Here is a 217,747-nt window from a genome sequence, read left to right on the forward strand (position 1 = left end):
TATTCAATTAATATATTAATATGTACAATATATGTATTATACTAAGTAGAAGGATATCCAATTAAAAATGTACATGCTGTGTATTATTTTCCAGGGTGGATTTACTCGAAAATATTCTCTAAGCTCCAAAACAGGAACATTGCTACCAGACTTCCCTAATGCTAGATATCTCATTCTACCACTTTCGTTATCACGAGAAAAGGTAAGTAGAAAACTTTTGGAAATTGGACTACCAACAGTTCAGTAAGACGTTTTAGATACTGGAATAGCGAAATCATAATTCATGATGTAATAAAAAAATAAAAAATAAAAAATATATGCTGCTCGTTGACAAACTTAAAAGATAGAAATAAACTTTTACTGTAATGCAAACTTTTATGCTTTAAATATTACAAGAAACAAATAATGAATCTTTACAACACATACACTTTGAAGTTTTATGAAAGAAACGTTGAACATGTATAAAGCAACAATGGATGTTTGAAAAATATAAAATGAAAGAATATTTGTCAGACATCCTTTTGAATCTTTACCCGACACAAAGTTAGATTTCTTATAAGACAAAGAGACTGACTTTTAGCTATACAAACACTTAAACTTTGAAGTTTTTAAAGATAAAAATGATAAGTCATGAACACTGAATTTTGACAAAACACAAACACTGGATTTTACAAGCCATAAGCATTGACATTTTACAAGAAGCAAATAGTGAATATTTATATAGCAGATAGGAATTTTGAATCTGTAAAACTCTAACACTTAAGCTTTACAAGAAAAACCATTGAATCTTTAATAAACACAAATTTCAAATCTTTAAAAGACACAAACTTTAGATCTTGGACTTTGTAAGACACAAATAATGAATCTTTATAAGACAAAAAATGTTAAATGATTACTGGACACAAACTGTAAATATTTATAGGATAATATCCTGAATCGTAGAACATATAAATATTACAATACCAGTACTTACATTTTTTATCTTAACAATATCAAAACATTGAACTTTTGTTGATTAGAAACGTTAAATCTTTGCAGGACATCAACTTTTTAAGATATTTGAACTTACAAACCATAAATGGCAGTAACAACTTACAAATGCCAAAATTATAAATACCAGTTTTTCGTCTACAAATAATTAAATACTTTGCTATTCGAAATATTTTTAAAATCAATACTAAAAGAATGCGGAAAATTGTGGGTAGCTTTTTCATGAACAAATTATTTATTTACGACGCACCTTATATACCTTAAAATAAACGTAAGAGAATAGAAGTTTTTGCTTTAGGAATTATTAAGACAAGTACATGTAGTAGTTAAAATATGACACATGTATGTACAAAATATTGCATGTATAAACCGTCTCTTTGACGATCTGACAAACAAGGTGTGGCTTAAATTCAAGCATTAAAGCGCATAATGTTTTTAAATATTTTAATGATAAAATATTTATTCAACACAATTGTGTATTTGATATAGATTACAATGACGATTCTCGCATAAGGGACGGTGTATAAACGTATGACTCCCATCCTACATGTTAATATACATGAATAAGATATGATCTCTAACACAGGGATATTCTAATAGTTGGGGCTTATGTATTTTGACGTGCCAATTAGGTTTCTTCCACTAAGAAAATCAATATAATTCTCATAATACAAACTGTAAAACTATGGCGGATTGACGTGCCATTTGGGTATCTTACACAAAGAATATCAATAAAACTCTTAGAATACAAAATATAAAACTACGGTGGACGGATGTGCTACTTTAATATCATAACATTACATGTGATTTTTGTTCCATACCAAATAGACAGCTCATCAATTAGAGTGTCATTTATTACCAGTTGTATTAATACGAACACAGATCTTTCGCTTTTATTTTATGCTTTGTTAGGAACACCGACAATAAATCAGTTAGGTCTGCGATAATCCACGTTTTCCCATTCGTATTGTGGGCGAATAAATCACGAAATAATACAGTAGATTATCTGGCTAATGAAGTCGTACATTAAACGGTGAAGGAGGACAGGCTCATGTTTGCGGCCGCGTCTCAGCCCTTGTCCAGTGGCTTGTGTTTATTGGCTTCTCTGGTCATTTATTGTAATTGTGATAAAAACCAACGTCAGTTTCGTGTTATTAATTGTTCTTAAATCCTACCTTTATTCATGGCCCCGTGGATCGGCAAGGCGTTCTCGGGCCTGTGTAAACAGAGCTTGTTTAAGCTATGCTCGTACGCCGGGTGGATAGTGAAGGGAAAACTGATTATTTTGTTATTTATCACGGGGTTAATTTCTCCTGTCCCGGCGCCTGTCAGAGACAAGAATTTGTGGACTTTTGCGAGTTTGTATATTAACCAAAATTGGTCCGCACCGTGATTTAAACGATCTCTATTTTGATCCCAAATGTCGACATGGAGCTTTCTGCACCCACAGGAGCTTAAATTTAGATCAAAATAAATAAAACGGGTCAAAGTGAGTGAGTAATAATACAATGTCATGCACTTAAAAAACAGTCCAACGTCAGGCCAGAATATAAAAGGTTAGGTTTATTAAGTTTAAAACTTTTAAAAATTCGTAGATAATATAAAATTTTACGTTTGATACTCCTTGGAATACATAACAATTTAGGATTTAAATTTTTTTAAAAGTATATAACATTCCCTTAAAAAGAAACGTCGTTGATATTATAAGCGTTTAAATTGTTTGGGTTTTTCTAATATTGACAATTAAAGTTAATTTTAAAAACGTTAATATAAATATCACATTTAAAAGCATGAGCAAATAATCAATGAAAATAAAACGTTAAGTTTATAGAAAATTTAACTTATAAAGCAAAATAATAATAAAATTATTTGGAAATATAAATAATTAAACGAAACATATATAAGAACATTAAAATATCAAAAACGTGAACAGCCTATGTGTGTGGGAAATTAAAAAGTTACACGCGCACGCACGCGGAAACGCACAATCATACTCATAAACAAATGTATATATCCGTGTTTCAACTCTGGTACACAAATTCCGATTTGAAGGCGATGATAGTTTTATCGTTTAGATATAGAAATATTATATCTAAAAATAATCTGGTGACTTTCATATCACACTTCACTGTGATTTTTTAACGAACATCCGGTAACCGTGACAACGTATCGCCATGGTTACCGTGTCTTCTAACCACCATTATCTCTTAGCGTTTGTCGACTCCTGAGGCACAGTGTAACCACTGAAGTGGAATCTTTAAAGATTTCGTGATGTTTGTTTGATATGAAATCGATAGTCTTAGACACTGTGTTGTTGTGTTCGTAGATGAACACGAATAACATAAATTATAGGTGTCATTGTCATATTATGTATGTGTGGAAATACACAAGCCCCTTATAGTACAATGACATGTTCTGAAATGACATACATCTCAACAGAAGTCTAATTTATTGAGGAAAAAATGTAGTAATGGGGCTATAATTTTGTTATACTTATCTTTCGTCTTCCTTTCTCGTCCCCCAGCTACCATGCCAGATACTAATACCCATTTTTGTCAGCCCAATATAGGCTTCTGTCTCAGAGAATGTCAACAGATGGTCATGGAGACACGTTCACGGTTGAAGAACTTAAATTACGAAAAACATCCTCGAAAGAATAATGAAATACAATTGTATCCATTTTCAGTGTAGTTAAAAGTAAAATGAATCGTAAAATAAATGTATATTACGGTAGACGCATGCATTTCAATTATATGATTTGTTTTTCAGGTTGAAACTTTCATCATGATGTACAAAACACACTGTCAGTGTATTCTGGATACAGCAATAAACGCCAACTTTGAAGAGGTACGTTGTCAGTGTTGTCACTAAGCTCAATGAACTACTTCGATCTGTTTCTACAATAACTCTATGTACAACATGTACTGAATTATGCTAAAGTTTTTCTCGAATATATACGTATATACCCACCACTTACAAAGTCATATTTTACTTAAACTATGTATTCATAGATGTAAAGATGTTGCAGTAATGTGATAAATTATCCAGTCCAAATACTCCTAATGCAAAATATGTTTTATTTTTCGGAAATGCATTTATGCACGCAAACATTTACGCAAAAATATTGAGAATTTCAAAATATAAAAATAGGATAATGTTGAACATAATACAAAATAATGTGTGTATCATTTGCGATGAAAACGATTGTAGCCAGATTTATTTTTATTTTCTCATTTCGTTTAAATGTTTGTCCCAGCTTTCTGTTGATGTTTTGTTGGATTTTGTTGTTCTTTTTTTTAAAGATGTATGAATGAATGAATGAATGTTTAACGACACCCCAGCACGAAAAATACATCGGCTATTGGGTGTCAAACTATGATGAATGCAACCAAAAAAATGTGATGAACAACATCAATATAAAAATTCAACAGTTCAATTAAAACACAGTGTAAAGGACTGTGTAAAAATATAAAGATGTACGATGGCTTACCATATTTTTGTATGATATATATGTAACGTACGTACGTAGATGTGTATCTGCCACGCAGGTAACTAAGGGCGGTTATATCGAGCTATATTCCTAGTTGCTTTAAACGATTATTACATTTAATTTCATTTCAGTTTATTTTCGTGTTTATATCCAACTAAGGTTCAAGCACGTTGTCCTGGGCACACACCTCAGCTATCTGGGCTGTCTGTCCAGGATAGTGGGTTAGTGGTTAGTGAGAGATATGATGGTGTAGTGGTCTTACACCTACCCACTGAGTCGTTAAAACTCGCTCTGGGTGGGAGCCGGTACCGGGCTGCTAACCCTGTATGTCCGATGGCCCGTGATCATTACATGTATATTCATGACATCTGAATTCAGATGAACTTTGAGACGTTTGTATTTACAGATTCAGAACTTTCTACTACATTTTTGGCAAGGACTTCCAGAACACCTGCTCCCCCTGGTAGACAACCCTGTGATTGTAGATATTATATGTGTTTGTGATTCAATATTATACAAGGTAAGTGAAGAAAAATATGTTTAAATGAAGTTTTATCAGTAAAAATAATTAAAACATCAATCATGCCCAATGTAAGTTTTCTGAAATGTCGCTGTCTCTAGTTTGAAAGGTACAAATGTTTTCTGTTTCGTCTAAAATGCCAGGACTATCAGAAACATATTGGATATGCCAAAATTGATAAAATGATTTTTTTCAAATATAAGTCTTTAAAGTAATATATGTTAAGGGTACAAAAGTAAGTTGGCTTGGAAATAGGCTAAATAAAACAACAATGTTCGAAGCAAGTTACAAAGGCAAACAATCATAAATTAGCGCATTTAAATTGCTGTCAAAACGTTTTTGTACAGTTGTGTTTTAACAACGTTGTATTCATTAAATGTTCAAGTCTAGATGAAAACAAGCTGGTATAACAAAACATTTCGCAACAACAGTCCCTTAACACAGGCTTGGCTGTGTAGCAACACCTATATTGGCGAACATATGTGTAGGCACATATGTAACATATGCGTATTATTTCTCACATATCTGGCTTTGTGTTTAGTTTTAGGTATTTGACAGTTCGTACAGTTGCCACATATCACAGCTCTGACATAGCAGTTAACATAGTATCAATGTATGAAATATAAATACCACCACCAACAACAACAAATTATTATTATACCAGTGTATTGTTTAATCAGTGGCATGTTCAATCTAACAAACGAGTTGACCATACACACGTTTTAATGTGATTTCCACTTATGTCTCTCCACAGGTGCTAACCGAAGTGCTCATTCCTGCCACGATGCAAGAAATGCCAGAAACGTACGTCACACTGTTGTAGTTTTTTCATTAAAAAGAACCTAATTAACAACATATTATTTATTTATTTTACTACCAAATCGTATTCTAAGTATTACAACGATATTTCAATGTTCTACACACGGTCGTGGCTATTTTGGAATAAAGTAAAACAGTTACTCCAACAAGCATTTTCCCAACCTTACTAAAAAGTAGATTTGGTATGTCATATGACAGCTAAATAATTATGCTTGTCGTACGTAGTGGATAGGCTGTCGGCCTTAAGGCTGTTATGTTTTAGTGAGGTGTTTGGACAGCGTGTTTGGACCGTACATGAATATAAGCACAGCAATAAATGAATAATGAAAACGTTTCGTACGCCTATATCACTCGGGGCAAACGTTGCAATATTAAGAAAAACAAGATTCGTAAATTCGGCTCCAATTATCTATTGGCATTGCTGAATATCAATTATGAACATGTATATTTTGCCTACTCTTTTTCGAGAAGAAAAACTATTTCCAACACAGCTTTACTTAATGTTCATTATACGATGTTTTGTTTTTACTATAGTCTGTGCACACAGGTCTAAATGTTTTCCACGTATTTACTCTATAAAGTTAACAAATGAGCTGAACCGTTTTTTTAACTGCAGGCTGCTCTGTGATATCCGAAACCTAGCCAAACACTGGGAGAACTGGGTGTCGTCTGCCCTGGAGAACCTTCCAGAAGCTTTGTCAGACGCCAAGATCCCAGTGGCGCGAAGGTTTTCATCTTCCCTCAAACGACAGACGGCTTTCTTACATTTAGCTCAGGTAAGTAAAGTGCATTTAATGTTTTAAATAGAACCGACAAGGCATTTTATTTTCAGTTTAATAAATTTGTTAAGACCATTCAAAATGTAAGTTATACAATTTTAAGATGTCAAAGCAATGGTTTAATTCATCAAAGTACATAAGGAAATCGTCTGATTCAGATATTAATTTTTGTTTCATAATTTAATCACAAGAGCCGTTTGGACCAGTTAGCTTTACTAATGATTAGGAGAAAAATTCATAGACAAATATTAAATAACAAATGAACAAATATGTTGAAATTTGATTTACAACATCTAAGATAATATTCATGTGTAATGGAATTATCAATGTTTGTTTTTATACAAAATAACTGTTTAGAACCATAGTATTATATTAAATCATAGTTAGCGTAACCATACTCTGAACAACTAAGCCCAGATGTCTAGCAAGAGTATTATTTCGTGTTTTAACAAACAAAAAACAAAAACATAAATTAAAAACAACAACCAGGCAATAGGTGGCGGCATGCGGGATCTAGCTGAGACGACAGATAACGTTCGCTTGAGGTGCTTGTGTCGTATGATCGGATCCTCTCGGTGGACCATTCTTTGATTGTTTTTCCCGTCCCAACAAGTGTCCCACGATTGTTATATCAAAAGCAGTGTCATGTGTGAAGGGCTCTTACTACTAATAGTTCCTCTAAAGGTCAATTCATACTTTGTTTGCCAACCTCATTCGACACTGAATTTTTCTTTTATTAGGTCAACTAACAAGCATTTGAACATACGCGCACCAAAATGTAATATGAACTGTGTTAAATATACACCGAATTTACTGAAACATTAGGATTAGGTTTGAATAGAAGCAGGACTGGGCGAGTCAACTACTCGCCAACAAGAGTCGGCGGTGAAGTATAAATCTAGTTTTAGACTTTTTTCAGAATTATCAAATAATAGGCGGTGGTTATTAAATAATTGTGCTCGCTGTAGCTATAAATATGATTGACATCCAATAGCCGACGATGAGTTAATCATTGTGCCCGCTCTAGCTGTAGATATGTGTACTTATTACTGTGATATACCTATTACCTTGTTTTCCCTGGACATATGTTAATATGTTACAGCAGGGTCTCTGTGTAAATAACAAATAAATGAGTTCTAGTGATCTCGTTAAACGAAACAAACTATTTAACTTTGAAAAGACCTGAACTAAAAGCAATGTTATGGAATTTAACGCAGTAACAGTGTTAAAACTCATATAGACTGGATGCTGCGCGTGCGTGCGGTCCGACTTTTGCGTCTGATGCGTGTTCGGTTTGCGTCTTGGGCATACACATCATATACACAATTATTCCACTGCGGCTGGTCGCACGCGTTTTGGAGACACGCACGCATCCCACGTATCCAGTACAGAAACTCTCACTGATACGAATGTATTTCGATTTAAAACAAACACAAAAAAACAACAAGTTGTCACGCGCCGCCAATCCAGTCTATATGAGCCTTTACAGTAAGTAGTTGGATCTATATGGAGCGGATCAAGAAGACCAGCTTTTAAAACTAATAATATATTTATTTATTTATTTATCAAAACCAGAATGCTGTAGACAGTTTGAACTAGCCGCCTTAGAAACTCATAAACTTACACCTATGTTTACAGACTGCTAGACCGGTGCTGTACGACGCCCAGCTGGTGAACCAGTCTATCGTGGACATTGACCGAATAGACCTGAGCAGTATCAGCTCCCAGGCGCTGTCCTGTAATAACAAGGAGTGTGACGCTGAGATAGAGGTGAACGCGGAGTGTAAGTATTGCAGTATTTGTATGAACATTATAGGAACGTGGGAGATGGGCGTACCACCAAACACCCATCTCGGTCGGGCTGCCTGTGCTCTTTTGCAATTGCGAGTGTGGGCGATCCCGCCTACTCCCAACGCCACCCTTTTCCTATCCTGGACGGAGGAACTGGCGAAAGTCAGTACTTGCGGCCATGATGCACGTGCACTACAAGAGCTTGTTCTGAACGTGCACGTTAAATTCCTTGACCTTGACCACGACTTACGTATTGGCGAAGCCAGGATTTATTGATCATTCAACTGATCAAGCCCACCGAAGGGCTAAATTAGGGGGCAGCTACGGGAGTTCAACAATGACGGCCCCCAATAGGCAAGGTTCCAATATAAGCTACTATTCAGCAAACTAAATCGAAATTAGGCCAACTCATTAGATTTTTTTTTCTTTCAATGAACCGTTCCAAATTATGCGCCAAAATTACCTCATGAAAATTGCGTAATCTTTTATGTTTTTTTTTACTTAATCCTACTACACATTCAAAATTAAATGGCACCACAAATGCCCCCGCCCACTACCGACCCCGGTCGGGCTGTTGGTGATCTCTTGCACCTGCCAGCGCGGGCGGACCCTCCTTCCACCCACCCCAAAACCTTTTCCTGTCCTCGACAGAGAAGCCGGCATGGACCGACACCTGCGCCCATGACAGGCGTGCGCTACAACAGCTTGATTCAGAATGTGCACGTTAAACACTACGACCTGACCTGACCTGACCTGACCTGATCAGGATTTATAAATGTTTGGGATGGGGGGCACCTACATTGGGGAGGGGACTACCACATTGTCTATGAATCGTGTTATGAGGCGACAGGAAAATATATAAGTTCGTGAGAAAACAAGAAGTGTAATGGGAACATGACCCGCTAAATCACAGTTGAAATGTGTGCGTTTTGTCGTCAGAATTAATGTCACTATTCTCTTTGAAGTGTGTGCGTTTTGTCGTCAGAATTAATGTCACTATTTATTCTCTTTGAAGTGTGTGCGTTTTGTCGTCAGAATTAATGTCACTATTCTCTTTGAAGTGTGTGCGTTTTGTCGTCAGAATTAATGTCACTATTTATTCTCTTTGAAGTGTGTGCGTTTTGTCGTCAGAATTAATGTCACTATTCTCTTTGAAGTGTGTGCGTTTTGTCAGAATTAATGTCACTATTTATTCTCTTTGAAGTGTGTGCGTTTTGTCGTCAGAATTAATGTCACTATTCTCTTTGAAGTGTGTGCGTTTTGTCGTCAGAATTAATGTCACTATTTATTCTCTTTGAAGTGTGTGCGTTTTGTCGTCAGAATTAATGTCACTATTCTTTTTAAAAACTGTTTTGACGGTTTCTGTTTGCTCACACAGTGATAAACATCATTTAAATAAGAAAATTTATCTAAGTATGAACTCTTTGTGAGCCGCAGGTGATGCCTATGTCCGGCGACATTAGATGAGAGCGGTAGAAACATCTGTAGCGTTCTAAACATCTAATATTGCGCGGTACGACATTAGAATTAGCAGAACAAAAATACCCCCTCTCAAAAAGTGCAGTGATGGCCCCCGCGTTCCCCTCCGTTGCGCGGCCCCTGTCCTGTGCAGTTATTACAGGGGAAAGTGCAGTGATGGCCCCCGCGTTCCCCTCCGTTGCGCGGCCCCTGTCCTGTGCAGTTATTACAGGGAAAAGTGCAGTGATGGCCCCCGCGTTCCCCTCCGTTGCGCGGCCCCTGTCCTGTGCAGTTATTACAGGGAAAAGTGCAGTGATGGCCCCCGCGTTCCCCTCCGTTGCGCGGCCCCTGTCCTGTGCAGTTATTACAGGGAAAAGTGCAGTGATGGCCCCCGCGTTCTCCTCCGTTGCGCGGCCCCTGTCCTGTGCAGTTATTACAGGGAAAAGTGCAGTGATGGCCCCCGCGTTCCCCTCCGTTGCGCGGCCCCTGTCCTGTGCAGTTATTACAGGGGAAAGTGCAGTGATGGCCCCCGCGTTCCCCTCCGTTGCGCGGCCCCTGTCCTGTGCAGTTATTAACATGCATTGGAGTTTGGGAGGATGAGGGCCATTCCCTCACCACCCACGTATTTTTTTTATCCACCTTATATATCAGGCACGGCGGAGCAGAGGGTGGCTGAGGGGTCTCTAGTCCCCCCCAATAATTCTGAATAAAAAAATTATTGGTAGTAAATTTTAAGGCAGAGATAAATTTTACTTTTAGAATGCAGAAAATTGCATTTCAGGACATCTAGTTTTCAAAGGTTTACAGGAGAGCATACCCCCAGACCCCTTAGAAACTTTGCTTCCGCCGTGCCTGTATATTGGTCTGATTTACAATCATAAAATAATTTACTAAAGTGGAGCTTTCAGGGGCGTAGCGTGATCTGGACCTGGGGGGTTCGAATATGAACCAAGTGGACCCTTTTCCTATTTTGTTTTTGCACCACCAGAAACTCCATATGTAGCAAAGGAACAAACAAGCAAACAAGCAAACACTTGCCTCTATTGGTGTATCCACTCGACGTAGAAAACATTGCAACCGAACAGCAGAGTAGTTCGAAGGTGTCCTCAAATGGTAATCGTAGTATTAGAACCAGCAACATTTTAAATTTATAAACATTTAAAATAAATAATTATAAAATATCAAACAGCGACTGTACATTTCCGAACACTGTACGTAGCATTGTTCAATGTTGACGTCACGTCATTGTTGACGTTCTTATGGTAACGTTTCCGGCAATTTTCGTAACTTAACGGAAAATGTCGAAATGTCATTCGATGTGTCAGTGATCTAGAATTAGCCTACTATCGTGTTACAAGTTTACACAATCTAGAGAGTAATCAAACATATATATCAGTTTACGTAAGTTTATCTGCTCAAAGGTTATAGCAACCAAAATAGAAGTAAAAGGATCAGATGTTCGACAAGCATGTACACGAACGTAATTTCAACGTAACGAAATGTAGGATTTTTTCAAGGCGGGGGCGGGGGGGGGGGGGGGGGGGCTAGGTGCAGTTTAAAAAAAAAAAACTAGTTTGTTGTTTTGTTAATTTAAAAATTACAACCATGGGTATGAGTTATCTACAAAAATTCAAAAGTCTGTCGGTGGGCCCATTGGGCTGTTTCTTGTTCCAGCCAGTGCACCACGAGTGGCATATCAAAGGCCGTGATATGTACTACCCTGTCTGTGGGATGGTGCATATAAAATATCCCTTGCTACTAATCGAAACGAGTAGCCCATGAAGTGGCGACAGCGGGTTTCCTCTCTCAATATCCGTGTGGTCCTTAACCATATGTCTGACGCCATATAACCGTAAATAAAATATGTTGAGTGCGTCGTTAAATAAAACATTTTCCTTCCTTTGTACTAACGGTATCGTTGGAGATAAGGAGTTAATATTAATATATATATAGATTTCTTGTCAAAATACTAAAATATAGTTAGGTCTGCACTTTATATTACAATATGGACTCGGTCTCAGATTTTGAGTATAAAACAGTATTATGATAATCAGTGTTTTGTGATCTATTTTAGTTTTACGAGAATTTAAGGAAATCCTACGTAAACAGGCCACCGTGGAAGCGTTCACAGAGTGGCTGGATGGTGTGGTGGAACAGAAAGTCATTAAGGTAAGTTAACCTTAGGATTTTTTTTACATCGTTAGAAGCGTAGACGTACGTGCTGCCATTTTTATAAGGGGGCGGCTGGCGTTTTCCCGAATTAAACAAAAATAACCGAATCTAGATAACAAGATTTATTCATATTAGCATTACTGCCAAACAGTAATATAGGATTGCAAACGAATCACTACGCATTTTTACACGGATTACAACTAATTTTGAGGGTAGAATGATGGAAATACATATTAAAAAGGTGTTATGTTAGCCTATTTTTTTCCGGAATATCTATAATTTTTACCCGAATTTGAGGTTTTGCTCCAGTACTAGAGGGTGGGGGCTTCTGTCGTATGCAAACATAGGATCTTCAATCTATTAATGGTTTTGTTGAGATTTTTAGATTTAAATGAAAAAGATATCTTGCCCATTATTAAATATACCTGTGAGTTACGTAATGATATCACAGTTTTACGGACTCCCATTTTTGTAAGGGGGGGGGGGGGGGGGGAGGTCGATTTTTGCCCAAATGAAATGAAAATTCCTGAATCTAGATAACAAAATTTATTTATAAAGGATTCCAAACGAATCACCACGTATTCTTTCAGTTTTTAAAATATTTTGATTTCTATATATATATTCGTTCTTACATGGATTACAACTAATATGTTGAGTAGAATGCTGAAAACATGTTGAACACTTTTAAGGCCAGCTCATTTTACCCGATTGTGAAGATTTGCTCGGACGCGTATGAATGATACAAGTGATTGTTTAACTGAATGGCTTTGTGTGTGTTATTTTCAGCCCAGTAAACAGAACGGGCGGTCGTTCAAAAAGCGAGCCCAGGAGTTCCTGCTCAAGTGGTCTTTCTTCGGAGCCCGCGTCATGCACAACCTGACTCTGAACAATGCTCAAAGCTTCGGTATTTCAAACTCATAGTAAAATTAATCACTTTACCTGTATACTTATGCTAGCGTCAGACTACCAACTGCCAGGACACAGGTGGCCAACGTTCTGCTATCACGACTTCTACGACTGTCCGCGTACTAGTATGGGCGCTCTTACAACTCGATTCACGTCGTATAACCACTCGTAAGTCGAGAGTTGGGGAAACTATAACGCAACCGTCGAGTTGGCCAACTTTGTTGTGACAGTGGTGTAACAAAGACCGTAGTATGTACTGTCCCGTCTGTGGGATGGTGCATATAAACGATCCCTTGCTGCTAATCGAAAAGAGTAGCCCATGAAGTGGCGACAATGGGTTCCAGTGTGGTCCTTATCCATATGTCTGACGCCATATGACCGTAAATAAAATGTATTGAGTGCGTCGTTAAATAAAGGTTAGGCTATCGGTCTACAAGCTGGTAGGTACTGGGTTCGGATCCCAGTCGAGGCATGGGATTTTTAATCCAGATACCGACTCCAAACCCTGAGTGAGTGCTCCGCAAGGCTCAATGGGTAGGTGTAAGCCACTTGCACCGACTAGTGATCCATAACTGGTTCAACAAAGGCCATGGTTTGTGATATCCTGCCTGTGGGAAGCGCAAATAAAAGATCCCTTGCTGCTAATCGGAAAGAGTAGCCCATGTAGTGACGACAGCGGATTTCCTCTCAAAATCTGTGTGGTCCTTAACTATATGTCTGACGCCATATAACCGTAAATCAAATGTGTTGAGTGCGTCGTTAAATAAAACATTTCTTTCTTTCGTTAAATAAAATATTTCCTTCATTCGTTGTGACAGTTGACAGCCTTAGCATTACATTCCGCTTGTCTCTCATCCTTTCGTCTGCTTGTCTGGTTATCTGCTCACCTGTGTTAGCATAATACTAGGCTCAGACTATCAACTATCACGACGGAGTTGACCAATTCGACGGTTGCGTTGTAATTTCCCCAACTGCCAACTTATGACGGATGTGCTCAAATTAACAACTAATCGGTCGTAGGAGTTGTATACGACGAGAATCGAGTTGTAAGAGTGCCTAGACTAGTCGTGAGATGGGTGAGCTGGCCAACGTCGTGGCTAATGGTGCTTTTCTAATGTCACACTACCGTCTATGTGTCGGTGGTAAACTGGTTAAACTGCAGTACAGTGGGTAAAGATAGTCCGTCATGCCAGATTTGAAATTGTAAACCCAAATACGTTTGTGTCCAAAACATTTGATTTACAGATTTGTAGACAAATATTACATTCGTTTCTGTAAGATATAATTTATACGAAACTCAATTTTATTAGGTCGTATAAAATGATATCCAACGAACACTTGTGTAGGACTCTTACATTGACCAGGGCCCCGTTCCACGAAGCGATCTTAGCGCTAAGACCATCTTAGGTGCGTAGGTAATTATGTATTTAAGATGATCTTTTCGCTTAGATCGCTTCTTGGAACGAGACCCTGGGTAGGAAGTAGCCCACTGGTAAAGTGCTCGCCTGATGCGCGGTGGGTCAGGAATCGATCCCCATCGGTGGGCCAACTGGACAATTTCTCGTCCCAGCCATTGCACCACGACTGGTGTATCAAAGGTCATGGTATGTGCTATCATGTCTGTGGGATGGTACACATAAACGATCCCTTGCTACTAATGGAAAAACACCAACTAGGTCCACTTAACGAGCTACTCTCGGCATACTAATCTTCCAAAACTATACGTAGCTCCCTATTTTTACTTTTTGGAGGACCGTTCTAAATTGCGCCTAATTTAATTCACAAAATTGCGCACCCTTTCTCTTAATCCTACAGGACATTCCAAATTCCATAGCACCATACCACCCTCCGACTGTTACCGGCCCCGGCCCCGGTCGGACTGCTGGTGCTCCCTTACACCTGCCAGTGCAGGCGCCCCCCCCCCCCCCTCCAACCCACCCCAGGACAGGCGTACGCTACAGTAGCTTGTTCTAGATGTTCACGTTAAACACTCTGACCTGACCTGACCTAATGGACAAATGTAGCGGGTTTCCTCTCTAAGACTATATGCCAAAATTTTCAAATGTTGAAATCGAATAGCAGATAATTGATAAATCAATGTGCTCTAGTGGTGTCGATAAACACAACAAACTTCAAGTTATGTTGCCCTTACGTTCCAGGCTCGTTCCACCTGATACGGATGCTACTTGATGAGTACGTCCTGCTGGCGGTCGAATCGCAGCTACACAACGAGAAGGAGATGGAACTGCAGTCACTTCTAGACAAACACATGAAGCCAGGTGAGACACCCGTATAACAAGAGATCCTAGGCCATCGTCAGTCCTGTTCCGTTCTCACGCCTCAAAATAGAAAGTAAACTATGGCCTGCTGTTGTCTTTTCAAAATAGCAGGCCAACAGAAATATGGCCTGCTAAAAAAAAATATGGCCAGCTGGAAATAGAACAGCATCTGTTTTGGACCTGCGAGATGTATTTTAGAAGATTATGGAATTAAAATATAAACAATCTTGAGCTAAATAGCAGATGAAATAATCGTACGTAAATCTGTCTCGTGAAACATGACCTGCGTTCTGGGGTGTCCATATCATTACGCATTGTGCAGAGATACGGCCCTGACCTTGTATTACCTTTTTTGTCGTTCAGATTCAACACAAAAATGTATGGTTTACATTGTAGTATCCAGTTGTATATGATACTCTCTTTTTCTCAATTTGATTGTTATTAAAATATATTTGAATACAAAGTTTATATGTATACATTACTATTATATTATAATTAAGTAATTGTCTCCATTATATTGTATGTATATAGGAAAGGGCCTAGTAAGTTGGCAAATTTGTGCCCAATCCGTTTGTTGTTTATGAAATAAAATATGTTTTCAATTCAATCAAAATGGTAGTAGCAATGTTTCCTCTGGTCCACCGACTACACATGTACCATATTTTGCAGTTATCTTAACGTAATGTTATAAATTCCAATATGTCAATATATATCTATTTCCCAGATGACACGGGGTCAAAACCGAATCTGGACCAAGGACCTGGCACGTGTTTCGTTGCTACGCCGAACCGTAACAGTGTGTCTCGTAACGAGAACTGCGTGAAGAGGGAGCAGCAGTACCTGGACCCGTCCTTGAACCACAGTCCCTTCAACCCCATGATCCCGAACGGCAGAGAACCCTTCTCCATGTCACCGCACCTCAGCTCGCTCAACTCCATGGTTAGTAAGCAAGGGAGTTAATCCAGCTGTATAATTTATAAACTCTTACCGTCGCAGCTCTTTTTACAAGGAAATTCGTATTATAAAAAAGAGCTTATAGAATTAATAATATGTTACCTAAGCACGTTTTCTGTTCTTTTTAGTATGTGTTGTTTAGTTGGAATAAAAAAGAGATAGCAAAAAATTAAACATTGAAACAAAATTTAATGTGCGCTCTTTTTTAAGGTACATGTAGGGTTGCGTTCCTGGAAACATTTTCTTTTGTTTTTGTTTAACTTTTATTTTATTTTTATTTTCAAAACGTATATCATTCAAAATGTATGTTTTATTCTTATAGACTGTTTCTGCTGGTAACCAGATGCTGACACCGCCAATTTCACCCATTGTGCCTAATCCAGTCAGAACATCTGTTATAAACCAAGCGCCAATGCAATACGCTAACACGTCACAACCTGTTATGACTGGTCATCCATACTCGTATATTGGTCAGTACTGAAAATGGTTTATCAGTTCATAACTCTTTTAATAATCTTAATTGTTGATGCAAATTTTTTTTTTTTTTTTTTGGGGGGGGGGGGGGGGGTTGGCTTTTTATTGATTTGCTTTTCATATTCATTATCAGAAATGTAGCTACATATACAAATAAATTTTACTTTTAAGACATCATTGTCCTCATCTCTCGGAAATAAAAATTATTTTTTCTTATGTGAATATACTGTGATTTCTCATGTCTTGGTTGCATACCAATTTTTGTGGATTTTGTTGTACAATAAAAACAAAATTTAAACAATCATTTAAATTAAATTACAGAAACAAGTAAGTAAGCATGATCATGATCAAATGATGACGATGGCGATAATGAGTATGATGATGATTATATGATGATGATATTGATGATTCTCCTTTTATTCCTTTGTCCTCTTCCCTTTCTCGCCTTTGAAATCCATATCATTTCTTCCCGATCTGTGATGAAGGTCAAAATGATGACAATGACGATAATGAGTGTGATGATGATAATTATGGTGATATTGATGATGATGTTTTTTAATTCATCAGTTCCCTCTCCTTTCTCTCCTTTCAATTCCATGTCATTTCTTCCAGATCTGGCAGCTACTTCTATATTTCAATTTCTTTCTCTGTCCACCTCCACATCCCAGTCCTTGTCTCTTTAACCGCGACAGGTGCTTGATGATGATTACAATGCAGTTAAATTCGCTGATTACAGGTCAACACGGTGACTACAACCACACGAGTTCGCCGTACGTCGGTAACATGGGCTACGGCAGTGCGACTTTGCCCGGTGCATTTAGAACACCACCACACGGGTACAACCCAAACCCATATCACAAAGACATTGAACAGTTCACATACCACAACCAAGAATATCCCGGGGAGTCCTGTTACACGTCATCAAATCTGTCTGCGTACCAGCCTAACAACCAATCCAATTATCAGTCGGTCAGTGTGCAAAATGGCGGAAACGGAAGTGCCTTCAACGTGGTTCAGAGTAATTCACCATATGCCGGGTCAGGAACGTATCCAAGTCAAGGTAAGAGACTTTACAGTGAAGACAGGTATCTAACTTGTACTATTTTTAATGTAATAAAATAATGTGTTTCGATAAAACCAATGTTAAAGAAGGAAAAATATGTCTACCCTTTCAAAATTATTAATAGGTCTTGCTACACAGGAAATGTTTTATTTAACGACGCACTCAACACATTTCATTTACGGTTATATGGCGTCGGTTGCTACAGAGATGCCATCTGTCACTGACGTAGCCAGAGGTGTGTGTCGGGATGTCGTGTGTGTGGGGGGGGGGGGGGGGGGGGGGGGGTGTCAATACCCGCTCCAATCAAACCTATTTTTCCTCACACATTTTATTACACGACTCATAGACAGTGTGGTTGCTTCTCCCCAATGTGGGTGGACCCCAATATCAAATCCTGGCTACGCCAATGCCATTTGCCACTTAAATCCATGGTAAATTGCCCAACTTCAAATGAAGATTGCTAATACAACGAGTTCTCGTTGGCACTAAAGACATACCGGTATACCATTTCGAAAATAATTATATCTTAATTTATGATCACATATTTAGCACAAAAATAATCATTTCTGGACAATGTAATTGTAAGAGTTATATATACAACGCGAAAGTAATAAAATAAAAATATGTCGATTTTAACTTTTATTGAACGGGTCACATTACAGGTGAACATGGAGCATAACTGTATTTATTATTTACATAGCAATGAAATATATAGATGTACGAAAACCATAAAAGTGATATCCGGTGAAAAGTCATATTTTCACTGTATTTTAGCTACAAAATTCGTATTTACTTTTGTAAAAGTGCATGATTAAATTATCTCCCTTTGTCTCGTTTCATCGTATTTAAGTTTGATGATTACCAATGCATCTGATCGTATTTGAAAAATAATAAAAAATGTAATTTAAACAACTGTAACCATAACAAGGGATATGAAGAGTAATTACGATAAAATATCTAAAATGAATTGAATACGAAGCTAAATAATGATGACACAATATCCTATCATTGAAAATTTAACGGCGTTCCATTCGTTTTGTTTCGAGGGTCGTTTTGGTTTTGTCAGTTATGTTTGCACAGTAGTATTATTCAACGAATGTTAATTTAATAATTAAATAAAGATAATTTTTATTCAAATTTATTTTTAAAAGTCTTTGGTCAAGTAACTTTCCTGGACAATTTCCATCGGAAGAAATATATCATGACGTTACGTGTTTTCGATAGGACAAGCGAAAGATATTAACAAAAAAGCGAAAGATATTGTAAAAAACAATAGGAAAGATGTATATTCATAAATAGACCATTTCATGGTGTTTTTGCGAATACGAAAATTATGTCAACTCGTGATGTATGAAAACCATATTTTCACCCATAGCTTCGCAATTCGTGAAAATATGGTTTTCACACATCACTCGTTGACATAAAAATCGTATTCGAAAAGACCCATGATATAGCTTCTGTATCTGGAGCCAATTTCACTAAACATCGTAAGTTTACGTCTGCGACTAGTAGTTACGCCGGACAGACGTTTACACGTGTTTGGCATCTATTTCACACGGAAAATTACATCATTAGGGGTCTACAGAAGAGGGAGCATTTTAATGACAAAAGAAAATGAAATATGTGTATTTCTAACTATATTTGTTGTTCTATAATAGTAATACGAATTGTGTTTTAGTCGTAGATTTACAGTTTTAATTTTTTTTATTGTTTTAAAAAAAAATTGTTTCAGAATTTTATGGCGGTCATAGCTACCCACAATCAAAACCTCTCGTGGAACACGTGTCTGTGATTCAGCAGCGACCTCATCCATCGCACCCACCCTCGCACTACCCTGCAGATATCAACTACCCGCTCAACATCTTAGACCGTGCCCACCGGAACAGGGATACCCAGCATCCCTTCACAAGCGGAAGTTCCGCTAGCTGCCACAGTCCGACTCACGGTACCTTTTGCTGACTAGCTTACTAACCTGTCACTAAGGGGCGGATTCAGGATTTTGTACGCTGGTGGTGGTGGTGGTGGTGGGGGGGGGGGGGGGGGTGGTAACAAAATTCTAAAAAGGCCCATTTCAGGATAATTTAGTGTTGTATGTTGTGAATAAATGTATTGGAAAAAAATTATCATAATTTAAAAAGGCACTTCAAACTTTTACTGGACCACTGTGACCCCTCCCCTGGATCCGCCAGTGTACTATACATATTAAGGCACGATGTTGTTTCTGCGAACAAGTTAGCCAAGTGCAGGTACTGACTACTGAATATGTACTGTAACCAAATATAGCATTGCTATATATACAACTAAACAAACACTAATACCTTTCCACGTGCGAAATATGTTATCATTATTATATAATATTTAGTGAAATACCTTAAAATATCAGTGAAATAAAACTGTTATCAGTCACTCAGTGACGATAACACATTTTGGAGTGAAAATTTCACTGTTTCACTCTAAAATGTGTTATTGTCACTGTAGAAAGTGTTATCTTCACTGTAAGAAAGCTGGAACTATTTTGCTGCTGGCATTTTAAAAATAAAGGTAAATTGCCAGAAGTTATATAATAAACAGAAAATTTCATGTTTTTTGTCAAATATGGTTTATATCTCATCTCGTGAAGTTTGCAATCATATCACACTCATCGCGCAAGCGCGACTCGTGATATATGCGTGCAAACTTTACTCTATGAGATATAAATCATATTTGACAAAAAACATGAAATATCCTCTATATGTTACAACAATTTAACGAAAGTGTAATATAACAGACATTGTAAAAGGGAAGGGGAGTCCGAAAAATACGAAAAGGTTATACTACAGAGGTGTCCTTTTGTCTAGCTGGAGATGACCCTGTATTACTGCGACGCTATATTTTTTTTACTGCCCACTAGATTTTAGGTTATGTACAACGCTGTTCAAATAGATGCTGCTCTAGTCAGTATTATTTTAAGTTGTTGAATTCTATTATTAGTAAATTTTCACTTGTTTGTGAACAAATTAATTAGCAGATAACCTAATTTTAAAGTTTATTTTATTTCAGTTCACCCTCCTCCTCATGTTAACCTTGACGATGATCTTCTAAATATAGCAGTCACGGGAATGATTGGTTCTACCCATGATATGACGTCATCATCATATTCAGATCCTGGCCCACTGCCTTCCATAAACACTGTGTTCATGTCGGACGGAAATAAAGCATGCTATTGACATTTGCTCTTAGTCGCAGGTGACTACAAACTTACAGTTGAATGGAGTATACTGCTGTTGTACTTGAATGTACTTGCATGGCGAATACAGTATCAGTGCTACATACGTACTCAAATACCTTCATGAGCATCTAGAATATTCTTGGTTAAAATAATGGCGTCTGTAGAGTTTGCTCAATACAAGCGGCAGGGAGGTTCACATTAAAAAAAAAATTGGCAAGAAAAAATATGGTTGTCTTGTTACAGATAAACCAACTGCCACAAAGGAAATTCAAACTTTAGACCATCTTAGCATGAGTTCTAACCTCCACCGAGGGAATATAAACCAGGTATAATCTGTGTGAGTCCCAACCTCCACTGTTGGAATTAAACCAGGAACTGTATGCGAGACTCGCAACCTCCACAAAGGATTCAAATGAAGGACTTTGAGTGTGCCAGCCAGAATCTCACCAAGAGTCACAACCTTCATCGAGAGAATTCAAACGAGAGACTCTTTCACAACCTCCACTGAGAGAATTCAAACGAGAGACTCTCATAACCTCCACTGAGAGAATTTACACAAGGGACACTCACAGCCTCCACCTAGAAAATTCAGACGAGGGACTCTCACAACCTCCTCAGAAAATTCAAACAAGAGACTCTCACAACCTCCACTGAGATAATTCAAACGAGGGACTCTCACAACCTCCACTGAGATAATTCAGACAAGGGACTCTCACAACCTCCTCAGAAAATTCAAACAAGAGACTCTCACAACCTCCACTGAGATAATTCAAACGAGGGACTCTCACAACCTCCACTGAGATAATTCCAATGACAGATTCTCACAACTTCCTCCAAGAGAATTCAAACAAGGCATTCTTCACAACCTCCACCGAGTGAATTCAGACAAGGGACATTCGCAACCTTCACAGGTATAATTCAAACGACGGATTCTCACAACCTCCTCCAAGAGAATTCAAACAAGGCATTCTTCACAACCTCCACCGAGTGAATTCAGACAAGGGACACTCACAACCTCCACCGATATAATTCAAATGACGGATTCTCACAACCTCCTCCAAGAGAATTCAAACAAGGCATTCTTCACAACCTCCACCGAGTGAATTCAGACAAGGGACACTCGCAATCTCCACCGATATAATTCAAACGAGGGACTCACAACCTCCACCAAGAGAATTCAAGCAGGGGACTCTCTCATAACCTCCACTGATACAATTCAGATGAGTTCAAATGAGGGACCCTCTCACAACCTCCACCGAGAGAATTCAGTTGATGTACTTTCTCACAACTTCCACCGAGAGAGAAAATTCAGATGAAGGACTCTCTCACAACCTCCACCGAGAAAATTCAGTCAAGGGACTTTCTCACAACCTCCACCGAGAAAATTCAGTCGAGGGACTTTCTCACAACCTCCACCGAGAAAATTCAGTCGAGGGTCTTTCTCACAACCTCCACCGAGAAAAGTCAGTCGAGGGACTTTCTCACAACCTCCACCGAGACGGTCACAATCCATTCCGAGGGAATTCATATAAGGATGTTTGTACGAAAATCGCAACACCCACTGGTGAAATAAAATCCCCAGAAAATCTCAGATTGGGAAATTGAGCCAGGACGTTAAGTACTATTTCGATTGAACTAATAGTAAAATGTCCATAGACTACTGCCAGTAGGACTCCCCACGTTTGCAGTCATAGATATAGTTAGAGTATCACATGTGATTATTTAGACTTGACGCAAGGAAACTGGGAAATCTATGGGTTAACATAAGTGTTGGTTCGTCTGAGTATTCGGATGTATCCATGTTAGCTATCCAATTAAATCATAAACACGTGAAAGAAAACAAGGAAGACCAGAAGAGTGAATAAACGAATAAACGAATGAACCTACGAATCAACAGATGAATGCATGAATGCATGAATGAATGAATGAATGAATTAATTAATTAATTACTTGCCCACATTATGTCAGGTTTAACGTATCACGTAGAACATGTATATCTCTTAGATTTAATGGCCTACGGTTGTATTTTTAATGTCTTTGACAATGGCTACAACATTGCATGCGCATAATGTGGCTAACATGGCGGATGATAATCTATATTATAGTATGTTTTGACTATACACATCGTCTTCAGATATTAGTCTAGCGGTTTCTTAATCTAGATTTCTGCTCACTATTTTACCTAGAACAATGTAAGCCAGTGTTCAATGAATCCACTTGCTTCCTTTTACAAATATCCCCTGCAGTCATTATAATAATATGTAACTTGGGCATTAATAATTAAAATTAGCAATCACTACTTGACATACCATAAGACGTCCAACAGTTGTGCTTTAGAAATTAGCAATCACTACTTGACACACCCTAAGACGTCCAATAGTTGTGCTTTAGAAATCAGCAATCACTACTTGACACACCCTAAGACGTCCAATAGTTGTGCTTTAGAAATCAGCAATCACTACTTGACACACCCTAAGACGTCCAATAGTTGTGCTTTAGAAATCAGCAATCACTACTTGACACACCCTAAGACGTCCAATAGTTGTGCTTTAGAAATCAGCAATCACTACTTGACACACCCTAAGACGTCCAATAGTTGTGCTTTAGAAATCAGCAATTACTACTTGACACACCCTAAGACGTCCAATAGTTGTTCTTTAGAAATCAGCAATTACTACTTGACACACCATAAGACGTCCAATAGTTGTGCTTTAGAAATCAGCAATCACTACTTGAAACACCCTAAGACGTCCAATAGTTGTGCTTTAGAAATCAGCAATCACTACTTGACACACCCTAAGACGTCCAATAGTTGTGCTTTAGAAATCGGCAATCACTACTTGACACACCCTAAGACGTCCAACAGTTGTGCTTTAGAAATCGGCAATCACTACTTGACACACCCTAAGACGTCCAACAGTTGTGCTTTAGAAATCGGCAATCACTACTTGACACACCCTAAGACGTCCAACAGTTGTGCTTTAGAAATCGGCGAAATCAGCAATTACTACTTGACATACCATAAGACGTCCAATAGTTGTGCTTTAGAAATCAGCAATTACTACTTGACATACCATAAGACGTCCAATAGTTGTGCTTTAGAAATCAGCAATCACTACTTGACACACCCTAAGACGTCCAATAGTTGTGCTTTAGAAATCAGCAATCACTACTTGACACACCCTAAGACGTCCAATAGTTGTGCTTTAGAAATCAGCAATCACTACTTGACACACCCTAAGACGTCCAATAGTTGTGCTTTAGAAATCAGCAATCACTACTTGACACACCCTAAGACGTCCAATAGTTGTGCTTTAGAAATCAGCAATCACTACTTGACACACCCTAAGACGTCCAATAGTTGTGCTTTAGAAATCAGCAATTACTACTTGACACACCCTAAGACGTCCAATAGTTGTGCTTTAGAAATCAGCAATTACTACTTGACACACCCTAAGACGTCCAATAGTTGTGCTTTAGAAATCAGCAATTACTACTTGACACACCCTAAGACGTCCAATAGTTGTTCTTTAGAAATCAGCAATTACTACTTGACATACCATAAGACGTCCAATAGTTGTGCTTTAGAAATCAGCAATCACTACTTGACACACCCTAAGACGTCCAATAGTTGTGCTTTAGAAATTAGCAATCACTACTTGACACACCCTAAGACGTCCAATAGTTGTGCTTTAGAAATCAGCAATCACTACTTGACACACCCTAAGACCTCCAATAGTTGTGCTTTAGAAATCAGCAATCACTACTTGACACACCCTAAGACGTCCAATAGTTGTGCTTTAGAAATCAGCAATCACTACTTGACACACCCTAAGACGTCCAATAGTTGTGCTTTAGAAATCAGCAATCACTACTTGACACACCCTAAGACGTCCAATAGTTGTGCTTTAGAAATCAGCAATCACTACTTGACACACCCTAAGACGTCCAATAGTTGTGCTTTAGAAATCAGCAATTACTACTTGACACATCCTAAGACGTCCAATAGTTGTTCTTTAGAAATCAGCAATTACTACTTGACATACCATAAGACGTCCAATAGTTGTGCTTTAGAAATCAGCAATCACTACTTGACACACCCTAAGACGTCCAATAGTTGTGCTTTAGAAATCAGCAATTACTACTTGACACACCATAAGACGTCCAATAGTTGTGCTTTAGAAATCAGCAATTACTACTTGACACACCCTAAGACGTCCAATAGCTGTGCTTTAGAAATCAGCAATCACAACTTGACACACCCTAAGACGTCCAATAGTTGTGCTTTAGAAATCAGCAATCACTACTTGACACACCCTAAGACGTCCAATAGTTGTGCTTTAGAAATCAGCAATCACTACTTGACACACCCTAAGACGTCCAATAGTTGTGCTTTAGAAATCAGCAATCACTACTTGACACACCCTAAGACGTCCAATAGTTGTGCTTTAGAAATCAGCAATCACTACTTGACACATCCTAAGACGTCCAATAGTTGTTCTTTAGAAATCAGCAATTACTACTTGACATACCATAAGACGTCCAGTAGTTGTGCTTTAGAAATCAGCAATCACTACTTGACACACCCTAAGACGTCCAATAGTTGTGCTTTAGAAATCAGCAATTACTACTTGACACACCCTAAGACGTCCAATAGTTGTGATTTAGAAATCAGCAATCACTACTTGACACACCCTAAGACGTCCAATAGTTGTGCTTTAGAAATCAGCAATCACTACTTGACACACCCTAAGACGTCCAATAGTTGTGCTTTAGAAATCAGCAATCACTACTTGACACACCCTAAGACGTCCAATAGTTGTGCTTTAGAAATCAGCAATCACTACTTGACACACCCTAAGACGTCCAATAGTTGTGCTTTAGAAATCAGCAATCACTACTTGACACACCCTAAGATGTCCAATAGTTGTGCTTTAGAAATCAGCAATCACTACTTGACACATCCTAAGACGTCCAATAGTTGTTCTTTAGAAATCAGCAATCACTACTTGACATACCATAAGACGTCCAATAGTTATGCTTTAGAAATCAGCAATCACTACTTGACACACCCTAAGACGTCCAATAGTTGTGCTTTAGAAATCAGCAATCACTACTTGACACACCCTAAGACGTCCAATAGTTGTGCTTTAGAAATCAGCAATCACTACTTGACACACCCTAAGACGTCCAATAGTTGTGCTTTAGAAATCAGCAATCACTACTTGACACACCCTAAGACGTCCAATAGTTGTGCTTTAGAAATCAGCAATCACTACTTGACACACCCTAAGACGTCCAATAGTTGTGCTTTAGAAATCAGCAATCACTACTTGACACACCCTAAGACGTCCAATAGTTGTGCTTTAGAAATCAGCAATTACTACTTGACACACCCTAAGACGTCCAATAGTTGTTCTTTAGAAATCAGCAATCACTACTTGACACACCCTAAGACGTCCAATAGTTGTGCTTTAGAAATCAGCAATCACTACTTGACACACCCTAAGACGTCCAATAGTTGTTCTTTAGAAATCAGCAATCACTACTTGACACACCCTAAGACGTCCAATAGTTGTGCTTTAGAAATCAGCAATTACTACTTGACACACCCTAAGACGTCCAATAGTTGTGCTTTAGAAATCAGCAATTACTACTTGACACACCCTAAGACGTCCAATAGTTGTTCTTTAGAAATCAGCAATCACTACTTGACATACCATAAGACGTCCAATAGTTGTGCTTTAGAAATCGGCAATCACTACTTGACACACCCTAAGACGTCCAATAGTTGTGCTTTAGAAATCGGCAATCACTACTTGACACACCCTAAGACGTCCAATAGTTGTGCTTTAGAAATCGGCAATCACTACTTGACACACCCTAAGACGTCCAATAGTTGTGCTTTAGAAATCGGCAATCACTACTTGACACACCCTAAGACGTCCAATAGTTGTTCTTTAGAAATCAGCAATTACTACTTGACACACCATAAGACGTCCAATAGTTGTGCTTTAGAAATCAGCAATCACTACTTGACACACCCTAAGACGTCCAATAGTTGTGCTTTAGAAATCAGCAATCACTACTTGACACACCCTAAGACGTCCAATAGTTGTGCTTTAGAAATCAGCAATCACTACTTGACACACCCTAAGACGTCCAATAGTTGTGATTTAGAAATCAGCAATCACTACTTGACACACCCTAAGACGTCCAATAGTTGTGATTTAGAAATCAGCAATCACTACTTGACACACCCTAAGACGTCCAATAGTTGTGATTTAGAAATCAGCAATCACTACTTGACACACCCTAAGACGTCCAATAGTTGTGCTTTAGAAATCAGCAATCACTACTTGACACACCCTAAGACGTCCAATAGTTGTGCTTTAGAAAGCAGCAATCACTACTTGACACACCCTAAGACGTCCAATAGTTGTTCTTTAGAAATCAGCAATCGCTACTTGACACACCCTAAGACGTCCAATAGTTGTGCTTTAGAAATCAGCAATCGCTACTTGACACACCCTAAGACGTCCAATAGTTGTGCTTTAGAAATCAGCAATCGCTACTTGACACACCCTAAGACGTCCAATAGTTGTGCTTTAGAAATCAGCAATCACTACTTGACACACCCTAAGACGTCCAATAGTTGTGCTTTAGAAATCAGCAATTACTACTTGACACATCCTAAGACGTCCAATAGTTGTTCTTTAGAAATCAGCAATTACTACTTGACATACCATAAGACGTCCAATAGTTGTGCTTTAGAAATCAGCAATCACTACTTGACACACCCTAAGACGTCCAATAGTTGTGCTTTAGAAATCAGCAATCACTACTTGACACACCCTAAGACGTCCAATAGTTGTGCTTTAGAAATCAGCAATCACTACTTGACACACCCTAAGACGTCCAATAGTTGTGCTTTAGAAATCAGCAATCACTACTTGACACACCCTAAGACGTCCAATAGTTGTGCTTTAGAAATCAGCAATCGCTACTTGACATACCATAAGACGTCCAATAGTTGTGCTTTAGAAATCAGCAATAACTACTTGACATACCATAAGACGTCCAATAGTTGTGCTTTAGAAATTATTATGCTTACATAATTTGGGACCCCGTCATGGACAGAACTCTGGCGAAGTTAGATGTTGTGCCCACGACAGCCGTGCTTGAACAGTTCTCTGATGGAATCATGCCAAACATTACCAACACAGTTTGAGAATTTTTTAAAATTTTTATTCATAACTCTGTAAACTGAAAAGCAGGCGGGAAATTATTTAATTTATGGATTTTAAAATAACTGTATATTATATTTGCATCCGTAAACAAAGCAGAACAAGCAAATTGTGACGTCAGACAAAATTAACAAATGTACTATATTTTATAATTTTGTAATGGCAAGGATTAAATATTATTGTTTATTTCAATGATTGCAACACTGCATATATTTATGTTTGCTTCAAAAACTGCCATTCGAATATAATGTTTACGTTGTTATGTTATTATACTATGTATACCAACACACCAGTTGCTATGAGCTGGCTCAGATCTGACTGTACATAAAACACTATTTACTCTGTCATATTTGTGTGTGAATGTTTCGTCCATCTGTTTCACTCAAGTACGTGTGTGTGCTAGTCCTAGAACAACGTGTATTTCATTATTATTATCATTAAGTACTGTCGCATACAGAGAAACCAAAACGCGTTTTGCTTCACTGTTTAAGTTTTTGAAACAACTAAAAATAATACTTGGGTTTTATAACTGAATCCTAACACAAGACAATTATTTCAAGAAAGAAATGTCAATAATATTGTTTTGTAGGATGTAAATTCGACATGGTATAAACATCTTTGGGAAATACGCTTAGCGCAAGGTCTACTTTGACATTTGCCATTTGGATCCATTGCATCACGACTGGTATATCAACGGCTGTGGTATGTGCTATCCTGACATGAGATGGTGCATATAAAAGATTCTTTGTTACTAATGCTTCCTGTCCCGAGTCAGACCCCCGATCTTATCGGAAGCCGGACTCGGGACAGGCGTTTTCGAAATCATAAAGGTATATGAACACTTTAAAAACCTAACCATGACCATAACCATGTTACTAATGGAAAACAAAATGAATCGGGTTTCCTTTCTAAAATTATATATCAAAATTACCAAATGTTAGACATCCAATAGCCGATGCTGAATAGATCAATGTAACAAATTAAGCAAAACAAACTTGAACTGTTAACTTCACAATTTAGAGTTCGACAAGAAAGCAACTGAACGATGGATTACAACGACTTTATTAAAACTGATACAACACCAGTTCTACTTGTACTATCGATTGTATACCATTTTAACTACGTGTTTATCATATTACCTGAGTTTCACAAATGTATTTTATGCTGTTTACGAGAACGTATTCATTTTATAAAAGTGATAATGTTGTGCGGTGGCTCCCCTTGGATCCACCACAGGCGGAGTTTTCTTGTGTATGTTGTGTTCGGTGCATGTGTGATAAGTATTTGCTGGACAGCAATACCTTAGCTGGTAAAGATCTGATTGTACATAAAAACAGTATTTACTCACCATTTAGTATCGTATTATTTAATATCATACCAACGTGGTCAGCTGTGTTTCTACTGGAAATGTTAAACCTATATTTTGTTTGCAACAAACTTCAATACATTCCATGCTAGTTATCTGTAATCAACCTACCCCCTTCCCAAGAAACAGTTTAACCCCTCAATATTTATTTCGTAATATGGGCTTTTCACAAATGTTGACGTGTCGGTTCTTTGTTTCTCGATATTCATCATAGAGAAAAAAAAAAAAAAAAAATTGACTTGGCCTTTCAAAATCTCTAACAAACCCAGTCGGTATTATATGTTTAAATGACGCCCCCCTACCCTCTCACCCACCATCTACTTTGTTATAATGTTTGGATAAACCTTACGCGTTGTACCGCTAAACATAAATGTTTGGATCAACGTTACGCGTTGTACCGCTAAACATAAATGTTTGGATCAACGTTACGCGTTGTACCGCTAAACATAAATGTTTGCATTATGTTGCATTGTTTCGACTGTTTTGTTTTGTTGGTTTGTTTTGTATTGTAATTATTGTACAAAACGCTTATCAGCTTTGAATGTATGTGCAGTAAGAATGTTTGCTGTAGAAAAAAGTACTACATGTAATAATAAAACTGAAAAATCTTTATATAATATACGAAAGTGTTATATAGTTATTGTTTGTTGTTCACCTGTACTTTTCTGTCCACCAGTTTGAAGCTAGTAGGTTTAATTTTATACTGCACAGTATAGTAATGATAATAAGAATGATTAACAAAAATCCACTAGGACGTTCCATATGTCTTAGTATAATTATGACTGCGGCATATGATTGAGAAATTAGGAGCTTAAGACCTCCCTCGTGCACTGGCGTAGCCTATAATGGGGGCATGGGGGATATTATCCTTCAAATCACATCTCTGTTCCCCCAACCACCGTCAATACTTGCTTATCACCCTATAACCCATGTGGACGTCCCCCAATATGAAATACTGGCTATACTGTTTTGGGGGTTGTTTTGAGAGGATTGTGTTTATATTTCATCACTACCCACTCTCCAGCCAGTGCATCACGACTGGTACATCAAAGGCCGTGGTATGTGCTATCCTGTCTATGGGATGGTGCATATAAAAGATCCCTTGCTGCTAATCGAAAAGAGTAGCCCATGAAGTGGCGACAGCGGGTTTCCTCCCTCAATATCTGTGTGGTCCTTAACCATATGTCCGACGTCATATAACCGTAAATAAAATGTGTTGAGTGCGTCGTTAAATAAACCATTTCCTTCCTTCCTTCGCTACCCACTCCCACGAATATGCGGACATCAATTCTCCACACTGAAAAGTATATTGGAAACCATTAAGAGTTGGAATCATATACATGTTACACCTTAAGACTAACAAGAATTGAGGAAGACGTTTATTGATAAAACAATTTAAACAATACTTTGGAAACACTAGTACTTTTTGGGAAGTAACACAGCGAACACCTAATCACCTTCTGGGTATACTAGGCCGATTATTACCGCACCTTTAATAAATAATAACAACGATGCGTATTTGCGATGTTACTTTTAGTAACGAATTGTGGCATGAAATTAAATTGTTCCAAGAAATAAAAAAAATTATATTGTTTTACCGATGCCCCGGTACACATTAAACTACGGCTCTCTTTCATGGTTATTTCGTCTCGATAGTTATAGAGGTAGTTCACTGTCGCCACACAGACTAGTCCCAGTAAATAGTAGCAACATGTATTTGATAAGCAGGCCTGTTTTCCACACATAACAGTCTTTGATATACCTGTTGTGAGGTACTGATTGTAACAGGAAAACTAACCAGTGCACTGACCTCGATGGTGATCGGGGCGGAACTCAGCTCAGTGGTAAAGCGCTCGCTTGATGCGCTGTCGGTTTGGGATCTATCCCCGTTAGTGGGGCTATTTCTCGTTTCAGCCAGTGCACCACGACTGGTATGTAAAAGGCCGTGGTATGTGCTATCCTGTCTGTGGGATGTGTTTATAAAAGATCCCTTCCTACTAAACAGAAAATATAACGGGTTTCCTGTCTAAGACGATATCTCAGAATTACCAAATGTTTCACATCCAATAGCCAATGATTAATAAAACAATGTGCTCTAGTGGTGTTGTTAAACAAAACAAACTGTATTGGTGAATGTAAATACAGAGAAGATCTTATCACCCTCTGGGTATAAGTAGGCCTACTTTATTATTAACGCACCCTTAATAAATAATATACAAACGATGACTGTTGGTAAAGGTTCGTATTCGCGATGTTACTTTTAGAAACGATTTGTGGCATGACATTAAATTGTTCCAAGAAAGGAAACCAATAACTGTTTTATCGACACTTCAGCACACAATATACTATGGCTCTCTGGCATGGTTATTTCGTCTAGATAGTTATAGAGGTATTTTGCTGTCGCCACATAAGCTAATCCCCAAAATAGCAACATATTTGATAAGCAGGCCTGTTTTCCACACACAGTCTTTCATATACCAGTTGTGGGGCACTGCTTGTGACAGGCAAACTAACCAGTCCACTGAGCCCGACGGCGATCGTTCCAACAGCACCTCAGGCGAGCTTTATGCCGTTCATTGATTTATTGATTGAAATATATTTTAATGCTTTTGAAAAACAAGCATTCTGAGAGTACTGCTAAAGCAATACATGTCTCCTACCGGGACCAACAAATTGTTTGTATGTCAAGTTCAAAGACCATGCTCTGTGTCAGTACATGATAAACCTATATACAAAATTTCATGTCAAAATCTTCAGGCGTTGCAAAACAAAAAGTCAGGAAATCGTGATCGTGAATTCTATTCGGGTTCGGGTAAATTATTTACATGCTTATATGCCACTAGAGCTTCAAGCATGTCTGCCCCGGGGCCGAGTCCTGGATAGCCAGGGGTCTGCTCCGGGCCAGAAGTGAATTCTATTAACGTGCCCCTATACCCTAATGGTTTTGGGCACACCCCTCACAGGTCCCAGTGCTGTCATGGACAGTAATGGGGCTTGGGACGGATAACCAGTCCGGAAAACTAATTTTTCATAGCTCTCAAGTTCAAGAGTCATAACTATGTAAACAAGAGTACCGGTGAGGTACATGATACGCCCATCAGGAGTTTGGTGGAAAACCATATCTATATTAATGAATATGTTACGGGTATGATTCAATTCTAATTATGTGAAATGTTTTCAATGGGATGGATGGACAATTTATTTTGGATCAACCGTCATCCATAGTTGTTCCTACATGTGAGGTTTGATGGTTCTGTATGCAAGATATGGTTCGGATAAGGATTTACTGTTATGTACACCAGACCGTGAAAAATAGGCCACAGTGACCCAGTAATAGAACACGACACACCACCATCCCAAGTTGCTCCTACATGTAAGGTTTGATGGTCATATATGCATCTGTATGCAAGGTATGGCCTGGACACGAAAAACGTATGAACGGACGGACGGACCACGCCATACTATAATACGACCCATAGATGGACGTATTACAATGGGTGGATTGCCTTTAAAGTCACAATTGATCTGTAACAGTACATGCTAAAGGTATACTCAAATTTTCTTATCAATATCTCGAGGCACTGTAAAAAAACACCCCACTAGGACAACTATGTTGAACATACGGACAGAAACATATACAGTAGTCGCATCCGGTTGGACCGATAGGAGATCACCAAATGGATTAGGCGCACATTTTTATAACTTTCTCCATAAAACATATTGAAGAATAAAAATAACAAAACAGTATGTTTGATGGATTTCAATCTTTATTTTCTAATAGCTTGTTACAAAAACAGAAACAAGTAACAAGTAATGCACGTGAGACAAAAAAACATTCGCAACAGAAAAATAATCCTGAACAACAATTCGTTTCATACTCGAAGACACAGGAAGTTTCGTATTTCACTGCGATTAATAAGAAATCTGTTGGAGATCGATGTCATACTTTACAATAACTGCATTAACACCACCGACATTTCGTGATTACCGGCGTTTCGGATAAATTGTTCAAACCGAGAGGAGAAATTATGTAAATGTTAACTTTAGAACAAAGTAAAGCAAAAAAAAACCCCGCAAAAAACCCCCAAACAGTCTTACAAGGCTGTAATCACATATCAGGAGATGATTTTACATACGTTTGTATTTCCAATAAAGTTAATTTCAATTTGATAAAAAATTTTTTTAATTAAATCCTGCATTAAAATGTCTTTTTGGCTAAAAGTAAACAGGACCAAGAGTTAACTCTCTTGAATAGTGGCGTAGTACGTATAGCCTTCTTTTGAAAATTAATTGGCTTGATTTGTGTATAGTGTACGAACTTTCTTCCTTTTAACTTATTTTCGTGCTTATATCCAACTAAGGTTCAAGCACGCTGTCCTGGACACACACACACACACACACACCTCAGCTATCTGGGCTGTCTAGGACAGTGTGTTAGTGGTTAGTGTGAGAGAAGAGAGTGTAGTGGTCTTACACCTACCCACCGAGTCGTTAAAACTCGCTCTGGGTGGGAGCCGATACCGGGTTGCGAACCCAGTACCTACCATCCTTATGTCCGATGGCTTAACCACGACTTCGTCGAAGCCGGTGCATCTTTAATGATACAAGTCATTTTACCTACGGTAGTTATCGGAATATTCTTGGATGATTTCGTTGACGTTCTGGCGGACAAATACGGAACTTGCCGAAGTCTTGTATGTCAACAGATTGGTGCGCAAGTTGAAAAGAAAACGTGGCAATGGGTAAAATGAAACAGAAATGAACATGCAAGGCGTTTTGTAAAGAGATTCTGCATCAAGCTTACCGGTACTAATATAAATGTTACGTCAATATCTACAATTATATAATACAAATACGAGACATGTACACGCATGCTGAAAACGAAATCGTTCAGATAATAATGTCACTGACAGTACTTTTATTTACATACTCAACATACTTAAAGACCAGTAAATTATTGGTCTAGGTTTTCTAATATTAAATTATGGGAACAATTTTGATCAGAGATTATTTCCAAACATTGTTTGAGTAAATTTTGACCATTGATGCACACAAACGTCATATGTTTTGTAAAACCAGAAAGACACAAACTTTACATGTTTTGTAAAACCACAAAGAAATGTATTTTGTACTATATATTATATAAAGAAAAATACCGATATCTACTGGCTTTTCATGAATTAATTTTAGAGAGACAGTGTGTGTGTGTGTGTGTATGTGTGTGTGTGTTTGTGTGTGTGTGTATTGTACTGATATTTTAAATAATAAATAATAGTCTTATTTTGATTTCATGAATACACCAGGTTTCGCGATTTCGTGTATATTATGTCCAATTTGATGTAAAGTTAGAAAATAATATTCAGGTATATGAATATAAAACATTGTTAGAAGTACGCTTATATACCATGCATTTTAATTTAGTTTTAGTATCGGTCCAGGATTTCATAAAGAGGGGTCTAAATAATTTGTATACTGGGGAGACTGATATATATATATTTTTTAAATAAAGAGGATCAGCATGAGTTGTCGACAATGGAAGACATCTTGTTCGATTCATTAACCTCTGTCAAAGACAGGTCTTTGTACTCAAGTCAGCATGATTAAATAGAAGCATGAAAATGAAATGAAATGAAGATGTCGGTAAAAGGAGGACTGCGTGTTACTCTTCACTCAAACTTTACACAATGTCAGGACCGTAGCCAATGGGGAAGTCGGTCGACTCATCCCCCCCCCCCCCCCTTTACCGGTGACTTTTTTAATATTCGTCAACGCAAAATTACAACATGGACACTTCGCGTTTTCGTGTGAGGCACTTGCTTCCTCACCATAAGCCTAAACGACTCTCCCCCCCCCCCCCCCCCTCAAAATCCTGGCTACGGGCCTGAATGTGCAATTGTTGTTCAAACTAATAGTTACGGGTTCTCTTAAAAACCGTAGGGTAAATAAAAACAACGCTAAATAAATGGAATATATTACTAAACAATGTTAAATTGCTTCACCTACATCAACAAGAATTATGAAAAGGTACTTTAAAACAGACATGCATATTAAACAGTTTATTGCGTATGGGGAAAATAAACAACGAATATGCTTGCATGTACTGCCGTACTGCAAAATATGGAAGTCTTGAGAGTTAAAAGGCACGATGATTTTGGATCTAGTTCATTGTACTGATAGCTCCTGAAAGGCACGTTCATAGTATCTGGAATTTACAGAAACCTGTAATAGTACAACTGAATTTATCACAGTCGTAAGTGCACCTTTAATTTTACGACAGTATCGACAAGATTACAAAGAATCCTACTCTACAGACAAACGGTCACAATGAGCATTAACATCAGTCCATGCAACAGGTAATGATTAAAATACATATCAACAATAAACAACATGACTATGTTTCAGGAGGCGTTTGTCAGTGTGAACAGACAAGTAAAATATATACAACTATCAATGTTTCATCTTGTAGGAATTCACATAGAACAGGAACGGGCTATCTGTTTTGACACCACAATTATAGACCATGTCGGGCATTTGAACTATTGAAAATATTCGCACAGTCTAAAAATATAATATTTATATAGCAATCTGCTATATGTAATATAAATAAACTGTTATGTTAGATTGATACTTGTGTATAAAAGTAATACATCTGAACGGCAAAATCGTAACACACGATCAGGACCGTATCTCTGCACAATGCAGTGTCGACTGGGCATTTGAACAAATAGTGGTGGATTCTATGAATCTGTGTCTAGCGCCTTGTCTATAGGAGGACAGCCACTCCCGAGAGGTTTATCTACAGGAGATTCCATCCCTCTTGCACTGATAAAAGAGGACTGCCATTGCCAGAGTAGTTTACTAAATCAAACCTACTAGCACCGGATAGAGCTCATTAGAAAAAGTACAGCTGTGAGAGTATGCACTCATGGATCACTGTCAAACCCAGCGACTGATTTACTTAAAGGAAACTATACAGTATTAGTATTGTATTTGATCAAGGTACTGATAAGATTCGTCCAAGAGTCCATGGATTTGGCGCCAAAACACATGGCCAGTTTTCTTTGACGTAACAGTGTAATGTAGGTAATAAATTTAAATACAGTATATCCAGTCTACACTTCAGTGCATTCAGACTATAACATTGTTATCACAAAACAGAACAGATATGGATTTAAACTGCAAACACAATACAATATTAAACAAATTCTTGTTGCAGTTATATGGACAACTGGTGATGACTTTTCTATTTACCAACATTTGTTAACATCAATCATAATATGTTGGATTCTGCAATACGTTACACGATACTATCTTCACCACTTGCAAGACACCTACGTAAAAAGTAAAATACGTTATTCAACCATATGATAAAATGCAGATACATGAAAACAAAATAATGATAATAAATTGTGATTGTCCGACATCTGAATTGACCATTTGTTTGGCTGTATCTGCCAATATAAAATGGGATTGAATTAACAAAGTAATAAATACGAAAGCGTCCTAGTACCATCGCCAAAATAAATAGTGCTAACAGCAACGTTTTATCATAATTCTGAATATTTGTGTTTAGTAAACCACTAATTATTATTACTCAAACATGCTCTGGTAAAGCAATGGGATAGTGGAAATATTATTTGTATATTATTCATGTTGTGAATGCAATAATTATAATATTGTTAAGTTTGTTGATATACGAAGATGTATTCAAAATCCTACAAAATACAGCTATCAGCTGTTTGAACATTAGTAAAGGTACCCAGTAAGTTAAAGAATATACTAAACAAAATTAGTTATTGGCCAGTAGACCTTTTTTGGTCATTTTTTGCTAGTGTTATATATGTGAGCACGTTTTGATCACAGATAATATCTAAACAATGAGTAAATTTTAACTAAAAATGCAAGCTTTATAAAACAAAGGCAAAAGCATTTAGTACAATACTAGTAAATGAAGTAAAATGCGGAAAATATCCACTGGCCGTTAATTAATTTAAAGTATCGATAGTAATCAGTTTGAAGCATTTAATATCTACAGATATACTGATTAAATATATATATATTATAAAGGTCATTCGATACTACCAAAATGGGTCTAAAATATCCTAACGACATTTCAATAGACACAAATGCTAATCGAGTACAAAATGAATAATTTCTTTAAAGAAAATTATTAATATTTAATCGCTTTTTTGTTTTTGTTCGGTATATATAAAACATAAATATATGCATATCCCGTTGCTAGCCTTTAGTTATAATGCTATGAATAACTGGGACCTGATATCTAGCTATGGTATCAGTTTTTAAAACGAATGCCATCGCTTCTGCTAAAAAAAACAATTGTGATTTTGATTATCACATTATAATAATTTATATTGCTTTATAACTGTATGTAATACGGTATTATTTGTCACAGTAAAATGGTCTACATGTTTGTTTTTGTTATTTTGAGCTCTGACAAATAAATATTTTATCTAATTACTACAGACAACAAATTTAAAACATAATTTTATAATCATCACAAATAGGCAATTACAACAGAATTAATAAAATGCTACGGATCAATTTAACATTATATAAATTAACATACGTAATATATAGAGTAACGTAAAGTTCTACACAATGTGCTTAAGAAAAGTATATAAAAGAGTATAATGATTGTAATTAACTTTAACTGACTAGTCACAATTCTATATAAAATAATCAAAGAATATAAAGTTGTTTTTAATATAATGATATGTAAATGTTAAAGAATCACTAAAATGCTTAACAATGTACAAAGTGTTCGAAGACCTATCTCAAAGGGATGGTGATGACCATTCGTTGCAATGCTCACCACTACAGAATAAAACGAAACAATTCGCAACCACTTATAAAATATATTTAATAGTAAAACAAATCATGTACAAAGAAAGGAATCTGCTTGTAAAGGTTCCCCCACTTCCAATTTTTTATATTTTTTTTTATTAAATTTAAAAAACCTTAACTCCAACCATGCATCAAAAGGAATTTGCATCAGAACTAACCATTCATACAAATACGCCACTAGTGCCATCAAGAATTGATTTTTAAAAATATTGATTCTGTTCATATATTATGCTGGTTTGTCATCGAACGGCTGGGGGGGGGGGGGGGAGGGAGGAGAGACGTAGCACAGTGGTAAAGTGCTATCTTGATGCGCGGTCGGTTTGGGATCGATCCCTATCGATGAGCCCATTAGGCTATTCCTCGCTTCAGCCGGAGCACCACGACTGGTACATCAAAGGCTGTGGTATGTGCTATCATGTCTATGGAAGGGTGCATATAAAAGATCCCTTGCTGCTAATCGGAAAAATTAGCCCATGAAGTGGCGACAGCGGGTTTTCTTCCTCAAATATCTGTGTGGTCCTTAACCATATGTCCGACGCCATATAATTGTAAATAAAATGTGTTGAGTGCGTCGTTAAATAAACCATTTCCTTCCATCCTTCGAACGGCTGATATACATAGAGCTGTTCGTGCGTTAAGAGTTATTCGTCACATGGGCGGATAGAGGACATTTTAACTGGTGGCGCCTTTAAAGATTCCTCTTTTTGTTGGAGTCCTGACTGGTTTTACATAGTACATTTCCCCCGATATTCCACACAAATAAATGGGCATACGCTAAGTGCGCCCACCCTGTAACTCCACCAGCTCATTAAACCAGCATATATTATGTCGTTCATATCACCCATCCTAATAGCATTATTTTTTGAACAACCAAATTGGAATGTCATGCATTTTAATATGATTTTTGATGAAGTTAGTCAAAATGCTATACAACAATTACAATGATGATGAATGAATAAATGACAGTATAATGATTATGAAAATGTAAAAGAGACCCTAACACTACTAACTTTACCCAGCAGACAGACATATCTTCATCTGTCATATTTAAACACTAACGTGATTACCTAAATGGCATGCTATACATTGTCCATAATAAAAAACAAGATGTATTGCTAGTTCTACGATATACAACAATAACAACAGAGTGGCCAGCATTCTGTTATAAATAAATCCACGTGATTACTGCAAGATTCTTAAAGAAAACCGTGTTCGATTTTAGCGCCAAACCTAATGACGTCAGAACGTAAATGCAAAGCTAGTTTCACAGTGATAAATTTGTAGTGATAGTTTCGTAAAACGTGCTATAAAAATAATTAAAAAATATAATAAACAATTTTACGTACTACAAAACAAAGGATTATAAATATATTGATGCATAAAAGTAATAAATCAAGAGATTGATAGTTTAACTTTGATGCAAAAATTTGTTTTTATTTCTTTTCAGACATAATAACACATGTTTAACACAAATATAATAAACAATTTTACGTACTACAAAACAAAGGGTTATAAATATATTGATGCATAAAAGAGCGATTTATGTTTTATCTTTTATGAAAAAATTTCTTTCTTTTTCTTTTTAGACATAATGATAAATATTTAACAGAGATCATAAATTTGGCACCAAAATCTCACGACTGATTTCTTTAATCTTTGTAATGTAATCACAAGTACTGTGACGTCAGAACACTTGGAGATTGTCCCTAGCGACTGCAACAAGAACTTGATCTTTTTTCTGACATGTCCTGTAACTGCATTCCAACTGTCTTCACTTCCAAATCTTCGTTAGTGCGTAGTAACCTGTAGTATATAATAAAAGTTTGTTTTGTTTAACGACACCACTAGAGTACATTGATGTATTAATCATCGGCTATTGGATATCAAACATTTGGTCATTTTGACATAGTCTTAGAACGGAAACCCGCTACATTATTCAGTTAGTAGCAAAATATATTTTATATGCCCCATCCCACAGACAGGATAGCACATACCACGGCCGTAGATATATCAGTCGTGGTCCACTGGCTGGAACGAGAAATAGCTTAATGGGCTTACCGACTGGGATCGATCCCAGACCGACCGCACATCAAGCGAGTGCTTTACCACTGGGCTACGTCCCGCCCCTATATATATATATATATATATATATATATATATATATATATATATTTAAAAACCAACATAATAAATAAAAACAATTCTTCCCAATGAAGATTTACGAGGGATAAATAGAGGATTCGTAACGAGTATTTTTTAATATCACTAAATCTCTGAAAACGTTACGCTCAGGTACACATGTTCTGTTGGCTTGTAAGCAAATGACCTATTCACAGCAATACATTACCTAGATACCTTGCAAATTTGCGTACAATTATTAACCGGGTTTATACACTACAATCATCACTTGGGTTTATGACATGGATAACATGGGTAAGTTATAGGATAAAGACTGTTAGCATGAGTATGACAAACATTTGCACTGTTTTTATTGAAAAAAGTATAATATAAGCGTTGATTCAGGAACATCTAGCGTGTTATGTCCACCAGTACGATTCAGGAATATCTAACGTGGTATGTCCACCGGTACGATTCAGAAACATCTAGCGTGTGTGTTATGTCCACCAGTAAGATTCAGGAACATCTAGCGCGTTATGTCCACCAGTACGATTCAGGGGCATCTAGCGTGTTATGTCCACCAGTACGATTCAGAGGCATCTAGCGTGTTATGTCCACCAGTACGATTTAGAGGCATCTAGCGTGTTATGTCCACCAGTACGATTCAGGAACATCTAGTGTGTTATGTCCACCAGTACGATTCAGGAACATCTAGCGTGTTATGTCCACCAGTACGATTCAGGAACATCTAGCGTGTTATGTCCACCAGTACGATTCAGGAACATCTAGCGTGTTATGTCCAACAGTACGATTCAGGGGCATCTAGCGTGTTATGTCCACTAGTACGATTCAGGAACATCTAGCGTGTTATGTCCACCAGTTCGATTCAGGAACATCTAGCGTGTTATGTCCACCAGTACGATTCAGGAACATCTAGCGTGTTATGTCCACCAGTACGATTCAGAGGCATCTAGCGTGTTATGTCCACCAGTACGATTCAGGAACATCTAGCGTGTTATGTCCACCAGTTCGATTCAGGAACATCTAGCGTGTTATGTCCACCAGTACGATTCAGGAACATCTAGCGTGTTATGTCCACCAGTACGATTCAGAGGCATCTAGCGTGTTATGTCCACCAGTACGATTCAGGGGCATCTAGCGTGTTATGTCCACCAGTACGATTCAGAGGCATCTAGCGTGTTATGTCCACCAGTACGATTCAGGAACATCTAGCGTGTTATGTCCACCAGTACGATTCAGGGGCATCTAGCGTGTTATGTTCACCAGTACGATTCAGGAACATCTAGCGTGTTATGTCCACCAGTACGATTCAGGAACATCTAGCGTGTTATGTCCACCAGTACGATTCAGAGGCATCTAGCGTGTTATGTCCACCAGTACGATTCAGGAACATCTAGCGTGTTATGTCCACCAGTACGATTCAGGAACATCTGGCGTGTTATGTCCACCAGTACGATTCAGGAACATCTGGCGTGTTATGTCCACCAGTACGATTCAGGAACATCTGGCGTGTTATGTCCACCAGTACGATCCAGAGGCATCTAGCGTGTTATGTCCACCAGTACGATTCAGGAACATCTAGCGTGGTATGTCCACCAGTACGAAAGTTGGACATTTTCTTACAATTTGAGAACAGGGTTTTAACAGATCGCGGTCATTTTTAATAAAACTGGAAGTACAGCTAGTTTCTTTACCAGGAATTGATAAGTACACCTCAATGTTTGTGTCAAAAGGAAGAAGTGAACACGTACTGTACCCACCATGTCCCATTGTTTCCTCAAAACTGAGGCATATATTTCTGTACATTCGAACAACACTTCTACAAGTTTACTACGTCACTGAGAGTGGAACATTCGCTTTACTGTATAATCAGAGTTACAAGGTTCCGTGACGGATTTCAAACGTATATAAGTCAGTTACAACGCTAGTATACTCTGGTCACAAAATCATGCCATGTTGTATCTGTGCGCGAGCGACTGTGAGCTATGGAAACGATTCCGCCCTTAAATTCACTGATTGATTTAAAACATTATACGTTCGTGTAAATACACGTGAATACTTTAGTACTGTTATAACTACTGGCTCAAACTATGATTTGATGTAGTATATAATCTAATGGCGCATGAAAATAGGTGAAAGACAATCAAGTTCGTCGATTATACTTTCCTGGGCCAAGTTATTCAAATGCCATTAACATTAACTAGGAGTTAACCGATTAACTGTTTAACCACTCAGCACCAACTGTTAAAGCAGTTAGCACAATGCAGTCATTTTGCAAATTTTAATATAAAAATAAATATTAAAATTTAAATTTGAGACAACATACAATATTAATTTACTAATATGGTATTAAAATGTATGGGACATGCGTGTTACACGATAATAGGGTATTAGCGTGTATGGGACATGCGTGTTAACTTATAGCTCCCCTTGTTCATTTTGTGATGTTAGTTGACAAACAAAATTATAGCATTGTTCGCTGAAGTTCTCAGTGTAAACAAATGAAAATATTTCCAGTATCTTACCTCGTAAGTTCAATAACAGATTCCAAGATGTTTGTACCATCTTTAGCACTCGTTTCAATGAAAAGACCTTCAAACTCCTGAAAATCAAACCCATGATAAAATTCAAAATTATTATTACGAGTTTTTCGCTGAATGTAAAGATATAATGCTGCCTATACTATGTAAACTTTTTAATGTTATTTTAGACTCTGGCATCTTTCCCGAAAATTGGTGCAATGGCACAATTATTCCTGTGTTTAAAATGGGTGATAAAAACGATGTAAATAATTATAGAGGTATCACGCTCATGAGCCACTTATCAAAATTGTTCACAACAATTTTAAATAATAGATTATTGAAAGAAAATGTTTTATTTAACGACGCACTCAACACATTTTATTTACGGTTATATGGCGTCAGACATATGGTTAAGGACCACACAGATTTGGAGAGAAAACCCGCTGTCGCCACTACATGGGCTACTCTTCCGATTAGCAGCAAGGGATCTTTTATTTGCGCTTCCCACAGGCAGGATAGCACAAACCATGGCCTTTGTTGAACCAGTTATGGATCACTGGTCGGTGCAAGTGGTTTACACCTACCCATCGAGCCTTGCGGAGCACTCACTCAGGGTTTGGAGTCGGTATTTGGATTAAAAATCCCATGCCTCGACTGGGATCCGAAACCAGTACCTACCAGCCTGTAGACCGATGGCCTACCACGACGCCACCGAGGCCGGTAAATAATAGATTATTGAATGTGAGTTCAACCTACAATATTATATCTGATGCACAGTTTGGGTTTAAGCCCGGTTTTAGCACAGTTGACGCTATTTTTGCGCTGCAGAGTCTTATAACTATTACGCTTGGCAGTAAAAAAAAGACTCTATTGTGCTTTCATTGACTTTAGTAAAACATTTGATACAGTTGAGCATAAGGCATTGTAGCTAAAAATTTATAAATTAGGATCAAATAGCAAGCTTGTAAATGTTGTAAAATCAATGTATGGTCAGATAAAATCATGTGTGAAATATCAGGGAAATATATCTGAATCCTTCTGGTACAAATCCGGTCTAATTCAAGGAGAAGCTCTTTCGCCATTCTTGTTTTCTTTATTTGTTAAATTCCACCGACCAACTATACCAGTTAAATATGCTTCATCTTTGTCTACTGATGTATGCCGATGATACAATATTGTTTTCCGAAAGTGCGCCTGAATTGCAGAGTATGTTAGACACTTTGTATATACATGTATACTCAAACAAATGGAATTTAAAAGTAAATATTAATAAAAGTAAAATTGTAGTATTCAGAAAAGGTGGAAATGTGAAACCTGATGAAAGGTGGACATTGTGTACCACGAAACCGATTTAGAAATTGTTGACAGTTTTAACTATCTTGGAGTCTGTTTTCATTATAATGGACCGGCCTCGGTGGCGTCGTGGTTAGGCCATCGGTCTACAGGCTGGTAGGTACTGGGTTCGGATCCCAGTCGAGGCATGGAAGTTTTAATCCAGATACCGACTCCAAACCCTGAGTGAGTGCTCCGCAAGGCTCAATGGGTAGGTGTAAACCACTTGCACCGACCAGTGATCCATAACTGGTTCAACAAAGGCCATGGTGTGTGCTATCCTGCCTGTGGGAAGCGCAAATAAAAGATCCCTTGCTGCTAATCGGAAAGAGTAGCCCATGTAGTGGCGACAGCGGGTTTCCTCTCAAAATCTGTGTGGTCCTTAACCATATGTCTGACGCCATATAACCGTAAATGAAATGTGTTGAGTGCGTCGTTAAATAAAACATTTCTTTCTTTCATTATAATGGAAAATTTAATACCGCTCAGAAGGTAATATGCAACCAAGGTAGAAAAGCTATGGCTGCTCTATTTGGTAAAACTAGTAACTCTTTCTTAAATGCAGAAACATTACTATCACTGTTTGATACATATATTAGTAGTATTTTAAATTATGGCTGTGAAGTTTGGGGTTTTAACAAATCAAATAGTCACGAGATCCTACATTTACAATTCTGTAAACGTATTTTAGGCGTGAAAAGGAGCACTACTAATATAATGGTCTATTTTGAATTAGGTAGATCACCTTTGTACATAAGTAGGAACATCCGTATGGTTAAATATTGGATAAATTTGTTGAATACAGATAACTGTATTTTGAAAGAGTGTTATAAAACACTATATGACGAGTGCATAAGAAAACCACGTTCTGTTAACTGGGTTAGTCATATAAGAGACCTATTTCTCACTAATGGTTTTGGTCACATATGGTATAATCAAAATGTAGAAAATCGCAATACATTTATATTACTATTCAAACAGAGAATGACTGATCAATTTATCCAATCTATGTATGCTGTATTCAACGATTCTCCAAAATGTCTGTTATACAAATTTGTTGTTAATAATTATTGCTAACAACCTTATCTGCAGAAACCTATTGCCTTGAAATACAAACATATTTTGAGTAAATATAGATTATCTTCCCATAATCTCTTTATAGAAACGGGCAGATACCACAATATTGACAGGAATAATAGAATTTGTCGTCTGTGCAATACGAATGTAGTAGAAGACGAATATCACTTTGTTCTAGTGTGTCCTTTCTTCAGTAACATAAGAGATAAATATATTAAACCTTTTTATTACAATAAACCATCAACATTTAAATTAACGCAACTACTGTCCAGCGACAATTCAAAACAGCTAATTAAATTGTGTAAATATTTGAAAACTGCTACCACGCATAGAACAGACAACATTGATACATGACATATGTTATTATAGTATATTATTGCTATGCATGCATTACCCATTTACTATAGAATTTTATCGATTGTAACCCGATGCTACATACCATTCCCCGCAGTGTGCACATTATATTATTTTATATATAAATATGTATGTATGCCTACAAAATGTATATTTTTTGGCAAAAAAATAAAATGTGTGTTCTATTACACATTATATGAAAAATATGTTCTGCTAATGGACCTTTGTTTAACCTTGGATTAATTATAACGTTTTTCTCAAATTATACATTTCTGCCCGTGAAATGTGTTACTGTTTACGTTGGTAATATTGGTGTGGTGTTTGTTGTGAATCCCTTTTATGCAAAACTACAGGTAGTAACTTTATAGTTTAATGGAATAATTTCACACATATTTAATATCACCAGATATATACTTCCTAATGTCATGAGCGGAACGTAGTCCAGTGGTACAGCGCTCGCTCGATGCGCGGTCGTGTGGGATCGATCCCCATCAGTGGGCCCATTGGGCTATTTCTCGTTCCAGCCTGTGTACCAAAGGCCGTGGTATGTACTACCCTGTCTGTGGGATGGTGCAGATAAAAGATCCGTTGCTGCTAATCGAAAATAGTAGCCCATGAAGTGGCGACAGCGGGTTTCTTCTCTCATTATCTGTGTGGTCCTTCACCATATGTTTGACGCCATATAACCATAAATAAAATGTGTGGAACGCATCGTTACATAAAACATTTCTTTGTTTTTTCCTAATGTCATGTTTAAAGCATTAAGGGAGTTGTACTCACCCTGGCCAGTCTTTGACCATCAGCATAAGTGACAACTCTTCTTCCTTGCTGTTCCATCTCCTGACGAGCATCGATTTTGTTCCCAACAAACATGATTGGTATTCTTTTCTGGGCTCCGTCCTGCATAGAAAACAGCATACAAGTTAAAAACCAGAACGCTAGATGTTCCTGAATCGCACTGGTGGACATAACACGCTAGATGTTCCTGAATCGTACTGGTGGACATAACAAGTCAGAACTGAAATAGGATGTAGTGAAATCTCCACTGGAGTTTGTACAGAAATCCTTTAAAGAAAAATCGTCATTTAGTGTTTGCATAGATTATATAATAGTATCAATTGAATTATGTAGTAGAACATTCAGAAGAGTTTTTGTAACAAAGATATTATATTAAGAATAAAAGCTCCCATGGAGTCGGTATAAAAAGTAGTATGAAAATAATCTGTGTTATAATTGGTATAGAAAATATTTATAATAAACAGTGACATTTCCTTTACGGTAGAAATGAAGTGAAATGTTCCTCAAAGTTTATACTGAAAATAATATGAAGTGAAATCTCCCAATAGAACTTGTGTAGAAAGAGTACGAACAGAAACCGTTTTTATAGTGCGTATAGTGAATAGTATAAAGTGAATCTCCTTCAAAACCAATATAGAAGATAGTATGAAAAAGAATCTCCATTAAAGCTTGTACACACACGAGCATGAAGCAATTCATACTGTTTCCTTTAAACAAACTCTAATGGAATCTGTGTAAACAAAATAGTATGACTTGAAATCCCACTTGAAATTTCTATAGATAGTACATGTAGTATGAAGCGAAATATCTTTAAAGAGCTTGTTTAAAAATTCGAACGATGTGGAAAAATTTCTTGAAAGCATTTGTATAGAAAACAGGGTGAAGTGAAGTAAAATTACATTAGAGATCGTTTAGAAAACAGTATCAAGTCACATATCTCAGAGTTTGTACAGAAAATAGTATGAAGTAAAACCTGCCCTAGAGAATTTTGTGTAGATTTTCGAAGTTGCCATTTTGATTTGGAGCTTTTGATTTAACAAATAAAAGTAAAAATATAAATGATAGCAGAAAATATGTGAATACTGACGTATAAACATAACAACTAATAAAACTAAATTTGAATAATAATATGTATTAAATAAGAACATTTTAGTTATTTCACTAGAAATACAACTGAACAATGAATGTTGTCTTCTCAAATAAATTAAGTAATTGTTTTTTTTTACTAAACTATAAATAGATATGTCCATTACAATCTAAGTTAACCAAATAATAAATTATAAAATAATACAAATCAAAATCAATATTTTTGTAAATCTTTTCATAACATATTTAATTTTATTTATAGAAAAGATTAATAATAATAATAATAAAGTACATACTTTTAAAATAACGTTAAAAATAATGGTAATATTTAGAAATGTACCTCTATAGCCTCGATCCAATCACGGATATTCAGAAACGACCTCTCGTATGTGACGTCATACAGACACAACACGCCATCTGCACGTCGAAAGTAGGACTTAGCGATGCTTCGAAATCTATATAAATAAATATTACAGAGCTACTGAGTGAAGAACAAACATCAAGGTGTGTTCAGGAGGGCGGACGCTTGCAACAAATGCAGTATACACGATAATTAACTATCGCTAGCGTTCCCGAAAGAAAACAAAAACAAGTTTCATTTAACGACGCATTCAACATATTTTATTCGTATATTCTTCTATATATACATTATGTACCAATTATGTTTTATTGGGGTGCCTTTTTCAGGAGGTGGCCCATATGCCCATATACTTCTAAAATATTTCCGCAATCCACAATCCTCCCAAAAAAAATTTGGTGTTTTGGTTTTTTTTTAAATATTTAAATATTTTACGCTAGCATTGCTAGCGTTCGCTTTATAAATACTCTAGTCAAACAAATATGGCTAATTATTTTCGAATTGAGCATCTCATTTCATCTGCACAAAGTACAAATCTAAACAGGAGTTTTATATGCCATGTTTAGAGAAAATCGTTCTGGACAAATTGCCTTCTCTTTAGTATTATGTAAATACAACGACGCTTTCAAATCGAATTCATAACAATGGTCTGGTATAACAAACACCGTTAGATGCCATATGGTTGCATTCCAAGTCGCCGGATCACAAATGCAGTTAAGAGCAATAAAAAAGACTAGGTTTTCCCATTTGCCACCAGATGTTAGTTTTACTCTCCCAACAATTCTAGACAGTCATGTCCCAAGAAACATATTGCCAATCAATAAAATTGTTATTGACTCAGCTGATATCACTACAATATTAATTAATTTACAATCAAATGCCTGTGTTTATTATAACATACTCTACAGAGGCGTTCTCTGTGAGACGGGAGAATCGAAAACATTGTAGGGACATCATGAACTGTTGTAAACACATTGGGCCGAATTTCCGAAGCCTGTTTTTTTTCTTCGCAGGTGTTTAAGCATTGTAAATGTATGTAGTTACCAGCGTGTAGGACATAAACAGGTGTTTAAGCATTGTAAATGTATGTAGTTACACGCGTGTAAGACATAAACAGGTGTTTAAGCATTTTAAATGCATGTAGTTACACGCGTGTAAGACAAACAGGTGTTTAAGCATTGTAAATGTATGTAGTTACATGTGTGTAAGACATAAACAGGTGTTTAAGCATTGTAAATGTATGTAGTTACATGTGTGTAAGACACAAACAGGTGTTTAAGCATTGTAAATGTATGTAGTTACATGTGTGTAAGACAAACAGGTGTTTAAGCATTGTAAATGTATGTAGTTACATGTGTGTAAGACACAAACAGGTGTTTAAGCATTGTAAATGTATGTAGTTACATGCGTGTAAGACACGTAAGACACAAACAGGTGTTTAAGCATTGTAAATGTATGTAGTTACGCGCGTGTAAGACACAAACAGGTGTTTAAGCATTGTAAATGTATGTAGTTACGCGCGTGTCATCTTCATAAATCAAGACTAATATTCGTTCCTCGTATTCAGCCTTGATACATGTAGTCAAGATTACTGATATCCACTACTAGCGCCCTCTATTGGAAGAAAATTTGTAACACCGATTATGTCCCTTACACGATGACATCGCTGACCAATCACAGCATCGGTAACATGTGACAATCTTGAAAGCAATATCAAAAATTAACCGCCGGACGCTAACGCTGCCATCTTTGTTTACAATAACAAGGGAATTTATAAGGAGCGTTGCGATTCGTTGCAATCAGATCTCATCGCATCCAATGAAATTTAAGCATTTTGTGGCACGATTTCTTGACGACATGTATCAAGGCTGAATACGAGGAACGAATATTAGCCTTGATTTATGAAGATGCGCACGTGTAAGACACAAACAGGTGTTGTAAATTCGGCCCATTATTACTGACAGTACTATCATACCTTTCCTGACCAGCAGTGTCCCAAAGCTGCAGAGCAACGATTCTTCCATCAACTTCAATTACCTTTGTTTGAAAGTCAACACCTGAAGTAAAACAAATTAAACAGATCATCCTTTACTAACTTTTAGAAATTAATAAACTTAAAGCCAGTGTTCAGAATTTTGGTTGGTGAGAGAGGGACACCCGTAAGCGTGAAACAAGTGATAGTAGATGAATCATTATTTGTTTAATTATCAAGGGTTGTGACTTGAGAAAGACTGGAGAGTCCTAGGAAGCTACGATTCTGCTTACAGTTACATGTCTATAGCTTAACACGCTGATACATATCATTCTGTAATGATATACTTATACTAATCAAAATCGTATGTCAGCACAAGACGGAGTTAAAAGGGCAATTTGGCAAAGTGGTGATTTTTTTTCATGAATCACCGTCAGGTGCTTCCTTTATAGGATAACTGCCACTAGGACAATATATCTTCATACGACGACTCGCAATCTTAGGACGACTCGCAGTGTGAGACATGTTTCACATATTTAAACAGGAAGGAGTTCAGTGATTAACCCCCCCCCCCCCCCCCCCCCCCCACGCTTAAAGCGAATAAAAAAACAAAAACATTTTGCAGGAACTCCTAGAAACGTCACTCGCTAGTCTAGACACCTAACTGCATATAGACCGTGGGCCCACTATAGCCCCCCCCCCCCCCCCCCCCCCCGGGATTTTTCAGGATGAGTATATCTTTGAAGCCTATCCATAGACATATTCAAATCAGCTTGTCTGCAGGCAATCTGTTGGTGGGTGTGCCTGTAGGGCACGTTTGAGTGTAGGCACCCTATTTATTTTTAACAGGGCAAATGTCTGATCAAGGTGAATGTTCCACATAATTTTCCAAAATATTTGAAAATAATTCTGGACTATATCACTGCTTTTACTTTAAAACTGGGTTACTGGTGAATGTATTCCACCAAAACATTAATACATTTTTGGCATCTGACTAAGCATGGTGAGTCAATGAATTTGAAATGTCCTGAGTATTACAAACGTAGTATATGAAAAAACTGCATGGCAATGTTCAAGTTAACATCCAGACATATTTTGAACAGGTTTAAGACCAAATTATGAATGCTATTCATGCTAAATTACATGTTCATAACAACAAACCACAAAGCAATGCAATATATGTGGTATGGATATAGTACCGGGGGTATACTCACCAGCAAAAGTTACACAGTTCCCGATATACGTAATTCTCTATGTACATGTGTATATATACATACTGTACCTAAAACATTCTGATCCTTTTATTATTGTATTGTATTTAATATCTGAAGGCAGCATTACTTAAATATGGTGCAGTACATGCTGTCTAAACCATTTACATGGATATTTTGAATATTTTTATATTACACACAAGTCTTACAAACATAAAAAGTGAATTTACATACCATTCTAGGCAAGTCTGCATTACATATACAATTTATCTGTCTCACAACAGTTCATCTTACAATAGCTCGGTTTTTTGTTGCTTTTTGTAATATTTTAGAATTGCAGTTCTATTTATATTATGCTTAACTTACGTTTTGGTGTATATATTTGATATCTACATAGAATATTGTTATCAGGCAAATATCTAGCACGTACTATAAAAATCTAACTTTCATTCCCAATTCTCAATCATTTTATGTGACCCAAATATGATATATGTGAAGTTTACAATTTTCTATTTCTACAGCCTTCCTTTTATTCTATTAAGTAGATGTTAATAACAATTACAAAACAATATAATATGAGGTATGAATACTTATATACTTCTCAAAATAAGTTACTAGTAAGCAATGCCAGAAATGTATTAATTTCTATGTATACACATACTTAGGATTGCCTGAAGTTTTTATTATTAAAAAAACAAATTGACCTGGCTTTTTTCTATAGCATATTGAAGCTTCATTATTCAAATATGGTTAAGTATATGGAGTTTATATACTATGCTCACAAATTTATGAAGATGTCCCTCTGTTCTTAGTACCAACCAATTATAAGTACCTTTCCTCGGCATGTGTGTTAAAACATTTACAATTCATCTATCTAACAGAAGTTTGTACTATTTTTAAAAACATATTTGTATTTAAATTGTGCTTAATTTATGCTTAGGTTTATATAATTGACATCAGATATAGTCATCAGGCATATCTAGTACTTGACTTTCTTTCCTATTTCAGTCTTATCATCTGACTCAAATATAATGTCTGTTATGTTCACAATATCTGTAATTTCTTATTTTGTCCTCTGGGCCTTTGCTCTTGTTCCTCCCTCAGTATGTCAAAAGCTTTTGTTATCAGATCACAAACCATCCAATTCAGCTTCAGTATTTCTTTGGACATTTCTCAGCCATTTCTATGTGGTTGAGGAATACCCTGGACTTCGTGATATGACTAATACCATATGAGACCATGGCAATTTGCTCTCTTCCAATTTGCTCTATTGGTACAGCATATTTTCAGGGAATATCTACTGGATGGAAGGTTTGCAACTAATCCACAGTAGCATAATATCAGCATTCGTGGTTTGGCACTAAATTTCTCATGTGAAAGGAGTTCTTCCAAGCCACACTTGACTCCCTACAAAAGTCTTAAAGGACTAGAAGATCATTTAAATGAAAAAAAAGAAAACTCTGCCCTCATCTTCTTGGGAAGAGGGTTCTATTTGTGAGACAAAGTACATGTTTCAAACGCAAACCATGTCTGAGGGTGTTGTAAAGTGCACAAGAAAATGCAGAAACAAAGATTATACTTCAATGTCTGTACATTACTGCCAGTTCACCATCCCAGATACGGACATTTGTATACACTCAATTTGGCAACAAGAGGCATCTTATAGATGTGCACAGCATTATTAAGGATGCAGGAAGACACCAACTAGCAATTCCAGCTGTGCTTACCATTACTGGCTATGATACCAACAGTGCTTTTATGCAGAATGAAAAACTGGAGGTTTTGAACTTCTCAAGCAACACCAAGACTTCCTTGAAATGTTGTTAGCTCATGGAAGTTCAGCAAAAATTGATATTCATATATTTAAGAAGCAGATCATTTCATATACCTTCTCTATGGGAGTACAGATGCAAATAACATACAAAACAAATCATGACTTGACAAATATCTGGAAATGTTTGTTGCCAAACCAAGGATGATAATATTGAACTACAGTAGAGTATAAATCAGCCTTCCCCACTCTACATGTATGTATTCACTGAGAATGCTCTGAGAATGCACATAAAGAGAACAAATTGCCAAGTTGTCATTTGGTATCAGTCATGCCACGCATACCAGGCTATTCTCCAATCAAATGATCATATGGCTGAGAAATTTTAGAAGGCACACTAGAGATGAAATAGTGATATGATACCATGAGAGCTGATGGACATACTGATGGGGGAACCAGAGCAGAGCCTGGAGAAGGAGAATACCAGAAATTGTGAACATGACAGACATATTTTAATTGCATGAAAATGCAAAGGAATATGAAAGGAAGTCAAAACTATCCTAGACAATATTTGATTTATACACTTGAGCATAAGTTAAGCACAATGCAAATATAAAGGCAAATCTAAAAATATTACAAACACAGACTAGTATAAGATGAACTTCTGTGAGATAGATGACTTGTACATGTAATGCAAAAGAAATTATGGTAGGTACACAAAACTTATGTTTTAAATTTTTAACACTGGTGTTTAGTAAAGAGGGACATATTCATAATATTGATGCACATACATGTATACTCAGCAAAATTAATTAAGAGCTAGTAAACTTTCTTATATTATAATATAATTCTTTGTCACTGTCATATCATTTTAGCATGTTTTGGTCATATATATGGCTTCTATACATTGTTTCAGTAAACTTTTACTGGTTATACATGCAAAAAACACTGGGATTTCACATACTTATGAACAATATTGAAATGAGCATTAGGCAAGTATTTGTTAAACATTTGTTCAGAATGTTTTTTGTCATTGTGTTCCCTCAGAATTGTTATTTAAGTCATTAAGTTTAAGAACATGCCACAATGCTGACAACTTTCAACGGAAGAAGTTGTATTTTCCCCCATATTTAAAGGAAAATGCTAAAATATCTATTGGACCTTAATTAATTTTGTTGAGTATAGTATAGGCAGATAGACTGAACCATATTTGAATAATGCTGCCTCAGTATATTAAATACAGTGCAGTTTAATAGTAAAAGGTTCAAGCAGCCCAAAATATGTGTAAATATAGAAAATAATGCATTTCAGGCATTGCTTAACTTTTGCTGATGAGTATATCATTATTCATACCACATATTGCATTGTTATTGGGTTTGTTACTATTAACATCTAGTATAGGATGAATATCATTCATTTTGGCCTTATATCTGTTAAAAATTTATATGGATGACAACTTTATCACTATATTTAATTTTTCAATATAGTGTTTTTGGGACACAAAATGTGCAACGGTACTCCCATTCAAATGGCGATATTTTTTTAATCCACCAACATTTTTGCTGCAGACAAGCAGATATTAAATTCATATATAATGAGGTATCTAAAAATACTTGTCTCCAAAAATCCCTAGGGGGGGGAGGGGGGGGGGAGGGTTTCGGTATCTGGCCCATGGACTAATAATTTCCCTGTATACACGTCTGCTGAACCCTGATACAAACATCATACTTATGCTTATTAGCACAAATCTACAAGACACGATTGTTTACGTGTGGTCTACGCACCTAGTGTTGAGCTGAGGTTGTTGACGAACTTCCCTTTACACAGCCGCATGATGAGACTCGACTTGCCCACCGCCGCGTCCCCGGCCAGCACCACCTTGTACATCCGCTCCGGCTCGCGGTTTATCCGACAACTCAGCTGCTGTAACACACAATACACCGAGACGTGCAAGGAAAGGAAGGAAATGTTTAACGACACATCCTCAATGTGTGTGTGTGTGTGTGAGAGAGAGAGAGAGAGAGAGAGAGAGAGAGAGAGAGACGGAGAGATAAAGGGAAAGAGAGAGAGAGAGAGAGAGAGAGAGAGAGAGAGAGAGAAGAGAATGGATGAATGAATGAATGAATGTTTAACGACACCCCAGCACGAAAAATACATCGGCTATTGGGTGTCAAACTATGGGAGAGAGAGAGAGAGAGAGAGAGAGAGAGAGAGAGAGAGAGAGACGGAGAGAGAGACGGAGAGATAGAGGGAAAGAGAGAGAGACAGAGAAAGAGAGAGAGAGAGAGAGAGAGAGAGAGAATGAATGAATGAATGGATGAATGAATGAATGAATGTTTAACGACACCCCAGCACGAAAAATACATCGGCTATTGGGTGTCAAACTATGGTAAAGAGAGAGAGAGAGAGAGAGAGAGAGAGAGAGAGAGAGAGAGAGAGAGAGAGAGAGAGAGAGAGAGAGAGAGAGGGAAAGAGAGAGAGAGAGAGAGAGAGAGAGAGAGAGAGAGACGGAGAGAGAATGAGAGAGAGAGAGAGGGAAAGAGAGACAGAGAGAGAGAGAGAGAATGAATGAATGAATGAATGAATGAATGTTTAACGACACCCCAGCACGAAAAATACATCGGCTATTGGGTGTCAAACTATGGTAAAAAGAGAGAGAGAGAGAGAGAGAGAGAGAGAGAGAGAGAGAGAGAGAGAGAGAGAGAGAGAGAGGGAGGGAGGGGGGCAGGAGGCGGGGGGAGAGAGAGAGAGAGAGAGAGAGAGAGAGAGAGAGAGAGAGAGAGAGAGAGAGAGAGAGAGAGAGAGAGAAAGGAAGAGACAGAACACTCTGCTTGCACATTTTAAACAATGGCCACTTGGAAAGAAAACACATCTAAGGATGTTTGTTTAACGACACTTTAGCTTATTGTAACTAAAATGAATATTTCTACACTGTCGACAGAAAAAGAGGAAACTTGCTGTCACCACATAGACCACTACCAATAATGCGGTAAATTCCCTTTTATATGCACTTTTCAATTGACATTACATATTATGGCATTCGATGTACCATGTACGATGTAGCTCTGGGTATTATGGAACAAAATTCGAGATTATCGAGAGTGATCTATCCACTAAGCCACATCCTGCCCCATATGAAGTAACAAACATCACTGAACATAAATATATACTAAATCGTACTTATTTACATTAAAATAATAACTGTTTATATCAGATGTGTCTATCAAACCAGTTCAAGATATGTCCGACGAAAGATGATGAAATATTAATTGCATATTGCATAATTTGCTACAGAATGTTATTAAGCTACGTCAAAAAAAAGGAATATTTTACTAGTAATTTGTAGCATATTTGAGTAATAATTTTTTTTTTAAAACATTACTTCAGAATATGTTTTTCATTTACATAAATATAAAGTGGAACACCTGACACAACCGTCATAGCCTATATTGATATAAATGATTATTTTTGGGCATAAAAACCTATTTGAATAGCTGTGTCCATACCATCTGATAATCATTTAAAACCCTGTTTATTTTGTTCAATTCCCAAGTAAAATAATTAAATATTTGTAGTTGGGACAAACTGTTTTTAGGAAGTAAAAACAAACAACAAGTACATCTTGTGGTGACGTCGGTAGTTGTCGGCGCATAGACTTCCGGCCAGTTTTGGGAGATCGGCTTCCGTCTCTCGGTAAAGATCGGAGACTTCCGCGAGATCCTCGACTTCCGGCAGAACCAAGTTTCTTCGTCTGCACCATCTTGAAGAGATCTGCGTCTGTCAATTCCTCATTGTCAGTGTCTAGTTCATCATGAGATTCACACTCCTGTAATCAGATGAGAATTCGTCTTGCTAGTACAACATAAAAGTAACTTTCACCTTTTGTTTTCTTTTTAAACTGTAAATATGTTGTTGATACCGTTTTTGTGATTTTAAAATTCGGGGTAATTTTTGTTTTCTTAGATTGTCTTATTTCACAAAAATCGATTTAAAACGTCTATAAATTTACATAATACACAACATACAAAAGGAAGTAGATGTGTAGAGTGGTGTCCACGGAATAATGGTGCTCTCACTTTTGTGGCCGATCACAGGACCAGTCTATCGCTCTATTCCCAGTCCTGGGGCCTAATTCACAAAGGTCTCTTAGGCTCTGTTAGACAACAAAGCATCCTCTTTACAAGTCTTTTAGCATTGCACTGCGAGATCGCAAAGTTGCGAGAGTTTAGTGAATTAGGCCCCAGATCTGTCCGATGTACAATGAAAGGATGAGTAAAATTTAGTTTTGCTTAACAAGACCACTTGAGCATATTAATTGATTCATTATTATCGGCCAATGAATGTCAAGCATTTGGTAATGTGTGACACAGTCTTAGAGGAAACCTACTACATGCTTTCATTAGCAGCAAGGGCCCGTTTATATGTACTTTCCCCACAGACAGGACAACGTATAATATATGTTTTATATTCCAGTCGTATGGTACTGGTTACGATGGGGGAAAACCAATCAGAGAATGGGTCCATAAAGGGATTCATTCCTTCCAACCCAGCACCTTAGACAGACGCTCTACAAGCTGAGCTACATCCTGAGATGATGCTTACTCTCTCCATTGTCCAATAAAACCGATGCATGCAAGGCTTAGACTAACAAAGCAAACATAATCTAAAACTTTCAGAATAGAACACAACAGAACAGAACAGAACAGAATAGAATAGATGTTTAACGACACCCCAGCACGACAAATGCATCGGCTATTGGGTGTCAAACTATGGTAAATGCAACAATAATGTGATGATCAACATCAATATAAAAATTCAACAGTTAAATGAAAACACAATGTAAAGAACTGTGCAAAAAATACAAATATCACAGATAGATCAAATTAAAATTTAGAGTAAAAGTCATGAAACTTTCAGAGACAGAGCGTGTCTGGAGAACAAGGGCATGTACACACTCAAGAAGGTTTTGCTTGAACATAAGCATGTATTAAATGGTTGACTGATCAGTTAGTACTAAACCAAATAACTTCCGGCTGGGTCAAAGTTCGAGGTGCACCGAACTTTTGATAGAGAAGTGAACACCACAAGTTCTGTGATTGGTGATAAATGTGTGTTAGTTGTAAAAACAAATAGCTTCATCTGGGCAAAAAATGTATGCAATTTTATTTCATCTAGTACCACTGTGCCAAGTAGCCTTGTGCTTGAAACATGTATGGGTACGTGTAAAAAACAAGTACTCGAATTTTGTGCGGAACTAAGATAGTCATAGACGCTACCCGTTATCTCAGGAATGAGCAGCTTGACCCCCAATTTTTTCTGATTCACTTTAAGGATGATGGGTGGTAGTATTTATATTCGTGGCGTTTATGTTGATTGATACGCAGCAGGTAGGAGTTTTAACCACATATTTTACTATTGTCGTCTATGGAATTTGATTTGATAGTATACACCCATAAAAGACTGGGAAGGATGAAAATTAATTCTACAAGAAATGTCTACTCACATCCTCCTCTCCGAGGTATCCCGGCTTCAGTTTCTTGTGTCGTCTTCGCGTTCGTTCCTCACAGCTGACGCTCGTGCACTCCGACTCCGTGTCCAGTTCGTTGAAGTCCCGCATGGTGGAGTGGCCGCTATCTGTGAGTACAATTAAGGATTGTCCAACTCGTTTGATTGTTAATTTGGTTTAGGACATAAAAACCTATTTGAATATCTGTGTCCAAACCATCTGATAATAATTTAAAACCCTTTTTATTTTGTTAAATTCCCAAGTAAAATAATTATGTTAACCGATTAAGTAAATACAATGTGCTAAAATTCACAGAAATGAGCGAATTGGTTATGCCCTTATGTTACACATTTTGTATACCTTTAAACAAAGTATTTTAATTGTATTTCCAACGCTAAAATACTTCTAGCGCGAAACGAAAAACCCCCAACACATCCATAAAATACAACAAAACCCCCGCCCCTAACAAGCAGAAAGTTTAAAAATACTTGTCCGCCTTACAACTAAGAAAGAGATTTCTGGCTAAAACTTAGTTTCTTGCTTGAACTATTTTAATTCCATCACATCTGTTTGATTAAAATGTATTTTTCTTTGCATATTTACGAGTAATAATCTTTTTTGACCACTCAAATAACATACTAAATACATTTTCGTGTTTACAATATCAGTATTTGTATCCCCAACGTGTTTCTGCTCGTTCTAATACTTGTAATAGCCAATACTGCACCTCATCTCTTCGTAAATTCGTATGTTCGAAAACAAATAATGTGACATAAAATGCAGTTTGAGCTGTTATAAATATGAGGACCATCAGAAACATACTGCATGTATAGACACTGGAATTGTAAACAAGAAAACGCATTTAAATATATAATTTTAGTCGTTAACACGACTGTGTGAAAATGGCAGTTAACTCAAGACAGTTTCTTTACTTTAGTAAAATAACGAAAGAAACCTTCAATTGTTCGTCCTGTACTTGAGTACAAACTAAAAAGTTGTATAAGTCTAAAAACAAATTAATTGAACTTACGTATTTACTTCCCCACCCCCACCCCCCCCCCCCCCCCCCCCCCCCCCCCCCCCCCCCCCGCCCTCCCACCAGTTTTTTTTTTCAACCAGTGCACCACGACTGGTATATCAAAGGCCGCAGTGTGTGTAATATCACGTCTGTGGGATGGTGCATATAAACGATCCCTTGCTACTATATTTCAAAACTACCAAATGTTTGACATCAAATAGCCAATGATTAATAAATCAATGTACTCTAGTGGTGTCGTTAAACAAAAGAAACTTTCTTTATTTGCCCCACCAGTCGCAGTACCCACAGACAGACATTATTGGCATACCCATGTCCTCTGGCTCCTCTAAACGTTGTTTGTGTAGCAGAAGGTTACGCTGTATCATTTCTCGATCGCTCTCCATCCCCTCCAACTCCTCTGCTAGTGTTGACCCGCAACTCATATCCGAGGCCTGTCGAGTCATGGGGTGCCTGTGGGTCATCCGTGTTTGTTAGTTAATTATTTAATAAGCAAATGATGCAAATGTTTTATAATTATATCACAATTTATACAAATATTTATACAGCTTTTTCTGGTGATAATAAAACGTATTTCTTCTATTAGAACTGATTAATAAATTGTTACTGCACAACAAATGACATTCGTCATCCTTTTCCCATTTAGTGGTTGCTAGAATCACTATTATTGGTTTATTAAGGATCAGGTATTATGAATTCTACATTTTTGCACGAAAACATTTTTAAAGAGTGTTTAATTTAAGAACAATACATCATATTACGTATGTGCGTTACTTCAGACCACTTTTCTCAATCTGTTTGTCGTCTGTTCAATCGTTTAATCGTCAGCCATTGGGTTTTAAAAAGGGTATTTGTGACATCTTGTCTCATAAGCTACTTCTGACTAGTAGCAAACGATCTTTCTGTGCAAACTAACATACAGAGGACTATGCAATCAGTAATATACTAGTCGTGGAGCAGTCATTGGAATTTGAAAACAATACATTGGTTCCATGCAGTGAAATCGATCCTACATCTCACTGCAATTTCAATTACTGTTGGGAGTCGGTTGGAATTTCATCATCGATCATCAGTGATAATCGGTTTGCACCAACTATCGATTATACAGTCACGATTCGACTCACCTGCCCGTCGTAGTATCGAAGTAATCGCTCATCACGGATCCTTTGCGACGACTCCTGGGAGAGTGACCACTGTGTCCACTGGTCACAGACTGAAAATAACCAATGAATGAATGAATGAACGAACAAAAATACAGGTGATTGGTTGTCAAAGAAAGTTACCTATTGACTATAGCAATGAGAAATAAAATGCGTGGTTGATGATATTACATAGCAAAGGCCCGTAGAAGCATTGAGATAGATGACAGGTAGCTTCCTCTCGCATTGCTGTGATTTGACGTTACCGAACAGAATTATTAAACTATGACAGGGTTTAAACTGAATCCTTGTTAATTCGATAAAAATAAAATGATAATTAAAGTTGAATTTGACGAATTTATACCATTATTAATTCGACAAACATCTACTTAACACTGTATAGCTAATTTTGAAAATTACGTTTTCCGCTATCCAAAGCTCAACGCTAAAAAAGATTTTTGTGGCCACGGTGGACGTAAATAGTGTAATGGCTCTACATTGCAATAAACAATGATATAACTTCGTGATATTAAAGGGATATTCCTGAGTTTGCTGCACTTTTTAAGATGTTATCGACTAACAAAGACTTTTTAACGATTGTAATTACATATCAAATATATTTTTCTGCATAAAATATTAGTGGTTGTATATTTAACATGTTTCTGATCGTTCTAATATTTGTACTAGGTTAAATTTTATTTTATTTCCAAAACAATTTTAAAAATTCGTACGTACGAGAGACAAAAGACAAAATCCAGTTTGGGCTTCTTACAAATATTAAGATGACCAGATACACATTGAATATACAGACACTGATATTCTAAACCAGAAAATATATTTAAGATGTAAGTTTAATTGTAGAAATATTTTATTAGTCGGAAACATCTTACAATGCAGCAAACTCAGGAACGTCCCTTTAAAGAGCATATTATATACAATAGAAGTGTGAAAAGACGTACATCCGTCGACAGCTGTCGTTTGTGACACGCAATGTTGTTGCTCAACGCTTCTCTCAGGTCGTCATTCGTGTCATGGAGTTTCTTGTTGGCGTCACTGAAAAGGGAACATAAAAGTGTATTGCAGTGTAACATGCAATTAATATTCATTATATAGAGGATATTTCATGGGGTTTTTTGGTCAAATTTGATTTATATATCATCGAGTGAAGTTTGCAATCATATCTCACGAGTCGCGCTTGCAAACTTCACGAGATGAGATATAAATCATATTTGACCAAAAAAAAACCCATGAAATTTTCTATTTATTTTATAACTTTTGGCAATTTACCTTTATTTTTAAAAGGCCAGCAGCAAAATAGTTCCGGCTTTCTTACAGTGAAGATTACACTTTCTACAGTGACGATAACACATGTTAGAGTGAAATAGGGAAAATTTCACTCTAAAATGTGTTATCGTCACTGAGTGACTGATAACACTTTTATTTCACTGATATTTTAAGATATTTCACTAAATGTTATATAATACAAGCTTATATCACTTATCTGAACTCCAATATTTGGCTCTGTTCCCGAAGCATAAGACTATGTCTTTGACATAGTGGTTGTCTGGATTTTTAAAAGGATATGTGCATATTGTTGTTGTGTCTCCAGGTCGTTATTTTAAACAAACCCAACTTGAATTGACTTGCTTGTTATTGATATACGGCTTTCTGTCGTAGTCACATTAATAGGACTGTTGAATGATTGCAAGTAAAAGTACACGTGCGTCGACTTTGTTTTGATCTCAGTTCTGCGGTGAAAGAAACGTTTATTTGATAACCAACTTACTGTAGCAGGTGAAGCTGTTTGGTGAGGTTGTCGATTTCCCGAATGTAGTCCATGTCACTGACCTTCACCCTAGAAGAAATGGGAGTACATAGATTGAACAACAAAAGAAAAGCAAATATTACATTATAGTTTTCTTCAATTTATTTTAAATTATTCAGTTTTAAATCCCTTTATTTTTTATTATTTTTTATTTATTTGTGTGTGTGTGCCTATTAAAATTATCAATTTTTAATCCACATCCGTGACGTCAAGCTTTTGTTCAAGAATCTACAGTTATGAACAATGCAATTTGAAATTGTTGTATATTCAGTTCAGGGATTTGAACCCACGACGTACAGAACTTGTACATTCTAAACAGGTACTACTCTTTTGCCCACAAGACCACACAACTGCATAATAACATCATTTGGTTACATTGTCATTGCCTGGCATGCGTTTGAAAAAGTGATCATTAACATTTTTGAAGAATATATTATTATTATGAATTGATACATATTTTATTACATATATTATGTATATAAATAAATATTGTGAATGCAGGTGAATGAGGAAAAAGAACAAGAAAAAATAAAGTTATTTAATTTTCATCTCAGACCAGACATTGATAATACATTATTATGAACAAGATATGCAGCTGGTGCTAGTTCGTGTTGATTTGTAAATGCTACAAGAACTTTGATCCAGAAATCATCGATTTTTTAATAATCCAGATGACCATATTTTCGGAGTGACTGACTTACAGCTCGAGTTCTCTACACTTCTCGTTATAGTTCTGTTTAATGGCCGCCAGCTCGCTCCTGACGAGTGCCAGGTTCGTCTGTGTGTCTGTCAGTTCGCTCTTCAGCTGGCGGTTCTCGTACTGGATATCCTCCAGCCTCTTCTTCAGTTCCTGCATTTGTTCTTCGGCCACTTTTCCGAACTTATCCAGTCCTTCCTGCAAAACACAAATTGAATGATGCTAAAAACCGCGCAAATGGAATACGTCTCGTAATGGTAAAAAATTCGTACTCACTCTGTGTAGGCGCCAGTATTGGTATTTCAATCCCCATGCCTACCAGCTTTAGTGCCATTTTTCATGAGCATGTTTTGGGGGTTTTGTTGGCGCGGGTGCAGTATGCGGTACGAGACTGCGTCAAAAATAGCTATGGTTATTAATAGAAGTGTTTTCAGATGGACGGTGCTGTTTTTAGTAATCGCACTGCACAAATCAGTCAGTTCCCCAAACACAGAATCTAAACGACAAAACCGTTACCACCATAAAGGTCCACGACTCTGCAGTAGAGTCGAAAAGATCTTTTAACATAGTCGTGACTGTTGCAAACAAGAACTATCACATGCTTTGCCTAAAGGATGACAACCGGTCTTAACCCAAATGCCTACTAATTGCGCCATCGAGATTTGTAGAGAAACCGAGAGCCATCAAAATAACTTTAAAACGTGCAATAAGAGTACTTAATTAAATTAGTAGCATCATGAAGCACTGGTTGGATTCGGAAACACCCTGAAGATGTGTCTATCCTCTGAACCGGATCGATCCTATGACTAATACAAGCTCACACGAGCGGTCTGGGAGGAAGGAAATGGTTTATTTAACGACGCACTCAACACATTTTATTTACGGTTATATGGCATCAGACATATAGTTAAGGACCACACATATATTGAGAGAGGAAACCCGCTGTCGCCACTTCATAGGCTACTCTTTTCTATTAGCAGCAAAGGATCTTTTATATGCACCATCCCACACACAGGATAGTACATACCACGACCTTTGTTACGCCAGTTGTGGAACACTGGTTGGAACGTGAAATAGCCCAATGGGTCCACCGACGGGGATCGATCCTAGACCTACCGCCCATCAAGCTTTACCACTGGGCCACGTCCCGCCCACGAGCGCTCTGCCACTACGAATATGTTTGTTACTTACGCTCTGCATTCGTTTGAGGTTCGTCTGAAGCGTCACAATCTCGTTGTCAAGTTGTTTTCGAAGTTCGGCCATTTCCAACTCCTTCTTCTCTTGTTCCTAAACACAGAAAATATAATCATTAATACATTTTTAATTAAAATGAATAGGGTCTAAATATGCATCGAAACTATCTGATCGATATTTGTCATTGCATCCAGATAACAATGCGTAGACAGCAAATCCAGATATCGATAACTATCTCGATTATTTGGTTAAATATCGATTGCAATTATGCGACATAAAAAGGAAATCACAAGGCATTGGAGAAGAAGTATTGGGAGTGAGTTTTATCCAAGAGAAAAATACTTGTGGGTATGGTAGAATATATTTCAGTAGGCCAATTGACCATCACTTGTGTACACACAATAGATGTTGAAAAGCTTTCTAATGGTATATTTTGGAATATTACTTTTTGTAGAATACCATTTTACAAATAGGCTATATAACAAAATGTGTTTAAAATGCCAATGTTCTACATCGCAAACGTTGTTCGTTTTTCACTTTCAAAAAGTAGGACTTTTTTTAACGACTCAGTACAACCTGACAATAAAAATGTATGTTATGAATTAAGGATTTATTTAATTTCTGATCATCTGTAACTAAGGATTCATTTTGATATATTAATTATTCTACGTGTTTCGGTCATTATCAAGAAAGAAAGCACAAGCCCAATCTCAGTGCACAGTGGTGGTGGTGGTGGTGGTGGTAATTGTTTGATTGTTTCATACAGCTTTATTATCACTGTTTTAACAGTGATTCAAGTCGTGTTATGGCACAATCACTTATTGTTGCGCCTTGGTGGATCTATCTGCTTCTCTGCACTTCTTTTCTGCAAGTTGACCTTTCCGACCTCATCCATGCTATTTCTTTTAGCTGCACTCCGCGGTTTTGTTTTCTTGTTTGTTCAGAACAAACATGATTGCATATCTGACCCCATTGTCGAGGTATGCTGTATATACCCAATACAGATAATAATTCTAAATCTTGCACGTAGCCACAACAGCTGTGACAATAGGTGAGTCACAACATGTCGTTGATCGTGCAGTGCAGTTACAGGACTTTGTCAGGTCGCTTTCAGTTAATGGCATTCAGGTTTTTATTGGTATATGGCCTCTAGTCAGCAATATATTAATAACACATTAAATTATGTAGTAACAATTTATTGTCATTTATTGTCTTTATTTTCGTGTTTATATCCAGTTATAGTTCAGGTACTCTGTCCTCAGCACACACGCAATCCATCCGAGTTCCGTCAACGACAGACGGTGCATTAAAGACTGTGGTATGTACTGTCCTGCTAACATGAATATGCATATAAACGTTCTCTTGTTGTTTTTAGGTAGGAGGAGCCTGTGTGACAGAAGCATGTTGTTATTCAATTAATCCATGGGCCAGACCACGAAGGTTAACGAAATGGTATCGCCTGAGTGTTTTCTGAATAGCCCTATGCCTGTAGTTAATAGATTAGTGATTAAACTGTATTACAATTTTCTGTTTAAACTGCCCTTGTCATGTAACTATCCATGAAGTTTAACGAATTGGTATCGCGTGAGTGGATAAGTTCTAATGGTGTTTTCTGAATAGCCCTATGCCTGTAGTTAATAAATTAATAATTAAAATATATTACAATTTTCCTTTTAAGCTGCCCTTGTCAGATAACTATAACTTTCTGGAAACATCTACAGCAGTATCAGTTAATACGAAACATCACATCGTTTCCTTTCAGTTACGTTTTCCTGTATATAATCCCATTAAGGTTCAAGTACGGTTTATGAGGCATACACTTCGGCTATATGATCTGTGCAGGACATGGATTAATAGATAGTTTCTTGTGAACAAATTAGCCCTGTGTGGTGATGTTACTCCTCCTCACTGAGGTATAAACTCACGATAGCTTGAGTTACTTACTTGAATTCTAACTTATACGTATTTGACGTGCCTATATCTAATTAAGGTTCAAACACGCTGTCCTGGGCACAGAAAGAAAGAAATGTTTTATATAACGACGCACTCAAGCACATTTTTATTTACAGTTATATGGCGTCAGACATATGGTTATGGACCACACAGATTGAGAGAGGAAAGCCGCTGTCGCCACTTCATGGGCTACTGTCCTGGGGATAGAGTCCAGCAGCCAGGACTGTCTCTCTACTAGGACAGAACAGTACTTGGATACGAATGGAGTACCTCGTATTAGTTTTGTAAGCTGGTGCCTTAGCGATTACGACACGGTTTAGTGGTTAAATACATTACTACTGACCTCTTTTCTGACTCTCTCTTCGACCTTCTGCATCTGCGAGTCCATCTCCTCCTCCAGGGAGCGCAGGTGTTGGTCATGGAGCTCCTTCTCTCTGGAATCACAATCAAGACCTCATCACAAGCCGCAGTTACTTCGTTAGATATTTAACATATGAACATGTATGTACGTAGATATAATAAGCAGCAGATTTTAGTTCAGTGGCCTAAAATGCTCGAGTCGTAGGATCGAAACCCCTCGGCGTACCAGTTGGATTTTCTTCTTCTTCTTCTTCTCTTCTCTTCTCTTCTCTTCTCTCTCTCTCTCTCTCTCTCTCTCTCTCTCTCTCTCTCTCTCTCTCTCTCTCTCTCTCTCTCTCTCTCTCTCTCTCACACACACACACACACACAGTAACATCCTGATCCTCTCTCCAGAATAATAGTCTATAGACCACATACCGTTTGTAGGACTTCTCCAGCCTCTCATTGTCCCACTGATACTGCCGGACATCTTCGATCACTTTTAGGATGATGTTTTCGAACTGCGTCAGGAGTTCGGGATTTTCCGCCGCGTGCAGCTTTTGGTACAGTTCACACACTTGGTCCTGGCTGAAATAGTAAGCATTCTATGCTACAAATACTACATTTTATTTACGGTTATATGGCGTCGGACATATGGTAAAGGACCACACGGATATTGAGGGAGGAACCCCGCTGTCGCCACTTCATGGGCTACTCTTTTCGATTGGCAGCAAGGCATCTTTTATATGCACCATCCCATAGACAGGATAGCACATACCACGGCTGTTGATGTACCAGTCATGGTACACTGGCTGGAGCGAGAAATAGCCCAACGGGCCCACTGACGGGGATCGATCTTAAACCAACCACGCATCAAGCTAGCGCTTTACCACTGGGCTACGTCTCGCCCCCTCTTGTTCAACAAACCCGTAAAGGAAAGAAAATCTTGTTTAACAGCTCCTCAGCAAATTATGGCTTTTTATTGTCTTAACATAATAGTTATCCTAGATAATAAGAGAGGAAACCCGCTGTCGTCACACAGGCTACTTCAGGCACGGATCTAGGGAAGGAAGTTTGTGGTGCGCAGCCCTTCCATAACTTTGAAGATGTATTATGTCAAATGGGTGTTTCTGTGCAGAGAGCGCCTTTAATACAGGCTAGTGTGTTTTGGAATACTGATGGTGCCATTTTTAATGTGTCATCCCTCCGTAAAATCATCCTGCAGCCGCCCATATACTCCTACAGAATAGTAGCAAAGCAGTCTTGTATATGCACTTTCACATAGACAGGACAGTACTTTCAATTAGTAATATTTGGGTACTGGTTGAAAGAGAACTGGGTGTGACATTGAACATGTTAGCAGCGGATTTCTTTTCTAACATTGCAGACTGTCGCTGTTGATACACCAGTTGTGATGCATTGGTTGGAATGAGAAATAGCCCAATGGGCCCACTGACAGGGATCGATCCCAAACAGACTGCGCATCAACCTAATGCAGTCGGTGGTTAGTTCGTGTGCTAAGGTATCTTCTTCAGCGGGATGGGGGTGTTTTAGGATATATAGTTAGTACGGTACGACACACGGCCAGCGCGGTATATGATTATACTCCATCGAATAGGCGTAATACAAACCGGGCCATTACAAGTATTGACTGGTTATCATAATTTATGTCAAAAAAGGTACTGTACAAATTTTCTCTTTTTTATTTAATGTCAAAATAAACCACGCGCGCTAAATGATTGGGTTTTTTTTACAGAAGAGTGCGTGATATACAAGAGCAAATATATTACAATTAGTGGCACTATTTTTGTTTTAATAAATACAGCAAACTAAAATAATTATGTATGCCAGTGTAGACTACTCGGTTAGTTCTGTAGTAAATTATTTAATGAATATCAATTCCAATTCATTATGAATTATAATAGGAACAGTTTATTGCAATACTTCGTGACACAATTATTGCGGCTTTCACGCAATCAATAACCATAAAGGAATATTAGCATATATGTTACAAATATATACAAAGAACGTGATCATATACGTGCATAAACCAAATTATTTGAATACAATAAACTAAAAATAGCCGCCATAAATAATAAAGTCGCAGTCTCGAGGCCAGACTTTCTGTAACGATCCGTACCAATCACAGATAATAGAATTTGGTGATGATGGTTATCGTGGTGGTGGTGGTGGTGGTGGTGGTGATGATGATGATGATGAAAAAGAAGAAGAAGATGATGATGATGATGATGATGATGAAGATGAAGATGATGTTGACAATGGGAATGGTCTCGGCCATGACGATATATAATGCAGAAGATAGTGATGGTGGAAATTGTGGTGGTGGTGGTGGTGGGGATGATGATGATGATGATGATTATGATGATTAAAACATTTCAATTGATTTAATTTGTATTGTATTTATGTTGTATTGTATTGTATTGCGCTGAACTGCATTATATTCTATTCTATTCTATTCTTAATCTATTCTATTGTGTCGTGTAGTATTGTGATGTATTGTACTGTATTGTAAGTGTAGATTAATAAATATAGGTGGGCATACATAATGTATTGTTTAAACTAAGACGAATATTAAACAAATTACATGGCCTGTTCGGTTGTGAAAATCTATCAGTTTTGTTATTAACATATATTATATTTATTGTTGTATGTAAATATTCTCACGCCGCATTTCAGTTCAATTCTGAAGCTATTAACTTACGCATGGCGCAACTTGTTCTGTAAAGTTCGAGACTAAAACAGATTCCGACAGATAGCAAGTAAAGATAAACAGCAAGTTTCACATGGGGTTAGGGGTGACGTCTCCAAAATACGTATCGTTTATTTATGGCTAATCCGAAGAACAACAGAACAATATTTAATTATATTTAACTGATATTTGTAATTGTGAATGTTAGTTACTAGTAGTTTGCTTGTTTTTGTTTGTTTTTGTTTTTGTTGGGGGGTTTTGTTCTTTGTTTGTTTGTTTGTTTTTTGTTGGTTTTTGGGGGGTGATTGGGGGGGGGGGGGTAGTTTTTTGTTATGTTTTGGGTTTTTTAATTGCTCTTTCTTTTTATTAAACTTTTAAATTAAAGAGTGTCATTTGTTTGGTAGATATTTTTTCTTTCCTTTTTGGAATTTTGGTTGATTTTTAAAAATATTTATTTTAGTAAATATTGGTTACTAATATTTACTATTATTACGGTTATAATGTTTTGTTTCATCAACATTTTGTTTTTTCTAACCAGACATTCGTGATTATTTTATTTTATATTTATATTTTGTTGTTTTGCTAACTAAATTTTCGACTCCCTGACTTCATGAATCCGCTTCTGCCTCGGATGTGAAATCAGCCCAAGAGCTCCCCTGTCAACATTAATAGTAGGGCTCCTAGAATAGTGATGGGACGGGATTTAGCTCAGTCAGTTGAGCGCTCGCTTGAGGTGCTTGTGTCGCAAAACCGAACCACCTCGGTGTTTTTTCTCGTTCCAACCAGTGCACCACAACTTATCAAAGGCCGTGGAATGTGTTTTCCTGTCTGTGGGATCCCTTGTTGCATTAAAAAAATGAAGCGGGTTTCCTCTGTTGACTACGACTCAGAATTACCAAATGTTTGACATCTAATAGCGGATGATAAATTAATCAATGTGCTCCAGTTGTGTCGTTAAACAAAAACAAACTTAGAAAAGTGAATTTTTGATTCTACATTTCACAATGTTATGATTACACAGGTAGATATAGTTATTTTTTTAAAGTGTAAATAATGACAAATAATTTGATTTATTTTATTTATGTTGTTGGTTGAAACCCAAGACCTGTCATATACTCCCCCATGGATGGGTATCGTACTTAGAAGGGAAGCAAAGACGGCAGCTGCACCCCGCCCCCCAGCAATACGAAAAACAAAATGTATTGCCGAATTTACGAAGCCTGTTTTGCTGACACGCAGGTGTTTACATAGTGTACGTGTATGAAGTTACGCGTGTAAGACTTATACAGGCGTTATAAACTTGGGTCGCTATTTCTAGTTTTAAAATACCTTTTTCGCAAGCCAGGATAAAACACTCTGTTACTGTGCCCAAAATCGTTTGGTACTGTCCCACCCCACTTATTTTAGCAAAGGTACGGCCTTGTGCACCCCTCATAATACTATTTGGAATCGTCTGTATATAGTTTTCCCAGGTTATTTATTATTGCTTATTGTCCACTGTAAGCTGACAAAGTCACTGCGAATTAACCTTGGTTCATTTGAATAACCATAACACACCGGCCATAGATATTCATCTACAGTTCTTTGACACTTCTAGCTTTGCCTGGACTGGATATCCATAGTATTATTAGTTTACACCGCCCCCAGGCTTATAAAACCGGGGCCGATTGGTTTTATTGAAATACATATACACGCATAAGCTTATTGCAATACATATGTGAATACGCAATTTGCTACCTGTGATTTTTTGTCATCTAATAATGAAGAGGGTAAATGAGGGTGTTCCTAACTGTTTTATAGTCAATAAATGCCGGGGATGTTCAAAATGTAGGGCGGGATGTAGTCCAATGGTATTGTCAAACATATGGTCAGTCAGAGAGGAAACCCGCTACATTTTTCCATTAGTAGCAAGGGATCTTTGATATGCACCATCCCACAGAGGATAGCGCATACCACGGACTTTGATATACCAGTCGTGGTGCACTGAACGAGAAATAACCCAATGGGTCTACCGACAGGAATCGATCCCAAACCGACCACGCACTAAGCAAGAGCTTTACCACTGGGCTACGTCCCGCCCTGGTATTTTGTCGCTCGGTCTAGAATCGATATCCGTCGATCGTGTCATGTTATAGGGTTTTACGTGCACATTCAGAACAAGCTGTTGTAGCGCACGCCTGTCGTGGGCGCAAGAGCCGGCCTTGGCCGGCTCCTCCGTCCATGACAGGAAAGGTGGGGGGAGGGGAGACGAGGGACCGCCTGCACTGGCAGGTGCAAGGGAGCACCAGCAGCCCGATCAAATCGGTAGCAGGCGGGTGGGGGTGGTGGTGGTGCTATGGAATTTGAATGGAGCAGTTAAGTGCCAAAGAGAAAAGGGTGCGCAATTTTGATTTAGGGAGTTTGGCGCAATTTTTAACAGTCGGTCGAAAGGTAAATGGCTAATATAGGTTTTGATATTAGTGAATCGAGAGTAGCTCGTTAATTTTAGATCTTTACGATGCTGTGGTGTCTATATCCGTCGGTGGGCCCACTGGGCTATTTATCGTTCCAGCCAGTGCACCACGACTGGTATATAAAAGATCCCTTGCTAATAATGGGGAAGAAATGTAGCGGGGTTCCTGTCTAAGACTATATGTAAAAATTACCAAATTGTTTACATTCAATAACCGATTGTAATAAATCAATGTGCTCTAGTGGTGTCGTGAAACAAAACAAATTTTTGATGTGAAAATAATTGTATCATCATCAACATCATCATCATTATTATTATTACTATTATTTTTAAATAAAAGTAAAATGAATAATAACATTTTTGTGCAAAATAACTAAACCATCAATGTCAATAACAATCGCACAAAAACAATCTATTAAAAAGACTATATAATAACCCCACTTACACAAATATTAATAAATACAATGATAAATATCTCTTACGACAAATCGTATTCGATATATGTTGCGGTATGTAGATTATTTTAGGCATTATATCTAAGTAAGTGTTACATCAGAAAACCGTGGGCACAGACCACCTGTTGCCGTTATGACCTTAATGCGTCAGGAATGGCGAAGCATTCTCGCCGGTAAATAGTGGGCTTCACACTAATGTCGCTCTACGCAAGATATTTACATATGTACAATTATTATTTCTATAGTGCGACTTACGGTAGAATGCAGGTAATCGTTATTTAATTATAGAACGACAGTTCTGCATTTCCCACGTAATGTTTGTACGTGATATACATCTGTTACGCTTTTTTGTGTTTGCAAATTCCAGTTTATAGTTGTATGAACTAATATACTGCCTGGAATAATTGTGTTACGTTTACGTAATATAGTTTTATCGTATGTTCATCACTTTGACGTGCAGTGTTCAGCAACATGTTTGAAGTTAAAGCACCATCCCACAGACTAGGTAGCACATACCAAAGCCTTTGATATACCAGTCGTGGGGCACTGGCTTGGGCGAGAAATAATCCAATGGGCCCACCGACGGGGATCGGTCCTAGACCGACCACGCATCGAGAGAGCGTTTTACCACTGGGTTGCGTCCCTCCCTTTTTAGCAACAATGACATACATACTCCCGCGGAGTCAGAGGTTGTGTCCACGACAGGCATTCTTGAACAGTTCTGTGGTGGAAGCATGCAAGAAATTACACCCACCCACATACGTTTCAGAAACATTTTAGCTTAAGCTTATGCTTGGGGAGTGGAGCAAGCGGTATTAATGTTTCCACTAACATAACAGCAAAATGACGCGGTGCTCTGGCAAGGGTTGACAATTCGAAATGTCCGTGGTCAACCTGTGTTGATTTTTTAAATTTTAAAATATGAAGCGAATGTACTTTATAAACTAGAGGTCACGTAGCACTTTCGACACGGTCCTATTTTTTTACATATTCTGACAGAAATAGTATTGAAACACAAGCAAAGGTATATGGTGGCGAGCAACCATAAGCACTGTATGAAAATAACATAACAGAAAAACATATATACATGTATATACATGTGTGTGTATAGTAAAAAAGGCACTTAAAAACAATGACACTCTTTCTTAGTTTTCCTTGGGAGTGCCACCTTCCCCTGAAATATACTGTCTTATTTCAATTTTGAATATATAGTTTTAACATTTACGCATTTAAAATATACCATCCCGTTTTGTTTTTGTGCAGAACCACGATGATTATTGTAGGAGTTTTGTCGTTCCCACACAGGACAAAACATACAACAGCCTTAAAATTATTTTTGATATACCAGTCGTGGGGCACCGGATGGCATTGGGAAAACGAAACAACGGGTCCTCCGAGTGGGTTCGATCCCAAGACCTATGCACCTCAGGCGAGCAACTACCTAATATGAGGTTTCGTTCAGCCCTAAGATGAACAAAACGAGAATGATCACCTTTAACCTTCATCTACAGTATTGATTTCAAGCTGTTTGTCGCGTGTTTCTTTTAACCAATCAGTTCTTTACAGTTTTACTGTAGGTAAACAACATCTGGTACAGTAACTTCAAAGTAGGTGGCTCAAATGTCAGCAGATTTTCAAAGAAACCATCCTTTATCGACATGTGGCCTGTGTGTGGGTTTTTATATATATATATATATATATATATATATATATATATATATATATAAACCTGTATTCCACGTTTTCTTATCCGTTTATTACTTCTATCTTTATTAATGACAAATAATATTTAAACTAGACATGGGTAAATTCTAGAAGATCTAAATTTCAAATGAAAAACGCTTAAAGGGACATTCCTGAGTTTACTGCAATTTTTAAGATGTTATCGACTAACAGAGACGTTTTAACGATTGTAATTACATATCAAATATATACTACTCAAAAGAATTTAAGGGTCAGACGATATTTTCGACATTATTTTCTGAATGTCAATTATATTAGCTAGACCATAATGTCACGCATGGTATTGTTCCATTTTGACGAAAGTGGGTCTAAGCAACCCATAAATGAATTAAAATCCACTGTCATTGACACTGTCGACTAGTTCTAACGGCGAAAACATGCTTACATTTGCACGTAAATTAGGGCGAAAGCGAAAGGTCTGCTAAGTGCCCATAACTTGCTTTTTCACAAAGCGCTTCATTTGCACGCTTTGCACGTGTATTCCATGTTCCCAATGCTGAATTTCCGTATAATTGGAGCTAGCGTTCGTGTATGATGCACACTCCAAATTCGACAATGGTACGACTTCAACTGACTATCGAAGATCGAGGAAGGGCTATACGCAAAGAAATGTTTCTCAGAGACTTTGTGTCAGTCAGAGTGTCGTTGGCCGACTGTGGCAACGGTACCAAGCAACGAATTCTGTTCGAAATCGTCCACGTTCGGGAAGACCCCGAAGCACTACAAATAGAGAGGACCGCTACATCACCAATATCGCTCTACGTCAACGCACAACCACTGCACGCCGATTACGTGACAATCTGCGGACTGCGACTGGAACTCGAGTGTCTGATCAACCATACGCAATCGTCTGAGAGCCAATAATCTACGCTGCCGTCGCCAGGCTGTTCGACCACCACTCCTACCACGTCACATAACGGCCAGACATCACTGGTGCACGCTTCATCTGCAGTGGCAACGTGTTCAGTGGGGTCGAGTGATGTTCACTGATGAGTCCAGGTTTAGTCTCCAGTTCAACGACGGTCGGGTTCGTGTCTACAGACGTCCTGGGGAGCGCTTCGCTGACGTTAACGTTAGACAACGTCACCGGTTCGGTGGTGGCAGCGTCATGGTGTGGGGCGGCATCTCTATCCACCACAGGACCCCCCTCTATGTGGTGGATGGCAATCTGAATGGAATCCGCTATCTGAATGAGATTATCCGGCCGTTGGTTCTCCCAGGCCTTCAGCGGATTGGCGGCGGGGCAGTTCTGCAGGATGACAATGCCAGACCCCACCGCGCCAGGGTGGTAACGGACTTTCTCAGACAACAAGGTATCGCCAGGATGGATTGGCCAGCATATTAGCCTGACTTGGCCCCAATAGAGCCGCCTGGGACGAATTAGGCAGGAGAGTTCGGGATAACCATGCCCCTCCGGCCAACCTTCATGATCTGGGTCAACTTCTTATGGTAGAGTGGCAGGCCATTCCCCAAGAGTTCTTCAGACGTCTGATCAACAGCATGAGGCAACGATGTGTCGAGTGTATTCGCGCCAGGGGTGGATTCACACACTATTAAACGAATGTTCTAATGTGTAAAATCCATGTTTGACAACCTTCAACTTTGACAGCATGTCATGTGACTTTCTTGTATACAGTGACGTTTATTTGTGTTTTTTTGTAAATATGGAACAATAAATAAAAAAATTGGTGTAGTTTACATCATCAATCTAATACAGTCTGAAACTTATTTGGTTATAAATTTTGACCCTTAAATTCTTTTGAGTAGTACCTAAAAAACTAAATTCGTACACATTATTTGAAGACAAAATCCAGTTTGGGCTTTTTACAAATATTAAGACGACCAGAAACACATTGAATATACAGACACTGATATTCTAAACAAGAAAATATATTTAATATGTAAGTTTAATCGTATTATATAATATTAGTCGGAAACATCTTACAGTGCAAATAAACTCAGGAATTACCCTTTAACACATATGTAAATGGTATATTAAATCTTGTTTTGAGAGAACAATTAATTTTATTTAGTAAGTTATTGAATGGAAACCAGTTTAGAATAAATTAGCCAATCAAGACGCAGTGTATGCTCCTGAACCTACCAGTTTTACTGACCAGCCTCGGTGGTAGGAACAGGGTTCGCAGCCCGTTACCGGCTCCCACCCAGAGTGAGTTTTAACGACCACTACACCCTCTTCTCTCTCACTAACCACTAACAACTAACCCACTGTTTTAGACAGACAGCCCAGATAGCTGAGGTGTGTGCCCACGACAGCGTGCTTGGACCTAAATTGGATATAAGCACAAAAATAAGTTGAAATGAAATGAATGCATTTTACCACAAACAGGAAGGTACATACCGCGGTTTTGAAACATCAGTCGTAAAGAATTAAAAAACCACCCCAACAATACTGGTTTATGGTAAAGTTCTAGCATACACCAGGCCAAATGCTAATAATTTAGTATGAGAGAAGGAAGCCAGGTTATGCCACATATACTATTTTTTCAGATTTGCAGAAAATATACATACAGTTAGTTTTATTTGTCACCAGTAGAGCACATTGATTAATTAATCGTTTGCTATTGGATGTCAAACAAGTTAGTTCCATTAGTAACAAAGGATATTTTATATGCACCATCTCATAGACATGATAAAACATACCACGGCCTTTGATATACCAGTAGTGGTGCACGGGTTAGAACGAGAAATAACCCCACGGGCCCACAGACGGGGATCGATCCTAGACCTAACGCACATCAAGCAAGCATTTTGAAAACCACTAAGCTACGTCCCGTCCTCGAAAATTAGTGTGTGCATGTATTTTCCAACAGACATAATATAATAGACACGTCACTATGTTTTTTTTATTAACGCTTGTGCATTACAGGTTGGAACATGCACCTGTGACATACAATAACCGAAATCCTTACGTAACGCTTAATTCTGTTTATTTAGTCCCTTAGTCCGTTAATGACCATTAACGAACACTTCCCGCTAACATCAAACGGCAGGTGGCCGACTTTTGCAACAGGTTTACCCATTGTCCGACATCATACTGATTGAAGGCGTTCAGGTAAGAAAACATGGGCGAGCAGTCTTCATCCAGAATGTAGCCTCATCAATACTGTCTGGGTTCGTACCCACGTGTCGGTTCTAGCTACGGGTAGGGTTTAACAGCTTAATACAGAAGTGTCGTTCCACTAAACTCCAATTAACAAACTACTCAATAAGCAAGTAAAGTTAAAGTTTGTTTTGGTTACCGACGCCACTGGAGCAAATTGATGTATTAAGCATCGTGCTTGAACCGTAATTGGATAGAGGCACGTCAATGTGTTATCCAATCCAGTCGTATTAATCCTCAGCTATTGGATGGTAATATTGACTAGTAGTCTCCAGAGGAAATCCGCTATATTTTCCCATTAACAGCAAGGATTTTTTATATGCAAAACCATTGGGCTATTCCTTGTTCCAAACTATGCTCCACAGCTGGTGTAATAAAGGCGGTGGTATATACTATCTTGTATGTGGGATGGTGCATATAAAAGATCCCTTGCTGCTAATTGAAAAGAGTATCCCATGAAATGGCGACAGCGGGTTTCCTCTCATAATATTTGTGTGGTCCTTAATCATATGTCTGACGCCATATAACCGTAAATAAAATGTGTTGAGTGCGTCGTTAAATAAAACAATTCCTTCCTTTATATGCACGTTCCCACAGACAGGACAACATATACCACGGTCTTTGATATACCAGTCGTGGGACGGGAACAAAAGCCAGTCAGAGAATGGAATGGGTCCACTGTGGAGGTTGGATCTAAACACGATCCTGCCCACTCAGTAACAAATGACTCCTGTCCTGGACACATACTGAACTGTGTGCCAAGGAGTTTACAGTTAAAGTGTGTTTCTTTAACGACACCACTAGAGCACATTGAATTATTATCCATCGCTATTGGATGTTAAACATTTGGTAATTTTGACATATAGTCTTAGAGAGGAAACCCGCTAAATCTTTTTCATTAGTTGCAAGGGATCTTTTATGAGTACCATCCCACAGGCAAGACACCGATACTACACACCACGGCCTTTGATATACCAGTCGTGGTGCACTGGCTGGAACGCTAAATAGCCCAATGGACCCACAGACGGGGATCGATCCTAGATCGTCAGCGCGTTACCACTGGGCTACGGCCTTAGGTGTGTGCCAAGGCGATCTTCAATTTGAGGTTAAAGGGACATACCCTAGTTTTTGAACACTAAGGCATATTTTTTACTATTAGAGCCGTTTTTGATAACTGAAATCATACTTTACTTAGATTTTATTTTTTGTATTATTCATTTCCGTACATTCGAACTGTTTTTTGGTGATCCTTGTGTTTTTAATATCACAAAATGTATTTCTCATATGTTTAAAAACGCGCGTGCATCTGAGAAGTAACAGTTATTGAGTCTAATTTTAGACTATTTTTAAAGGGTATTTTACCATTTTAAAGTCACAAACTCATGTTTCTCTCAATTGTAACTTTATCCAAATGTCTTACAGGTTTGTAGATTAACTCAACTTAGAGTGCATTTTCATGGGCTGAAACTAGGGTATGTCCCTGTAATAGTTAAGTGTTTAGTAAGAGAGATGTCTACCTAGTGACTTTACGTCTTGTTCCAATCAGTGCTCCACAACTGCTATAGCAAAGGCCGCGCAGTATGTCATCCTGTCAGCTGGAAAGTGCATATAAAATATCCCTTGCTGCCAATGAAAAAACAATGTAGAGGATTTCCTCTCAAGACTAAATGTTTGAAGTCCAACAGCCGATGATTAATAAATCAATGTGTTCTAGTGATGACATTAAACAAAACAAACTTTTAAAACTTTCTTCCCACTGAAATGCGCTCTGTGCTGAAAGCCTATATCGAGATACGAATCCACCACCTACCCGTCTAAAAAAAACCTTCAATTACGTAAACCCGAGCGCCACCGAGGCCGGTATTTTGCCCGTTTATCATAGTCAGAAATAAAGGCATTGTTAATGGCGACCCTGGAATTGACTCGGGGTCCTGAAACAGTGTGAAGATAACACGGACATAGGTGTTAATTACACAGGTGTGCACCAGGTAGGTTCGCTAGTCACAGCTCACCTGCAGATTCTGGATCGTAAAATAAATCACCATACAAGACTCCGACATTAAAATTGACGTTAAAGTCTAGCTGCGACTAACATATTCTCTCAATAAAAAAGGAAAGGAAAGGAATGTTTAAGACACCTCATTTTAAACTGGATGTCCGATGTCTAACATATATCGTTATTATATATGGTAATTTCGACATTTGAGTTAAAAGAAAAAGAGAAACCCGTTTTCGTCACATAGGATACTGCTAACGATAAATCAGTAAGGAATCTTTTATATGAACTTTCACATAGACAGGATAGTACATACCAAAACAATGTAGGTGCCTCTCGTTTAAAGCTCAGATGGAGCATTTGTTGATGGTGGTAAAGAAAAGGTAATGAAAACAAATTTTACTCAAGGTTGTTAAATGTCACAATGGTATTGCAGCTTTCCGATACATCATCTGAAGTTAATATCTCGCTCCAGCCAGTGCACCACGACTGGTACACCAAAGGCCGTGATATGTGCTATCCTGTCTATGGGATGGTGCATATAAAATATCCCTTGCTGCTAATCGAAAAGAGTAGCCCATGAAGTGGCAACAGCGGGTTTCCTATCTCAATATCTGTGTGGCCCGTAACCATATGTCCGACGCCATATAACCGTAAATAAAATGTGTTGAGTGCGTTGTTAAATAAACAATTTGCTTTCATTTCCTGATAGTATACAGGATACGTTGATACTTTAAAAGTTCTTTAACTAGAACACATTGATTAATTAATCATCGGCTATTCAACAATGGCTCGGTGTTTCAATGAATGGTACCATGAGTTCATGGAAGGGTAACGATTCTACGACCTACCATGCCTCGGGCGGGTGCTTCAACTCCATGTCAAAATACCGCTCTGACGAGGCCTTGTTTTAAGTATAACCAATTAATGTACGAACACTAATCTAGGAATGTAGCAGTTTTACTTAAAGCTTTGGCTATTTTAACTTAAAACGAACTATTCTTGAATCGTTTTCTATACACTGACTGTTTTTGTGTTTAAGTTTTCAAAATCAATTTCATGAGTGCTCCCCTGCTAGTGCTCTCTCTCTCTCTCTCTCTCTCTCTCTCTCTCTCTCTCTCTCTCTCTCTCTCTCTCATCTCTCTCTTCTCTCTCTCTCTCTCTCTCTCTCTCTCTCTCTCTCTCTCTCTCTCTCTCTCTCTCTCTCTCTCTCTCTCTCTCTCTCTCTCTCTCTCTCTCTCTCTCTCTCTCTCTCTCTCTCTCTCTCTCTCCCTCTGTGTGTGTGTGTGTGTGTGTGTGTGTGTGTATCTGTTTCGATCTCTCGGTCTCTACTTTCTTTCTCAATTCTGGTTAGATATACCATGTACATGTAGTTATACAAAATATGGTTTTTTTCTTCTAATTTCTTAATTACTAGGTTAATATGCCATCCACCTGTCTATCTTGTTGAATATACATGTAATACCTCTATGCCGCACCAACACAATTTGCATATTTGATGTACTAACGATTAATATATATGTCGCCCCCCCTCGATATTATTTAGCTGCAGTTGGTAAATGAAATCCTGTAAAAAAAAATATTAATTTGTCAACGATGAATTTGCGGGACGTTGTACAGTCCATTACAAAAACATAGTAGACTACGTATTTGTTGTATTAGAACAGTTTGTGGTAGCTTAAACGCAGATAGTTTATTAAAACAGCGCCTGTGTTTGTATTTTGCATTAAAAAGATAATGTTTGTAAGGAGGATGGGGTGGGGCGTATGAGACTGAAAATTGAACCATTTTAAGCCTAATCGCATTAACCTGAATTTTCATTGCAGTACTTGTGCCTTCATGGTACTAAAAACCCCAGCTTTTACTAAGCATTCGTCATGGTCACTTCCTTGGTGTGGTGAGGGGGCTTGTACGTCTCAATGACCCAGAGACTTCCGGCTCCTGTTAGGGATACTAAAGCTGGATTGGTCGATGGATAGGTACTGGACTGATGGTGAGGTGACCCTAACAGAAACCTCTAGTGCTGAAGACAGAGGTATTGCGCACTCTAATAGACGACAATACCGTGCATATACAGCTATTGTGACTAACCATTCTTCCGAATTGAACCATTTTAAACCTAATAACACTAACCTGCATTTTCTGTAGTACTTGTCCCTTCATTCTACTACAAAAACTAAACACTTTTACTAACCATTCTTCCGACAGAAGAGACAGATCGGATGGTTTGAATGGTAAATCTGTTCTTCTTTTAACATTCTTGCGAGCTTTTGGCGTACTCGAGCACTGACTGCTGCCAGAGAGGCTGTCGTCCTCGAGCTGGGTCCTCAAGTCCTCGACGGTGATGACGCCGTCATTGTCATGATCGAGGACGTCGAAGATGATGTCCAGTTCGTCAGACGAAATGTTCAGATTTCCAGACACCTCTGCCAGCTGGTCTCTGGTTAGAGAAGTGTTCGCTCCGCCCAGATTAAGAATCTCAATCAGACGAGAAACATCTAAATCTGCATCTCCAGTCATTGCATCGTGTCCCTAGATACTTCTGTCGTCTGCTTCAGTAATTCCAAAATTTGCTAATAATAGTATCTATTTCTGCTGGAACATTATTTGTATATTTTGTTGTCCATTTCCATAATTGGAAAATTTGCTATTTCTATCGTCTGTTTAGAACGGTCAGTCCAAATATTTGATTACTTTGTCGCCTTCTTCCGTAATTCCAAAATTTGGTAATACTGTTGTCTGTTTTTGGTATCCAGATATTTGTATATTTTGTCCATTTCCGTAATTCCAAAATTTGCTGATTTTATCGTCTGCCTAGAACAGTTATCCAAATATTTGCATATTTTGTCGTCTGCTTCCGTAATTTGAAAATGTGCTAGTTGTATCGTCTATTTTCTTAATTAAAACCATTGAATATGTAATCGTCTGAAATATTTAACAGCAGACGTCTTTGCATTTTTGTTCGAAGTAATTACCCTAATATTTGGTCATTTATGCATACATTTTCTTCCAATAAATACGTTCATGCACAATATAATGCGTAAGCAACAGATGTTGCGCCATTTCGAAATCGAATCAGATCATTGTTTAAGGTATTTATTGTTGATGTAAAATTCAGATACCAGCGTAATTCTATAATGCTTCGCCGACAGTGCTGTTACAAGATACAACATCATCCATAATTTCAATTAGATCATACCTGATCCCATTTTAGGTAATACCAGTTTATACAATCATAATATGATGCTTACAACAGAAGTGGAATATGGAATCAGCCTTCCAGAACTATTTTAACACAGTAAAGTTTTTAGTCGCAGAACTGAAATGGTTAACGCTTTCCAAATATTGCATTTAGAAAGACTTGGTAACAAGTGACGTATGTCTTAAAACTGGCAATGAGTTGTTCCAAATAGTGCCATATGTGGTCTTAAAGCATACGTAGATTGAAATGTTAAATACACTGTCATGTTGTGACTATAAATCCTGAGATTATTCATGTGGTTCCTGTAATTGTAAATCCTTTTTTCATTGGTCCTCAAAAGCTATCGTTCCAAAATCACACAGGTCAAAGTTCAGCACGAACTCTGATCAATAACAGAAATTGACAAACCGAGAAAACTACACCGACAAGTTCATTTAGAGCACGAAAAACTTCGGAATACGTCAGGTAACTCCAGGTGAAAACAACAGCTGGTAGATCCAATAGAAAGATAAAAGTCATATATCTAGTTTCAAAATAACACTTCTTTACCAACAGATACCTCTACTGAGTACAAAAGCCTTTCACTGCCCAAGCTCGCTGTCAATAAAATAAATAACAAAAATCGCAGACGTCCTGTTGTATTCCGGACCGGGCAGACAAAACCTGTAATCACACGACTCTTTCTGATCAAGCGTTACTTTCGTGTATAACGTGTGACACTGGCCGACGAAAGCATCGGAATCGGCCGATCGGTTCCGGTGAGTGACGATCTTAACAGTCGTGTGAAATCGCCTTGTATTAAAGAGATGCGACCTCCCTCCCGTACAAGCGACCGGAACATAGAACTATAAAATAATGTGCGTTTGTTAAAATCGATGAGCCGCCTACATTTCGGTGGTCAGATCTACGTCGTACATGTATGTGATATTCAACAGGTGTTCATTCCTTCGACAGGCAACATTTCGTAGTCACTCACACATGGTGCAGGGGCGAAATATCGGTGTGTTAATTTGGAGTGTCGAGACGGAAATGACAGACAGATATTTTCTTTTCCAAAAGCCCGGTTAGGTAGAAACAGATATGAAAGGACTTTTACTGACAACTCGGATTCACTCAAGCGAAAAATAAAAGGAAAATCAGTTAAAGTAGTGTGATTCACCACAATGCGTGTTCTCTTCGCCTGTAGCAAGGAGTCAACAAACACCCATTAATAACTTAAAGCGCCAAAACCAGTAGCATGTCCAAAGTCGTATCACAGTATAAGAAAGAACCCTGGGGTAGTCTTACAAATCGGTGACATGATAAAATGAATACATGCATGAATGTTTAACCATGATATATACATGTGTGTGTGTGTGTGTGTGTGTGTGTGTGTGTGTGTGTGTGTGTGTGTGTGTGTGCTTGTATACAGACTATGGGCTTTATTGAAATAAAACAAAATCAAAACAACAGCAGAAATGTGCAGACGTTTTGTTTTCTAGACATGGGGAGACAACTAACAGCCTTGAACCCTGACATGAAGATGACCCCGAGGTACCTTGGATGCCACACCCACCTCTTCAGGTCTAACACAAAGAGGAGGATCCACAGGTCACATACCGCTTAACCATATTCATTTCTACGCCATATGGATTATCCTAAAGGTATCATTTAATTATTAATACTTAAAATTGTATGACGCTAAGTGAAGTTTAGCTATCACAATATATATATATATATATATATATATATATATATATATATAGAGAGAGAGAGAGAGAGAGAGAGAGAGAGAGAGAGAGAGAGAGAGAGAGAGAGAGAGAGAGAGAGAGAGAGAGAGACAGACAGACAGACAGACAGACAGACAGCAACAAAATTTCTTACAGTGAAGATAACACTTTCTACAGTGACAATAACACATTTTAGAGTGAAATAGTGAAAATTTCACTCTAAAATGTGTTATCGTCACAGAGTGACTGATAACACTTTTATTTCACTGATATTTTAAGATATTTCACTAAATGTTATATAATAAACAAACTACACATATAACTGCGCCCATGTAATAAATGTAAAATAAAATAGTGTACATTCAGGGCAAATTGTTAACAATTTACCATTAACAGCTGCCATGAGCAGATAGTCGCAAGGAGTGCCCAGGACAACTTACTTGAGCCTTGGTTGGCTATCAAACGCAGACGATGACTGACCACGCGTGTTGTGCTTGTCAACAGTTTGTTGACCCGGCAGCTTGTTGATCCGGTTCAATACCGATCATTGTTTTGTGTATTGCAACGTATCTCGAAAAACCTACTAAATTTGAACTTTTCTTTTCCAATGGAAACCAGGTAGTATTGTCCTGACCTCCAGCCAAATAAAGTGATTTGCGTTACTACGTTCTGTAATCCAGATTATCCATAATTTGTAAAAGCAATATTTGTTCCATAGATTTGAATTTATTCTTAATTTCTTAGAACAGCAAAGACACAAAGGCGGACTGGGCTACATAGTGGCAAACGAATGCAGGCGCGTGTGCAGGGAGGTCAGGGGTCGAACCTCCCCTGCTCAAGGTAGCTTTTTTTTCAATATATTTTTCAGGATAGTATGACTCGACCATATATAAACGTCGCCCGGCACGGAGAGAGAGAAAGACAGAGACAGACAGAGATTGTAGGAGAGGATAGAAAGTCCGAAATACATTACAGTCTATACCCCACCTCCCCCCTCCAGCTAACATTCCTGCGCACGCACCTGAAATGGACTGGATCGCCACAGCGGCACAAGGTGGAGAGACGGATGGACAGAGAGACAGATGGACGGATAAACACTACATTATACAAAATACATCATACACTACCCAAATTTGTTTTGGAGGTAAAGGAAAATTTGTTCTATGGCACAACAGCACATTACATTGTTAATATTATTTGTTTAATCAGCGGCTGTTAATATATATATATATATTTTTTTTTTACAACATTCAATATAATATTTCATATAATAATTATAGCATTAAGTCGCCGAGAGAGAGAGAGAGAGAGAGAGAGAGAGAGAGAGAGAGAGAGAGAGAGAGAGAGAGAGACAGACAGACAGACAGAGACAGAGAGACAGACAGACAGATTGTAGGAGAGGATAGAAAGTCCGAAATACATTTGAATTTTCATTTCAAATTATTTGACCGGTCAGAAACACAAACACAGACGAACGGACAAAAGCAGACAAAGAGATTGGAAAGGGACATAACCCTGTAGGTCCACCAAGGAAGAATTGATCCATCCTATCCCAGCCACATACTAGCGTTCTGTTGCGCTCTTCTACAATATAAAGTATGCGCTCAGCGATACACTCTACGCATGTGTACACTGAACTCAGTTGTTAGCTTAACGCAACAGATGGCTGTCCCATCAACTTCAATGGAATACACATATTTGCTAAATCGATACTGGTTGTTGCATATCGGTGAATTATTCTACTGTATATATTTTATAGTGGAATGACATATCAAGATGCACTTTGTTTTATAGCGTGTAGCAGTAAGTGCATCAGCAATGTGTCGGTGTTTCAATGAATAGTACCATGCAAAGGAAATGAAAGGAAATGTTTTTGTTTTATTTAACGACGCACTCAACACATTTTATTTACGGTTATATGGCGTCAGGCATAGGTTTAAGGACCACACAGATATTGAGAGAGGAAACCCGCTGTTGCCTCTTCATGGGCTACTCTTTTCGATTAGCAGCAAAGGATATTTTATATGCACCATCCCACAGAAGGGTAGTACATACCACGGCCTTTGATATGCCAGTCGTGGTGCACTGGCTGGAACGAGAAATAGCCCAAATCCCAGACCGACCACGCATCGAGCGGGCGCTTTACCACTGGGCTACGTCCCGACCTTGGTACCATGCGTTAAGAGTTAATTAGCCGTGGTATGTGTGACCATGGGCGCAGCTGTCTACGTGTAATGTACCCATATTAGTATACTTTGTCCCAGCTAGTTTGAAATTTGAAGAAAACAACAACTATATTAAAGGTCCTATGTCAAAGCTAAAACTACAATATTTCACATACTTTCACATTTATTTGTAATAAATATCTACAAATTAATCGATCCCAGGCATAATCTTTCCGTAATTAATTCACTAATAATCATTTTTAAAAAGTCTTGTACTGGACAACAAGAGGGCTTTACCGAATAATTTGCATGGTAGCATGGTAACCATCTTGGTTTCTTTGTCAGTTGTCTGCAAAGAATTATGGAAAAAAATTAATGTGTTGAATGTGTACGCATAAACCAGTGACAAAACCAGTTAATGCATGTGACACATTCTCACGATTTCCCCCTAAAATACTAAATGTTTTCTACTAGTAAATGGAATTAGATGATTGTAATTTTTATAGTCATATAGCTGAAGGTATAAAATTTATGTTTCAATGCAAACATTAATACATTTTTTTGTGGGAACAGACATTATTGTAACTTTGGCATAGCACTTTTAACATATGATGAAAAATTACTAGAATAAAGGAAATTGCTTTTCAGCATTTCTAACATGTATACTTTATTGAGGGCTGTGAGGTCGGTGTGATGATCCTGGTAATACGCTCCTCTCCATCCATTCCGTCCCTGACAATCAATCAACTAGTTTAACGTGCTTACACCCAATTAAGGTTCAATTCAATTCAGTTCTTTATTAGCTTTAAGTTTTACAACTCAACATAATACAAAACAAATATATATATACAATATATGCATGTGCACAAAAATGGTGGGTATGGTTTTCTTAAAAGTAATTAGGGATACTAAAAAAAAAAAAAAAAAAAAAAAAAAAGTTTTCCTTCAAACACATTGGCTGACATAGCCAGTGTTTGTAACGAAGTTTACAAGTTGATTCATTGCCTTAAGTTTTACAACTCATCAGCATACATAACAAATACATCTCTATATACATTATGTACAGTATAATGGAGGGGAGTGATTTTTACATTATATGGTAAATAACATAAATACAACACAAATATAACTATACAATCTAAAACTAGATGAAATCAAGTTATTTATTAAATTATTTATCCCAATTAAATTGCCAGAACAAAAGGGAAAGGGGGAGGAGCTGTTTTTGGCGGGCTATGGACAATTTGGAATAACAATTAGTGAAAAGAAAGCCTGGATAAAACGTTAACTGTCCCCCAAAAGGTTGCAATTTTTATATGTTTAAAGGACAATCCAGAAATATTTAAGCGAAAGCAGATAGGATGAGACTATTCCGTCACTTAGGTAGATCAGACGCCTTGCTTCGTCACTCATTCTATCTGTGTGGTCCGTAACCATATGTCTGACGCCATATAAGCGTAATTAAAATGTGCTGAGTGCGTCGTTAATTAAACACATTTCTTCGTCTTCACAACTCGTCAGTTTCCTGCGTTAAAACTAGCGGAGCTAGAACTGCTTAGCCTTTGCACTAACACCACCTTATTGGAAGCTGTATTATTATTTAAAATGTAGACACACAGACATTCAGACAGACGTTCAGACAGATTAGTTGGGCTTTGTATTGTTTAATTACGTATAGTGGAATACCCGCTAGGGCCGAATCCCATTATTGTTTAGGAATGGAGAGTTACGAGGATATCCTCCTACTTAAAATACACCAATACAAAATGTTATGTATCAAATATGTAAGTATAGATTTTAACGTTAGTGGTTCTAGAGGGGTAAGAAACTAGTGGGTGTTTTTTTTTAATTTTTTATCTATTACTGAAAGGTAATGGGCAGATTTTTAATGGTTTAGCAGTGCAGGTGTATTTTAACTAAAGAGAAGATATTGTTGTGGGTAGAGCCGTCGGGAAACAAATTTGGATCTGACGCTAGCCACGATGGGCAACAAGCAGTTTCGGATTTCACGGGCTATCTTGGTAGAGACCAGATCACGGGCCAATTGATTTCGTTACCTTGTACTGTAGCTACATGCTATTGATGATTCATTGTCATTAACCATTTTAAAGGGTATATCTGCGGCATTTGCTATAACATTCGCTAAAGAGTGGCTGAAATAGGAAAAAACATAATACGGATTCCAATAGCGTTTCAATCCTAACGGTCTCTCGTGCTTCTGACGAACAGTTGCCTGCCATTGATTGAATTCTATATGAATACTATTACTTACCACGATATTGCCATCAGCCCCTCATCTAGGATGTTGCTGGAGACGGCTCCATCCAGTCTTTCGTCGGAACTCATGCTCTTCAGTTTCTCCCTTCGTTTCTCCCTGGTCCGCTCTTGCATGGCTTCGCTGATTTCCGCGAAACCTTTCGCAAATTCTTCGACGCTGATTCTGCCATCTCCGTCTTTGTCGAGTTCGAGAAAGACTTCCTTCAGATCTTCTTTAGACAACTCAGAGCATACCAACGCTAGTTCGCTCTGGTCTATGTAACCAGAACCGTCCAAATCACATGCAGAAAACAGGTCATCGAGTTTTACACGCGCACTTTTGTCCATTTTAATGTTATTGTGGGGGTTTTTTTAACGTAAAATGTCCACAACAGTTATTTTATAAAATAAAGAAATGCCAAAACCCGAGATCCGACCAACAACTTCAGAAGGAACTGAAAAAGAACGAAAACGTATATATATAGTTTTGTACACAGCTAAAACAATAATAATATTCATCGACGTACTGTATCTTCTTTTATATTGTAATATTTGTATTCAAAATGACTAGTGGCACCAAATGTTTCCATGGTAACAACCATCCTATTTGCAGACACAGTGAACAGTGAATAAAACATTGTCCAGGTTACTGTACGATTATACTAGTATATGTACATATCTTTGCGGAGGTAGCGGGGACACAAACAGCGAATTTGACCGAGTTTCGTGATTTATAAATGTTAGGAATATTTATCATTCGAGTATATTTTGTTTACTTCAGTTACTATGGTTACTAAGAGAGACGTTGGGTACACGGAGTTGGAAAACACAAACACAAAATGCTATAAAATGCATTAGACAGTCTTAGAAGGTTTATTGAAGAGCTCATTCAAAGTTCATCTGTGTTAATTAATTAAACGTTTGTTAATCATAATGTACAAAGGTGGTATGTAATACAGAATCACATACCAGTTGTCTTTCCCATGTTATTTATTGCAATCGTTTACAGTGCGTAAATTCTGACCACCTCAAACCTACACACACACACACATACACACACATACACACACACACACACACACACACACACACACAGATAAACACACACACACACACACAGACACACACACACACACATACACACACACACACACAGAGACAGACACACAGGCACACAAACAAACACATACGCAGACAGACACACAGACATACACAGACACAGACGCACACACATACACATACAGACAGACAGACAGACAGACAGACAGACACACACACACACACACACACACACACACACACCTTTCTGCCCTGGACTCGGTCACTAACGTATCCAGAGGTTGGGTTCAGGGTGGATGTGCCTGAACCTACATTGAATATTATAGGCACGTTAATAGAATTTAAACATCTAGGCAGTGAGCAAAATTTACTTCACTCGACCGTTACGCGGTTTCGTTGTATAATATTCATGCGCACTATAAACAACACTGGAAAACTATTGGTATTGTAGTTCTGTGTATTTCCAGTAGGTGTTGTAATTTGTTGTCTAATGATAACGTTGAAATTGTTGTGAGACGGAGTTTGTTATAGCAGATGCTGAAAACAGGAGCATCCATTTTGGTCCAGTTTTTGTATGAAGGCTGTTTTATAAGGTTCCGTGTAAAGATTAAAGTTTGTTTTGGTTAACGACACCACTGGAGCACATTGATTTATTAATCATCGGCTATTGGATGTCAAATATTTGGTAATTCTGACATATAGTCTTACCTGATGATAAATAAATCAATGTGCTCTAGTGGTGTTGTTAAACAAAACAAACTTTAACTTTGACATACTCTTTTCCACCATCAAACATTTGGTAATTCTGAAATATAGTCTTAGTCGATGGCAAATACATCAGTATGCTCTAATGGTGTTGTTAAACAAAACAAACTTTAACTTTAACTTTGACGTACTCTTTCCCACAGACAGAACAGCACATACCACGGATTTTGATGCATCAGTCGTGAGGCACTATCTGGGACGACGTAGCAACCCCAGACGAGCGCTCTGCTGACCGAGCTAGGTAGATCGCGCCCAACTGTTGCATCCAGTTAATAGTATTAGAATGTTAAAATATTGTGAATGTGGATGAGACCCATAAACTAACCAATCAGTAGACTCGAAGCAGATACAAAGGAAGGTGGGGAGATAACACCTAAAACACGGAAGTACAGAGGGCGATATTTAATCGCTTGAACCAGCCAATTATTATTTGTGCACATGTTGTCGATGGTTATGCATATATTCGTTATCTTCTTTATCTACTTCCGCTGTTTGTGTTGAATGTGTTAGGTTTATATTACTGTATATCACTGCTCTGGGACACCCCCCCCCCCCCCCCCCCCGCCTCGGTTCCCACGAGCCTGTAAATACTTAAATGGACATGCCACCTCGGTGGATGTATTCAACTGATTGTTTTTATTTCTCGTTCCAACCAGTGCATCACAACTGGTCAAAGGCCGTGGTATGTGCTTTTCTGTCTGTGGGAAGGTGCATATAAAAGATCCCTTGCTGCATTAGGAAAAATGTAACGGTTTTTATTTGATGACTACGAGTCAGAATTGCCAAATGTTTGACACCCAATAGCCGACGATTAATTAATCAATGTGTTTTAGTGGGTGTCGTTCAAGAAAACAACCTTTTTAAATGGACATGTTATTTGGCTCTTTTTTCTCGCCTTCAATATTTTATTTTTTTCCACGCCAAAACCAGTGCTCCACGACTGGTATATTATATGCCGTGGTATGTGCTATCCTTTCTATTGGATGTTAATAGTTATGCAAAACAAAATTTAACCTCACTCAACCAGCGATCTATAATTAGCAAAGCAAAAGTTATGTTATGTACTAGTGTCGCAATTGCATCATCGATCATCGGTTATAATCGATTTGCACCAAGAGATCAACTTTTGATTGCACAATCGGTTAGAATAACAGAAGGATTTAAATTATGAGTAATATTAACCTGTTGTTGATTATTTTACTCTTTTTTTTCTTTACGTTGACAAAAAACCAAAAAAAAACAAACAAAAAACAAACAAAAACAAAAACCAGACCAAAATATTTACATTAATCCCATCATTTGATGTGGTTCATCACTTAATGTTTTGCTATTGCCATGGTTTGACACACAATGTTCGATGTGTTTTTCGTACTGGGGTATCAGTGAACATGCATTCATTAATTTTAATCCCATCATCGAAACGGGAGGAACAATTACAGTTAACGTTTTCCCTCACAATCGATTATGAGTTTTTATAATCGATCTTCACATCGATAGAGTCAAACTGATAAATTGTCGATTATAATTAAATCGATCAATGGAACATCGCTACTATGCACTGTACAGTTCTACTGGTTGAGAAATGTATATAAACAGACAGGCATGCTGGCGGGCAGGCGGGCAGAAAAAACAGGAAGGTAGGTAGATAGGTGGGTAGGTACGTAGAGACAAACAGGTACATTACTTTAAATGGCAGACCCTAGTTTCATCGCCAGAACATGGACACTAAATTTGGTTAATCCACAAACCTGTAACACGTCTGGGTACATTTATAATAGAGTGAAACAAACGTTTGTGAGATTGAAACGGGGAAATACCTTCTAAAAATAGACCAGGCCTGGTGCTTATAAAACTTTTATAGATTCTAATCTCGAGACTCTAATAGTCTGAGACACTAATGTCATGGCAACGCCAAATTTGTACTTTTATAAAGAATCTATCAGTTTTTAGAAATTACTAATAATCTTGATGTGGTACTACACCCACAAATGTATTTATTTAAAAACAAAAGAGAAAATGCGAAAATTTTCCCATAAAAGGTAACTGTCTGTCTTATACATTCATATTGTTAATATTATTAATTGTTGTTTTTGTTGTTGTTATTGATGATGATCTTATATGATTTTATATCTGTTTGCTGACACCAGATTTTTTGGTATTGGGCAATCAAACTGAATTTAATTACTATCCCAAACCAGATACCTAGCTGACTATGCGACATACAATAGCCCAAAACATTTCGTTTTCTTTATTTGTATGGCAAATGCTGGTACGGCAGTAAGCATTACCATTGACCCTAAATCTCTCATTGAACGTCCGAGATATACTAAATCTTTAGGTGATGCCATGATAGACCTATGTATCGATCAAACGCTTGGATAACTCGAACAACATAACACATTTACAACGACGTTAGACTCCAAACTAAGCTGTGTAACAAAACAATCATGTCTTCAATTTTCCAATAGTAGTTTTTTCTTTTATATCAAGGACTAATCATTCTGCTCCAGTTTTGGCATACTTCTTAAATACCTTAGGACATTGGATTAAGCAGAGCGACATTCAAAGACCCGTTACAAACGTTCTAAGAAAGATATTTACAGGCTAATTCCAGATATGTCTTATCACTGACTAAGATGTCGTCTGATGCTATATACTAGTGTGATATTGTATAGATATATTTCATATTTTTTTGGTTTAAATGTTGCACATATTTTTCGTCGTTAAGATGAAAAGAATGGACATGACTGCAGGCAGTGCTCATGCCCCATGGCACAGTTGGGGCAAGATACGCTCAGCTTTCGTGAACACCTGATATCACCACGGGCAACGGGCAACGGGCAACTATATTTACGTGCCCCTATCCACGAGGGTTCAGGCACGCCCACCCCGGATTCAGCCTCTGACATCGCCAGTTGTCGATTCCGGGGCGGGAGGCGGGGGGGGGGGGGGGGGGGGGGGGGGGGGTGGGGAAGGGATGGATTAAAAGAGTGCATGGGATAATTTTAAATAGTGTGGTATGACCACTTACAAACTTAGATAAATAAATAAATCAATTACAATAGGGATCTATCATGTTTATATATTATTACTCACGTATTTATAGTAGCACCATATTTAAAAAGCCTTATATCATTCTATTATTTTAATATATAATTAGTTGGTGCAATTAATTGCAATTTCGATCGGGCAGTTCCAAATAGATGTATAGTATAATTAATTAGTTACTAATAGTATTTATATATGTATATATATATTTTTATTTTATTAAATTAGGCCCTGGAGGATAAAGGATTCGTAAAGCGGGGAGCACCGCGCCACCGGCAATCCGGCGATCAAACAGGCGGGAGGCCCACTCCGGTAAGTCCGGATTTCCACGGGGGGGCGTTCCGGGGGGGGGGGGGGGGAGGCCTCCTAACAGGCTTCCCTATCGGCCAAAACCGCCAACGCTCTACCGCACCCAAATATGCACCCTACCACGGCGTCCCCCCCCCCATCCCCCCCCCCCCCCCCCAGGTTATCCATGTAACACAGGTGGGCCCTTATTTAGTTAGGATGGTATGAATGATGTGATAATGGTAGATGATAACAAGCCCGCGAGCCGCCGTCTGGAGTGGTGGTGAAACTATAAGCGTCTTTGGTGTTGTTGATTGGCTGGTGGATTGATTCAATTACTATGGTGAGGTGTCCTCGCCGCTCTCCCCAAGCATTCGTGAGCACCACACCCAATCGGGTGCGTCACCTAAACGGATGACAGATGTCATTATTATATAATCCTCGGTGTCACCCAGGTGACCACTAGTCGTCAAGTGGGTGGCTCCGAGTACCGGTCAGGTTTTTTTGTTTGTATATATACAAATTGACCGATCAAATTAATACCGTTTAAAACCTGTTTGATTTAAAAGAAAACGGGTACATATATATTAAAATAATACTACATTAAAATTGCTAAGAGGAAAGTTTCAACAGTAACAGTGCTTCGTCATGGTTATATGCCATCACAGCTGTCGTTTCTGACCTGCTTTAGTCGTAGGGTCGAACTTTCTCGGTGAATCCATTCACTGATTGGGGTTTCCTCGTCCCAACCAGCGCCACCCGACTGGTATATCAAATGCCGTACTAATGGTTTCCTCTAAAAAGTACGTGTCAGAATAGTTGATATCCAATAGCCGATGATTAATAAATATGTGTTCTAGTGGTTTCGTTAAACAAAACAAACTTTAACTTTTTAAAGTATTTAAATATTAACAATATTCTATGTTGTAACGTTAAAGTGGCAGACCCTAGTTTTTATACACTAGCGCGTATTTTGTATTATTAGACCCGTTTGATGTAATTGTAATTAGACATTACTGGAGACGAGCTCTGCCCGTGCTTAGAGACAGGATTTTCTGAACCTAAGCCATTGTAGTAAAGGAGTGTGTGACTGTAAACAATTCATCCGCAATGGCATGCTCTACTGCATATGGTGATTGCAAACTTGTCAGGCCAGGTTAGGTCAGGTCAGGGTGTTTAACGTGCACATTCAGAACAAGCTGTTGTAGCGCACGCTTGTCCTGGGCACAGGTACCGGCCCCTGCCTGCTCCTTCGTCCAGGACATGAGCAAACTTGTTAGTTTCCATGTTATTTTGTTAGAAATTGTGTGGACCTAGGTGTGGTTTAATTATGATTAGAATTGCTTTATTGAATAAAAACAGCATAGGCCTGGTGATATTACATGAGATGGTAAATCAAGATGGTATTGAAGTTAGTGGCATTATGTTAGATTATTCACGTTTCACCGAGACAATGTGCCTGAACCTGACAACAATTACCATCTTACCTACCAGTTTGTAAAATTACATCTTTAAGGATTAACCATTATTAGAAAGTCAGTGGGTAAATCTAGGAGTATACTGTGAGCTAATTGTGAGTCTTGATGACACAATATGACGTCATATTTGCGTCATGACATCATAGGTACTTCATAATGTATTTTAACAAGATATTTTGATTCTTTGGTATCATATTTCTATCTACACCCTCTCCCCCCAAACCCCCCCCCCCCAAAAAAAAAAACTTCGTCCTCTACAGTTTAGACCCTCTCCCCCCACGCACCCGATATAATTCCGTAACACTCGCCACTGAACTAGTATAAATGTACCATTTCGTATTGTGATTCAAATACATGCGGCGTGCCACTGAAATTGGACATAAGGCTGCAAGAGACTGGGTTCGGATCCTGGTACCGGCTCCCACCTAGAGCGAGTTAACCAACTCAGTCGGTACGTGTAAGGCCACTGCTACATCGACCTCTCTCACTAACAAAACCCACTGTACTTTGTAGCCAGCAAAATAGCTGAGATATATGCCCAGGGCAGCGTGCTTGAATCTTAATTGGATAGAGGCACGGTAATAAGTATTAATAAACGAAGAACGCTGGTGTCACTTCGGTGACCCATTTAGTTTTAAAGGGACTTAATTAAGGCACACAAACAATAACAAGGTCCGGCAGATTCTACGGGAGTGTGGGGGGGGGGGGGGCAATGTTTTTCAGGGGAGTGATGTCCCATGCCCCCTGCCTGGCTACGAGCCTTGTTGCTTTCGTGTTCGACTAGCCATTGCGACTGCAACCTTTCTTTCTTCTTTTTTCTCCATCTTTTGTTATTGTTGTTATTTTGTTGTTTCCCTCAATATCTAGACTAAAACTGCGTTCAGAAAGACCGATAAGAAAAACGTTCGCACGACTGGTAAAAATGCGCTTCGCGTTAATTCAAATGATCTATTCGGGACCAGCCAAACAGTTGGCGAACGTTAGCGTCGCTGAACTAATTGAAATAACTATATGTATAATATGTGAGAAAATAAATTCCATGGTTTACAGTGTGCTGGGGTGTCGATAAACAAATATTGCTTTCCTTGTGGGTTCACTATGCCAAAGCGCTAATTGTAAGCACCCACCTACCAATTGTGATGCACAAATCAATTCTCTACATAAAATCTGTTATTGGGTTACTAATACTATGAGGTTCTGATTTGTTAGTATAATGAGATTACTATACTATGAGGATCTGATGTGTTAGTATAATGAGATTACTAATACTATGAGGATCTGATGTGTTAGTATAATGAGATTACTATACTATGAGGATCTGATGTGTTAGTATAATGAGATTACTAATACTATGAGGTTCTGATTTGTTAGTATAATGAGATTACTAATACTATGAGGTTCTGATTTGTTAGTATAATGAGATTACTAATACTATGAGGTACTGATGTGTTAGTATAATGAGATTACTATACTATGAGGATCTGATGTGTTAGTATAATGAGATTACTAATACTATGAGGTTCTGATTTGTTAGTATAATGAGATTACCTGTATATTGTTAATGTCATCGGATAGTTGCATTTCACTTCAACTTAGTTTTGTGCTTATATCCAATTAAGGTTCAAGCACGCTGTCCTGGGCACACACCTCAGCTATCTGGGCTGGCTATCCAGGACAGTGGGTTAGTTGTTAGCTGGTTAGTGAGAGAGAAGATGGTGCACTGATCCATTAAGAACTTGCTCTGGGTTGGAGCCGGTACCTGGCTGCGAACCCTGTACCTACCAGCCTGTAGTCCGAGGCCGGTGGATAGTTTTAATGATTTTTACCAGGAGTCTTGAAAGGTGTTCGTTTTTATACAAAATTATATTGGCGTTCCAGTATAATTGTTTTATATTTTATTTCATGTTTGATTCATCTACATAGGCGTACGAACTGCCATTTGTGTAGGGGGGCCATGCTGGCTTTTGCTCGAATAAAATGAAAATGCCCGAATCTTTACAACGAAACAGCTATATAGGGTTGCAAACGCATCACTACGCAGTTTTACATGAATTACAACTAATTTTGATATTACATGGCAAAAAGGTCTGAGGTTAGCACATTTCCCCCGAATATCTGTATTATCTTTGTCCGAATTTGAGGTTTTGCTCCGTCACTAGGGGGGTACTTTGCCCCCCCCCCCCCCCCCCGCCCTTGTCTCAATCTCGTACGTTTACGTTCATCTATTACAGAAAACACGGGGTTAAGTTCAGCCAGCCGTTTGACGCTAAACATTTGCAAACTATTTTGATTGGTTACCGATGTGGTCATTCGGTTTAACAGGCAGCGTTAAAACCAGTGTAGCAAGCGTTAGCGACAAACTGTTGACTGAACTTTCCCGCAGCTTGTGAATTGACTTTACTTATGTTTGATACATTAAAAATAAATGCAAGTCATAAGAATAAAACCAGTATATTATTAGTCAGATAGTTTGATTGTAAGAAGTGTATTACTGTACACCAGGGCCCCGTTTTACATAGCGATCTTAGCACTAAGGTAGCTTTAATTGCATAAGTACATTATACAATTAAGTGATCTTAGCACTAAGGTAGTTTTAATTGCATAAGTACATTATACAATTAAGTGATCTTAGCACTAAGGTAGCTTTAATTGCATAAGTACATTATACAATTAAGTGATCTTAGCGCTAAATTTGCTTCGGAAAACCGGGCCCAGACTCGTATGATATAACAGTTATGACATGCAATTATTTAGACGATCTCAAACAAACAAACAAAAACCAATTATCGATTATGTTTGGGTGAATATACACTTTAAACTTATCTACAGACGATAATAATAAATTAATTTACATAACATGTTTTAAATTTCAGATTTAACTTTATTTACGCCAATAAATTAATTACTACATTTAAAAAAATAAATACAGTGTACTACAGATAAAACTTCACTTAACACATCAATAAACGCATACAAAACAACAATAAATGAAAGGGTTCATAAACATGACAAGCCCAGACGAAACACATTTTATTCAATATTTACTTCACCGTCACCATGAAAACAGACAATAATAATAATAAAATGGAATGAAATGAAATGACATGAATGAATAAAATAAAACAAGAAAGTTTTTTATAAGGAAGTCCACCACCAAAATACACAAGGCTGTCCCAATCACCACTGTGAAGAAAATGACACATGTTGCGTTTCTCAACTTACACAAATCGGCTATAAATCCAATGACACTATGACAACGGTGGTCTAGTGTTTCTCTTACGTGAACGTTCACGAAGTTCGTAACCATATGCGTCCGGTTTTATCCACCAATTTAAAAATAAGAAAAAAATTCACAACGATTTCTTGTGAGCCACAATATCTCTCCTGACATTTGTAGCCGTATTATGTAAATTAGTGACTGAACGGATCCAGCAAGTTAAGTCGAACAGTCAGGTGAAGTTAGTAGATCGATAGATCGTCGATTCACCGTCACGTGATCATGACGTAGTCTTGATAGCTCACAACACATTGTCATTGTAGCGTCGTCGGTAGCTACAGGTGTGCCAAACTAACGTGAAAACTCGATACGAGTGTTTTCCAGCGCGGATTTGGGTTAGTAGGTGCAATGAAGCTCCGACTCAACCCCTTGTCTAATCACCCTCACCACCCCACCACACTCCACACCATCCACCCCACCCCACCACTCGTATCAGCTCCTGCTGATGATATTGGCGGATATGGTATTTCACGCATGTGCCCGACACGCAAGCACACACGCACTGAACATACGCGCGGGCATAAACTTGCGCAACAGACTGCATGCATCTCACTCTAGGCTAGGTCCGTGGTATGTGTTGTCCTGTCTGGGTGGGGGAGAGCAAATATAAAAGTTCGATGTAGCTAAAGGAAAAAATTAAGCGGGTTTCCTCTGGAAACTACGTATCCCATAGCCGGTGATTCATTAATTAATGTGTTCTAGTGGTGTAATTAAACAAAACAAATTAATACCGAAATTCAGAATGAAAAAATCCTTGTTTATCACCTCAACGTATAGTTCAGTCAGCAGAGATTACCTCTCAACCTAACAACCATAAATTAATTGTGATTTTTGGTCAGCTGATGGAGAAGAAACCCACTACTACTATATAGGTTAGCAGTAGCAGAAAAGGAAAATAAATATCATATATACCGAACAGGACACACACGCACGCTTATAAGCACGCTCTAACACACACATACAGACACAAAGAGAGAGAGAGAGAGAGAGAGAGAGAGAGAGAGAGAGAGAGAGAGAGAGAGAGAGAGAGAGAGAGAGAGAGAGAGAGAGAGAGAGACATACAGACAGACAGACAGACGGAAGGGCGAGAGAGAGAGAGGAGAGAGAGAGAAAGAGGGAGAGGGAAAGGCGAGAGAGAGAAAGAGAGAGAGGAGGAGAAGAGAGAGAGAGAGAGAGAGAGAGAGAGAGAGAGAGAGAGAGAGAGAGAGAGAGAGAGAGAGAGAGACAGAGGAGAGAGACAGACAGAGACAGACAGACAGATAGACCGAGAGAGAGACAGAGAGAGAGATATAATGAGATAAATCTGCTGGATAGATAAATAGATATAGAGAGAGAGAGAGAGAGAGAGAGAGAGAGAGAGAGAGGGGGGGGGCAGAGAGAGAGAGAGAGAGAGAGAGAGAGAGAGAGAGAGAGAGAGAGAGAGAGAGAGACAGACAGACAGACAGACAGACAGACAGACAGACAGACATACAGATAGACAGACAGAAGGAAGGGCGAGAGAGAGAGAGAGAGGGAGAGGGAAAGGCGAGAGAGAGAAAGAGAGAGAGGGAAAGGAGAGAGAGAGAGAGAGAGAGAGGAAAGGCGAGAGAGAGAGAGAGAGAGAGAGAGAGAGAGAGAGAGAAGAGAGAGAGAGGGTGAGAGTATGGAGCGAGAGAATGAGAAAGAGGTAAAGTGATGCTACCTATGCATCCTATACGCATTTTGAAGAATATTTAAACCTGCTATTGCGTGGTGGGGATTCAGGTTAAATTATTACGGACACCTGCTAACGAAGGGTGGCCTTCATAAGCAGGTTAGATTATATAGTAAGTATTTCATACAGTTTTAAAACTGAATTTTGGTCTAATTTTAACCAAATGTCTAATCTTATCAGTAATTTGTTGAAGTAGCGGCCGCGGGTTTCCTCTCTAATTATATGTCTGGTCCTTAACCATATGTCCGACGCCATAAAACCGTTATAAAAATGTGTTGAGTGTATCGTTAAATAAAATATTTCTTTCTTTATTTTTTTCCTCTGCCATACGACACTAACTAGGTTTTGTTTAAACTATATATAAATATTAACATGTAGACAAATTAAAATGTTCAACAACATTGCCTTAATGTTCTCTGCAGGGGGTGGGACGTAGTCCAGTGGAAAAGCGCTCGCCTGATGCGCAGTCGGTGAACCCATTGGGCTATTTCTCTCTCCAGCCAGTCCACCACGACTTTTATATCAAAGGCCGTGGTATGTACTGTCATGTTTGTGGGATGGTACATATAAAAGACACCTTGCTTCTAATGGGAAAAATATAGTGGGTTTCCTCTCTAACACTATATGTCAAAATTACACTGTTTGACATCCAATAGCTGAGGATTAATACATCAATGTGCTCTAGTGGTGTCGTTAAACAAAACAAACTTTAACTTTAACTCTAATTATGTCCATACATGTATGTCCGATGCCATATTTTTCTCTCCCCATCTGTCATATGACACTAACTAGGCCTTATTTAAACTATTATATATAAATACTGACTGGCAGACAAACTTAAATGTTCAACAACACTGACTTAATGTTCTCAGCATAAACTGTGATCAGCGTATAGTAGCATACCTTTCTGTACAGTGGTGACGATCGAACATCCGATCGATATACCTGAACAGGTAAATGCCAACCTCCTAGCGCGCTGTATTCTCGAAACCGTATTGCGCTCACCACGAGCCAGGAATGTATTCCATGAGTTGGCTGATCGAAACTTTGAAGTGCAACAGGTGGCTGAACAATGAAACGCAAACAACACCAACACTGGAACGAAAACAAAACCCTATACATCACCAACACTGGGACTAACCAACTAACAACTAACCCACTGTCCTGGACAGACAGCCCAGATAGCTGAGGTGTGTGCCCAGGACAGCGTGCTTGAACCTTAATTGGACTTAAGCACGAAAATAAGTTGAAATGAAATGAAATACAACGCCAACCTAGGGAGACACCATAGCATCGTAGAGGTCTAAAATTAACGAGCTACTCTCGATTCACTAATATCAAAACCTATATTAGCTCGGCCATTTACCTTTCGACCGACCGTTCAGAATTGCGCCAAATTCCCTCAATCAAAATTGCGCACCCTTTTCTCTTTGGCGTAACTGCTCCATTCAAATTCCATAGCACCAACACCACCCCCACCCGCCTGCTACCGATTTGTTCGAGCTGCTGGTGCTCCCTTGCACCTGCCAGTGCAGGCGGTCCCTCCTCTCCCCTACCCCCACCTTTCCTGTCATGGACGGAGGAGCCGGCCAAGACCTGCGTGCGCTACAACAGCTTGTTCTGAATGTGCACGTAAAACCCTATAACATGACATGATAACGCCAGTGCAGGCGTCCCTTCTCTAACCCCCCCCCCCCCCACTTTCCTGTCCTGGACAGAGAGATCCGGCCAAGGCCGGTCCCTGTGCCCAGTATAGGCGTGCGCTACAACAGCTTACTCTGAATGTGCACGTAAAGTCCTTTTAGCCTTTACAACGTACTGGGTTGTCATGCCACGGCCAGAAGCGGTCAGGCACTTTCTAAGGGCCTTATGGGCAACCTAGGGAGACACCACAGCATCGTAGAGGTCTAAATTAACGAGCTACTCTCAATTCACTAATATCAAAACCTATATTAGCTCTGCCATTTACCTTTCGACCGACCGTTCAAAAATTGCGCCAAATTTCCTCAATCAAAATTGCGCACCCTTTCTCTTTGGCATTAATTGCTCCATTCAAAATTCCATAGCACCACCACCACCCCCACCCGCCTGCTACCGACTTGATCGGGCTGCTGGTGCTCCCTTGCACCTGCAAGTGCAGGCGGTCCCTTCTCTCCCCTCCTCCACCTTTCCTGTCATGGACGTGCGCTACAACAGCTTGTTCTGAATGTGCACGTTAAACCCTATGACCTGACCTGACCTACAACGTATGCCTGTGATGGACAGAACTCGCTGGCGAAGTCAGAGGTTGTGCCCACGACAGGCGTGCTTGAACAGTACTCTGATGGAAGCATGCCACAAATTACCCACATCCACACCCCACATACAACGTATGTGACCGGCCTCGGTGGTGTCGTGGTTAAGCCATCGGACATAAGGCCGGTAGGTACAGGGTTCGCAGCCCGGTACCGGTTCCCACCCAGAACAAGTTTTAACGACTCCGTGGATAGGTGTAAGATCACTACACCGTCTTCTCTCTGACTAGCCACTAACGACTAACCCACTGTCCTGGGTAGGCAGCCCAGATAGCTTAAGTGTGTGTGCCCAGGACAGCGTGCTTGAACCTTAATTGGATAATAAGCACGAAAATAAGTTGAAATGAATTAATAGCGTATGTTCCTGCTTATATCCTATTAGTATTACGGTTCAAGCACGCTTTCCTGTGTATACACCTCGCCTATCTGGGCTATAAAATATTAAAGGGACATTCCTGAGTTTGCTGCTCTTTTTAAGATGTTATCGAGTAAAAAGTTTGTTTTATTTAACGACGCCACTAGAGCACATTGATTTTTTATCTTATCATCGGCTATTGGACGTCAAACATATGGTCATTTTGACACTGTTTTTAGAGGAAACCCGCTGTCGCCACATAGGCTACTCTTTTACGACAGGCAGCAAGGGATCTTTTATTCCCACAGACAGGATAGCACAAACCATGGCCTTTGTTGAACCAGTTATGGATCACAGGTCGGTGCAAGTGGTTTACCCCTACCCATTGAGCCTTGCGGAACACTCACTCAGGGTTTGGAGTCGGTATCTGGATTAAAAATCCCATGCCTCGACTGGGATCCGAACCCAGTACCTACCAGCCTGTAGACCGATGGCCTAACCACGACGCCACCGAGGCCGGTAAGAGACTTTTTAACGATTGTAATTACATATCAAATATATTTTTCTGCATAAAATATTCGTGGCTGTATAATAAACGTGTTTCTGATCGTTCTAATATTTATACTAGGTTAAATTTCCCCTTATTTCCTAAATTTCCTTATTACCTACGAAATCATTTGAAAACAAAATCCAGTTTGGGCTTCTTACAAATATTGAAACCAGAAACACATTGAATATGCAGACACTGATATTCTAAACAAGGGACTACATTTAATATGTAAGTTTAATCGTAGAAATATTTTATTAGTCGGAAACATTTACAACGCAGCATACTCAGGAATGTCCCGTTAAGGATTGTTAGTTGTCAGTGGCTAGTAAAAAACACCCAGTGATCCTGGTACGGTATTTGAGTGCAGTGGTCTACATATAGGTTTTAACTATAAATCGAAGGGAGACAACTGTGACAACGTCCAATTATTTGGTCCAGTCAACGCGGTAATATCTGGACATAATGCCGAAATTTTAACGCGAATCATATAGTCGTTTTCTCAACTTCCATATTACTTTTGGGTTTCGTTTACGTAATTATTCCCTTTCCACCTCCCTGACCCCCCCTTTCCTCCCTCCCCCCCTCTCTCTCTCTCTCTCTCTCTCTCTCTCTCTCTCTCTCTCTATCTGTCTGTCTGTCTGTCTCTCTCTCTCTCTCTCTCTCTCTCTCTCTCTGTCTCTGTCTGTCTGTGTGTGTGTGTCCTGTCTCTCTCTCTCTTCTCTCTCCTCTCTCTCTCTCTTCTCCTCTCTCTCTCCCCTATCTCATCTCTCCTCCTCCCCATTTCTCTCTCTCTCTCTCTCCTTCTTTCTCTCTCCCCCTCTCCCTCTCTCTCATTCTCTCTCCATCTCTCTCCCTCCCTCTCTCCCTCCCTCTCTCCCGCCCTCTTTCTCCCATTCTCTCTCTCTCTCTCTCTCTCTCTCTCTCTCTCTCTCTCTCTCTCTCTCTCTCTCTCTCTCTCTCTCTCTCTCTCTCTCTCTCTCTCTCTCTCTCTCTCTCTCTCTCTCTCCGGCCTCGGTGGCGTCGTGTTAGGCCATCGGTCTACAGGCTGGTAGGTACTGGGTTCGGATCCCAGTCGAGGCATGGGATTTTTAATCCAGATACAGACTCCAAACCCTGAGTGAGTGCTCCGCAAGCCTCAGTGGGTAGATGTAAACCACTTGCACCGACCAGTGATCCATAACTGGTTCAACAAAGGCCATGGTTTATGCTATCGTGCCTGTGGGAAGCGCAAATAAAAGATCCCTTGCTGTCTGTCGTAAAAGAGTAGCCTATGTGGCGACAGCGGGTTTCCTCTAAAAAAGTGTCAGAATGACCATATGTTTGACGTCCAATAGCCGATGATAACATAAAAAATCAATGTGCCCTAGTGGCGTCGTTAAATAAAACAAACTTTACTTTACTTTTACTCTCTCTCTCTCTCTATTAACGCTATAATGTTTGTCTTTTGTATGAACAGAATATGTAAATTCTATAAAGGTGAGATGGTGCACTTAATTGCAGCGGGTTTATAAATTACACGAGGCGAGGTCGTCCTTGTCAGAACCATTTAACCTGCTCTCTCGCTCGTTGAATAACCGGTGTCTTTTCGTCCACGTGTACGTAATTGTATTAATATTAAGTAGGAAACTAGTTATATAAAATGTCGTAATACTGCTGGATGCAATAAATAACTGTCTATAGCGAGACATTTGTCGCATCGTGTGATGAACTTGATCATTGTCACGCCAACGGATTAAGTTCTAATTAATATATTACCCAATACTGTCAATTGCTTGAAATCCTCACTTCTCTCATGTATTACTGTTTAATTGTTTTCTTCTGTTACAATATGCCTATAATAAAGAGAAACTGTCTACAGACTAACTTGGTAATAAAACGTACTAAAGAAAGTAATATGAATAAACAGTTGTATCCAGAAATACCGTATAGTACGCATGCACACACAAATACACACACACACGCACACAAACACAAGCATGCACACACACACACACACACACACACACACACACACACACACATCAGAAAGACATTAACTATCCAATGCGCCAGTGTCTTGGTATGTAAAACCAGACATACAAACAATATATAGATAGTCGTACATCAATACATACATACATACATACATACATACATACATACATACATACATACATACATACATACATACATACATACACACACACACACACACACACACACACAGACATACATGCATACACACATACATACATACACAGACACACACACACACACACACATATATATACACACACACACACACACACACATACATACATACATACATACATACACACACACATACATACATACAATATATATATATTCATACATCAATACATACATACATACATACATACATACATACACAGACACACACACATACATACATACATACATACATACATACATACATACACACATACATACATACATACAATTTTTGAAGCCAGAAAGGATTTAATTATCCCCTGCGCCAGGGCGTTAATATCTATGTATGTAATAGTCAACCTCGACATACATACAATATATAGATATTCATACATCAATACATACTAGCCAGTGCCAGGTCTGCCCACTGTTTCATGCACGTAAGCGGGATCGACCGCGTAGATTGTAGGCCCCATGCATGTGGTTGAGTTAAAGAAACTTCCTTTTTATGGAAGCTTCGATAGCTCAGAGCGTATCATGGTCAGTCTTGCAATTTGCGGGCGAATCGGTGCCACAGGTTCGAGTCCCAGCAACGGCATGGGACAATTTTTAGGCCAGAAAGGATTTAATTATCCCCTGCGCCAGTGCGTTAATATCTATGTATGTAATAGTCAACCTTGACATACATACAATATATAGATATTCATACATCAATACATACAGATGCTCAGAACGCATCATGGTTAGCCTTGCAATTTGCGGGCGAATCGGTGCCACAGTTTCGAGTCCCAGCAACGGCATGGTACAATTTGTGAGGCCAGAAAGGATTTAATTATCCCCTGCGCCAGTGCGTTAACATCTATGTATGTATTAGTCAACCTCGACATACATACAATATATAGATATTCATACATCAATACATACTAGCCAGTGCCAGGTCTATCCACTGTTTCATGCACGTAAGCGGGATCGACCGCGTAGATTGTAGGCCCTATGCATATGGTTGAGTTAAAGAACTTCCTTTTATGGAAGCTTCGATAGCTCAGAGCGTATCATGGTTAGCCTTGCAATTTGCGGGCGAATCGGTGCCACAGGTTCGAGTCCCAGCAACGGCATGGGACAATTTTTGAGGCCAGAAAGGATTTAATTATCCCCTGCGCCAGTGCGTTAATATCTATGTATGTAATAGTCAACCTCGACATACATACAATATATAGATATTCATACATAAATACATATATACATACATTCGGGCGATTCGGTGCCATAGGTTCGAGTCCCAGCAACGACATGGGACAATTTTACCAACGACATGGGATAATTTGTAAGTCTAGAAAGGATTTAATTATCCCCTGCGCCAGTGCGTTAATATCTATGTATGTAATAGTCAACCTCAACATATATACAATATATATATAGATATTCATACATCAGTACATACTAGCCAGTGCCAGGTCTGCCCACTGTTTCATGTACTTAACCGGGATCAACCGCGTAGCTTGTAGGCCCAATGCATATAGATGAGTTAAAGAACATTCATTTTATGGATGCTTCAATAGCTCAGAACGTATCGTGGCAGTCTGCAAGTTGCGGGTGATTCGGTGCCATAGGTTCGAGTCCCAGAAACGGCATGGGACAATTTGTGAGGCCAGAAAGGATTTAATTATCCCCTGTGCCAGAGCGTTAATATCTATGTATGTAATAGTCAAACTCGATATGCATACAATATACAGATATTCATACATCAGTATATACATATTACATACGTATGTATATGGGTTTTATATATATATATAGAGAGAGAGATATGCGTTTACGTGCGTATGTGGGTAAATACGTACATACGTAAACACATACGCACGTAAACACATATCTATAAAAATAAAAAAAGCACATACATTGATGTATTAATAACTATGGCCTTAAATCTGAGATAAGTGAGTTGACTTACATGCTGTAAATTGCCCTATGTTTGTCAAATGACTGTTTATGTGGATACCGTAGGTAATAAGATCAATTTGGCATGTCAATGTGTTTACCCACACACAGAATTACACCACGGTCCCGAATAGAGCAGGTTCGTACTTAGGGGTGTGCAACAGGTGTGCACTCAACCGCACCCTAAATTATCACGAACTTCCAACGTCCTCCCCCGTCCCCCAGCCTGCCGAATTTGTCAGTGGTTAGCGGTTAGTTGTTAGTGTCTGGTGAGAGTGAAAACATTGTCGTGGCTATACACCTGAGTTGCTAAATCTTCGACTAGCTGGGGGCCAATATTGGTCATCGAACCCTATTGCATATGGCTTAATCATTACAGCACAGAGCCCAGAGGCATACAAACTGGGTCAGCTAGTTGTTACCCATTTTACCTCATATACAATAACACTCACCATAGTGTACATTGTGACATCTCAATTAACTGTTCATTGCCACCCTAGTTCATTCATATACATTCACTTTACCTCTGTGACGAACTTTTAAAAAACCAACACTCCCCATATTGTACAACTTGACATCTCAGTTCTCTTTTCATTGCCACCTTAAAACATTAATCTACAATCATTTTACCTCTATGACGAAATTATAAACAAAGCAATCACATATTGTAAACTGTGAAATCTCAGTGCACATTTCAATGCTACCCAAACACATCCATCTATGTTAATTTTACCTCTATGACGAAATAATAAACAAAAAAACTCACCATATCGTACACCGTGTCATCCCAGTTCACTTTCCCTTGCCACCCTACACATCCATCTAGACAATGTCTCCAAAGAAATTACTCCACCAATCGTGCATGACGTAGCAAGAGGTTATCCCGGTAATCTTAACCTGTCGTGTCTATTAGTTCAAAAATAAATACTACTAATAATAATTGCGCCTTCACACACGAACAGATCGGTGTGGTTCACAATGTTTACGCATTTCGTCTGAAACCGGTTACAGTTATTTACAACCGTGTGTTCTGAATGCATCACCTTCGTGATCCCATTTAGTAGAACCTTCAGAAGGCCCACGTTGAGACTTGAAGAGAAAGTTTGTGTCGCGCGGTCAAGACAGTCTGGATTGTCTTGATAATCGACAAGGTTCACTGAAGATGTCACACCTGAATGGAACATAATTGTTGTATACTTATTTTTACTTACCTAAAGGCAGATCAAGAATTAACACTGAAGGTGGATCAGGTGGGGGATCTGTATTAAAGAATAACGGGGGAAAATTGCATTTACATGTATTTAATCATGGAACTGAGGGATATATTATTTTAAAGTAATATGCATTAAGAATTAAATTTTTATATGCAAAAATACAAATATCACAGATAGTTAAAATTAAAATTTAGAATAAAAGTCAGTATCACGTAAAAACTGTAGTACAAGTTCTGGATGGACATTTGAAGAAGAAGAAAAGAAGAAGAAGAAGAAGAAGAAGAAAGAAAAACAAATACATCACCGATGAATGGCTATTGTTTGGGAATAGCCCAACACTGTGAAATTGCGCTTGTCTAACAAGATAAACCTGTACACTTAGACATTTTGACATTTGCTGAACCTCCAATAATGTCAAAATAATAAATAATGTTCCAAAATATTTTTCATGACAGACGATTTTAAACCCCAAAACTGGAAGATTGATATTTAAATACAGACTGGCACATTTTCTGGACAAAGGATGCTCTATGTTGTTTAACGACAACACTAGATCACATTGATTAATAATCATCAGCTATTGGATGTCAAACATTTGGTAATTTTGACATATACTCTTAGAGAGGAAACCCGGTAAAAAAAAATCATTAGTAGTAGTAAAGGATCTTTTGTATGCACCATCCCATAGACAGGATTGTACATACCACGACCTTTGATATACTAGTCGTGGTGATATACCAGTCGTAGTGCACTGGCTGGGACGAGAAATAGTCCAATGGGCCCACCGACGGGGATCGACCCGAAAACGACCGCGCTTCAACCCAGCGCTTTACTATTGAGCTACGTCCCCGCATCTACCCCACCCCTCTGTGTTGAAAGCTCTCAAAATCTATCTACTAGCTGGTATAGATCATTGCTGTAATATACAGTCAATGAAAATATACACATGTTTTACGGTAGAACGTTATTTTGATCATTTCTTAGTGTTAGGAGTTACCACAGAGAGGGACGTAGAGTGGTCGTAAAGCGCTCGTCTGATGCGCGGTTGATATAGAATCGATCTCAGTCAGTGGGCCCATTTGGGTTATTTCCCGTTCCAGCCACTGCACAACGATTGGTATATCAAAAGGCCGTGGTAGTGTAGAAGTGTCGATTTCACGTGCTCATCAGGTATACGGGAATTCCCATCGAAACATTTAAAACTCAAAACAGTTTGCAAATGTTTGACATCCAATAGCCGATGATAAATAAATCAATGTGCTCTAGTAGTGTCGTTAAACAAAACAAACTAAATTTTAAACAATAATATATATCGATATGGATGTTATTGATATTCATTACTGAGTTACATGCCAAATCATAGGTTTTCCTTTGATGTAAGCGGACTACAGGCTCCGTATTAATAAAACTTCTTAATTTAAGTATACTTAAACCCTATGTATCATACTAAACTAGTCATTATACTTAAGTTAGTATTCATCAAATTACTTAGGTATCATACATATCTTAGTATGATACCTAAATCTAAGCATCATGCTAAAGTTTCTCACGTGTTGTTGCTAGGGTTTCGAAATACATTTCATGTCGATTTCAACGATTTGGCTCTATGCCAACACATCGAACAGTTACAAATGTTAGAGGGATTTATACAGCCGCGTCACTTGGGGGTGTTGATGGATTGCACATACCCTTCCATGAACCTTAAAGTACCCTGAAAACCACGTTTTTAATGTATTAATATAATTTAGAAAACTTTAGGGGAAGATATAATATATTTGTCTGTTGTATACTGTGGGGATGCGGCAAGGGGTAGAATATGTTTAACACCTTTAGTTGATACACCTTTCTCTTACAAACATTTTTACAACCGCCCTTGTCTTTCCTGTCCAACTCTAACAATGGACAAGAAGAAGAGGAAAGCAAATTTCACCGAACAATTTGCTTTACTTATATCCAGGTTTTCGTCAGCAATAAAAAACCCAAAAAAACCCACGATGCGTGGGTTCAAATCACGCAAGCAATGAATAGACGAAACCCGTCTGTAATTCGTGGTGAGGCAGAGTTTCTTTAAAAAATGGCAAAACCTATGTTCTACCATGAAAGACGAATATCGCCAATATCGGAAGGAACTTGCAAAAACTGGTAAGCATAATTTCATTATTAATTTTAAAATTACCAACGTTGTAGTAACAATCTGGGTAAGGATAATGAATTCATTCATTCATTCATTCATTATTTCATTCTATTCTATTCTATTCTATTCTATTCTATTCTAATTTTATTTTATTTTATTTTATTTTATATTTTAATTTTAATTATTTTAATTCAATTCAATTCAATTCAATTTTATTTTATTTTATAACAAGGTGGTGGGCCTCCACCAGTGCAGCCTTCGGTTATATCACAGAAGATAGATGCCATACTTGGAGAAGAAGATCCCACAGTGCACGGAATCGATGGGGGTTTAGACAGTTCACAGGTTCATGTTGAGGATAATACTGCAAATATTGTCACCCCACAGGCTGGTACAAGTTCAAGGTATGCAATTCTTAAATCCTCGAATCACTAGTTAAATTTTTAAAATATGGCAACATAATTTTCTAAAAATCTTTTACTTATGAAAATATATCTCGCGTGGCATAAGCCTAACTGAAATGTAAATTACTTGCCTGAATATAAACCGTTAGCATTTATATACTTAATAAAGTTCACTAATGTGTGTGTTTTATGTGTGTTAAAAAACAATACAGCTGTATTTTTCAAATACTGACGTTTCATTTTAGCCAGACATTATATTGCAAACGCCTTGATAGACCTATTCATTTTACTTGTGGCAAATTAGGTGATGGTAATACATTTATTTATTTGTTTATTTATTTGTTTATTGTTTGTTTGTTTATTTATTTATACTCTGCAAACGTCCTCTACATTGGCATAATAAAAACAATATCTTAAGGCAATAAAATAGTATTTTCTTTATTTATATTAAAGGGACATTCCTGAGTTTGCTGCATTGTAAGAAGTTTCCGACTAATAAAATATTTCTACGATTAAACTTACATATTAAATATATTTTAATGTTTCGAATATCAGTGTTTGTATATTCAATGTATTTCTGATCATCTCAGTATTTGTAAGAGGCCCTAACTGGATTTTGTCTTGAAATAATTTGGTACGTACCAAAAAATAATTTTTAGGAAATAAAATGATATTTAACCTAGTATAAATATTAGAAAGATCAGAAACACGTTTAATATACAGCCACTAACATTTTATGCAGAAAAATATATTTGATATGTAATTACAATCGTTAAAAAGTATCTGTTAGTCGATAACATCTTAAAACTTGTAGCAAATCAGGAATGTCCCTTTAATATGGCGTAATTATGATAGGTTACATCATTCTATATGCATTCAAACACAGACATAATTATGATAGGTTACATCATTCTATATGCATTCAAACACAGACATAATTATGATACGTTACATCATTCTATATGCATTCAAACACAGACATAATTATGATAGGTTACATCATTCTATATGCATTCAAACACAGACAGAAGCGGGACGTAGCCCAGTGGTAAAGCGTTCACTCGATGCGCGGTCGTTGTGGGATTGATCCCTGTCGATGGGCCCATTGGGCTATTTCTCGTCACAGCCAGTGCACCACGACTGGCATATCAAAGGCTGTGGTATGTACTACCCTGTCTGTGGGATGGTGCATATAAAAGATCCCTTGCTGCTAATCGAAAAGAGTAGCCCATGAAGTGGCGACAACGGGTTTCCTCTCTCAATATCTGTGTGGTCCTTAACCATATGTCCGACGCCATATAATCGTAAATAAAATGTGTTGAGTGCGTCGTTAAATAAAACATTTCCTTCCTTCAAACACAGAAAATGAAAATATAATAATATTTGTATTTATTATAAATAACAATTGTTCTTTTCAGCACTTCTGTTGACAGCGACAAGTCATCGCACAGTGTTAATCAGATGGTATCTCCCACTGAAACACCCATTTCATGCTTTTCACGTAAATGTTCATATTCCACCACATTGCCAAATCCAAGCCCTTCTTCAAAGGGTGCTGAAAAATGTAAAAAAAACGTAAAGCAGATGATAGTGATGACGTGATCAACATGCAGAAAGAACTTTTGGTTCTAGAGAAGGAGCGAGTCAAATTAAAAATTGAAAAACTGGAAATTGAGAAAAATAAATTATCTTAGAAATTGAAGTGTTGGCTTTAAAGAAGCAAAAATTAACAAAATGAACTTATCATGTCAAACTGAGAAACAATGCAGATGATGAACATGAAAGTAACTTTTAATTTACCAACATTGCTGTAATAAAAACGTAAATAAAATGTAATGAGATTATGTTGTTTTTAACACATACATTTATTGGAAATGATGATTAGCCAGTTGATTTCTTCTAGCTATGCCAGTAAATCTGTCTTGAAAACCAACTACATTTTCAGGGTCGTCTTCGGGCTGCATCTGAAGTTGTGTAGGTTCTTCTTGAAAATACGGCAAACCCCTGTTAATAGCAATATTGTGAAGAATTGCACACACAGTAATTATTTCACGTGATGTTTGTGGCGAATATCTCAACTGTCCATGGAGGCAATGGAATCGTCGTTTCCATTGTCCGATTCCTCTCTCTACCAAACATCTCGTTCTCTTGTGGGACCTATTGTACCGATGCTGTTGCTCCGTGTTTGGATTTGGAAATGGCGTCATCAGCCATGATCTTACTGGATAACCACTGTCCCCTAATAGAACCTCATCTCCATTTCGTTGTTCAAAAATTGTACTTTGTTTTTTTAAATGTGGATTTTTTGTTCGTTTGTCTGGGGTTTTTTTTCTTTCTCCCTCTTCTATATGCTGTGTGTGTGTGTGTGTGTGTGTGTGTGTGTGTGTGTGTGTGTTATGTTCTATGTTTTATGCTGTGTTTTATACGTTTAATTTATCAAGGGTTACACTGCGTCTAATCTCTCTGGCAGGAGTAATACGCTGTATATTAGTAATCCTTATACGTTTTAACTTTTTGACTTTTGTTCTTAACCATATGTGATTAATAAAAACAAAATTATTTTAGGCATTTTAATAATTATGTGACCCCTATTGGAACTACATCTCGTATGGATTGGTATCCTTATTGGGGGTTTAACATTAATATTGCCCACAATTTTACTTTACTTTTATACGACTGGACACTAAAATATAATCCACCTTTTCCCTTTCTACTTACATTAACACCTTTTAATTTACTACTATGACATGTTTATATAAAAAAAAAATTAAAAAAAATTCTTATTTTATTTTCTTATTATGATTGTTTTATTGTTATTTTATTATTTACTTTTTTTTATCCTTCTCATTGTTTTAAATGGATGTTAAAAGTTAGGTGATAGCTCTTTTGACTTAAGTTAAGTCACAGCACCAATCACATAGTTTTATGCGGGTTCATGTTATGGTTAATATGGAGATATCATTCATCATTCTCCACTTTCCAATTCTTAACATTTCCATTATGGTGGAGGTGGTGGCCGGGACGGCCTAGGGAAATGAATTAAAATGGGGCAGACCTTCCTGTCTACTCTCCTCCGACATAAATACCAGATTAACCAGATATATTTTATTGTCAATATTCTACTTTTTACGTAATCATTTGTAGAAACCCTTTTTAACCCTTTGTATAAACACTTTTTAACTTCCTTGTAAATAAAGTTTATTTAACCATTAATTAGTATTTTTATCTAATCAAATGTATCAACGTTTTTAATTTTAATTTTTAATTTTTTAATTTTTAATTTTTTTACTAACTCTCCCTACCCCTCTCGTTGTGAACACAGTTTCTGGCCCTAGTCAGAAATCGTGCTCGCAACGAGCGTGCTTGAACATTAAATTGATATAAGCACGTTAATTCCCGACATCTGACCTTGAAGTCATTTGTAGGCATACATACATACATACATACATACATACATATTATCTGTCGTCCCTAAAATTGTAATGGACATGGTTTATTACTGTAAATAGTTCTGTAAAACTATTGATTAAGTAGACTTTTCCACCTAAAACCACAGAACTGACCAATTACGTAGTCCCAAAGAAAAGAAAATTATCACTTGGGTATCGTGGGTTGTCTTTTTTGCTCCAGCGTAGCATATCACTATAACCCCATTTTGTTCCGTTAATGCAACTTGAAATATATTTAGTTAAATACTTTTTTTTATATTATTACGTCATTTATGCTGTTTTGCAAGTCAGGTTGATCAAAGAGAAGCGCCTTGTCGAAAATTACTGCTTTTGTTTACACTGTACATACAGGAGATGGTCAGGAGCTGACGTCACTTCGCCCCAAGCTATCCCACCGGACGTCACAAAAACGAAACAAAATGGCTGCCCCCAGTTAGCAGGAATAATCATGGTTTTTTATTAACTCTAAAATTACGCGTTTTTCATTTGCTAAAGTGTCAGTATGTGTTGGTGGTCCGGGTATGCATCTTTCCAACACATAAGGCTCTTGTTGGAGTTGAACCTACCTGTGGCTTTTACTGTATTAGTGTCGTACGAGTTACCTCTCTTGTAATATTGGCTCCGGCTTAAAATCACTACCTGAAGTACAATATTATTTTGATTGATAAATTATCATTAGATTGTAATTATTGTCAGTGTGTGTCTTAACCTATTAGCGAATAATTACGGAACATAATTCAGAGTATCTAATGAATATGTATTTATTATTAAGTCAAGGATGTTGCACAGTGGTTTAATGTTCGCCTAAGTAGTACCCCCCCCCCCCCCCCCCCCCACACACACATTTCTGACATTTCTGTACTATCATGTATGTTGAAAATTGCATATAGAATTAAAAGACCACTTGCTGCTAATTGAAATGTTTCTGCCTGTGTCATAACGACATCCAATAGCAGATGATTAATAAATCAATATTCTCAATTCGTGTCGTTAAACAAACAACTTCACTTTTACTTGGGCCTAGTAGCCCAGTGGTAAAGCGCTCGCTTGATGCGCGGTCGGTCTGGGATCGATCCCAGTCGGTGGGCCCATTTGCGCTATTTCTCGTTCCAGCCAGTGCACCACGACTGGTATATCAAAGGTCGTGGTATGTACTACCCTGTCTGTGGGATGGTGCATATAAAAGATCCCTTGCTGCTAATCAAAAAGAGTAGCCCATGAAATGGCGACAGCGGGTTTCCTCTCTCAATATCTGTGTGGTCCTTAACCATATGTCCGACGCCATATAACCGTAAATAAAATGTGTTGAGTGCGTCGTTAAATAAAACATTTCCTTCCTTCAACATGATGATTGATTGCCACGTGCTGGTGATCTAGTAGTTTTACGACAACACACGTGCTGGTGATCTAGTAATTTTACGACAACACACGTGCTGGTGATCTAGTAGTTTTACGACAACACACGTGCTGGTGATCTAGTAGTTTTACGACAACACACGTGCTGGTGATCTAGTAGTTTTACGACAACACACGTGCTGGTGATCTGGTAGTATTGGTCGACATCAGCTGACGACCTGACATTTGCAAATAAACAGGGAAGCCGGATCTAATAAGAGGAACTATTTGGAACTTCCGATGAGTCTATTTCCAAGAATCCGGTGCCACGTAACAACCAGCGAACAGGATGTTTATGACCACTCAGAGTCAGTGTCTATAAGAGATTTTCTGTACTTAACAACACGTCATCTTTAAAGGTTTAAAGCTCCAATCTCATAGATTAAAAAACAAATCTAATAGAACATCTGATTTTGGTTTGTTGTGTTTGGTGTTTGTTAGTTGTTTATTTTTCCTCTACTGGGGATGTTGATATGAGGCGGATCTAAGAGGCATTTCCTTAAAACTATTCAAGTGCCTATTTTTTTCTTCTATTAGTTTTTATTTTTCATTGGGATGCCCTTTCGACGAGTTGGTTCATGTAACCGCGTCCCGTTAGCCACACCCCACCCTTCACCCCCACCCAGCAAAATATTTCCTGGATCTGATCCTGGGTTGTGTGTTATTTTCACGAAAATAAAACCCCACGTCATTCTTCCATTTCCAGGGGCGGGACGTAGCCCAGTGGTACAGCGCTTGCTCGATGCACGGTCGGTGTGGGATCGACCCCCGTCGGTGGGCCCATTGGGCTATTTCTCGTTCCAGCCAGTGCACCACGACTGGTATATCAAAGGCCGTGGTATGTACTACCCTGTCTGTGGGATGGTGCATATAAAAGATCCCTTGCTGCTAATCGAAAAGAGTAGCCCATGAAGTGGCGACAGCGGGTTTCCTCTCTCAGTATAAGTGTGGTCCTTAACCATATGTCTGACGCCATATAACCGTAAATAAAATGTGCTGTGTGCTTCGTTAAATAAAACATTTCTTTCTTTCTTTCTTCCATTTCCAGTTACGTGTAACCTTGGTTACGAGCAAATTTAGAGTTCGCCATATCATGCGTGGTGCGATTTTTCTGAGTTCTTTTATACAGTGTATTAAAGATAGCGATAAGGTTTTCTTTATCAGAGCAGTTGGCGATGTGTGTTACAATGAGTTTGTTGAAGATGTAGATGTAGATGTTGGAAGTAAGATAGATAGAGATATATCGCTTAGTTTAGCTCCAGTCACCTCTGTTGTAGGGGAGTGATAGAGATAACCGTGGTAGCCGGATAGTAAGGATAAAAATACAATTTTGTTTCCTTAATCTGATGGCACAGACCTTTAGTTTCATTATTCTCGACTCCAGTCATGACATTAAACTTACATGTTGTTAACCAGTACCAAAGCTACACGAACAACCCCCCAATGAAAAATAACCGATTTTTGCCGTCTACGTCATCATTTCGGGTGTACTGCTTTCCCTTATTGTAGTCTACTTATGGGAATCAGGATCTGAATCTCGGTCGAGTCTCGACATTTCATTCTGATATCATGTTCGGCACATATTAGTTAGGTTTTATCTGAACTAAGCTTATTTATTTAGTATTCCAATACCAACTCGACTGACAGATCCGCCATCATTTCCATACGTCATTTATGTAGGACATATTCCCCGGTCCAAATCCCGACCCGTGTGCTTGGAAACGACATTATGCCTGTAGTTTTAAACGACTACAAGGACGAGAATAGAAAACCTTTCGGCGGGTATGTTCCCGGGCGGGATAACGAAACCTCTCCGATTTAATCATTTAATTTAATATTAAATTATATTCCCCATACAAATGAAATACATTTCTGGTGTTATATGCAAATCAAACTTTTGTCTCTGTACACTACTTTCCATTCTGTATAGCAAACAAATGCATTCTAAGCCAATACAGACAAGGTCGATGACCTGAAACTCAAAGAATGTGGGGAAGAAATGATACTTTAAATTGTTAGTGCATGTATTTGTATTAGTAGGCCCTAATGTGTAATTTATTGGTAAAAAGTAATGGTTTATGCTTAATGGTTCCGCCTATTTTCCATTTAGTTTAATTTCATTGGCAGTGTTAAAGGGACACACCCTAGTTACGGCTAGTTGTTAACCATTACGGCGTTGTTTTTCGCTATTAAACCCATTTTTTCACAATTAAATTGCACTTTACTTACCGTTTATTATTTAGAATATACAATTCCATTCACCTGAAGTGTTTTTTGGTAATCCTGGTGTTTGTAATACCACAAAATGCATTTTTCGTATTTCTGAAAAACGGACGCACGTTTGAGAAAAATACGTTGAGCAGACAAGGTCTAATCTATTTTTAGACGGGATATTTCCATTTCAATGTCACAGACGTTGGTATACCACGTGACCGTTATCATTTTGGTTCGGTTTCTTTTCTCGTGCACGGTTCGCGCAATCAACATCCGATTTGTTGTTGTTCATTTGTGAGATTTTTCTTCACAGTTCGTGAACATTTTCTGTAACAATAAAGTTCAGACAAGTAAGTATCTCAATACAAAACGTTACAAACCCTTAAAACCAATAATTTTGCTAAGTCTTACGATATCTGGAGAGGGGATACAACCAGGACAGAACAGTTGGAACATGTCCAGGAGAGGTGAAAAGAACGCACCCCAAGTCTGTGAAATTTGTCGCGACGTAGGCATTGTTGTGCTTCGAGCGACATCTACCGGTGACATCAGAATACAAACTTTCAAAATTATTTCAAGCAATTGGGACATGGGGATTCCCATGGTATTTATCGATATAAAACCTGCTTTTTCACTCCATTTGATAAAAATGTGATCTAAGTGTATTACAGGTTTGTAGATTAACCAAATTATAATTTATTTTCGCTGGATGGAACTAGAGAGTGCAGCTTTAACTTGATTCCCGTATTTATATCCAAGCAGTCTGTCCTGGTGACGATGCCTCGACCAGAAGCGGTCAGGCCCTTATAAGGGCTCTATGGGCAACCTAGGGAGACGCCACAGCATCGTAAAGGTCTAAAATTAACGAGCTACTCTCGATTCACTAATATCAAAACCTATATTAGCTCGGCCATTTACCTTTCGACCGACCGTTCAAAATTGCGCACCCTTTTCTCTTTGGCATTTAACTGCTCCATTCAAATTCCATAGCACCACCACCACCCCCACCCGACTGCTACCGATTTGATCGGGCTGCTGGTGCTCCCTTGCACCTGCCAGTGCAGGCGGTCCCTTCTCTCCCCTCCCCCCACCTTTCCTGTCATGGACGGAGGAGCCGGCCAAGGCCGGCTCTTGCGCCTACGACAGGCGTGCGCTACAACAGCTTGTTCTGAATGTGCACGTAAAACCCTATGACATGGCATGACATGTCCTGGCGACACACATCGCAGCTATTTGGGTCGTCTGCCAGGCCAATGATTAATAGTTGTTACTGGTTAGTGAGTAAGAATCTGTGTTGGGACCTTACACATCCCCCACTGGGTCAGTACCGAGGATGCGAACCCAGTATCTACCTGCGTTATAACAACAAAACAAGTCCGATGATTTAATCATTACGCGTCGTAGACCCAGTCATGGGCGTCATTTGCAAGGAAAAAGTGGGGGGGGGGGGGGACAATTGGGTTCTAACAATATTTCGTGCGACTAATCGCGAGCGCCCTAGGTCATTGTGCCTGTCTGAGAACATTATTTAGAGTAAAGTGGGGGGGGGGGGGGATCATATATTCTGTCCCCCCCACTGCTAAAAGTGGGGGGGGGGACATGTCCCCCCTGTCCCCCACCAAATGACGCCCATGGACCCAGTCTTATGGCTTGACCACAAAACTGCCTGTACCCATCATCATATCGGACCACGTGTTGGTCGTTTGTCTGCTACCAGCTAATGTCACGGTCTACTTGCCTGGAAAGAAAACAGCACCAGCGGAAATTCCCAGCTGCTAAGCGTGACCTGGCATGGTGGCAAGTCTCGAGTGAGGCACAGAGCGAGAGAGAGAGAAGGAAGGAAAGCAAGGGTTACAAACATTACAGCTGATGGCAAATAAATAACCCACTTTCATCGAGCGTTCGGTCGACACAATTCAAGTGGCTGCGCAGTTCGTTGTCGTAACGATGATTGTTGACAGCTGTGCACGTGGGGAGAGTTGTCCGGAAGAATCCACGCACTTTCTCGGGATGAACAGACGACAGGATGGAAGATACGGGACAGAGGTTAGGAGTTTCTTACTTTACGTACTTACAAGTTACATCAGAGATGTTTGTCTGTTTTATTTATGGTTGTTTATGCAGCGATTTCGTAATGCTAACAAGTGGTGCTAACGTACGCGGCTTCGTCAGATAAAGGTTCAACTCGGAAGCAAGATAATTGTTTTGCAACTGTTGAAAGGCCATGAAATATTTCATATATGACGTCTATTTTTTAATTCTGCATTACGTTCACTGACGACTCTTCTCACTAAGTATAAACAAAATATATTTTCCCTCTCCTGATTTCCTTGAAAAAGATGTTTTATAACCTCTGCATAAGTATTCATGGGCATCAAAAGCTGCTAGCATATCTCTCTCTCTCTCTCTCTCTCTCTCTCTCTCTCTCTCTCTCTCTCTCTCTCTCTCTCTCTTATTCCCTCTCTCTCTCTTATTCCCTCTCATTCTCTCCCATTCTAGCTATATTCTCTCTCTCCCATTCTCTCTCTCTCTCTCTCTCTCTCTCTCTCTCTCTCTCTCTCTCTCTCTCTCTATCATTCTCTCTTATTCTCTCTCTCTCTCTCTCTCTCTCTCTCTCTCTCTCTCTTATTCCCTCTCTCTCTCTCTTATTCCCTCTCTCTCTCTTATTCCCTCTCATTCTCTCCCATTCTAGCTATATTCTCTCTCTCCCATTCTCTCTCTCCCATTCTCTCTCTCTCTCTCTCTCTCTCTCTCTCTCTCTCTCTCTCATTCTCTCTTATTCTCTCTCTCTCTCTCTCTCTCTCTCTCTCTCTCTCTCTCTCTCTCTCTCTCTCTCTCTCTCTCTCGCTCTCTCTCTCTCGGCGCGTGTTCGACCTCCATGCTCCCCTGGTCAAGCGAAGTTTCTTATTTTTTTCTAAATATATCTTTCACGGTAACATGTCTCGACCTCCCCCTAGCTAGTACATAGATTGTTGCAATATCTCCACTCCATAACTTCCAAAAAGACTCCCACCCCACTAAAGGTTCTTAATCTAATAATGTATGCTAATTATTAATTATTATGTGTTTTTGCTAGTTATAAACACTGCCCTGAGTTTGCTGCCATTGTAATATTTATGTTTACGACTAACATATTCTTTTTGTTGACTAAAACTACACTTTAAAACTATTTTTCTGTTTGGAATATCAGTATCTGTATAAACAAGGTGTTTGGTGTCGTCCTGTTTGTGGTAGCTCTAACCGGATGTTATTTTCCAATACTTTCGTACTTTCCTACGTATGAAAAAAAAATATATATATACAGGACCGACAGTCCCTTTAAAAGTTGGTCACGAAGCCATGTTCCAATGTTTCCAAGTTTTCTGCCTATGAAACCAGGTTTTAGCATTGAGACAGGCACATGTTGTTGGCATGTTCAGAACGTCTGCAAAGTGGAGGTATACATACAGATGTTGTTATTAACAATGGTATAGCCTCTTATTAATACACAGGTCAGCTTGGCCATACGCTAATGAATGCAGGGTTATTCATGGCTTCATGGCTAACTCACATTTAAACCATTTAGCCATACAGTAATAATTGTACCATTATGCCTAATGTTTAAATTGCAAAAATGGGTCCACTTGGTCAAGCACTAATAATTGTATCATTATGCATCGCCCAAATGTTTAATTCATAAATTTACAAGTCCAGATTTAATTACTCCTGATATAATGGAGTTCAGACCTATGCAAGATAGATGACACATTGATTCCATTTTGTGTTTTGTGGGGTCTTTTTTTTCTTTTTCTTTTTTTTTTGGTTTGTTTGGGGGGGTTTTGGGGTGTTTTGTTTTGTTTTTGTTTTTAGCTGGTTTTAAAGATTTTTGTTGTACCAGGCCCGTGAGGCCCGTACTTATAATACCTCTCTTCTCATTGTTCAAACAATGTTCAAGAATCAGATATGGAATCCAGAATGCAAATACAACGTCATTCAGTTTGAAAATAACGATGTCAAGAACAAGTAGAATGAGTCAAGAATCTAAAATATTATAATAATTTATAGGTAACTTACTGCATGAATGTTAACGTACACGCAATTAAGTGTCTTCGGAGTTGCCCGAAAGACAGCAGCAGGTATCTTCTGTCTGTCCGTCAGTGTCCATTTCTCTCTCTCTCTCTCTCTCTCTCTCTCTCTCTCTCTCTCTCTCTCTCTCTCTCTCTCTCTCATTCCACTAATTATTCAGGGGTTTTTTCCCCCATGACAGAAAGCAGGTACTTGTTGATTGATTAATAATCCGATTATTTGCCTGGGCGTGTCCCGGGCCTGCTGTTTCTACTTTTTTATTGTGTTAAAAATAATTGGATCTTGAGCTTTTGATGTCAATAATCGAATCAGTGACAAAGGTCACGTGGCGCGTCAGCGGCGAAAATGTATATCCCGGTCACCTAGTGGTCAACGGCCGGCGGTCAGCTCGATATCAAATACACACGCTGATAAAGCCTGTGTTGATTTAATCGATTTGTGTAACAATTTTCGAGAATGCACGTTTTCCACATTGTCACAAACTTCAGGGAGTTGATGCTAAAGAAACCGAGAAAGGCGAACAATGATTCCCAAATAATGTATACTTTAGTTTTTAAAATGATGTAAACAGTTGAAACACATTTTAATGAAACCGTACCATTGTGTGTACGTAACGTTTGTAAGCTACCCCATTAAAAAAAAGGAGAGTGAGGGAAAGAGTTCAAAACCATAAAATTGTCTTTAGATCAACTGTAGAGTTCTGTAAAAAGAGCAAAGCATTGTTGTTTGTCGTTTCAGAGAGGAAGTGGGGACAAACGCACCGCACGCCCTGTTTTGTTTGGGAAAACTTGCTTTCCGTCCATAATGCCAAAGAATGAATGAATGAATGAATGAATGAATGTTTAACGACACCCCAGCACGAAAAATACATCGGCTATTAGAAATAATGCCAAAGAATGCACTGTTACCAATCCCAGCACATCTCCTGGACGTCTAATTTAAGGAAACCCCTCATTGCAAACATTCTGAACCATAGTCCTGAGTAAACAAATATCTTAAAGGCCCGTAGCCTGTTGGCATTCCTGCCATGACGAAATGACGAGATAAACCACACAGTAAGACGCCAACGCAATCTCAAACCTTGTGTTGACCATCGTCCTCCGTGTTTGTGGTCTTTACCGGGCATTAGGCAATCCGTTATGTGTCAGTCCATTTGATTCTGGGCCGACTAATGTTAGACCGGTGGACCGGGCTTGACCAACTTCACCCCAGTCGGTGACTACAGCTCGGCTAATATAAACACTTGAAACGCCAGGATTACTAATACTTCTACCAGCTAATTCCGGTTATCTCGCGATCAAATCCGCGTCCTTGGTGATAGACTGTTCTTAGTGGTATACAGTAATACGTTCGTATGGTGTGCAGTTGATCATAGGATCGTTTACCATAGGTGTCGGAAGCCGGAATTGTGAGGGGTATTGCCCTCCAACTTTGAAGATAACGTATTGCCACCCCCAACAGTTGAAAATCAAATTAGTATGTAACTCCCCTACCAGAGACTGATCTAGAGGGGGGTGGGGGCAGGGGCCCGCCACCCACCCACCTCCCCTAAATTTTGCGATAGTTATAATTTTATTATATATTAATTTTAATTTTTGTTTACGATCCCCCTCCAAACCTCCACCAAAGTTCTCTTGGTATTCCACCCCATGTCACTGCCCCCCCCCCCCCCCAAATGGATTTTCTGGATACGCCACTGCCTACTCTACCCCAGTCAATGTCAGTGTCCAGCGCCTATGGTTTTCTTTAATAAATAACAGACCCATTTCGGGTTTTCCCTTACCAGTGGGATTAAAATGATATCTGATGCTATTGTGTTGAACATCGTAACAGGTATCACGGGTAATGTAGGATATACTCACTTGTCGCGAACATTTCATATCACCACCGTTTTGACAATGATTCTTGCGCATGACGCTGATTCTCAGAGGACAACATTTCGAAATATCAAGTAACCGGACATTGGAACACATAGTTTTTACCCCGATTGTTTGTTTACATGAATTATTTTTTGCATAGCGAATAACATTCTGATGATCATGAAGTTTGTAACCTTTAATTTTATAATGTAAACGTTCACCGGGTAACCGATTGGCAGTTGCGAAACCGTCTCGCGAACAGAACGATAGTTCGCGTGAAATAGTGTGCCCTAGAAACTGATGACCTTACAGTTGGACAATCACATCAATATACAGGGTCTATAAAAAGGGTTAGTGTAAACCCCGCAACTGCTGTTTATGCCAATAACTGCTATATTACTTAAAGGGACATACCCCAGTTTTTAAACACTAACGCATATTTTAGACTATTAGAGCCGTTTTTGATAACTGAAATCATACTTTACTTAGATTGTATTGTTTAGATTATGCATTTCCGTACATTCAAAGTGTTTTTGGTCATCCTGGTGTTTTTAATATATATCACAAAATCCATATCTCATATTTTTTAAAACGCACGTACGTCTGAGAAGTAGCAGTTATGGAGTCAAGTTTTAGTCTATTTTTAGAGGGTATTTCACCATTTCAAAGGTACAGACTCATGTTTCAATCAACTGTAAATTTATCCAAGTGTGTTACAGGTTTGTAGATTAACTAAACTTAGTGTTAATGTTCATGGGTTGAAACTAGGGTCTGTCCCTTTAACTAAACTTAGTGTTAATGTTCATGGGTTGAAACTAGGGTCTGTCCCTTTAACGGCAAATTTTGATTTGTCAGATGAGATTTTCATTATACGGAACACACCAAATGGGAGTGTGTACAATGTAAAAGAAGGAGTGTTGGGGTAGTAGGTGTATGCTATCGCTTGATGTCAAATTTTAAAATGTCATCTGTTGGTTTGGATTATCAGGAATACTACAAAATGGCAATTCATTTGGAAGTGGCGTGAGGGTGAGGGTGGGGGTGGAAACATCCACTGCATCATCCCCACCGTGTCAGCTCGTGCAACGGGTTAAGACTTTGCCATACAATGCAAAATAATGGTTCCAATACCAGGATGCATGTTCTCGTTTCCCGGAAAACAGTTTTATGCTAGGACTTTAAAGCAACGTGCACTTTCACTTTTGCTTTCTTATGATATATTCACCACTACCATAACTGTATAAATAGCAATGATTATTTTTGAATGACGTCAACAGCGAAGGAATCATAATATGTTAATTAGTCATGTGACACAATGCTGTCGGAAAACATTATTTTTACTATCTGTTGCGGCACGATTGGTAATAAATTACGTCATAGTTGTTTCCTGCATGAACAAGACTATGTTGATGATGCGTCAGCTGTGAACTTTGCCTCTTTTGTTACCTTGCCAGGAACCGTGTTAACTGTATGGTTGCTCGTGGATCGCTGACTCAAGGAAAATTCACCTGTGAGATAACACCTTGTGGGGTTTAATAATAAATAAACGAATGGACGAAAGGACGATTGAATAAATGAGAAAGAAACAAAGAAATGTTTTATTTAACGACGCACTCAACACATTTTATTTACGGTTATATGGCGTCAGACATATGGTTAAGGACCCCACAGAGAGGAAACCTGCTGCCACTTCATGGGCTACTCTTTTTTCGATTAGCAGCAAGGGATCTTTTATATGCACCACCCCATAGACAGGATAGCACATACCACGGCCTGTGATATACCAGTCGTGGTGCACTGGCTGGAACGAGGAATAGCCCAATGGGTCCACCGACGGGGATCGATTCCAAACCGACCGCACACCAGGCGGGCGCTATACCACTGAGCTACGTTCCGTCCGAATAAATGAGAAAAACACAAGTGTATGTGTGTGTGTGGGGGGGGGGGGGGGGGGGGGGGGGGTGTGTTATAGTGCACCGCAGCTCCGATGACCCTGATTATATTTAAGATTTTAAAAAACCAAATGTGATTGAGGGGCTTACCCCCCCCCCCCCCTCCTCCCGTGGCTTCTCCGTGGTTCCAATGCGTCCATCTGGCTATACCAGTGATATCGTATATCTCACACACACTAACAGTTAAAGGAAGGCCTATACACATGGGAGTGATGACACTGGTTGCGTCCATGCTGTCATCCATTTTAAACCTTGATTTCTGTAAATTTATTTTTTCTACATGTTTGCGTTTGAAACAGCACCTTTCAGTGTAGATCTAAATAGAGATACAGTATTTTACATTTTATTTATTAGTAATCGATTTCCTATAGAAAGTGTGCAGCAGTGCGTAACATTAAATGTTACTGTATCATGCTTCTGTGTCATATTACTAATATTATACAGTCAATATGCAACTTGACAATTTAAAGGTCACCTTGTGGCGTCACAAAAAACCCGGATTTTCGAGTTATTTAATCTTATGAATAGTTAGGTGTTTTTTTTCTCAATAATGGCTAATTTGAATAATGTATCACTAGAAACGTTTCACTTGTAGAGTTCAACTGCTTTGAATGTCATACTTAACCTATGGAGGAAAAGTCGGTGAATAGGACATCTGACTGTGCTGGCTGCGAGATGTAAATGAAATAATGGATAAAGTGGCAAAATGTAGCAATAAACATGAACTATTTGACATCTCAGCACTATTTTGGGAAACGCCAACCTCGAACATATTTTTATCATTAATAACTGTCGAGACAACGGATGGCCGTCACCGAAAACGCACGAGTTTATTAAAAGCTCAGATGTGGCTGTATTTTGTATACGACAGGTACACTCAGATTAACAACTAATCGGTCGTAGGAGTTGTATACGACGAGAATCGAGTTGTAAGAGTGCCCAGACTAGCAACTAGACAGTCGTATTAGTCAGGAGATCGGCGAGTTGGCCAACACCGTTGTGACAATTGGTAGTCTGAATCTAGCTTTAGAAAACAATATTATGAGACGGGAAGGAGACATTGCTTCTTTAAATAGCGTTTACTTAATCTTCGACATAGTGCTGATTCTATATCCAATTAAAATTCAAGCACGTTGTCCTGGCTGTCCGGGCAGTCTGTCCAGGATAGTGAGTTAATGGTTAGCGATTAATGAAAGAGGGGTCGTTGTAGTTGTTTAACACCTCCCCATTAAACCGTTAAGAAAGTTCAGAGTAGGAGCCGAATCCAGTACCTATCAGCCTTCAGTTCTTAAGTTCCTTAATAACTACACCATCGTAGTGAGTGAAACGTTAAATAGTGGTGTTATCCTAACTGTACGTTTGATGTTACATTACACACGCAAGATCCTGTTACCCTTTGATGTTACTCTGTATATACGTAACACCGTTAGCCGACATTGTTCTGATGTAAGTAGGTGTATGTGTGTAACGGTTTATTAGCCGGTATTATATCTCTGGCTGAATGATCTCGCCGATTCACCCTTCGAGAATACTAGTGAGGTCAGCACTGTCCCGCGTGGTGTAAACACTACGTGTATTACTCGACAATAAGCGACCACAATTTCACAGCAGAATGGTAAGTAGCATATTTGTATTGTTTTAAAATAGAACTTGGTCCGTGCTTTTAAACCTTTAATGCTGGGCAAAGACTTGAGACATTAAGACATATTATACGTTTGTGGCGTCGAGATGGTATTCAAGATTGAAGTCTAGACGATTAACTTTTATAAATACGGGAACTGCTGCTGAGCTTTGATTAAAAAAATATATAAAAATTTGATCTTAAAGGGACTGTATTGAGTTTGCAGCCATCGTAAGATGTTCCTGACTAACGCTGTAACAGATCCTTTAACAATTACATATTAAATACATTCTCTTGTTTACATTACTGTGTATATCGAATATGTTTACGGTCGTGTGCTAATGTTTGTTATTTCCTGTTTTGAAAAACAGTATCTGTACAAATAACATGTCTGTTGTCACCCTAATGTGACCTTGCAATAATTTCGTATATATCATGTATTATCCACTACTAATGTAGCATTTTCTCACACACCCGTTGGTGAGAACACCATGCGTTATTTTTGGTTACACGTGGTTGTTAACACATGTACGTGTGTTAACAATTTCAAGACATAGGACTGGCTGCTCCTATGTGATTAGACTGTGACGTATAGTTAACCTGACAATAATGTGTCTGTGACGCTTAAGCCAGCTACACGTGCAACGGCTGTAAATAACTTTTAGTCGAAAAAGATGTTAAAATTTGATTAAAACCTGTTTTTTGAGGATATGTAAGAAATAGAATAATACATTCGTGTCCGTTAGATACCATTTATCTCACAACTCGTTGTTTAACAACGTATCAAACTCGCTTTCGCTCGTTAGATACATTTTAAAACAACTCGTGAAATAAATGGTATCTAACGGCCACTCATGTATTATTCTCTATTTAACTACTAGCACGGGCGTAGGAAGGTGCTAAAACGTGTGTGTGGGGGGGGGGGGGGGGGGCACACAGGCATCTATATATATATATATATATATATATATATATATATATATATATATATATATAATATATATATATATTATATATATATATATATATATATACATGTAAAATAGATAAAAACCATCGCTGCTGCTACAATGCCAGTATCACTCCTCTAAGATTAGTTCAAGTAGAGTAAATTTTAGTTCCGCATGTGAATTTATATGATGTCATTATGGTATGGCTCTTAAATGGCTCCCCACAATCAAGCATTGGGGAGCAAGTAATCACTCCCCGCAATTTGTCTTTTGTCGAGGTCTGTTTTAGTATATCTTTCTTTTAGTAGAGACGGGATCTTAACCTTTTACATAAACTTTTTTTCTTGTTTTGAGTACAGTTCCTGACTCTGGTTAGAAATTGTGTTCGCCTGGATAGCTCAGAACGCAGCATGGTTAGTCAGCAATTTGCGGGCGATTCGGTGCCATAGGTTCGAGTCCTAGCAACGGCATGGGACAATTTGTGAGGCCAGAAAGGATTTAATTACCCCCTACGCCAGTGCGTTAATATTTATGTATGTGACAGTCAACCTCGACATACATACACTATATAGATATTCAAACATCAATACATACATACATACATACATACATACATCCATGAAGGCGGAGTTTTTAAATCTGCAAACTGCTATGGAAGCCCCTATTACAGCAATCCAAGTCTTAACGATATCTTAATCTCCACACCCGACTACTCGCCGCCTAAGCCTGCGTCTAAGTGTCTAAACCAGTCCATTTTTCAGCGGTTTGTTTTTTATCCCTTTTCCTAACAATCTCCTAAAAACAAATACATCGTATTCGACTGATAAACAAAACATAGTACTAGCCAAATAAATTTAAAACAAGACTGACCGAAAAAAATTAATATTTTGTATATCACAACGGTCAATTTAAAATAAATTTCGAATCCATGGGCAAAATTAGAAAATAATAATGTTTTAGTTTTTAAAACATTCCTGAGCCATTCATTCTTAAATACATACATACATACATACATGCATGCATGCATGCATGCATACATACATACAAACAGACATACAGACAGACAGACAGACAGACAGACAGAGACGGGCGCATTTACGAGTGCACCTGTCCGTCTGTATACACAAGGGACCTGCCTGCTAGAACGCGAGCACGAATACGTTACCATCCTCACACACCTTTGCACGTTTATTTACACACGCACATGCATTGACGAGTATATTATACCGCTACAAAATATCCGTCAGATATTCCAAAGAAATGTTTTTATTTAACGACGCACTCAACACATTTTATTTACGGTCATATTGCGTGAGACATATGGTTAAGGACCACACAGACTTTGAGAGGAAACCCGCTGTCGCCACTACATGGGCTACTCTTTCCGATTAGCAGCAAGGGATCTTTTATTTGCGCTTCCCACAGGCAGGATAGCACAAACCATGGCCTTTGTGGAACCAGTTATGTGGAACCAGTTTACTGAACTGAACTGAACTGAACTTTATTTACACTCAGGCCGTAGTATACGGCATATGAGGATATATATACACATGCAGCAGTCAATATAATTGTAACAAGATGGTGGGTGTACATAAATGTACATAAATACAATAAATACATATTAATAAATACAAAAAATACACAGAATATCAGCCAGAGGATTTGAAAGTATTCATAATTAGATTACAAAATATAGAAAGTTTTCTAAGGACACCAGCTTTCTTAGAGTTGAATAATTTATAAAATTTATATATATTTGGTTTAGACTGACAGAAAGATGGTAAGTAACTCTTTCTTTCATTCTTAAAAATCAAATATGTAAATATATAATGAAACTCATCTCCGATATCGTAATTATTACACAATGGACATATTCTATTTTGTAGTGGTGCATTTTTCCATCTGCCCGTTTCAATTGGAAGATTATGGTTTGATACCAATGTTTTCTCTCTATAATTGTGATGTATGTCTCAAATTCAACAGTATTTTTAAATAATTTATAATTTGAAGCTTTGGATGAGTTATCAATATAAGTATACCATGATTGGAAGCACTAGTAATAGCATTGCATTGCATTGTAATAACCATATATGTACAACCAATATCATCTAAAACAGATTTAACATACATAATCCATTTGTGATATAAAAGTTATTATTAACATCATTCAGTAATAATGTGTACACCAATAATGACAACTTGGACTGTTTTCCAGTAATTAGTCGATACCAGAAAATTATCATTCTTATTTTTACGGTAATATATACCGGGTAACGTCCAAGTTCTCCATATAATATATACAATGGTGTAGATTTTCTTACAGGTAATAACAATTTTATAAACTGGTTACATAATGTTTCAGTTTTTGACAAATTTTCAAAACCCCATATTTCGCTGCCATATAATAGGACTGGTAAAACCATGCAGTCAAATAATTTTAGTTGGCACTGGATAGAAATATTATGACATCTGCCTTGTCGTAAAATAAAAAAACATAGCCTTTTGTGCTTGTGTATATAACATCTTTCTTGCCTTAGTAAATCTATTCGATTTGTGAAATATAATACCAAGATATTTATAACTTTCTACGTTATCAAGCTTTGATTTTCCAAGGTAAAACACCTTTTTGTAATCTTTCTTGTTCCCACTAAAGATTAAGACCTTTGTCTTGTTACAATTTACTGTTAGTTTCCATTTCGTGCAATACGAATCAAATATATTCAGAGAGGTTTGCATATCTTGGTAATTATCTGCAAGGAGTACAGTGTCATCAGCATAGAGTAAAACAAAAAGAACAATTGACGAATGGATTAAAGAATCACTGAATAATTCGCCTATGCCTATACCATGGCAGTCATTCATTTTAAATGTATCTTCAATATCATTAAGAAACAAAGAAAATAACAAAGGGGATAAATTTTCACCTTGTCTTACACCAACACAGCATGGAAAATAATCTGTCATAGAATTATGTGCGCTGACACAAGATTTGATATTCTGGTACATATTATAAATTACTTGAAAACATTTACCATTTATACCATTTTTAAGTAATTTATCCCAGTCCAATTCTCCAAACTGAATCAAAAGCTTTGTTAAAATCTATAAAAGTACAAAAAAGTGTTTTCTTCCGTGCTTTTATCAGTTCTATTAATCCATATAGTGTAAAGACATGATCATTTGTTGAATAATCTTTCCTGAATCCTGCTTGAACTTCAGATAATATATCATTCGTTTCTAGATACACTTTTAGTCTATTATTTAACACGGCAGTAAACAGTTTTCCAAGAAAACTGAGTAGTGTAATAGGTCTATAATTTTCAGGATTATCTTTATCTCCACTTTTATAAATTGGCTTAATTATACCAACATGAGTCAGGGAAGATACCGTTTTCAAATACTAAATTAAAAAGTTTGACATATACAAGAATCATATTGTCAATAGTTTGCTTAATATATTCATTAATTATGTTGTCGAGACCCGAAGCTTTGTTATTCTTAAGTTTTTTTAACAACTGTAAGTATTTCTTCTTGTAATATAGGGCTATCTAAGATAGAGTTACTTTCTAGATCTTTAATAAAGTCTGGTTCGAGAGTTGTGTCAACATTGCTGTTTACTTCTTTAAAGTATTGATAAAGTGTTTCTGATGGTGGCAAATTACAGTCACTTTGTTTTTCTTTTAAAAGTTTCCAAAAAGCTCGCGTGTCGTGACGGTTGAGATCTGTGAGTTTCTGTTCTGTTTTCCAGTTATGTCTTCTTAAATGTTTTAATATTACATTCTTGTATCGTTTACTGGCATTTAAAAGTCGTTTGTTATCCATTGTATTCGAGTTCTTGTAAGCTGTTCTAGACTCCATGTATTTTCTTCTAAGTAATCTACATTGATTGCCGAACCATGCCTTGTTACTCCCGCGCTTGGGTCTAATACTACTTCGTTTGTAGCCAAAGGTGTTCACTACCGTATCCTTGAATAAATTACCGATAGTGTCCACTGTGACGTTAAGCTGTTCCTTTGAAAAGTGTTCACTTAGCTGATCTAGGTCCGAGATGATAGTTCTGATAGTTTCTCTAAACGATTATTCCATTTTCGTGACTTTAGTTCAGTTTCTTCAAGATCGTCTTCTTGTTGGCCAGTTATTGAAACATCCAATGAAATAATTAGTGAGCTGTGAATGTCCGAATATAACGATTCAAAATCAAGAACTTTAAAGTTTATAATTTTCTCTAATACACATAACGAGGTTATAGCATAATTAACAACACTGGTTCCCTTACAAGTAGTTTTACCAGTATATTTATCATCACCAATTCTTCCATTAACAATGTACATATTATTATTTTTGCAAACTTCAATAAGTTTATACCCATGACTATTTGGTCTACAATTATCTTGATTTTTTCTTTCTAGAGAAATTCCTATGTTTAACAAGTTGTTGGGTTCATTCAGAAAATCAGATAATTCAGTTGAAAATTCTATTGTGTTATTTGTTTCAGTGTCACAAACTACATAATCTGGGAGTGACTGCGATCTGGCATTAAAATAGCCAATGAGAAGAATGTTGTTTTCATTAGATAAGTTGTTAAGTTCACCATGTAAAACATTAAAAGTATCGTTATTAAAATAAGGAGATCCTTCAGGCGGTATATATACAACACCTATAATGATATTAGATGAATTTCTAGATAATATGGTGTCTTTAAGATCAAACCATAATACATACTCAGATGTATTTTGATGAACATGTACATGCGTAGTTAAATTATTTCTAACAGCTATGCATATACCACCGGATTTTACACATGATTTTAGTTTTCTGTTATTTGTATATACCGTGTAACCAGGTATATCTATATTATCAATATCATCGAGTTTGGTTTCAACTAAACATAAAATATCATAGTGGTTAACAAAGTTTAAAAATTCTGGTATATACAATCTAGTTTTCAAACCACAAACATTTAAATATACAATATTTACACAGTCACAAATGTTCACCATGTTTGTGTCACGACGTAGTTTTGATTCCTCACTCGATGCAGTTTGGTCATCGCCAGCGTCGTCTTTTTCTTCAATCCCATTAAAAATCAGATTGTCTCTCATCGATCGTGTCTGAATGTCTAACACACTCTCATACAACTCTTCACAGTCATGGCGAAAGCTGCCCATATCGTCAAAACTTTTCCGAACCTGGCTTACCTCTTCCTTCATAGTATCAACAACATCCGCCATTTTCTTTCTTTCCGTACGGGCTTCCTCAAAGTTAGCATTTACAAAGTTTATCGATGTTTCTAACTCCGATATTTTCTTACACCTACGCATTGAGCCTGGCGGAGCACTCACTCAGGGTTTGGAGTCGGTATCTGGATTAAAAATCTCATGCCTCGACTGGGATCCGAAACCCGGGGCCTACCAGCCTGTAGACCGATGACCTAACCACGACGCCACCGAGGCCGGTCTCAGATATTCCAATAACCAAATGTTAATATTTATTTTATTATAAAACGTGTTAAAGGAGAGTAAACGTAACGTGTGTTTCAAGGGAACTTTAGATGATGTGGGTGATAAATGGCTGTTGTCGTAGCAGCCATGTTGAATATCTCTTTAAGATAAGTGATAAAAGAAAGAAAGAAAGAAATGTTTTATTTAACGACGCACTCAACGCATTTTATTTACGGTTATATGGCGTCAGACATATGGTTAAGGACCACACAGATTTTGAGAGGAAACCCGCTGTCGCCACTACATGGGCTACTCTTTCCGATTAGCAGCAAGGGATCTTTTATTTGCGCTTCCCACAGGCAGGATAGCACAAACCATGGCCTTTGTTGAACCAGTTATGGATCACTGGTCGGTGCAAGTGGTTTACACCTACCCATTGAGCCTTGCGGAGCGATAAGTGATAAATATGACGAAGTAAACACACTGTTCAGTGACCTAACTCCCACAAATCAACACGTTTAAATTAGCTCAATTAAATCTTTGTTTATGAGTTTGATGCACAGCGCTTTGACTCGAGAAAGAAAAATAAATATACCCTTCTCCCCACCAACATTTATCACGAAGTAGGAAGCCATCGGATAAATATTGTATTAATACATCAGATGGTAGGGTGTTTATGCGGTTTTAAGTTTGTTTTGTTTAACGACACCACTAGAACAGATTGATTTATTAGAGGTTTTTTCTAGAGTAGGGTAATTTCTAGAGCACATTGATTTATTAATCAGCGACAGTTGGTAATTTTGACATATAGTTTTAGAGAGGAGACCCGCTACATTTTTCCATTAGAAACAAGGGGTTGTTTATATGCACAATATCCCAGACAGGATGACACATACTACGGCCTTTTAACCTTAAAGTTACTTTCCATAGGTTTCTAAGTTCGTTCTTTTTTTCTTCTGTAATTTTGTTTTCTTAACATGCAGTTTGGTATTATACAAGCACCAAAACGAGTTTGCTAAAATTGGCCATTAAAGGGACATTCCTGAGTTTGCTAAAATTGGCCATTAAAGGGACATTCCTGAGTTTGCTGCATTGTAAGATGTTTCAGACTAATAAAATATTTCTACGATTACACTTACATATTAAATATATTTTCTGGTTTAAGAATATCAGTGTCTGTATATCCAATGTGTTTCTGGTCATCTCAATATTTGTAAGAAGCCGAAACTGGATTTTGTCTTCAAATAATTTCGTACGTACGTAAAAATAGTTTTTAGGAAATAAAATGAAATTTAACCTAGTACAAATATTAGAACGGTCAGAAACACGTTTAATATACAGCCACTAATATTTTATGCAGAAAAATATATTTGAAATGTAATTACTATCGTTCACAAGTCTGTGTTAGTCGATAACATCTTTAAAATTGCAGCAAACTCAGGAATGTCCCTTTAAAGCAAGTAATGTATAAAATAACGGTAAAATTCACTTGTCGAAGGTGGATCTATTTCTAATAAATTATTAAATAAGTTATTATTCCCGATTCCATCCAGTGCTTCATAATTGATACATCATTGTTTTACACTTGATGTCTGTAGGTAGACGCATGTAACATTTCTGGCATGTTTTCGGAAGTTATAACCAGTATGGGTTTTCTCTCTCAGTATCCTGACTGTTGTTACATTCAGCTACTATTATCAAATGTGTGGTGGCATATTTTATTTTAATGGGAATAATCATATTGATGTGCCTTCCTTTGTTTGACTCCCAATAGCCGATCCTTATTTCTGTGCTGGGGTGTCGTTAAACATTCATTTATTCCTTTCTTCAGGTTTGTTTGACCTATTGGTATCCGCATTTCTTACTAATAATTGGCACGTTTTTCTATTGCGGAACTGTTGATAACCGGATCTGGGTCGTTCACATACACATCCACACCTACACACGAATGCGTGTTTTAATATTATAATGCGTGCCTGTGTTTAGAAAATAAGGAAGAACTTGCATGTGACACTTGCATTGTTAGGAAGTAATCCATTGACTACAGACATGAACACTTCAGAGAGAGAGAGAGAGAGAGAGAGAGAGAGAGAGAGAGAGAGAGAGAGAGAGAGAGAGAGAGAGAGAGAGGAGAGAGAGAGAGAGAGAGAGAGAGAGAGAGAGAGAAGAGAGAGTGGGTATGAGATTTTATTTTTTATTGAAATGTTTCTTGGATCGTTAAAGATATTTTAATGTCTGAAGTGGTCAGTCTGACTGATAACATTTGTAATCAGAACCCCATGTATCGCTGAAGTTTCGGAAGAAACAATATCCTTGCAGATTGTATCAGGGTTATGCAACTTCCGTTATCACTCTTACTGGTAAATATACTTTCGTCTCGAGTCTTCCCCATGAATCGCAAACACTGTTGCTGGGCAACATACCTTCATTATATTTAACCTTTATGATGGCATTACATGTATTATTGTTTGTTACTTGACAAGATATAACAGGAGATCCAAGTGGAGAGTGTTGCACATACCCGCCTCACTGATGAGATTGTACGTTTCTGAATTATGTAGGTACATGAGCATAAGCGTATGAGACGGGAGGACAGGGAAGTGTGTGTGTGTGGGGGGGGGGGGGGGGGGGGGGGGGGGGGGTTGCAAAATAAGCTGACCTGAAACCTTGTCACCATATATTTCCATTATTCTACCCACAATTTTGGGTTTATAGCATGTAAAAATGCGTAATGATTCGTGTGCAACCCTATATAACTGTTTGGCAGTAATGCTAAAATGAATAAATGTTGTTATCCAGATTCAGGCATGTTTGTTTAATTCGGGAAAACCTTAGCCTGCACTCCCAGCCCCATCCCTACAAAAGTACATCGTCAAATTCTGATGTGAAAAAAACAAACGACGTCCAAACTTCATGTGTTTGGATTAGAGTGCACAACACGAGATATGGTGCACGTCAAAATGTGAATGTTTTAAAATAGAGCATTTGACAAGCATAAAGGGCATAACTCTGCGGTTTTTAATTGAATAATAGGTGTTATCGCAAAATAACTGCCTGTACCACAATAATGCTTAGCTTGTTTTATTTACTAGTATATAAAACCAAAACTATAATTAAATAACTGCCTGTACCACAATAATGCTTAGCTTGTTTTATTTACTAGTATATAAAACCAAAACTATAATTAAAAAAAAAACCGAGGGGCGGGACGTAGCCCAGTGGTAAAGCGCTTGCTTGATGCGCGATCGGTCTGGGATCGATCTCCGTCGTAGGGCCCTGTGGGCCATTTCTCTTTCTAACTAGTGCACCACAACTGGTATATTAAAGTCCGTGGTATGTGCTATTCTGTCTGTGGGATGGTGCATATAAACGACCCCTTGCTACTAGTGGAAAAAATATAACGGGTTTCTTCTCTAAGACTAGATGCCAAATTTACCAAATGTTTGAGTTCCAATAAATCAATGTGCTCTAGTGGTGTCGTTTAACAAAACAACCTTTAACTTTTGTTCGGTTTCGTTCTATAAAAGGTCAGGTTGTGTGTCGTAAAATATAGTGTCTCCAATATAACGAACCTTTCAGGTTAATCCCCCCTTTGATGTTGTTATGATAAATTTCATAACTGTCTGTAATGTTTAGTTACCACAGGAAGTGAGGCGTGTATTTAAAACGACTGGTACGGTAAACTGTCTGTTTAAGTTTTCCTCTTGTAACAGCGATTAATGATGTCATAACCTTTTGTAACTCTCTTCAACGCCAAAAAGAACAGGGTTGGTCCAGCAGTACAGCATTAAATCAACCACGTTTGCTGAATCCATTGCATAGCCTTAACTATAGGTGGCAATAGGAACCTGCCTTTCCTTACTTATATACTTGTTTTTTTCCTTCTTCACTCCTGTCTCTCTCCACCCCTCTTTTTCTCCTTCACTTCCTCCTCTCTTAGTCCATGAGCCAGGACCCAAAATTTGGCCCATTGGTACCACCCGGGGGGGGGGGGGGGGGGGGGGGGGACGAATGCTCATAGTGATTTTTGTCCAGGCCTACATCCCTAGGGATGGAAAATTTATGATAGCATTGCAAGACTCACAGCTTTCTGTGTGTATCCACCTGTTTTGTGACCCCATTTCTACGACAGTGATATTTTTACAGAATTGCTAACGGTGACTATATTAAACACATTGTGAAATATTTGTCAGGGCATATAGGAACACAAAACTTGGAGGATTGGGAGTTAATGGATTGGAGAATTCAGATATATTACCAATATTGTAATCTTTTGAGGATTAGGGTCTCATATAACACTTTTTCTGTAACGTTACAAAATACAATTCACAGTTTTATTTTTTCAGTAGAAATTTAACATAAAGTTTAGGCTCAGCACCTCAAATATTCTTTTTGAAGGATCCTATTGCAGCAGAAGCTTATTTTGACATCTATTTAATATTTACATCCTATATATCAAGTTTTCTTGGAAGTGTTTTTGTGTAACGACCCTTTTGATAACCCTACCCACTTTCCTCAAAAGCGGTATTTCAAAGGAATTGTTTACAGAATAACTAAATAAAAACATTATACAATATTTATTAAGATATACATGGGAAAACTAAAGGTAAACGAAGTTGGTGAGATATAAATCGGAGAAATAGAAGCAATAGTTTCATCACTTGAAGGTTAGGGTCTGAAATAACACTTTTTGTTTGATGTTAGGTAATGCAGTTTTTGCCACTTTACAACAGTAATTCCAGTTGAAGTTTAGGTTTACACTTGTTCAGGGTTAATGTACCTCGATGTTGGTTGGACTCCCACGCATTATTTAGATCTTACATATATAAATCATTTGTTAAGCTATTTGCTGATGAAGTTATTAACATGAGCATTTAAATGGCTTTTTTTAAATATATATATTTTAATATAAATTTTATTGTTTTCTAATATAAACACATTTAAGGTTCCTGTCAAGTTCAAATGTACTTTGATCACATATTTATTGTTACATGCAGGTGATAATAAATATTATTGTTTAAAATCATATTGTTGTACAAGACCGAGTTGAAACAATAAATTAGTTGGAAATGCATACATTGCCTCGACAGATTACAAATAACATGATAAAGATGGATGCATATTTTGCAGATATAAAAAAAATTCTGTGCTACATTTCCATCACTGTCTTCAACCTGGTTGTCACAGTCTTCAAATATGAATATTATACCAGTTTATATAGATGCTATATAGTCTTCTGTTTCTATTTTCCAGCCTCTATCAACGGCACTTGGTGTCACTGAGTCATAATCTACATTACAATCTGGTTGACTGAATGTTGTATATGTTTTATCAAACAATCCCTGCATAGTTATACTTTCGATTCTGCCCTTCTTTGACACAGAACAAAAACATATCCTGGCAGGCTCTAATCTAGAATTGAAAAAGTAGAAGAAGTGAATTTCTCATTTTCAAGAAGAAAGTGAACATTTATTGGTACATTTTGTAATGTTTTGTCATGTCCTGCGTTCATTCGGAAAGGCTTCAAATTAGACACACAGTTCTGATTCATCTCCCTCCATCCTCTACCTCTGAGTCTCACTCCCCTCTTTCTATCGCTCTTATCTGTGGCTCTGTCATTGTCTGTCTGCCCCCCCCCCCCCCCCCCCCCCCCCGTCTCTAATGCTACTAATGGAAACACGTAGCGGGTTTCCGTTCTTAGACTATATGTCAGATTTAATAAATGTTTGTCATCTGATAGCCGATGATTAATAAATCAATGTGCTCTAGATGTGTCGTTAAACAAAACAAACGAATAAAGATCGTGTTGTATACTCTGGGAAATGTTTTGGAGTGGAAAGGCGCTCCGCCTCCGCCTCCGCCTCCTCCTCTCTCTCCCTCTGTCTCTCTCTGTCTCTCTCTGTCTCTCTCTCTCTCTCTCTCTCTCTCTCTCTCTCTCTCTCTCTCTCTCTCTCTCTCTCTCTCTCTCTCTCTCTCTCTCTCTCTCTCTCTCGTTCTCGCTCTAGCTCTAGGTCTCTCATCGTCGACTGCAAATATATATTATGCATGTACAATGTACACGAGCCTATACGTAAAAAAAAGAGTCATTTAACATCGCTTAACTGAGAAATGCAAAACACATGCACACAACTATAGCTTTAATAAACTCCTGGATGTGTTTTCGTTTTAAACGGATACCACCAGCGACTGCCTGCCTTGAAAACGTGTTTAATACATCGTACAGGTGAACGAGTTAGAGGCCTCCCACCCTGAGGGCGTTGATATGGCGAAACGCGAAGTCGAGGTTGCACGTGGACACGGTTACACACAACTGAAAGTAAAACATGCGGTGTCACGACAAGAAAAGAGAAATTAATTATCTATTCTAAATGCTTAAATATTAAAACAATACTCGAAATGGGAGCTTTACGCTTTGTTGGGGACAATAATATAATATTTTGGATATTTTACAATATTTCAAATGCTTTCAATTTGAAATATTCGTCAGCTACATTGTCTTCTTACTGATATAGGCTCCGAACCATATCTGAAAGTGGAGGGGTGGAATTAGTGTGGGGACGTACAACCCATATTTTATCATTATTTATACAGAGTAAGACCAAAAATACATTTTTGTTCCTACATCTCAGCCATGATCTTCCTAATGTTTTAATTCTGTTATGTCATGTACATGGTTTTGTTATTTCCCACGTTATTATATATTTACACACCCAAGCCTCGAAGGTGACTGTATTAAACGATCGTAAAAGTGGAAATTTATGGCAAAAAAACGTTTGAAAAAAAGCCAATAATGTCTATTCAGTAGGAGACGTCATATTGCGAGGTAATTTCATGTTTTATAATCATTATAAAGACGCTGGCTAAAACTTGAAGTTTTATATTCTAATACTTTTAAAGGTCATTATAGAGTCTTGTTTTATAATGGAAAAGACGAACGTATCTAGTTTTCGAAATCAGCAGCTAACACCAGCTGTTAATGCTATTTAGACCTAACGGATACTAATCGAAAATATTTCTATAAAGTATTTTCACACACGCACTCAAAAAATAAATTCTTTAAAAGAGAAGTAAAGGAAAAGATATCATAGAAACAAAAAACAGAAAATAAAAATGATAAAAGAGACGCAGTCTAGACCACCGAAAATTATTTGCACTTAAGAAAGTTGCATACACCGACTCACCTCAAATCATTTGTAATTGACAAAGTTACGTACAGACTCGCCTCAAATCATAAGTAATTGAGAAAGTTACGTACAGACTCGCCTCAAATCATTTGTAATTGACAAAGTTACGTACAGACTCGCCTCAAATCATTTGTAATTGAGAAGTTACGTACAGACTCGCCTCAAATCATTCTTGGAAAATGTCGCTGAAAATCAGAACACATTTATCGTCTAGCTAATCCCGACTAGACTTTGACTACCAACAGGTATACAACAATGGTACCCAGCGAGACAGTGTTTCACCATGACAACGTCCACGTTACCGGTCCTCAAGCAGAATCTAGTTCAGTCGGTAGAGCGCTCGTCTGAAGTGATTGAGATCTAGGATCGTAGGTCCGGGATGGATTGAGTGAGTTTGGGTTTTAGGTGCACGTTCAGAACAAACTGTTGTAACACACGCCTGTCATGGGCGCAAGTGTTGGCTTACGTCAACTCTTCCGTCCATGACAGAAAGAGGGGGAGGGGGTAGGAGAAGGCGGGATCGCCCAAACTGACAGGTGCAAGGGAGCATAGGCAGTCCGACCGGGGTTGGTAACGGGCGGGGGGGGGGGGGGGGGGGGGGCGTTCGATGGAATCGGCCTCGGTGGCGTCGTGGTTAAGGTTGGTAAGTACAGGGTTCGCAGCTCGGTACCGGCTCCCATCCAGAGCGTGTTTTAACGACTCGGTGTGTAGGTGTAAGACCACTATACCCTCTTCTCATTCACTAACAATTAACAACTAACCCACTGTGCTGGACAGACAGCCCAGATAACTGAGGTGTGTGCCCAAGATAGCGTGCTTGAACCCTAATTAGATATAAGAACGAAAACAAGTTGAATCGAAATGAAACGATGGAATCATGTTCGTATTTGTTTAAATTCTTTGTTTTTACCGTTCCTACAGACATTACTATGCTAGTTGTGAATTAAATTTGGTCTACAATTTTAAGTGCTCCCTTATTTCTTTCCATCAGTATATAAGCGACATTTCAGCATTTACATCCAAAATATACTGAACTCCATAGTAAACGCATAACCCAATTTCCAGTTGTTATTGCTATTGTATGTATGAGGTTGCTATAAAACATTTGTATACAAATTTGAAGTTGCCCTCCAGAATACGTTATACCAAATCAGTTAAATGTATTATTATTTTCTTCTCGTATCCTTTTTTACAACTCCAAATCTGACTGGTACATTTTCAGTGCAGTCGAAACATTCCGAATATACTCGAATATTTCCGACTGGTATGATGTGTCTGACAGATGTGTTATGATTGGTCAACTGAAACGTCACCTGTCGCGTTTTTTCGGCAGTATAGTTTGATTTGAGAGCATTCGATTAGACTATCCGATCACATTGTGTTGTTACTCATTAGTTGTAATCGCTCGAAAAATAAGTGCTTTATTTGCAATCATGTGTAGCTATTTGATAATCGTTTCCGATATTCGTTAAAAATAATAAATTGGGCACAAAACCTAACTTTCTTCCCACCCAACTACCCACACAACTACCCACCCAACACACGCAATATATTGACAAACTTCTATCGGAAATGTTTGCTCTTCAGTGGCAACGGGGACACATTTGTGGGCCCCTCGAGTCGTCCCTAGGTTTAACTTTTCAAAATAGTGTGCCTTGTTTTTACTACCAACTTATTAACATGTTTGAACTCAATTGCTCAAGTTCAAATAGTGTAATACATGTATGTCTTTTTTTCATTGAAATAGAGTTTTATTCTTAGCCTAAACATGCATATGTCTCTGGACAAAATATTTTAATATTTGTTCTTTTGTCCTCCGTACGTTCATTCCATCATTAGTTCGACCGTTCGTCTGTCCATCTCTCTTCCCGGCCATTCCTTCATTATTTCTGCGTATAGTTCTAAGTCACAACTACTGGGCATTGTCCAAGGAAAACATAGTTTGTTGTCACTGTGAATGTTGGCACGCAATCACCTGTCTTGTCTAACTAGCTGCAAGTCGATCGCGCATGTGTAAACACGTTTCCTGCTGATTCGGCTGTCGTCTGGTCCTACTCGGGGACAAAATTGTCTGAAATTGGTCTAGGCGCCAACAACCCTGTCAAAATGCCCACCGAACAAAAACACATTCTCTTCGTCACTTTGGTTGTTACAAGCCAGTAGGCTGGTTGTAAAGGCCACACTTGGAATGAAGCAAGGTAATTTTTCTTTCTTTTATTAAACAGGCTATTATATGCGCAGACCCTAGTTTTAGCCCGTAGAAATGGACACTAAGTTTAGTTAATCTACAAACTTGTAACTCATTTGGATAAAGTTACAATAGAGTGACAAAAAGAGTGTGACGTTAAAACGAGAAATATCCTTAAAAATAGACTAGAACTCGAATCAATAAACCTCTACTTATCAGACGCACGTCCGTTTTTAAAAATATGAAAAATGCAATTTTTGGTATTAGAAACACCAGGATGACCAGAAACACTTAGGTTGTACGGAAATGGATAATCTGAAGAATAAAATATAAGTAATGTTTGCTTTCAGTGATCATAAATGGCTCTAATGCTGAAAAATATGCTGTAGTTTTTTAAAAACTAGGGTCTGTCCCTTTAATAATGACTTGACTGTATGTATAAAAAAGAAAGAAAAAAAGTGTTCTTTTTAGTTTAGAACTCTTCTTATCTTTAGCTGGAGATGACCACATTTTACTGCTTCCGGATTCCTTTTCTTAATGGTTAAACTTTTGTTTGGTTTTATTTAACGACACTACTAGAGTGCATTGATGTATTAATCATCGGTTATTGGATGTGAAACATTTGGTAATTTTGACACATGGTCTGAGAGAGGAAACCCGCTAAAAAAAATTCCATTAGTAACAAGGGATCTTTTATATGCGTTATTCTACAGACAGGATAGCACATGCCACGACCTTTGATATACTAGTCGTAGTGCTCTGGCTGTGACGAGAAATAAGCCAATGGGCCCACCGACGGGAATTGATCCCAGACCGACCGCGCATCAAGCGAGTGCTTTACCACTGGGTACGTCCCGCCTCTTTGAGTTGTCTGAGGTTGATTTTTAATTATTAGTGGTTCGTGAGAGAAAAGTCGGTATAGAAGACCAGTGCCTCCCCAATGAGACCTTAACATTTAGGGGATTGGGGGCAGAGGGGGGTTGTGTCAACATCTCTTCCTTTATTGTGGGATCTCATCTTTTATTTTTCTTGTATACGTTTGCGTTTACTATATGCCTTAAATCTTCATCCTGGTTAAAGTTACATGTATGCAGAAATCCCAAGCTTCTTTCCTTGTTCCGTGTTGCAGCCTTCGTGCCCTTTGTAAGCAGACAGGTCATTCTGACATCTATAACATTATCGCACGACACCACACCATTTAAATTGACCTTAGAAAGTATTTGTAGAACAACACGAGGGTCGTCGTATTACAGAACCGTACCCCCCAAAAATATCAAAAGTATGTCATTAACATATTCAACACCGTATCTATGTGCAAGACCGGCGCCAAAACATGTTATCTTAGGGTCGTGAATGTATGCACATTTCATAATAGGTGCTTAGAAAAAGTGATGTTAATCACATATGGCTCTTCACAGCCATGGCTCACTGTCATACGTTTTGTCTTCTGAGGAGAGTTGTTCTTGGCCATGATATATATATATATATATATGTATATGGTTCTAGCTCCGTCTGTAGGAGGACGGTCACTTAATAGCGCCAGTAACGGCGCCTAAACCCTTTTCGTCAGCTTTCGTAAACAAAGACGTGTCTGCAGGCGCACAGGGACGTGCAAGGAACAATATTTAATGCAAAAAAAACCCCCAAAACTCAGTATTTTATAGAAATATTGCTCAAATTATTTGGCGGGAGAATTAAGCGCACAATGAATATTGCCTGGCTTATTCCCTTTGGTGAGAAATACCATGTATATTTACATATCCAATACTCAAAAGTCCCGCCCGCTGGAACTCTCCCACCGCACGTTACACACCCACCTCAGGACCAGGCCTGCAAGTTACAATTATAGACTAGAACATCTGAGCCTGTCTGCATCTGCTGCATTCCCCATTGTATCTATTGTTCTCACCTTCCCCGTGTGGTCGTCTCATCTCGTGGTCTGGAACCAATATGGCTGTCAGTTTGGACAGATTTGTACTAGGCAAGTCAATTATAACTTTCGAATGATAAGACGTTTATCAGATACTGTCCGTATCATGTAGGGCGAGATGTAGCTCAGTGGTAGAGCGCTCGCCTGAGGTGCGATGGGTCATATCATCGATCGACCTCGGTGTACTCGGATTGTTGTGCCGTCTCAATAAATGCTTCACGATTGGTATATCATACGTCGAGGTGTGCATTTTTCTGTTGTAGGGAAAGTACATATTTATGACAATTAAGAAATTGTGTTGTATGCCGAGTAAATTCCACACACGCACAAACTCTCTCTCTCTCTCTCTCTCTCTCTCTCTCTCTCTCTCTCTCTCTCTCTCTCTCTCTCTCTCTCTCTCTCTCTCTCTGTCTCTGTCTCTGTCTCTGTCTCTGTCTCTGTTTTTTTCGATCCAGTGAGAAAATAACCATATATTAGACATCAAAGAGCCAAATTTTAAAATGATTTAAGGTACCGTTCATTGGACGTGGTTCCCTTACAACATGACGTGTTATGTTTGGGTTAAATCCTTGTGCTGTGTATGAACACGATAACAATGGTTGTGTTTGTAATTAGTCGAAGTGGATCTCAATTATAAAACATCCTACCAATTTACTACGATGCATTTCAAAATACATTTATGAAAACACAATATCATCGGAAGTCTGGCAGGCGCTAAAACAATAACATGAAGACGCTGTTTTAGGCTTCTGTCGACATTACAGCAACTAAGATCCAAATTGATATTCTAAACAAGATGTTATTATAGCTTAGACTTAATATTTTTAAGAGTAAAAATTAATATTCCTCTCCTTTCCGTAGGATACACGTATCGAGCTTGTATCGTCGGGTCGGGCGAGCTTTGAACATACTAATTCAGAGTATCACGTCCGTAATGGCAGATTTGAAGAGTTGTTCGATTCTCCCAGTGTGTTGTTAAAGTTCAACAGCTTAATACTAGCAGGTGGAATACAATTAACGCTGGGAATTCGAGCTCTTCTGGCTGAAAAGGTGTGAATGAAATGACACGCGCCGCTATTAAATCGAAACGTGTATCTCTCCATCTTGACGTCTGCTACATGGCATCATTCATATAATGATAATTGGCTGGGTGTGGAACTCGTTCAGCCTTTTAACCTTATCATGGACACTTGTAAGGTTGATTTCAAATCCTACGACTGGTTCAGGCATCATGAATGCGCAATGAACCAAATGAGGAGGTTCTTCTGCTTGAAGGACTCTTCCAGAAAATTATCATTACGGGGAAGGTGTAGGCGAGCGTGTGCGGGGCAGGGGTAATTCCGAGGGTCGCCCCGCTCAAGCATTTTTGTTTTCAATATATTTTCATGGGAACATGACTAGACCCCCATCCCCCTATGAATTTCTCTCGCCAGTCTAAAGAACATTCCCCCTGCTAAAATTCCTGCACATGTGCCTGACTCGGGAGACGCCGTAATTCTTTAAATGGAAGATGGGTCTTGTCTGACTGGGTTTTTCTCGTCCCACCCAGTGTTCCATGTCTGGTATATCTAAGACCGCGGTATGTGCTGTTCTGCCTTTGGCAAAGTGCATATCAAAGATATCTTGCTGCTATTGGTAAAAGGCATCGGGTTTCCTCTGAAGACTACAAGTCAGAATTACCAAATGTTTGACATCCAGTGATGCTTGTTAAACAAAACAAACCTTAAACTGTAACCCTTTTGCCACACAGTTGCGGCAGTGTTGAACAGACAGATTTGTCCAGTACCCACTGAATGTAAACATGCTCATGCTTTCTGAACTTTCCACCTTTTGTTTCAAAACATACCCTTGCTGTTTGAATTAGCGGGGTCGTAAAACATACATAGTTATCTGTAACACGCATAGCGAGACAGATGTTATTGTGAGACCGACAGGTTAACGAGGTGTGTGTGTGTGTGTGTCTGTGTGTGTGTGTGCGTCTGTGTGTGTGTGTGTGTGTGTGTCTGTATGTGTGTCTGTGTGTGTGTGTGTGTGTACGTGCGCGTGTGTGTGTGGTCTGTGGTGTGTGTGTATATGTGTCTGTGCGTGTACGTGCGTGCGTGCGTGTGTGTGTGTGTGTGTGTGTGTGTGTGTGTGTGTGTGTGTTTGTGTGTGTGTGTGTTGATACATGCGCTGGCCAGTAAAGCATTCTGCTTTTATTAATACTGACACAAATCATAACGAACTAGCAGCTACCTGATGACCAACTAAATCAATTCACTTTGGTGTCAGTTACTGGTATAATCCTTAAAAAGTACAAAGAAATATTTGGAACTGAATGTCAGCAAAGTGAAATTGAAAGTCATTAACACTTCCTGACACTGTGAATAATTTGTTTTAGTTATAGTTACTCTTTCATATTTGTGTTGGTGTGATCTCTTATTTTTTCGCATTAGTATGCGAATATAAAACAAATGAAAATAAATCACACAAAAATAAATAATAAGATAAAATAAAATAATAAAACATCACCGAAATCCAGAAGTAATCGCTCTTATTTATATAACAAAATACATGTTTTAAAAATATAAACAAAACGCAACAAGTAAAGTGTTGTTTTTGTTCAGCTCCCAGTATCTTGTCGTGAGGCAGGTAACAGTTTGAAAACATCGCCTATCTGGTAACTCTCCCGAAATAGGCGCAGATAACCGGTGGCTGGTATGTAGACCTGGTTGGCTGCAAGATCTCTCCTCAATCAAAACCAGATTATCGTGAATTGCCGAAACAGTCTTTATTTTCAACAACTCGAGACTCCACCTAGTTGGTGATTATCAGAACAACCAATGTGATTCTGTTCCCTGAAATCGAGAACGGCGCGGCGTAATAGACGAAAGTGGATTTCACAAGACGTCTTACTGCCGCGGTAGATATGGAAGGAAATTTACGTGAAATGAAATTTGTTTATTGGAAACGAAAACTGCATATAGCAGTGTACGTATGATATACAACTTGTCGTCCGGACGATTCGCGCATCGTGTTTTATACACTAAAACAAACGATAACGAAGATGGATGGTTTTGAGGTGTCGTCGAATGCATAACAGAAATGGATGTTTGAATACATGGGTTTTTTTGTGTGTTTTTTTAAAACTTTTTGATGCATTATCTCCGCCCTGTCTTATGACATCGTTTCTTAATGTAAAAACACAAACACAGCTGGTGTTTTAACAAACTCGTGCCTTTTCCTTGTGAACGTATATGGTTTACTGCATATTGGTAATACATGGTTAGAAAAACATATTTGTTTTTTTCTTTAAAGATGCATTATTTCCTTCGAATCTTATAACGTCATTTCATAATGTAAAAATACAAACACAGCTGCTGTTTTAACAAACTTGTGCCTTTTCCTTGTCAACGCATATGGTGTACTATATATAGGTAATACATAGTTAGAAAAATCCGTAAAGCAAGTTTGTTGACACACCGTTAAACATTCACGTATTCAGTCATTCTGCCACTCGTGCTGTATTTTATACAACCGAGATTAACCTCTGTAGCTAAATGATACTGAAGAATAGTGTGTTACAGGCAGAAATCGAATGTGTATTATCATCCATTAAAGGCTTTAGCAGGAGATATCGCTGGAACTATAAATAGAGGATAATAAACGAGTTAACAGTTATTATCAAATTTATGTCCCGAGTGAAATAATTTTCACTTGTCACGAGCTTTAGGGACATAAATTTGATAATAACTGGTACCGAGTTTGTTATTCTATTTATTACACAGCTATTTGGGATTTTTAAAAAGCCTTTATTTTCCATATTACCTACATCGGCTACACGTCCATGTATATAGAAACGACGTAAACTACTTTACTGTTCTGGGTATTGCTTTAACTTTGTATTTTATTCACGGTTCACAGATAATTTTTAAAACCCAAAGTTCTATATATTCAGTAAAAGAAAAATCTATAATGAATTGCATTAAACTACCATTTTATTACATGTTTAACACTGAAACCAGAAAGACGTAAATGCAAACGCTTTAAACTACGTGACGTCATTGTATGTGATTTGCCAAATCGTGATGACGTCATATTTAGTACCGACAAGGTGATTGGTTTGTTGGCGTCAAATCGTCCAATCGTAGTGTACGTTAAACCAATGCATGATAATTTCTCAGTGACAAATTATGATTTTTATTTTTCCCGTTATGAGTGCCCGCTAGGGTAATAATCTTCTAGAAGATATCGCTTCTTTTATTACGTCACTGTGTATGTTTCAGCGCTAAACCTATCATTAGTGACGTCACGCCACTGTCGTTCTGCTAGTTAACTAGTCTACCGCTGCCAAATATAGTGACATTCAACCCACATTACTGACATTGTTTACAATTGTCACAAATGAAAAGAATGATAATGGATGATAAAAAAAGAATCCCCCCCCCCCCCCCCCCGTGTCTTGTGATATCATAATTTATCGGCAAGCCTCGGATTTCATACTTTTATCAACTCGTGCTGATAAATTATAATATCACAAGACACGTGGGGACTCTCCTCTATTTATCTGTTTTAAATCATTAAATATTAATAAAACATATTCCCGACATTGCAGCTTTAATGTATTTTACATAGCTTTAAGCCGTTGGCATAGTCGTACTCGCTCACAACAGTTACAGTGACACCCAATAGTCAATATATATTTTAGTGCTGGGGTGTCGTTAAACATTTATTCATTCGCTCACAACAGCAGCTCCAGAATATATATTCTATAAGGGAATGGAATGGGAGAAACTCAGCGTGAACCAGGGGTGATGGTCATATTGGTTTGATGTTTGAAATATTTATACACATTTCACTCACATTTAATGCTGCAATCTCGGTAAATATTTGTAACATTTTGAATACATCATGAAATTTAATATTCGCTTCAATTTTTAATTTAAAAAAATCTTAGAAAAGATATTATTACCACATCGAGGCACCAAAGCCATATGGGCCGCTTTGTAGAGTGCTGTTTGATGTCCAATGTATCTAGCATGGAGACTTGTTCGCTGCATGAAGACTTCGGCGATATTTGCTGTTAGAAAAAAAGTACAAGTTTATTAAAGCCGTTGTTTCGTTTGTGTTTTTCATAAATAAGCTTTGGTAGAAGATAGACAAGCGATAATGCAGCTTGAAAGAGACAGTTTCTCTGGTGGTTATCACACACACAAAAAACACCAACACAAAACAAAGCAAACACACATGTACACACAAAAATAAAGAAAGAAAAACGAAAGAAGTAAATAAAAACGAAAGAAAGAAAAAAGAAAGAAAGAAAAAAGAAAGAAAAAACCTACTGCATCATTCAGCTACACAAACATAACTAGCCACATTCAAAAGAATGTGAAAAACAAAATCCTGCAGCAAAATAACAACAACAACAACAACAACAACAGCAGCAGCATCAGAAACAGTATACCGTTACGTAACATTCCGCTGAACATGTGTTCTGTAAATTTAATGCCCGAAGCAAAACAGAAAAAAAAAACACCGTGTACTATTACACGTATATTATATGCCAAGTACAACGTTACAAGAACTGTTTGTGAGATTCGTGGATAAACCAGGTATTGTAAACCGCTATCTTGAGACATTACCAGGACCGTTAAATAATGATAACGTCCAACTGATTCGGCAGTTTTCGAGCAGCACGCACGCTGTAATAAAGAAGTGTTCCCATGTGTTTTGTGCTGGTCAGACGCTCGTTTCGCGCAGAGCCGACCTGTTCCGATGATAACCGAGTTGAAAGTTTACTTCTTTTTTATCTCTTTTTCTCACCTCACCAGGAGTCGGGGAGAGTTCCACAGGAGAAGACAATGCCGTGCTGTATGATGCTGATGAGGAAGAAGGTGCACTACTTCCCCGTCGTCACAGCCGCCTTCATCATCTCATCATTCTTCATTTCGTAAGTGTTCTCTAATTTACTGAATATTAAAAAAAAAAAACCGTTATAGTGCATGACACGACTAATCGCATATGCGTTCGCTAAAAACGAACCATTAATTCGCTGTTCTGGACAGAAAACTTGGATAGCTAAACAGGGTTCGCCCTATATATTGCTAAATTAGACAATTGCTATTTTATTTATTTTTTATACTAAGTGGCTACAACATTTTCCTTAAATTAACCACATTTTAATAATTTTGAAGAAAATACTCTACATATCTGAAAATTGGCTAAACGAAAAGTCGTTAGAGTGTGAGCCCTGGCTAAAATACGCATGTGTGTGCCTAGAAAAGTGTGTTTGAAGTTTAACTGGATAAACATCAACTTAAAAAAACCCATGCGTTAATACTTCATGGTATAATAAGTCCTTTATGGTACAGTACTAACAGGGGGCAAAAGCTATATATTTTAGGAACGAAAACAATATATATATATTATTATTTTTTGTTTTATTTAAATTTTGAGAGAACTATTTTGAACATTATGTTATATAAATTATTTTGTTTGTCTTAAAGACTTTATTACATTCAGTTAAGCGAATGTAATAATAATATATAATTATATATAAACCGGGGATACTGATAACACTGATATATACGTTTATGTTAAAATTGATTTTGTTATTATAGTATACCCCATCTTTTGTTCCTTTTTTAATTATATATGTCGTGCCAACTAAGTAATAACATTATTTTTAAAAATAAAACAAAAATACCTCAAAATTGTTTTAAGAGAATCTACGATCGTTTACAAGGGCAAGTCCCTTGTTAGCTTTCGTTGATCTGTGTCTGATCTATTAACGTGGAATTCAAAACACGGTATAGGCAGTACGATCTGACGTCAGTCATACACATTTACCTCCACACTAGACACATTGGCGTTTCCCCAAACCTGGTGCAGTAGCATTTAAAATCAAATGGAAGGGGGGGGGGGGGGGGGGGGGGGGGGGGGGGGGGGGGAGGGACGTAGCGCTGTCGGTCTAGGATCGATACCCGTCGGTGTGCACATTGGGCTAGTTCTCGTTCCAACCAGTGCACCACGACTGGTATATCAAAGGCCGTGGTATGTGGTATCCTGTCTGTGGGATGGTGCATATAAAAGATCCCTTGCTACTAATAGAAAAATGTAGCGGGTTTCCTCTTTAAGACAATATGTCAAATTTACCAAATGTTTGATATCCAATAGCAGATGATTAAAAAATCAATGTGCTCTAGTGGTGTCGTTAAACTAAATAAATTTTAACTTTAAAAACAAATTTACCACGTCTTCTACATAATTCATGTGTTATGGGTCACACTGATACATTTATATGTTTACAACCTGAAATCAGAACAGAATGCAATAGTGTGTTTCTGATAGCCTCGGTTACTAGAGGTGCCATATAAAACAATGTTGGGTTAAAATCATGTTTATAGTACTGGTTTTTGTTTCAGATACGGAATTTCATTAAGTCAAGGAAATGTTGAGCCGGACTTCCCATACATAAGGTAGATCAAGACAATAATTAATTTATTTTGTACGTAATGGTACTAACTAGCAGTATCAGTGTCGTCCCAGTGGTAGTCATGGTGGTTGTACCAGCGGCATCGGCAGAGGCGTGCAGTGGCGATCGTAGTAGTAACAACACTAGGGCCGCGTTCCACGAAGCGATCTTAGCCCTAAGATCACCGTAACTGCACAGCTGACATATGCACTTAAGGTTATCTTAGCGCTAAGATCGCTTTGTGGAACGAGGTCCAGAACCAATTAAACGCAGCGGCAGAAGCAGTAGATGTGCAAATAGGAGTGGTAGCAGCAGTAGGCACACGGGTAGTATGAGTAGGAACTACAGTGGAAGGAGATGTTTACGGGTAGCATCACCTATAGCAGAAGCAGTGTTGGGCATCGGTCGGAATGTCATCGTCGATCATCGTTTATAATCGTTTGAAGCAATCGATGAACTTTCGCATGTTATGAATATAAGAAGAATTTGAATTATAACAATGTACCTATTGTGTTCACAGGAACAGATTCTACAAATCGCCAATTTTACATTTAATAACTATTTGATATATGTTTCTTTATGAAACATGAAAACAAACACCAAGCCTAACATATGTACCTCAATTCCATCATCTAAATTGTACGGACAATAATTAATTTTATAATCGATAATCATATCGGTAGAAACCAAGTGATCAATTTTCGATTACAGTCCGATCATTGGAACATAACTAGCAGTAGCAATAGTAGCAGTAGAAGTAGCAGCAACAGCAGTAGAAGTAGAAGTAGCAGCAACAGTAGAAGTAACATCAGCAGTAGAAATAGCAGTAGCAGCAGCAGCAGCAGTAGAAATAGCAGTAGCAGCAACAGTAGAAGTAGCAGTAAAAGTAGCATCAGCAGTAGAAATCGCAGTAGTAGCAGCAGCAGTAGAAGTAGCATCAGCAACAGCATTAGAAGTAGCAGTAGCAGCAACAGCAGTAGAAGTAGCAGTAGCAGCAACAGCAGTAGATGTAGCAGTAGCAGCGGTAGAAGTAGCAGTAGCAGCAGTAGAAATAGCAGTAGCAGCAGTAGAAGTAGCAGTAGCAGCAACAGCAGTAGAAGTAGCAGTAGCAGCAGAGCAGCAGTAGCAGTAGCAGCAACAACAGTAGAAGTAGCAGTAGCAGCAGTAGAAGTAACAGTAGCAGCAGTAGAAGTAACAGTAGCAGCAACAGCAGTAGAAATAGCAGTAGCAGAAGCAGCAGTAGAAATAGCAGTAGCGGCAACAGCAGTAGAAGTAGCAGCAGTAGAAGTAGCAGTAGCAGCAGTAGAAATAGCAGTAATAGCAGCAGCAGTAGCAGTAGCAGTAGCAGCAACAGCAACAGCAGTAGAAATAGTAGTAGCAGTAGCAGCAACAGTAGTAGAAGTAGCAGTAGCAGCAACAGTAGCAGCAACAGCAGCAGCAGTAGAAATAGTAGTAGCAGTAGCAGTAGAGGTAGAAATTGGGTGAAGGAATATAATTCGTTGTAGGAGGCACATCACTCTGCGCGAGTAACCCGAGATTTGCTCCCATCTCCCGCCGATACCATGCCAGAGTTTTTGTCTTGAACCTTTTTCATATAGTGAATCGTCGATCCAGTCAGAAAAGATTTCACATGTAAAATTATTTAGGTGAACAACAAAATGAATGAAAATTAAAACTCTTTAATGTGAAGTGCAAAGTTCTGTTGATTCTCTCTCAACCCGAATTTGAATGATGAATCGTAGTTGAACATCAGTCAACGACAGATTGGACCTTAGTTATGAGTTTCCATTTAATACTAGTTTAACATGTTTTTCTGTATTATTATCTGCATGTAGAGTTACTTATGTTGAGTAGTTTGTCTTGCAGCTACACCGCTATCAAGGCTCCAGAAAGATGTTTCTTTGCCCAGTTTGTCAACATGGGTGCCTTTATGTGTAAGTATATGACGTCACTGATTCACGCAAAAGTCTTGGGATGGCAAGTTTTAAATAATACGTAATCTCAGACGCATGTGCAGTGGTGGGAAGAGATTTGGGGGTCGAAACCCCTCCCTGATCCAAGCGACTTTTGCTTTGTTTTAAATATATATTCCGGGGAAACATGACCCGACCCCCTTAAAACATCTCACGCCATAATATAGACCCCCTCCTGCAAAATGTTCTACACCCGCGTCTGAATCTAACGGGTCAAAAGCTGTAATAGACGAAACTATTGACACCGCCTGATATATGTAGCCATTGTCTTTAAATGTTTGCTTCTCACAATAGAAACTATTGACACCGCCTGATATATGTAGCCATTGTCTTTAAATGTTTGCTTCTCACACGAGAAACTATTGACACCGCCTGATATATGTAGCCATTGTCTTTAAATGTTTGCTTCTAACAAAAGCGGGATATAGCCCAGTTGTAAAGCGCCCACTTGATGCGAGGTCGGTCTAGGATCGTTCCTCGTCTGTGGGCCCGTTGGGCTATTTATTGTTCCAGCTAGTGCACTACGACTGGTCTATCAAAGGTCGTGGTATGTGCTATCCTGTCTATGGGATGGTGCATAAAAAAATACCTGGCTACTAATGGAAAAATGTTTGACACCCATTAGCCGATGACTAATAAATCAATGTGCTCTAGTGGTGTCTCTCAAAGTGTAATTTGGGCCATAGTTGCACGTGCGGATATTCGTCTCAGGTTTTACGAATTATGGTTAGCGAGACATTATTTCCGCGGAATTCGTTTTTAACTCCCGGACTTTGGCACACTTTCGTTTTCTCAGGAGCTCTAGTTGCCGAAGTATCTTTATGGCCCTAATGTAAACTGTCGACACTGGTTTTCCTTCAACGCTGTTATTATTAGTTTACAGATGCGTTGTTTAAATTACGAGTGATTAAGGAATTTCCTGATGCACCAGGATTATTATTATTATTATTATTATTATTTGTAAACATTTGCTTCTCACTACTGTTTTCAGAGTGTTTACACAGTAGGAAGTGGCTTAGTGGCATATGTATGTGCGGCTGGTTATAAAATCAACCACTTTTTTTTAGAACATAGGTCGCATTTTATTTTGTATTAGGCCTAGGGAAATCGGGCAAAGAGAACATATAAGCCCGGCGCAAGTTTAGATATGAGAGAACAGTCTCGTCGTTGTATTGAAAAGCGTAATTTCATTTCATAATTTGAGGCAAATTGGAAAAAAAGAACAAACACAGAACTCTTCAAAATCCCCTCGCCATGATTTTCGACTCCCAAAAGCGTATATTGGTGAAACCCTTGATCCGGTTTTAGGAAAAAATATGAAATTAAAAACGAAACATAAACATAAATTTAAAAATCTGTGTGCTACATATCGTTCAGTCACGGCAGAAGCAAATACACATTGTGGGTGGGCAGACTGAGATCGAGTTTCTAAGCGGTTCGGAGGTATGCTCCCCCGTAAAATTTTCAAAACTAAGTGTCCTGAAATGCAGTTTCCTGCATTTTACAAGTAAAATTCATCTCTGCCTTAAGATTTACTACAATAATATTTTTCATTCCAGAACACCCCCCTCCATACACACACACACACCTACACACACACACACACACACACACACACACACCGACGTGCCTGTCGTTCAATGATTGCAAATTACTGCTAAGTAAAACCAAATTCTAAGAGATTCGTGTATGTAAAGTTTACTGTATTGGTACCATCAGCTCGTTTACGTCCAGTGACACTAATGTATAAAGAACATTGTAGTTACAGCTAGGAATCCTCACCGCGGTCTACGTGTTATCGTGTGCACCTGTATTCGCATTGAACGGCCGCCAGCCACGCGCTAATGACGTTTAGGGCGAACACTTGGGAACAAATTAATCTTGCTCCAGAAATAAATAACTTGTCCTGCCTCCTGTCTGTTGTAAATCCATTGCTTCACCGTGGCCGTGACGTTTATATGGGCCACCAAGGAATTGCCCTGGACTGGTCTGTCTGTAGCAGCAGTATTGGTGCGAAGTGTTCCTACAAGCAAATAATGACTAGATCTTGCCATTTGGGGTCTTTTGGTAGAGTACTGAACTTTCGCACAGACACTACATGGTTCAGTTCCCCTCACTAGATATTAATTCATTTATTAACCTAAACACTTTGCAAATTGTTTTGTGAGGGAAAATTTAAAAGCGTGATGACTGTGGCGGACATATTTACCCGTGTTAAGCTCACATTCTCTTAGGTGATCGCCATCAACGCGAACCATGGTTCCGCAAAGAGTGATGACTGATGTTACGTTTGGCCATGATTAAAGTACCTTAAGTAACGTAATGAAATAAGCACAGTTGTGAATCTTTTGGTCTTATGGTAATTTAGCTAAAAGGGGACGGGACGTAGCCCAGTGGTAAAGCGCTCGCTTGATGCGCTGTCGGTCTAGGATCGATCCCCGTCAGTGGGCCCGTTGGGCTATTTCTCATTTCAGCCAGTGCACAACGACTGGTATATCAAAGGCCGTGGTATGTGCTATCCTGTCGACAAAATCCAGTTTGGGCTTCTTACAAATATTAAGACGACCAGAAACACATTGAATATACAGACACTACATGTAATATGTAAGTTTAATCGTAGAAATATTTTATAATTCGGAAACATCTTACAATGCAACAAACTCAGGAATGTCCCTTTAATATAGTATTCTGGAAATAATATACGGACCATCAAAATAGATTTTATTTTTAGTCCCTCTTATCCGATTTGGCTTGGAAGTGATGATTACGACAATCACTAGATGTACAGAAATGAACACCTACTCTAATCAGGGTGCCTCAAGTTCCAGTCGTGCGTACCTTACAATCTCATAACGAGCCTTTAAAATTGGCACAATAAAGCACACATATACTTACCATAATATCTTGTGTATTGCCCGAGGGTTAAATGTTTTAAGACATTGAGAAAACACACACACAAACAAAAACATATTAACATCTAAAACGAAATGAAAACAAACACTATATACATGTACATGTATATATGTCGGTGATAACAGAACAGAGCTTTATTTCATCTTTGCAGTGGCAGCCAATGTAATGATTAGATATCTACAAATAAAAGAGATCTACAAGGTGACGAGTGTGTCCAACAAGGAGGCTCGGATCAACATGGCCAGTCTGGTCGTCGGGTGTCTGTCCGCGCTCGGGCTCAGCATGGTGGCCAACTTCCAGGTGAGAAGAGTCTTAGTTACCAGGAAAGGAAAATCATATTCGTTCAACGACACATTTTAAATTGTGGCTATGGCAGAGAGAGAGAGAGAGAGAGAGAGAGAGAGAGAGAGAGAGAGAGAGAGAGAGAGAGAGAGAGAGAGAGAGAGAGAGAGAGAGAGAGAGAGAGAGAGAGAGACAGAGACAGAGACAGAGACAGACAGACAGACAGACAGACAGACAGACAGGGAGAGAGACAGACAGACAGACAGACAGAGAGACAGGGAGAGAGAGACAGACAGACAGACAGGGAGACAGGGAGAGAGAGACAGGGAGGGAGAGAGAGTGACAGAGTTAAGGCGGCGCCACGATACGAATGAATGAATGAATGAATGAATGTTTAACGACACCCCAGCACGAAAAATACATCGGCTATTGGGTGTCAAACTATGGTAATGCAAATAAATAAAGTGATGATCAACATCAATATAAAAATTCAAGGTTTAAACAAAAACAATGTAAAGAACTGTGCAAAAATACAAATACAAATATCACAGAATTTTACGGACACCGAATTTTACTCTAAACTTCAATTTGTGCTGTATTGGCCATTCTCAAAGAGAATGTTACACCCCTGCACCACGGTGAGGTTACAGCACGCGCAGGGGCCACGATACGAGTGCCGAGTGCCGTAAAGCCGATTAGTAACCGATGAAGTCGTACTGTTTGTCTTGTCACAATCAAGTATTCTCATACGAGGCATTCGTATCGTGTGGCGTCGCCGAGAGAGAGAGAGAGAGAGAGAGAGAGAGAGAGAGAGAGAGAGAGAGAGAGAGAGAGAGAGAGAGAGAGAGAGAGAGAGAGAGAGAGAGCTCTGTTCTGTGCTAGTTTTGATTTAGTAAACTAATCTGGGAGTGGCAGTCCTCTTTTTGGCAGTGCAAGAGGCATGAGATCTCCAGTAAAGGATCTCCTTGGAAGTGGGAGTTCTAAGACAAGGCACTGGATAGAGATTCATATAACCAACCACTATTTTGCCAAATGCCCATTCGACTCTGCATTGTGCAGAGATACGGCCCTGACCATGTAAATATTACATGTTTTGTCGTTCAGATGTAATCACATTATTCTAGCGCTATTGGATATCTTACAGTGTAAGAACTGTCTGTTTTTCGGTATATGTGTGTACATGAATATATTTGTAATCATTCGAAACAATTACTGCATATTTATAGATTTAAACTGTAAACACGTTCACACGAAACACGTATGTATTTTATTAGCTTACGACATTGCGGCCTCGTCCATCTTGATAGAGTTAGAAAGCGATCGTTGGCGGTAACAGAACACTGATGTACGACTGGCGTTACTTTTAAACCGACCTTCAGAACTGTAACTCGTACACTAATATATACGTTTACACAGCAGTAGGTCTGGAAAGTTAAGTATAATTAGCGACCTCCCTTCTCCCTCCAGTATTGTGAATAATGTTTATTGGCTCTATTTACCACCAAGCCTTCCGGTATACGACACATAGATACCATAGGAAAGTAAATATTATTTAATTTTAATCAGCTGTGGCGTCTTATGTTTCATTTCCTAAATTCTGAGAAAGAAAAACATGTAATATTGAGAATATTGAATATTGTTGTATTATTTAACGTTTTAGAATAGAGCATCCACATTATTTTACTTTCCGTAACATTTAGAATTGTTTTAAAGAATGAATGAATGAATGTTTAACGACACCCCAGCACGAAAAATACATCGGCTATTGGGTGTCAAACTATGGTAATACAAACAAATAAAGTGATGATCAACATCAATACAAGAATTCAAGATTTAAATAAAAACAGTGTAAAGAACTGTGCAAATATACACATATCACAGATAGATACTGACTTTTACTCAAAATTGAAATTGTGTGCTGTATTTGCCATTCACAAAGAAAATGTTACACCCCTGTACCACGATGAGGTTACAGCACGCGCAGGGGTGTTTTAAAGGAAAGAAATATTTACTTAAAGGGACATTCCTGAGTTTGCTGTAATTTTTAAGATGTTATCGACTAACAGAGACTTTTTTTAACGATTGTAATTACATATCAAATATATTTTTCTGCATAAAATATGACTGGATGTAGCCTGTTGTCACGGGGATCCTATAATACCCGTAACTGAATGAAACACGATTGTCCAAATATCTCTCCTAACTGTATATCTATTAGATCTCTCTGTAACGGGCGGTTATACCCGCTGGCTCGTCTCTAGGTATCTTATATAAAGTATATATTATAATAGCACGTTTAGTTCACTAGAAAATACAACAAAAACACAATACACTTTGGAATCTGTATTAACCTACGCAGACCAATGTACTGCCGCAGTAGTTAATTAACAACAACAAATAATAACAACCCAGAACTGATCACTTAATTAGTTAATCTCTAGGTGTCTAGTTTACACAATATGCTAATCACTTCACCGTGACACAACACCCACACGTGTGATAATTGAGAAACGCTTCCAGGAGAACTTAATTAATAAAGGAATTACAACTCTATTTCTAACTGGTTAATTTTTAATTAACCCTTACTACTCGTTCAGTAACGTGTGATAATTGAGAAACGCTTCCAGGAGAATTTAATTAATAAAGGAATTACAACTATTCCTAACTGGTTAATTTTTAATTAACCCTAACTACTCATTCAATAACCTTGTAATACAGAATTAATACTGGTACCTATCACAATAAAGACAATAACCTACAGTTTACCTAGGTCCTCTAGGATGACTGGTTAAGCTTTTTATAATTATTTAGGACAGTGAGCCTACAGATTACTGCGTCAGATGACCGGCAGCACCGTCTAAATAATATTGGTATAATACAGTATTAAAATATTTAAAGTCACATCAATCACATCAAGGTTATACAACAGAGCAGAAATGATATTTACCAAGTCCTAACGGACTAACGTTCCCCCTGGAAGCCTTCCTATGTTTCTCCCCGATATCTCTAAAACCCTAGCTATTTATTCAAAACTCTCAGAGACAGCGAATATCGCCTGGGGGTACAAGGCGGTACCTCACGTATCATGTGGATTTTCCACAGCCACCACGCCGGCATATTTTTCTCTGATCGTCAGACTGGCTGTCGCCATTCCGCGAGCAATCCCCTGGTCATAAACAGCACTAGCGGAGTTATTACGTAACTACTGGCCACATGGCCTCCACACCTGCGCTAGGTGTGTATTAGAATAGCTCGACGACCGTCGCGCAAAGGTATCACGTAACAAGTTGCCCATCTGGGCTAAGTGCATTTGGAACTGCACACGGTCCTCTAAAACAATTAATATCGCCACAGGCGAAAAGAAATTAAGAGCATGTACCGTCACACCTATATTAAACGTGTTTCTGATCGTTCTAATATTTGTACTAGGTTAAATTCCATTTTATTTCCTAAAATATGTTGTTTTTTTCGTACGTACGAAATTATTTGAAGACAAAATCCAGTTTGGGCTTCTTACAAATATTAAAACTACCAGAAATACATCGAATATACGGACACTGATATTCTAAACAATAAAATATATTTAATATGTAAGTTTAATCGTAGAAATTAAATATTAGTCGGAAACATCTTACAATGCAGCAAACTCACGAATGTCCCTTTAATGACACCTCAGCACATTTTAAACTATAGCTATTATGTGTCTAATACATCATGGTTATTTCGACATCTGCTCGATAGAAAGAGGAAATCTGCTGCTGCCATAATAATAACAGGCTACTGTAACCGATAAAGCAGCAAGGTGTTCTTTATATCCACCTTCTCATAAAGGGAATAATACATACCGAGGCAGCTGGTTGATGTATCAGTACCGGCCTCGGTGGTGTCGTGGTTCAGCCATCAGACATACAGCTGGTATGTACAGGGTTCGCACCCCGGTACCGGCTCCCACCCAGAACGAGTTTTAACGATTCAGTGGGTAGGTGTAAGACCACTACTAACACTTAACAACTAACCCACTGTCCTGAACACAGCCCAGATAGCTGAGGTGTGTGCCCAGGACAGCATGATTGAACCTTAATTGAATATAAACGAAAAATAAGTTGAAATGATGTATCAGTTATGGAGCACTGGTTGTCGACAATCTTTGGATGCATCTAGGTGACATAAAATGTATTACCTCGCCATAAATGGACTATTCGCATTCCGCTTTCTTTACTACTCACTTTTTAGGTGAGACTACAGCTGTCACTCTTTAAAGGGACTGTCCTGAGTTTGCAGCCATTGTAAGATGTTTGCAATAACAGAGCCTGGTTGGCGACTACTATTTCATACTAAATACTTTTTTTTTTTTTTTTTTTTTTTTTTTTTTTTTTTTTTAGAATATACATGTGTCTGTATATCGAATGTGTTTGCGGTCGTATACTAATGTTTGTAGCACTCAGTTTTTTTCTTTAATTCGTGATGTATATTTTGTTCGTACGTATGAAATTAATGGTAAGTAAAATCCGGTTTGGGCTACTACAAGCATTAGGACAGCAACAAACACCTTGTAAATACAGACACTGATATTTTAAATAAGAAAATGCCTATAATTTGTATGTTACTTCATGGAAAAGGCTCTATTGGTCAGAAACGTTTTATAATGGTTGTAAACTCAGGACTGTCCCTTTAACAAACTTCTCTCATTGCGTTAACGCATCCCGTAGTACAAAAACACAGCCATATAATTAACAGATAAACGGTTCCTTGAGGACAACTGAATTAAATTTTATTTGGACAAAAAAAACAGTCCCAACCAGTGTCACACAACTGGTATATTGAAATATCGTGATACGTGTTGTTCTGTCTGTGGAGAAGTGCTTTAGAAAGATTCTTTGCTACTAATGTGGCGGGTTACGTCTGAGGGAAACGTATCAGAATTATCAAATTATTGACATCCAACTGACGTTTCTTCGCCCATTTTAGCTATTTTGTTTGCATATCTTGTGTTCTATGTTAACTATAGATACTTCTCTCTTGACGTCATGTATGTTAATTATGTATTTGAAAATGTCCTCTTGTTACACATTGTAATGTGTCTGCGTGTTGTTTAATAAATCTTGAATAGCCGATGATTAATTAATCAAAATACTATCTAGTGGTGTTAAACAAATCAACCTTTCTCTTTAAGTTTCAAACTGTAAAGAATAATTTAGGGAGACATCGTTTATGCAGCTAGTACTTTTTACATCTAAGATAGCTTCATAATTTTCAATATGCTGACATTTGGTTTTCATCTGTAACATAAATGTGTGAATAGTTGGTATAATATCGTTGCTATCTCACAGGCTAAATCTCGCACAGTACACATGCTCACGGGGAAAAGGCGTGTCTTGTTACCATGTGATTACCATTTCTCCACAGATTGTGGGAATTACAAAGGAACACACGCAGTGTTTGTTTATGAATCATATTAAATAGCCAGTGTCGCCTTTTAATACTTTTATTTTAAGTTTATATTTAATTTAAATACATTAAACTGCAGTCTTTCCTATTCCAAGATACCGAAGGCAAATTTAGATTTGTTTTTACACGTACATAAAATCTCATTAAAATGAGCGTCTCACCACGAGACGTATGTCAATTTAACTAGAACTGTGTTTGAGTGTGTCCTAGATCGTATTTAAACAACACTGAACAATGGCGCGTCACGGGAAAAAGAGTTAATGTTAATATTTTTCACCTAAACCCTCGTTTCAACACGAAAAATGGACACTAAGTTTGGTTAATTTACAAACCTGTAATAAATGTGGATACAACAGAATGAAACAAGAGTCTGTGACGTTGACATACCTGTAAAATAGACAATAATGCGACTCCATAACCGTTACTTCTCAGACGCACGTGCGATTTAAAAATATGAAAAATGCATTTTGTGGTATTAGAAACACCAGAATGACCAGAAACACTTCGGTTATACGGAAATTGATAATGTAAACAATAAAATATAAGTAATGTTTGATTTCAGTAATCATAGATGGCTCTAATAGTCACAAATATGCTGTAGTGTTTAAAAACCAGGGTATGTCCCTTTAAATATCTCATGAGGCCTCCTCATCTTTTAAACAATGATTCATGTTTATTCATAAAGTAAATGTAACCAGCAGGGAAGGAAAATGAAATTATATTTTTACGTAACTGTCGGACGACCAAACAAAAATTACTGTTGGCATGAGTTTGGAGTTCAAAATTAAAAGAGAAAAATATCCGTATTCTATGAGACGACTTTTGTTTCTGTTAAACATGTTCACACGGCTTGCTGGTTATCTTGTAATGGCAACGTAGTCCAGTGGTAAAGTACTGGCTTGATGCGCGGTCTGTTTGGGATCGATCCCCGTCGATGGGTCCATTGAGCTATTTCTCATTTTAGCCAGTGCACCACAAACTGGTATATCAAAGGCCGTGGTATGTGCTATCCTGTCTGTGGGATAGTGCATATAAAAGATCCCTTGCTACTAATGGAAAAATGTAGCGGGTTTCCTCTCTAAGACTATATGTCAAAATTACCGAATGTTTGACATCCAATAGCCGATGATTAATAAATCAATATCCTCTAGTGGTGTCGTTAAACAAAACAAACTTCTTCTAAAGGCAAAGTCACAATTTAGGGCTATGATTATGAATACCAAAATATCAATAACAAGCAGTTTGAATAAAGAACTTTTCGGGTCAAATTAAATGTATGTACTTTCATGTAATATTTTTCTTGGGTCACTTAAATACGTTAGCTGCCGTGGGATCCTACCCTTTCAGATAACCCTGCGTCTTTGAAGACGAGACATAACGGCAATTTTCACGTCGGTCTTGTGGTCGCCTAGTAACCGGTTACCTGCGTCTGATTAGACATGTTGACACATATTTCATGCTGATACCCTTGATCTCTTAACCTTTCTGTTAATACTGTGATGGAATTTACAAAGCAAAACAAACAGGTATTGTTCTCGCCGAACGAATCAAGATGCGGCCACTGTGCGGTTACCAAATTTGTCTCGCCTAGCCGTCGACAGGAACCGTCGACCGAAATGAATGGCGAGCGCTCTCCCTGGAGAACACGGTCCGGATCTATAGTCAACGACAGCAAACAACAACGTTCATCATTTGATTGGTTCCCGATTAGACTGGTTGCGAAATCCTAATTTTTGGCTGAACCTTGCAGTGGTATTTGCATCTTCGTAAGGTGTTGATTGGGGATCCGAGGGGTGTGTGGTCGAGACATGCTAAGTCGGAAAAGGTATTAACAGTTTGTTTTGTTTAAAGACACCACTAGATCACACTGATTTATTAATCATCGGCTATTTGGTAATTTTGACATATAGTCTTAAAGAGGGAATCCGCTACATTTTTCATTAGTAGTAAGGAATCCCACATACAAGATAGCACATACCGCGGCCTTTGATATACCAGTCGTGGTGCAATGACTGGAAAGAGAAGTAGCCCAATGGGCCCACTGACGGGGATCGATCCCAGACCGACCGCGTATCAAGCGAGCGCTTTACCACAGGGCTACGTTCCGCCCCGAAAAGGTATTGAAAAAGCAATTGTTTGACGGGGGGGGGGGGGGGGATTTGAATCCCAAACACCCCCCTCCCCCCAGTGGCGTAGGAAGGTATCAAAACGTGGGGGGGGGGGGGGGCACACGTGTATATTTACACACTTTTACACTATTATAAAGCAAACATAAAGCAAAATATCTGAAAAGTGGGGGCCCCCTTGCCCCGCTCCCGCTTCCTACGCCAGTGCCCCCCCCCCCCCCCTCCCCTGCACATGCGCCTGATATTGTGAATTCCTGCCAACACTCAACACACCACAGTTACAGTACTTGGGCTGGGTCTAAGTCTACCTTTTGTTCGATTTTTCAAGAATTACAGATGGTTTGCATGCCACATACGAGACGTATGCAATTGGTAATGTTTCACTAACAGCGGGCACGTGCCGTTGTTTGATTTGGTGAAGTTCTGGAATTGTTTTCTGATCTTTATTGCACACACAGCTTCTCCAGCGACCTATTTTGTTGTGGTGCTAAAAACTGAATGCAGTAGACAAGCGTCTGTTGAAAAACCGTTACACGACCATAGCAAGCACAGTGGAGGCCACTCCAGGCGTAGACCCATGAATATTTGCAGGGGGAGGGGTGAACATGCAACTACTTAAAGCTTGTATATAAAGTTATATACGGTACTAGCGCTGAATGCACTTTAAAATAAGTGGGGAAAACAACTAAACTTTGCTTTCCCGTTGTAATCGGGGAGGGGTAGTCTAGGCCCCTCGACCCCCACCCCAACTTCATTCGCGCCTGTACTCCTTCCGCGCCAGGTCTTTTGTATGCAATTCCCCATAGACTTCAAAGGACTCTCTAACGTTTATAGGCGTACGGGCTCCCATTTTTGCATGGAAGCAGGCTGGTTTTGTCCGAATTAAACAAAAATGCCTGAATCTACATATTTATATTTATTCATATTAGCATTACTGCCAAACGAATCGCTACGCATTTCTACACGGATTACAACTAATTTTGAGGGTAGAATGATGAAAAGAAATGGTAAAAAGGTCTCAGGTTAGCGCATTTTACCCGAATATCTATATCATTTTTGCCCGAATTTGAGGTTTTGTTCCGGGCTACGACCCCTGTACCTACCGTCCTGTAGTCCGATGGTTTAACCACTGCGCCACCGAGGCCGGTTCCCCATAGACATCAAAGAACTCTCTGTATAACGTGCCTTCAAAGAACTTCCTAACGTTTAGAAATGTTTTTTTCTTGCAGACGGTTGAAATGCGGCCCGGACACTACACCGGGGCAGGGTTCGCGTTCGGCTTCGGGATGGCCTACTGCTGGATAGCGACGTCCATCTCGTGGAAGCTGCGAGTCCGATTAAAGAACCGCTGTGTGGCCGTGTCGCAGTTGGTCAATAGTCTGCTGCTGACCGTCTTCCTCGTCACCTGTATCCTTTGTTGTACTTACCGTTACGTAAAACAGTACACTGATGGAAGGAAATGATTTATTTAACGACGCACTCAACACATTTTATTTACGGTTATATGGCGTCGGACATATGGTTAAAGAAAGGACATGTCTTAATTAACGACGCACTCAACACATTTTATTTACGGTTATAAAGCGTCGGACATATGGTTAAAGGAAGGAAATGTCTTATTTAACGACGCACTCAGCACATTTTATTTACGGTTATAATATAATATTATTGTGTCAGACATATTATGGTTAAAGGTAGGAAATGTCTTATTTAACGACGCACTCAACACATTTTATTTACGGTATATTGTGTCGGACATATGGTTAAAGGTAGGAAATGTCTTATTTAACGACGCACTCAACACATTTTATTTACGGTTATATGGCGTCAGACATATGGTTAAAGAAAGGACATGTCTTAATTAACGACGCACTCAACGCATTTTATTTATATGGCACAGACTGGTTAAGGACCACAGACATATTGAGAGAAGAAACCCGCTGTCGCCACTTCATGGGCTACTCTCTTCGATTAGCAGCAAGGGATCTTTTATTAAGGCTAGAAGTTAAAGTTTGTTTGGTTTAACGACACCACTAGAGCGCATTGATTTATTAATCATCGGCTATTGGATGTCAGACATTTGGTAATTTTGACATATAATCTTAGAGAGGAAACCCACTACATTTTTTCATTAGTATCAAGGGATTCTTTATATGTACTATCCCACAGACAGAATAGCACATATCACGGACTTTGATATACTAGTCGTGGTGTACTGGCTGGAACGAGAAATAACCCAATGGGTCGGCCCACCGACTGGGATCGATCCCAAACCGACCGTGCATCAAGCGAGCGCTTTACCACTGGGCTACGTCACGCCCCCATTGAATGAAAGAATGAATGAATGAACGTACAAACAAATGAATGAATATTTATGATATCCCAGAAAACATATCGGCATATTTGTGTCAGATATAAATAAAAACGTGTGATTGAAATTATTTTACTAAATAAAATTATTTCAAAAATACTCTATAGCGTTATGATATTTCATTCATTCATTCCTTCCTTCATTCCTTCGTTCATTCAGTCGTTCATTCATATTTTTATTCATTTATAAATATCGATCTTTTAAAAACGTCACACCTAGTTCTGGGTACAGTCGGCGCCAGACAGTCTTATTTGTTGTGAATAATTTTCCTTAATGTCAATCAGTTGGTATATCAAAATCTATATATAAGTATAACGAAATTAACGGTTTTGGAACGAAACACGTACGTATATAATTTCTTAATGTGCTGGTTTAGTAGTGAGCTATTTCCGCTATATGCTTGATGTCTAAATCTAATTACATGTATAGCTAATGAATATGCAAAGTTTCAAGTGCTCTGTAGCAAATACTTTTAGCACTCTCTGTCTATGTCTCTCTCAAACACAAACCTCTCTCTCTCTCTCTCTCTCTCTCTCTCTCTCTCTCTCTCTCTCTCTCTCTCTCTCTCTCTCTCTCTCTCTCTCTGAGGGCCTTAGGGAAGATTAGCTTTTGCTAACTGTGTTACCCTCACTAAATAAAGAATTTATTATTATTATTATTAGTTTCTCTCTCTCTCGCTCTCTCCCTCTCTCTCTCTCTCTCTCTGTTTCGCTCTCTCTGTGTCTCTGTCTGTGTCTGTCTGTCTGTCTGTCTGTCTGTCTCTCTCTCTCTCTCTCTCTCTCACACACACACACCACACACACACACATATATACACAAGCGCCCGCACGGGTGTGTACGCATATTTTATTAGTAACGTCTAATAATTAAAAAGTACAATACTGACGTTGGTGTGTTATTTGTAGGACAGACTGCGCGTGGTTTACCTTATCTCCACATCTACAGAATGGCTGACCGCCATCTCTATAGTAACGTTTGTGTTGACCTTCATACCGGACTTCAAAAAGATCCGAATGTACGGACCCAGTGTCAAACTACAGGAACCAGTCAATAATAGTTGTGTGGTAAGTAGCATCTTTCCTGTAGTCAACAAAATAATACTTTAATCTCAGAATTGTATTATAGAAAACTCAAATATATGAATGATTCATATTGAACAATATCTCTCTACCTACCTACTTACTCACCCACAAACCTATCAATCCAAGTATAGTTTTGACCTCCTTGTAAATTATACTTAAGAAGAAAATGTCAATAATGAAAATAAATGTCAAATAAAATAAAAATTGCTTTTAATTAAAAACATTCTATTTTAGATTAAAGTAAAACATCTACGGCAGAACGTTTCTTTATTATAAAAAATGTTTGTAAATGATACGCTCTGTTTCAGATTTTTGCGCCTATAAATGGAACTGCGACAGATGATATACCTGTCGTGACGGTCACTAAACCAAATGGAACACTTCATGCATAAACATCAACATATACTGTGTTCATGGAAGTATATCCTCTATGCATTGAAGTCTCTTTGACATGCGATGAAGTCTGTTTAGTGTACATTGAAGTCCTCAGTGATGGTGATTGTAATGAAGAAATGTGTACAGAAGTTCGAGCTGAATCTGCAATGGCAATTTATTCCAGTTGGTTTGTTTTTCAATGGAATAGTGTTGGTGTGTGTTGAGAAAGGTTTTCCAGAATCAAAGGGCATGCTTCTATGGATAATTGTGATTCTTGGGTCGCTGAAATGGCATGTTTACTTGCCTCTAAAATTGATGGCCATGACATCTTTTTTGACATTTGGTTTACATCTGAATGGCATATTTATTGGTTTAAATTTGGAGGCCAAGGATACCCCTTGAACCATCATTAGATCTGAAAATATTTGTAAATTTGTGTTCTTGTTAATATGCAGTATTTTGTGATGACATTTACTTTTATTTTGTGATGCTAGTCGGTTATTTCAGTCATAGTGGATTCCTAATTTTGGAATAATATAGATCTGTTGTGATACAGTGGATTGCTTTGTAAACAGCTGAGACCAACATCTCATGGTGCTATATTCTGACAAATCTAACGTGCCTAGAAAGCGATTCAGTCATCTGTGCATAATGGACAACATTTTACTTCATAAGAGACTGATTTAATCTCAGGCTTCACTTGGCTATGTTTCATGTATTGCGACGTCCTGTGTTAACGTGTAGTTTAAAATACCCAAAGCAGTCAAATTAAGCGAGTAAAAGTAAACGTTTCCCAGCCCAAGTATTCCTTAGAGACCGATACGAAATTATCTACATTATGAAAAAGACAGTTGTATGTGTTGATTCATAAAACCCCAATAAATGGCTTTAGCAGACGTGTATGCGGGGAATTTAACATAGGGAGTCGAAACATGCTCCCCTGAAAATGTACTGAAAAAGAAGAGAACACATATGATGACATGACGAACATTATTAGGTGATTTTTCTATAGGAGGACTTTCATCCTCACAATGATACATCATCCTTATTCTGTATTTAAGAATAATACCTTCAAGCAAAAATCTATTATAGTGTCTATTTAATCTGACAGTCTATTTAATCTGACAGTCTACTGAAATGGTTGACAGTTATATGATATCTGTCATCACCTGCTGGAAGTGGACCACAGGCATCAATGCCGAAGGGTCTTGGAAATATATATTATAACCGTGGCATGTTCTGTAAGTCGCTAAATATTTGGAGCAGTTTTTCTTCTTTACCAGTCTCATGTTGCGATATAATTGACGATATTACAGTACACCACTTCTCAGAAGTAGCTGAACCTGTTTTTATTATACACTTTTTATATACCGATGTGTCCATTATATGAACCTCTGTGTAATATTGTTGTGACTTGGTTATCAAAACATGATGTCAGAAATTACCGTTTGTACCCATTTGTGTATTTTCACTCGTTGAGGATTGTAGTATATGTCTTTTTTTGTCTCGATTCCGTTTTTTGGGGTAAATAAAACTTTCATTTATGTGTAGTTTCCCAGTTTTAAGTATTACCTATCAAAGGTTCTTTTCTTTAACGACACCACTAGAGCACATTGATTAATTAATCGTCGGCTATTGGATGTCAAACATTTGGTAATTATGACACGTAGTCATCAGAGGAAACCCGCTGTCCCCTATCAATGCAATTAAAGTCTTATGACTTTGTTAAACTATTTACTCTGCCCCAGTACTCCACGTATTTTATTGTTCGTGTAAAAACGTGCTTTAATAGTCTGCGAATTTTTCTGTTGATGGTAAAAAGTACACGACTATTCTATGGTTTGTTTTTACCTATTCAATACATCAGACATCTCTTCAAACCTTTCAATTGAGAAATGACGAACGTGCTGGAAGTTGAAACAATCCTTGCGCGCCTAACCTTTAACTCTAATTGTTTACACTGACAAACGTTTAAGATGTTTACGTAATTCAAGACATATCCAAAACCTCGACTGACATCAGAACCAAATACCTAATTCGTTAACTTAGCCTACCATATAATCTATACATGTTTCCTTCAGCCATTTAGCACTTTAAATACAGTCCTAGAATTAATTTGGCTCATCTAAGTGCAGCTGTTGTTTATGTATGTATTAAACATCTGTTCATTGTATGACCATTTCATTTATGGCACTAATGTTTGTCAGTATAACTGGATGTAGTTTTCTATGTGAATAGGACGTATAGCTGTGATGGAGTTAATATGTATAGATTCATGTTTTGTATAATATGCATTCTCAATAGGAACCTGTGGCAGAAACAAAATGTAGTTTACAGACTCTATATTGTGAATGTGAAGACTTTTCTAGAACAGAGTTTCTCAATCGATTTGCACGAACGAAGCCAGATGAATGTGATGTACATAACTAGTCAGGCTTTAGTTCCTATAAACGCGTCAGGATGTTTTAAAGTCGCAGAACCTAGTTTTAGGCAGTGTAAAATATTTTCGGCCAATATATCTTTTTTTACTGTTAACATGCATACTGCTTATAGTCTTATATAATTTTTAAAATAAAAATTAATTGTAATTTTGACAAATTCAGTGTCTTTCTGGACGTAGCTCTAAAACTAGGGTATTCAGCTTTAATAATGAAATAGTTAAATTTATTTTAAATTAACTCATTGATTAATGATTTCTTTCGTCGACGAAGAAAATGCTAATTTATGCTGGTAAAATGTGCGTCGCAAGCCACAAGTAAATTTAAAACCATGACTGTTTTTTATTACATACCATATTTAATTTCGTTTCCTACGATCGGCATCGTTACATTTCTGAACCGTGAAGCACGGAATCACATTAAACAAAGCAATCCCATATTCCGCGACAGCGAACAGCGCTAATGTTCGCTAACTGTTTGACTGGTCCCCGATGTGGTCATTTGGTTTAACGTGCAGCTCATAAACCAGTCTACGCGAACGTTTATTCCTTTAGTTTGGCTGAACTCGACCTACGTAAACGTTCACATTAACCCGACTGACTATATTGGGGGACCAGTCAAGAAGTTCGCGAAAGTTCGCGTTACTCGCTGTCGCTGAACGCTTGGTTTGTTTCTGTTGATCTGAACAGTTAGATCTCTGCACATCGCAAAGACAGGAAATGTTTCATTATATCAGTATGACTACAAGCCTTTTTTTTCATAATTTCTAATACTGGTATATATATTTTTTTTTTTTTTTTTTTTTTAGATACTAAAATAACATCTATCCACCAAAGATTTTGGAAGGAGTTATTTTCATGTATCTCTTTTATGTAATTTATATGCATGTTTACATATTTGTATATATTGTTTTATACTTGACATGTGAAATCTTCGTGTTCACGAAATATGCAGTTATTTTACGACTGTATATATTGGTATAAGTAAAACGTTGAAATACACTTGTTTTCTGTCATACTGTTACTAGGTGTGTAATGCTAGTATCAGACTGCCAACTGCCACGACAAAGTTGGTCGCCTTTCTGCTCTCACGATTTCTACGACTGTCCCGTTGCTAGTCTGAGCGCTCTTACAACTCAATTCTCGTCGTATAACCCATTAGTTGTCAACCTGGGCGCACCCGTCTAAGTCGGCAGTTGGGGAAATTAAACGCAATCATCAAATTGGCTAACCTTGCCGTGACAGTTGAAAGTCTCTAACTAGCATTACGTTTATACCAGCTGACCTGACTTGACCTGTGTGTGTGTGTGTGTGTGTGTGTGAGAGAGAGAGAGAGAGAGAGAGAGAGAGAGAGAGAGAGGGGGGGGGGAGGGAGAGAAAGAGGGAGAGAAGAGGAGCGCTTTTCCACTCCAAAACATACCACACGATCTTTGTTTGTTTGTTTTGTTTAACGACACCTCTAGAGCACATTAATTTATTAATCATCGGCTATTGGATGACAAACCTGTGGCAATTTAGACATAATATAGTCTAAGCAAGGAAACCCGCTACATGTTTCCATTAGTAGCAAGGGATCTTTTATATGCACCATCCTATAGACATGATAGCACATACCACGGCCATTGATATACCAGTCGTAGTGCACTGACTGGAGCAACGAAAAAAACACGATCTGTGATACGAGGTTTCTACAACGCTCGCAGGAAGATCCGATGAAAAGAGAAGCGGACAGTTTTACGATAGCTGATGGAAACGCGTTAATATTAAGTGGAAAAGAAGCGATATCTAAACTGAAATAGAATAATACGTCGAGTTCTGACAGTGTTGTGCAATCTTGTCTTATCCATTAGAAGAAAGAAACTCTTGACGAAATTAGCCCTGAGCTCCAATATAAACGATAAATACAGTTCACGACTGAACCTTGCGGGGCGGGACGTAGCTCAGTGGTAAAGCGCCCGCCTGATATGCGGTTGGTCTAGGATCGATCCTCGTCTGTGGGTCCATTTGGGCTATTTCTTGTTCCAGCCAGTGCACTACGACTGGCATATCAAAGGCCGTGGTATGTGATATACTGTCTGTGGGATGGTGCATATAAAAGATTCCTTGCTACAAAAAAAAAAAAAAAAGGTGGCGGATTTCCTCTTTAAGACTAAATGCCAAAATTACCAAATGTTTATCATCCAACAGCAGATAATTAATACATCAATGTGCTCTAGTGGTGTTATTTGACAAAACAAAGTTTTTGAACTTTAAAGACGAAGTTACGTCGTAACAATCATCGAAGACAAAACAATCATTTATTGCTTCTCTAACCTAGATTATGGGGAGATATTTAAGATGTTACTATACTGTGCAGTGATATTTAATCCTTTTGAAGAACGTTTTTTTGTTTAATTCACATACTAAAAAAAACATAAAAGTACCCACGTTGAAGTAGTCTCCGCGGAGTGATGGGAATCTTTAGTGATAGCTCCACTTACACGCCGAGGTCTGATCGTAAGTGATATTTCAAAACACAGCATACTCATTCGAAAATGTCTTGCATCAGAACTCCGATGCCAAGGACATTTTTCTGTATCGTTTTTGTTATCATATCACATTCATCTCTCGTGAAGCGTAAAACCCCGTCTAACGAGCGTCCTCGTGAACATACTTGTGATCGAGAAATGTCTACAACAAAACGTTTAAGCGTTCGAGACGGAGGGGGTGGGGGGACAACCCCCCTCCAATCCTGGTGAAAATCCTCAAATTCGGGCAAACACAATAGAAAAATTCGAGCAAAATTAGATGGCCTGTACACTTTTCACCATGTATTTCCATCATTCTACCCATAATATTAGTTGTAATCCATGTAAAAATACGTAGCGATTCATGTGCAACCCTATATAGCTGTTTGATAGATGCTAATATGAATAGACGTTGTAATCTAGATTCGGACATTTTTGTTTAATTCGGGCAAAAATCGGCCTCACACACACACACACACACACACACACACACACACACACACACACACACACACACACACAGAGACACACACCCACACCCACACATACACACACACGCACACACACATGCACACACATACATACACACACACACACATATACACACACACATACACACACACATACACACACACATATATACACATACATACATACACACACACACACACACACACACACACACACACACACACAGACACACAAAAATAATAATAATAAATAAATAAAGGGAGCCCGTACGCCTGTGGTTTTGAAAGGTTTCAGGAGTCCTATCTTGCTTTATCTTGTTTTGTTTTGAACCGTGGTAGCCGTGTCCAGCCTCTAGCTACAGCAGCAATGAAAGTTTGTTTTGTTTAACAAAATCACTGGAGTTTATTAATCATTGGTTATTGGATGTTAAACATTTGATCATTTTGACATATTGTCCTTGAGAGGAAACCCGCTGCATTTTTCCATTAGTAGCAAATGATCTTTTATATGCACCATTCCAAAGACCGGATAGCACATACCACGGCATCTGATATACCAGTCGTGGTGCACTGGCTGGAACGAGAAATAGCCCAATGGGACTACCGAAGAGGATCGATCCAAAACCGACAGCGTATCACAGCAGCAGGAAAATATGAAAGTGGCAATAAGGGTTCATAAATAACATGCGTTTTCATAACCTTTTTGTATACAAATGACGTTTTCTGCTAATATAATATCCTTTAACGGGAGTCCTGAAAACACCAAGACCCTTTAAAAGGCCAACATTGTAAACAAAGGCGTTGGCAGTGGGATGGGGTGGGGGTGGGGGATAAAGGGCACTGGCTACTGCCCCTTCACTAAAGCTGGTGGGACCAAAGGATGCATTGTCTCCGCCCCCCGAAACACAATCTAAATATGGAATTGAATGATTAAAAAAAAAGATGTGGTAAATTATACAAAGATATAGTGCGTTTAAAATACCTATTGTCCGTCCCACTGGGAATGCCTTTTTTTCATACTATGGAGCTGATTGTTTTTTAGATTGCACGCAAAAATAATTTTAAACATTTGTTATTTCCAAAACACTTTTACTTTTCTTCTTACGTTAAACTAAACTAAAATTATTTACAGAATTTTTTTTTTGTAGGAGGTTGGGACGGACTATAAGCCTAATCTCGTAACGCTTCATCCCCAGGACGTGCAAGTTTCGGTTCGTTTCGCGATGTGATCGCACAGGTAGAACAAGACCCCCTCCACCCACCAGCCTACGTGTGTGGCGGCAGCGCATTGAGCAATAACTGACGTCGTCTTTATCTGACAACAACATGTTGACGGTAAGTCAGACCAGACGGGAACCTTCCTCGTAGAGAGGTTAATGCTTTCCATATACGATAACAAGTTCAAAGCTAACGCGACCCTAATTGGTCAGATCCCAATATCAAAATGACCAATAAATTCGCGTATTATTTTCACTGTGAAGAGATTACCGATCCAATAATATTATTCGGCTTCTAATTAGTGAGATCTTAATGCGTATGACCAATATATTCACGCGTTGCTCGCCTATTGATTAGATACCAGTCTGATAATATTACTAGATTGGTACCAATAGTCACATTCGTGCATGGCAGAATGAGATCGGTTACAAGATAAAAGCTAGTCAAGATACAACTGAGGAGTAACACGGTTTACGATTTATGTCTAAAAGTAAACAACTTTATATATACATTTATCTACGCTAACAGCAACAGGGTTTAAGCCGTACCTTAAAAAAAATAGATCAGCCATGCATTTTCTAGAAAAATATTTTTTTTTAATAAAAACTAGTTTCAAATTTGTTGTCTGCACAAAACAAAGTCCAAAGTAAAAGTCACTACCAAGCAACCCAACCATAGTCAGGAAGCTAAGTTAAGGTTCGTTTTGTTCTACGACACCACTAGAGCACTTTGATTTATTAATCATCGGCTATTGGATGCCAAACATATAGCAATTCTAACACAGTCTTAAGAGGAAACACGCTACATGTTTTCATTAACAGCAAGGGATATTCTATATGCATTTTCCCACAGACTGAACAGCACATACAACGGCTTTTGATTATCCAGACTTGGGGCACTGATTGGGATGGCGGAAGACTCAGTGGGTTTAATTAGCATTGCCAGTACACGAGGTCTGATGCCGGGAATGTGTATGTATGAACTGTGGAACACCAAAAGGGCCTTTCTTAAGTGTCATCTCCTGAACCAATCCACTTTTTGGGGGAGGTAGTAATAACGGCAAATTTGGTAAATATCTTGTTGTTAAATATAATCTATGGCCAACTTAAGTGCAAGAAACTTGAAGGTTTGTTTTGTTTCGTTTAACGACACCACTGGAGCACATTGATTAATTAATCATCGGGTATTGGATGTCATACATTTGGTAATTCTGACTCGTAGTCATCAGAGGAAACCCGCTACATTTTTCCTAATGCAGAAAGGGATCTTTTATATACACCATCCCACAGACAGGATAGCACATACCACGGCCTTTGATATATCAGTCGTGGTGCACTGGCTGGAACGAGAAATAGCCCAATAGGTCCACCAACAGGGATCGATACCAAACCGACCGCGCATCAAGCGGGCGCGTTACCACTGGGCTACGTCCCGCCCCAGAAACATCAAAGTGATAAATTTCGTTTAAGTTTTTAAAACATGTCTACATATCAGACGATCCTCAAATAACTGTCTTCTTTATAATTAATGTGCTGTATAGATCATAGCAGGGCAGCCGCGTCCAAAGCCAGAAGCTAATAACACGCCGTGCCAAAGTGAAGTTGCTTGTGAAAGCAAGTTTTCTAATTAAAATGCAATGTGGGAAAACTGAAGAATAACTTTGCATGTTTTAGATTATGAAAATATATTTTGAAAACTGAGTCTTAAACAAGCCACTTTCTGGCTCTATCTGGTTTTGAGAGAACTGTTACGTGTAATGCCGCGGGAACTAGCTGATAAAGTATATCTGGGGTTTGGTGTGTGTGTGGCTGGTGGAGTCATGGGAAATGACCTAATGGGGTTGTGGCTTCTCTCCTTCGACCGAACACAAGTACAATACAGCTACAACAGCAACGCAAGGTAAAAGAACAAACTACCATCCACCCACTCCTAAAACGTTAAATGAAAAAAAAATTGGTCGACGGAGAGAACGAGAGGAAACATACTGCTGCCATATAGATTTCCCAATAAAGCATCAAGGGATTTTATATATTGTATGTTTCCATACATTGGACAGTTTGGTTAAAACAACAGGTTTAAAACTCACTTGGTTATTCGTCGGTATTTCACTATATAGTCCTGCAATAACAGGCACAATGTAACAGGGGCTTACCCCTCCAATAATTCTCAATCCACAAAAATAGTATTGGCATTTACTAGTATTTGTCATGGTGAATTTTGCTTGTAGAAGGAAAGAAATGTGTTATTTAACGACGCACTCAACACATTTTATTTACGGATATATGGCGTCGAACATATGATTAAGGACCACACATATATTGAGAGAGGAAACCCGTTGTCGCCATTTCATGGGCTACTCTTTTGATCAGCAGCAAGGTATGTTTCATATACACCATCCCACGGACAGTGTAGTACATATCACGGCATTTGTTACACCAGTTGTGGAGCACTGGCTGGAACGAGAAATAACCCAATGGGTCCACCGACGGGATTTGCTTGTAGAATGCAGAAAATTGTATTTCAGGACATGTAGGTTTTTTTTAAAACACACTACTGAGGAAATCAAACCAGTTCAGTTAAATGTTTGTCTCACAATGACAAAATAAAATGGCGAGATATAAGTATTACTTTTTCAGGGGACAACGACATCAACGTGTTTCAAAATCTTCCTAGGGAGCGCGTCTACGAGCCGCGTGATACCTTGAACCACAGGTAATAGTGAAACTTTGCACTCACATCTCAGTCAGTCTGCCAGCCCCCACACCCCCCCCCCCCACCCCCGCCCCCTCTTCCCCTGTGCACTTGCTTTACTTAACATTAACCGGCCTCGCTGGTGTCGTGGTTAAGCCATCGGACATAAGGCTGGTAGATACCGGGTTCGCAGAGTTTTAACGACTCAATGGGTAGGTGTAAGACTACTCTACCCTCTTCTCTCTCACTAACCACTAACAACTAACCCACTGTCCAAACAGACAGCTCAGATAGCTGAGGTGTGTGCTCAGGATAGCGTGCTTTAACCTTAATTGGATAAGTTGAAATGAATGAATTCAATATTGCATATGTAATAACAATCAATAGACACAATTAAAGTAAAAGAAAAAAATACATTATGCTTTAAAACAGATAGAGCTTTATAGTCTGTCCCACAGGGAACGCCTATTTTCGCACTATGGAATTTACTACAAGTTATTTATTTCTGAGTCTATTGTTTTCTAAAAAATGGTATTTTTTTGTTATTTCAAAACACTTTTACGTTTTACTTACGTCTAACCAAACTGAAATTATTTACAAAAAAACCCCACCAAAAAACATTTTTGAATTAGGATTGGGCGAACTATAGTTGTCTAGTATTAATAGTTAAAAAAAAAAAAAATCGTTTAACGATGTCACTATATCACATTGATTTATTAATCATACGCAATTGGATGTCAAACATTTGGTAATTTTGACATATAGTGTTAGAGCGGAAACCCGCTACATTTTCCCACGTCTATACACATGAAATTTATGTGTGTCTGTCTGTCCGTCTGTCTCTCTCTCTCTCTGTCTCTCTCTCTCTCTCATTCCACTAATGTTTGCGTGCGTGATTGCGTACGTGCGTGTGTTTTCTTAGTTGTGAAAAAAAAACCCATTATATAATTAACTTTTCTCTTGGTTTTAAATTAGACGACCTACCTGAAAAACAGTTTAAGCTTGTATCTAGGTCAAACACTTGTGTAATCAAAATACCCCGCGTGTTCCAGAGTTCCTGGTAATTGCCGCTGTCTCGTCCAATCTGCTCGCAAACAATTTGGATAAAGAGAAGTCTGTGGATATTTATAGTCTTTTGATCTTTTACGAAAAAAGTCTTGGCGCCGTGATAAAAAAAAACGCTAAAGTTTTTTTTTTTATTATGATTATTTAACGACACCACTAAAGCATATTGATTTATTAATCATCGGCTATTAGGTGTCAAACGTTGTGACACGTAGTCTTAGAGACAGGACAGTACCCATGAAAATATAGTGACTACAAATACCCATGAAAATATAGTGATTACAAATACCCATAAAAATATAGTGATTACAAGTACCCATGAAAATATAGTGATTACATGTACCCATGGAAATATAGTGATTACACGTACCCATGAAAATCTAGTGATTACACGTACCCATGAAAATCTAGTGATTACACGTACCCATGACAATATAGTGATTACACGTACCCATGACAATATAGTGATAACAAGTACCCATGAAAATATAGTGATTACAAGTACCCATGACAATATAGTGATTACACGTACCCATGAAAATCTAGTGATTACACGTACCCATGACAATATAGTGATTACACGTACCCATGACAATATAGTGATAACAAGTACCCATGAAAATATAGTGATTACAAGTACCCATGACAATATAGTGATTACACGTACCCATGACAATATAGTGATAACAAGTACCCATGAAAATATAGTGATTACAAGTACCCATGACAATATAGTGATTACAAGTACCCATGAAAATATAGTGATTACAAGTACCCATGAAAATATAGTGATTACAAGTACCCATGAAAATATAGTGATTACAAGTACCCATGTAAATATAGAGATTACAAATACCCATGAAAATATAGTGATTACAAGTATCCCTGAAAATATAGTGATTACACGTACCCATGAAAATATAGTGATTACAAATACCCATGAAAATATAGTGATTACAAGTACCATACAGGCATACAATGACTAGGCTATTCTTTCAATCGTTTTTAACTACATTTTCGTGCATATATCCAATTAAACAGCGAACTGACCTACACACGCACACACACACGCACACAGACCAGTTATCTGGGCTGTCTGTTCAAAAAAGTCGGAAGGAAGGAATGAAATGGTTTATTTAACGACGCACTCAACACATTTTATTTACGGTTATATGGCGTCGGACATATGGTTACGGGCCACACATATATTGAGAGAGGAAATCCGCTATCGCCACTTCATGGGCTACTCTTTTTCCATTAGCAGCAAGGGATCTTTTATATGCATCATCCCATAGACAGGATGCAAATACCACGGTCTTTGATATACCAGTCGTGATGCACTTGCTGGAGCGAGGAATAGCCTAATGACTCCACTGACGGGGATCGATCCCAAACCGACCTCGCATCATGCGAGCGCTTTACCAAGTTGGCTAATAGAGGTCAGTGGAGAGCGAGAGAGAGAGAGAGAGAGAGAGAGAGAGAGAGAGAGAGAGAGAGAGAGAGAGAGAGAGAGAGAGAGAGAGACAGACAGACAGACATACAGACAGAGGGAGATCAGCTTACAATAGTGTCTCTATTCTACGTCATCTAATATAATATCAGCTTTGAGAGAAATTCATGAGTGCATGCCATCGCAACTGTTGAAAGAATTGTTTTGTGCGGGTTTAGATTTATTAAACCAATTGTGACCTCTAACAAACAAGTGTACACAATGGGGGAGTCAGGGAGTTTAACTGCCCCCCTCCCCCAGTGTTAAAGCAAATATTCACATTTGGGTAAAAACGATGGAGTCGTTAGGGTAAAATGAACTGAGTTAAAAACGTTTTTTACTATGTATGTTCTATCATTCTATTCACATTATTAATTGTAATCCATGTAAAAATGCATTGTCATTCGTTCGGAACCCTAGATATATCTGGGAGCCCGTAAATGAGAGCCAATAAAGTAAGAAGGATGTATGGTTCTGGTGAGTGGCAGTCCTCCTACAGGCCAAATGCATTACAGTGATTCATGGTGGCAGTCACCAATTTGTCATTATTTTGATTTTGCTTCGTGCATAATTACGATATGAACACGTTGATGGTTTTATTATTTAGATTTACACTTCTATACTAAAATATTAACACTGAATGCTGGTGGATACTTTGTTTACAGTGAGAGAACAAATCCGCTACAGAATAGAATAGAACAGAATACGAATAGAATAGAATAGAATAGAATTAGATGTTTAACGACACGAAACATATATCTACTATTGGGTATCAAACTATGGTAAATGCAAAACTTAAGTGATGATCAACATCAATGTAAAAATTCAAGAGTTAAATTAAAACACTGTAAAGAGCTGTGCAAAAAATACAAATATCACAGATAGGTAAAATTAAAATTGATAATACAATTCAGTATCACGAATAAATTGTAACAAAACTTCAAGATAGAATGGAAATGATTGCATCACATTTCTTCGTCCAAAGATATACTTTTTAATTTCTTTAAGATGATCACACTCCACCAAAATGTGGCGCACCGTCAGAAGACACTGACAGTGCTCACACTGAGGTGGAGGATCTTTCTTCAAAAGACATGAATGGGTCAAGTAACTGTAAGTATGACCGATGCGAGCACGACGCAAGATTATTTCATGCTTCCTGCACTGTCTATAGTAAGACTGTCAATCTCCCAAGACTGGCTTGACAACACGAAGCTTGTTTGCAATGGTACCATTCCACTCATCTTGCCAAGTCGAAAAGATAAATTGGTTAATACTATGACATTGTTTAAGCTCAGTATAAGGCTCACCAACCCTGTCATGGGGTAAATCCCCGCCACAGCTATATAGATAGTCCGAAACATCTCCCGTTTAAAGAATTTATCAACTGCTGAAGAAAGAGCTTATTTATATGGGTAGGTTTGTCTTTTACATTCAAGACAATGCATACTACGTCATTTGATATACTACGTCATGTGATATACTACGTCATTTGATATACTACGTTATTTAATATGCTAAATCATGTGATATACCTGTCATTTTATATACTGCGTCATTTGATATACCTACAGACCACAGTTATTTGTGAATCTTCAGCTGAGATTTATGCATGCCAGCCCCTGGCATCCTAAATATTCACCTATGGTTTAAAAATAAAGAAAGATTCCGGTATTTTTTGTCTCATGAAAATTATAAAAAGAGTCACAATTATAAAGAGGACTCATTTTAAATATTTTTAATTAAATGTTTGTGTTACTTTCAAAATAATGTGCCCAATCTGCATGGAATGATTTTGGGTGCATTTTTGATAATGTTCACACTCATACAAATCATACCCAAGCGGGAGTTCGCGGATATCACACATATATTTATGGAAACTTTGCTCATGAAACATTACAAAAACCCTCATTTGAATAGGTTTAGCTATTCTTTTCTTTTTTCACAAAATCAGCTGGTTTAAAAATTACCCAAACTGATCGCGACTCACTTTTATTCACAATAAGGAAAACCCGGTGTATGAATACAAAGCCTAATTACAGCTAAACCGTTTGAATTGCTGGTGAAAGACCAATTGTCATTAATAAAAAAAATTACTCCTTGGCTATCATTTGTCGTATTTCAAATAATTAGCCTTCAAACTTGGATCTGTGAAAAACCGACAAGCGAACTCTTTGCTGCATACTGTTACCTTAAGTCCATCAAGGGCGATGGATCGTACGACCAGTCACATCACAGACGAGTTACATCAAGACTGTATCAAGTCCAATGGTAAAGCGCTCGCTTGATGCGCGGTCGGTCTAGGATCGATCCCTGTCGGTGAACCCATTGGGCTGTCGCTTTCCTAGTGAACTCTCGATGAGACAGGACGTGCATTCTAATTTTATTTTTGGACTTTTTTGCCAGACATAATTAGGATGAATCAGCTTTACTATTTTGGCCTTAGATCTTTGACCTAACTACTAATTTTTTATTCCAAATTCCGCCCGCTCCAAATTTACCAACCTTCTCCACCCCCCCCCCCCCCCCTCCCAACGCACACACACACACACACACACCTGGCCCGGACTTAGTCACTGGCGAAGTCAGAGGCTAAGCCCGTGACAGGTGTGTTCGAAACCTCAGTGGTATATGAGCATGTTAAACCAGTTACCTACCTACATTGGGCTATTTCTCGTTCCATCCAGTACACCACGACTGGTATATCAAAGGCCGTTGTATATGCTATCCTGTCTGTGGGATGGTGCATTTAAAAGATCCCTAGCTAGTAATGGAAAAATGTAGCGGGTTTCCTCTGTAAGACTATATGTCAAAATTACCAAATGGTTGGCATCCAATAGTTGATAATTAATAAAGCATTGTAATTGGTTTTAGATATACCCACAGCAGGTGACTACTTGTTGCAGGTATCCATTGAAAAACAAACAAACAAACAAAACCCAAAAACAATAACAACAACAACAATAAAATAACAAAGCAATGGAAAAGAAAAGAAAAAGAAAAACAAAACAAAACAAAACAAACAACAACAACCAACCAAATCAAACCAGAAATGAAACACAAACAAACAAAACAAACAATCAAATAAACAGACCAGTAATACATATCAAGGACTATTGCTGGCACATGAATGTTGTGGAAACGTGCATCAGCATATTAAATAAAACATCTATGAGTCTAATTTGAAGAAGACAGTAAAAAATGAAACACATTAAGAAATCGGTGTATTCTGGTAGTCACTTAGTGCATCTCATTGAGTAAATCGAGATAGGACTCAACATGCGAAGTGAACGACCGCGTGTGTATATTGTAGAAGAACATCATAACATGGCAACCACCCTGCACTATTTATAAGAGTGTCAAAATTTCTAAACACGATCAGACGATAGCTAATATACAGTATCCGACATATCTCAGTGGCGGGTATTAAGTACAGGGTCGTAGACTGGAGGGTTCAGGGGACTTGATCGGCCACCCCACCCCCATCCCCTACCCCCTACCCCTCACTAATGCAAAAACTATATTTACAGTGCAATATTAGGCTATTGATATAGGAAGGAAGGAAAATGTTTTATTTAACGACGCACTCAACACATTTTATTTACGGTTATATGGCGTCGCACATATGGATAAAGGACCACACAGAGGGAGGAAACCCGCTGTCGCCACTTCATGAGCTACTCTTTTCGATTAGCAGCAAGGAATATTTTATATGTATCATCCCATATACAGAATAGCCTTTGATGTACGTCGCGGTGCACGGGATGAACTGTTGATATAGGTGTCCAGGAACAAATGTAAACAAAAACGACCCGCTAGGTTCATATTCGACACACACACCCCACTCCCACCCCCGGGGATCTTTCGTTTATATAATATTAATTTGCAGAAAGTGTCATCAAGTTTTGAACACCCGATTTAGTCAACGTTATGGAGCAACTTTTAACCACATTGTATAAGTCTTCTAAAGCTATTATATATTCCTTTAGAAGACTTAGACAATGTGGATAAAGCCAGTGCACCATAAAGGCCGTGGCATGTGCTATCCTGTCTATGGGATGGTGCATATAAAAGATCCCTTGCTGCTAATCGAAAAGAGTAGCCCAATAAGCGACGACAGCGGGTTTCATCCCTCAATGTCTGTGTGGTACTCCGACGTCACATACCCGTAAATAAAATGTGTTGAGTGCATCGTTAAATAAACCATTTCCTTCCTTCCTTTTATATATACTGTTAAAAATAAGTAGGGGATATTCCATTTCAAATATCAATAATTATAGAGTGAAATGAGATATATAAAACAAAAAACCCCTCAAAATATGTGCACAATGTGTGTTAATGTTCAAACCAAAAGAGCATGAAAAAGCGCGCCGATTGTTTTGATCGCGAAACACGTGTGGTGACATTGCACATGTGAAGGGTGTGATTTGAAATTGAACACTGAGTTTGTGCGTACGTTGTATGCAGACAGTGGCAATATTCGTTACAACATTGTGTAATTTTTCAACAATGCGACATCTCCAACGTCAGGAACGTCTCAGCGCTTTAGGCATGCACCAAGTTGGCACAACCCAGCGAATTGTGGCCCCTAGGCTTAATGTGTCACAATCAGTCATTAGCCGATTGTGGACCCGATATCGACAAACCAGAAATGTGGATGATCGTCCCCGTTCAGGACGGCCAAGGCCCACAACTCCGGTTCAGGACCGCTTCATTAGGACTTACACGTTGAGGAATCGAGGTCAATTAGCCAATCAAATCGCAAGAGAACTCCGCCTTACAACTGGCGTTACAGTGTCTGGTCAGACTATTCGTAACAAACTGCATATAAGTAACATCCACGCATGTCTACCCTACGTTACCCCACATTTGACCGCAAGACACATTGCTGCCAGACGTCAATGGTGTACACATGGTAGACAGTGGGCTAACAGGCATTGGGCTCGGGTATTGTTTTCAGACGAGTCCAGATTCACATTAGGCATCCATGATCGACGACAACGTGTCTGGCGACGTCCCAATGAACGCTACGCCAACGTCAACGTTAGTCCTCATGGCCGATTTGGAGGAAGGTCCGTAATGGTGTGGGGTGGCATCACCATGACTGCCAGAATCCAGCTGCATATTGTTAATGGGAGGGTCAATGGCCAGTACTACCGTGACAACATCCTTGCACCGATTGGTGTGCCATTTTCTTTTTCAGGAAGACAACGCCCATGCTCACCGGAATCTACTGGTTACTGCGTATCTGCAGCAACAGAACATCACCATACTACTGTGGCCCAGACCTAAGCCCAGACCTTTCACCCATTGAACACATGTGGGACATCATCGGACGACGTCTCCGAGAACGTCAACGTCAGCCAACCAACTTGGCTGAATTAGGCGCCGCTCCCTAAAATGATATTTGACGTTTAATTAGGAGCACGCCACATCGTATTCGTGCGTGCTTGGCGAACCGCAGGCTTTTACCCGTTACTAGTGCAAATATTGAAAACATGAACTTGACAAGCACCACCCCCTTTTGCCTGTCTGTGTCTCCTCTGGACCTACCTCACTATCCTGGCTAGAATCTTTAATGCCAATCCCTTGTCACATGAGTGCTTGTGTTTCACCATTAATTATTATTGCAATAAATATTAATACATCTCTGTTATATTGTGTTATATTTGAATATCCTCTACTTATTTTGAACAGTATATTATGATATTTAAGCACCACTGAAAAAATAATATATGTATAGACACACCGCCCCTTCCCAACTTCCAACTCTGTGTACGCCGAACAAGCTGCTATCACCCCCAATAGCAACCTTGGGTTCTCTAACACGTGTTGTTGTTGTTTACACCACTTAAATTATACTGGAAAGAGTAGTCTACTAGAATGTGACAGCAGAAGGTTTATTCTTTAATTAGAGAGTGTAAGATTTCTCTACGCGAAACTTCCGTGGAACGTGTGAGAGATGCTTGTTGCATACATGTAGTGAACAAAAAGTTTAAAGCAACGAACACACTCGTTCGCGTATATATGTGCCTGTATCCGTATACGTCATGTACGTATACGCATTGCATATACGTTTTTTTTTAAATACACCGTATACGAATAAAAGTACAGGTCGTGGTCAGGTCAGGTCAGGTCACATGGTTTAACGTACACATTCAGAGCAAACTGTTATAGCGCACGCCTGTCATGGGCGCAGGTGTCGACTTATGCCGGCTCCTCCGTCCAAGAGAGGAGTGGACACCGGTCGTGAGAGTTCGATATACCAGTCATGTGGCGCTAATCTCTTACAGCACACAGCGGGTTTCCTCTCAAGATTACGTGAGAGAATTATCAAAATTATTGTTTTGATACCCAATAGCCGATGGTTAATAAACCAATGTGCTTTTGTGGTGTCGTTAAACTAAGTGGGCGGGACATAGCCCAGTGGTAAAGCACCCGCTTGATGTGCGGTCGGTCTAGAATCTAGGATTCCCATCGGTGGGCCCATTGGGCTATTCCTCGTTCCAGCCAGTGCACCGACTGGTATATCAAAGTCGGTGGTGTGTGCTATCCTGTCTGTGGGAGGTACATATAAAAGATCCCTTGCTACTAATGAAAAAAAAGTAGCGGGTTTTCTTTCTAAGACTCTATGTCAAAATTACCATATATTGGCATCCATCCAATAGCCGATGATTAATAAATCAATGTGCTCTAGTGTTGTCGTTAAACAAAACAAACTATTATATTCGTTAAACTAAACAAACTACTACGCTTTGTCTGCGTCCAAATGCGTCCATTTGCGATAAGCTACATATTTTTTAAATAGAATTTCGACTTAAGAGTGGAGTGTTATACGGTTAAACCAAAGTGGATGAGAAGAAAACATGGCTTGCAGACATACACGTCTTGTATCACTATGGAAGTAACATCTGTAAAGGCGTTTAAGAGTTCATTGATGAGGTCAAGTCTTAGATCAAGTCGGGTCATGATATGTGGCCTCAAAGCGAGGAATTTTCATTATTTTGCCATTACAAGACAGCATAGAGAACAACTTTATAACTGAAATGTTTCACCTGCCATAAATGAAGCTCATTATCTTTACCGAAGCTGAAAATAATGCTAGTTTAGTTGCAAACTTTATCCTTAACATTGACTTTATATTTGTCAATGAAATCAATATTAAACTTTAAAGACTGCAGAATAAAATAAAATATCAGTAACATAATTTCGTCTATAAGACTAAGTATTTTTAGTGTTGAGGGAGAGAAACAAACGTGTAAAGTAAACAACAGACAAGGATAGGCTCACCACCTGCCTCGGTAACGTAGTGGATTTGTCATTGAATTCAAGGCTAGTAGGTACTGGGTTCGTGTCTCGTGGGTGAATTGACCACTATGATCAATGAGAGGGTGTAAGCCCATTTATTCCGGGTTTCACCCACTTCACGGGTACGACCCCGAATGTGTCCCCCATGTATATAACTCTTTATTGGAGATGATTGTGCAGCAAGCAGGTTTCTGTCCACCTTCAGTCATACCTTTCTCCCCCATCGTGTTATATTTTCCCGTCGCCTCATAACATGACTAACAGACAACTATCGTTGACCCCCCCACACCAGTATGAGTGTTCTCCACAATATAAGATCTTGGCTACGTCAGTGGTTTGTGGTAATTTAAAATATCCTTTTAGGAATATTCTTTTCTCTGTGACAAAAAAATATAATAATACAAATATTTTAATCAGGGTCAGCCGGGAGAGGATAGTAGAAGGGGCCGTTCGTCTAGGACTGAAACTCAGTGGGAGCTTTACATTTGGTTACTGGTTAATCTATTGACATTTTTAAAATTACAAAATATTCAAATTTAATTTAAATATCTTCTAAAATAATGATGGCGTATTCGTTTTCCTTTTGTGAACATTTTGGTTGTTTTTTTAATTGTTACACAAGGTGTTTTGTTTTTATTTTTTGTTTATTTTGGGTTTTCAAAAAACTGTTTTTATTGTCCCCCAAAACAAGAACAAAGTCAAGATGTTTCTTTCAACAGTTTCATCGTTGTTATCCAATCTCCGTAGTAGTAAATAATTACTCTCCACATAAAGTATATGTACTGAAAGTTTCAGCAGAGTATTCCATCTGTCAGTCTCACAGATAACCGCATTATTGAATCTGTCCTACCGTTAAAAAGGATCTTTCGTTGGTACCAGAGATAAACACCATTTTCTAGTCACTGATAGCTGGTACCATCACCTACACATACCTAGTTCCTAAGAGGTGAGAAAAGACGTCCGGCCTAATTTATGTCAGCGTGCGTGCACCTAAACAAGAATGCTAGATTTCAGGAGATGGCACTTACTGGCACACCATGGCTACAGATTCCAAGACCTTTGGGAGGATGCTTCTTGTAAGACGGAGGGAAGTCATTCAATGTATGTTAATCTGGGCGGGTGACGCACAACAGACATTTGTTGCTAGTAGTTTCTGATTGAAGACAACTCAAATGGCATAAAACCATCATATAAACAGTGTATGTACCCTACTTCAAGGCGGATCCCGAATAAAATTTAATGTTATTATGGGTTTTTTCAACTTGTATATTTGACACTTTGTTAGGTATCTTACAGTACACCAGTACGATATTTATTCTTTTCTTTTTTTTAAACCTCCTTCATTCCCTGCAAACACCACCCCCCCCAAAAAAAAAAAAACACAAAAAAACCCACAACAAACAAACAAACAAAAACAACAACAACAACAAAAAAACACACAAAAAAACCCCACAAATTAAAACAAAACAAACCACTAAGAAAAAGCGAAAAGAAAAAACCAACCCCAGAAAACAAGAAAAAACATTTTAATTAAAAGCCGAGAATCCTTCAAAAAGCCAAAAAAAAACAAACAAGAACAAACAAACAAACAAACAAACAAACAAACAAACAAACAACACACAACACAACACAACACAACACAACGCACACAACAAAATAGTTGTACATTCATTTTAGGTTAAATGAGAAATCATGCACGTCTTGGTTTTAACATCTATGACCTTTTAATCGTAGTCGGTAGAACGCTCGTCTTCGGTAGAAGTAGAATCGAGTATCTCGCTGGATCTATTCTCTGTTAGTTTTTTCCCGTCTCAACCAGCGCCCCACGACTGGTATACCAAAATCCGTGGTATGTGCTGCCCATGGCTGTGGGAAAAGTGCATTAAACATACTCCTTGCTGCTAATGTAAACAAATGTAGCGGCTTTCCTCTAAAACTATATGTCAGAATTACTAAATATTTAACATACATTCAAGGTGCTCTAGTGGTGTCTTCAAACAAATCAAACTATAATTTCACCACATATGATACCACAATAACAAAACAACTGTCATGTGGCAGATATGTTATTTGGTGTATGGAGTCACTTTTTGTTCCTTTTTGGTGTGCATAGGGTGGTCATTTTCAATCATTTTAAATTACCCAGTGGTGGCTATAATGAAAACAATAATATAACCCACTTGTGTATAGCTCCCAAATAAATCAAATATGTCGGATATACGTAAACGTATAAGTGTACGAGGCAGTGGGGCTGGGGTAGTTAACGGTCCCTTAGTGCTGGAGCAAAAACAATAGAGATATTCGGGCAAAATGAGCTGGCTTAAAACCTTTTGAACATATATTTCCATCATTCTACCCACAATATTAGTTGTAATGCATGTAAAAATGCGTAGTGATTCATTGCAATCCTATATAGCTGTTTGTAGAAATGCAAATACGAATAAACGTTATTATCCATATTCGGGCATTTTTGTTTAATTCGGGCAAAAATCAGCCTGCCCCCTTCAAAAATGGGAGCCCTTTACACCTTTGCGTAAAGTAGAGACCGCATAGGAAGACTGGTAGTGCCACACACTGCCACCATTCCACTGCAGTGTTTCTTTGGTTGAAAACCACATGGTCGTTTCGCGATAATTACAACATTTATCTATAGTACAACAAGAATATCAGTAATTGTAACTGGTACAGAATATATTGAAATAACTTTATACAAAACGCAGAACTCATTTTAATTGCTGTTTTTTAATTTATTCAGTGGCAAAGTCAGAAATTAAGAAGCCCGCCTCTTGTTATTAAAAAATAGTGGTGTTGTCATCGTGACAAGTGTCTAGTTTTGTGATATAACTGTTGTTAATCCATTGCTGATTGACTACAACACAAAATTTAGATGTTTAGAATTATTAGATAACTTTGATGGCATGTTACACATCTCGCTGGTCCAAAATGACGGACATTTCTTTTTGTTTTAATTAAGTACTAAATTTCAAGGAACTTATCCATCTGATGACGTTAACCATCCAAAAATGACCTATTTTAACAAAACCTGATGGGTCAGCATACATATTATTTCAATATGAGCTATTGTGAATAGACATTTTTATCTTCAATGTTTAAACATCTGCAGTTGACCTCGACTGTACTTATTAAGTATATTAAAATGTTGGTAATATCAGTCACTGTAAGCCTATTCTTGAACTGGCCAGGACGATATACATAATATAATGTATATTATCACGGGTGGATTCATGATTTTGTTTAGGGAAGGTTACAAGGTTTAAAAAGGGCAGCTATAGTACTCAGTGTAGATGCAATGTACAAAAAGAGCACCCAACAAAGTCAAAATTACAGTAACCGACATTACATAATAAACTTCTGCAAAAACATCCAGCTGACCAAGATATTACATAACCCCACTAATTTTATTATTTTTGAATTGTGCATGTATTTATCTGTTAAACACTAATCAGTGGATTTTCCGGGCATTTTAAAATGGCTGCTGGGTTACACCCTCTAAAACCCTTCCCTTGGATCCGTGGTTGATTATTATATGTATTATGCATATAATGTCAAATTATATTGATTTTATCGATTTAGAAAACTTATTAAAATGGATATACTGGAACTGAATTCATGGACCATATTCTTGAGGCAAGTGAATGGTCCTTTTTGGGGATTGAATTTTTGCTAAACGGAGTTATTTCCCCTTAATGGAAAATATCCATTTTGGGGTGGGGGTGGGGGTGGATGGGGTTAGGGGGCAATTAAATGTTTTTGTTGTTGTTGAAAATAGTTCTTTAAAATTTATTCCATCAGTAAAGCAAAAATCATCATTCTTGTAATATTAAGAAAGTGTCCGCGGTACGTCATAAAAGTGTCAACATTAGACATGTGACTCTAAAACAGGACAATGCACTAGGACTAACGTACCCAGCTATAACAAATTAGATACTAGAATTATTAATTGAATTCCCGTCAGATGCAAAAAGACGGGGACTACAAGACAATCACCCGAGATCTTTTGCATCTCACTGATGTCCACTGACCACTAAGTAACCCCGATATTTAGTTTGATCATCTGTTCTTCTAACGATCCGTGTCGCTAGTTGGATTATCTGCCACAAACTGCACTTTACAGATTACTTGACATGCGGTCCTGATAAATGCGATTAGCTTCGTGCAGCACAGACATGGATTCGCGAACAAGCAAATTGATTAAGATAAACAACACAGCTGTAGAATGCAATACGAGTTTATTTGGTCATCCTTATCAGCAGAAGTTTCAACACGATTTAGGATGAAAGGATCCGCGAATGATGGAGAAATAAGGAAGATAAATGCTAGGTAGTTTTAATATTATCAGTATTATAATCAGTCTGGGAGTATTATTCTACGTCAAAGTTTTGATCCCATAATCGGAATGTAAAATTGGGCCCCCGTGACATATACGTACGGGCTCCCATTTTTGTAGTGAAGGTGTGTGTGTGTGGGGGGGGGGGGGGGGGGGGGGAGGAGGTTGATTTTTGCCCGAATTAAACGAAAATGCCCGAATCTGGATAACAACATTCATTCATATTAGCACTGCCAGACATCTAGTTAAAATTTCAAACGAATCACTACGCATTTTTTACATGGATTAGAACTAATATTGTGGGTAGAATGATTGAAATACATTGTGAAAAGCTTTCCGGCCAACTAATTTTGCAGAATATCTCCATTGTTTTTGCCCGAATTTGAGGATTTCATCCTGTACTAAGGGGAATGTTTGTTTTTTCTCTCACTTTTTCGTCCACGTATTGCAAACACCATTAGTCTAAGAGGGAGATGGCCTTAATAAGAATGCTTATGTAAGGAAGATTTAACAAGCCTACTGTTATGTAAAAAAGAGGTGCTAATTAAAAAACATAGCAGTCTTAATGACCTCAGATGAGACAAAAGTGTAATTTTGACCACTTTTATACCAAATGTGGTATGACCAAAATCAGAAATTTGTTATACCAACGGTATAGTGTTACCATGCTGTATCTAATGATCTTCTGAATATTTTACAGTAGTATTTTGTGGTCAAGATCTGGCCACAGAATAACGATCTGATTAGGCCCAGAATGGTTATTTACTATAGGAATACTTATTATATTGTACTTGATATGAATAATAAGTAAAAACTCATTAAAAGTCATTTATAAAGCCAAATACGAATAGAAATTACAATTTGGCATTTTACGAAAATCACTGTTCAGTTTTAACCAACATACTTTACATTGATTATATACAATCATATAATAATAATAACATTTCCAGTAACCAAATTCTATATTGTAAAGTAAAACGAGTTAGTCACGCACTATCAGAACTGTCATCTGTGTATCAATATCAGTATTGCCATAACCATCACCATCATCACCACCATCATCATCGTCATCATCATCGTCACCATCATAATCACCATCACCACCACCACGACCACCACCATCATAACCATCACCACCACCATCACCATCATCTTCTCTATCTGCAAAATAATAATTTTGCAATCCATTCCAAACAAATGGGCCAGGTATCTGTAGTTTGCTATCGTAATGGTATCGCAAATATCCTAAGTCCATCCACACATTGGCGTGTACCTGTCAGGATTAATACAGCAGGACGACAATTATATCTGTGTATATTGCCCGACAACAACATTCTCTAACACTGCATACGCAGGTGCCACATTGCGGTCTACGTATTCCAATGGAACTGTTTTATAGTGAAGACACTGCTTTTCAAGAAAATAACTTGGTTATATTTTTACAATAGGTAACTAAGTATCAATCAATGATAATAAGAAACAGTAACTTGCAGTTTTAAGATATCCGAAAGGTTTGGGACGTAACGCGTCTGCCCATGTGTTATTAAATCATCGAGCACTTGCACCTATAATATTTGTTTTAAGTCTTTCACATAACTGTAATAGAAAAGATGTACTTAAATTCGATGTACACTGAATTTGGTCACATGAATTGGCTAATGCCAAATTGGGTGGCATCCAGATTAAAATATCTGAGATAGGATAGGACGTTAATTTCAACAAGTATAAATCTGAAAATACCCGCGCATTTGGTTCATACAGCCCTAATGAACAAAATATAGATATCACCCATGTCATTTCAGTTTCCTAGAGGTGTACATTAATGTCATGTTTGTCAGCACTGCTGTCATTACAATAACTTTCATAGGTCATCAATGTTGTTAAATACTCCAAAATATTTCATCCATTCCAGTGAGAGTCATGTTTGTCCAGAGTTTGCACTAAATATATTTAGTATTTGTCTCTTCCAGTGTCAAGACCAAGTCCATGTTCGCGACACACAGCAAATATTAGGAGCACATGCATAACGTTTGACTGGTTGTAGTCTTTGGCTGACAGAAAGGCATTAAGGGAACCCTTAAACTCTGGGCTGTTTCCTACCTATCCATGAGGTGCTCCACTGATGGCAGATGGTGGAATATAATATGGAAAACCCTAAAAGCAAAGACAACCTTATACTTTGTTTGCATAGTGTCCTGCAGCTGAGAAGTTGGCTTGACTATAGCCAGTTTTCTGGTCGGTATCGTGCAATGTTCTTTACAGTTTTCAGAAAGAATCATGCTCCTTTTCACCTAACAGAGAGCATTCAATCCACAATCACAGATTATGGCTAGAAAATGCTAATAGCAATTTTTTACCACTGGTGTACCGGCAGTCAGATGCCAACTGTTTTCTCATACCATTTAAGTGAATAGGGAATGATGATAGTGGTGGTGGTGATGATATTGATGATGATGATGATGATAACGATTATGTTATTACTAATGCCAATTCTTACAATGATGATGTCCAACTGAATGTGATCATGATAGCGTGTGACTAAAATCACTACGTTTTACTATGTTTTCATTCAAACGTGTTACATATACATGGTACTTCATTATTTATATAGATTATTCGGGGTACTCTTTGCGCACTATTTTGGTCAAACTAAACACTGAAGTGCATAAAATTCCATTTTGTATTTTCTGTATTTGCCTTCATAAATTTGAGGGGCGGGACGTAGCTCAGTGGTAACGCGCTCGCTCGGTCTGGGATCAATCCCTGTTGGTGGGCCCATTGGGCTATTTCTCGTTCCGGCCAGTACACCATGACTGGTATATCAAAGGCCGTGGTATGTACTACTAAAAGAACCCTTGCAGCTAATCGAAAAGAGTAGCCCATGAAGTGGCGACAGCGGATTTCGTCTCTCAATGTCTGTGTGGTCATTAACCATGTCTGACACCATATAACCGTAAATAAATTTGCAGTTTTTACGAATCGGGCTATTTCAGTACTACATGTATCTGATTTTGGACATATTTGGCCAAACAGTGGCCAAAATGGCAATTGTATCTCATCTGGGGTCAATAAGACTACTCCCCCGCTCCCCCCCCCCCCCCCCCCCCCCCCCCCCCCCCCCCTACCTAAAGTAGGCTTATAACTTTCCTTACCAAACATTCTGATTAAAGCCATTTTTCTGTTGGAGAACATGATTTTAAAATGTGCCTGTTGAAGATTAGCCCGAGTACTCTGACTGTAAGAGAGCTAGACGGACATTTGGACATAAACACGCTCTCATTACAGTCAGAGACCAACCTATGTCTTTTTTGGGCAATTCCTGACTACCAAACGGTAGGCAACGAGTCCCGCTCTAATACCACAACAATCCTATGTTTGACGTCAAATACCTTTACATCAATCATTTTCGAGTTAAGTGATACAAAAAAATCCACATATTAATCACTAATACACATACTACAGAAAGAAACCCGACAGCACCCACATTCAGCTACGCTTCGTGACACTCCGTCGCAACAATTGCAAAGCTCGGCGATCTATTTCGAGACGTAGACCACGTGATCGCGCACTGGGCGATTCCGCCTTGTGCAGCAGTTACAGGGGCCGTCTCATATCAAGCGAAGTTACAACATGGAAGAGTTGGCTAATGCCGTTTTGGATGAATTTGGATTTCATTACGTCATTAAACCAAAACAATTACACATTATTGATTCCATTTTGAATTTGAAGGATACATTTGGGGTGTTATCGACAGGATACGGCAAAAGTATGTGCTACGTACTGCCTCCTCTTATGAGATGACCCCTGTAACTGCTGCACAAGGCGGAATCGCCCAGTCTCGAAATAGATCGCCGAGCTTTGCAATTGTTGCGACGGAGTGTCACGAAGCGTAGCTGAATGTGGGTGCTGTCGGGTTTCTTTCTGTAGTATGTGTATTAGTGATTAATATGTGGATTTTTTTGTATCACTTAACTCGAAAATTATTGATGTAAAGGTATTTGACGTCAAACATAGTATTGTTGTGGTATTAGAGCGGGACTGGTAGTCAGGAATTGCCAAAAAAAGATATAGGTTGGTCTCTGACTGTAATGAGAGCGTGTTTATGTCCAAATGTCCGTCTAGCTCTCTTACAGTCAGAGTACTCGGGCTAGTTGAAGATGTGCTGGGATGACGCCAAATAAATATTATGTTAACTTAACCTAGTTTCAAGTCAAAAGTTAACATTAAGTTTCATGATAAAAGCTTTAAATGTATAAAACAAATTAAAATGTATCCCAGTATGCAGTGATCGGTCTGTTTCATTCTATCTGATCTGTCTGCATCAGGGATTTACCGGACGCACAAAACTTGCGTATAGAACGCACTAAAACTTAACTGGACCCGCAAAAATAGAGATACTGCGTCCCGTGGGACGCATAAAATATCTGACATTTTCAGTAACCCTGTCCACTATCAAAGATCGATCATTCTATGTAACACACTATTTCTTTTCTACCTATAAACTGCTTATTCAAATTGGGATTCCCCATCTCGAAAACAAAAAGTTTTAATCTCTGGGAACACTGCGTCTTTATCCTTTGCTGCGCTTAATCGTGTAAAGTTGGTAATTTCCGGAAAGAGATCGTGGATTTGCGATCATTCGGAACTTCTCGTCAACAGGCCGAACACAATCGGAAATTCCCGGGCGAATAAAACACATTGGTTAAAATTTTTATGTTCTAATTTGCATTAACAAACAAGTAACACGATTCATAAACAACGCATGGTATTGTGAGTGTCATTTAGCTTGCAGGAAATGGTTCAAATAATTATACAGATCAAAGTGAAATGTTGATTTTGAAAGAATAAACAATGAATACCGACATTAATTTCCCGAAAGGAAATATAACAACACAGCTTGTTAAATTTACTTTAATGAAACATATTATAGTATACACGTGATTTGTTGTCTGCAGCTCTCTGTCATTTGTGTGGTTTTGGGACCCTTTGTTTTCAGGTTGGGACCCCCAGAAAAGAAAGAGGTGAGTCCAAGGGACCCCCATTTCAGAAAAACAAGGTAAATCCCTGCTGCATGCACAACTGAATTGGTACTTAACAACGGACAGCAATTGCCAAAACCAGCTTATTGCGTGGTTTCTCTCTCTCTCTCTCTCTCTCTCTCTCTCTCTCTCTCTCTCTCTCTCTCTCTCTCTCTCTCTCTCTGTATGTATGTGCGTATGTGTGTGTGTGTATGTATGTGTGTGTGTGTATGTATGTGTGTGTGTGTATGTGTGTGTGCGTGCGTGTGTTTTGTGGTGAGTGTTTTTGTAATGTTTTTGTTTGTTTTTTAAATATAGAATGTGATATATTGAATAAGCATTTTGACATCGTGGTCACGTAAACTTGTGTGTCTGTGTTTAAAAGAATTTCCATTGCAAAGTTTTAAAAAAAATAGAAGAAAGAAAAACATTTTTCATTTCAATCCGATAACAGCACGATACCGTTTGACAGGACCGCCATTATAAGATAGATTCGAGCTGCGCGCGCATGTCAGTGGAAAGACAATATTGTAATCTGCAGACGCATCGGCACTAATGGGGTTTTTGTAAAAAAAGAAAAACGAATATCACAGACATACAGCACAGAGACAAAACCATTTATACTCGTTACACAAACAGACATAGATAGCAGTAATGAAATTATTGTTGCAGTCGCAGTGGTTCCATTAATTTTCCTATTTCTTATCAGATCTGTGCTTCACACTTGCTGTTAGCTGAAGTATGCCATTACAAGGGCGGATTCAGACGTCCCCTGGGGGCGGGGTGCTATTAGAATAAAAGGAAGTGACAGTATGGTAAACTACACTAATATACATAGTTATATGCAGTCATTGTGGCCAGTGGTAAAGCGCTCGCCTGATACACGGTTGGGTTATTTCTCGTTCCATCCAGTGCACCACAACTGGTATACCAAAGGCCATGGTATATGCTATCCTGTCTGTGGGATTATGCATATAAAAGATCCCTTGCTACTAATGGGAAAATATACCGGGCTTCCTCTCTTAGACTATATGTTAAAATTTGACATCCAATAGCCAATGATTAATAAATCAATGTGCTCTAGTGGTGTCTTTAAAGAAAGAAAGAAAGAAACAAAACAAAAACCTTTTTGGTCCGCCACCACATCAGGATATTTTGTAAATAATGAATTTTTAAATATATTTATGCATTTCAAAACGGCGGAGCAGAATTCTGCTAAAATGATTTAAACCATACTCATTGTTTAAAAACATATCCAACTCGCATTTGCTAGTCCGATACAAGTCGTTGTAAGATAAATGGTATCTAATGGCCTATCATGTTGTATTCTCTATCGAATACTAACTAAGGAAATTAATTATTTTGTTTTATTATTTTAATTCCCATATATCTTTCTTTATTTCTTTCTTTCAATATTTGTTTGTGTATTTGATTGATTATTAACTTCCAAAAGAACGTATATATAGAATACTATACGAGTTTTCGCTAGATATCATTTTTACGAAACGAGTGAACTTCCCAAACGTATCTGACCGAACGAAATCAATCAATTTTGTAGCCTATTTCAAGACCGGATGTTGATTTGCATAACCAGCCGGTGCACGACCACGTACCGCCGCATTGAGAAATAGTTCATTGTACTTCCGCTACTTCTCAGTGACGTTTTCAGGGGAGTGGTGTAGACGTACTTCCCCATAAATTTCCATTGGGTTTCATTTTTTAATTTAAAGAAAGCTGTAAGGTAAATGCATCAATATATGTTTATTTTCATATTGGGTGAAAAATTAGTAAAACTAATGCATAATTCCATATTTTAACAAAACGCCCCCAAGAAACAAATGTTCCCGTTACCCCACTAGTTATGCTAGTAATGATGAATTCACAAATCACAACTGACAATAACAATTTGTTGACCAAAAATCCAACCAATAAGAGAATAACAAGTGTTTTTGCAGTTAAAAACGTGTAGCTTGCAAAAGCAGCTGAGTTCACGGGAAAACTAAAGATAACTTTAAGGTCGACGACAGTCACTTTTCGCGCCCTTGTTTTGGCTTTCTTTGTACACAATAAATAGGCCTATAGCATATCTTACCGTAATTTCACTTGAAATCCATATTTCGTAAAAGGTACAATTTTTCAATCACAAAATTTTCTTCAAACACATTCAGGTGCTTCAGTGATGTTCGAAAAAAAAAAAAATCAATGGGAATTTTGCATTGGATTTTTTCCAGCATTCTTAAAACGGAAACGTCATGTACCCAGTTTGTGATTATTGTAAGGAGGTGCAAAGTGACGTCATTGGAATTCTGACGTCATTCAAATTCAAAATTAGCTATATTATTACAATGCATCGCCACATTAAAATAAAAACTGGTCTACTAACCTTGACCCCTGTTAAATTTCTACAACAAGCAAACAACGCTGTTTACAGGTCGGTATATTTTACTTTTTCATAATTCTACAAAAAATATTATTTTAAGTTTAAAAAAATAAAAAACTACCTTTCGAGTTGCCAAATAAACAAAATCGGTAGCAGACGATACATGTTTACGATATTTTATTTGTGCATTTTATTTTTCAAGGTGTATATAGCTTTGTTTATAGAAATAATACATATATACAATATTCAATTTTATTTATTTTATATATTTTATTATTATTTTTAATTTAAATGTCTCGCGACATCCGATGAATGAATGAAATATATAGTAAAACTTGTGGAATGTTGACAACGTAATTTTTCATGAATGAAAAAAAAAGTCCCGGTAGACTTACTGCTTCATTGTCAATCAATGAAAAAACGTGGTGCGTACCGTATTTGTACGACACCGCTATACGTTCACCAGGTGGGTGATAAAAACTGCTCTTACAACGTAAACCTATATGGAAACATGATACTGACTCATTAAACTTTGAAGACAATTTCTTGTTGATGGATCAACCATGATTCTCATTTCAAGTTAAAATCCCACTTCGATTTTTTGTTTCATGCGAGTATGAACTGAAATGGGGTTTTTACATTCATACTTGCATAACTGAAAAAAACAAAACTCATCTAGTGATTAGTTTCACCTTGATTTGCGGATACCCAAACGGTCATCGAGAAATTACCAGCAAGGGATCTTTTATATGCACCATCCCACAGACAGAATAGCACATACCACGGCCTTTTATATACCAGTCGTGGTGCACTGGCTGGAACGAGAAATAGCCCAATGGTCCCACCGACGGGGATCGATCCAAGACCGACCGCGCATCAAGCGAGCGCTGTAGCACTGAGCTACGTCCTACCCCCATAACCGTAGTTGTATTGGCGTTACTCTATGCACCATTTAACTCGTGTTAAACAGATGGCGACAGTACTAGTGTTAATTAACAAACGTTTTATTTGTTTAACGACACCACTAGAGCACACTGATTTATTAATCACCGTCTATTGGATGTCAAACATTTGGTAATTTTGACATATAGTCTTAGAGAAGAAATCCGCTACATTTTTCCATGTGTAGCAAGGTATCATTTATATGCACCATCCCACAAACAGGATAGAGCATACCAGTCGTGGAGCACAGCCTAAGTGTTAATTAACTCACGGCATCAAGGTAACTGGCCATACGTTGATATAGTGGCATAAAGGTAATTGGCTATATGCTTTGATATAGTGGTATCGAGGTAATTGACCATATACGTTGATATAGTGGTATCGAGGTAATTGACCATATACACGTTGATATAGTGGTATCGAGGTAATTGACCATATATACGTTGATATAGTGGTATCGAGGTAATTGACCATATATACGTTGATATAGTGGTATCGAGGTAATTGACCATATACGTTGATATAGTGGTATCGAGGTAATTGACCATATACACGTTGATATAGTGGTATCGAGGTAATTGACCATATATACGTTGATATAGTGGTATCGAGGTAATTGACCATATACACGTTGATATAGTGGTATCGAGGTAATTGACCATATATACGTTGATATAGTGGTATCGAGGTAATTGACCATATACGTTGATATAGTGGTATCGAGGTAATTGACCATATACACGTTGATATAGTGGTATCGAGGTAATTGACCATATATACGTTGATATAGTGGTATCGAGGTAATTGACCATATACACGTTGATATAGTGGTATCGAGGTAATTGACCATATATACGTTGATATAGTGGTATCGAGGTAATTGACCATATACGTTGATATAGTGGTATCGAGGTAATTGACCATATACGTTGATATAGTGGTATCATATATACGTTGATATAGTGGTATCGAGGTAATTGACCATATACGTTGATATAGTGGTATCGAGGTAATTGACCATATATACGTTGATATAGTGGTATCGAGGTAATTGACCATATACGTTGATATAGTGGTATCGAGGTAATTGACCATATACACGTTGATATAGTGGTATCGAGGTAATTGACCATATATACGTTGATATAGTGGTATCGAGGTAATTGACCATATACGTTGATATAGTGGTATCGAGGTAATTGACCATATACGTTGATATAGTGGTACGAGGTAATTGTTGATATAGTGGTATCGAGGTAATTGACCATATATACGTTGATATAGTGGTATCGAGGTAATTGACCATATATACGTTGATATAGTGGTATCGAGGTAATTGACCATATACGTTGATATAGTGGTATCGAGGTAATTGACCATATACACGTTGATATAGTGGTATCGAGGTAATTGACCATATACACGTTGATATAGTGGTATCGAGGTAATTGACCATATACACGTTGATATAGTGGTATCGAGGTAATTGACCATACACGTTGATATAGTGGTATCGAGGTAATTGACCATACACGTTGATATAGTGGTATCGAGGTAATTGACCATACACGTTGATATAGTGGTATCGAGGTAATTGACCATATATACGTTGATATAGTGGTATCGAGGTAATTGACCATATACACGTTGATATAGTGGTATCGAGGTAATTGACCATATACACGTTGATATAGTGGTATCGAGGTAATTGACCATATACACGTTGATATAGTGGTATCGAGGTAATTGACCATATATACGTTGATATAGTGGTATCGAGGTAATTGACCATATACACGTTGATATAGTGGTATCGAGGTAATTGACCATATACGTTGATATAGTGGTATCGAGGTAATTGACCATATACACGTTGATATAGTGGTATCGAGGTAATTGACCATATACACGTTGATATAGTGGTATCGAGGTAATTGACCATATACACGTTGATATAGTGGTATCGAGGTAATTGACCATATACACGTTGATATAGTGGTATCGAGGTAATTGACCATATATATGTTGATATAGTGGTATCGAGGTAATTGACCATATACGTTCATATAGTGGTATCGAGGTAACTGACCATATACGTTGATATAGTGGTATCGAGGTAACTGACCATATACGTTGATATAGTGGTATCGAGGTAACTGACCATATATACGTTGATATAGTGGTATCGAGGTAATTGACCATATATACGTTGATATAGTGGTATCGAGGTAATTGACCATATACGTTGATATAGTGGTATCAAGGTAACTGACTATATACGTTGATGTAGTGACATCAAAGTAATTGACCATAATATACGTTGATAAAGTGAAATTATACGAGTTTATTAAACCGTATAGTTGTATTTCTATTTTATGTTAGGAAACGAAGTTATAAAAATCTAATATTGAATGAGATTCTATAATTTAAAATGTGCTTTAAGTTCCATTGCTGGTGACGAGTACACTGCGGACATGTAGAACATCATTATGCCCATGGATATTAGCACGAATATTGTGATCATTGTATCTGTCTTGTGTATTGCTTTTATGAATACAAAACCAGCACCTGTTTGGCCGCCACACAGCGGTAATACTATTAACAAAGGTGTCGGATTAGCAAGAACATACAAAGGTTGTTAGTTGGGTGTTATGTATTGATTTCTTCAGCACGGTAACTCAAGCGTAGTATGACAAAAGCGAGCTCTAAGTCTGCGGGGGCGGTTCCAGATACCCGCCATACCCCATACGGATCGATTCTAGTGGTTACCTGTACAACAAATTAATTGGCTTAAGGTAATACAGCTCCACCTTACATACACATGTATTATGTGTAAATCCGCATATTCGTGTGAGCGTTGCTTTAATGAGAAATGCAATTTTCGGACCTAGTATTGACAATTCGTTTCTGGTCAAAAACGGCAAGATAATGCTATTCGATAATTTGTCTTGGTTTGATAGCTGGGATATCATTTGGAAACGACTGCAGGCGACATGTTTTGTGTGAAACAAGGAAGTTAAAAAAAAAGTAGATGTACTTTGAAAGAAAAATAAAGGAGAAAAAATTTCAGTTCTGCTGATGTTCTCAGTATTGTGCCAAACAACGACGATAATGTTTGTTCAACAAGACCCCGGCGTATAATTTTAATTCGCGACTATTCGGTGTCTAACATGACAGTTACAGTGACATGCTGTTACAGTGACATGCTGTCTACGTGCAGGGTCGGAAGATATTTAAGAAATCCATTGCCACCATGAATACTGTTCACTTCGAGTAGTAGCACAGGGATTATTCTTTAGAAACACTGTTTAATAAACAGAACAACATATACCAGTGTGTTTGAAATACCAGTCGTGGAGCACTAACGAGGAAAGGGGGAAAAGTAGCTCCATCGAGGGAGATCTGTTCTTTGACAGAAATTGCAGCACAAAACAGTGTCCGCTTTAAGGATTTTTCAGTGAAATATTTTTGTTGTGGTTTAAACAATTAAAAGTATTGAATGCAATCCTCCAGGTATTGGAACCGTTGGTTTGCCATTTTTCGGATTCCAATTCTTCGATGCCTGACGTTCGGGAAGTAAATCGTTCGTAAACATTAAAAAAAAACCCATACAAATCACACATCATCATTAACCATGAATATACTTCTGTGAAATAACCGTCATTATCACGTCATTCACACGATGTGAAATTCAAAGCAGTTGCATGTACAAAATCAATGGCAATTGAAGGGGACACTCTCGTACGTACAGAATCAACTGCAATTGTTGTTTTAGATATACGATTCGATCATTTTTATTTACGTCTTCGTGTGTATCCGAATAAACGGATGAGCACCGAAAATGTTTAAGATGAGGTCAAACTGTAGACAAACAGAAGACAAACTACGGAACATACTAAAGTAAATTTATCGCCCAAATTATCGGGCGTTGTTGAGGACGTCAGAATTCAGAATCTAGAAATGGACTACGAAGACGATGTGTTTTTGGATGACGTCGTGGTGAGGGTTTTTTTTTACATCTTTGTCTCTCGGGTGGGGGTGAGGGAGGGACGTAGCCCTGTGGTAAAGTACTCGACTGATGCGCGGTCGGTTTAGGATCGATCACCTTCGGTAGGCCCATTGGGCTATTTCTCGTTCCAACCAGTGCACTATGACTGGTATATTAAAGGCCGTGGTATGTGATATCCTGTTTGTGGGATGATGCATATAAAAGACCCCTCGCTACTACTGGAAAAATGTAGCAGGTTTCCTCTCTGAAGTTATATGTCAGAATTACCAGATGTTTAACACCCAACAACCGATGATTAAACAAATCAATGTGCTCTTGTGGTGTCTGTAAAAAAACAAATTGTTTAACTCCCCCCCCCCCCCTCTCTCTCTCTGTCTCTGTGTTTCTCTCTCTGTCTCTGTCTCTCTCTCTCTCCGTATCTCTCTCTCTCTCTCTCTGTCTCTCTGTGTCTCTCTCTCTCTCTCTCTCTCTGTGTGTGTCTCTCTCTCTCTCTCACTCTCTCTCTCTCAGTCTCTCTCGCTCTGTCTCTCCGTATCTCTCTCTTTCTCTCTCTCCGTTTCTCCGTATCTCTCTCCCTCTGTCTCTGTCTCCGTATCTCTCTCTCTCTCTGTCTCTTTCTCTCTGTGTGTCTCTCTCTCTGTCTGTCTCTCTCTCTCTCTGTGTCTCTCTGTGTCTCTCTCTGTATATCTCTCTCTCTCTCTCTCTCTCTCTCTCTCTCTCTCTCTCTTATTATTTTTATTAATTGCGTGTGTGATTGCGTTTGTGTCATAAGGATCTGTAGCGATCTTTACGGTAATTCATCAAGTCTATACAATATATGAAAAGAAAGGGGGGGGGGGGGGTAAGGCAAAGGAATATATTATTTTACAAAATTCAAAACAATTTAATCGATCATTCACAAGCATTTTTATCTGTGTTGATATAAAATGACAGTGGGGTGTCATTCTGTTGGACCCCTTTTCTTTTTATATATTGTATACTAGCCTGGGTAGGTGTCACGGGGATTCTATAATACCCGTAACTTAATGAAACACGATTATCAAAATATCTCTCCTAACTGTATATCTATTAGATCTCTCTGTAACGAGCAGTTATACCCGCTGTGGCTCGTCTAGGTATGATCAGAGATACGATCTTAGATAAAGTATATATTATTATAGCACGTTTAGTTCACTAGAAAACACAACAAAACACAATACACTTTGGAATCTGTATTAACCTACGCTGACAAATGTACTGCCGCAGTAGTTAATTAATAACAACAATAATAACAACACAGAACTGATAACTTAATTAGTTAATCTCTAGGTGTCTAGTTTACACAATATGCTAATCACGGGGATTCTATAATACCCGTAACTGAATGAAACACGATTATCAAAATATCTCTCCTAACTGTATATCTATTAGATCTCTCTGTAACGATCAGTTATACCCGCTGTGGCTCGTCTAGGTATGATCAGAGATACGATCTTAGATAAAGTATATATTATTATAGCACGTTTAGTTCACTAGAAAACACAACAAAACACAATACACTTTGGAATCTGTATTAACCTACGCTGACAAATGTACTGCCGCAGTAATTAATTAATAACAACAACAATAACAACACAGAACTGATCACTTAATTAGTTAATCTCTAGGTGTCTAGTTTACACAATATGCTAATCACTTCACCGTGACACAACACCCACACGTGTGATAATTGAGAAACGCTTCTAGGGGAACTTAATTAATAAAGGAATTACAGCTCTATTCCTAACTGGTTAATTTTTAATTAACCCTAACTACTCATTCAATAACCTTGTAACACAGAATTAATACTGGTACCTATCACAATAAAGACAATAACCTACAGTTTACCTAGGTCCTCTAGGATGACTGGTTAAGCTTTAATAATATATATAGAACAGTGAGCCTACAGTATTACTGCGTCAGATGACCGGCAGCACCGTCTAAATAATATTGGTATAATACAGTATTAAAATATTTAAAGTCACATCAATCACATCAAGGTTATACACAGAGCAGAAAATATATATTTACCAAAGTCCCGTCTGAACTAATATAGATCGTTCAGTGGACGACGACCGTGCCCCTGGATACTTCCAAATGTCTCTCCTCGATATATCTAAAATCCTAGCTATTTATTCAAAACTCTCAGAGACAGCGAATATCGCCTGGGGGTTACAAGGCGGTGCCTCACGTATCATCTGAATTTCAACAGCGACCACGACGGCATATCTTTCTCTTAGATCGCCAGACTCAATGACGCCAAGTCGCCAAATCACGGTTGTAAAAACCGCACTCGCGGAGGTATTACGTAACTACTGGCCACATGGCTCCGCACCTGGGCTGGGTGTGTACTAGAAGTACAGCTCGATGACCGTCGCGCAAAGGTATCACGTAACAAGTTGCCCACCTGGGCTAAGTGCATTTGGAACTGCACACGGCCTGCTAAAACAATTAATATCGCCACAGGCGAAAAGAAATTAAGAGCATGTACCGTCACAGTAGGCCTACTCTGCTGTTCGAGTACTAGACCGTCCAAATGTCCGTCTAGCTCGCGAAAGGCAGAGTACTAGGGATATTGTTGGTGCTACACCAAACATCAGGCACGGCGAAAGCAAGTAGACATTGGGGGCTGACTGAGATCGAGGGCGCAAAGCAATGTTTCTAGGGGCTAGATGGTCTAAAATGCAATTTCCTGTATTCTACAAGTAAAATTCATCTCTGCCTTAAGATTTACTGCCAATATTTCTGATTCAGCATTATTGGGGATGGGGGTAGGGCTACAGCCCCCCAGCCACCAACCCTGCTTCGCCGTGCCTACACATTATTGTATACGTGTAGATAGACTTGCTGAACTGCCATATATATCGCTACATGTCCCTGTCGTTTATGTATACGAATGTGCGTGCCAGTGCGTACATGTGTGTGCATGCATGTTTGTATATGTGCGTTCGTGTGTATGTGAATGTGTGTATATAATTACTGCTTTAAGGTATTAGTTTTGGTAGAAGACCACAGAGTTTTATGCATACCAACCCATAGCATCCTAAATGTCCACCTATGGTTTAAAAATAAAGACAGACCCAGGTAGTTTTAGTCTCAAGGAAATAACAAAAAAGGGTCATAATTATAAAGAGGACTTATTGTAAATATTTTTTGTTAAATGTTTGTGTTACTTCCATTATAATGTGTCCAAACTGCAGGCTTTTGAGTGTATTTTTGGGAATGTTCACACCGATACAAACCACAGCCAAACTTTGCTCATCAAACCTTACAAAAAAGGTTTAGCTATTCAATTTTTCACAAAATTAACTTGTTTGAAAATTACCCAAAGTGATCAAGCCCCACTTTTGTCACGAGGAAAACCCAGTGTATGAATACCAAGCCTCATTACAGATAAACCTTTTGCACTGATGGTGACAAACCAATTGTCATTTTAAAAAATAACTCCTTGGCTACCACTAAGCTTAAGAATTTACTTCATATTCCAAATAATTAGTCTTCAAACATGGAACTGTGCAAACCCAACAAGCGAACTCTTTGCGCGCCCGGGTACACAAGGCAATTAACTGTGTACTGCCAGGTACACAAGGAAATTAACTGTACTGCCAGGTACACAAGGGAATGTGTACTTCCGGGTACACAAGGGAATTAACTGTGTACTGATAACTTTAAAGGAAGGGACAATCAAGGCATTTGACCTGGTATGCATATTCAACGGTATATAATGCACATTATTGCTTAATATCAACAAGTATAATCGTATAGTTAATTAATAAAACGGTTAAATGTGACAGCTATTATATATAACGGGCGCAGCCATTTTGTATCATCCCAGTGAATACGCCCTCTGGCGAGCTGGTGGTTACATAATACCTAACGTGTCACGTCAGGAATTAGTCATTCGAACTGAAGAAACACAACATACCTGATTTTTGCGGATGCATCGCAATATTCTGTAATAATAGTCATCCTAGTAAGCGAGCAATAATTATATATTATTTTTAATACAAAATAAACCACCAATGTCAGTGTTGAAATAACTGTATTATGGTTTGTACATAAATTAACCCACGTGCTGAAATAATAATCTGAGTGTTTTCTTAGTTAATTGGTATTTTCTTTCCGCGACCTTTACCTGTGGTTCCTGATTGGCAGGTGTATATTTAGACGGTCCCCAGACACTCTGTCTAGACACACTAGACGTGTCTCTTTTATTAAGATCACAGGGTGGTGTTGTGTGTTATCCGCACGGACACCCCTCTAATCGTAATCGATCAGCCGTCCTGCTTTATTACTGTAAGTAATTCTGTAAAACCCTTGATTAAGCAGACTTTCCCATCTAAAATCACAAAACTGACCAATTACGTAGTCCCAAAGAAAAGAAAATGATCACTTGGGTATCGTGAGAGGTCGTTTTTGCTCGAACGTAGCATACCAATAGGCCTAATAATAATATGCATTTTTTTCTTTGGTTTAAAAAAAGAAGAAAAACTTTAACTCCATTTCGTTCTATTGATGCAAATTGAAATATATGTAGTTAAATAGTTTATTATACTATCAAGTCATTTATGTTGTTTTACATTTCGTAAATTAGAGCGCTTGTTTACACTGTGCATAGAGCAGATCGACGGTGCTGACGTCACTTCGCCCCAAGCTATACCACCGGACGTCACAAAAACGAAACAAAATGGCTGACCCCAGTTAGCAGGAATAATCATGGTTTTTTTATTAACTCTAAAATTATGCGTTTTTCATTTGTTAAAGTGTCAGTATGTGTTGGTGGTCCGGGAATGCATCTTTCCAACACATAAATCTCTTGTTGGAGTTTACTCTACCTTGAATCCAGCGAAGGTTTTAATGGCTAATGCCGCGAGGCTGTGCCATGCGGCATTCGCTATTTAACCTGAACAGGATAAAGCCGATATTCTAGGACAGTAACCGGTTACTTTATTCATCCTGCAATCCAAAAGGAATACTAGGAAAATCATTATTATTATTTATTTATTTATTTTGTATTCAAATCGAGTATCATCAACCTAGCAAGGTTTTTGCAGTATGACATCATACAAGATACATGGCGTCATTATTTGTAAGACGCTATTGTCGGCCCTCACCAAAAAAAACATTTTGTCCCTCGGGTTGGAATTGCCTTATTGTCCGAACCAAATTGTTAACAACTACCAAAAATTACTCTCCTACTTTTAATTGCCGTTAGATTTCCTCCAAAGTTTGTCCAGACACAAATTGCCAAAAAAAAACCCAACACTACAAATATACAGATTTCACACACGAGACTGCAACGATGTCGCCGATATCGTCTTTGCTGAGATTGCATAGGAAAAAATACATGCAGTTTTCTGCCGTCTGCCATGTTGCTTGTTTATTGAATACTCTTCAAGAGGGGTGAAAGCCTCCAAAGTATGTGACACAATTAATATGAAATCAATGATCTCTAGTGGTATCATTAGAAAAAATTTAATAATAATAAAAAAATAATAAATAATATGACGTCATCACGTTTGCTTTTATATCATAACATGTTATGACGTTGTTAGATTAAGTCCTATCCTTTCACCCCTCTTGAAGAATATTCCAAAAAAAGTCAAAATGGCAGCTGGCACAAAATTACATGCTTTTTGCCCTATGCGCTCTCAGCGAAGTCTATATAGGTGACATAGTTATCATCTGGTATGTGGAATCTGTGTCATTGTAATGTTTTTTTCAAGATTTCTGTCTGGAAATTTTTCGTAGTTGTTAACAATTTGGTTCGGCCAATAAGGCAATTCCAACCCGAGGGACAAAATGTTTTTTTGTGAGGGCCGAGGTTCTTTTTCTTGGCCATTTAATTACAGTAACAAAACATTAATTTTGTAAGCTACAGTTTGTTTATTGTAGAACGATTCATAAAAATTTCACCTACAAACTCCTTTAATCATACGCGGAGAAATATAGTTCACATTATGCAACGACATAAAAATGTAACAACTTACTAATAAATATAAAGTTGAAAATATTTATTTGTTTAAATATTTTTAAAACAATGATACAACGTTAAATGACTAACAGAATTATGTAAACCATGAGTTGTGACGTCAATCGCTGTAAAACATAGTTATGACGTCACGCGTATGTAGAAATCGTCTAGCCCTCGGGTCGGACTAATAGAATCTATTACCGTTGTGAGGTATAGATAAGGCTATTCCAACCCGAGAGACAAAATGTTTTTTGTGAGGGCCGAGGTAAACATTTTGTCCCGAGGGTTGGAATTGCCTTATCTATACCTCACAACGGTGATTGATTCTTTTTCTTGCCCATTTAATTACAGTAACAAAACATTAATTTTGTAAGCTACGGTCTGTTTATTGTTGAACGATTCGTATACATTTCACCTGCCAACTCATTTAATCATACGCGGAAAAATATAGCCCACCTTATGCAACGACATAAATATGTAATGTTCAGCTTTCCAATAAATATAAAGTTGAAAATATTAATTTGTTTAAATAGTTTTAAAACAATGATACAACGTGAAATGGCAAAGTGAATTTTGAAAACCATGAGTTATGACGTCAATCGTATGTAGAAATCGTCTAGCCCTCGGGTCGGACAGATTTATCTAGCCCTAGGGTCAGACAGATTTTTCTAGCACCGTGCAAAAGCTGGATACACCTGTCCAGTGGGCAAGAAATATTTATCTAGTCCTAGGGTTAGACAGATTTTTCTAGCACCCTGCAAAAGCTGGATAGCCCTATCCAGTGGGCAAAAAATGTTTTTCACACATAACGAGTTGATATAAAAGTTGTATTCGAAGAAAAAACCCCACCATAAAATGGTATATTATTATATACATCTTTCCTAACTTTTGACAATATCTTTCGATTTTTGTTTATATATTTCGCAGATGGACACACAAACCAAAAATGTATAACCTACTGTACTCATTAAATCCCGATTGAAGTAGGCCTACTTGCGTCATTATTAACAAAATAAATCTTCCAACGACAACCTTCAAAACTTTCCCCGCCATTTTAAATTTGCCAAGTAGAGAGAAGCAACTCGCCCTGCACATTAAGAAAAGTATTGACTTAATGCAGTGTCTGCGCATTTTTTTTTTTTTTTGAGTTGCCATCCGGGCAAGTGGTGACAGCACTTTCACTTGCTCGGTTCTATTTTCACTTGCCCGAATAATATTTTCTAAAAAAACAACAATATTGCAACAGATTATAAGAGAAAACACGAAATTTTTTTTTTTTTTTTAAATCGGTCGCCAGGCGGGTAAGCTTACTATGGGTTTTCAGTCGCCCGTCGTCGTTTTCAAGCTTACTATGGGTTTTCAGTCGCCCGTCGTCGTTTTCAGTCGCCAGGTGCAATCGGGCGACCGTTAAGTTCGAACCCTGTTAATGTGCGCCCTGTACTAGATCAGATATATTGGTAATCATCAAACTTAAATACGAAAAAACGACACAAAGGGAGATAATTTAAGCATGAAGTTTTTTCACTGTAACTAAAATACAGTGAAAATATTTCTTTTCACAAGATATCACTTTTATGGTTTCTGTAGATCTATATATTTCATTGCTTTGTAGGCCTATATAGCAAATATAAAAATTGTAGGATACAGACGTGTGTATATGTACGTACGTACGTATTTGCATATGCCTGTACGTGCATGAATGTGTGTATACATGTATATATAGTAGGTGTACATTTGCGTGTCGATGTCATAACAATTGAGTAGCCAAGAATAGCAATACAAAATTACAACAAAATATGAATTCGTGTAGCTGTAACAAACACATTTGCCTGTCAGTAAATCATTTTGTTCGTTTGTTAGGAAACTGAAAGTCCAGTTCCCCTTGAGAAAATGGACAGTTATGGACGAAAATCGTACATCAAACAACAGATTACTAAAACAAGCGTGACTACACGTAAGTATATTGCACTTCGCTTTGTGAATCAAAATAACAAAAGACGGTTACATATACAAAGTCCTACCTCTGTGCAAACCGAGTTCAGGGGTTCGTCAAACAAATGAGAGAGAGAGAGAGAGAGAGAGGAGAGAGAGAGAGAGAGAGAGAGAGAGAGAGAGAGAGAGAGAGAGATAGACAGAGAGACAGACAGACAGACAGGCAGAGAGAGAGACAGACAGACAAAGAAAAATACTACAATGTTTATTTCCACCAAAGAAAGGGAAGACAATTGGATGTCACATGGCATTTAAGACATTTTAGATTTAATGGATATTTTTGTTAGCAATCCTCATTTTGTTTCAGAAAATATACGTGGGTGTTTGATGATAAAAACATTGCTGCCAAGTGGCAACCAAGGGATGCCCTTGTGGTGGGTTATTTTCCATTTAGCACACTAAGACGAGCACGTGAATCCTGTAATCACGCACAACCACGAAGCGCGCAGAAGCCTATCTAGCTTCCAAAAGCCAACATGTTGCCGACTAATGAATTATTTCATATGAAAACTATAATGAGTCATTAAGGTTGTGTTTGTACAAAATCAAAGAATCGACGGTCGAGGGCCATTTACGGAGTAAAAGTATCTGCAACTCTGACTGGTAGTAATATGTAACACTGATTATTTCTTACAACTCTGTTATCTAAGATTTAAGATATCGTTAGGGAAAATCCGATTTAAAGCTGAATTTTGCGATGATATGTCATTATTAATTTGCCAAAAAGTTAATTCAAAAACCATTCGACTGTAGGTCTACACATGCGTACACCTATTTTTTATATATATTTTTAATAATTAAGTTTAACTAAATGTTACTTGATTTAGTAAGCACCCTTGTCTAGTGGATAAGCTGCTGGACAATCAAGCTGACGACAGTGGTTCAAATCCCGTCAAAGCTGGCTCACACATTCATTCACCTCTGCCTACCATTCTCATTATCTTAATATAAAAAAAACTTTCCAATTTCTCAACGATTTCAATCTGTTTCGACCCTTTTTGTCAGTGTCCTCCAACTCTGTCTTCTGAGCTGTCCACACCATCGCCTACCTGTCTGAACATCCTCCAGCCAAATTGCTATTAATTTCTGGCGTCCAGATTAAACCCTAGTAGTTATCTGTTCTAATAATTAAAAAAATTTATTATATACTTTGTTGAGCTGTGTTAGTGTCATGATGGTATCGTGTGTCTCCGCCATGTGGCGCACTATATTCACAATTCCTCACTGGGGTTTTTGTGGGCGTTTTGTGTTTTTTTGGTTTGGTTTGGTTTGGTTTGTTTGTTTGATGTTGTTTGTTTGTTTTGGGTTTTTTGGGTGTGTGTGTGTGTGTTTACTTGTGATATTATTTATAATAATTAATACTAATAACACATATACGTGTGATCACGATTTAAAGACATACGACTGGTTGCTCCTAGGTGACGACCCGGTCAAGACAGCCATACCATCCAATGAAAATAAAAGCACGATCGAAATTGACTTGTTTAAAACCCGGTTTTTGAGGATATGTAAGAAATACAACACTACTATATATTCGTGTCCGTTGGATATTATTTATCTTACAACTCGTTCAGAACATTTAGCCGGTCAGTGGTGTGCGGTACCCTTGTTTATTATACATGTGCCATACAGTTAAAAATATCTTCGTACATATCAAATTGTTACGATGTAACACTTCGACGTCATCGATTGGCGAACTACAGCCTTACCGGGACGTCAACCAAACAAGATCAGTGGTATAAATTAAAATCGATAAATAGGTAATAAATAAGAGGGAATGTGCCCCCACTTTGTAGCAGCAGCGATGGGTTTTTTAAAATATATTTTACATGTATTTATGTGTGTGTGTGTGTGTGTGTGTGTGAGTGCGTGCGCGCACCCAACGTTTTGACACCTCCCTACGCCCGAGTATATAATCTTTGTACTGTGTTCCAAGAATAAGATCCCTTGCTACTAATTGAAAAATGTCGCGGGTTTCCAAAATTACCAAATGTTTGACATCCAATAGCCGATAATTAATAAATCAATGTGCTCCAGTGGTGTCATTAAAAAACCAAAAAAAACCCAACCTTTAACTTTACTGTATATAGACATTAGTAATCATTCACTGAAATATTAAGCTGAACATTGTAAACACAACACTGCGTAGTCCCCAATGTCCAGGTAACATTTCTTCTGTAAATAACAATTTAAATATTAACCAATCACACTTCGCCTTTTATAACGTTATTTGAGAGCATACAAATTCTAAAAAAATCGGGCGAGTCTATTTTAGTGGCCGCAGTACAGCGAACCATACCAATACGTACGGGGTGGGTTATCAGTCTTCAATTTTACATTAAAAATTATTTATTTATTTATAAAACCCCCCAACTAAATCAGTCTTCAGTTTTACATTACAAATTATTTATTTTATAAAATAAAACATGTTTTAAGGCATTCGTAATTCACACGAAACATGTCGTATACTCTCAGGATAATTCGGAATGTTTTCAAATTAGTTTTAAATCACTGGCAGGATTCTGCAAGTAAGGTTTTGATTGGTGGACATGAGCTCCAACTGGCTGGCGTTAGATCCACATGTAATAGTGGAGCTAATTTTAATTAGATTGCGGCCGTGGTTCCCCGCTAAAAAAAAACCCCAATAAATTATTTATTTCATCGGCTAAAGCTGTATCCTAACCGGACTCAAACGACACAAGTCATGCGACCGATTTAAAAAACCCCAGAAACCATTGATTTTAATCGGCGTAATTTAGTGGCAATGCCTACACACCCCACCTCCGACTTCATCGGTCCTAGTAAAGAAACAATGAAACAAACAAGTAAAGAAACAAACAATCACTTACCTCATAATTTGTAGGAAATGGGCCTACTGGAAAAGAACAGCACAGTATTATATTATATTATACACATTTAAAATTAATAAATATGATTATAAATGCCAAACAGTGATTTTTTCGCACATTTTAAAAGTAAACTGTGTGAATCAGACGAATGTGCGTGGTATCGCCTTGACACCAATAAGCATATTAAAACGACAAAGCATTGTTGACGTCACGTCTAAGGAATGTTGACGTTTTTATGGTAACGTCTTCGGCAATTTTCCTAACTTAACGGAAAATGAAATACCATTGAAATACACACCTCCAGCACCCTCCCACTGGAGCCGCGCCTGACAGGGAATGAAAGTAGCGCAGAACTATGTACAGTAATAATCCATTGTTCGACACCAGCAGGACTGATACATTACATTAAAATTATAATAATAAAAATAATAATGAAAAAAAGAAAAAAAGAAGAAAAAAAAGTATATATATATATATATTCTTGCACCAAAATAGCAGCCAGTTCTTTGTCATATTCGAATTGTAATTGTCTTAACCTGTACGTCACCCTAATTGGATGTTTTAATAAAATAAATTAAATAGTAGTAAATACAAATTTTGGGATGTATTTTCATTTTTGGGTGGGAAAGTGTTATTTAATTCAAGATAAAATTGTTACATTTGACAATAATTTTTTTGTTGTTGGTCATTATGTGAATATATAAGCTGCAATCTCTGATTTTAGATGTCTTATTTAACACAGAGAATATGCTGTGCTTTTCTTCTACATGATTCGTCTATGATTTGTTACGAAATATATTTTTAAGAAAGTTTTCTTTTTTTTCATTTTCAAATAGCATAATTTTAAGGGGTTCTTAATTTAGGTGTTTGCTTTATCTGTTGAGGTTTGGATAAAGTGAATGAATGAAAGTATGTTTAACGACACCCTAGCACAAACATAGATATCTGCTATTGGGTGTTCAAACAAAGGTAAGTGCATCAATATTATTATGTCCATTAAAAATTAAAACTATATATAATTATGTAAAACAGTGTGAAGAGCGGTGGGAAGCTTTGAATAACGTACTGCATTTGTTTTAATGTAGGGCGGGATTTAGCTCAGCCTGATGTGCTTGCGTCGCAGAATCGAACCACCTTGGTGGATTCATTCAACTGATGGGTTTTCTCTCGTTCCAACCAGTGCACCACAACTGGTCAACGACCGTGGTATGTGCTATTCTGTCTGTGGGAAAGTGCATATACAAGATACCTTGCTACTAATGGAAACAATTAGTGGGTTCCTCTGATGACTACGAGTCAAAATTACCAAATGTTTGACATCCAATAGCATCAGTGTGCTCTAGTGGTGTCGTTAAACAAAACAGAATTTAACCTTGTTTAGATGCAATATAATGTTATGTAGCTACTGTGCAACATGAATTCAATATATTTAGAGGTCACAGCAGGCTTGTGACCCGTAAGTTTCTCCAAAGAAGGGATCATGGACCCCTCTGCCGCCCCTCTCCCCTGGATCCACACCTGATTCCACCAGGCTACATATGTGTTCCTTATATTTCGCGCTCAGTACTACTATATGTAATAGTTATTATT

At 38.2% G+C, this 217,747-nt stretch overlaps 3 protein-coding genes across 7 annotated transcripts in view; 2 read left to right on the plus strand and 1 right to left on the minus strand.

The window, feature by feature from the left end:
• The window catches only part of LOC121381754 (DNA-binding protein RFX6-like), a 72,642-nt gene extending 51,231 nt beyond the window's left edge, over nt 1–21,411 (plus strand). The window contains exons 7-21 of the mRNA XM_041511102.1: nt 95–202; nt 3,760–3,837; nt 4,887–5,000; nt 5,755–5,804; nt 6,436–6,595; nt 8,237–8,381; nt 11,922–12,016; nt 12,806–12,923; nt 15,085–15,204; nt 15,929–16,143; nt 16,481–16,628; nt 17,369–17,692; nt 19,428–19,640; nt 20,735–20,873; nt 21,276–21,411. Of these exons, the coding sequence (XP_041367036.1) occupies nt 95–202; nt 3,760–3,837; nt 4,887–5,000; nt 5,755–5,804; nt 6,436–6,595; nt 8,237–8,381; nt 11,922–12,016; nt 12,806–12,923; nt 15,085–15,204; nt 15,929–16,143; nt 16,481–16,628; nt 17,369–17,692; nt 19,428–19,640; nt 20,735–20,873; nt 21,276–21,411 (2,163 nt within the window). The remainder of the gene's footprint in view (nt 1–94; nt 203–3,759; nt 3,838–4,886; nt 5,001–5,754; nt 5,805–6,435; nt 6,596–8,236; nt 8,382–11,921; nt 12,017–12,805; nt 12,924–15,084; nt 15,205–15,928; nt 16,144–16,480; nt 16,629–17,368; nt 17,693–19,427; nt 19,641–20,734; nt 20,874–21,275) is intronic.
• A 17,448-nt stretch (nt 21,412–38,859) lies between these two features.
• LOC121381374 (ras and EF-hand domain-containing protein homolog) lies at nt 38,860–108,341 on the minus strand. Of its 4 annotated transcripts, XM_041510660.1 has the most exons (19): nt 105,065–105,141; nt 101,014–101,205; nt 88,519–88,957; nt 67,129–67,278; nt 66,695–66,785; nt 64,396–64,491; nt 63,209–63,402; nt 62,469–62,537; nt 61,642–61,735; nt 60,668–60,756; nt 59,854–59,996; nt 58,505–58,635; nt 56,621–56,827; nt 54,786–54,924; nt 50,023–50,104; nt 48,030–48,144; nt 46,586–46,705; nt 43,046–43,122; nt 38,860–40,184 (listed from the first exon to the last, which is right to left on the minus strand). In XM_041510660.1, the coding sequence occupies exons 3-19, from the start codon at nt 88,848–88,850 to the stop codon at nt 40,088–40,090; spliced, it is 2,226 nt and encodes a 741-aa protein (XP_041366594.1). In that variant the 5' UTR covers nt 88,851–88,957; nt 101,014–101,205; nt 105,065–105,141; the 3' UTR covers nt 38,860–40,087. The 4 variants fall into 4 exon arrangements, with proteins under 4 accessions (XP_041366594.1, XP_041366595.1, XP_041366593.1 ...); XM_041510661.1 differs by lacking the exons at nt 101,014–101,205; nt 105,065–105,141 and adding an exon at nt 108,186–108,341; XM_041510659.1 differs by lacking the exons at nt 101,014–101,205; nt 105,065–105,141 and adding an exon at nt 98,363–98,650.
• Nucleotides 108,342–120,003: 11,662 nt separating this feature from the next.
• Nucleotides 120,004–172,881, plus strand: LOC121381285 (DNA damage-regulated autophagy modulator protein 2-like). Of its 2 annotated transcripts, none has more exons than XM_041510532.1 (9): nt 120,004–120,275; nt 151,230–151,348; nt 152,823–152,876; nt 154,727–154,806; nt 157,910–158,058; nt 166,844–167,021; nt 168,270–168,328; nt 168,891–169,049; nt 169,376–172,881. In XM_041510532.1, the coding sequence occupies exons 1-9, from the start codon at nt 120,177–120,179 to the stop codon at nt 169,457–169,459; spliced, it is 981 nt and encodes a 326-aa protein (XP_041366466.1). In that variant the 5' UTR covers nt 120,004–120,176; the 3' UTR covers nt 169,460–172,881. The 2 variants fall into 2 exon arrangements, with proteins under 2 accessions (XP_041366466.1, XP_041366467.1); XM_041510533.1 differs by having other exon boundaries at nt 120,007–120,275; nt 154,739–154,806.
• Nucleotides 172,882–217,747: the final 44,866 nt, after the last annotated feature.

Source organism: Gigantopelta aegis, chromosome 9, assembly GCF_016097555.1.
Source record: "Gigantopelta aegis isolate Gae_Host chromosome 9, Gae_host_genome, whole genome shotgun sequence".
NCBI lineage: Eukaryota > Metazoa > Mollusca > Gastropoda > Neomphalida > Peltospiridae > Gigantopelta > Gigantopelta aegis.

Coding starts and splice junctions, on each gene's coding strand:
- LOC121381285 (XM_041510532.1), top strand. CDS start 120,177: ATGATTGTTGACAGCTGTGCACGTGGGGAGAGTTGTCCGGAAGAATCC. Junction 120,276..151,229: donor ATGGAAGATACGGGACAGAG/GTTAGGAGTTTC, acceptor TCACCTCACCAG/GAGTCGGGGAGAGTTCCACA. Junction 167,022..168,269: donor GACCGTCTTCCTCGTCACCT/GTATCCTTTGTT, acceptor AATGTCAATCAG/TTGGTATATCAAAATCTATA.
- LOC121381374 (XM_041510661.1), bottom strand. CDS start 88,850: ATGGACAAAAGTGCGCGTGTAAAACTCGATGACCTGTTTTCTGCATGT. Junction 60,757..61,641: donor AACGACAGCTGTCGACGGAT/GTACGTCTTTTC, acceptor GGTTATTTTCAG/TCTGTGACCAGTGGACACAG. Junction 48,145..50,022: donor GACACTGCTGGTCAGGAAAG/GTATGATAGTAC, acceptor TTATTTATATAG/ATTTCGAAGCATCGCTAAGT.